This window comes from Oncorhynchus nerka, linkage group LG24, assembly GCF_034236695.1.
Source record: "Oncorhynchus nerka isolate Pitt River linkage group LG24, Oner_Uvic_2.0, whole genome shotgun sequence".
Classification (NCBI taxonomy): domain Eukaryota; kingdom Metazoa; phylum Chordata; class Actinopteri; order Salmoniformes; family Salmonidae; genus Oncorhynchus; species Oncorhynchus nerka.
Window position 1 is genome coordinate 28,103,789 of NC_088419.1, and position 256,815 is coordinate 28,360,603.

General features: G+C 43.1%; 5 protein-coding genes across 10 annotated transcripts in view; 3 read left to right on the forward strand and 2 right to left on the reverse strand.

Moving 5' to 3' along the window:
* Positions 1-32,499, forward strand: part of ehd3 (EH-domain containing 3) — a 37,595-nt gene extending 5,096 nt beyond the window's left edge. For both annotated transcript variants that reach the window (XM_029631407.2, XM_029631408.2), the window contains 5 exons: positions 6,062-6,238; positions 8,696-8,793; positions 24,870-25,282; positions 29,640-29,804; positions 30,301-32,499. In XM_029631407.2, coding sequence (XP_029487267.1) covers positions 6,062-6,238; positions 8,696-8,793; positions 24,870-25,282; positions 29,640-29,804; positions 30,301-30,831 — 1,384 coding nt within the window. In that variant the 3' untranslated portion in view covers positions 30,832-32,499. The remainder of the gene's footprint in view (positions 1-6,061; positions 6,239-8,695; positions 8,794-24,869; positions 25,283-29,639; positions 29,805-30,300) is intronic.
* Positions 32,500-105,169: 72,670 nt separating this feature from the next.
* On the forward strand, positions 105,170-135,296 carry stum (stum, mechanosensory transduction mediator homolog). The gene is made up of 3 exons (XM_029631411.2): positions 105,170-105,512; positions 131,202-131,381; positions 133,367-135,296. The coding sequence occupies exons 1-3, from the start codon at positions 105,344-105,346 to the stop codon at positions 133,399-133,401; spliced, it is 384 nt and encodes a 127-aa protein (XP_029487271.1). The 5' UTR covers positions 105,170-105,343; the 3' UTR covers positions 133,402-135,296.
* A 3,718-nt stretch (positions 135,297-139,014) lies between these two features.
* Positions 139,015-199,385, reverse strand: LOC115107784 (inositol-trisphosphate 3-kinase B-like). 2 transcript variants are annotated; one of them, XM_029631413.2, is made up of 8 exons: positions 199,064-199,385; positions 195,830-197,016; positions 154,307-154,406; positions 153,703-153,916; positions 152,306-152,510; positions 149,764-149,865; positions 145,471-145,542; positions 139,015-142,719 (listed from the first exon to the last, which is right to left on the reverse strand). In XM_029631413.2, exons 2-8 carry the CDS (start codon positions 196,886-196,888, stop codon positions 142,498-142,500), a joined length of 1,974 nt encoding a protein of 657 aa, XP_029487273.2. In that variant the 5' UTR covers positions 196,889-197,016; positions 199,064-199,385; the 3' UTR covers positions 139,015-142,497. The 2 variants fall into 2 exon arrangements, with proteins under 2 accessions (XP_029487273.2, XP_029487272.2); XM_029631412.2 differs by having other exon boundaries at positions 195,830-197,019.
* A 2,820-nt stretch (positions 199,386-202,205) lies between these two features.
* Positions 202,206-229,929, forward strand: coq8aa (coenzyme Q8A, genome duplicate a). 2 transcript variants are annotated; one of them, XM_029631414.2, is made up of 15 exons: positions 202,206-202,311; positions 212,716-212,873; positions 213,333-213,728; positions 213,823-213,889; positions 219,571-219,645; positions 222,273-222,398; positions 224,974-225,059; positions 225,340-225,480; positions 226,170-226,251; positions 226,606-226,699; positions 227,763-227,904; positions 228,146-228,253; positions 228,451-228,516; positions 228,611-228,697; positions 228,869-229,929. In XM_029631414.2, the coding sequence occupies exons 2-15, from the start codon at positions 212,733-212,735 to the stop codon at positions 229,160-229,162; spliced, it is 1,905 nt and encodes a 634-aa protein (XP_029487274.1). In that variant the 5' UTR covers positions 202,206-202,311; positions 212,716-212,732; the 3' UTR covers positions 229,163-229,929. The 2 variants fall into 2 exon arrangements, with proteins under 2 accessions (XP_029487274.1, XP_029487275.1); XM_029631415.2 differs by having other exon boundaries at positions 219,571-219,633.
* A 2,041-nt stretch (positions 229,930-231,970) lies between these two features.
* On the reverse strand, positions 231,971-238,315 carry LOC115107786 (uncharacterized). Of its 3 annotated transcripts, XM_029631416.2 has the most exons (11): positions 238,113-238,309; positions 237,074-237,149; positions 236,909-236,975; positions 236,701-236,828; positions 236,490-236,559; positions 236,180-236,389; positions 235,056-235,184; positions 233,238-233,360; positions 233,051-233,095; positions 232,745-232,936; positions 231,971-232,608 (listed from the first exon to the last, which is right to left on the reverse strand). In XM_029631416.2, the coding sequence occupies exons 2-11, from the start codon at positions 237,080-237,082 to the stop codon at positions 232,391-232,393; spliced, it is 1,191 nt and encodes a 396-aa protein (XP_029487276.1). In that variant the 5' UTR covers positions 237,083-237,149; positions 238,113-238,309; the 3' UTR covers positions 231,971-232,390. The 3 variants fall into 3 exon arrangements, with proteins under 3 accessions (XP_029487276.1, XP_064864857.1, XP_029487277.1); XM_065008785.1 differs by lacking the exon at positions 237,074-237,149; XM_029631417.2 differs by lacking the exon at positions 231,971-232,608 and having other exon boundaries at positions 232,894-232,936; positions 233,264-233,360; positions 238,113-238,315.
* Between the last annotated feature and the right edge of the window lie 18,500 nt (positions 238,316-256,815).

Genomic DNA, 256,815 nt, shown 5'->3' on the forward strand with positions numbered 1-256,815 from the left:
TTGTGTGTATGGAACATTTCTGGGATCCTTTGTTTCAGCTTATGAAACTTGGAACCAGCATTTTACAGTTTATATTTTTGTTCAGTGTATAATTAACTAAAATCAGATATATGTGCTGTATGGGCATATGAAAGGCAGAAAGTAGTTGAACCTCTTCTGTGTGTTGAGATGTGTAGCCTAGTACCCTTTTCCTGCTCTCTACTTGTATCATGTTTCCACATCAAACTTTACCAGTGAGACTAAGTGCTTCCCTCTTGCTGTGCAGTAATACCAGTGCATGCTAATATTTCTCCTGCCATCCTAAGACCAACTTTTTATTTTACCTTTATTTTACTAGGAACAAATTCTTATTTTCAATGACAGCCTAGGAACAGTGGGTTAACTGCCTGTTCAGGGGCAGAACGACAGATTCATACCTTGTCAGCTCGGGGGTTTGAACTTGCAACCTTCCGGTTACTAATCCAACGCTCTAACCACTAGGCTACCCTGCCGCCCTCACCAATGGTGAGATGCAGTCCTCTGGTGTCACTGATAAACCCTGCTGTCTCCAACCCTCCAATCCGTTCCGTTATTGCTATAGCAACTTATAGTCACTAATAGTTTCCAGAGCGACTAGTCCAGGAGTTATAGAGAGGCAAGTGTGAGACATCAGTCTGGAATCATGTAGAGAATGCCCCTGGCCACGGAAAGCAATTACTGTGTAGGATCAGGTTGTAAGGTCTGAAAAGCTTTGGGGCACTTCCTAAATGAGCTATTAGCTTTAGGTTGTAGTACTTATTTGCAATCAAGTAATCATATTGCGGTTATGTAATTGAATAGCAGGAGATGAGTAGAGCTTTGTTCTCATGCTTTTGCATATATTTTTTGCATATATTTTGCATATGTGGGTGAGAATGACAGCTGGCTGTGGGTTTGTTGGTAGGGTTCTGTCTCAATCTGGCAAAATGAGTGATCTTAATTAGGCAGTCCTTTGAAATCCACAGTGAAACTAAAACAAATCAAAATCAAATCGAAAGTTATTTGTCACATGCCCTACCGAATACAGCAGGTGTTGACCTTATAGTGAAATGCTGTAAGTGTTAATGAAGTAAAAAACATTTTTTGAGTAATTAAACAGCAGCAGTAAAATAACAATAGCGATGCTGCAGTATATACAGGGGGTACCGCTACAGAGTCAATGGGCGGGGGCACCGGTTAGTCCAGGTAATTTAGGTAATGTGTACATGTAGGTAGAGTTAAAGTGACCATGAATAGATAATAAACAGAGAGTAGCAGCAGTGTAAAAGAGGGGCCTGGGTAGCCCTTTGATTAGCTGTTTAGGAGTCTCATGGCTTGGGGGTAGAAGCTGTTAAGAAGCCTTTTGGGCTTAGACTTGGCGCTCCGGTACTGCTTGTCGTGCAGTAGCAGAGAGAACAGTCTATGACTAGGGTGGCTAGAGTCTTTGACAATTTTTAGGCCCTTCCTCTGACTCTGCCTGGTATGGAGGTCCTGGATTGGCAGGAAGCTTGGCCCCAGTGAAGTACTTGGCTGTACACACTACCCTCTGTAAGTGCCTGCGGTCGGAGGGTGAGCAGTTGCCACACCAGGCAGTGATGCATCCAGTTGGGATGCTCTCGATGGTGCAGCTGTAGAACCTGAGGACCCATGCCAAATATTTTCAGTCGTCTGAGGGGGACCATGATAGTTGGTTGGTGATGTGGACACCAAGGAACATGAAGCACTCAACCTGCTCCACTATAGCCCCGTCGATGAGAATGGGGGCGTGCTCGGTCCTCCTTTTCCTGAAGTCCACAATCATCTCCTTTTGTCTTGATCATGTTGAGGGAGAGGATGTTGTCCTGGCACTACATGGCCAGGTATCTGATCTCCTCCCTATAGGCTGTCTCATCATTGTTGGTGATCAGGCCTACCACTGTTGTGTCATCCGCAAACTTGATGATGGTGTTGGAGTTGTGCCTGGCCATGTAGTCATGCTTGAACAGGGAGTACAGGAGGGGACTGAGCACGCACCCCTGAGGGGCACCTGTGTTGAGGATCAGCATGGCAGATGTGTTGTTACCTACCCTTACCACTATCGTGTTGAACGCTGAGCTGTAGTCAATGAATAGCATTCTCACATAGGTGTTCCTTTTGTCCAGGTGGGAAAGGGCAGTGTTGAGTGCAATAGAGATTGCATCATCTGTGCATCTGTTGGGGCAGTATGCAAATTGGAGTGGGTCTAGGGTTTCTGGGATAATGGTGTTGATGTGAGCCATGACCAGCCTTTTAAAGCACTTCATGGCTACTGACATGAGTGCTATGGGTCAGTAGTCATTTAGGAAGGTTACCTTAGTGTTCTGGGCACAGGGACTATGGTGGTCTGCTTGAAACATATTGGTATTACAGACTCAGTCAGGGACAGGTTGAAAATGTCAGTGAAGACACTTTCCAGTTGGTCAACGCATGCTCTGAGTACACGTCCTAGTAATCCGTCTGGCCCTGCGGCCTTGTGAATGTTGACCTGTTTAAAGGTCTTACTCACACAGTCGTCCGGAACAGCTGATGCGCTCATGCATGTTTCAGTGTTACTTGCCTCGTGTTTCAGTGTTACTTGCCACAGCTCGCGGCTGTGCTTCCCATTGTAGTCTGTAATAGTTTGCAAGCCCTGCCACATCCAACGAGCATTGGAGGCGTTGTAGTATGATTCAATCTTAGTCCTGTATTGACGCTTGTTTGATCGTTTGTCGGAGGGCATAGTGGGATTTCTTATAAGCTTCTGGGTTAGAGTCCCGCTCCTTGAAAGCGGCAGCTCTACCCTTTAGCTCTGTGCGATGTTTCCTGTAATCCATGGCTTCTGGTTGAGGTGTGTACGTACGGTCACTGTGGGGACGACGTCATCAATGCACTTATTGATGGAGCTAGTGACTGATGTGGTGTACTCCTCATTGCCATCGGAAGAATCATATTCCAGTCTATTCTAGTAAAACAGTCCTGTAGCTGAGCATCTGCTTCATCTGACCACTTTTTTTATTGACCGAGTCGATGGTGCTTCCTGCTTTAGTTTTTGTTGGTAAGCAGATATCAGGAGGATAGAATTATGGTCAGATTTGCCAAATGGAGGGCGAGGGAGAGCTTTGTATGCGTCTCTGTGTGTGGAGTAAAGGTAGTCTAGAGTTTTTGTCCCTCTGGTTGCACATTTAACATGCTGGTATAAATGAGGTAAAATAGATTTAAGTTTCCCAGCATTAAAGTCCCCGGCCACTAGGAGCGCCACCTCGGGATGAGCATTTTCCTGTTTGCTTATGGCCATATACAGCTCATTGAGTGTGGTCTTAGTGCCAGCATCGGTTTGTGGTGGTAAATAGACAGCTACGAAGAATATAGATGAAAATCCTCTTGGTAAATAGCGTGGTCTACAGCTTATCATGAGATACTCTACCTCAGGCGAGCAAAACCTTGAGACTTCCTTAGATTTCGTGCACCAGCTGTTGTTTACAAATAAACATAGACCACCTCTTACCAGACGCCACTGTTTTATCCTGCCGAAAAAGCGTAAAACCCACCAGCTGTATGTTATTAATGTTTTCGTTCAGCCACGACTCTGTGAAACATAAGATACAGTTTTTAATGTCCCGTTGGTAGGATATACACGTGATCGTAGTTTTTCCCAAAAAATTCTATTGATTGTACATTTGCTAATAGGACCGATGGTAAAGGGAGATTACACACTCACCATCGGATCCTTACAAGGCACCCAGACGTTCGTCCCTGATATCTCTGTCTCTTTCCCCTATGAATGACAGGGATGAGGGCCTTGTCGGATGTCTGAAGTAAATTCTTCCCATTCCTCAGTAAAAAAAAAGTATTCCTCCAGTACGGGGTGAGGTAATCACTGTCCTGATATCTAGAAGCTATTTTCAGTCATAAGACACAGTGGCAGAAACATTATGTACAAAATAAGTTACAAATAACATGAAACAACACACAATATCACAATTGTTTAGGGGATCGTAAAACAGCAGCCATCTCCTCTGGCGCTATTATAACATTCTGTAACCAGACGTGGTCGTGGTCCCTTGGTACAGACAGAGAGAGAAATCCCTGAAATGTCTCTCTGGTTGCGATTGTACCAGGCTTACGCTGTATTCCAGGTATACCAATCCCTGGACAAGACTGGATTGGATATGGATCACAGTTCCCCGGATAAAAATCTTTCTCATCTCTGGAAGCTTTTAATATAATTATACAGATTTTTTTTTTTGCTTGTGCACTCTATAGTTTACTTTGCCAAATCATATTTTGAAGCATCATAAAGCATTGACAAATCATTTATGCTGAATCCCAGCCATATATGTCAGTTTCAAAAGTTGGAAATGTTTGAATATTTAATCAGCTACGGTTCAGCACTGACCAAGTGAGGTGATGGCTTTGCGTTGGTTTCCTATTCTGCCTCTGACGGTCATGGTTCAGTCCATTGTCAAGAGTTTCCAGAGCTAGCCTCTCTAATGGCTTGGGGATAGAGGAAACTGAGAGGTGGACTGGGGCTAGTGTGGCTACTCTCCATTTGTCTGTGGTTTGTGCCCTATGTGAGGCCACTGTCCTGCAGGATAGGGCCATAGGCAGCGTCTTCAGTTTCCTGTGCTGTGGTGCATTATTCATAGAGGATGTGCCTATGTGGTGGCAGCAAGTAGCAGCGGCTGCAGTAGGAAAAGTGGCAGTGAAAGAGCTAGGCCTGTGTTTGTGTGTGTGTGCTGACTCCTCAGTCCTAAGTGATATGAAAGCACACAGGCTTAGCTCTTTCCTCTCTAGTCTGTTTCCAAACACACACGCGTGCACACACACATACACACGCACGCACACACACACTTGCACACACACAAGGTCATTCATTAACGTTGCCATCATGATGGACATAACACAGTCCCTCTGCCTCCATTCATCTCACCGAAGCCTCAGTGGCAGAGCTGTGGGAAGTAGGCTTGGGCGGTATACCGTTTATACCGCACGCCAGGGTATTTCAAAATACCGACGGTATGATTTTAAATGCCATAAATAACAATAACAATAATAATATATATATTTTTTTTAAATGCGGGGGGTTGGGGTCACCAACGTCTCACGGGGGCTGCGGGGGTGCATGCTACGCCACTCCTTATAACTATAAGTTAAGAATAACTGGAACAATTCTAAGATGTGTCAAATAAAGGATATGCAGCTCAGGGCTCCAGCTATTCATTTGGTTTGCTAACTATCTAGCGAAGTAGCTAGATGTCAAGACCAAGCTTCTTGGTGATAGTAGAGACATTTAATCCCCACTTGGATCAAAATCCTTGTTGCCTAAATTATTTTGGGAGTCAAAAATGTATATACTTTTTTGGGGGGGGGTATAGCGCCCCTTGTGTTCACTTCCGGTAATACCGTATACCCCGGTATGGTACAGAAACGGTATGACGGTATGGAAATCTAGATACCGCCCAACCCTAGTGGGAAGGATAAACATCTGGGTCTGGACAGTAAGACAATATATTCTGGCTTGTGTCAGTGCTCCTCACATCTATCATTGCAATGGCACTGTATTATGAAGTTAAACAGTGTATACAGAGAAACTGTACTAGCCAGCACTGTTGACCCCTATGACAGGGTGTGTGTAGAGTGGATACATAGAGTATAAGCTGGTTGACCTCACATCTGTTAGTGCTTTAAGTGTTGAAAGTGGTTTAAAATGACAATTTATTGCCTTGAGTAACGAATCACCAGAGAAATCAAGTATTTACGATTCAATGCATTTGTAGGATTCTGCACATTCTATAGAATTATACTAAATCTTTACAATATTACACACAAATCTCTATTTAGAAGAGATTTGACATCTGTGATATCAATTCAGACTCATTCAAGTATAAATTCTTGGACCGTGACCCTATAATTCAACATTGCTAATATTTTATTTTAAAAGATGCATTAGTACAAGTTTGCCATGTAAAGGGCAGGTGTATAGGGGTTGTAAAGTAACAGGTCAACTAAGATAGTGGACAATAAAGAAAAGCATAACCAGAGATCCATGTCTCCTATTACTCCCCAGGTACCTGTTGGAGCAGGATTTCCCTGGAATGCGGATCGGGCCCGAGCCCACCACGGACTCCTTCATTGCAGTGATGCATGGAGACACGGAGGGGCTGATCCCTGGCAATGCCTTGGTGGTCGACCCCAAGAAACCCTTCAGGAAGCTCAACGCCTTCGGAAACGCATTTCTCAACAGGTGAGACTATAACAGTCCACATGTAGTGTTTTTTATTCATCTATATCAGTGGTTCCCTTTTTATAGTCCTGTACAACTTCAAACATTCAACCTCCAGCTGCGTACCCCCTCTAGCACCAGGGTCAGCGAACTCTCAAATGTTGTTTGTGGCCATCTTTGTAAGCCTGCCACACACACACTAAACGACATGTTTATTAAACATAAGAATGAGTGGGAGTTTTTGTCACAACCCGGCTCGTAGGAAGTGACAAAGAGCTCTTATAGGACCAGGGCACAAATAATAATATAATAATAATCAATCATTTTGCTCTTTATTGGACCATCTTATTTGTTAATCGAAAATTGTGAATAACTCACCACAGGTTAATGAGAAGGTGTGCTTGAAAGGATGCACATAACTCTGCAATGTTGGGTTGTATTGGAAAGAGTCTGTCTTAAATCATTTTCCACACACAGTCTGTGCCTGTATTTCGTTTTCATGCTAGTGAGGGCCGAGAAGCCACTCTGACATAGGTACGTGGTTGCAAAGGGCATCAGTGTCTTAACGCGATATGCCAAGGCAGGATACTCTGAGCACAGCCCAATCCAGAAATCTGGCAGTGGCTTCTGATTAAATTAAATTTTCACAGAACTGCTTGTTGCAATTTCGATGAGACTCTTGTTCAGATATTGGTAAGTGGACTGTAGGCAGGGCATGAAAGGGATAACGAATCCAGTTGTTTATGTCATCCGTTTCGGGAATGTACCTGCGTAATTGCACACGCAACTCACTCAGGTGCTTTGCTATATCACATTTGACATTGTCCGTAAGCTTGAGTTCTTTTGCACACAAAATATCATACAATGATGGAAAGACCTGTCTGTTGTCCTTGTTAATGCAGACAGAGAAGAGCTCCAACTTCTTAATCATAGCCTGAATTTTGTCCCACACATTGAATATAGTTGTGGAGAGTCCCTGTAATCCTAGATTCAGATCATTCAGGCGAGAAAAAACATCTCCCAAATAGGCCAGTCGTGTGAGAAACTCATCATCATGCAAGCAGTCAGAAAAGTGAAAATCAGTTAAGACAACTTTAAGCTCATCTCTCAATCAAAGATAGAATGGTGAATGTTCAGTAACTTATTAGCATTGAATATCAATACTGTGCATCAGTTTTTTGAGTTCCACATTCTAAAGGCCCCTGGGAGAATACGTTTTTCAAACTTGCTTTGAGCTCAAATGGCCAAAAGATTTCTCTGAAACTCTACGAGGTAGTCATGTGAGTGTTTCTCTGTGCTCCTGCTGAGTTTCCAATAAGTTTCAGATTACAATTTAATTTGAAATTCCAATTTGCTTTGATTTACGTAGGGAAGCAATGAAAGTTGCTTAGCTTACTGATGCCAAAGTATTAAATATTTCTCAGTTGGCATGAAACTCACAGTCCTTGCGAGAAGGAAAGGGAGGGAGGCGGACTGAGTGCAGGAGCGAGAGTGAAAGTTAAGTTTAGCCTGCCTCAACGGTAGCTGTGTTTACTATGTCACAGGATGATATCATGTCACAGGATGATATCATGCCACGAGGAGAGACCTGCTACACAAGCTCTACATTCCACCTCTGATTGAATTTCCCTCTGCTCGCCGTCCAGGTGTTTCCCCTTTTAGTGTCAGACCGTCAATGGGTCTGTTAACCCTTATCATCTGATGTAACGCGTGTCATACATACCTCACACCTCGTTCTGGGTAAAAGGGCTCGCTGCTTATTGCCTTATTACATATGAAGTCTTAAATATGCTATTCATACTTTGGATCACGAGAGGTTGAGGGAGCAATCAACGTAGGGCTTCCAATGTCAGCACAAGGCTGTGGTCTAATAGCGTGTGTCCTAAGGGAGATGATATGAACACATGGTTTGTGATGGTTTCAGCAGGTGGCTCTGATGTTAAGTAGCAGAACAAATGTGTGGAGTAAGATTTGTTAGGGTTCTTGGCTTACGGCCGCTCTTTGTCGTACCACAGTAAGTATACAGAATTTTGCCTTGGCTCAGAAAACAGTTTAAACAGATAAACATGTGTATAATGCACGATCCCTAAGCAGTGAAGACTCCAAGAGTAAAGGGTAGAGTTCAGCTCAACTATGTATCTAACATTCTGATTTATTATCAGTTGTATTTCCGACATCAGTGTGAACAAGTTTCCATAGATAAGAAAAAGCCAATGTCACAGTTGGAACATGGTTGAATGTCAAACATTACCAGTTGCCTTTTTGAATCCTAAGACAAACTGTGTCCAAAGTGGTCAATACTTTGTTTTACATGAAGAAAACCCAACTATCTGTCTGTGTGTCTATGTGTCAGTCTGGGAGTGTTTGTCTTATGTCCGTCCGACTCTTTTTCTGTGTCAGATTTGATCATGTATGCTCTGTAATTCTTCAGTGTTGGTCTATCTAAGTGTTTCTTAAATCTTGTCTTATGTCCTGTAGGTTTGTGTGTGCCCAGCTGCCCAACCCTGTTCTGGAGAGCATCAGTGTGATTGATACTCCTGGTATCCTGTCTGGAGAGAAGCAGAGGATCAGCAGAGGTACGGCTCTCAACCTCTCCACCCCTCTCTCAACCTCTCCACCATTCTCTCAACCTCTCCAACCATCTCTTTACCACTCCACCCCTCTCTCAACCTCTCCACCCTTCTCTCAACCTCTCCACGTCTCTCTCAACCTTTCCACCCCTCTCTCAACCTCTCCACCCTTCTCTCAACCTCTCCACGTCTCTCATAACCTTTCCACCCCTCTCTCGACCTCTTCACCCTTCTCTCAACCTCTCCACATCTCTCTCAACCTTTCCACCCCTCTCTCAACCTCTCCACTCATCTCTTTACCACTCCACCCCTCTCTCAACCTCTCCACCCTTCTCTCAACCTCTCCACGCCTCTCTTTACCTCTCCACCCCTCTCTTTACCTCTCCACCCCTCTCTTACCACCCCTCTCTTTACCTCTCCACCCTTCTCTCAACCCACCACCCATGTCTCCACCCCTATACCCTTCTCTCAACCTCTCTACCCCTCCCTCCACCACTCAACCCCTATCTCTACCCCTCTTTCAACCTCTCCATCCCTTACAATCCCTCTACCCCTCTCTTCACCCCTCTCTCAACCCCTCTACCCCTCTCTCCACTCCTCTACCCATATCTCCACCCCTCTCTCAACCCCTCCATCCCATACAACCTCCTCTCCTCTCTCCACCTGTGCTGCTGAACCCACTGAGACATTTGCATAGCCAGTTCTGGATCAAAACCTTCCGTGTGATTGTGTCTTCCACACTGAAACCACTTCTGGAATTACTCTATTAGCATTTTCTGGGACATGTTTGAACCTTTAATTCCCAATATTTGTGGTGAAAATAGCAAGCAACCTTCAGATATCCTGCTTCTCTGTGACTGACCTTTTTTTCCTCTGACCCTTTTGACCCTTTAACACCACACACTGTATGGGAAGTCAGGGAAACGTGTAGCTGTGGCATTGTTTAAATCTGCATTCAGTCATGATGTGTTGAAAGACACCAGAGATCAGCGTGAGATACTCTATGCAACACCCCTATGTTTATAGGACTGTGTAACATGGTCCAGCAGCTCTTTCCACATGAATTCCAGTAAACAGTAAAGACCATTGTCTATTAGTCTCTGAGTACACTCTGCTTAATCCTAATAAGAAATCTGTGTTTTATTTCAGTGACGACTCTCATAGGGGTTTCAAAGCTGCAAAGTATGTAAATACACCTTCATTTATGCCCTCTGGTATTCTGAATGCATCTGTGGCTCTGCGAATGGCAAAGGGGACAGGAGTACTGATCAATGTCACCATGATGTCACAGTGTTCCAGCCCTCTTATCAACAAGGACATCAAGCCTCTGCAGTAGATATATATGGTGCTTAGCACTTGGCCTAGCAGGCCGCCATAGGCTGACCCCATAAACACTCTCTGGAAGTACCTGGCTAGAATGGATTGTCAACATTGTATGTACATGGTGCATTACTTTTTCTTTTAGTGTGTGCCAATGTTTCCCTCACTCTTGTGTCTTTTCACTGATGATAGATGTCACAGTGAGAGATGCAAATTAAATTCTTAGAATCCTCAGAGGTGATTGAACGGAAGTATGTCTTGGCACACGCGACACACCAATATTCTGGGAAAAAGGGTCTCTTTGTTCTTTGTCAGGGAGAGAAAAGAGAGAGTAACTCTGGCTTCCTGTGAACCAGTCCAGTCTCATTCCTCACCACAGGGTCAGGGTTACCTCCAGCTGATAGCAACCTGCTGAGAACTCCTACCCTACTGTACCTTAGCTCTCATCTCACCCTGCCGCTACACCTCTACTCTTATACTGTACCTTAGCTCTCATCTCACCTTGCCGCTACACCTCTACTCTTATACTGTACCTTAGTTATCATCTCACCTTACCACTACACCTCTACTCTTATACTGTAGCTTAGATCTCATCTCATCTTACCACTACACCTCTACTCTTATACTGTACCTTAGTTATCATCTCACCTTACCGCTACACCTCTACTCTTCTACTGTACCTTAGATCTCATCTCATCTTACCACTACACCTTCACTCTTCTACTGTACCTTAGTTATCATCTCACCTTACCACTACATCTCTACTCTTCTACTGTACCTTAGCTCTCATCTCACCTTACCACTACACCTCTACTCTTCTACTGTACCTTAGTTATCATCTCATCTCATCTCACCTTACCACTACACCTCTACTCTTATACTGTACCTTAGTTATCATCTCATCTTACCACTACACCTCTACTCTTCTACTGTACCTTAGTTATCATCTCACCTTACCACTACACCTCTACTCTTCTACTGTACCTTAGCTCTCATCTCATCTTACCACTACACCTCTACTCTTCTACTGTACCTTAGTTATCATCTCACCTTACCACTACACCTCTACTCTTCTACTGTACCTTAGTTATCATCTCATCTCATCTCACCTTACCACTACACCTCTACTCTTATACTGTACCTTAGATCTCATCTCACCTTACCGCTACACCTCTACTCTTCTACTGTATCTTAGTTCTCATCTCATCTTACCACTACACCTCTACTCTTCTACTGTACCTTAGTTATCATCTAATTTCACCTTACCGCTACACCTCTACTCTTCTACTGTATCTTAGTTCTCATCTCATCTTACCACTGCACCTTTACTCTTCTACTGTACCTTAGTTATCATCTCATCTCACCTTACCACTACACCTCTACTCTTCTACTGTATCTTAGTTCTCATCTCATCTTACCACAACACATCTACTCTTCTACTGTACTTTAGTTATCATCTCATCTCACCTTACCACTACACCTCTACTCTTCTACTGTATCTTAGTTCTCATCTCATCTCACTTTACCACTACACCTCTACTCTTCCTTCTACTGTACCTTAGATCTCATCTCACCTTACCGCTACACCTCTACTCTTCTACTGTATCTTAGTTCTCATCTTACCACTACACCTCTACTCTTCTACTGTACCTTAGTTATCATCTCACCTTACCGCTACACCTCTACTCTTCTACTGTACCTTAGCTCTCATCTCACCTTACCACTACACCTCTACTCTTCTACTATACCTTAGATCTCATCTCACCTTACTGCTATACCTCTACTCTTCTACTGTACCTTAGCTCTCATCTCACCTTACCACTACACCTCTACTCTTCTACTGTATTCTACCATATCACACTGTGCTGTGCTCTTCTTCTCTTCTCTATGAACTGTCTGAGACCCATAAAACCTTACCTCACCACTGTATACTCTACTGAAGCCAAGTCTATAGGACATGTGGTATGGCAGATAGATGTGTGCCTCTGTGTTTGCATCAGGCTCAACTAGGTTGTAATCTCCCCCTGAGATCAGCCAGCCAATCTCTGCGGGGGTCCGTGTCCTCCTGTTTGTTTTGTGCATGGTTAGTTACTTCATTCCACATTCAGCAAAAGTCCATCACCCACCCGATAGCCCACAGTAATCATCCAGCACGGCCCACCCCGGCCGTCAGCACTTTCCTTTGGGCTGCCGGTGTGTGTGTGTGTGTTGCAGTGGTGTGGTGGCTTGTGTGTCTGTGGCTCTGTGTTTGGTGAGCTCACGGTCCAGTCGGATTAGGGCTCATTCAGGGGAGCAGAGAGGAGAGAGGAAGCAGAGAGAGAACCCAGCTTTAGAGCTATACACAGGGAACATGGAGTAGTCAGAACCAGAGCCCCTACATACAGAGCAACTCCAATGTCGTCACATAAGCACAAATGTCCAGTAAACTGTGTAACATCATTTGTGCCACAACCAAACTCAAAAGAGCTTATGGAGACAAATTGTATGCAGCAGTTTATGCAGAGTAGGCCTATGTTGTCATTGAATGTGTATTCAAATGTAAAGCTTAGCATTTACTCGTGAAATCAATCCCTGTTTTGGGACTACTGGAAATGCTTGAATGACTAATATGCTGAGGATCTTACTTTGTATAGTCAAGTAGTTCCCATTTTATTAGACGAGAGGCACAAAATTGTGCCTACATGTACTTTCAAATTCACACTGCTGGTCGTGTATCTAGATTCTCGAGTTAAAGTATAGGGACTCTAACGTGGCATCATCAAAAGCCTGTGATTGCAGGTTACTACTTGTTTATCCGCGTCTTCTCCCTATAATTTGGCCCGGTTGTTATTGGTGATGCACTTGTGCCTTTCATGCCCCTAAAGCATTCATAACAGGAAGTGAGCGTGTCCCAAAGCCGATGTTAACCAAGTGGCCCTTAAAAACCACTCTCATGTGTGTTATAGTGGGTATTCATAAAATGTACTCTTGGACTCAGTTTTGAGTTTCCTGGCGATCTCAGGGTGTTTTCACATATGCAGTAGTCCTCTTTAAAAGAAACAATCTCAGTCCTCTTTAAAGTGAAGTCTGTGATTAAAAAAAGGGATATAACTCAGTTCTCTTTGCATTCACATATATTACATCTTTAGAAAGGAAGGCTCGTGCTATGCGGGATATTTGGAACGTCCCTATGCTAAATCCTAACCCTAACTGTAACCCCTACCCTTACCTGAACCTTAACCCTTACCGTAACCATTTTAAATGACAACTTCAATGGGGTACCGTCAGAGTTGAGACGTCCCAACGATTCTGGATTGCACGGACCTTGATTTTGTACCTTCCCTATGTTGTGATTCTCACCAAATGTCTTTGTCTTCTCACACTATTCAAACCCCATAATCGAATAAACAGCGTATGAAGCTTTCTTAGCTTATACTAGATCACATATTGCAAAAAAATTATCAGAAATTCGTGTCAGTACAAAACTCCACACATATTTTGGAATTTCTGTGCATCCTTGACAATCGCTTATCAATATCCAAAAACATTTATTTTCCACGAACCTGCACATCATCATGTTCTTGATTTAGTGGCACCAATGTGAGGGGTTATGGCAGGGGAAATAGTGTTGCGGTAGTCTAGTCTGTCGTGCGGGAATAATGACAAGTGAACCTGCGGAGCTTTGTGTTCACATTGCCTTAAAGAGCACCGGACTGCGGAATTCAAACGAACTGAACCCACCTCTCGAGACGGTCTCAGTTCGGTACGCTTCCAGGGATCTTTTGAGGGGTCTGAGTTCTTTGGCGTGTTCACACTGAATAACAAAATAAGCGAACCACATTGAGTTCACCAAAAATATCTGAAAAAGACCAAGTGTGAAAACACCCTCAGAGAGTTGGATAACTTCAAAGCTCTTTTCCAGGTACAGTTTAGGCATACACTGTACATCAGAAGCTCTCCTCCCAATACAATTAATATATTACATCACTGATAATGTCTAAATGTTCTATCCATAGCATCAGTGAAGGCTGTGGTCTTCCTGCCCCTGTACATTCCCATTAGGAGCAGAGAAGTCATTAGGGCAGGCTGGGCCTTAGGCCCTGCTCTCTCATTAGCCTCTTCCTGTCGGTCTCGCGTGTAAAGCTGCCCGTGTCTCGGCCCTGCAGCCTGAAGCCCTGGTCTGGAATCCCTGGACTGCTGCCTCCCTCTGGCTGACTGTGTGTGACGCTTATAATCTTATCTCTTGCCCTCTCATTCTCTTGCTCTATCTCTCCCTCTTCTCTTCTCTCTCTATTTGTCACTCACGTGCACACACACTAATGTGAGCACACAAACACACCGTGTTACAGTATGTGTGATGGTAGTTCATGGCAAGCTGTGCTCTCTCCCATGCTCTGGGTCAGGCTGCTCTCTCCCTCTCGTTAGTGTGTTAGTGTGATGTTCAGATTTAGCACTCCTAATGAGAATGGCTGCCTGGCCGTGTGAGGAGCCTTAACACTGCACAGCAGGTTGGGTCGCACTGTGAAATACTTGCCTTTTACAATCGGGTGTTACAAGATAGGCCCTCAGTGTTTGTCTCTGTAGAGACTACTTTAAAACCCAAGAACATTGTTTATAACAGGTATATAAACCTTCCTGTTAAACAGCTGACCCGCTGTAAGCTTAATGTGGTTTGGAGATGTGGGTTGTAGATGTGGGTTGTAGTCTTGTTGAAAAGATGCTTAACAAGTGTAATCCTTTTAGAGCAGACCGGTGCATGTGTGTGAGTGTCTAACATGCCTGTATGTGTGTGTACTGCGTGTACTTGCTGCTGTTTTGTCTCCTCTCCCACTGCGCTGCATGTTGGCCTGACAGGGCCTGTTGGATTAATGGTGCTGAATAATGCGTGTAGTACAGTTTAGGATCCTACGTACAGCACTGCAGTGGACAGAACCGGGGATACTTTTCACAGCTTGTTTTTGTCTTAGGATTCCTGGATGAGTGGACAACTGAACATAACATCACTCATGACCATGTTTATGTTGCAGTCATCAACTGAATAAGATGGCTTGTGTCAAACATTTAAGAAAGAGTGGTGGGTTTGAAACAGGTTCAAGTTGAGGGACAATTACTGCTTGATACATTCAAGTACCTCACAGAAAATATGACCCTTTAGTACCAGTCGTAGCTAAGTAGTAAACAGGGCATATCTCTGTTAACTACTTCAGTCCCAGAGGCCTGACGACAGTTGGCCAGGGACAAGTACTCATGTATGGGGACTGGAGAGGGTTGGCACAATAAGTCATTGTATTACTTTGAACAGAGATACGGCACACCTTCCCCCTTCATGGCAGCACGAGTACAAGGAGGGTGACCATCTGTGTATGCTTAGAACAGACCCATAGGATAGAGAGACGAGAGAGAAGCAGGTTTCTTAAAAACACAGACTTAACTGGCAGATGGGCAGGATAATGACCTCAGTAAGGATGCCCAGAAGGGACAATTATAAAAAAGTCTCTAAGCCCACACACTGTGTGTCATATCCTTGTAGTTCTAGAGAAATGGAGAGCTGGTTTGTTTATGGGCAGCCATCGCTAATACCCCTGTTGTTTTTATCCTTTGGTAAAAAAAATGAAAAAAGCAGTATAATAAAAGTTCGTTAAGAGTAATTCAGAAAATGACTTGGAGCTTTTTAACCATGTATCTCCAGTATTATTATTTTTCAGGAACTCAGTCGGGGTCTCAACTTACAGTTGCGAGTTAGAATAGTAGAATAAACAAGGTGCCATTTCGACATTTGTTTGCATGTCATCAGTTTTTCTTGTGTTATGTCAGTCACTGATAGTCAGTTCATTGATAGTCAGTTAGTGAGCAACTGCGGCCCCTCATGATGAGGTGAACTGAGTTTATGAAGTCTTTATAAACCATTTGATCATGCATTTTCAGCTTGCTGAATTTGAATCTAACAAAGAGATCCACAGTCTCTTCTTTATTTATTTATTTACTAAGTGGTTTCCACCCTTTTAAGTTAAACAATCGTCATCTTCAACAGGGTGCATGCCTGCCCGAAGTAGATCATTGTCTGATTACAGTGTTTTCACAGCCAAGGGCCAAAACTGAGTTCCCATGTCAACCAGTAACACAGTTAAACTTCTGATGGCCAAGGAGTCAGAAGTACAACACTAAGAAAGACATGAAGACTATCCCTGACTATCCCTTACTTTTGTACTGTCATTGAACTGTGGAAAATGACAGATTCCTGGATCTGATATTCCATTCCAATCACTCCCTGTGGCTTCTAAAGCCCAAGTGTAGGCAAAGTCATAGAGCTAGCTGATTGTGTGTTCAGTTCGGTTCCAAGTCAGTGATGTGAAGAAAGTGGGAGTTTTGATATATAATAGTTCTGACACTTGTTACCTTTGGATTGACTTTGGACCTTATAAAACATAGTCACTCTTTCCAGCTGATTTGGAAGCAGAGCATACAGAACATTGGCTCCAGGTTTGTTAACTATTGTATGCCAAGGTATACAATTCTTTATTAACGCAGGTCCACTTTTCTGATGCTTCCAATATTGATAGATTACATATAGTCGTCACTTTTAATTTTTTGTTAAACTACTTAAAATATGGTAATGTCTTAAACTGTTATTCTACCATGGCTGTTCACCCACTTAAAATCAATGTGTAGAACAAAGTCCCCCACTCCAATGTGTTCCCATAGCAAATAAATGGAGGCTAAATTTACCTTACTCACAGTCAGCACAGCACAGCTATGTGTGTGTGTGTGTGTGTGTGTGTGTGTGTGTGTGTGTGTGTGTGTGTGTGTGTGTGTGTGTGTGTGTGTGTGTGTGTGTGTGTGTGTGTGTGTGTGTGTGTGTGTGTGTGTGTGTGTGTGCGTGTGTGTGTGGAGCCTGTCCTTGCCAACTGGACTCAGGGGTAGATGTAACATAGAGGAAATAAAATCTGGGACACTCCAATTAGTATGATATCTTAAGTTTCGTATGATATGGATTCATTTGTGGATGTCAATCATCCATTTCGTATGATATGTCACAAATTACAATTCATGTGATATTTTAAGACTTGCAGTTCTTACAATATGTTATGAATTGCAATTGATACAATATGTAACACATTTGCAAAATGTATGATATGCTACAAATTACAATTTGTTGTGGCTATGTGGCTATAATGTTAGCTAGGTAGCCAACGTTAGTTAGGCCTTGGGTTAGGGGTTAAGGTTAGGGTAGGAGTTAGGTTAAAGGAAGGGTTAGCTAACATGATAAAAAGTAGTAAGTACTTGCAATGTTGCTAATTAGTTAACATTTTCTGTGATGGTTCTTGACGGTCTCTGTCTGAGGCTTGCCCTATAGTGTGAATGGTACGAGTATGCATATATTTGCCATCTCTGTCTCGTTCCCCCCTCTCTGGTTTCTCTCGTTGTTGTGGTAACCCCACAGAATATATGTTTTCAATCAAAATGGTCAAAAATGAAGAGAAATATCCGTCTGGGAGTGGTCTGAGTGGGGAGGGGGAAACTGGAAACTAGCTGTTATTGGCAGAGAGGTTTGGAACTCTCTTATCGGTCTATTAACTCATTTACCACCTGGTGATGTCACCAGGCAGGCCAGAACTACATCCCAGCAAAACAGGCAGACATTTCAGGCCTGTCTTTTCAAACAGCTCTTACACTGAAAGGCCATCAATTTCACAATTTCACAGTATTATTCCAACATCATAGTGTGGAAATATATATAAAAGACAGGAAAATCTCATTTTTGACTGCACTAGGTCTTTAAACATTTAGCCTTCTATTCTACCAGGACCCTGACTGTGTTTCAGTACTGGAGAGGTGCATAACTAGACTGTATTGTGTTTATCATAAAGTACACCCATACGTCTCCATCTCCACTTGAAGCACTGAACCCCAATTTTCTTTTCCTTAATTTCATTTTCACCTCTGTTTGTGTCTCTCTCTCCCCATGTACAGCTGCGAATGAACATGGACCCGGCTATAGCGAGTATCGTAAATGCCCATATGGAGGTATTGTAGTGAAAGCACAGTGTTAACCAATGCAGCTTGCCTATACTACTACACTATAAACCCTATGGAGTTTCTGCAGTGCTGCGGCAAGCCAGACCTGCCATGAAATAACTGGGTTCCCTGACATTAACCTCTATTGTTCCCACATCGTTTTATAATCCCTGCCAACCAGTTTCACTGCTCTTATTGTCCTGCCCATTATTCACGTATGGTCTCTTACCTCCTGTGCGGCTGCCTATATGTATCAAAGTCCCTGCCGAGGTGAAGGAGCAATGAGACGTAGTGTTTAGTTCACTTTAAGCCCTTACAGTAAATGTTGATCCACAATATCTTTCGGGTAAGTCTAGTCAATTAACTCGAGAGAAACACTAGAACAGGCGTAGGAAGTAGTAAGTAGGTAATAAACACCACCACCTCGTAAGAAAAGGTAAGAGAGATATATTGTCCATCCCTACCGCAGGTAACAATAAAGCCCCATAGTGAAACTGCCAAATCATCAGGGATGAGGCCTATGCGTCTCTATCCCCTGTGTCGGCATGGGATAACATCCTTCCCTGGAAACATGGCCATGGCTGCCATATTCCATGCCTGTGATTTGGGCAACATTAACACACTAATCCCAACTTCTGGTACAGTCTTCAATTCTGTGAATTCTGTGGAACTCTTCCCCTTCGCTGTAAGTGCTCCAAGGTAAGGAGGAGCTCTGCCTAGCACCCCTGGAGTTGGAAAGATTGAAGAAGGTGCTTCAGGAGGCAGGTGATAGATGGTAGGCATATGTGTCTTGATATTGAAATATTCAGTGTCTCTGCAAAAACACAGTTGTAGGTTGTGTTGTTGTGTCTATGATGTGTCTATGCACAAACAATCAACCTGAAATGGAAGTCCTGGGTGGTCATCTTAGTATTTTTTCAACACTGAACAAAAATATAAGCACAACATGTGAAGTGTTGGTCCCATGTTTCATGAGCTGAAAAAGCTTTATTATCTCACAGATGTCTGAAGGTTTGAGGGAACGTGCAATTGGCATGCTGACTGCAGGAATGTCCACCAGAGCTGTTGTCAGGCAATTGAATGTTTATTTCTCTACCATAAGCCACCTCCAACGTTGTTTTAGAGAATTTGTCAGTATGCCCAACCGGCCTCACAACCGCAGACCACGTGTCACCACGCCAGCCCTTCACATCTATCTTCTTCACCTGTGGGATCGTCTGAGACCAGCCATCCAGACAGCTGTGGGTTTCCACAACCCAATCATTTCTGCACAAACTGTCAGAAACCAACTCAGGGAAGCTCATCTGCATTCTCATCGTCCTCACCAGGGTCTTGACCTGACTGCAGTTCAGCGTCGTAACCGACCTCAGTAGTCAAAGGCTCACATTCGATGGCCAATGGCACACTGGAGAAGTGCTCTACACGAAGGAATCTCAATTTCAACTGTATGGGGCAGATGGCAGACAGCGTCGTGTGGGAGAGCGGTTTGCTGATGTCAACGTTGTGAACAGAATGTCCATGGTGGCGGTGGGGTTATGGTATGGGCAGGCTTAAGCTATGGACAACGAACACAATTGCATTTTATCGATCGCAATTAGAATGCACAGAGATACCGTGATGAGATCCTGAGGCCCATTGTTGTACCATTCCTCTGCCGCCATTAGCCTGATAATGCACGGCCCCATGTTGCAAGGGTCTCTACACAATTCCTGGAAGCTGAAAATGTCCCAGTTCTTCCCAGACATTGATGAGGAGTGGGAATAGATTCCACAAGCCACTATCAACAGCCTGATTAACTCTATGCAAAGGTGATGTGTGAGGCAAATGGTGGTCACATTAGATACTCACTGGGTTTTTTAAATCCGCGCCCCTACCTTTTTTTAAGGTATATGTGACCAGCAGATGCATATCTTTATTCCCAGTGATGTGAAATCCATAGATTAGGGCCCGATTCATTTATTTCAATTGACTGATTTCCTTATATGAACTGTAATTCTGTAGAATCTTTGAAATTGTTGCATTTATGTTTTTGTTCAGTGTATTTCATAGTCCTTTCAATTGTCTCTCTTCTTTCAACTCAATTGTGTGTTCTTCACAGATGCTTTATCTGTCTCAAGGTACCCATAACCTGTCTGTTCATGTATTGTCCTCATAATGCTATAGCACGTACAGTGGCAAGAAAAAGTATCTGAACCCTTTGGAATTACCTGGATTTCTGCATAAATTGGTCGTAAAATTTGATCTGATCTTCATCTAAGACACAACAATAGACAAACACAGTCTGCTTAAACTAATAACACGCAACCAATTATACGTTTTCATCTTCATTGAACACACTGTGTAAACATTCACAGTGTAGGTTGGGAAAAGTATGTGAACCCCTCAGCTAATGACTTCTCCAAAAGCTAAGTGGAGTCAGGACTCAGCTAACCTGCCAGCAGCATACCACCCTGCATACCACTGCTGGCTTGCTTCTGAAGCTAAGCAGGGTTGGTCCTGGTCAGTTCCTGGATGGAAGACCAGATGCTGTTGGAAGTGGTGTTGGAGGGCCAGTAGGAAGCACTCTTTCCTCTGGTCTAAAAATTATCCCAATGCCCCAGGGCAGTGATTGGGGACACTACCCTGTGTAGGGTGCTGTCTTTCGGATGGGACGTTAAACGGGTGTCCTCACTCTCTGAGGTCATTAAAGATCCCATGGCACTTATCGTAAGAGTAGGGGTGTTAACCCCGGTGTCCTGGCTAAATTCCCAATCTGGCCCTCAAACCATAATGGTCACCTAATAATCCTCAGTTTACAATTGGCTCATTAATCCCCCTCCTCTCCCCTGTAACTATTCCCCAGGTCGTTGCTGCAAATGAGAACGTTTTCTCAGTCAACTTACCTGGTAAAATAACGGAAAAATAAAAATAAAAACCTGGAGTCCAATCAACGATACAGTGAAATACCATCACCATCCAATGGGAACTCCTCTGTCATTTCAATGGCATTCATACTTATTGACGTCTACCACTGACATCTTGTCAGTGGGAGTCTTAGCTACCTTCTTCACTACGAATACATGCTTTGGGAATGGACTACTCATCATCTGAGAGTAGAGTATATTTTCATTTCTCTGCGGGTGAAATCTGTTTTCCCCCTGACGGCTCTCTTTGTCTCTTGGCTTCTGGGATCACTGCCTTCAGATTAGACAGCTAATTGCTCCATTAGATTAGCCATCATTTGGGGGATTCTCTTTATCTGTGCTGAAACACCTCTGTCTCTATCTATTTGCTGCTGGCAGGAGGAGAGTAAAGTGGTTCAGTTACCCACTTAGTGTAAAGCACAGGAGGTTGGTGGCACATTAATTGTGGAGGACGGGCTCATGGCAACGGCTGGAGCGGAACCAATAGAATGGTATCAAATAGTGTTTTCACTGATTTTCAACCTCTCCCTGTCTGAGTCTGTAATACCAACATGTCTCAAGCAGACCACCATAGTTCATGTGCCCAAGAACACTAAGGTAACCTGCCTAAATGATTACCGACACGTAGCACTCACGTCTGTAGCCATGGCTCACATCAACATCATTATCCCAGAAACCCTAGACCCACTCCAATTTGCATACCGCCCCAACAGATGCACAGATGATGAAATCTCTATTGCACTCAACACTGCCCTTCCCGACCTGGGCAAAAGGAACACCTACAGTATGTGAGAATGCTATTTATTGACTTCAGCTCAGCATTCAATATCATAGTGCCCTCATAGCTCATCACTAAGCTAAGGGATCTGGGACTAAACACCTCCCTCTGCAACTGGATCCTCGACTTCCTGACGGGCCGCCCCCAGGTGGTAAGGGTAGGTAACAACACATCCGCCACACTGATCCTCAACACAGGGACACCTCAGGGGTGCGTGCTCAGTCCCCTCCTGTACTCCCTGTTCAATCATGACTGCACGGCCAGGCACGACTCCAACACCATCATTAAGTTTGCCTTTGACACAACAGTGGTAAGCCTGATCACCGAAAACGATGAGATAGCCTATAGGGAGGAGGCCAGAGAAGAGATCTGACAGTGTGGTGCAAGGACAACCTCTCCCTCAACGTGATCAAGACAAAGGAGATGATTGTGGACAACAGGAAAAGGATGACCAAGCACGCCCCCATTCTCATTGACAGGGCTGTAGTAGAGCAGGTTGAGAGCTTCAAGTTCCTTGGTGTCCACATCACTAACAAACTAACATGGTCCAAGCCCACCAAGACAGTTGTGAAGAGGGCTCGACAAAACCTTTTCCCCCTCAGGAGACTGAAAAGATTTGGCAAAAGGTTTTACATCTGCACCATCGAGAGCATCCTGACGGGTTGCATCATTGCCTGGTATGGCAACTGCTCGGCCTCTGACCGCAAGGCACTACAGAGGGTAGTGCGTACGGCTCAGTACATCACCGGGGTGAAGCTTCCTACCATACAAGACCTCTATACCAGGCGGTGTCAGAGGAAGGCCCTAGAAATTGTCAAAACACTTCAGCCACCCTAAACATAGACTGTTCTGTCTGCTATCGGTACCGGAGCGCCAAATCTAGGTCTAAGAGGCTTCTAAACAGTTTCTACCACCAAGCCATAAGACTCCTGAACATCTAATCAAAGGGCTACCCAGACTACCCCCCCCCCCCACACACACACACACTTCTACGCTGCTGCTATCCTCTGTTATTATCTATGCATAGCCACTTTAATAACTCTACCTACATGTACATTTTACCTCAATTACCTCGACACCGGTGCCCCCGCACATTGACTCTGTACCGGTACCCCCTGTATATAGCCCCACTATTGTTATTTACTGATGCTCTTTAATTATTTGGTCATCTTATCTCTTACTTTTTTTGTATTTTCTTAAAACTGCGTTGTTGGTTAACGGCTTGTAAGTAAGCATTTCACTGTAAGGTCTGTTGTATTCAGCGCATGTGACAAATACAATTGGAGTTGATTTGAAATGCATCAAATACATGGTTTCCAGGTGTTGTATGCCATTCCATTAGCTCCGTTCCAGCCATTATAATGAGCCGTCCTCCCCTCAGCAGCCTCCTTTGGTGTAAAGCCTGTTATCCAGCCAGTGAGGCCGAGGGTAGGTTAGGGGAGGCTAGCGCTCCAGCCCCTTGAGGTCAGGCGGCTAATGCTTCGAGGAGAGGAGAAGAGGGTCGTGAAGCTATATCCCGAGTCACACTGTCGTGTCCTGTCCTGTCCTGTCATGTCCTGTCATGTCAAGTAGTGAGAACTAAGTGCAAATCAAGCAGTGAGTTCAAGATATATTAGCACGGGTTTAAATAAATAATGTCATCATGTTATGTTCTCACTGGTAAGTGGTAAGATACTAAATGATCAACCATTACCTCATTGTGTTCAAATGCCTTTCAGCCTCTATCATAACAAGTGGTTCTGTTCTCTTTTGTAATTGATGTCATACTCTTGAGCAATAGGCCTACCAAGCTCACAACACTCTTCTGGTTACTTAGCTGGACACCACTGGGCCGCCCTGGTCTTCCAACAGTCTGTTGTTCTGCTGGTTGTTGACCCTGCCTCTCTCCTGCCTCTCTCCTGCCTCTCTCCCACCCCTGACTCTCTCCCACCCCTGCCTCTCCCCTGCCTCTCTCCTGCCTCTCTCCCACCCCTGGCTCTCTCCTGCTTCTCTCCTGCCTCTCTCCTGCCTCTCTCCCACCCCTGCCTCTCTCCTGCTTCTCTCCTGCCTCTCTCCTGCTTCTCTCCTGCCTCTCTCCCACCTCTCTCCCACCCCTGGCTCTCTCCCACCCCTGCCTCTCTCCTGCTTCTCTCCTGCCTCTCCCTGCCTCTCTCAACCTCTCTCCCACCCCTGGCTCTCTCCCACCCCTGCCTCTCTCCTGCTTCTCTCCCACCCCTGGCTCTCTCCCACCCCTGCCTCTCTCCTGCTTCTCTCCTGCCTCTCTCCCACCCCTGGCTCTCTCCTGCCTCTCTCCCACCCCTGGCTCTCTCCCACCCCTGACTCTCTCCTGCTTCTCTCCTGCCTCTCCCGCCCCTGCCTCTCTCCTGCTTCTCTCCTGCCTCTCTCCCACCCCTGCCTCTCTCCTGCTTCTCTCCTGCCTCTCTCCCACCCCCTGGCTCTCTCCCACCCCTGCCTCTCTCCTGCTTCTCTCCTGCCTCTCTCCCACCGCTGGCTCTCTCCCACCCCTGCCTCTCTCCTGCCTCTCCCCTGCCTCTCTCCCACACCTGCCTCTCCCTGCCTCTCTCCCACACCTGCCTCTTCCCTGCCTCTCTCCCACTTCTCTCCCACACCTGCCTCTCTCCTGCCTCTTGCCTGCCTCTCTCTTTTCTCACTCCTACTTTTCCCCTGCCATTCCCCTGCCTCTCTCCTGCCTCTCGCCTGCCTCTCTCTTGCTTCTCTCCTGCCTCTCACCTGCCTCTCTCCCACTACTCTCCCACACCTGCCTCTCTCCTGCCTCTCCCCTGCCTCTCTTCCACTTCTCTCCCACACCTGCCTCTCTCCTGCCTCTCCCCTGCCTCTCTCCCACTTCTCTCCCACACCTGCCTCTCGCCTGCCTCTCTCTTGCCTCACTCTTGCTTCTCCCCTGCCATTCCCCTGCCTCTCTCCTGCCTCTCGCCTGCCTCTCTCTTGCCTCACTCCTGCTTCTCACCTGCCATTCCCCTGCCTCTACCCTGCCTCTCTCCTGGCTCTCCTCCATCCTTGCCTTTCTCTTGCCTCTCTCCCACCTCTCCCACCCTTGCTTCCCCTCACCCCCTACGTGTCTAAAGGCTACGACTTTGCCGCCGTGCTGGAGTGGTTTGCAGAGCGCGTGGACCGAATCATCCTCCTCTTCGACGCCCACAAGCTGGACATATCAGACGAGTTCTCGGAGGTCATCAAGGCCCTGAAGAATCACGAAGACAAGATCCGGGTGGTTCTAAACAAGGCAGACCAGATTGAGACGCAGCAGCTGATGAGGGTCTACGGTGCACTCATGTGGTCGCTGGGGAAGATCGTCAACACACCCGAGGTGATCCGTGTCTATATAGGGTCATTCTGGTCGCACCCGCTGCTCATCCCCGACAACCGTAAGCTGTTTGAGGCGGAGGAGCAGGACCTGTTCAAGGACATCCAGTCACTGCCCCGCAACGCTGCCCTCAGGAAGCTCAATGACCTCATCAAGAGGGCACGCCTCGCCAAGGTAAGCTCTAACCTCACATGTGCATGGACCAACACACGTGTGCAAACACACATTCTCTCACAAGAGTACATTTGGCTAGTACTCCTAAGCACTATGTTATGCCATTTTGGCCTAACTAGGAAGTTCTCTTTTATTAGTTATTAAGTATTTTTTCGAAAGAGAAGAAAAGTAATTGCTAAATAGGTATTTTGAATGGAACAGAATCTCCATACAGGAGTTGCTACTGAACTTAATAAGCTACCAATCCTGACTGATGAGTAATGAAGAGTAATGACTGCAATTACATCCACTTTGTCAGGGCAAGATAACCTTTCCCTACTGAGCGAAGCTGCAATCCCTGGACATTGTGTGACTGCGTGGTGTGATGAGGGCTGGTACAGTGGCGGTACCAGGGTGCCTTCCCAACTGAGCTACACTTGAATAGAGTCCTAAAGCATTGGTGGCACTAAGAACACAGTCACACCAAATCAATTATCAGTCACAGGTCACTACTGTTCATTTGGCATAGAGCGTTGATTGCAATTGGATGTAAACAAGGAGTTAGTCATGGGACAAAACTTGACCTCAGATTGACCATGTTTTTCAAATAATGAGGTGACAAAGTAGCATTGGTATGCTTTTATTGTCTTATGGCGATAAGAAAAATGTGTTACTATATTGATCATATTATTATATTGATGAATAATTTATTCCAAACTAGATTGCAAGGTCAGTGGTTCTGTGATCAAGGCCTACAATCTTAGAATAAAAGGTTCTAGCTAGAACCTTAAAGGGTTCTTTGGCTGTCCCCATAGGAGAACCCTTTGAAGAGCCCTTTTTGGTTCCAGCTAGAACCCTTTTGGTTCCAGGTAGAAACCTTTTGGGTTCCATGTAGGACCTTTTCCACAGAGGAATCTACATAGAACCCAAAAAGGTTTTACCTGGAACCAAAAATGTTTTTCCTATGGGGACAGCCGAAGAACCCTTTTGGAACCCATTTCTAAGAGTGTACTGGGTGACCGATAGATGAGCATCCTGGGATCCAAGCAGTGATCAGGATAAAGACAGGTCCATCAACACAGTACAGAGTGTCTGTGTTCATACAACCATCCTCACAGCCACTGATGATTAACAATCCGCCTCACATGAAGAATCTTTCTCCCCAAGGCTGTATCAGCCTCCCAGACAGCCAGGGAATCCCTCAACCCCTTCTGTCTTTCAGTCTCTCTCTCCATCTGGTATCTTATTATGTTCTAGGTAGCGCCGTAAGCATTTCACTGTAAGGTCTACCTGTTGTATTTGGCGCACTTGACAAATAAACTTTGATTTGATTTGATCTCCTCCCCCTTTTCTCCATCTCCTGAACTCAGACCAATCCACAGGCCCTAACACCACTCTGTCTCTCTGGGGGCCTAGCCGTGACTATATGGTGTTGTCACCAGTTACTGTGACGTCTCAGGCAAATTTGATTTGCAGTACAATCTTCTCAGCCCATAGCTAAATGATAGTGTGTGTGTGTGATCAGGAATAGTGGGGAGTGTTTAATTGATGAGGTTGTCAGAATTCCTGGGATGAACTTGGTCTTACCATGTGGTTCCAACTGGATATTTAAACATAAATATCAGCTTCTTGTCCAGTTAGTGTGGAATGGAACTTCATGAGATAATCATCAGAGAGCAGTGAGACAGAGGAGAAACTGTTCTGATGTAAATTAGAGAGAGAGAGAGAGATTGGGTAGCATTGATTTGACATGCCACCTGAGCTCAGGGGGTTATTATGTCATAGCCTATACAGCGGCTTAACTCTGGGCTTCCTCTCCTATTAGCCCCACACCAGTCTATGTGACTGTTGACCAGGTCCTCTGTTGTCATACAATACAGGCACCACCTCATCTCAACACTTCAGATGGCTGTTCTGGAGATCACACAGCCACAGCAGGATGTCCTGAGGAGGGAGTGTGTGTGTGTGTGCCCGTGTGTGCGTGTTTTGGGGGCTTCCCTGGCCACAGTCCAAGGAATCACCCCCAAACAGGTGGTCACCTTGAGAGGAAATGGTAACACACCTCCGGCCTCCTCCTGTCCCCTGTCCCCCTATTCCTGGTCCATGGAACCTGGTCCATGTCCTGTCCTATGCCTCTGTCCTGACCAGACCAGAGATGTGGGCTTCCTCTGCTGTCAGCAGCAGTGTGCTCATCCATCCGCCAAAGGGAAACAGAGGCAGAGGATACAGAGGTTCCACTGAAGGAGCTGGTTACTCAAGTAGTGCCAGCCTGTGCACACACACACACACACACACACACACACACACACACACACACACACACACACACACTATTAAATTGTTTTTTTTCCCTTATCAATCTCCGCACAATACTCCATTATCATGAACCAAAACCTGTTTTTAGAACATTTTTTCAAATTTATACAAATTAAAAAACTTTAACATTAAATTTACATAAGTATTCAGACCTTTTACTCAGTACTTTGTTTAAGCACCTCTGGCAGTGATTACAACCTCAAGTCGTCTTGGGTATGACACTACAAGCTTGGCACACCTGTACTTGGAAAGTTTCTCCCATTCTTCTCTGCAGATCCTCTCAAGCTCTGTCAGGTTGGATGGGGAGCATCACTGCACAGCTATTTTCACGTCTGTCCAGAGATGTTCGATCAGGCTGGGCCACTCAAGGACATTCAGAGACTTGTCCCGAAGCCACTCTTGCGTTGTCTTGGCTGTGTGCTTAGGGTTGTTGTCCTATTGGAAGGTGGACCTTCACCCCGGTCTGAGAACCTGAGTGCTCTGAAGCAGGTTTTCATCAAAGATCTCTCTGTACTTTGCTCCATTCATCTTTGTCTTGATCCTGACTCTCTCTCCCAATCTCTCTCTCTCCCAGTCCCTGCCACTGAAAAACATCCCCACACATGTTGCTCTCACCACCATGCTTCACCGTAGGGATGGTGCCAGGTTTCATCCAGACGTGACACTTGGCATTCATGCCAAAGAGTTCAATCTTGGTTTCATCAGACCAGAGTATCTTGTTTATCATGGTCTGAGAGTCCTTTAGGTGCCCTTTGGCAAAATCCAAGTGGGCTGTCATGTGCCTTGCACTGATGAATGGCTTCTGTCTGGCCACTCTACCATAAAGGCCTGATTGGTGGAGTGCTGCAGAGATGATTGTCCTTCTGGAAGGAACTCCCATCTCCACAGAGGAACTCTGTCAGAGTGATCATCGGGTTCTTGGTCACCTCCCTGACCAAGGCCCTTCTCCCCCGATTGCTCAGTTTGGCCGGGCGGCCAGCTCTAGGAAGAGTCTTGGTACTTTCAAACTTCTTCCATTTAAGAATGATGGAGGCCACTGTGTTCTTGGGGACATTCAATACTGTAGAAATATTTCGGTAACCATCCTCAGATCTGTTCTTCAACACAATCCTGTCTCGGAGCTCTAAAGACAATCCCTTCGACCTCATGGCTTGGTTTTTGCTCTGACATGCACTGTCAACTCTGGGATCTTATATACACAACTGTGTGCCTTTCCAAATCATGTCCAATCAATTGAATTTACCACAGGTGTAAAACAAGCAAGTTGTAGAAACATCTCAACGATGATCAATGGAAACAGGATGCAACTGAGATCCATTTCGCATCTCATAGCAAAGGGTCTGAATACTTTTGTTAATAAGGTTTTTCTGTTTTTAAGGTTGAATAAATTAGCAAACATTTCTAAAAGCCTGTTTTCACTTTGTCATTATGGGTTATTGTGTGTAGATTGATAAGGATTTGATTTAATTTGATACATTTTAGAATAAGGCTGTAATGTAACAAAATGTGGAAAAAGTCAAGGTGTCCGAATACTTTCCGAATGCACTGTATGTAATCTGTGTTCTCTTTTGAACTACACATACCATGTTCAGTTCTGCGTTCTGATATAGCACATGCATAACATGTTCTGGTGAAATATCTCTCAGAAATCTCAAGGGGAGTCAATCGTGTGATGAGGTTATTTTCCCCTTCCCTCTCAGTTCTAGGAAACCCTAAGGAAGGGAAACCTCTTGTGTAGCTGGGTGTGATACCCGCCACATGCTCTCTCATAAAACTGCTTTAAGTGCTTCCTTCCTGTTTCAATGTTCATAATGTTAATTATTTCCAGTTTCAAGGACATCTGAGATATTAGGAGGAACATTGAAGAGCCCTTGGTGGCACAATAGACACTTAAACAAAACTATCTTTCTAGCTATGACCCAATAGAAGCTGGCTGCAACACCTGTATGGGTCCCAATCCAGTATTTGAGGAAGCAGTATATGAGTGATTTTTCGCTGCCCTACTCAATCTTAACAGACAGTCCACACTGAGTAGACTGTGTACTGCTCTGTGCCCTGCTAGGTCCATGCCTATATCATCAGCTCTCTGAAAAAGGAGATGCCCAGTGTGTTTGGGAAGGAGGGCAAGAAGAAGGAGCTGATTAACAGTCTGGGAGAGATCTACAGCCGCATTGAGAGAGAACACCAGATCTCCCCTGGAGACTTCCCCAACCTCAAGAAGATGCAGGTGAGATAGAAAGATTGGGCTTATAAAATGACTACGAACATGACTCACAATGCCATGTTTACCAAGGGAGTGATGGATAAAGCCCACAATCTGTGCTGTTTTCCTCTGATTACTGAGCTAACTCACAAACATGTCCTACTGGGACTACTTTGAGCCATGGTGACAAAACAAGCTCCTTTCTGATTGGCTGTGATCCGGAATTAGATCTGAACCACCCCCAGTCCATCTGGGCCTGATGAGCACTTTGTTTTCCTCACTGAGAGAAGGACCAACATGACTTGGCTCAGAAAGTAAGCAGTAGTCATGTTAATCCTTTCTGACATACTGTATCTCTGATGCACAGACCAGGACAGTCATGTTCTTGTTCCGACTCCCTCTCACACAAAACATAATGTAGAGATGCATCAACTAAGATCAGCTTGACCCCAAACTGTTTGTAGTGAGTAAGACACTGCTCTTTTGACCACTTACCTCTGCCCTCTCTTCCCTCCTATAGGAGCAACTTAATGCCCACGACCTGAACAAGTTCCAGCCCCTGAAGATAAAGCTGCTGGACACGGTGGACGACATGCTGGCCCACGACATCGCCGGTCTCATGGTGCTGGTCAGACAGGAGGAGACCAACCGACCCCAGCAGGTGGTGAAGGGAGGGGCCTTCGACGGCACCCTCAACGGGCCCTTCGGCCACGGCTATGGCGAGGGCGCCGGGGAGGGTATCGATGAGGCAGAGTGGGTGGTGGCCCGCGACAAGCCCATGTACGATGAGATCTTCTACACGCTGTCGCCGGTCAACGGGAAGGTGACTGGTGCCAACGCCAAGAAAGAGATGGTGAAGTCCAAGCTTCCCAACACGGTGCTGGGGAAGATCTGGAAGCTGGCTGACATCGATAAGGATGGGATGCTGGATGACGAGGAGTTTGCCCTGGCCAATCACCTGATCAAAGTCAAACTGGAGGGGCACGAGCTACCCGCCGACCTCCCTGGTCATCTCATCCCCCCCTCCAAGAGGAAAATCACTGCTGAGTAGACCCCCCCCCCCCCCGCACGCTCACCTCCTCAGGGCGTTGAACAAGAGAGGGAGTAAGTAAGAGGGAAGAAGAGAGGGAGTGGGTAAGATGAAGGACAGTGAAGGATCTATGGGGGGTGTGGGGGTAAATTTATCAAGGTTGGACAACCACGCTTCACCAAGAAACAAAGAAAAGCAGAAACTTTGTGTTTATGCTTAGTGGGAGCAAAGGGATTGGTTTGCTCTCTGGGAGATGTCTGATTTATTTTTTTTATTTTTTATTGAACTGGGCTGAAGGGGGTAAAGGTCCTGGTTCAAAGTTCAGAGTCGAGGAACTGATATTGGACTCTGCACCACCCACATGCCCTATTGTTATACACCACTGAGAGTGTGCTATCTGTGACACAATAACCTGCATTATCATTGGATACATGAACACTGTCAGTTTCTCTCCAGCATATATGATTTGTCTTTCATTTGTATTTTATTTGAGCCTGTTTTGTAGTCTGCTTCATATCTCCCCAGAAAATGGGCATGTTTCAAAAGGATAAACTAATATCAATACTAAATCTTAATAATCCTTCTAGTTATCACTTTAAAACACAATAACGGTCAAATGTAGTGACAGGAATCCTTTTTATAAGTAGGTAGTGTAGGCATATGATATTTTCTTCTTGTGAACAGGCAGCATCCTAACACATGCAGGCCCTTCATAGCCTGACCAAGAGACTGTTACAACTGTATAGCTTGGATATCGGAAATCTAAGAGTTGGTAGACCTTTAAATGTATAGTGTTTGAAATTGCCTTCTAGTAACTAGTATCCTTGTCAAACGTCTGTATGTTTAATACCTATTTAATCTATTATTTAGCATACTTATGTAATTCTAATCACTATTGAGAGAAAGAGACTTCAATCTTTCCATAGATATAAGGAGGTGAACTGACAATGGAGATGATGTCCTGTTCTGGCGTTTCCAATTGGACATAGTACAGTATATATAGAAATATTCCCTTGTTCATCTACTCATTGGATGCAAAACCCATTAAAAAGCAAAGGTTTCAAATCACTACTCGAGTCCAATTATCTTCGATTGCTTCCCTCGATAAATAGCACAAAAAAATACCATAGTTATAGTCTTGCTATACTCTGACGTTCAATATTCTATCGGCATACAGTGTATATCTATCATAGAGACTGTTCTATGCTCTATATTCTATGATATCCAGTGTTGTAGTTGAGACCACTTCTGGATATTATCCACCATAAATATTTTGAAGTCATAATCCAAATACCCTGTGTTCTTGTACCTTTTCAGAAACTGAAAGGTGGAATAGGTCAGAAATATATGAGAATTGTATGTAGAAAAGGTTCAGGGCAAGTTTAATTTTGTAGCTATAGTAATACAGTGACAGTTATTATTGGGATCATAGTGAGGGAACACTCATCTGAAAGTAGTTCCTAGGGGAAATTGAAATGTTGATAGACTATACTGCACAGTATCTAAGGGGGTTTATTCCACTCACACTGTACACAAGTGGTAGGTTTCTTTCCCTGACTGATATGACTGATACTTGCTCTACTTCTCTTCTGCTGTGTATTCATCTGTTGCTGCTGATAGTACGCTAAGTATCCTGTCGTCATCAAATTGAGTAGATCTTGCAACTAATAAAGGTGACAGAGCCAAGCATTTCTCATTCTGGTTCCTGCTTTTGTTTAGACTAATTAAGGTAAGAGTCCTGAGTTATGAATCTACAAGATTACTTTTTTCATGCACACCCGTTAGAGATATACAGTTCCAGAGATGTACAGTACTATTATACTACATTGTAGAATAATAGTGACATCAAAACTGTTTTATTTTACCATTATTTAACCAGGCAAGTCAGTTAAGAACAAATTCTTATTTTCAATGACGGCCTAGGAACAGTGGGTTAACTGCCTGTTCAGGGGCAGAACGACAGATTTGTACCTTGTCAGCTCAGGGATAGAACTTGCAACCTTCCGGTTACTAGTCCAACGCTCTAACCACTAGGCTACCTGCCGCCCCACATCAAAACTTTGAAATGCATATGGAATCATGTAGTTATCCAAAAAGTGTTAAATCAAAATATATTTTATATTTGAGATTCTTCAAAATAGACACCCTTTTTGCCTTGATGACAGCTTTGCATACTCTTGGCATTCTCTCAACCAGCTTCATGAGGTAATCACCTGGAATGCATTTCAGTTAGCAGGTGTACCTTGTTAAAAGTTCATTTGTGGAATTTTTTTCCTTCTTAATGCGTTTGAGCCAATCAGTTGTGTTTTGACAAGGTAGGGGTGGTATACAGAAGATAGCCCTATTTGGTAAAAGACAAAGTCCATATTATGGCAAGAACAGCTCAAATATCAGAATAGAAATGACAGTGCATCATTACTTTAATTAAGACAAGAAGGTCAGTCAGTGGAAAATTTCAAGAACTTTGATAGTTTCTTCAAGTGCAGTTGCAAAAACCATCAAGCGCTATGATGAAACTGGCTATTATGAGGACCATCACAGGAAAGGAAGACCCATAGTTACCTCTGCTGCAGAGTATAAGTTCATTAGAGTTACCAGCCTCAGAAATTGCAGCCCAAATTGCAGCCCAAATCAATGCTTCACAGAGTAAAATCTCAACATCAACTGTTCAGAGGAGACTGCGTGAATCAGGCCTTCATGGTCGAATTGCAAAGAAACCACTACTAAAGGACACCAATAAGAAGAAGACTTGCTTGGGCCAAGAAACATGAGCAATGGACATTAGACCGGTGGAAATCGGTCCTTTGGTCTGATGAGTCCAAATTTGACATTTTTGGTGTCTTTGGAAAACGCAGAGTAGGTGAACGGATGATCTCAGCATGTATGGTTCCCACCGTGAAGCATGGAGGTGGGGGTGCTTTGCTGGTGACATTGTCAGTGATACATTTTTTAATTCAAGGCACATTTAACAAGCCTCAAATTTATTTATAAAGCCCTTTTTACGTCAGCCGATGTCACAAAGTGCTATACAGAAACCCAGCCTAAAACCGCAAACAGCAAGCAATGCAGATGTAGAAGCACGGTGGCTAGGAAAAACTCCCTAGAAAGGCAGGAACCTAGGAAGAAACCTAGAGAGGAACAAGCCTCTGAGGGGTGGCCAGTCCTCTTCTGGCCATGCCGGGTGGAGATTATAACAGTACATGGCCAAGATGTTCAAACGTTCGTAGATGACCAGCATGGTCAAATAATAATAATCACAGTGGTTGTAGAGGGTGCAACAGGTCAGCACCTCGGGAGTAAATGTCAGTTAGCTTTTCATAGCCGAACATTCAGAGTTAGAGACAGCAGGTGCGGACGAGAGAGATTTGAAAAAAAACAGCAGGTCCCGGACAAGGTAGCATGTCCGGTGAACAGATCAAGGTTCCATATCCGCAGGCAGAACAGCTGAAACTGGAGCAGCAGTATGACCAGGTGGACTGGGGACAGCAAGGAGTCATCAGGCCAGGTAGTCCTGAGGCAAATTCCCAGGGCTCAGGTCCTCCGGGAGGGGGGGGAGAGGGAGAGAGAGAAGTAGAGGGAACATACTTAAATTCACACAGGACACCGGATAATACAGGAGAAATACTCCAGATATAATAGACTGACCCTAGCCCCCCGACACAAACTATTGCAGTATAAATACTGGAGGCTGAGACAGGAGGGGTCGGGAGACACTGTGGCCCCGTCCGAAAACAGTGCCAACTAGGCAGGATATAACCCCACCCACTTTTCCAAAGCACAGCCCCCACACCACTAGAGGGATATCTTCAAACCACCAACTTACTACCCTGAGACAAGGCTGAGTATAGCCCATGAAGATCTCCCCCACGGCACAAACCCGAGGGGGGCGCCAACCCGGACAGGATGATCACTTCAGTGACTCAACCCACTCAAGTGACGCACCCCTCCTAGGGACGGCATGGAAGAGCACCAGTAAGCTAGTCACTCAGCCTCCGTAATAGGGTTAGAGGCAGAGAATCCCAGTGGAGAGAGGGGAACCGGTCAGGCAGAGACAGCATGGCTACCACATTATTCTGCAGCAATATGCCATCCCATCTGGTTTGTGCTTAGTAGGACTATAATTTGTTTTTCAACAGAACAATGACCCAAAACACACCTCCAGGCTGTGTAAGGGCTATTGGAGTTCTGCGTCAGATGACCTGGCCTCCACAATCCCCCAACCTCAACCCAATTGAGAATGTTTGGGATGAGTTGGACCGCAGAGTGAAGGAAAAGCAGCCAACAAGTGCTCAACATATGTGGGAACTCCTTCAAGACTGTTGGAAAATCATTCCAGTTGAAGCTGGTTGAGAGAATGCCAAGAAAGTGCAAAGCTATCATCAATGCAAATATAACATACATTTTGATTTGTTTAACACTTTTTGGTTACTACATGATACCATATGTGTTATTTCATACTTTTGATGTTTTCACTACGTATTATTCTACAATATAGTACAAATAAAGAAAAACCCTTGAATGAGTAGGTGTGTCCAAACTTTTGACTATATTGTATTTTCAGTTAGATTGCAGCTCCTGATTGTATCTCATGTCACCTGTGTTCAACAGCTACATGTACACAACCAGTTCAATGATACCTCGATACAAACACTGGATGCCTGCTCTGTGTTCAGCAGCTACATGTACACAACCAGTTCAATGATACCTCGATACAAACACTGGATGCCTGCTCTGTGTTCAGCAGCTACATGTACACAACCAGTTCAATGATACCTCGATACAAACACTGGATGCCTGCTCTGTGTTCAGCAGCTACATGTACACAACCAGTTCAATGATAACTCGATACAAACACTGGATGCCTGCTCTGTGTTCAGCAGCTACATGTACACAACCAGTTCAATGATACCTCGATACAAACACTGGATGCCTGCTCTGTGTTCAACAGCTACATGTACACAACCAGTTCAATGATAACTCGATACAAACACTGGATGCCTGCTCTGTGTTCAACAGCTACATGTACACAACCAGTTCAATGATACCTCGATACAAACACTGGATGCCTGCTCTGTGTTCAACAGCTACATGTACACAACCAGTTCAATGATACCTCGATACAAACACTGGATGCCTGCTCTGTGTTCAGCAGCTACATGTACACAACCAGTTCAATGATAACTCGATACAAACACTGGATGCCTGCTCTGTGTTCAACAGCTACATGTACACAACCAGTTCAATGATAACTCGATACAAACACTGGATGCCTGCTCTGTGTTCAACAGCTACATGTACACAACCAGTTCAATGATACCTCGATACAAACACTGGATGCCTGCTCTGTGTTCAACAGCTACATGTACACAACCAGTTCAATGATAACTCGGTACAAACACTGGATGCCTGCTCTGTGTTCAACAGCTACATGTACACAACCAGTTCAATGATACCTCGATACAAACACTGGATGCCTGCTCTGTGTTCAACAGCTACATGTACACAACCAGTTCAATGATACCTCGATACAAACACTGGATGCCTGCTCTGTGTTCAACAGCTACATGTACACAACCAGTTCAATGATAACTCGATACAAACACTGGATGCCTGCTCTGTGTTCATCATCACAACTAAATCCATCACACGTTCTTCCCTCTCTGCTAGTGCAGAATACTCAGACAGATGTTGCGGTGACACTCTCTGAGCTAATGGCTAATGGGATGTATCACAAGTGGGAGTGTTGGTGTAGTTTGTGCAGTCTATTTTCTGGGTCATTGATATAGAGAGATAGAAAGAGTGTGTACCACGGGCAAATGGAGAGTGGGGTTCTGGGATATGGATCTGTTTTGTCAGTTGTATTTTTAATGACTAACAATGAGAGGTCTCCTTGTTAAACCACTCTCAGTCTCTCAGAATTCTCCATGTGTGTGACTAACCGACTTACAGAAAGCTAGTGGCCATTTTCAAGTGTTGTTGTTCTGTGTAGCTGTTCTCTAATTGGTCTGAAGTCGGATGGTAAAACATTCCTCATAGTACGCTCTGCTAGGAAAACGGAATAAAGACCTCATTACTTTACAGTATTACAAAGTGTATTGTGCTGTTTGCTTGTGTCCCTGCCTCTCTTCTTTAGTAAGTCCACATGGAGTAGTACCATGTCCCCACTATAACCTTTTTCCCTAATGTAATGTCTTTATTTTCAGAAACTGTGTGGAGAAGGAAGGGAAGATATGTTTTAGTGGTTGGAGTTTTGTTGTTGTGGTTTCCCTGCCAGAGATGTGGGTCACGATTGGTTGTTATGACTATAGGTAGAGAGCAGTGGGGAGGCCAAGAGCCTTAAATACAGCAACCAAAATGTTGGCATGTTATGGTTTTTCAACTTTCTTCTGGACTGGACCATAGATGAGAAGTTTGTAAAGTGGATGTCTCTTTCCATTTCTCTGTCCTTTGGATACAGTAACCAACAAACATGAATCAAACAGAATATTTATTGGAAGGACTGGAAAGATGATACAGGTAGTTAACTTTTATTTGGGAAATTCTTACAATGCATATTTTCGATCATATCCTCTCAATGTTAGTATCTGCAGAATAAATCCTTGGTTACTGTCATGAAGTTAATCATAAGTGTCACCAATTCCGTGATTGATGTTTTCCTGTTTGTTGCATCCCACTCTGCTCTTTCCCACACATTCACATGGCCGGTACATCCACATTTGTCAGCTGTGTGTTGGACACCATGATGTTGCCTGCATCCACCTTCCTTCCCACAGTCCCCCTCCCCTCCCCCTTCTATAGAGTCAGGGGCAAGCTATCCAGACTGTGTTGTTTATGTATACTTGGAGGGCAGAGAGTGGCTCCATCCTGGACCAGAGCAGGGAGACGGGACATGGGCTGGAGGGCTCCAGTGTGTTTCCCTCTTTCCTGGCCCAGCCCTGTGCCTCTTGGCCATGGGGAGGTGAGTCACCTCAGATACTGCTCCTGGTCTTCACAACATCCCAACTACACACACACGCTAGGGTTGCAAAATTACGATAACTTTCCTTAAATTCCCCGGTTTTCTATAAATTCTGTTTGGAGGATTCCGGATTTCCTGCTTATTCCCTCTTTATTCCGGGAATCCTTCAAGTCACCAGAATTGTGCAATCCTAACACACGCACACAAACTGCCAGATTACTGTTACAACTGGGAGCCAAAAGAGTCATGGTCATAAGAAGAGACGTGGCACCATGTGTCCCCTTGATGAGAACCCACCCAAATGACAAATTGGTTGACATTACTGATTATTACTGAAGGTTCATATAATGACATGAAGATGAAGATGTCTTCAGTTCAGACCAAACTATTTCACTTATATATATTATTATATAGCAGCGACGATGCACCTTTTAGAAGGCATTTTGACCGGCCTTCGTGGAGATTGCATCCATAGTAAATGCTGAGCATGCATGCCTGCTTTACTTGTAGAAGTCAGTTAAAGTGCGCTGCGCTATATTATTCCTTGCATTGAATCCCGACTCTCAGTATCAGCTGACTCCATAGGGTGTCATAACGTTGAGGAAAAGGGAAAGCTGAATGTTGCATGTTGTCACGGGAAATTCTGTAAGTGTGCGTGAGAGATATTTGGGGGAGAGGTGGGGGTTTAAGGGAACAGGGGGAGGCCCAGCCCTGAATCCAGGGCTGGCCAAGAGCAGGCCACTGGCCTTGACATACACACACGGACCTGCGGAGGTAGATGAGAAGTACAACATACGTTGCAAACATCCGGCACTCTCTCCACTTCCTGCAGGAAATGCTGCCCCCGTCACAGCTGTGCTCTCTGTCCGTGTCCCTCTCCAACCCCTGTCCCCTGACTGAGAATACAGCCGACTACTCCTCACTGCAGTTCCCCCTACAGCCATCCACTATGTGGCTTGTGTTTTCACCCAGTACCAAATCCATAACTATGTCCACAATAATTCTATGTAAAGCTATGGTATACTATGTCTACTGAATAGAAAATCATGAGATCAAATGAGAGATCTGCTTTTGAACTCTTAATGTTGTCTGTGATATGAAAGTAGTAACCATCAGTGGCGTTATGCTCATAGTGGGCACAAAGGCTCCCTCAAATAGGTCCTGCTTTTACTAAACTTTATTTTTTAAATTGAACCTTTATTTAACTAGGCATGTCAGTTAAGAACAAGTTTTTATGACAGCCTACCCAGGCAAACATTCCCCTAACGACCCTGGGCCAATTGTGCGCCGATCACGGCCGGTTGTGATACAGCCCGGGATCGAACATGGGTCTGTAGTGACGCCTCTAGCACTGAGATGCAGTGCCTTACACCGCTGCCCCACTCGGAAGCCCAATTTTTATCATAATTATTTATAAAAAATATCTGACAGCTGTATTTTGCGAATGGGTCACACTGACTGGAACAGGCAATGAGTTAGCCCCCTATTCCCCCTAGTAAGTGGTCCCTTCCAAGGTGCATGGAGCAAAGAGATGCCAAGGCAGGATACTAGATACTCTGGTGAATGCAGGATCGTCGGTGGAGGAGGAGAGAGAGTGTAGTGACACACAGCGTTTGATTTGATGTTAGTTGCCGGTGGTTGGCAGGAGGTATGTTTGTAAATTGATTTGATCAAGCTACAGTGCATTCAGAAAGTATTCAGAACCCTTGACTTTTTGAAAATGTTGGTACAGCCTTATTCTAAAATTGATTAAATTATTTATTTCCCTCATCAATCTACGCACAATAACCCATAATGAAAAAAGCGAAAAGAGGTTTTTAGAAATTTTTGCAAATTTATGAAATAAAAAAAACAGAAATACCTTATTTACCTAAGTATTCAGGCCCTTTGCTATGAGACTTGAAATTGAGCTCAGATGCATCCTGTTTACAATGATCATCATTGACATGTTTCTACAACATGATTGGAGTCCACCTGTGGTAAATTCAATTGATTGGACATGATTTGGAAAGCGACACACCTGTCTATATAAGGTCCCACAGTTGGCACTGCATGTCAGAGCAAAAACCAAGCCATGAGGTCGAAGGAATTGTCCTTAGAGCTCCAAGACAGGATTATATGTCGAGGCACAGATCTGGGGAAGGGTACCAAAACATTTCTGCAGCATTGAAGGTCCCCAAGAACACGGTGTCCTCCATCATTCTTAAATGGAACACATTTGGAACCTTCATGACTCTTCCTAGAGCTGGCCGCCCGGCCATACTGAGCATCGGTGGAGAAGGGCCTTGGTCAGAGAGGTGACCCAGAACCCAATGGTCACTCTGACAGAGCTCCAGAGTTCCTCTGTGGAGATGGGAGAACCTTCCAGAAGGACAACCATCTCTGCAGCACTCCACCAATCAGGCTTTATGGTAGAGTGGCCAGTAAAAGGCACATGACAGCCCGCATGGAGTTTGCCAAAAGGAACCTCAAGGAGCAAGATTTTCTGGTCTGATGAAACCAAGATTGAACTCTTTAGCCTGAATGACAAGCGTCACATCTGGAGGACACCTGGCACCATCCCAATGGTGAAGCATGGTGGTGGCAGCATCATACTGTGGGGATGTTTTTCAGCCGCAGGGACTGGGAGACTTGTCAGGATCAAGAGAAACATGAATGGGGCAAAGCACAGAAAGATCCTTGATGAAAACCCGGTCCAAATCATTCAGGACCTCAGACTGGGGCAAAGGTTTGCCTTCCAACAAGACAATGACCCTAAACACACAGCCAAGACAACGCAGGAGTGGCTTGAGTGGCCCAGCCAGAGCCCGGACCTGAACCCGATCGAACATCTCTGGAGAGACCAGAAAATAGCTGTGCAGCGACGCTCTCCATCCAACCTGACAGAGCTTGAAAGGATCTGCAGAGAAGCTTCCAAATGTGCTTCAATAAGGTACTGAGTTAAGGGTCTGAATACTTCTGTAAATAAAATATTTCAGTTCTTTAAAAAAAAACATTTACACATTTCTACAAATCTGTTATTGCTTTGTTATTAAGGGGTATTGTGTGTAGATTGATCAAGGGGGGGGGGGGGGGATGATTTAATCCATATTAGAATAAGGCTATAATGGTAACAAAACGTGGAACATTTCAGGGGGTCTGAATACTTTCCGAATGCAGTGTATGTAGCCTATTGATTACTTCTTGGTGAATAAATAAAAGTACAATGTTTTGTTGTTTCTCTAATACTAGCCATCTTGAAATGTTATGATGTTGGAAATTCATTGTCTATGAATTCAAATTCATTGTCTATGAATTCAGACTTTTTCTACTTTGAAATTCATAGCAACGGGTTAGCATGCAAAGATTATTTTCAAAACTCCTTATTACAATAATAAGACACAATTTACTAAGACCTTTAATTCTTGTGCTATGATAATACACTGCTCAAAAAAAATAAAGGGAACAGTGAAATAACACATCCTAGATCTGAATGAAATATTCTTATTAAATACTTGTTTCTTTACATACTAATTGCCTATAATTTCCACCTGTTGTCTATTCCATTTGCACAACAGCATGTGAAATTTATTGTCAATAAGTGTTGCTTCCTAAGTGGACAGTTTGATTTCACAGAAGTGTGATTGACTTGGAGTTACATTGTGTTGTTTAAGTGTTCCCTTTATTTTTTTGAACAGTGTATATAACAGTGTGGCAGTTGTACTAAACTCCTAAGGCATAAAAGTTCTTAAATAATCAATGTGCATCATTAATTAAAATGACATTTGAACAGGTAAAGAGGCATGCTCAAAAAAGGCGGCATAATAATCACCTGTCTGGTGATGTCTTATCTTTGTTTGTGTATAATTGTGTATCATTTTAGAAACCAGTGTTTTTACAGCTCCTGAGGGGATGGGAGGGAGAAGTGGACTTCCAGAAACTCTACAGAGAAGGAGAGACAATGTATGATATTTTAAAATACTATATGTTTCCTGGAATCCATTCAGCAGCGGACACATAGTTCAACAATAGGAATCTTTTATCACCAAGGATGTTCTTGTCATATCACAGTATTTCAAAATGTCTGATTGAGTTTAACGTCTATATCTTAAGAGCCAGGACAATAAAGAGGGTTCATTGACCTCAGACCCCAGTTTGACGCAGACACAAAGCTGTCAACTACAGGCTGACTTGCATTGTCTGTGAATTAGACTAGATACCATGGTATATGAGATACTGTACAATCGGTTACAAGTGGTTAACCTGTACATATAGGCACTTCCTTTTCATCAAAATACACATTCACAGGGATTTAGCAAATACTGTATAAGAACATACACTTGCGTTTCTATGTTTTGAAATATTTGCTAGATGGAAGTCAACTGCTTAACAGCAGCTCTGCACCAGGCCCCTTGTCTATTCATCCTTACCCAGGCCGTCAGACCCTACCACAGTCCTTTGAATTACTGCAGCCAGAGACATTGCAGTGCCTTCACTTTAACCAAAAATAACACCTCTGCTGTGAATCTAAAAATCTAATAAAATTTGGTCACATACACTTGTTTAGCAGATGTTATTGCGGGTGTAGCGAAATGCTTGTACAGTGCAGTAATATTTAACAAGTAATATCTAACACAACATATACCCAATACACACAAATCTATTAAAGGAATGGAATTAAGAATATAAAAATATATGGACAAGCAAAGTCAGAGCGGCATAGAATAAGATACATTAGAATAGTATATACAGTATATACAGTACATATGAGATGGGTAATGCAAGATATGTAGACATTATTAAAGTGACTAGTGTTCCATTTATTAAAGTGGCCAATGATTTCAAATCTATGTATATAGGCAGCAACCTCTGTGCTAGTGATGGCTATTTAAAAGTCTGATGGCTTTGATATAGAAGCTGTTTTTCAGTCTCTTGGTTCCTGCTTTGATGCACCTGTACTGAACTCTCCGGGGTGAACAGGCAGTGGCTCGGGTGGTTGTTGTCCTTGATGATCTTTTTGGCCTCCTGTGACATCGGTGCTGTAGGAGTCCTAGAGGGCAGGTAGCTTGCCCCCGGTGATGCGTTGGGCAGGCCGCAACACCCTCTGGAGAGTCCTTTTTTATTTTATTTTTATTTTACCTTTATTTTACTAGGCAAGTCAGTTAAGAACAAATTCTTATTTTCAATGATGGCCTAGGAACAGTGGGTTAACTGCCTGTTCAGGGGCAGAACGACAGATTTTGTACCTTGTCAGCTCAGGGATTTGAACTTGCAACCTTTCGGTTACTAGTCCAACGCTCTAACCACTAGGCTACCCTGCCGCCCCGATTGCGGGCTGTGCAGTTCCCGTACCAAGCGGGAACTTGCAACAGTTTGTTAGGGTTTTAGGTGACAAGCCAAACTTCTGGCCACACACTCATGGATGAACAGGAAGTACAGGAGGGGACTGTTCACCCATGGAGATTTTAACAAAGCAAATTTGAGAAAAAGGATGCCGAAATTCTATCAACATATTCACTGTAGTACTCACGCTGCCAAAACTCTCCACCCCCTTTACTCCAACTTCCGGGATGCCTATAAGGCCCTCCCCCACCCTCCTTTTGGCAAATCTGACCATGACTCCATTTTGCTCCTCACTTCCTATAGAAAGAAACTCAAACAGGAAGTACCCATGCTAAGAACTATTCAACGTTGGTCTGACCAATCGGAATCCACACTTCAAGATTGTTTTGATCACGTGGACTGGGATATGTTCCGGGTAGCTTCCGAGAATAACATTGATGAATACACTGATTCGGTGACTGAGTTTATCAGGAAGTGTATAGGAGATGTAATACCTACTGTGACTATTAAAACCTACCCCAATCAGAAACCGTGGATAGATGGCAGCATTTACGCAAAACTGAAAGTGCGAACCACCGCATTTAACCATGGCAAGGTCACTGGGAATATGGAGAGGGTAGTTATTCCCTCCGCAAGGCAATCAAACATGCAAACGTCAGTATAGAGACAAAGTGGAGTCGCAATTCAACGGCTCAGACACGAGACATATGTAGCAGGGTCTACAGATAATCACTGACTACAAAAGGACAACCAGCCATGTCGCGGACACTGACGTCTTGCTGCCAGACAAACTAAACCCCTTCTTTGCTCGCTTTGAGAACAATAGTGTCACCGACGCGACCCGCTATCAAGGACTGTGGGCTCTATTTCTCTGTGGCCGATGTGAGTAAGACGTGTAAATTCTCGCAAGCCTGCCAGCCCAGACGGCATCCCTAGCCGCGTCCTCAGAGCATGCGCAGACCAGCTGGCTGGTGTGTTTACGGACATGTTCAATCTCTCCCTATCCCAGTCTGCTGTCCACACATACTTCAAGATGGCTACCATTGTTCCTGTATCCAAGTGTAACAGTATAACTTTAAAGCATCCCCTCGCCCATACCCGGGCGCGAACCAGGGACCCTCTGCACACATCAACAACAGTCACCCATGAAGCATCGTTACCCATCGCTCCACAAAAGCCACGACCCTTGCAGAGCAAGGGGAACCACTACTTCAAGGTCTCAGAGCAAGTGACGTCACCGATTGAAACGCTATTTAGCGCGCACCACCGCTGACTAGCTAGTCGTTTCACATCCGTTACACAAGCAAGCAAAGGCAACTGAACTAAATGACTCGTCCCATAGTACTCACTTCTGCCATCATGAAGTGCTTTGAGGGACTAGTCAAGGATCATATCACCTCCACCTTACCTATCACCCTAGACCCACTTCAATTTGCTTACTGCCCCAATAGATCCACAGACGATGCAATCGCCATCACACGGCACACTGCCCTATCCCATCTAGACAAGAGGAATACATATGTACTGTAAGAATGCTGTTCATTGACTATAGCTCAGCATTCAACACCATGTACCCTTCAAGCTCATCATTAAACTGGAGGACCCTGGGACTGAATCCCGCCCTGTGCAACTGGGTCCTGGACTTCCTGACGGGCCGCCCCCAGGTGGTGAAGGTAGAAAACAACAACTCCACTTCGCTCATCCTCAACACTGGGGCCCCACAAGGTCTGTTATAAACTGGGTGGTTCGAGCCCTGAATGCTGATTGTCTGACAGCTGTGGTATATCAGACCGTATACTACGGTTATTACAAAACAGTTATTTTTACTGCTCTAATTATGTTGGTAACCAGTTTATAATAGCAGTAATGCGCTACAGGGGTTTGTGATATATGGCCAATATACCATGGCTAAGGACTGTGTCCAGGCGCTCCGCATTGCATCATGCATATGAACAGCCCTAGCCTTGGTATATTGGCCATATACCGCACCTGCTCAGGCCTTATGGCTTAAATATACCACAGCTATCAGCCAATCAGCATTCAGGGCTCGAACCACCTAGTTTATAATGCTGATTGGATGATAATAATTCCTCCTCTTAGACCTTTGAGACAATTGGTTGTACATGTGTTTCTCTTTTTGATGCAATTTAAGAAATTGAATGGGTTCTTAAGAATTTTTTGTTTTACTTTTTTTGCAGGACGTAACATATCATACAAAATGGATGACGTTGTATACATTTGTGCAACATTTTCTGGGATTTGTTTTGGCTTGTGAGTGCTACTCAAAACTACTGCCTTAAATTATACAAAATCTTTAACACATCTTTAAGAGTTTAACACCCAGAAATCTTAGAATTGAGTACAGAAGCATTTTGGAATACAGAATCCCCATTCTTGTCTGGTACCAATGTGAACAATCTGGATATGGGCTTCAAGAGTTGGAAAGATGCTGGTATTCTCAAGACGAATGCTCTTTTTGATAATGGCGAGACGTAGCCTTCATAAGGCACAAGTGTGACTAGTTTAAGTGTCATAGTGACTGTAACTACTGATGTGACTCCTATTAGTGCTGTCTTAAAGGAGGGGCACAGCCCCCTCTAGTGACTGCTGTTACTTTGCTAATATATACATATATATTTAAAAAATATATTTATTTGTTGTATTATCTTGCATATTGTATCTTCTGTGTTTTGTTCTCTCCAATAAAAAAAGAAAATGACATTTATATGATTTATTTGAAATGAACCTGTATATATTTGAAAATGAAAATAAAACATTGAAAAGAAACCCCCACAGCCTCCTAAAGTTTAGATTTGAGATTGTTCTTGATCTTTGGGGGCAGCAGGGGTCGATGGTTAGCAGGGGTAAGGTCTGAGACAGAGTCACATTATGATGGGGTGGAGTGAGTTGTGCCCGTGGTCCTGAGTCGTCACCAGGAAGGTTACCTCACCAACCTGGCAGTATGGGGAAGTCACGTGGCCGGCCCCGACCCTGGAACCGTACCACCTCACACCTCGGTGCTAATTGACAGTCTCCAACAGTAAACGTTTACATGGCATTAATGAGGGTGAGCAGGACCACAGTAATGTGGAATGACTGTGTGGATCATTGAACCCAGGGCAAGTAGCCTTGTGAGAGGAGATGAAGAGTGGGACGCTGGTTGTCGTGTACATGCCAGAAATGTTCACAAGACCAAAGCTATACCGTTACTGTTGACCTCTATCTGCAAGCTGCAGAGCTGATGACATTTTACAATTCATTAAAGGAAACCTCCCTTTTTCAGTGTAAAACATGGTACTGTATAATATCAGATTATGCACACTCTAAAAATGTGTTTTTATGTCTATGGCCATACAACAGCTCCTTTCAGAGAAAACACTGGTTTACATGTGAGAATGTATTTCTCCTGTCGTCACTGTGCACCAAAAAGCCACAACACAGTCATAGCTCTATCATCAATTTAGGATGAAGTAAGCTTCAGCTCTTGAATGGCTTTGAGTAGTTGACGCCCCCTGTTGCATGCACAGTGCTAGACAACTACATAGCACTAGAACCTCAAGGCTATTGACCAACAACAGAGCAGTCAAACAAACATTCATTGCAGTACAGTGGGGGGGGGGTAGTGGGGTTGACAGCAGGCCAGGCAGGGTGAGAGTGGACACATCTGACTGCAGTGTGTTTAGCTGTGTCATTGGAGAAGCCCTGATAGCCCCCACACTCTCCCCTGTGGCTGGTGTAAGTATTCTGGGTAAGTATGTACTCCAGACTGTTGTCTCAGCAGTGGGTGGGGGAGGAGGGGGGGGGGGGGCGCTAGAACAACCAATACTGCTAACATAATTATATATTATAGATATAGAATATCCCTATGAATTGAGTTCCTATCAGAACACTGAGACCAGAGGTGAATGAGTCTATTTCCAATGCTTTTATTAACTATTCCCTAGAAGGTCAGCCAGAGAACATCAAAACAGCCACTGAACATCTACAGCATTGGCCATAATCATACCCAACATGTATACAGGAATTATACAATGCTGACACAAATCTTAAACAGAAAATTAGAAACTATGTATTAGATTCCTTGAATAACATGTGGGTTATGGTCTTGTATCATTGACAGGGTGAATGCCGGAACTCATGTTCCTGTGATTGAAGTGACCGACCTTATGTCATGTACATTTTCCTTGAGCTCTTCCTCTGTTAATGTTAGAGGGCACAAACAAGGACAGTGCCCACCCTTCCCTAGGCCTGGTCCAAACTTCCACCACTAGCACAACCACTCAAATATTAAGCACAATGGCCCATTCATATCTGTCAATGCCTCTGCATTACTGCCTATTGCTTAGAGGAGGGTGGATGGAGGCTAGAGAGGGGGACTTTCCTTGACCATAGCAATGACAAGAACACTGGACTAGACTAATGATCTGCTGTTTAGGATTAGGAAAGTTAAGATTTCATAATTTGAGATACAGCACATAATGTACTTTACACAGGAAAATGGAAGAGCGTGCCTCTTCTGCAGAAAGACCATTACATAATCCACCACATTTCATCAACATAGTAATTGATTAAAGAGAGATTTCAGGGAATACTCTGTACACTTCTTGAAGTGCTGAATTCTTATTTTATCAGATGTTTCATCTTAGCCGATGGAAAAGGTATGGGCATTAGCAACATCGCAAGATAGGCCTTTGACTCCACATACCTCCCTGGAATGGATGGAGGTATTTGCTATAAGTGTGGGAGCAACCACAAGCATCTCTCAAGGGGCCGGGCCAGTGTCTACTGGCAGCAGAGAGAATTAATGAACTGACCCAGCCTTCAGTCTGGGTGTGTTTGAGATGCCTAAGGAGGGAGAGGTGCTTGGGCGATACTGGCTGGGAAGAGGGGATACTGTGGGAAGAGAGGATATGGCCATTTAAACTATCTGATAGGATTGAGTAATGAAGTGCGGAGTCTCCCGGAGTTTGGAGTCTGGAGATTGAGTACCACAGTATGAGTCATAACCAGTGGCGACCCCACCTCAAAACAGGGTTGCTTGTTTTGCATGTTATTTTGACATTAATACATGTCACATATCAGTTTGCAAACAATGTAAAAAATCTAAGCTTTTCCAGGCCAAAAGCATCCGTTTGCTCCACCAATAGAAGCAAAGAACTAGAAGAGGCAAGTGGATGTCATTGGTCATTGGTCCTCCTTGGAGAGTCACTCACGTGCCAAGAACAACAAGCACGTGCATGGTCCACTGTCAAAGGAGGAAATCTAACCAGCTGGAGAGCTCAACATTCCATTCTCTGATACTGTACGACAGATCTGGGAACCATCTCTTGTGCTGCTATCAAAAGCACCTAAGTAAATATGAGCTCTTCCTCTGGAGGTTTATATCTAGGTTATATTAATATAATATTTGTGTATATTAAAACACAAATGCAAGACATGTACAGTATTATTGGGCCGTTACAAAGCTGATTAAAAGGTAACATTCACCTATTTTGTCACCCACATTTCCATAACAATGTAGAGTTATTAACCTGCTGCATAGTGCTTGGAACACAGTCTGTGTTACCTGTTTGGTGAGAATGTTGTGAAAATGTCCCAACCCAAACACTGACCCCTGTGCTCTGAGTAAAAGTGTCTGTTTGATTTATACTGCTCTAAGACACAGCCACGGGCCCCTCAGAGGCCCCATCATACCATAACAACTCCATATACATTCAATTCTGCACCTGTTTTATTACATCAAACACAGTACATTACTCAGCTACAAGCTGTTCAAATCATTGGCATGTTTGTGGTCATCTATGCCATACTGGGCCTGCTCTACCCACGAGGAGTCTGGGTTGTGTACATGTAGTTCTAGTAATACTACTCGTTAATGTACTGAATGTCTGGGTGTTCAGTTTGAGACAATTTTTTACTCTTCTCTAAAGCTGGGTGTCAGCAGTAAAGCACAAAGGCTTTTATTAAATGTCAGGGATGTATACCTAGAGAGCTGCTCTTGATAATAAGCCTAGACCTGGAAAGAATGTTGTGCTATTAATCATTTGGGTTTATTCTGATGAAGGAAACCATATTTCAGATAAGGTATCTCCATGTTTTATTTAGACATTATAGAATTGTTCTTTTGTCTTATATAAGAGCTAGCCTATGGGAGACCATAGATATCCTATCTGTAAACCTATAATAGATCTAGAAATGATCCGGTGGTATACTGGCCAAGCCTGTCGAAGACGATAACAGTGAATGACAGGGAGATTGTGACCATTTTATGCTGAACTTCCTACAGAAAAGAGTCCTTTCTCTCCCATGGGTGACCGATAGTGATGATGAATGACTTCCACTAAAACGGATACAATGATTGGCACACATTCCACACCCCTGACAGGTCATATAGCTGTTTGTTACATGCAATATTTGCTGTGTGGACTTCACAGGACAGATGTTGCTCTCCGGTTTTGTGATCAAACAAACGTATGTGTAGTTTAATTTATTCCGCCACTGTGTGACTGTTGTTCTATTGTTGTCACGGCTGGCAAATGAAGGAATGGGTTATAGAGCAAACATCAACATTATCACAACATGGGTTTTAATATGTATTTTTGAATGGCTTGGATTGGCTTCCTCAGTGATTTTACCCATACACCACTAGTGCCTGACACCTCCATTAGCTTGGCACTAAACAGAAATAGCCACGTTGGGAATAGACCGAGACAAAACACAGAAAAGACGAGTGACAGACATCATGCCCTTTCCCAAGCAGCATCTTCCTGTTTTCATCAGTCTCCGATCTCCAGCTCCCATCCTGTGAGGAAAGGAATATTGCTCTGAGAGATCAGGGCAGGATGTTTGGCTTTTGACAAGAGACTTCTTTCGTCATGAGTGGAGGGGCCGTGAATAAAAAGGATGTGGTCATAGAGCCTTGGGTTGACGCTGAGCTTCAGTATGCCAATGTGGCAGGATGACACAAGCAAAGAATGAGGTGTCTTCAATGACAGTCATGTTGCTTAAAATAGTGCCTTGGGTTGAGTTTCAGTATGACATTATGTCACTATGACAGAGGCCCTACTGTATAGACAGAGCAGTGATGCAGTTGACATCCTGTAGTGATTCCAAAGGAGGATTAACATGTTATACATCTTAATGGGTCCCACAGGCCTCCATAGTGAGATATTATCCAGTCTGGAGAAGGGATTGTCTGCTGAGATGGGTGTGGGAGAGGGTCCAGGCAGTCTGTGGTACTGCTTACTCTCAGGCAGTTTTATTAGTTCAGAAGTAAGATGTGTGGCTGAGGATTTATGTTGGTGTCAGACTACAAGTTAATCAAAGCTGAGACAAACATTTAAAATTTCAAATATTGACTATATGCCGGAGTCAATTTCCCTGCCAATCACTGGCTGTTGAATTCATTGGTTATTTCATTGCTGTTAAAAATAAGAAATTCCAAGTAATTTGCATGCCTTTCCAGCAGCAGGCTATCAACACTGGTAATGTTAACCAATGGCACCACATAGTGGCCAATCAACTGAAGTTCTTTGGACTACTGTACGTCTGAAATTATCCTAAATTATCAGTGTGTTTAATGTCCCTGACAGTACAAAATAGCCAATGACAACAGACAACCTTTTAACACAGTTGTCACGGTTTTCTTCCTGGGAAGGAGAGGCGGACCAAAACGCAGCGTGGTTATAGTTCATGGTTCTTTAATAAGAAAACTCAAACATGAACAAACTACAAAACAATAAACGTGAAAACCGTAACAGTCCTAACTGGTGCATAAAACACAAAGACAGGAAACAATCACCCACAAAATACCCAAAGAATATGGATGCCTAAATATGGTTCCCAATCAGAGACAACAATAAACACCTGCCTCTGATTGAGAACCACTCTAGGCAACCATAGACTTACCTAGACACCTAAACTGAACACAACCCCATGAATCTACAAAAACCCCTAGACAAGACAAAACACATAAATCACCCATGTCACACCCTGGCGTAACCAAAATAATAAAGAAAACAAAGATAACTAAGGCCAGGACATGGCAACAGTATGCTATTTAAAGAACAACTCCTCCAATTCTGATCTTGAGGTTATAATCAGATGAATAATGTCAGGGGCCGACTGCGACAAAAATTCAGCCCTGGCAATTTAGCCACACCAGCCCACATCACTGCGCAACTTTGACTGTACCACTGACCGTTTAAGACAAATACAACATAAAACACCACTGGAGATAAAACTCACCACTATAACTGTGCCTCTGTTACCTCCCTGTTGTGCAGTCTGTCTCTGCATCTTCTCTGCTGTTTGCCTGTCTATCACTCTGTCAGTCTGTGCTTCTCCTTGTCCTCCTCTTTTGTCACTTCATCTGTCTGCATGTCACCCTGTCTGTCACTCCTAAGTGTTAATTGCTATTACATAATAGAACCAACGTAAAAGGGATGGCAGTACATATGTGTCTCTCTGTTTTCTACCTTCACTGCACTCACCTCTGAGCCGTCTCTGCTAAGTCCATCATCCTTTCCCACAGCACTTGTACCAGAAGACCAGGGGACCCCACTGCCTGTGCTGGGCACAGCAACATGATAGTTGTGAATGAAGGAACACATTTTTTTTTAGATAAAGAAGAAAAATGACTGAGTATATGCCTCATAGATGTCTATTGGTTCATAATAAATTGTAGAAGCCTAACAATTTATATTGCAAATATAAGTGCCTGGATTTCGTACATGTCCCCCCTATCCTAAGGGTTCATTACAATTACATACAGTGCCAGTATTCAGACCTCTTGAATATCTTCACAATTTTATGTGTTACAAAGTGGAATTGAAATGGATTTAATTGTACTTTTTTTGTCAACAATCTACACAAAACACTCTGTGATGTTAAACTGGAAGAAAAATTATTATTATTTTGATAAATAAAACAATTCATAACTAAAATATAGTCTTACATGTGATACATGTGATGAGTAATGTAGGATATGTAAACATTATTAAAGTGCCGTTATTTAAAGTGACTGGTGATAACATTATTATGATTATTTTTTAAAGTGGCCAGAGATTCGGTCTGTATGTTGGCAGCAGCCTCTATGTTAGTGATGGCTGTTTAACAGTCTGATGGCCTTGAGATAGAAGCTATTTTTCAGTCTCTCGGTCCCAGCTTTGATGCACCTATACTGGCCTCGCCGTCTGGATGATAGCAGGGTGAACAGGCAGTGGCTTGGGTGGTTGTTGTCCTTGATTATCTTTTTGGCCTCCTGTGACATCGGTGCTGTAGGTGTCCTACTCTGTCTGTGTGAGTGAAACATTTCAGTTTGTCCGTGATGAAGTTATTTCAGGGGACGTCAAGGTATCTGCTTTGGGGGAGGGGGTGTACACAGCTGTGACTATAATCGAAGAGAATTCTCTTGGTAGATAATGCAATCGGCATCTGATTGCAAGGAATTCTCGGGTCAGGTGAACAAAAGGACTTGAGTTCATGTATGTTGTTATGATTACACCATGAGTCATTAATCATAAGGCATACTCCTCCACCCTTCTTCTTACCAGAGAGATGTTTGTTTCTGTTGGCGCAATGCATGAGGAAACCGGGTGGCTGTACCGACTCAGACAACATATCCCGAATGACCACTACCGTGAAACATATAGCGTTACAATCTCTGATGTCTCTCTGGAAGGCAACTCGTGCCCTGATTTCGTCCACCTTGTTGTCTAGAGATTGGACATTGGGGAGTAATATGCTCGGAAGCGGTTGATGGTGTACTCGCTTTCTAAGTCTAGCCAGTAGGCCGCTCCGTCTGCCTTTCCTGCGGCGACCACGTTGTTTTGAGTCGGCCTCTGGGATTAGATCCCATGTCCAGGGTGGAGGTCCGTACAAAGGATCTGCTTCAGGAAAGTCGTATTCCTGGTCGTAATGTTGGTAAGTTGACGTCACTTTTATATCCAATAGTTCTTATATAATAACACTTGATATGTGAAAAAAATGTTTTAAAAAATATACTGCATAGTTTCCTAAAGACCTGAAAGCGAGGCAACCATCTCTGTCGGCGTCATCTTGCTGAAATAATGTCTGTAAGGTCTTTTTGCAAACAGGACACATGTTTTGGAATATTTTAACTCTGTACAGGCTTCCTTCTTTTAACTTTGTCAATGATGTTTTAAAATCACCATTGGCCTCATGGTGAAATCCCTGAGCGATTTCCTTCCTTTCTAGCAACTGAGTTAGGAAGGGTGCCTGTATATTTTTAAGTGACTGCGTGTATTGATACACCATCCAAATAACTGCACCATACTCAAAGGGATCTTCAATGTCAGTGTTGTTTTGTTGTTGCCCCATCTACCAACAGACACCCTTCTTCGTGAATCATTGGAAAACCTTCCTTGTCTTTGTGGTTGTATGTGTGGGGTACTGAGATGGATGAGGTAGTCATTTAAAAATCATGTTAAACACTATTTTTGCTAAGATGTCGAATGCTTCCCCAGTCTGGACGACCTGCAATGATACAGCGAAGATTTCTAATGCTCACTAGCTTCGTCCTGCTTCTCAGGATCATGCCCATACTCTAAATAACTCAACCGTCTAGTTTGCCTGTCTGTAAAGAGAATGGTGTGTTGTATATTGATCCTGCTGCTCTGATTCTCATCACACTGCTTTCAGTTTTCACACAGTTTTTAACTGTAGTTTAGACACTGACAACAACCACCCAACTGCTGACCACAACCACACAACTGTTGACCAAACAACTACTGAATGACACAACTACTAACCACAACCACACAACTACTGAACACAATTGCTGACCACAACCACGCAACTACTGACCACAACCACCCAACTACTGACCACACAACTATTGACAACAACTACTGTCCACAACAACACAAATACAGACCATAACTACTGACCAGTACTGACCACAACACCACAACTACTGACCACAGCTCGTGACCCCAACTCGTGACCACAACCATACAACGACTGACCACAACCACACAACTGACCACATCTACTGACCACAACTACTGACCACATACTACTGAACAAAACTACTGACAACAAATAATGAAGAAAACACCAACCACAACCACACAACTAGTGACCACATAAGTATTGAACCACACAACTACTGACCACAAATACTGAACAATACTACTGACCACAAGCACACAATTGCTGACCACACAACTACTGACCACAATTACTGACCACAATTAAACAACTGCTGGCCACAACCACACAATTACTGAACATACAACTACTGACCACACACTTACTGAACACAACTACTGACCACACACTTACTGAACACAACTACTGACCACAACTACTGACTACAACCACACCACTAATGACCGCAGCTACCGAACCACACAACAACTGACCATAACAAGTGACCACATCTACTGACAAAAACTACTGACTACAACCACACAACTATTGACCACAACTATTGACCACAACCACACATTTGCTGACCACACAACTACTGACCACAACTACTGACAACAACTACTGACTACAACCACACAACTACTGATATAAAGAAAAGTTTCAAAAAACATAATGTGCAAGCAGCATTAGGGGAAATGGATGAGAAATAGACAGATGGAAATAAAAAACTTTCTGGAAAATGTACCAAATCCTGACAGCATTTAGCAAATCCTAACTGCAAGTTAATGTCATTTATTCCTTGCCTCTGTGATGCAGCGTCGATAGCTTTTGATGTAGCTGCTGTCAAACAACCACACATTTCATGAAGCAGCATCAGCTGAAAACCACGTTGACTAAATATTGCTGCTCACCATAGTGGAGACTCAACTGTGATGCTACTTTCTATAACCTGGCTGTCCCCTAACTCTTTTTCCATGGTGCATCATAGACATCCAACCTGTAATTAATTACTGCACCAGCAGGGTCAAATAATAATAATCACAGTGGTTGTAGAAGGGGCAACAGGTCAGCACCTCAGGAGTAAATGTCAATTGGCTTTTCATAGCCGATGAACTGACTACAATGGTTCGCAAAGAAGGGTGCCTATTGGTAGATGGGGGAGAAAACTGCACCATGCACTAATGCTCACTGGTTTCGTCCTGCTGCTCTGATTGGATAGAGCGAAGACATCTCCATTCACTTGCTTCATATTTCACCCGATAATTTCTACTGAACACACAACTACTGATCACAACCACACAACTACTGAACACAACTACTGACCACAACCACACAACTACTGACCACAACCACACAATTGCTGACCACTGCTACTGAACCACAACACTACTGACCCACACAACTACTGGTAACAACTACTGGCAACAACTACTGACCTAACTTACTGACCACAACCACATAACTACTGACCACAACTACTGACCACTATCAATGATATGAAAATAAAGTTAAACTCTTTTTCCATGGTGCATTATAGACCGTTCTCACTTCGGTAATTTCACACTTAGCGTTTTTTTCCTAACCTCTGACCTCAAGCACTCCTAAGCAGAGAGTTATGGTTAGATAGATGTGGTTTTAGTCATGGAAAATGCCCCGTCCCACGCATCTGAGTTAACTGAGAAAAGGGGACAGGGTATGAGAGAGGGATACCAGATATCTAAAGATAAGCTACTGCTCAACACCTCAACCTGACTATGAAGACAGACAGCCATGAATCCCACCAGCCTGATCGCCACTACTCTCCTCTTCTATGCATTGTGTGTTCTGGCTCTCTGAACGTCAGTTGTCATCTATTTGGTTCTCTTTGTCATCTCTTTGTGACCTTACTGTGTAATCTTTAGTGTGGTTTATGCTGATCCAGTGGTACTGCAGTAATGTAGTTCTGTTATAGTATAGGATAATGCCACGCTCAAGCTTTTCTTGATTCAAGTCAAATATATGTTTCACAGCATCCATTGATTCCAGTGTGCATGTAAATGAGAAGTGTAACGACACAAATCTTTGCATTCACTTCACAGCCAGCTTTGGGGCAAGTGAATGCTGCTTTAAATACTACCCCAAAATGCTCCCAAAAGATTGAGTGGTGAAAGGACTATTCTAGTCTATGCTCTATAGATGGTGTCATGTGAGTAGGCTATTTACTATTTACTACATACTCTCCTTTATATAGTATATTTGAAGGGAATCTCAATTAACCAGTATGGGCCTTATGTGATACTCATAATTAGTATTTCAGATTTGCCATTAATAACGGTGTCAGAAGATGTGCCAACCCGGATCAGGAGTGGGTGCATGATTTGATGCGTAGAGTTGTGCCTGTAATACAGGAGGGGTCTCGGACCCTGGAAAACAGAATCGAATCACCATCTATTGTATTACCTGGACATCATGCCTGTACGCTTTTGTTAAGTCAAAGCCACGACCTGTAAGATTTACAGTCATTTCAACAAATTCAACAAATAAAATATATCTTATTTTATACATGGCTTAATCCTGTAAAGATGATTTTTATAAAGAACCACTGATGTGTAATTTCATGTAGGTGTTAGACTGTGCTGTACCACAGAGGGCAATAGATGTCCCTGTTTTCTCACAGTCCCACAGCTGAGCTGACACTAAACATCTGCAATGCAATGTTCTAAAGATTACATTGAATAGGCATCTTTATGGTACGCTCGTTACGCTATTAGGCCTAACAATAACCACACGATGAACTGATTGAGGTTGAATGGAAATAATACATCCTATTTGGATATGATCAGATGTTATTTCTGTTCTTGACAGTTTTGCCACCCACTGTAATATAAGGTCTAATGACCTCAGAATAAATGACCATATTGTTATTATCTACATGCACTTAATGTCAGGGGTACATTGACCTTGGTAATTGGCCTTAATGAAGGAAATTAAGAGGTCAGTCGTGGTGGAACAACATCATATTAACATTAGCATTATTTATTACTCTGTGCGAGTAACATCCCGATGCAGACTGTGGCTCTCTCAGCTCCTAATACTGGTCTCTTTCTCAGAAGAAGATTTTTTTTAAATGGAGGTCCCAGAACAAGATAAAAAATGGAGGGCTACTTTCTAAATAAACGAACATGGACGCGATCAAATCAAATGTTATTTTATTTGTCACATGCTTCGGAAACAACAGGTGAAATACTTACTTTACGGGTCTTTTTCCAATGATATAGAGTTAAAGACAAAGATACAAATAATACAATACAAATATAAATAGTGACATGAGGAATAAATACACAGTGAATAACGAATAAAAATAACGAGTAAAGATAACATGGCTATATACAGGGAGTACTAGTACCGAGTCAATGTGGAGGGGTACAAGGTAATTGAGGTAGCTATCTACATATAGGTAGGGTCAAAATGATTAGGCAAAAGGATAGATTTTTATTTCATTTTATTTTTTATTTCACCTTTATTTAACCAGGTAGGCCAGTTGAGAACAAGTTCTCATTTACAACTGCGACCTGGCCAAGATAAAGCAAAGCAGTGCGACACAAACAACAACACGGAGTTACACATGGAATAAACAAACATACAGTCAATAACACAATAGGAAAAAATATATTTACAGTGTGTGCAAGTGAGGTAAGATAAGATAAGGGAGGTAAAGGCAATAAATAGGCCGTAGTGACGAAATAATGACAATTTATCCATTAAACACTGGAGTGATAGATGTGCAGTAGATGAATGTGCAAGTAGAGATAATGTGGTGCAAAGGAGCAAAATTGAATAAATAAATAACGTGGGGATGAGGTAGTTGGATGGCCTATTTACAGACGGGCTATATACAGGTGCAGTGATCTGTGAGCTGCTCTGACAGCTGGTGCTTAAAGTTAGTGAGGGAGATATGAGTCTCCAGCTTCAGTGATTTTTGTAATTCGTTACAGTCATTGGCAGCAGAGAACCGGAAAAGACAGGCGGCCAAAGATGGAATAGGCTTTGGGGGTGACCAGTGCAATATACCTGCTGGAGCGCGTGCTACAGGTGGGTGCTGCTATGGTAACCAGTGAGCTGAGAAAAGTCGGGGCTTTACCTAGCAAATACTTAGATATCCTGGAGCCAATGGGTTTGAATATGAAGCGAGGGCCAGCCAACAGGTATACAGGTCGCAGGGGTCAGTAGTATATGGGGCTTTGGTGACATAACGGATGGCACTGTGATAGACTGCATCCAATTTGTTGAGTAGAGTGTTGGAGGCTATTTTATAAATGACATCGCCAAAGTCGAGGATCGGTAGGATAGTCAGTTTTACAAGGGTATGTTAAGCAGCATGAGTGAAGGATGCTTTTTTGCGAAATAGGAAGCCGATTCTAGATTTAATTTTGGATTGGAGATGCTTAATGTGAGTCTGGAAGGAGAGTTTACAGTCTAACCAGACACCTAGGTATTTGTAGTTGTCCACATATTCTAAGTCAGAACCGTCCAGAGTAGTGATGCTGGACTGGCGGGCAGGTGCGGGCAGCGATTGGTTGAAGAGCATGCAATTAGTTTTACTTGCATTTAAGAGCAGTTGGAGACCACAGAAGGAGAGTTGTATGGCATTGAAGCTTGTCTGGAGGTTAGTTAACAGTGTCCAAAGAAGGGCCAGAGGTATTAAGAATGGTACTTCCGGATTGGAGCGAGCGGTTGCATCCGCACTTCGGTCCGCAAGTAGTATAACTTTTCATTACATTTCATTATAGTACAACGGTCTGATTTGTCTAATCTTAGCAATTTCTTCTTAGCTAGCTACATAGCCGTCTTTGTATCAAAGATAATTGCGTAATTATCGTATTTTCGTCGTCCTAACGTAGTCTACACTGCTATCTGCCCAGCAGCTAGCCAGCTAGCCAGCTAGCAAACGTCCACCGTTTACCGAATAGCAGCACTGTAAAAACTATTACACTCAACTGAACGACTTGATTAGTGTAGTGTTAGCTAGCTACATAGTTGTCTTTGCTGTCTTCGTATCCAAGATAATTGTGTAGTTTAGAGTGTGTAGTCTTAGAGTGATTATCTTAATTTACCGAGGTTAGCTAGCCAGCTATTTGTCGTCCTTAACGTAGGAGACACTGCTAGCTAGCCAACAGCTAGCCAACGTCTACCGAACAGAACTTCCTCACTCATCAACCCGGTCGCATTCCGCTTCGCTCCACAGGTAGTATCACATTTTCATTTCATTTCATTACAGTACAACGGTTTGATTTGTTTGATCGTAGCTAGCTACATAGCTAGCTACATAGCCGTCTTTGTATCAAAGATAATTGTGTAGTCTAGAGCGATTTTCTAGGTTAGCTAGCCAGCTATTGTCGTTCTTTTAACGCAACGTAACGTAATCAACACTGCTAGCTAGCCAGCTGGCCCCCGAATAGCAGCACTGTAGAAACTATCACACTCAACGGAACGACTTGATTAGTGTAGTGTCAACAACGCAGCCACTGCCAGCTAGCCTACAAAGTCAACAACGCAGCCACTGCCAGCTAGCCTACTTCAGCAGTACTGTATCATTTTAATCATTTTAGTCAATAAGATTCTTGCTACGTAAAACTTTCTGAACATTCGAGACGTGTAGTCCACTTGTCATTCCAATCTCCTTTGCATTAGCGTATCCTCTTCTGTAGCCTGTCAACTATGTGTCTGTCTATCCCTGTTCTCTCCTCTCTGCACAGACCATACAAACGCTCCACACCGCGTGGCCGCGGCCACCTAATCTGGTGGTCCCAGCGCGCACGACCCACGTGGAGTTCCAGGTCTCCGGTAGCCTCTGGAACTGCCGATCTGCGGCCAACAAGGCGGAGTTCATCTCAGCCTATGCCTCCCTCCAGTCCCTCGACTTCTTGGCACTGACGGAAACATGGATCACCACAGATAACACTGCTACTCCTACTGCTCTCTCTTCGTCCGCCCACGTGTTCTCGCACACCCCGAGAGCTTCTGGTCAGCGGGTGGTGGCACCGGGATCCTCATCTCTCCCATGTGGTCATTCTCTCTTTCTCCCCTTACCCATCTGTCTATCGCCTCCTTTGAATTCCATGCTGTCACAGTTACCAGCCCTTTCAAGCTTAACATCCTTATCATTTATCGCCCTCCAGGTTCCCTCGGAGAGTTCATCAATGAGCTTGATGCCTTGATAAGCTCCTTTCCTGAGGACGGCTCACCTCTCACAGTTCTGGGCGACTTTAACCTCCCCACGTCTACCTTTGACTCATTCCTCTCTGCCTCCTTCTTTCCACTCCTCTCCTCTTTTGACCTCACCCTCTTCACCTTCCCCCCCTACTCACAAGGCAGGCAATACGCTCAACCTCATCTTTACTAGATGCTGTTCTTCCACTAACCTCATTGCAACTCCCCTCCAAGTCTCCGACCACTACCTTGTATCCTTTTCCCTCTCGCTCTCATCCAACACTTCCCACACTGCCCCTACTCGGATGTTATCGCGCCGTCCCAACCTTCGCTCTCTCTCCCCCGCTACTCTCTCCTCTTCCATCCTATCATCTCTTCCCTCTACTCAAACCTTCTCCAACCTATCTCCTGATTCTGCCTCCTCAACCCTCCTCTCCTCCCTTTCTGCATCCTTTGACTCTCTATGTCCCCTATCCTCCAGGCCGGCTCGGTCCTCCCCTCCCGCTCCGTGGCTCGACGACTCATTGCGAGCTCACAGAACAGGGCTCCGGGCAGCCGAGCGGAAATGGAGGAAAACTCGCCTCCCTGCGGACCTGGCATCCTTTCACTCCCTCCTCTCTACATTTTCCTCTTCTGTCTCTGCTGCTAAAGCCACTTTCTACCACTCTAAATTCCAAGCATCTGCCTCTAACCCTAGGAAGCTCTTTGCCACCTTCTCCTCCCTCCTGAATCCTCCTCCCCCCTCCTCCCTCTCTGCAGATGACTTCGTCAACCATTTTGAAAAGAAGGTCGACGACATCCGATCCTCGTTTGCTAAGTCAAACGACACTGCTGGTTCTGCTCACACTGCCCTACCCTGTGCTCTGACCTCTTTCTCCCCTCTCTCTCCAGATGAAATCTCGCGTCTTGTGACGGCCGGCCGCCCAACAACCTGCCCGCTTGACCCTATCCCCTCCTCTCTTCTCCAGACCATTTCCGGAGACCTTCTCCCTTACCTCACCTCGCTCATCAACTCATCCCTGACCGCTGGCTACGTCCCTTCCGTCTTCAAGAGAGCGAGAGTTGCACCCCTTCTGAAAAAACCTACACTCGATCCCTCCGATGTCAACAACTACAGACCAGTATCCCTTCTTTCTTTTCTCTCCAAAACTCTTGAACGTGCCGTCCTTGGCCAGCTCTCCCGCTATGTCTCTCAGAATGACCTTCTTGATCCAAATCAGTCAGGTTTCAAGACTAGTCATTCAACTGAGACTGCTCTTCTCTGTATCATGGAGGTGCTCCGCACTGCTAAAGCTAACTCTCTCTCCTCTGCTCTCATCCTTCTAGACCTATCGGCTGCCTTCGATACTGTGAACCATCAGATCCTCCTCTCCACCCTCTCCGAGTTGGGCATCTCCGGCGCGGCCCACGCTTGGATTGCGTCCTACCTGACAGGTCGCTCCTACCAGGTGGCGTGGCGAGAATCTGTCTCCTCACCACGCGCTCTCACCACTGGCGTCCCCCAGGGCTCTGTTCTAGGCCCTCTCCTATTCTCGCTATACACCAAGTCACTTGGCTCTGTCATAACCTCATATGGTCTCTCCTATCATTGCTATGCAGACGACACACAATTAATCTTCTCCTTTCCCCCTTCTGATGACCAGGTGGCGAATCGCATCTCTGCATGTCTGGCAGACATATCGGTGTGGATGACGGATCACCACCTCAAGCTGAACCTCGGCAAGACGGAGCTGCTCTTCCTCCCGGGGAAGGACTGCCCGTTCCATGATCTCGCCATCACGGTTGACAACTCCATTGTGTCCTCCTCCCAGAGCGCTAAGAACCTCGGCGTGATCCTGGACAACACCCTGTCGTTCTCAACTAACATCAAGGCGGTGGCCCGTTCCTGTAGGTTCATGCTCTACAACATCCGCAGAGTACGACCCTGCCTCACACAGGAAGCGGCGCAGGTCCTAATCCAGGCACTTGTCATCTCCCGTCTGGATTACTGCAACTCGCTGTTGGCTGGGCTCCCTGCCTGTGCCATTAAACCCCTACAACTCATCCAGAACGCCGCAGCCCGTCTGGTGTTCAACCTTCCCAAGTTCTCTCACGTCACCCCGCTCCTCCACTCTCTCCACTGGCTTCCAGTTGAAGCTCGCATCCGCTACAAGACCATGGTGCTTGCCTACGGAGCTGTGAGGGGAACGGCACCTCAGTACCTCCAGGCTCTGATCAGGCCCTACACCCAAACAAGGGCACTGCGTTCATCCACCTCTGGCCTGCTCGCCTCCCTACCACTGAGGAAGTACAGTTCCCGCTCAGCCCAGTCAAAACTGTTCGCTGCTCTGGCCCCCCAATGGTGGAACAAACTCCCTCACGACGCCAGGACAGCGGAGTCAATCACCACCTTCCGGAGACACCTGAAACCCCACCTCTTTAAGGAATACCTAGGATAGGATAAAGTAATCCTTCTCACCCCCCTTAAAAGATTTAGATGCACTATTGTAAAGTGGCTGTTCCACTGGATGTCATAAGGTGAACGCACCAATTTGTAAGTCGCTCTGGATAAGAGCGTCTGCTAAATGACTTAAATGTAAAATGTAAATGAATGGTGTCGTCTGCATAGAGGTGGATCAGTGAATCACCAGCAGCAAGAGCTACATCATTGATGTATACAAAGAAGAGAGTCGGCCCGAGAATTGAACCCTGTGGCACCCCCATAGAGACTGCCAGAGGTCTGGACGACAGGCCCTTCGATTTGACACACTGAAATCTGTCTGAGAAGTAGTTGGTGAACCAGGCAAGGCAGTCATTTGAGAAACAAAGGCTGTTGAGTCTGCCGATAAGAATGTGGTGATTAACAGAGTCGAAAGCCTTGACCAGGTCGATGAATACGGCTGCACAGTATTGTCTTTTATTGATGGCGGTTATGATATACTTTAGGACCTTGAGCATGGCTAAGGTTCACCCATGACCAGCCCTGAAAGCACATTGCATATGGGAGAAGGTACGGTGGGATTCGAAATGGTCGGTGATCTGTTTGTTAACTTGGCTTTCGAAGACGTTAGAAAGGCAGGGTAGGATAGATATAGGTCTGTAACAGTTTGGGTCTAGAGTGTCTCCAACTTTGAAGAGAGGGATGACCGCGGCAGCTTTCCAATCTTTGGGGATCTCAGATGATACGAAAGAGAGGTTGAACAGGCTAGTAATAGGGTTTGCAACAATTGCGGTGGATAATTTTAGACAGAGAGGGTCCAGATTTTCTAGCCCTGCTGATTTGTAGGGGTCCAGATTTTGCAACTCTTTCAGAACATCATCTATCTGGATTTGGGTGAAGGAGAAATGGGGGAGGTTTGGGCAAGTTGCTGTTGGGGGTGCAGGGCTGATGACCGGGGTAGGTGTAGCCAGGTGGAAAGCATGACCGACCATAGAAAAATGCTTATTGAAATTCTCAATTATCGTGGATTTATCGGTGGTGACAGTGATTCCTGGCCTCAGTGCAGTGGGCAGCTGGGAAGAGGTGCTCTTATTCTCCATGGACTTTACAGTGTCCCAGAACTTTTGGGAGTTTGTGCTACAGGATGCAAATTTCTGTTTGAAAAAGCTAGCCTTTGCTTTCCTAACTGTCGTGGGTCGTGGGTGAACAGGGAGTACAGGAGGGGACTAAGCACACAACCCTGAGGGGTCCCCGTGTTGATGGTCAGCGTGGCAGATGTGATGTTACCTATCCTCGCCGCCTGGGAGTGGCCCGTCAGGAAATCTATGTCATGATTCCTCCGGGCACTAGAGGGCGGCAGAGACAACCCTAGAGACTTTGTTTGTTACCCAGGTGTTTCTTATCATTTCATTACATTTACATTTACATTTAAGTCATTTAGCAGACGCTCTTATCCAGAGCGACTTACAAATTGGTGCGTTCACCTTATGACATCCAGTGGAACTGCCACTTTACATTATTGTTTCTCCTTTAAGATATGTGTGTTTTCTGTTCCCTTTTGTTAGCTCTTGAATTTAGTTTCCTGTATGTCTTCCCTGTGTAGTTTTTGAGCATTAGTGTTTATTGTTTTGGTTTTTGATTTTCCTGTATTGTTCCGTTCTCTATTTTTTCCAAGTCAAGTCTTTACGTTTTCTCAAGTCGCCATTTCCTGGTCTGGTTCATTCTCTGATCTTGGGTACAACATTACCATGTCACAATCCAAGATTCAGTTGCAGAGAGAGGTGTTCAGTTCCAGGGTCCTAAACTTGGTGATGAGCTCAGAGGAGACTATGGTGTTAGTCAATGAACAGCATTCTTACATATGTATTCCTTTTTTCCATGTGGATGAGGGCAGTGTGGAGTGGGTCCAGGGTGTCTGGGATGATGGTGTTGATGTGAGCCATGACCAGCCTTTCAAAGTATTTCATTGCTATAGATGTGAGTGCTACATCATTTACAGTCATTTAGGCAGGTTACCTTGGAGTTCTGGGGCACAGGGATTATAGTGGTCTGCTTGAAACAAGTTGGAATTACAGATCAAACTAACATGCAAACTCGTCAAGTAAATATGGACACCCTCTAAAATATGACTCATGATTCTGACAAGGAAGCATGTTGACTTCTTCTCAAGTGTCTCAACTCTCAAGTATGACTCATGCTATATAGCTCCTGAAATAGAACACATGATATGATGGGAACACAGTACTGAGCTCCTGTTAACTCAAGCCATACTGTGTTCAGCTGCTGTAGCTTTGGTGTAGCAGAGGAAAGAAAAACACACAGACGAGCTGCAGCAACAGTTGCCTTTCATGGTCTTCAGCCATGGCCTGTCTTAGAATGTTTACACTCTGTCATTCTTTCCATTTTAAGTTGCACGTTTGAACAACTCAGGTTTTGCCTAAGACAAATGTGTTGAAGTTAACTCTTCTTGCACGCCTCTTTAATAACTGCTTATGCTCGACTTACGTGCTGTGATCATTGCAGCTGGTTACCTGACTAAAATCACAATCTAACACTTTATATACACAGCCTCATTGCTCATATAGACGGTTCTATAATGAGCCCTTTCTAGGCTTTCTGGGCATGTGAGAAGGGTTAGTAGAACATGGGTCATGCCATGTGAGCACATAATCCACATGGCTTATTAAGAGGACATGATCCATTTGTGAAACAAAGATGCAACAGGGTTGAGTCTCTCCAAAGAGAATCCTTGTACCTGAAAAGGTAGCAAGAGCCAGAATCCAATTCCACTAATTGCCCTGTTTTTTTCTGTGAATGCGATGATATGTATAGTGGATTGCTGCACAATCACCACAGTAATCATCCAGTTACAGCCTTCTGCACAATAGGCTACCAGGGGCTTCAAACAAACCCTGGGGTCTCAGCCAAAACTCTGTGATGTCAGCTTTCACTGACAGATGGAACCAAGTCAATTAGCATCATGGTATTAAAGAGGGAGAGAGAAAGAGGGAGAGAGAAAAGGGGAAGGAGAGGGGGAACAGGGAGAGAGAGAGGGGGTGTATTTAATTGCACATGGATCCTTTCGTGCACTCCAAAGTGTGGGCAGGGCGTATTTTCTGACAGCTTGAGCAAACAGCTCGTGCCGACAGTGTGTGCCGACAGCGCATGCCAACGCCAAAGCCATGGAGGAGAATGCCAGCTCCAGCTTCAACTCTATCCACACACTGGGGCCTATTTCTGTGCTGGAGACACAAAGGAACAGGCTTCATTATGCCTGTGTCTACTCCTAATTGCTGCTCATCGCTGAGAGACAATATCTCTGTCCAACCCCAGGTGTTAAGACAGTAACACAAAGCCAACCAATTAAACATTAGAATTTTACCATCATTAAGAGAAGTGTTGGCAGGGGAGAAGCAACAGAGCCCATAAATGTTGTGAGGTTTAAACTGTATCTAATGATGCAGTATCTATTATCCTTGTGTGCAAATGTCATGGTATGAATATATGAATTTGCAGTGTTGGGGAAGATACTGTGAAAATATAGTTTGCCAAGCTACCAATTGCTTCACACTGGAAGAAGTTAAGAAGCTACACTAATGCTAATATATAGTTGACTTCACTGAAGCTACTTTGAAAAAGTAGTGCACTACATCCAAACTACTTTGTGAAGAATTATCATATCTTAATCTGAAATGTCATTGAATACAAATGGCAAGAATAGATCCCTCTGTAGTCAGATGTTAACAGAATGTGTAATTAATCCTTTTAAACACAAAAAGGATGTTTCAGGTGAAAATTAGGCAGGCCTGATGCTGAAAAGAAAGGACATTCTTGCCTACTTACTTTTGCAAAGAAAAGTAGTTAGCTACACCCCTACATGGCCAAAAAAAGTCATGAACAAGTGAAAACACTACCAAGATTTGTATTTAGTTCAACTAACTCCAAAGTACTGAAAAATATAGTTTCATGACTAATTAAACTACATGTACTACACTGCTACCCAACACTGTGAATGTATCATCTACAGAGCGACAATAACACTTTACTCTACTTAATGGAATTTTGAGTCAAATAGAAACTATTTTTAAAACCGGTATAAATTGATTTTGAAGCATAAACTGTAGATTTGATATTTTAGACCAACATTATGACTATCTCTTTGTTTCATCGCTGCAAATTAGTTAAAACAGTGTCTGTCCCACTTTAAGGTTAGGGTCAAACAATGCACTTGTAGAGAGCACAGTGCAGCTCGATTCAGGAAGCGGGTATAATGGAAAGAGAGACATGGGGTGAGAAATTAAGGACATTCCTTTCTTACATTTTGCCTATTGCGAACCAAACCACCAAGACTAAAGTTTCTGAATCACTATGTTGACTTGCTTTAGAGAGTGCACCCTGGATGTCAACTAACCTATGTGGTACTTTTAGATTAGGGTAATATACAGGAACCTGCACTTTACTGTAATCTCATCAACAAACCTGTTGAGAAACGTAATTGTGTTTCCTTGTCGTGAGTGGCATCTCGGTCCCCCACACACTGAGGCATTAACACAATATTATTCCCTGCCTGCTAGACACTGGGACAAACTGGACTCGTTTAGCATTGGGAAGCATTTAGACAGTACTTCTCTGTTGTTCTGTTGAAAATGTCCAGTTCAGTTGGCAATGCCTTCCATATTGAGCCTGTGATCAGTATGCACTTGCCCTACACTCTTAGAAAAAAGGGTTCCAAAAGGGTTCTTCAGTTGTCCCGATAAGAGCACCCTATTTGGTTCCAGGTAGAAACCTATTGGGTTCCATGTAGAACCCAATAGAGTGTATAGGTGTGGAGGGGCACCTATACAAAGAGTGTATAGGTGTGGAGGGGCACTCTGCCTTCCCAGAAACAACAGGAGAAGAGAACTGAACGCTTACATTATTAGAGTAGGGGTGTAATACAAGTAAAACTGTGAACTATATGACCCTGTGATGCATGCGTGTCTTTGCATTTTGAAAATTGAACTGAAGCTTGACAACCGCTGAATATAAGATGTTTTGCTGTCTGGGGTTGAAAGCACCTGTTGGTTGTGCCCAGTCGTGCTCACAAACACACTGGCATAGATGCATGACAAGCCGATGAATGTTTCTCATGCAACACATGCAAAGACGGTCCTTAGTTGACAGTTGTCAGTGATGAGGAATTTGGAAAGCCACTATTTTTGGGACAACATATACACACTGAAGGATATCACTTACTGTTTTCAATACATCACAAATCAGACAGGCAATATGATTGAGGGACGTAAGCAGAAAGTAGTCCTGTCCCTCTTGCTGGGCTTCCAAGGATCTCTCTCTCTCTCAGTGAGTGACAGGAAGCCTAAATTGTAGGCTTTTGAAGTTCACCCCAACCCTGCCTTGGGGTCCCAGCTCAGCTGGATCCTCCCCACCTCACCTTTCCAGCTCCCCCTGCCCTAGCCCCCGCCCCAGCCTCAGATCTGACTAGGGATTATCCATTATTTACAGTAGCATTATGCACAGTAACTGCTGCTCAGAACCAGAGGCGGACTTAATGATTTGGAGGCCCCAGGCAGAGGCCAGTCCAAGGCCCTCCCATGTCTCTTTCACACAGTCATGGCTACTGGACGAAGGGCTGTTCAGAGCTGGCTCTTTTAGGTGAACGAACCAGAATGAAAATGCTAACAGATAAGACTTGAAATGCCCTTCACTAGTAAAGGTCTTTGCAACACCACATAGAACAGGATTGGGCAACAATTCTTGCTCAAATTTATTGGAGGGTCTTAAATTTTGGAGGGGGGGGGGCGATTTGTTTGTCAAAAGCAATTTGTGGGCCAGAAAAAAGGCAGCTATTTAAAAATATAGACTATAGGTGCATTATCATTTATAGATAATTGCTATCTGCTATTAGTTAGTGAGGGATGCACTGATGTAGAAACTCTGGGCTGATATTTTTCATTGCAATATCGACCTTCCTGTTCATACAACTAAAAAACTTGAAACAGAATAATACTTTGCCTTCAGAAAGTATTCACACACCTTGACTTTTTCCACATTTTGTTGTATTACAGCCTGAATGTAAAATCTATTAAAATGAGATTTTTGGGGGCACTAGCCTACACACAGGACCCCATAATATAAAATGAGATTTTTGGGGGCACTAGCCTACACACAGGACCCCATAATATAAAATGAGATGTTTGGGGGCACTAGCCTACACACAGGACCCCATAATATAAAATGAGATGTTTGGGGGCACTAGCCTACACACAGGACCCCATAATATAAAATGAGATGTTTGGGGGCACAAGCCTATACACAGGACCCCATAATATAAAATGAGATGTTTGGGGGCACTAGCCTACACACAGGACCCCATAATATAAAATGAGATGTTTGGGGGCACTAGCCTACACACAGGACCCCATAATATAAAATGAGATGTTTGGGGGCACTAGCCTACACACAGGACCCCATAATATAAAATGAGATGTTTGGGGGCACTAGCCTACACACAGGACCCCATAATATAAAATGAGATGTTTGGGGGCACTAGCCTACACACAGGACCCCATAATATAAAATGAGATGTTTGGGGGCACTAGCCTACACACAGGACCCCATAATATAAAATGAGATGTTTGGGGGCACTAGCCTACACACAGGACCCCATAATATAAAATGAGATGTTTGGGGGCACTAGCCTACACACAGGACCCCATAATATAAAAGTGGAATTATGTTTTTCAAAATGTTTACAAATTAATAAAAAATGAATAGCAGATATGAAATAAACAGACAAATCATAAGTCCAAAATATACAATCCCCAGTTGATGCTACAAGGTTATATTTGACTCAACATTCCATGACGTTCACAAAGGCATTGTTGGCAGAATAGATGATGATGTTCACTGCATGAATCATATAGTTCACCACTACATTACTTGGTAGTCCAAAAAACAGTTTGTAAATCACAGCTGGCCTGGTATATTGTTTGCTGCCTCCATTCGGGATGCACTGTTTCAGTTTCAATGAGTCAATATTTTGGACAAAAATAGACGAATGTAACTAAGGCTGGGAATGTCAATACAATCAAATTAGCGTGGCAAATCGGCTAGTGTATCTATTTATGTAGCGAGCTAAAAACAAGGAGCCTAACATTAGCTAGGTAGCTAGCTGCTAGGATGTCATGTCATGTCATGTCATTGGAGGAATAGGTGAGTGACTGACTTTTTCCCTCCTATCATATTTTGGTGGCAATACACAGCTAGAGATGCAGGTGTCATTTGGTTAGCTAGCAATAACTTGAATAACTGCTATCCAGTTAGCATCTCTCTTGCGTTCGCAAATTCACTCTGGCTATCTATTCCGATTTCAAAGCACTCTAGTCTGAGTATGCCAGATTGCAGAATAACTGATTTATGAACGAGCAACACCCGGTCAGTAAATGTAGATAACATGTAAACAGCCTAACCAGCTCTGCTACCATGAGTAAAATGGTCAGAGTGAGGTGTTCTCTCATTTGTGTCTGGAAGTAGCTAGCTAGTGATGGAGTCAAATTGGGGTCATGATAGGGGCTGTACCAAGTGTTTGATGTATTATAATAATTGATTATGCTTATGTTGTATTAATAGAAGGGGAAGGGTTATAAGACCCCTCCCCACTACATTTATAGGATCCTAGACTACAGATTAACAATATTTATTCATTATAAGATTTTAAAATTGTTCCAGAGTATTTTCTAAGTCTCTGCCTCTTATGAAGAAATGGTCTGAGAAATGTGTGAGTTATTGCATGGGGTCTGTGAGAAAGCACTTCAAAGATAAACATAGAGCCCTGGGGAGTAAAAGAGATAAGAGACTCGTCAGACATACCTCTATAAATCAACTTGGGGGAGGGGACATTTACTGCTGAGGCTTTAGAAAACACTGGAACTATTGTATCGCTCTTGCAAGTTTGTATAGCTGTGTATGTATGGACTTGGTCTGAGGAGTAGCAGGTAATGATGTATGCAGTGACATCACAGGGGGTTGACTACAAGCATGATAAAAGTAACTTGGACTTTTCCTATTTTGCAAAACTCAGGAGAAACATTAATTGTATGTGTGATGTTTGATCTTTGACTTCTGTCTACAGCTGTATTTTGATTTAAATTGTTATGATTTATAAGTGCATATTTTGAGTGTCCTTATTTGTTAAGTAATTAAAACGGAGCACAGAACAACGGAACCAACACTAGCAAGCAAGCCAACTTTAGCCAGTTAGCTTGGGTGCTTGGTTGGGACAAGAATGAATGCATTGGTTGTGGCAGGTAGCCTACTGGTTAGAGCGTTGGGCCAGTAACCTAAAGGTTGCTCGATTGAATCCCTGATTGTAAAAAAGAATTTGTTCTTAACTGACTTACCTAGTTAAATAAAATTAAAAAAAATTAAATGGTAGTCAAGCTGCAGAAGGACAAGTAGGCTACAATTCCCCATCGTTTTTCAGTGCAATTTTGACGGGCATCTAGCTGAAAAGGTTTGAGAGGGTTTATCTAATGTTCCTTTGTTAGATTTTAGCTAATCTTTCTCTGGCTAGCATTAGTGCTTGATCTTGTTGTTATTGATGTGCATAACTGAGGGAGAGAGAGCCTACTTTTTCATGGTTGTTTGATCAATAGGACTGTAATGTCACCAAATGTAAGAGGACTCCTGTGGTATTTACATATTGAAATCCATTCAGGTGTATTTTGTGGCTTTTGGCGAATGCGTTCTAATGATCTAAAATTGTGCTGTTGCAACTGTCTGCAAACACACAGTCCAGTTCAAAGTGAATGATGACAGGCCTGTGTGACAAATGGCTTGTTTGTATAAAGGCCTACTGTAGCTCTGATTGGCTATGGCCCACCGGTCTGCGTAGACGAGAAACATGTTTTTATTAGGTTTTATTTCCTGCAGTGTCTAATGATTGTCCAAATGAACGGCCGCTTTCCCACTCTATATTGCCATAGAATTTCACAAATTCCTTAGTATACTTAATTCCCAGACTTTCTAAGAGTTGTTGAAAACGTGAAAATGACCATATCTAAGTGCTTGCTTGTCAGAAAATGTTTAATATTATATTCTTCATGGGGGTGTATATGAACAGATTTGAATAAGATTTCATGTCAATAAGTATTCAACCCCTTTATTATGGCAAGCCTAAATAAATACAGGAGTAAAAATACCTCATCTGTACTCATACAATACAATTATCTGTAAGGACCCTCAGTCGAGCAGTGCATTTCAAACACAGATTCAACTTCAAAGACCAGGGAAGGTTCCTTGTTTGCAACAAGGCACTAAAGTAATACTGCAAATAATGTGGCAAAGCAATGAACTTTTGTCCTGAATACAAAGTGTTATGTTGGGGCAATTCCAATACAACACTTTACTGAGTACAAATTTCCATATTTTCAAGCATAGTGGTGGCTGCATCATGTTATGGGTATGCTTGTAATTGATAAGGGAGTTTTTCACAATAAAAAAAGAAATGGAATGGTGCTAAGCACAGGCAAAATCCTAGAAGAAAACTTTGTTCAGTCTGCTTTCCACCAGACACTGGGAGATTAATTCATCTTTCAGCAGGACAATAGTTTTTTTTAAAACAAGGCCAAATCTACACAGTAATTGCTTACCAAGAAAGGGAAAGGAAAGATACCTAGTCAGTTGTACAACTGAATGCCTTCAACTGAAATGTGTCTTCCACATTTAACCCAACCCCTTTGAATCAGAGAGGTGAGGGGGCTGCCTTAATCGACATCCACGTCTTCAGCGCCCTTGCTCAGGGGCAGAATGACAGATTTTTACCTTGTCAGCTTAGGGATTCAATGCAGCAACCTTTCGGTTACTGGCCAAACGCTCTAACCACGAGGCTACCTACAGTGAATGTTACAGTTTGACTTAAATTGGCTTGAAAATCTAGTAGGAACAGAGAGACATGATCTGATTGGCCGATTGAAGGCGGGGGATGGCTTTGTATGTGTCACGGATGTTTGTATAAACATGTTCTAGCACGTTGTTTCCTCTCTCGTGGGGCAGGATACATGTTGGTGATACTTTGGAAGAATTTGTTTTAAAATTGCTTGGTTAAAATCTCCCACGACAATAAAGACTGCTTCCGGGTGAGAGGATTATTTCTGGCTAATGTTCTTGTACAGTATGCTGAGTGCTGCCTTGATGTTTGCTTGTGAAAGTATGTACAGAGCTGTGATAATAACCCACGTGAATTCCCTCGGCACATAGTGAGGTCGGCATTTTAGCATCAGAAACTCCAGTTCAGGTGAACAGGAACTCTTAGCAGAAGGCGCCATTCAGTACATACGGAAAATGGAAAAGCCGTCTGGTTGAATACCAGAGTCAAGTGAATAAAAACAAAGACACAGCTTTGCCTGATGTCCGCCTGCAATTGAAGCCTTAGCCATTAGGATACTAGAAAGAGGAAGCCGTGTATATACTGTATCAGCTATATTTTATTTTATTTTATGGGCTTTAACCATTCTAGCACAGAGATAAACTGCAACCAAGTTTCTATGTTTATCAGGGTAATTTGAAAATATGTAATATGACTTGAGTATGGGAAATATGTATTACTCAATCAAAACTGAATCAAAAAATGAGTAATGCATAAGAAATATTGTAAAGTTCGGGAAAACATCAGGAAACATCATCAGGTAATACTTGTGAGCGTAGAAAAACAAAAGATAGCGCCAAATTCAGAGAAAGAAAACAAAAATCGCTCCATTTGTCACAACCTGAGACGGTCACAACCGCTATATAGCACACATTGGAGGAGTGACTTCAGCACACATCAGAATTATGCCAAGTTCACGAGGCTCCTGATGATGTGAGGCCCCAGCCAATTGCCTGAATTGCCTAATGGTAAGTCCACCACTGCTCAGAACAGGGGGTATAGAGAATACAGTGGACCGTAGAGAAAAGCTTTCCCCTCCCATCAGTCCTGCCGATAAAGACCCTTCATTGAAAGGTCACTCTGACACGAACAGTGAGGAAACAGAGCAGCCCAACAACAGCCTAAATATGAGGAGCTGCTATCTCGGAAGTCTCACATACTGTGGAAAATATGAGAGAATAATCAACGCTGCTGTGCTCATTGAGAGACTCAAATGAAATATACAATTAATTGATTGTGCATCTCCTTGATGCAATGAGCCTTTGTGAATAAAGTCACAGTGCTGAATAGCGAGCTACTTCAAAGGGAGTGTTATGCTCTCCTGAGGTGACGAGACACATTCGATTGAATAAGATAGTCTTTATTAGATTAGAAGGGTTGCTCTTACTCCTCTCACACTGAGGCAGAATGGGAAGGCTAATGAACCACTGTTGATCTATTACTGAATCTAGCCATGTTATTAAGCAAATGGCATTGCCCTGTGAGAAGAGAGATTCTCACCGATCAGAAGGTTGTGCTTTGAAAGGCTGGCGTTTCTTCCCGTACACCTCATGTATTTTTCAAAGTCAGGTATAGTTATTCTGTGTGAAATGCTACATCAAGTCAGGTTCTCTTATTCAGAACTGTAAAATCAGACTCTGGATCAGTGGTATTCAACGTCGGGGTCGCAACCCTTAGAGGGACGCGGGGGAACTGCAGTGTGGTCGCGAATATATATATATATTATATATAAAATAATATTTTTCAAATGATCTTTCTCAAAAATGTTTGTATATTATCCCATACAAAATCAGAAAAGAGATAATTAGAAAAGTATTATTTTCATGAGTAAATATATTTCTTGGTTTCGCATTGATGGTGAACACTTACGTCATTTTAACGCGTCATCCGGTTTAATCTGCCTGATACACAAGCTAGCATTGAGGCTAACCAGAAAACACATAACATGTCACCTATCTCAGAACATCATTTAGGAAATGGGAAATACATCTCACATCCTAGCAAACTTTGCAAAGTACACTGAACAAAAACATAAACACAACTGAGTTACAGTTCACATAAGGAAATCAGTCAATTTAAATAAATTCAGTAGGCCATAATCTATGGATTTCACATGACTGGGAATACAGCTATGCATCTGCTCGTCACAGATACCTTAAAAAAATAGTTTGGGACGTGGATCAAAAAAACAGTCTGTATCTGGTGTGACCACCACTTACCTAATGTAGCGCGACACATCTCCTTCACATAGAGTTGATCAGGCTGTTGATTGTAGTCTGTGGAATGTTGTTCCACTCCTCTTCAATGTTTGTGTGAAGTTACTGGATATTGGCGGGAACTGGAACACGCTGTCATACACCTTTGATCCAGAGCATCCCAAACATGCTCAATGTGTGAAATGTCTGGTGAGTGTGCAGGCCATGGAATAACTGGGACTTTTTCAGCTTCCAGGAAATGTGTACAGATCCTTGCAATATGGGGCCGTGCATTATCATGCTGAAACATGAGGTTATGGTGGCAGATGAATGGCACGACAATGGGTCTCAGGATCTCGTGTACGGTATCTCTGTGCATTCAAATTGCCATCATAGAAATGCAATTGTGTTCATTGTCTGTAGCTTATGCCTGCCCATACCATAACCCCACCGCCACCATAGGACACTCTGTTCACTCTGTTGACATCCGCAAACATCACCTACACAACACCATACATGCTGTCTGCCTGGTACAGTTGAAACTGGGAGTCACACTTCTCCAGCGTGCCAGTGGCCAAGTCGGTTACGACGCCGAACTACAGTCAGGTCAAGATCCCGGTGAAGATGACGAGCACGCAGATGAGCTTCCCTGAGACGGTATCTGATGGTTTGCACAGAAATTCTTCAGTTCTGCAAACCCACAGTTTCATCAGCTGTCCCGGTGGCTGGTCTCAGACGATCCCGCAGGTGAAGAAGGAGATCCTGGGTTGGTTTGGATACACATGGTCTACGGTTGTGAGGCCGGTTGGACGTACTGCCAAATTCTCTAAAATGACTTTGGATCATTTAACATTCAATTCTCTGGCAACAGCACCGGTGGATAGTTCAGCAGTCAGCAGGCCAATTGCATGCTCCCTCAAAACTTGTGACATCTGTGGCATTGTGTTGTGTGACAAAATTGCATATATTTTATTGTCCCCAGCACAAGGTGCATCTGTGTAAGGATCATACTGTTGAATCAGCTTATTGACATGCCACATCTGTCAGGTGGATTGATTTAAACAAAAGCGCACATCATTTTCAGACAAATAAGCTTTTTGTGCATATGGAAAATTTCTGGGGTCTTTTATTTCAGGTCATGAAACATGGGACCAACACTTTACATGTGTTTATATTTTTGTTCATTGTAAGTAATTGGGAGGATGACATGAGGAATTGGCCGCCAGTAGATGACTTGTGAGGATATTTACTTGGTGTGGATGGCTCAATACAAAACTACAGTAGGCTTACAACTGAGGAGGAATATCAGTACTTGCAGCGGCAAGGGACTGCACGTTATTTATAATGAGGGACACCAGGAGAAAATCTGACCTCTCTTAAATGAAAATGGATGGCCCTCCCTTCAGTAAAATATACCCTAACTGAATGCTTGAAAAAAAGGTGGCCCTCCCCTTGAAGTCGGAAGTTTACATAAACCTTAGCCAAATACATTAAATTCATTTAAATTCAGTTTTATATAATTCCTGACATTTAATCCTAGTAAAAATGATCTGTCTTAGGTCAGTTAGGATCACCACTTTATTTTAAGAATGTGAAATGTCAGAATAATAGTAGAGAGTGATTCATTTCGTTTTTTATTTCTTTCATCACATTCCCAGTGGGTCAGAAGTTTACATACACCCAATTAGTATTTGGTAGCATTACCTTGCCTTCCACAAGCTTCCCACAACAAGTTGGGTGAATTTTGGCCCGTTCTTCCTGACAGAGCTGATGCAACTGAGTCAGGTTTGTAGGCCTCCTTGTTTCCACATGCTTTTTCAGTTCTGCCCACAAATTTTCTATAGGATTGTGGTCAGGGCTTTGTGATGGCCACTCCAATACCTTGACTTTGTTGCCATTTTGCCACAACTTTGGAGGTATGCTTGGGGTCATTGTCCATTTGGAAGACCCATTTGCGACCAAGCTTTTCTGGAATTTTCCAAGCTGTTAAAAGGTACAGTCAACTTAGTGTATGTAAACCTCTGACCCACTGGAATTGTGATACAGTGAAATGACCCACTGGAATTGTGAATTATAAGTGAAATGATCTGTCTGTAAACTATTGTTGAAAAAGTACTTGTGTCATGCACAAAGAAGATGTCCTAACCGACTTGCCAAAACTATAGTTTGTTAACAAGAAATTTGTGGAGTGGTAGAAAAAACGAGTTAATGATTCCAACCTAAGTGTGTGTAAACTTCCGACTTCAAATCAAATGTATTTATAAAGCCCTTCTTACATCAGCTGATATCTCAAGGTGCTGTACAGAAACCCATCCTAAAACCTCAAACAGCAAGCAATGCAGATGTAGAAGCACAGTGGCTAGGAAAAACTCCCTAGAAAGGCCAGAACCTAGGAAGAAACCTAGAGAGGAACCAGGCTATGAGGGGTGGCCAATTCTTTTCTGGCTGTGCCGGGTGGAGATTATAACAGAACATGGCCAAGATGTTCAAATGTTCATAGATAACCAGCAGGGTCAAATAATAATAATCACAGTGGTTGTCGAGGGTGCAACAGATCAGCACCTCAGGAGTAAATGTCAGTTGGCTTTTCATAGCCAATCATTCAGAGTATCTCTACCGCTCCTGCTGTCTCTAGAGAGTTGAAAACAGTAGGTCTGGGACAGGTAGCACATCAGGTGAACAGGTCAGGGTTCCATAGACGTAGGCAGAACAGTTGAAACTGGATTAGCAGCATGGCCAGGTGGACTGGGGACAGCAAGGAGTCATCAGGCCAGGAAGTCCTGAGGCATGGTCCTAGGGCTCAGGTCCTTCGAGAGAGAAAGAATTTTAGAGATCATACTTAAATTCACACAGGACACCCGATAAGACAGGAGAAATACTCCAGATATAACAGGCTGACCCTAGCCCCCCAACACAAACTACTGCAGCATAAATACTAGAGGTTGAGACAGGAGGGGTCGGGAGACACTGTGGACACGTCCGACAACACCCCCGGACAGGGCCAAACAAGCAGGTTATAACTCCACCCACTTTGCCAAAGCACAGCCCCCACACCACTTAGAGGGATATCTTCAACCACCAACTTACCATCCTGAGACAAGGCCGAGTATAGCCCACAAAGATCTCCGCCACGGCACTACCCAAGGGGGGAGCGCCAACCCAGACAGTAAGATCATGTCAGTGACTCAACCCACTCAAGTGACGCACCCCTCCTAGGGACGGCATGGAAGAGCACCAGTAAGCCAGTAACTCAGCCCCTGTAATAGGGTTAGAGGCAGAGAATCCCTGTGGAGAGAGGGGAACCGGCCAGGCAGAGACAACAAGGGAGGTTCGTTGCTCCAATGCCTTTCTGTTCACCTTCACTTCTGGGCCAGACTACACTCAATCATAGGACCTACTGAAGAGATGAGTCTTCAATAAAGACTTATAAGTTGAGACAGAGTCTGCGTCTCTCAAATGGGTAGGCAGACCATTCCATAAAAATTTAGCTCTATAGGAGAAAGCCCTGCCTCCAGCTGTTTGCTTAGAAATTCTAGGAACAGTTAGGAGGCCTGTGTCTTGTGACTGTAGCATATGTGTAGGTATGTACGGCAGGACCAAATCGGAAAGATAGGTAGGAGCAAGCCCATGTAATGCTTTGTAGGTTAGCAGTAAAACCTTGAAATCACCCCTTGCCTTAACAGGAAGCCAGTGTAGGGAGGCTAGCACTGGAGTAATATGATCACATTTTTGGTTCTAGTCAAGATTCTAGCAGCCATGTTTAGCACTAACTGAAGTTTATTTAGTGCTTTATCCAGGTAGCCGGAAAGTAGAGCATTGCAGTAGTCTAACCTAGACGTGACAAAAGCACGGATACATTTTTTTGCATAATATTTTGAACAGAAAGTTTCTGATTTTTGCAATGTTACGTAGATGGAAAAAAGCTGTCCTTAAAAAAGAGTCTTAATATGTTCGTCAAAAGAGAGATCAGGGTCCAGAGCAACGCCGAGGTCCTTCACAGTTTTATTTGATACGACTATACAATCATCAAGATGAATTGTCAGATTCGTTTCGATTGTCGTTTCGATTGTTTCATCGAAATGTACAGCTGTGTGTCATCTGCATAGCAGTGAAAGTTAACATTATGTTTCCGAATTACATCACCAAGAGGTAAAATATATAGTGAAAACAATAGGGGTCCTAAAACGGAACCTTTATGAACACCGCAATTTACAGTTGATTTGTCAGAGGACAAACCATCCACAGAGACAAACTGATGTCTTTCCGACAGATAAGCTCTAAACCAGGCCAGACCTTGTCCGTGTAGACCAATTTGGGTTTCCAATCTCTCCAAAAGAATGTGGTGATCGATGGAATCAAAAGCAGCCCTAAGGTCTAGGAGCACGAGGACAGATGCAGAGCCTCGGTCTGACGCCATTAAAATATAATTTACCACTTTCACAAGTGCAGTCTCAGTGCTATGATGGGGTCTAAAACCAGACTGAAGCTTTTAGTTTCTTATGACAAATGTTTTTATGGGTGCGACTGCATCTAAGGTATTGTGCAAGGTTAAATTGTGTTCCTCAGTTAGGTGGTTAACTGATTTTGTACTCTGACGTCCTTGGGTAGGCGGAGGGAGTCTGGAAGGGCATCTAGGAATCTTTGGGTTGTCTGAGAATTTATAGCACGACTTTTGATGATCCTTAGTTAGGGTCTGAGCAGATTACTTGTTGCGATTGCAAACGTAATAAAATGGTGGTCCGATAGTCCAGGATTATGAGGAAAAACATTAAGATCCACAACATTTATTCCACTGAACAAAACTAGGTCCAGAGTATGACTGTGGCAGTGAGTAGGTCCAGAGACATGTTGGACAAAACCCACTGAGTCGATGATGGCGCCGAAAGCCTTTTGGAGTGGATCTGTGGACTTATCCATGTGAATATTAAAGTCACCAAAAATTAGAATATTATCTGCCATGACTACAAGGTCCGATAGGAATTCAGGGAACTCAGTGAGGAACGCTGTATATGGCCCAGGAGGCTTGTAAACAGTAGCTATAAAACGTGATTGAGTAGGCTGCATAGATTTCATGACTAGAAGCTCAAAAGACGAAAAAATAACATTTTTTTGTCAATTTAAATTTTCTATCATAAATGTTAGCAACACCTCCGCCTTTGCGGGATGCGCAGGGGATATGGTCACTAGTGTAACCAGGAGGTGAGGCATCAGACTTCAACTGTATAAGTGGATAGCAGAGAACATGCCGACCATTTACCCTCACTCATAGGAGAGACCAGAGCCTTAGTTATGCGGTTCTAGAAACTGTTCTTCGTTTTTTTAAGAAGCATTCAGAAGGTTGTGATTCACAGACCACCACGGACAAGGGTAGGTGTGAAAAGAGCTCCATTATAATAAAGCAGTGCATTAATCTATTATCTTATTTGCGGTCCTAATTTTTAAAATTTTTATAAACACATTTCGTGCAATTCTACGTAATTTTACGTGACTGGAGACAAGTGGAATCTTTTTAAATTTTGCAACCGAGCATGACCACGAATGAGCGAATGCTGCATAACCTGGAACAGTGCTAAAGTTGTCTGTCAACTGTACAAATTTAGCGCAACAGAACCAGTTACAACTGATCATCAATGAATTTGAGAAAAAGTCATTTGTTTTTTTAACACAGCAGCCACATATAATCAGGTACGCCTGCATGCACTTGTAACTTTTTGTTCATTTGGGAAACTATCATTTTCTAATTTATTCTATTTTATTACAAAACAGATGTGTTTACTATGACTAGGGCATGAGGATATAATAGCATCTTAAATGGCAGGCTATAGCCTTGAAATAATATTAATATAACCTAAACAATCTATTTTAATGTATTTCTCAGGCTACCTGGCTTGCTCCTGACTGAGTTAGAGTTAATATTCGGGTTAATAGCCTGTTTAAATGTTGAATGTCAATTAATAGTGACAGAATCACACATTACTTCCCAGCAAAGTACATTTTGTCTTCTCAGCTATATAAGGTCTGAATGTCAATGGCCCAGACAATGGCCCACATCAACACCATTATCCCAGAAACCCTAGACCCACTGAGCTTTTTATGTCTCCATTTTGGTTTGGTCAGGGTGTGAGTTGGGTGGGCATTCCATGTTACTTTTTCTATGTTTTAGTATTTTTTTTCTTTTGGCCGGGTATGGTTCTCAATCAGGGACAGCTGTCTATCGTTGTCTCTGATTGGGAACCATACTTAGGTGGCTTTTTCCCACATGGTTTTTGTGGGTAGTTGTTTTCTGTTTTGGCACCTGACAGGACTGTTTCGGTTTTCGGTCATTCTCTTTTAAGATTTTTGTTATTTATTGTTCAGTTGAAAATAAAGTATGAACACTTACCACGTTGCGCTTTGGTCCACACCTTCTTCAACAGACGATTGTCACACCCACTCCAATTTGAATATCGCCCATACAGATCCACAATCTCACAATCTGATGCAATCTCTATTGCACTCCACACTGCCCTTTCCCACCTGGACAAAGGGAACACTTATGTGAGAATGCTATTAATTGACTACAGCTCAGTGTTCAACACCATAGTAGCCTCAAAGCTCATCACCAAGCTAAGGATCCTGGGACTAAACACTTCCCTCTGCAACTGGATCCTGGACTTCCTGACGGGCCACCCCCAGGTGGTGAGGGTAGGTAGCTACAAGGCACTACAGAGGGTAGTGCGTACGGCCCAATATATCGCTGGGGCTAAGCTGCCTGCCATCCAGGACCTCTACACCAGGCGGTGTCAGAGGAAGGCCCTAACAATTGTCAAAGACACCAGCCACCCCAGTCATAGACTGTTCTCTCTACTACCGCATGACAAACGGTACCGGAATGCCAAGTCTAGGACAAAAAGTATTCTCAACAGTTTTTACCACCAAGCCATAAGACTCCTGAACAGGTAATCAAATGGTTACCCGGACTATTTGCATTGTTTGCCCCACCAACCCCTCTTTTTACACTGCTGCTACTCTCTGTTTATCATATATGCATGTCACTTTAATCTACATGTACAAACTACCTCACTCAGCCTGACTAACCGGTGTCTGTATGTAGCCTTGCTACTTATATAGCCTCTACTGTATATAGCCTTTCTTATTTCTTTACCAATTGTTCACCTAATACATTTTTTGCACTATTGGTTAGAGCCTGCAAGTAAGCATGTCACTGTAAGGTACACCTGTTGTATTCGGCGCACGTGACAAACTTTGATTTGACAAACCAAATATATCCCATATGCATCGGAGTCATGTCTTTCCCCGGCATCTTACACCTTATTTCTAGGCTAACAAGAGGTAAGACAATGCTTGTAGTCATTAACAAAACCTTCAATACCCTCACATACTGTACCCTCACATACCCACTCAATTCGATCCCTGGTTTTAACTTAGCACACCAAGCCCTTCACTGAATCAGATATTTAAGGAGTGCGTGAAAGAATTGGCTGACAAAATCTATGGATAGTAGACTATAATTTCATAGGAAGAAATATGCTCCAACACAAAGCCCTCATGTTGTTAGTAGCCTAAAGTCTAATTAAAATTAGGACTGTTTAAATTAATTAGGCTTTCAGCACCCATGCGCTGTCCATTTCCGCAACTGCTGCTTCATAGTAATGTGAATTACTTGAATATGGCTTATTGCGAGGTCAATTACTCTGATAAATAGCTTCATTACGAGCAACAAAACATTGCTACTGCTATAATTGATTTTAATACAAACAAACTTCCCTCATGTCCTCATCTTCACACTATCCCTCTCAAGACCTCAGACCTAGCGCACAGATGTAGCATTTTTTGGACAAATGAATGAAACAAATTCATAAGACTGACTCGCCTCCTAAAGTGTCACTGTACACAGCACAGTCATTGGTTAGGCAGCACAAAAGGATTCACCTCAGCAAGAGCAGGGCAGTCCTGGGCTCGTGATTGGGATAGCCTATCTGTAACGAATGTCGTCGGGAGAAGGAGAAGAGGACCAAGGTGCAGCGTGGTAAGTATTCATAAATGCGTTTAATAAATACAAACACTTGAACAAAAACAACAAACGAACAGTTCTGCAAGGTGCAAGACACAAAACAACTACCCACAAACACAGGTGGGAATAGGCTACCTAAGTATGGTTCTCAATCAGAGACAACGATTGACAGCTGCCTCTGATTGGGAACCATACCAGGCTAAACACATAGAAATACAACACAGAACAAAACAGAATGAAAAACAGAATGCCAAACCAAAATAGAGACATAAAAAAGGAACTAAGGTCAGGACGTGACAGTCGGTGCGGGACGTAGACCCCACTCCACCTTAGTCTTGGCCCACTTAGGTGGTGCCTCTGGAGTGGCGACCCTCGCCGGCGACCCCAAACTGGGAACCCTCACAGCGGGCCCCGAATAGGCGGGAGACTCACAGCGGCGGCGGACGGGTGGGAGACTCACGGCGGCACCGGACGTGCCGGAGACTCACGGCGGCACGGACGGGCGGGAGACTTGGTTCTAGGAGCAGACACAGGACTCACCAGGCTGGGGAGACATACAGGAGGCCTCTTCCTTGGCCGAGGCACCGGATGCACTGGGCCGTGGAGGCGCACTGGAGGTCTCGAGCAACAAGCCTGCACAACCTGTCCTGGCTGGATACCCCCGGCACGTGCGGAGAGTTGGAACAGGCTGCACTGGGCTGTGCTGGCTAACCGGGGACACCGTGCGTAGGGCTGGTGCCATATAACCCGGGCCGAGGAGACGCACTGGAGACCAGATGCGCTGAGGCGGCTTCCTCCCTCCTGGCTCGATGCCCACTCTAGCCCGGCCGATTCAAGGAGCTGCGATGTAACATAACGGGCTGTGAACTTGCACTGGAAACTCCACCCGGTAAGCACGGGGAGTTGGCTCAGGTCTCCTACCTGACTCCACCAATCTCCCCGTGTGCCCCCCCAAAAATAATTCTGGTACAAAACAGAAAACAACTACCCACAAACACAGGTGGGAACAGGCTACCTAAGTATGGTTCTCAATCAGAGACAACGATTGACAGCTGCCCCTGATTGAGAACCATACCAGGCCAAACACATAGAAATACAACACACAGAACAAAACAGAATGAAAAACATAGAATGCCCACCCCAACTCACATCCCCTGACCAAACCAAAATAGTGACTTAAAAAAGGAACTAAGGTCAGGACATGACACTATCTATTGCAGTGTGTAATGCAGTGTAGCCTAGTTTTATATACACCATCTCAGCAGCACAAAAATCGGGAAGTAAGCACATTTGATTAGAAATAACTTTTCCCTGTGCTACTCAGAGCATGTTCTTCATATAGCCTAGGCCTTTAGCCTATAGTATAGGCTATGGATCATTTTATTGAGACCATACTAGGCGCACTATTACAAGCCCAGCAGAGAATCCAGGATGAGGGCCAGCATCGGGCACCTCGAGATAGAATAAGCAACTAATTCTCAAACACTGAGCAATATGACATTTAATTGATTACAAATGATATGACCCTCCACTGTGTCACGTCGTATAACTGATTGGAGACAGGTGCAGGAATACGTAATAGGGAGGTTTAATACTCCACCCAGATTATAACATGTCATGAAAAGGCACGGGGATGAAGCCCAATAGAAACACGTATACAAAACACAGGGATGTAACCCAAACAAGAGAGTGAGGTTAAACCTCTCCTAAATACACAGGACGAGACCCGTAATGACAATACATGGGACGAGACCTGAAATAACTTGTGCACAACAATACCCGGGACGAGACCCATAATAACAAGTGCACAATACACGAAGCACGAAAGCCGAAACAACAAAGCACAGGTACTCACAAGACCAATCAACGTGGGAACAATAAACGACCAGGACAATGGTGAACAGAGGGCACATATATACAATTACTAATCAGGGGGAATGGGAATCAGGTGTGCGTAATGAGACAGTTCAGTGACGCCTGGAGGCCGGTGACGTAGACAGAATGAGCAGCAATACCGGGGGAATCCATGACACACTGGACTGAATCAAAAATAGTAAACCGTCATGCTGACTGAAATTGAAAAAGCATGACACTCCCCTATTTAAAAATGGTTGTCACTGCTGTCGTCTGGAGATAGGTGTCTGGCTAGACTGCAAACTCTCCTTCCAGACTCACATCAAACATCTCCAATCGAAAATCAAATCAAGAGTCGGCTTTCTATTCCGCAACAAAGCCTCCTTCACTCACGCCGCCAAGCTTACCCTAGTAAAACTGACTATCCTACCGATCCTCGATTTCGGCGATGTCATCTACAAAATGGCTTCCAACACTCTACTCAGCAAACTGGATGCAGTCTATCATAGTGCCATCCGTTTTGTCACCAAAGCACCTTATACCACCCACCACTGCGACTTGTATGCTCTAGTCGGCTGGCCCTCGCTACATATTCGTCGCCAGACCCACTGGCTCCAGGTCATCTACAAGTCCATGCTAGGTAAAGCTCCGCCTTATCTCAGTTCACTGGTCACGATGGCAACACCCATCCGTAGCACACGCTCCAGCAGGTGTATCTCACTGATCATCCCTAAAGCCAACACCTCATTTGGCCGCCTTTCGTTCCAGTACTCTGCTGCCTGTGACTGGAACGAACTGCAAAAATCGCTGAAGTTGGAGACTTTTATCTCCCTCACCAACTTCAAACATCAGCTATCCGAGCAGCTAACCGATCGCTGCAGCTGTACATAGTCTATTGGTAAATAGCCCACCCATTTTCACCTACCTCATTCCCATACTGTTTTTATACTGTTTTTTAAAAATTTATTTATTTACTTTTCTGCTCTTTTGCACACCAATATCTCTACCTGTACATGACCATCTGATCATTTATCACCCCAGTGTTAATCTGCAAAATTGTATTATTCACCTACCTCCTCACGCCTTTTGCACACATTGTATATAGACTGCCCATTTTTTTTTCTACTGTGTTATTGACTTGTTAATTGTTTACTCCATGTGTAACTCTGTGTTGTCTGTTCACACTGCTATGCTTTATCTTGGCCAGGTCGCAGTTGCAAATGAGAACTTGTTCTCAACTAGCCTACCTGGTTAAATAAAGGTGAAATAAAAAAATTAAAAAAATTAAAATAGAGAGGAGGACCAAGATGCGGCGTGGTAAGTGTTCGTCATTTTAATGGAAAAAAAACTGAACACTAGAAAACAACAAAGTGACAACCGTGACACTAATCAAACACTGTGCTAACAAGCAACATAACATAGACAATCACCCACAACGACAAAACAGGCTACCTAAATATGGTTCCCAATGACTAACACCTACCTCTGATTGAGAACCATATCAGGCCAAACACAGAAACAGACAAACTAGACATACAACATAGAAGGCCCACTCAGATCACCGCCTGACCAAACAAAACCTATAAACATACAAAGCAAACTATGGTCAGGGCGTGACAATGGTGTACATTTTGACTGCTCCCTAATAATAATAATAATAATCATAATAATAATAATGATAATAATAACAATAATAAATAATAATAACTCTATAGCGCTTTTCATAAGAATCTCAAAGCACTTCAAAAGCAAAAAACAAACAACCAGTACATCATCATGAGTAGTCTAGCTATAGCTAACTATAGTTAGGTCAACCAATAGAGGCCAAGTCTTTGAGTGCATACGTCCTCCAAAGATGAAGAGAGATGGTTGATGAAGAGTCTAGTGGCGATCATGTAGAGGGCTACTCCTGGATCCAGCCTGTTGTGTAGCTACTGGACTTCTCCTTCAATCTGTGTATCACCACTTGGGTGATGCCTCAGCAGTTCTGTGCGCCAGAAAGCTCACCACACACAGTTCAGAGTGGTAGCCAGTCGTCCTCACTATGAGTCCTCTGCCTCAGCACTGCATTCCTTTCACTGCATTCCTTTCCTCTCCCATTCCTCTCAAGCTTCAGGTGACTCTTCAATCTCTGTTTTCAAAAGATCAGGAAATAGCAACCAGGTGAAACAAAAAAGCTGGTATAGGGTCCAGATACATCATTCAAACAAAAACAATTAGCCAGCTATCTAGCTAACTAGCCAAGCCAGTCCATCTGCAAATCTGTGGGTCAAAACCACCAGAAATATGCAATAAAACTAGATGTTATCAAAATACATGATTAAAAACACAATTAAAAACACTTACAAAATAAGAAAATATGTGCATAGTTAGATTTTATAAAGTGAGACCCATAGAAATATAATTATTTCTAACTCTATGGTGAGACCAACCAATCTTCATAAAATCCAAATGAGCGCCTCTTAAATGGATGCAATGCATCTTTGAAATGCTTTAGGGCTGTGTTGCAGGGATTTCAGCATATTCCCTTATTATAGTTTTAATGACACAAATCCCTCATACAGGACAGGATGCGAGACAAGAAATCCCCTAGACACAATATGCTCCCTTCTATCTACAGTTTTCACTGTTGCTAGGCGACCTCGTTGTGATGAAGAGTGACTTAATGGTTGGAGGGTTAGGTTATGATTATTTATTGACAATTACATTTCCCGGTCCACTCCTTGTGAAACGCTATCTGTTTGACCTCTACCGTCTCACCACACAATATCAAGGTCCCATTTCTGCCAACAATTCTACACTCACAAATGGTTTAAATTGTTCAAAATCCCCGATTCGTATACAGCATGTTATATAGTACCATAATGGAATAATACCACTCGTACTTTACTGGAAGAATCAAATTTAGATTGCCAGAAAAGATTTCTGAAATTATTATTAGGGGTTCTTATTTCTGTCATAAAGACATTACAAAGCAATCATGTTCACAAGACAAGGACAACATAATTAGGCCTGCGCATGGAGGAAGGAACCAAATTACACCAACCCTAAAGAAAAAAAACACTTCAGGCATAATAATAATAATTATAACCCTCTTACAACATGAACATAGAGGATCATGCTCAATAAACCAGTCGATCAGAGAGAAATGTCTAAGTGGTGACTTCCAATAAGGCAGAGGGGCACTGTACTAAAAGGTCCTCCTGTCATATCCAGTGACTGTCCTTGTGTATCTCTGGGACGGTGCCCTTGATTTGGACCCATACGGCCCTTTTGAGAGTGTCCTCCGATGAATTATAGCGTAAACCCAGCTACGAGGAACTCTGATAGGATAACTCTGTGATTTCGAGTCCCAGTGATGTCAGTTCTGATCTGTGGGCCCACTGGAGACATCAGGCATGATGGTACAGCAGCAGTCAGGGAGCAGGAGCAGGGCTAAGAGACCAGTGGATCATTTAAAAGGCTCAGGACAGCCTTAATCTATAACATGTCAAGCTGTCTCACTTTTTTCTCACTCTCTATTTTCTCTCTCATTCTCTCCCTTAGCCAAATATTTAATTAAGTAATGAGACAAGGTATAAGGGCAATCCATTACGGCTACGTTCGAGTTGAGATTACTCATGGTCCAATAAATGTACCTGTAGCATCTAAAAATTGGATTTAATAGTTTAATAGCCTGTGACGTATTCAACATTCATCAATAATTGTAGGTGTTGGTCCAACGCCAAAAACGGTGAAGTTGTTATATCGAGGGAGGAGCATTTTTTGTATATGATTTTTCTGTATATGACAATATATAGGATTATTTGTATAGGATTTTTTTTTATATAGGATCTTTTGTATATGGCAATGAAATATTCTTCTGAATAACGTAAAACTACTTGGCACCTTCAAATCTTTCTCTAACACTGTCCACTCAGGCAAAATGCTAAACTTGGAACCAATCAGAACTCCCGTGCTGCTTCTATCGAAAACGTAAACACAGCCTCACATGAAATCGTGATCTGCTGTTAGTGTGTTAAGAGTTACTAACATTAGCTCCCAAAGACTGATATAAGATAAATATTTGTTTTCGAGTGCACTTGAAGTATGCAGCATGCAATACGAATGGTCTTGATCATATGAAGAGGTAACTTCATTGACCATTTAGACAATTTATTGAATGTGCCTGCTCAGGAAGCTAGTGTTTTATTAGCTATCGGTGAATTCAATTATGAGTCATGATTGTCTCATTTCAAGCAACTTGCTGCAGACTTAAAGAAACATGCAATTATACAATTTGCATACAAACTCAAATAAAAGCAAATAGATAGAAAGATGTGTGTCATGTATGCTAGAATGGAGGTTTAAAAATGACAGATGCATATTAGCCAATACATATGGCATAGCCTACACATATAGCATACCTTGCAAAACAATATTATCTTAAATAAAATGTCAAATCAAATTGTGTTTGTCACATGCACCGAATACAACAGTTGTAGACAAAGTGAAATGCTTACTTAGAAGCTCTTAACCAACAATGCAGTTTTAAGAAAAATAAGTGTTTAGTAAAAAATAGATAAGTAAAAAGAAAAAGAACAAATAATTAAAGAGCAGCAGTAAAATAAAAGTAGCGAGGCTATATACAGGTGATACCGGTACAGAGTCAATGTGCGGGAGCACAGGTTAGTCGCGGTAATGAGGTAATATGTACATGTAGGTAGAGTTAAAGTGACTTAAGACAGTTGTACAATGTCTTCTGCAATAAGATAACCAGATGAGTTCTCAAATAGCAGCTAACCAGCACAATGATGGGCACACATAATGTTAGATCTATTTACAGTGCATTTGGAAAGTATTCAGACCATTTAACTTTTTCCACATTTTGTTACATCCTTATTATAAAATTGATTCAATTGTTTATTTTTTGCAAATCTGTTAAAAATAAATAACTAAAATATCAAATTTACATAAATATTCAGACCCTTCACTCAGTACTTGGTTGAAGCACCTTTGGCAGTGATTACAGCCGAGTCTTCTTGGGTTGCGACGCTACATGCTTGGCACACCTGTATTTGGGGAGTTTCTCCCATTCTTCTCTGCAGATCCTCTCAAGCTCTGTCAATTGGATGAGGAGCGTCACTGCTATTTTCAGGTCTCTCCAGAGACGTTCGATCGGGTTCAAGTCCGAGTACTGGCTGGGCCACTCAAAGACATTGAGAGGCCACTCCTGCGTAGTCTTGGCTGTGTGTTTAGGGTCGTTGTCATGTTAGAAGGTGAACCTTCACCCCAGTCTGAGGTTCTGAGGCTCTGGAGCAGGTCACCTCCCTTCTCCCCCGATCGCTCAGTTTGACTAGGCCGCCAGCTCTAGGAATAGTCGTAATAATAGTTTTGGTACCCCTCCCCCCAAATCCTGTCTCAGAGTTCTACAGACAATGCATTGTTAACTGTGGGACCTTGTATAGACAGGTGTCTGCCTTTCCAAATCATGTCCAATCAATTGAATTTACCACAAGTGAACTCCAATCAAGTTGTAGAAACATCTCAAGTATGATCAATGGAAACAGGATACACCTGAGTGTCTCATAGGAAAGGGTCTGAATACTTATGTAAATCAGAAATTTCTGTTTTTTGTTTTATTTTTTGTTTTATCCTCCAAACACCGACATCGAGGGAGTATTATCGCTTTTATACAATGGGTTATCAACATATTCAAATAATGGTATCCATATTTTCATTAAAAAATGTTATTTTGATGAATTTATTCATACAATTTCATCCTTTCACAAGATATAGTCTCGACACAAATCTAGGTTTGCTACCCAAGCCGGATGGTTGTTCGTTCTATCGGTCCGGTTGCCATACTGGCTGGCAACGTTCTTATCCCATGCTTGCTAGGTAGCCAACTATGGCTAACTTAGTCACGTCAAACAGTGCAGCCAGAATAACAACAGAGTAGTTGCATTTGTTGTATAGTGACATTTATTTGGATACATCCATAACAATGAGCTAATGATAAGCGATTTACCTGGCATAGAAAATGTGCTCTCTCGTCAGGACACTGTTGTTCGAGAGCTAGCCAACAACACAGCTAACATAATCACTTCAAACTGAAGCTGGAAAGACTGCACACTAGCTGCACTTCATTTAGTTATACCTGTTTTCTATTGATAGTTCTTTGTATATATCCATAAAATATATCCATATATCATAATTTCGACTGGCTGAGAAAAGCTTTCTGCCTGTCTGTCTCATCCCGACTCCCGTCACACTGATTACTATGGGACAGCTGGAGATCGAATTTGAATATTGAAACAATGTTGCAAATGTTGGAGAGACAGGCGGCAAGGTATATATATTATACAAATATCCGCTGTTGAAAATCAAATGCTAGTCTAAATAAATTTACAGACCTCTACATGCTTTGTAAGTAGGAAAACCTGCAAAATTGGCAGTGTATCAAATACTTGTTCTCCCCACTGTATATGCATATCCTATTTTCCGGGACTGAGTAGAAGGCAGTTTAATTTGGGCATGCTTTTCTTTTCATTTTTCAATTTAAAGTTTTATTACGTTTTCTTGTTTTTCAATCAACCAACTTAACACATTCTGTAACGGCATTCCTCCTCCTCTTCTGAGGAGGAGAAGCGAGAAGGATCGGATGACCAATGCGCAGCGTGGTAAGTGTCCATAACGTTTATTTATTTATTTATATTTACTGAACTGATATTTACTGATTTATTTATATTTACTGAACACTATGAAATATAAAACAATAAACATGAACATGAACGAAAACCGAAACAGTACCATGTGGCAACAAACACTCACATGGAAACAAACACCCACAACTCAAAAGTGAAACCCAGGCTACCTAAGTATGATTCTCAATCAGAGACAACTAACGACACCTTTCTCTGAATGAGAACCATACTAGGCTGAAAGAGAAACCAAACATAGAAAAACAAACATAGACTGCCCACCCCAACTCACGCCCTGACCATAATAAATAAAGACAAAACAAAGAAACTAAAGGTCAGAACGTGACATATATATATATATATATATATATATATATATATATACACACATATCTTACAAAGATGTACATATATATACACGTACACATATACATACACACAAAGAACAATTAAAAAATAAACATATATATAAAACTTGTAGCAGCACTATCAAGGTTCTTATTAGCTATTTCTAGCCTTCGCTGAGACAACGAGCAAATCATTAGTTTTTAGATTTTACAGCACCTTACACAACATGTATCTGCTCATTTCCCTAATCACCCCATTCACTCTGTCCAATTTGAAATAGAGTTGAGTAGTGGAGACCAGAGTCTATCAAACTTGGGCTATCTCTTGTGGAGGTCATAAGTGAGCTTTTCAAGAGGGAAAAGTCAACAATCTGGTAACTCCAGGGGAATCCATCTGGGCCTGGGGACTTATTAGGTGGCATGGAGGTAATTGCCTCCAGGATCTCCACAGGAGTGAAGGGGGAGTTGAGATCTTCTTGGTCGGTCTCTGATAGTTTAGGTAGCGAGATTCCCTCTAGGAAGGAGTGGAGTTCTGCCTCCGTGTGTTTTCTCTCAAAGGTATATAGTTTGCAGTAAAAATCATGAAAAGTTAAATTGATCTTTTTTTGGGTCATATGTGACCCTGTCCTCTGCTGTTCGCATAGCCATGATTGTACACTCTGACTGCTCTTTTTTTAATTGGTAAGCAAGCAATCTACTCGGCTTATTGCTATACTCATGGTATTTCTGTTTGGTAAAGAAGTTTTTTTTTTTATCCCCCGAGTGTAGTCCAAATTCAGTTTGGCTTTGGCTGCTTTAAGTTGACTCCAGGAGGTGCTGTCTGGGGATTGTTTATGTACTTTTTCCACAGCATTCCAGCTCCCTATCAAGATCTAGCCTGTGTGCTTCCATTGCTTTTTTCTTGGAGGAAGCATATGCAATTAGATGACCTCTTAGTGTGGCTTTAGCAGCGTCCCACATTGTGGCCGGAGAAACAGGAGAATCTTTGTTGTCTTGTGTGTAGTTGTCTATCCATGTAGTTACCAATGTATGGAATGCTTCGTTTGATAAAATGGAGGTGTTGAATTTCCAGCTCTTTGACCTCGGGATTTTTGCAGAGGTCAAAGTGGAGGTGGACAAAGGCGTGATCTGAAAGTGCTATGGGGTCCGATTGTACATGTGGCTGAATTTATGAAACTCTTTGGGATAAAAATGTAATCTATACGGGAGTAGGTGTTATGGACATTAGAGTAGTATGTATAGTCCATAGATGAGCTAATAGTCTCTCTCCAGATATCTATCAGTCCCATCTCTTTAGTGAGAGAGTTCAACATAGGGTTGGGTTAAGGGTACAATTAAAATCTCCGGCCACCATGCCAAAGGAAACACAATGCTCATTGAACAGGGTTATCATTTTTGACATGAAAGCAGGAGTATCTTGTACAGTACATAAAATAGGACACTGGTAGCTGTCAGTATAGCCAGCTATCATTCTAAACTTATCTAGCCAGCTAGCTATCTTGCTAAACTTATCTAGCTAGCTAATGTTATCTGTTGTTGCTGGGTTTTTTTTTTATGCACCGTATTCAAAAGTTTTGCCAACTAGCTCCATGGTTGGTTCTGGAGCTGGATTTTTCATAGGCATTGATTAATGGAAAACTTTGCCATAGATAGAAAGCACTGGGCTATCTTTGACTCCGAAGTTGTGGTATCTTCCATAAATTGTGTCTGCTTATCTGCCATAGAAATAGTTAGAAAGAATAAGATAACGCTCCGGTAATATGGATAACTATTAAAAATAGCTGATATGCGTTTTTTATACATTGTAATGGATACGGTGCAACCTTTGGTAGGTAGGTTGCTGACAGGCGTTGGTAGTGGTACAGTAAAGCCAAGTCAGCCCATGCTCATGGTTCTCACAGGGGAATTGAAATCATTTGTATTTATTTTTATTTATTTCACCTTTATTTAACCAGGTAGGCAAGTTGAGAACAAGTTCTCATTTACAATTGCGACCTGGCCAAGATAAAGCAAAGCAGTTCGACACATACAACAACACAGTTACACATGGAGTAAAACAAACATACAGTCAATAATACAGTAGAAAAATAAGTCTATATACAATGTGAGCAAATGAGGTGAGATAAGGGAGGTAAAGAGTGTGTAGTCTTAGAGTGATTATCTTAATTCACCGAGGTTAGCTAGCCAGCTATTTTGTCGTCCTTAACGTAGGAGACACTCCTAGCTAGCCAATAGCCAGCCAACGTCTACTGAATAGAACTTTCGCATTCCGGTCGCATTCCGCGTCGCTCCACAGGTAGTATCACTTTTTCATTTCATTTCATTACAGTCCCAACGGTGTGATTTGTTTGATCGTAGCTAGCTACATAGCTAGCTACATAGCCGTCTTTGTTTCAAAGATAATTGTGTAGTCTAGAGCGATTTTCTAGGTTAGCTAGCCAGCTATTGTCGTTCTCCTAACGCAACGTAACGTAACCAACACTGCTAGCTAGCCAGCTAGCTCCCGAAAAGCAGCATTGTAGAAACTTCACACTCAACGGTACGACTTGATTAGGGTAGTGTCAACAACGCAGCTAGCCTACCCCAGCAGTACTCTATCATTTTAATCATTTTAGTCAATTAGATTCTTGCTACGTAAGCTTAACTTTCTGAACATTTGAGACGTGTAGTCCACTTGTCATTCCAATCTCCTCTGCATTAGCGTAGCCTCTTCTCTAGCCTGTCAACTATGTGTCTGTCTATCCCTGTTCTCTCCTCTCTGCACAGACCATACAAACGCTCCACACCGCATGGCCGCAGCCACCCTAATCTGGTGGTCCCAGCGTGCACGACCCACGTGGAGTTCCAGGTCTCCGGTAGCCTCTGGAACTGCCGATCTGCGGCCAACAAGGCAGAGTTCATCTCAGCCTATGCCTCCCTCCAGTCCCTCGACTTCTTGGCTCTGACGGAAACATGGATCACCACAGACAACACCGCTACTCCTACTGCTCTCTCTTCGTCCGCCCACGTGCTCTCGCACACCCCGAGAGCTTCTGGTCAGCGGGGTGGTGGCACCGGGATCCTCATCTCTCCCAAGTGGTCATTCTCTCTCTCTCCCCTTACCCATCTGTCTATCGCCTCCTTTGAATTCCATGCTGTCACAGTTACCAGCCCTTTCAAGCTTAACATCCTTATCATTTATCGCCCTCCAGGTTCCCTCGGAGAGTTCATCAATGAGCTTGATGCCTTGATAAGCTCCTTTCCTGAGGACGGCTCACCTCTCACAGTTCTGGGCGACTTTAACCTCCCCACGTCTACCTTTGACTCATTCCTCTCTGCCTCCTTCTTTCCACTCCTCTCCTCTTTTGACCTCACCCTCTCACCTTCCCCCTACTCACAAGGCAGGCAATACGCTCGACCTCATCTTTACTAGATGCTGTTCCTCCACTAACCTCATTGCAACTCCCCTCCAAGTCTCCGACCACTACCTTGTATCCTTTTCCCTCTCGCTCTCATCCAACACTTCCCACACTGCCCCTACTCGGATGGTATCGCGCCGTCCCAACCTTCGCTCTCTCTCCCCGCTACTCTCTCCTCTTCCATCCTATCATCTCTTCCCTCTGCTCAAACCTTCCCCAACCTATCTCCTGATTCTGCCTCCTCAACCCTCCTCTCCTCCCTTTCTGCATCCTTTGACTCTCTATGTCCCCTATCCTCCAGGCCGGCTCGGTCCTCCCCTCCCGCTCCGTGGCTCGACGACTCATTGCGAGCTCACAGAACAGGGCTCCGGGCAGCCGAGCGGAAATGGAGGAAAACTCGCCTCCCTGCGGACCTGGCATCCTTTCACTCCCTCCTCTCTACATTTTCCTCCTCTGTCTCTGCTGCTAAAGCCACTTTCTACCACTCTAAATTCCAAGCATCTGCCTCTAACCCTAGGAAGCTCTTTGCCACCTTCTCCTCCCTCTTGAATCCTCCCCCCCTCCTCCCTCTCTGCAGATGACTTCGTCAACCATTTTGAAAAGAAGGTCGACGACATCCGATCCTCGTTTGCTAAGTCAAACGACACCGCTGGTTCTGCTCACACTGCCCTACCCTGTGCTCTGACCTCTTTCTCCCCTCTCTCTCCAGATGACATCTCGCGTCTTGTGACGGCCGGCCGCCCAACAACCTGCCCGCTTGACCCTATCCCCTCCTCTCTTCTCCAGACCATTTCCGGAGACCTTCTCCCTTACCTCACCTCGCTCATCAACTCATCCCTGACCGCTGGCTACGTCCCTTCCGTCTTCAAGAGAGCGAGAGTTGCACCCCTTCTGAAAAACCTACACTCGATCCCTCCGATGTCAACAACTACAGACCAGTATCCCTTCTTTCTTTTCTCTCCAAAACTCTTGAACGTGCCGTCCTTGGCCAGCTCTCCCGCTATCTCTCTCAGAATGACCTTCTTGATCCAAATCAGTCAGGTTTCAAGACTAGTCATTCAACTGAGACTGCTCTTCTCTGTATCACGGAGGCGCTCCGCACTGCTAAAGCTAACTCTCTCTCCTCTGCTCTCATCCTTCTAGACCTATCGGCTGCCTTCGATACTGTGAACCATCAGATCCTCCTCTCCACCCTCTCCGAGTTGGGCATCTCCGGCGCGGCCCACGCTTGGATTGCGTCCTACCTGACAGGTCGCTCCTACCAGGTGGCGTGGCGAGAATCCGTCTCCTCACCACGTGCTCTCACCACTGGTGTCCCCAAGGGCTCTGTTCTAGGCCCTCTCCTATTCTCGCTATACACCAAGTCACTTGGCTCTGTCATAACCTCACATGGTCTCTCCTATCATTGCTATGCAGACGACACACAATTAATCTTCTCCTTTCCCCCTTCTGACGACCAGGTGGCGAATCACATCTCTGCATGTCTGGCAGACATATCAGTGTGGATGACGGATCATCACCTCAAGCTGAACCTCGGCAAGACGGAGCTGCTCTTCCTCCCGGGGAAGGACTGCCCGTTCCATGATCTCGCCATCACGGTTGACAACTCCATTGTGTCCTCGTCCCAGAGCGCTAAGAACCTTGGCGTGATCCTGGACAACACCCTGTCGTTTTCAAATAACATCAAGGCGGTGGCCCGTTCCTGTAGGTTCATGCTCTACAACATCCGCAGAGTACGACCCTGCCTCACACAGGAAGCGGCGCAGGTCCTAATCCAGGCACTTGTCATCTCCCGTCTGGATTACTGCAACTCGCTGTTGGCTGGGCTCCCTGCCTGTGCCATTAAACCCCTACAACTCATCCAGAACGCCGCAGCCCGTCTGGTGTTCAACCTTCCCAAGTTCTCTCACGTCACCCCGCTCCTCCGCTCTCTCCACTGGCTTCCAGTTGAAGCTCGCATCCGCTACAAGACCATGGTGCTTGCCTACGGAGCTGTGAGGGGAACGGCACCTCAGTACCTCCAGGCTCTGATCAGGCCCTACACCCAAACAAGGGCACTGCGTTCATCCACCTCTGGCCTGCTCGCCTCCCTACCACTGAGGAAGTACAGTTCCCGCTCAGCCCAGTCAAAACTGTTCGCTGCACTGGCCCCCCAATGGTGGAACAAACTCCCTCACGACGCCAGGACAGCGGAGTCAATCACCACCTTCCGGAGACACCTGAAACCCCACCTCTTTAAGGAATACCTAGGATAGGATAAAGTAATCCTTCTCCCCCTCCCCCTTAAAAGACCTAGATGCACTATTGTAAAGTGGCTGTTCCACTGGATGTCATAAGGTGAAAGCACCAATTTGTAAGTCGCTCTGGATAAGAGCGTCTGCTAAATGACTTAAATGTAAATGTAAATGTAAAGGCAAAAAAAGGCCATGGTGGCAAGTAAATACAATATAGCAAGGTAAACAATGGAATGTTAGATTTGCAGTGGAAGAATGTGCTATGGTGACCAGCGAGCTGAGATAAGGGGGGACTTTACCTAGCAGGCTCTTGTAGATGACATGGAGCCAGTGGGTTTGGCGACGGTGACAAAACGGATGGCACTGAGATAGACTGCATCAATTTATTGAGTAGGGTATTGGAGGCTATTTTGTAAATCACATCGCCGAAGTCGAGGATCGGTAGGATGGCCAGTTTTACAAGGGTATGTTTCGCAGCATGAGTGAAGGATGCTTTGTTGCGAAATAGGAAGCCAATTCTAGATTTAACTTTGGATTGGAGATGTTTGATGCGAGTCTGGAATGAGAGTTTACAGTCTAACCAGACACCTAGGTATTTGTAGTTGTCCACATATTCTAAGTCAGAACCGTCCATGTTGGACGGGCGGGCAGGTGCAGGCAGCGATCGGTTGAAGAGCATGCATTTAGTTTTACTTGCATTTAAGAGCAATTGGAGGCCACGGGGGGAGAGTTGTATGGCATTGAAGCTCGTCTGAAGGTTTGTTAACACAGTGTCCAAAGAAGGGCCAGAAGTATACAGAATGGTGTCGTCTGCGTAGAGGTGGATCAGAGACTCACCAAATCAAATCAAATCAAATTTTATTTGTCACATACACATGGTTAGCAGATGTTAATGCGAGTGTAGCGAAATGCTTGTGCTTCTAGTTCCGACAATGCAGTGATAACCAACAAGTAATCTAACTAACAATTCCAAAACTACTGTCTTATACACAGTGTAAGGGGATAAGGAATATGTACATAAGGATATATGAATGAGTGATGGTACAGAGCAGCATACAGTAGATGGTATCGAGTACAGTATATACATATGAGATGAGTATGTAGACAAAGTAAACAAAGTGGCATAGTTAAAGTGGCTAGTGACATAAGAATGCAGTCGATGATCTAGAGTACAGTATATACATATGCATATGAGATGAATAGTGTAGGGTAAGTAACATTATATAAGGTAGCATTGTTTAAAGTGGCTAGTGATATATTTACATAATTTCCCATCAATTCCCATTTTTAAAGTGGCTGGAGTTGGGTCAGTGTCAATGACAGTGTGTTGGCAGCAGCCACTCAATGTTAGTGATTGCTGTTTAACAGTCTGATGGCCTTGAGATAGAAGCTGTTTTTCAGTCTCTCGGTCCCAGCTTTGATGCACCTGTACTGACCTCGCCTTCTGGATGATAGCGGGGTGAACAGGCAGTGGTTTGGGTGGTTGATGTCCTTGATGATCTTTATGGCCTTCCTGTAACATCGGGTGGTGTAGGTGTCCTGGAGGGCGGGTAGTTTGCCCCCGGTGATGCGTTGTGCAGACCTCACTACCCTCTGGAGAGCCTTACGGTTGAGGGCGGAGCAGTTGCCGTACCAGGCGGTGATACAGCCCGCCAGGATGCTCTCGATTGTGCATCTGTAGAAGTTTGTGAGTGCTTTTGGTGACAAGCCAAATTTCTTCAGCCTCCTGAGGTTGCAGCAAGAGCTACATCATTGATGTATACAGAGAAGAGAGTCGGTCCAAGAATTGAACCCTGTGGCACCCCCCATAGAGACTGTCAGAGGCCCGGACACAGGCCCTCCGATTTGACACACTGAACTCTATCAGAGAAGAGGTTGGTGAACCAGGCGAGGCAATCATTTCTGCCGATGGGGATGTGGTGATTGACAGTCGAAAGCCTTGGTCAATAAATACGGCTGCACAGTATTGTTTCTTATCGATGGATAATAGGCTATATTGACTTTTTTCATGATCATGCATGCCGCAAATGACATGTAACATTTTGGGGTATATTCAGAGGTGGAAAATATTCCATGGGAATTAACGGGAATATATGAGAATAAACAGGAATAAATGGGAATTAATATAAATACCAATTTAAATGTAGATGATTTTTGCATTGGATATATTTACCATATCATATGGAGACAGAAACATACAGTGGCTTGCGAAAGTATTCACCCCCCTTGGCATTATCCTTTTTTTGGAATGGAATTCAAATAGATTTTTGGGGGGTTTGTATCTTTTGATTTAGACAACAACACTTTGAAGATGCTAAATATTTTTTTATTGTGAAACAAACAAGAAATAAGAAATAACTGCTTCTTAACACAGCACTCTTCCAACCCGGAAGCCAGCCGCACCAATGTGTCGGAGGGTACACCGTGCACCTGGTAACCTTGGTTAGCGCGCACTGCGCCCGGCCCGCCACAGGAATCGCTGGTGCACGATGAGACAAGGACATCCCTAACGACCAAGCCCTCCCTAACCAGGACACTAGGCCAATTGTGCGTCGCCCCACGGACCTCCCGGTCGCGGCCGGTTACGACAGAGCCTGGGCCCAAACCCAGGGACTCTGATGGCACAGCTTGCGCTGCAGTACAGAGCCCTTAAACACTGCGCCAACCGGGAGGCCATACCACAGATTCTCAATTGGATTTAGGTCTGGGCTTTGACTAGGCCACTCCAAGACATTCAAATGTTTCCCCTTAAACCACTCAAGTGTTGCTTTAGCAGTATGCTTAGGGTCATTGTCCTGCTGGAAGGTGAACCTCCATCCCAGTCTCAAATTTATGGGAGAATGAAACAGGTTTCCCTCAAGAATTTCCCTGTATTTAGAGCCATCCATCATTCCTTCAATTCTGACCAGTTGATGATGCTGCCACCACCATGCTTCCCTGTGTGGATGGTGTTCTCGGAGTGATAAGAGGCATTAGTGTAAGGGGTGCGTAACTGGTGGTAGGGAAGTCAGACGCAGGAGAGCATAACTAGGTAATAGCCGGAGCAGTTTAATAGTAAAACCAACGGCATAAGAAATACTAAATATGGGCACAATAACCCGATGCGCACCAGTCAAACAAATGTGCACAAACACTTACAACAAACAATACTACACAAAGACATGGGGGGGGAACAGAGGGTTAAATACACAACACTAAATGAGGGAATGAAAACCAGGTGTGTGGGAAAACAAGACAAAACAAATTGAAAATGAAAAATGGATCGGCGATGGCTAGAAGACCGGCAAAGTCGACCACCAAACACCGCCCAAACAAGGAGAGGCACCGACTTCAGCAGAAGTCGTGACAGTTAGGTTTGTGCCAGACATTTGTGCCAGGCGTTTTCCTTGATGGCCAAAAAGCTCATTTTTAGTCTCATCTGACCAGGGTACATTCTTCCATTTGTTTTGGTGGTCTCCCACATAACTTTTGACGACCACCAAACGTGTTTGCATATTTTTTTCTTTAAGCAATGGCTTTTTTTCTGGCCACTCTTCTGTAAAGCCCAGCTCTGTGGAGTGTACAGCTTAAAGTGGTCTTATGGACAGATACTCCAATCTCTTCTGTGGAGCTTTGCAGCTCCTTCAGAGTTATCTTTGGTCTCTTTGTTTCCTCTCTGATTAATGCCCTCCTTGCCTGGTCCGTGAGTTTTGGTGGGCGGCCCTCTCTTGGCAGGTTTGTTGTGGTGCCAATTAATAGTGCTCCGTGGGATGTTCAAAGTTTCTGATATTTTTTTATAACCCAACCCTGATCTGTACTTCTCCACAACTTTGTCCCTGACCTGTTTGGAGAGCTGCTTGGTCTTCATGGTGCCACTTGCTTGTTAGTGTTGCGGACTCTGGGCCTTTCAGTACAGGTGTATATATACTGAGATCATGTGACACTTACATTGACTTTATTGAACTAATTATGTGACTTCTGAAGGTAATTGGTTGCACCAGATCTTATTTAGGGGCTTCATAGCAAAGCGGTGAATACATATGCATGCACCACTTTTCCGTTTAATTTTTGTTTAATTTAAAAGAAAATACTTCACCAATTTGGACTATTTTGTGTATGTCCATTACATGAAATCCAAATAAAAATCTATTTAAATTACAGCTTGTAATGCAACAAAATAGGAAAACGCCAAGGGGGATGAATTATTTTGCAAGGCACAGTGTGTTCCCAAACAAGGACCAGTTGCGCTCTGAGGCGGCTGATGTTGGTGGGATTTGGAGGATGATGGAGGCAACAGGGGAAAGAGCCTCAGATCCACAAAGTCTCTCCACCAGGTGGCTGATGAGATATGTTGGCACGACTGCCATATTACATCTCCATCCCAAAGCCCTTACTTGAAAGTGTACTTCGCCAGACTGCCAAGAACCTTGCCCTCATCCAGACCAAGGTGGTGAGACATGGTAGTGATTACACCATAGGCCTTGTTGATCTCTGCACCCGACAGGATGCTCATGCCAGCATACTTGGGGTCCAACATGTACACTGCTACGTGTATGGGCTTCAGGCAGAAGTCTTCACGCTTTTCGATGTATTTCTGAACTGTAGTTTCCTCTGCTTGGAGCAACAGTGAAGTAGGCAGGGCAGTACGGATTTCTTCTCTTACATCTGCAAGCAGAGTCTGAACATCAGACAATATGGCATTGTTTCCCTCAATCTGTGCAATGGCTACTGCTATAGGTTTCCGGAGTTCAGGCTGCTTACCACTCTCTCCCAAAATACATCATCCACGAAGATCCTCAGGATGGGGCTGTCCATATCGGCAGACTGTGATATGGCCATTTCTTGCAGACTCCTTCACCTCCAGGAGACTGTCAAACATGATGATAACACCACCCTAACAGGTGTTGCTGGGCAGCTTCAATGCGGTCCTCTTATTCTTCTCACTTTGCTTGGTGAGGTAGATTGCTGCTATAACTTGATGACCCTTCACTTACCTAACCATTTCCTTGGCTATCTTGTAGAGTGTATCCATTGGTTTCAGTGCCATAATGTCCATAGAGGAGCAGAATAAATGCATGAGCAGCACAGCCAATGGTGTGATGTGAGGGTAGGACTCCTCCACTTTAGACCAAGCAGCCTTCATGTTCGCAGCATTGTCTGTCACCAGTGCAAATACCTTCTGTGGTCCAAGGTCATTGATAACTGCCTTCAGCTCATCTCCAATGTAGAGACCGGTGTGTCTGTTGTCCCTTGTGTCTGTGCTCTTGTAGAATACCGGTTGAGGGGTGGAGATGATGTAGTTAATTATTCCTTGCCCACGGACATTAGACCACCCATAAAAGATGATTGCAATACAGTCTGCTTTCTCTATGATTTGCTTGACCTTCACTTGAACTCTGTTGAACTCTGCATCCAGCAATTAGGTTGAAGGGTTAAGAGTTAGGGGAAAGGTTAGCTAACATGCTAAGTAGTTGCAAAGTAGCTAAAAAATAGTAAGTAGTTGCAAAGTTGCTAATTAGCTAAAATTGTAAAGTTATCTGTGATGAGATTTAAACGTGCAACCTTTAGGTAAAGCATGTCTGGTTGATAAAGCATGTTTGGTTGGAGGTGTGTATGCTGGGTGAAGAACATTCAGAAATCTCTTTCAATACACATTGCTTGTGAGCATCAGAGGTGAACCAATTGCATACACAGCTTGAGCAAGACATTCATCAGCATTTCTCTGACTACGTTCCTCCACTGAGTCAAAAAAACTTCTGATTCCAGGAGGACCATGAGCTGTTGCTATCAATAAGGTGTCCGATTAATAATTTTCACTTTGAATAGAAGTAGAAGGACTTGTCAGAGGTTGCTTGTTGTAAGCGCTGAGGGAACTTTATGCACTTGGCCAGATGATTCTCCATCTTTGCTGCATTCTTCACATATGATTTGACATAGTATTTGCAAATGTACCTAGCTTTTCCTTCTGTTAGCTGCAGTGAAATGTCTCTACATATTAGATAGTGCCTGAGGCATTTTCCTGTAAAGATTAGAAAAAAATTAGTAAAAAAACAAATACAATTCCATGTACAGGTAAATATTTAAGCAGTTAGATTAAACAACATGTATGGAAACAGGTGAATTAACACTCTTCAGTTAGCAGGCTCAAGCAAGCTGAAACCCACATGGTAGAGAAAACAAACTAGCAGAAATTGTTAACAAGTTAGAAATGATTTAAACAATAGGCTACTATTTACTAGTTAACAAAAATCATGTATGTCATATAAAATATATTGACCCCACCCAGTATTGTAATCAAAGCTTACCAGAAAGCATGTAGTCCTTGGCTCAGACAGTGTAGTAGTGTGGGCTCAATAGCATCTCAATAGTGTGCAAGGTCTTGAGAATCAGCTGTACATGTGATTGAAGAGTGCACTGCACATGTGATGGAAGTATGCACTGTGCATGCAGAGGGTTGCAATTCCATTGAATTTGAGATAGTTTAACCAAAATATGTCACAAGACATTGCCTTGTGTATCCCACCAAAAAAAGTAACTTTTTGATCAATTTAAGCAAAATTACCAAAATTCCAGGGCTTAACTTCCCATGGAATATTTACGAAGAAATTACAGAAATGTACCGGAAAGTTTCCGACCCTTTGCATCCCTACATGTAACTATAAATTCATTGAATTTTCTTTTGCGGGTGCCTTTTCATTATCTGGATAGACACTTGCAGTTTTTAGCTGACACTACACCAATCAAAGCAGTGGAGCGTGTTGTGAAGCAAAACTTTAGTGGTAAAAAATATTCATCTTTATACCATTTATAAAATGGTCAGATATACAGTATATATTTCGAATACACACTAGCAAAAAACAAGTGAAAATTGACAAATTCTCCAATGAATTATGAAAATGTTCTGGTAAAAAAAAGTGGCAAAGTGGAATAGCTTTTCAGCTGTTTCTGATTAATAAACAATGCCCGTGAACAAACCTAGTCCTGAAACGAAACGTATGCTGAAGAATTTGTATGTCATATTATAGGAAAAGACTGCATTCACACGGATTTGCACAAAGTCGGCAGTTCGGATTTGTCACTTCAAGCCCAATATCATATGTTGATTAAAATAATGACTTATCGACTTAAATCATTGTGCAACATCATGGGTAAGCTCTGGCCATAGTCTTCCAGCTCAAACAAGTGGATTTCTACTGGTGTGGGCATTTTAAGTAACCTTCTGTCTTATGTAACAATACCAAATGTAACATATCATGCTAATTTGAGTGTCATGTATGTTGTTTACTATGTTACGTTTAGTCTATGAGACCAGCCTAGTTGTTTTCGGTCTCTCTTGTCGGGATGTGTGTTTTGTCCTATATTTATATAACTATTTTAATCCCAGCCCCAATCCATGCAGGAGGCATTTTGCCTTTTGGTAGGCCGTCATTGTAAATGAGAATTTGTTCTTAACTGGCTTGCCGAGTTAAATAAAGGTTGAATAAAAATAAATAAATAAGAAATAGTTAAACTGTGCAAGGGAGCAGATGCTCAGCGCTTGTTAGTGATGGGCATTCCCAGTTTGTTTAGTGAGTCGGATCTTTTGGCTCCGTTTACTTTATGAACGCCTCTTTGTTCAGTAAGCACAGTGCAAAAAAAATGAAAAATATAAACAGTCTAATGTAAACGCTAAAAAGTTGCATAGCGATATGTCAGATTGTGAAATGTGGGTTAAAATTTTAAAAAATGTACATGACGAAATGAAATCGCTTGCAAAAACACTACCTTTTGCTCCCGCAGTGATGATTTACCATCTTCAGATAATGTTTTTTTTATAATATATACATGTAATGTCTCGTGCTCAAAAGGCAGCAGTATCAGTACGCAAATCAGTGAGTCAAATGAACGGCTCTTTCACAGATGCGATTCGTTTCCCAACAAAAAGAGCCGTTTAAAAAGAGCCTTTCGTTTGCGAACTACCCATCATAAGTGCTTGCGCGCCGCTTACGTGCACACAGTCCACCTCATGCAGTTTGTCATTTTTGGAGAGGTGTGCTAATCCTGTGTTGCGGAAGGGAGTCTTTGACAGATAGAGAATCAACAGTAATACATATTTCACACTTTGCCTGTTTACCCTCAACATGGACCAAAAAGACACCGAAATGAATGAGAAGGGAGTTACTTCTTCGACCAGTGGAGTTGTGGTCCAAGTAAGAGAGAAGAAAGGACCTTTGCGTGCAGCTATTCCATACATGCCATTCCCAGTAGCTGTATTATGCCTATTTCTCAACACATTTGTACCTGGTTTAGGTGAGTTTACACTTTGATGTTGCTACTTTTTAATCACATCATGTGTTGTAGTAACACTGTCGAAAACGTACAGTGGGCATATATGGCACTGTTTAGAATGTGATACTTGCATAATTTTTGCAAACGTTTTGTTGTCATCAGAACTTCGTTTTTATTATCACTGTATTTTACCATTACGCTCGCCTGGGGTGTATTCATCACGGAAACCGTTTACCGTTTAAGAACCAAATGGATGCAAACAGAGCAAATGGAACGAAACGGGGAGGGATTTACCAGAATTTGTCCAATATAAACTCTCGTTTGCGTTTTCCGTTTAGAGTTAACGATTTCTGTTGCAAAACGTTTTGTAGCAACAGAATCGGCGTAATGATTACACCCCTGATGCATGTGGGGTTGTAATGTTTGCGCCAGGAGTTGCCTAAACATTTTTAGAAAACGAGACAGTAAAACTGATAGAAGTGTCTCTTTTGGTAAAGTTTACAACCTCGGGAGTTTGGACAGCATGGTGCGAACCAGTCCTCTGGTGAGATGTTCCCTCCTTTGCCAGTGATGCAAGAGAGGTTATAGCTTTAAACAAAGCAAAATGCACATTAGTGATACAAACCCCCAAAATGCAGATTTATGGCAACAGTTGTGGCAAACCTTTGGCCAATTTGTCACATTTGCTGCATACTCATATTTCCACATTTTAAATTAGCTTTGTGGCAATCTGTTGTAACTTGCGAACTACTGGCAAACAATTCTGGGAAACTTGTGGAGAACATTTTGCAAATTTGCTGCAAACTCCGTATGAATATGCAAATTAGATCCGGTTTTGGTTACTGTGTGTTAACAACATTGAAATGTTTTATCTACATTAACCAAATCACACAACTTAGTTCTCAAGAGAAAAAAAAACGTAAATATAAAATGTGGTAAATATACTGAACATTTGTACAATAATCAGCAGCATGGTAATGAAGAAAAGAGCAAAGACTGGATATTTCTCAAATAAATTGTTTAGTTAATGTTTTTATGTAGCTTACATGAGAGAAATGGGAAAACTTTGGGGATGTTGACCTTAGGATGTTTAAAGGGGCAACTACATAAATATTTACATGAGCCAAGTGATAACTGAGCAATAGATTTCAACCATTGGAAGTTTAAAAGATAATTAACACTGTTATGAATTAAAAACAAAAACAAACCCAGTTCAGAACTATTGCCTTTTTAGTGAACTTTGGAGATGGCAGCCCTGTGGAAGTCCTTTGTCCAACGCTTGTTGAATGCATGCACTGAAACAACAGAAAACATCAAACAAACTAAATCAGGACACTGAAAGCAATTAATTTTGCTGACACATTTTTGTTTCCCTACCATCCCAGCCCCTCCCTTTCCTACACACAATCAGGGTACAGTGTTGAATATTAAATAATTCGTTTGTTTTGCCTGCATTTCAGAAAATACATCACATCAGAGAATTGTCCACAATGTACAATAATATATATATATTTTTTAAATAGCACATTGAAACAAAGCCCTATTGTCTAAGTATGTGTTATTTCATAAGATAACAATCAATCAAAGCTTATGAAATCTTCAAATGTATGTATATTATTAACACAGATCTGTCTATCAGACTGTGCCAGAGCAAATCCATAGATATTCACATTCACTGACACACTTCAGCTACGGTATCTTAGCTGACAGCACACATAATGTTCTATGTTTGGGTAGAGTCAAAACATTTTTACACAGTTAACAAGTGTAAAATATTACGTTTGAAGGTCACTCTACTAAGGACATGGACTAATGACTGTCGTTACTTATAAAGCACTTTTCACAATTTCCAAAATGTCGCATTTCTATTTAAAATAAATATTTGTGATAGGATGAAAGGGTAGAGGAATGTGCTTCAGCCCAGCTTGAACAAAAAATGTCATTATATATGTTAATCATACACATGTTTAAAGATATTAAAACAAAGGGGATACCTAGTCAGTTGCACAACTGAATGCATTCCGCATTTAACCCAACCACTCTGAATTAGAGAGACACTCATGGCTCATCCATTCATTGAGTTAGTCACACTACGAAATGCTACCAAATAAACCACAATTCATTCATAATACTGTGAATATATAGTTTCACAGACATATTGTTATTTTTTTTCTGGTTTGTCGGAAATCGTTAAGAATAATATAAAACCAGTCTGCACACCACCAAGGTGAACTGGTTTAGTTTTGACTCTTGGTTGACAGTGTTGGGGGATGGGTAATGTACTGATGCTCGAGTGCCAAATCAACACAAATGGATAAGAAGAGGTCTAAGCCATCAGGTGCCCAGTTTAGGAAAAAGTGGAAAGAAGAGGAGAAACGCTCAAAAGATTAAAAGGTATGCAGTTATGTCATCTCTTTATGAGTATAATATTATGCATGTAATGAAGTAGGCTAGTATAATACTTATGTTTGTTAGTCTATATTACTTGCTATGCTATTACACATAGGGTGACAACATTCCATTTTCTGTTCAACTAGCTTACATAACATTGGATGTAATTTCACACAGTTTCATCATGATAATGTGTGTAACCTGCAGCAAAACGATTACAACCTAACTAGCACACCATTGATTTGGTTCACTTTCATTGAGGTGACATCACAAAGGTGAATATGCACATTGTATTGTGTTGACTAGGTCCTGAGCTCAGTAAGCCTACAGCATTGGAAATTCCCCTATCTTAAGACATATATATTATGCCGATATCTTGTATCTTTTGTGATATATTGCGTCTTTTGGGGTGTCTTATGCCTAGAATTGGCCAAGGATGTTGTATGGTTCATTTGGTTCCTATTCTGAAAGTTTGATAAATTGTGCATAATGACATGTATATTTAATTGTGCAACAAATGGATTTAGGGTGTCACTCATATACTGTATTCCAATGCAAATTCAGGGGCACTTCTGAAATATTTTGGAGCACCCTCTGGCACTGGCCAGGATGAGAAGCCATCTACCTCCTCAGCCACACAGGCCTCTTCAGAAATGATCTCGGAGCCTCAGGATGAGGAACCATCCACCTCCTCAGCCACACAGGTGTCTTCACAAATGTTGTCTGAGCCTGAGGATGAGGATGATGACCCATTCACTTCCACTTCTCCCCAGCAGGATTCTTCAGGTGTGTTTGTGCGCACGCACATGTGTGTATCCCTATATATATTTTTTCTCCCTTTTGCAAAGTTGTATGTTTCCATTTTGTAGGTAACAATGATACTTTTATTATGTACAGTGGGGCAAAAAAGTATTTAGTCAGCCACCAATTGTGCAAGTTCTCCCACTTAAAAAGATGAGAGGCCTGTAATTTATCATAGGTACACTTCAACTATGACAGACAAAATGAGAAGAAAAAAAATCCAGAAAATCACATTGTAGGATTTTTTAATGAATTTATTTGCAAATTATGGTGGAAAATAAGTATTTGGTCAATAACAAAAGTTTATCTCAATACTTTGCATTTCGCTACACTCGCATTAACATCTGCTAACCATGTGTATGTGACAAATAAATTTGATTTGTTATATACCCTTTGTTGGCAAGACAGAGGTCAAATGTTTTCTGTCAGTCTTCACAAGGTTTTCACACACTGTTGCTGGTATTTTGGCCCATTCCTCCATGCAGATCTCCTCTAGAGCAGTGATGTTTTGGGGCTGTTGCTGGGCAACACGGAATTTCAACTCCTTCCAAAGATTTTCTATGGGGTTGAGATCTGGAGACTGGCTAGGCCACTCCAAGACCTTGAAATGCTTCTTACGAAGCCATTCCTTTGTTGCCCGGGCGGTGTGTTTGGGATCATTGTCATGCTGAAAGACCCAGCCACGTTTCATCTTCAATGCCCTTGTGGATGGAAGGAGGTTTTCACTCAAAATCTCACTATACATGGTCCCATTCATTCTTTCATTTAACATTTACATTTAAGTAATTTAGCAGACGCTCTTATCCAGAGCGACTTACAAATTGGTGCGTTCACCTTAAGACATCCAGTGGAACAGCCACTTTACAATAGTGCATCTAAATCTTTTAAGGGGGGGGGGTGAGAAGGATTACTTTATCCTATCCTAGGTATTCCTGAAAGAGGTGGGGTTTCAGGTGTCTCCGGAAGGTGGTGATTGACTCCGCTGTCCTGGCGTCGTGAGGGAGTTTGTTCCACCATTGGGGGGCCAGAGCAGCGAACAGTTTTGACTGGGCTGCGCGGGAACTGTACTTCCTCAGTGGTAGGGAGGCGAGCAGGCCAGAGGTGGATGAACGCAGTGCCCTTGTTTGGGTGTAGGGCCTGATCAGAGCCTGGAGGTACTGAGGTGCCGTTCCCCTCACAGCTCCGTTTACACGGATCAGTCGTCCTGGTCCCTTTGCAGAAAAACAGCCCCAAAGCATGATGTTTCCACCCCCATGCTTCACAGTAGGTATGGTGTTCTTTGGATGCAACTCAGCATTCTTTGTCCTCCAAACACGACGAGTTTAGTTTTTACCAAAAAGTTATATTTTGGTTTCATCTGACCATATGACATTCTCCCAATCTTCTTCTGGATCATCCAAATGCTCTCTAGCAAACTTCAGACGGGCCTGGACATGTACTGGCTTAAGCAGGGGGACACGTCTGGCACTGCAGGATTTGAGTCTCTGGCGGCATAGTGTGTTACTGATGGTAGGCTTTGTTACTTTGGTCCCAGCTCTCTGCAGATCATTCACTAGGTCCCCCCTTTTGGTTCTGGGATTTTTGCTCACCGTTCTTGTGATCATTTTGACCCCATGGGGTGAGATCTTGCGTGGAGCCCCAGATCGAGGGAGATTATCAGTGGTCTTGTATGTCTTCCATTTCCTAATAATTGCTCCCACAGTTGATTTCTTCAAACCAAGCTGCTTACCTATTGCAGATTCAATCTTCCCAGCCTGGTGCAGGTCTACAATTTTGTTTCTGGTGTCCTTTGACAGCTCTTTGGTCTTGGCCATAGTGGAGTTTGGAGTGTGACTGTTTGAGGTTGTGGACAGGTGTCTTTTATACTGATAACATGTTCAAACAGATGCCATTAATACAGGTAACGAGTGGAGGACAGAGGAGCCTCTTAAAGAAGAAGTTACAGGTCTGTGAGAGCCTGAAATCTTGCTTGTTTGTAGGTGACCAAATACTTATTTTCCACCATAATTTGCAAATAAATTCATTAAAAATCCTACAATGTGATTTTCTGGATTTTTTTTCTCTCATTTTGTCTGTCATAGTTGAAGTGTACCTATGATGAAAATTACAGGCCTCTCTCATCTTTTTAAGTGGGAGAACTTGCACAATTGGTGGCTGACTAAATACTTTTTTGCCCCACTGTATGTGGGATGTTCCACCACTATAAATAATGTGAATAAAGTGTGTAAACTAATACCCATGTGCTCTCCATTAGAAATGCCTGTAGCAGCATCCCCACCAAATTCTGCTGCTGAGGATGATTCACTGTCTACAGACCCTGCTGACAGGCCTTCAGTTCTGACTGACAGAATTCGGACACAACTAGTTTGCAGAGGACCTAGTGAGGTACCACCTAAAACTTCCCATAATTAAAATTCCTCAAACATACAAATATTTTACACCATTTTAAAGATAAACTTGTTGGAAATCCAGCCAGTGTCCGATTTCAAAAAGGCTTTACGACGAAAGTACACCAAACGATTATGTTAGGTCAGGACCTAGTCACAGAAAAACACAGCCATTTATCTAGCCAAAGAGAGCAGTCACAAAAAGCAGAAATAAAGATAAAATTAATAACTAACCTTTGATGATCTTCATCAGATGACACTCATAGGACTTTGTTACACACTACATGTATGTTTTGTTCGATAAAGTTCATATTTACATCCAAAAATCTCAGTTTACATTGGCTTTAATTTAACAATTGAGTATTGAATATTTTAAGATTTTATTTAAACATTGAAAAGTTCCTTGTTTTTAAGTGTTATTTAAGTAATAAATGGAGAGCAAAGTTATTTGTCTCCCTCTTTTTCTGATCTGGAAAAATGATCCGATCCGTGACTCAAAACCGTGATCCGATCCGAACTTTGAGTTTTGTGATCTGTTGCACCACTACTTGCCATCGAAGACCATGACCCTGCTTGAGCTGCTGATATTTATACACGAAAGGGAGCTCTTAGAAATGTATCCACATTTGTGGACTGCTCTCAGAATTTGTCTTACTCTTCCAGTGACCGTAGCTGAAGCAGAGAGGAGCTTTTCAAAGCTCATCAAATTCTACCTGAGGTCCACCATGTCACAGGAATGCCTTAGTGGCCTTGCTGTCATTAGTATTAACCATGCAATTGCTGGGCAGATTTCTTATGATGATGTAATTGATGACTTTGCATCAAGGAAGGCAAGAAAGGTCAGGGTTTAGATGGCAGTTGTGCAATTTAGTTTGTGTTTCTTGTTTGAAGTGCAATACACAGGTTCTCTTCTTTATAAGTGTGTTATTCTAGTTGTGTATTTGTGTGATATAGGATTTGTGCAATTTAGTTTTATTTGTGTTTTTTGTTAGCAATAGGGAAATAGTGTAATAATTTGACTCTAACTTTTATTTGTATTTATATACTACATTTTGTTTCTATTCGTCTTTGTTATGATTATTTATTTGTGTTCCAAATGTCTGAATAAAAATGACAGTTAGTGCAGGATGGTGCTTTTTATTTTGGTGGTGGGGGGGGGGGGGGGTTCGCACAGGAAGCCATACAAGCTAGAACCGCCACTGGCCATCTGACTGTAGGCTATGGGATTTAAAACAATCCACATCTTTTTTAAAGAGGCTAATGATGCTCTGTGGCCAAATCATGCTTTCTGGCGTAGTAGCCTATTTTGAATGATTGTATTTATTTCTTTATAGACAGGAGTAAGCTAATTAGGCTATATCATTTTTGCAATTTATTTTAGGAAACCTTAGCTTCACATAGCCTTATGGAGACGCCGCCTCTACTTTTTAATGTGGCATTAACACAACTAGTCATGATGTTTTCATCTGATTGTAAAACAAAGGCGCTCCTGCAGGCTACTCGAGCACATTCGTTCACTCACAAAATAATTTCAGCATCCAAACCTCAACAGTGAACTGTGCACCCACAATTTGATGAATGGAAATTGACATCTGTTACAAAACACGTACTTGTAGTGTAATGTTGTAGTTCTGCTATTGTTATTAGGCCTACACATGTAGCCTGAATTGATGCATTCACTGTTATCCACGTGCGCCTCGGTCTCGGCCACTCATCTCTGCCTGGTCGAGAGCATCTCTGCCACTCATCTCCGCCTTGACAAAATGTATGTGTACTCCTCAAACCACAACTCAATTTGAAGCGTATACCACCTGGTTTCCAGTCAATTCACTAATGTTTCATGTGGCTGACATGCATTAATAATAAATAATGGCCTAATAGCCTTAAGTTTTTTGGGCATGTTGTATTCATTGTGATAGGCTCATATTTTACCGGTACAGTATACCCCCAATATTTATTTTACTGGACGCCGGACCGTACTTCCACCCCTGCTCTCAACAGTCTAATTGCGGGGGATTCTGTTCCTGATATACTGTGGTCTGTATAAAAGTTGATATCCAACACATAATAGGACTTGAAACACACAAACAGTGCCCCAAGCAATGTACCATGCTCCAATGCCTGTCCACTAATGACTGTAAACACGTGTGAGCAGAGACAATTGTCCCCAAGAGCTAACACAAATGGGTAGGATCTGGTCACCTCCGCCTGGTGCAGTTAATCAACCATGTTGGTCCCATCCTGTTCGATAGAAATCATTTGATTTTAGAATATGAGAACTTGTGCAAAGCTTGGAGACACACTGACAATGCCATCTCACACCATTTATTTTTGTATACTATATAACCATTTACACTTCAACATCAATGTAAACACCCAATCCTTGTTTGATGCCTACATCTTCCATTCATTGGGGGCTTAGGCTCATAGGTTCAATTACATAACAATGTCTTGGAGTGTGCATTTAACCAATTTTGGAATGCTGTTCCTTTCATTCAAGGTTTACAAATGCTATCATCTAATTTCACCATCTATCTCCCTATGCCTATCCACTATTTAAACGTACAGGCCGCAAGTCAATGAAAGACATTCTGGTCTCTTCGAAGGTGGTTCTTTCTGCCAGACTTACAGCACTTGCTCCTTCCATCAAGTCTTAAAGCGATGTCACCTTGTGTATATGGAGAGAAGAATGGTTAGTGAATAACTTGATTGTTTCAGGCAAAAAATTAATGAGTATCTGAGGCACCACCAGGAGGGTCATTTCTAACTATACATGCACTTCAAAGAGAAGATCTTGGGCCTGCAATATGTTTTTGTCCTTGAAGACAGCGATCCAGTTCGTAGTGAGTTTCCCCGAGGCATCGAAGCAATTACTTTTTCATTGCAGTTCATCATTAGTCTGGCTAACACCTAACTTTCAAAGTCCTCCTGACTTCAGTCTGGAATGGCTCTTTCATATTTCCGGCTCAATGCGACAATAATGAAGGGGGCTGTGCTTTTACTGGTTGGCTCTCCTCTGTGTCTTTCTCACTCAAACACCCACACGTACAGCCACACTCAAACCCGAACGCCGCCCCCTTGTATTACAATGGTTGGATATTCAAATCCAAACAATGGGAGGTCTCAACCCAAGAAAAAAAAACATTTGAGAGAACCAATCAAACCCTGTCGCACAATTTATGAGCGCATTAAAAAAACAGCCTCCTCTCCCTGCGCTGAGACCCGTGGGTCGCCTCAGCCAGGCTAGTAAATCACAGCAAACAGAATCATATTCAAGTCTAATGCTTTTGTAAACAATTAAACCCACCATGCCTGGTGTATCTGGCAGACGCAAATCCTCTCAAACTATTTAGACTGTCTTGGCCCCATTCTGTCTTGTCCTCTGAGCCCACTGGATCGCAGTCTACTTCATGTCATCTGCAACTTTGTTTGTAAGCTAAAGGTTGTTCTTCGACAACTCAGTCATCTGGACTGTCCTCTCGAGCACAAAGTATTCAATCAATTAAAAATTCCTTTTAACAATCAGTTTCCAAAATAGACAACAATGCTTTCAACATGTACCTTGCAAGACTCGGCTAAAGCTTTGTGTCGCTTGGTGTGTCCACAGTCCTATCCACGTGTGTCCCGAGGAACTTCCCTCGTGTATAAAAAAAGGTGGCATTTACAGAATACTCACTGTGTGTAAGTCTTTCATATTCTTCCACTCCAGCCATCACCATGAACCCGTCCTCCCCAATTAAGGTCCCACCAACCTCCTGTGGTTTCCTGGTCTAACTCCTCCGCTGCAAAAGAGAAAGGGGGTACCTAGTCAGTTGCACAACTGAATGCATTTAACTGAAATGTGTCTTCCGCATTTAACCCAACCCCTCTGAATAAGAGAGATGGGGGGGAGAGCTGCCTTAATCGACATCCACGTCTTTGGCACCCGGGGAGCAGTTGTTGTTGGGAGTTGCTTTGCTCAAGGGGCAGAACAGCAGATTCTTCCACCTTACTGCTGCAGGGATTTGAACCAGCAACCTTTCGGTTACTGGCCCAACGCTCTTAAATGCTAGGCTTAACCACTAAGGGGGACATTTTAAGGAATAGTTTCACCCACATTTCTAAATGTCATACTTAGCTAGCTACATTAGCTAGCTACCTAATTATGTCAGGACAACCTATTTAACATGAATGACTACAAAATTCATAATTCATAACGTTTCTTACTTACCGTTCACAGTTTTCAGTCTGCCAGACACATTTCTCTGTCCTCAGTTTGATTGAAGGACTCAATCTGTATTTTTGCCTTGTAACTGATTGCTTCTAGAGTGAGAGAAGGAACAACATGATCAAGATGAGCTAGCTGCTATTAGTTTAAAGAAATTAAAGATCTAATTGTTACAAAGAATGAATGTATGGGCTACATTTGAGAATACATGCATTTGCTCACCTTCTCAATCTTGAAGAGAATACACAAATGTATCACACAAACGTGTTATGAGTGATTACACCACAGACATATTTCCAGGATGTTGATGCATCCTCCTCCCAGCCTTTAACAACACCACAGGTAGGGAAAGGGTACTGCAGAAGGGAAGTTTTTTTTAAATCAGCTCATTTTATTGCTACCTTAGCTGCTCTGCTAGCTAACATGCTACTGAACCGTGACAGTAGCATATCGACATGTGTATTGGTATAAAGACAGCAATGTATTCAACCAAAAAAATAAGATTTAAGGGAAATCATTAATTAGCCAAAAATTGTGCAAATTGTGCAAAAATATGATAGGGAGCTAGTAAGTGTACTCACAGCATGGACATGCACTCAGAACATGAGCGGACCAGCTGGCAAGTGTCTTCACTGACATTTTCAACCTCTCCCTGACTGAGTCTGTAATACCTACATATTTCAAGCAGACCACCATAGTCCCTGTGTCCAAGAACACCAAGGTAACATGCCTAAATGACTACTGCCCCGTAGTACTCACGTCTGTAGCCATGACCCTGGTCATAGCTCACATCAACACCATTATCCCAGAAACCCTAGACCCATTCTAATACCGCCCCAACAGATCCACAGATGACGGAATCTCAATTGCACTCCACACTGCCATTTCCCACCTGCACAAAAGGAACACCTATCTGAGAATTCTGTTCATTGACTACAGCTCAGCTTTCAACAACATAGTGCCCCTAAAGCTCATCACTAAGCTAAGGACCCAGGGACTATACACCACCCTCTGCAACTGGATCCTGAACCCCCAGGTGATAAGAGTAGGCAACAACACATCTGCTATGCTGATCCTCAACACAGGGGCCCCTGAGGGGTGCATGCTTAGTCCCCTCCTGTACTCCCTGTTCACCCACAACTGCGTGGCCAAGCACGACTCCAACACTATCATTAAGTTTGCTGACGACACAACAGTGCTGATCACCGACAACGATGAGACAGCCTATAGGGTGGAGGTCAGAGACTGCCAGTACAGCAACCTCTCCCTCAGCATAAGCAAGACAAAGGAGCTGATCGTGGGCAAAGGAGCTTCAAGTTCCTTGGTGTCCACTACCAACAAACTATCATGGTCCAAACACACCAGTACAGTCGTGAAGAGGGCACAATAATGCCTATTCCCCCTCAGGAGACCGAAAAGATTTGGTATTGGTCCCCAGATCCTCAACAAGTTATACAGCTGCACCATCAAGAGCATAATGACGGGTTGCATCACCACCTGGTATGGTAACTGCTCGGCATCTGACCGTAAGGCGCTACAGAGGGTAGTGCCCATTACATCACCGGGGCCAAGCTTCCTCCCATTCAGGACCTCTTTACCAGGTGGTGTCAGAGGAAGGACCTAGAAATTTTCAAAGACTCCAGCCACCATAGTCACAGACTGTTCTCTCTGCTACCGCACGGCAAGCAGTACCAGAGCACCAAGTCTAGGTCCAAAAGGCTTCCTTAACAGCTTCTACCCACAAGCCATAAGACTGCTGAATAATTAATCAAATGGCATTGACCCCCTTTATTTATTTTTTACGCTGCTGCTACTCGCTGTTTATTATCTATGCATAGTCACTTTACCCATACTTACCTCAATTACCTCGACTAACCTGTACCCCCGCACATTGACTCGGTATAGACCCTGTATATAGCCCTGTTTTTGTTATTTTATTCTGTTACTTTTTTTACTTACATTTATTTAATAATTATTTCCTTGACTTTTATTTTCTTAACTGCACTGTTGGTTAAGGGCTTGTAAGTAAGCATTTCACGTTAATGTTTTCACCTGTTGTATTTGGCGCGTGTGATAAATAACATTTGATTTGATTTCAGTGGCACTGACAGATTGAAACTGGTATCAACAAAATGTTTTTCACCCTATCCCATAAATAACTAGGCATCATTTAGCTAATAAAATGTTAAAGTTGATTGGGAAGCTTAATTAATAAGTTACTCACTCACTGGACAACTTTGTTAGGTAGCAAGCTAGATAGCTTGGCTTCCGTTTTCCAACACATCTCTTAAGAGCCGACTCTTGTAGATGAACGTTGGGAGCTGGCTCGCATATCAGAAGAGCCGAAACTATTTAGAAATATATGAAAAAATTAAGATATGAATGATCAAAATATTTAAATTAATATAATTAACTAATTCAAAGAAGAAAAAAAATAAAAAATAAAATATAGGTCTAAAAACTACTGCAGTTTGCCTTACCACTGACTGCTGGACATCAAAGGTAATCACTTCTTACATGTCAGTTACATGTCACTTCATTGAAGATCTTTCGATGTCCAGCTGTCTTCTGGACTGCTTTGAGTTCAGTGACAGACACACCTCAGAGAACTTGGCAGAGGCACTGTTTAGAGTGGCCAGAGAATGGCAAGTAGATGGAAAAGTGTGGTCTGTTCTGTTAGCGACAATGCAGCTAACATAACCAAAGCCATGAAAATGTTCAAATGGACCCATCATCCATGTCTTGCCCACACAATCAACCTGATTGTAAGAGATGCTCTGAAGGTGATGAAGTCCACTGTGGACAAAGTGAAAGCAGCTGTGAAATATTTCCACAGAAGAACAGTAGGTGCTGAAAAACTAAAGTCTACACAACGCCAGATGGGGATGCCTGAGCTGAGGCCTAAACAAGACTGCACTACAAGGTGGAATTCAACATTTTATATGTTGAAGCGGTTTCTTGAGTCAAAGGATGCCATCATCTCTACCCTGGCCATTGTCAATGCACCTGTTGATGCTATGACCCAAGAGGAATGGGAGGTGGTGTGCAGAGTCCTGGAAACCTTTGAGCAGGGCACTGTGGAGATCAGTGGAGAGAGGTACATGAAGCAGTTATTACTACATCATTATTTAATCCAGTATTTATATATGTATATGAGCAGTAGATGAGAATGTAGTATCAGTAGACCAAACATGAACCTGAACTAAAGTTACTGTTCTCTCTTTCCAGCTATGTGACAGCCTCAAAAATGATACTCCTGTATAAGGGTCTGCAGCAAATCACAGCCAGCTGCCAGAGAGAAGCAAATGTGACAGAGTTGATGGACACCCTATGTTCATCAATGGACAGAATGTTCCACAGAATGGAATATAATCACGTGCTATCAGAATTCGCTGCACTTGACACCAGGTTTAAGAACTTAGCCTTCAGTGATGCCAGAGCAATTGATGAGGCTCTTCAAAGAATAACCTCAGCAGCAGGGAGGGACAGCTCCAGCAGTCAGCTGGCTCAGGCACCAGGGCAACAGGAAGAAGAGGGATCAGATGGAGCAGAAGCACCAGCAGTAGTGCCGCTAACATCCGCTGTTTGGATGCTGTTTGATGAGAGAGCAACTGGGGATGCAGCACGAAGGAATCCCTCAGCAGATGCCATAATGGAGGTCCGGTCCAAAGGCCTCTGTCTACCCACGTCTTACTAAAGTAATGACAGGGAGAGACTGCATAGTGGCCACATCAGTTCCCTCTGAGAGGGTCTTCTCGAAAACGGGACAAATAATTACTGAGAAAAAAGTGAGGCAGCTTACATTTCTGAATGCAAATCTCTCATAAAAGCTAAATATGGTCAGCATTGCTGTGTGCTGCTGGTTATAACATGGCAATACAGAAGAGAGAGAAAAGAGGGACCAGTTTTTAATGTTTTAAGTGGGATGCTACAGTTTTGCACATTGTTATTTATTTTTCTTTGATATGGTGCAATATTCTATTATTATGTTGTTCAGATTGTATTAGTTTTTAATTGTTACATTTATAAGCACTTTGTTTATATACATTAAAAAGTTATACTTTAAATGCAAATGATTAATAGCGCTATTTTTCATAACAAACCAATGCATTTTTAAATACATTGTGGTTAAGGTAGAGTATGATTTCATTTAATAATTTAATTAGAATTGTTTTAACACCAATCGTAGTGAAACTATCGTAAACTGTTTGACTTGAAAAAATACAAAACATATTTTTTAAAGAGCTGTTTGGGAGCCAAAAGAGTCGGCTCACTGAAAAGAGCCGGAATGCCCATCACTAGTCATCAGTGGTTACTGGTGTTTGAACTTGTTGCCACAGGTTTGCCACAAGTTCAAATTGAATCTTGATTGAATTGTCTTTCAGAAAACAAAATGGGTGACCTAAGGTTTGGCAAAAATTCACCACGAGTGGCAAACATTTGCAAACTTCTGGCAACATTCTGTGGCACACTATTTAGTTTGCAGCAAATTTTCCGCAACAAATTCATTTTTGTAAGGGTAATCATTAGAACAATATTTTCAAGACATACAGTGTAATTATTTTAAAAATGTGTGCAATGTAGGTTGATGAAAATGATACATAATGTACTTTAGAAAGACATTTCATCAGCAAACTATTAGGCCTACTCCCCTCTCTTCACCTCAATGAGGATGGATTAATTGAGAGTCCCCTTTTGCTATGCAACCAATTACCTTCAAAAGTCACATAATTAGTTAAATAAAGTCCACCTGTGTGCAATGTAAGTGTCACATGATCTCAGTCTACATACACCTGTACTGAAAGGCCCCAGAGTCTGCAACACCACTAAGCAAGGGAAACCACCAAGCAAGCAGCATCATGAAGACCAAGGAGCTCACTAAACAGGTCAGGGAGAAATTTGTGGAGAAGTACAGATCAGGGTTAGGTTATAAAACATCCTATGGAGCACCATTAAATCTGTTATAAAAAATGGAAAGAATATGTCACCACAACAAACCTGCCAAGAGAAGGCCGCCCACCAAAACTCATGGACCAGGCAAGGAGGGCATTAATCAGAGAGGCAACAAAGAGACCAAAGATAACCCTGAAGGAGTTGCAAAGCTCCACAGCGGAGATTGGAGTATCTGTCCATAGGACCACTTTAAGCCGTTGTCTCCACAGAGCTGGGCTTTACGGAAGAGCAAACACATTTGGGGTTCGCCAAAAGGCATGTGGGAGACTCCCCAAAAATTTGGAAGGAAAATTCTTGAGGGAAACCTGTTTCAGTCTTCCAGAGATTCACCTTCCAGCAGGACAATAAGCATACTGCTAAAGCAACACTCGAGTGGTTTAAGCGAAACATTTAAATGTCTTGGAATGGCCTAGTCAAAGCCCAGACCTCAATCCAATTGAGAATCTGTGGTATGACTTTAAATATTGCTCTACACCAGCAGAACCCATCCAACTTGAAGGAGCTGGAGCAGTTTTGCCTTGAAGAATGGACAAAAATCCCAGTGGCTAGATGTGCCAAGATTATGGAGACATACCCCAAGAGACTTGCAGCTGTAATTGCTGCAAAAGGTGGCTCTACAAAGTAATTACTTTATTTCTTGTTTGTTTCACCAATTATTTTTTTTGCATCTTCAAAGTGGTAGGCATGTTGTGTAAATCAAATGATACAACCCCCCCAAAAAATACATGTTTATTCCAGGTTGTAAGGCAACAAAATATGAAAAATACAAAAGGGGGGGTGAATACTTTTGCAAGCCACTGTATTTAGCAATTTGGGTTATAATCCTTCCCTTATTCCCAATCCTCATTAATCTTCAACTCTTCCTCATCTCCTAATTGTCAAGAGGGGTTGCTGGGCTGGCAACAGGTCCATCTGTCTTTGTACCGATGCCACTGTACCATATCTGGAGTGTGGAGTTAGAGAAGCTGGAGTAAAAGTAATGGGATCTGTATGGTAATGATTTCCAGTTTCTCAGTGGAATGGCACACTGCATGCACCACGCAGCATCAACATAACATTGATCTCCACACTATCCTCCACTGACCCTAATGAGGGCTGTGGAGCCCAGGCCCACTGATCCCTTTCATATCAGGCACATCTGAAAGGAGAGGACACAGGAGCGGCTCGGGACCCTGTTAAAAGAACTACTGCGCTGTTCTCTGCTGGGGCCATTCACTGACTGAGTCACTGTTATTATTTGATCATTTTTCTATTCAGTATCTGTTTCCCCAGAGCCAGATGGAGGCTACACCCAGTCTGTCTTAGTCTAATTACAGATACATGTATCCATGGTTATTGATCACAGTTATTGGCCGTCAAGCAAGTGGCCCGGGTTACTAGTTATGACATGTCCGTCTTTAGACTGTCTGTGTGGTGATTCAATGGCACTGAGTGTGTAACATTAGAAATGTGTCTCCCATGTGACATATCTGTGGCATCCCAGTAATGTCGTTGTGTGCCTGGCTGGCCCAGATGTCATGGGGTGGTCGGTTCCACCAGTGAAAAAGAGCTGTCCTCCCCTCAGTCAGGACTGGCTGTAATGAGCATTGAGACTGAGACTGCCACCTGCCAACACGCATTCCCAGTTCTCACGTCACCCAGCAGCAGCTGAGGGCTCTGTGACTAGCGTGTCACTTCAGGTTTGGTCCAATCATCAGTCTGAGTCTTCTTGTTGTGTTTGGACCCATGCCCTGGCTGGCATTGCTGTCTCATCAGCCAGTTTATACTAAAAAGGCTACAGCATCTTCACACCACCTTAACACCACAAGGCCATCACGTCAACTGGGATGTCTCCGAGTCCGAAGACTGAAAGAAAAGAAATACATGTAGCCACATTCACAGGAGCTGGGCTTAGTTGATATTTGTATTATTATGAGGGATTGATCTTTGCGAGGCCCAGATTTAGACTGGTCTCTGTTGGGCTGCTGAGTTGTCACAAATCTCTTCCCCTCTTGAGTCAGTGAGCCATATCTAACACACCCTGTCCTTGTGTTTTCTGTAATTGCTAGTGGCATGTGCTGTGTGCCAAATTAAGTTAAACAAAATCTTGTTAATTTGCACTGGATTTGATATGGCTATAATTGAAATAAATATATTTGCTGAACTGACGAAATAAATTAAAATCTGCTGGCATGTTTGTTAGTACGTCACCAGCAGCTTTCTAGAGAGAGATAACCAAGTGGAATATTAATATTTATTATTAATTAGGCTGCCTTGCGAGGAAGATCAGATAGTGTGAGGACAGAGGGATGGGGATTCATTGACTGAGGGAAATGGCATTAGTTTTCATCCCCTGTGATCCTTATCTGTTTGGCGAGGCCCGTCCAATTGGAATTCAGTTTCTCTATCAGCTTTCGCCTTTCATACTTCAATCGAGATCAAAGACTGTTCGTAGAAACACCCTTCAAAGATATGCCAATGGAAATGTTAAAATTAGACTTTGGTATCTGCTATTTTAACTGTTCAGCATAGACCTATCCTCATTGTAGGCTGCATAAAGGTATATACAAGTAAATACAGTATATTAGGTCAATTAGGTCAACGGTTCATTTGATTGGTCTTGATGGAGAATTAAAGAAAGACTCCTCTTTTAGTTAATTTTCCTCTACCTTTGTGTCTTCCCATTGTTTACATCATGTCAAGCTGTTGTGGAGAGAAAGACAGAGAGAGACAGTTGGATACGTCATATAATGGTATTTTGACCATAGCAAACCATTACAATGGGATTCGCATAATGAAAAAGGCAGAATCAAAAACAACTTAGGAACCCAATTGGAAAGCCCAGAGAGACTCTTAAAAGTAAAACCACTGAAGCCCCTAACCTGTTACATAGCAGTTTTTAGTGCTTATGTTTATCCCAAGGCCTTCTGAATGGTTACATGGCCCCTATTGTATCACTCCCATTGCACTCCCTCCCCATGGCACAGCTGCGGTTTCCATGACAGCAGCTAGAGCCTACCAGAACAGAAGGCTTTCCCTACCTGTCTGCTCCATGGACGGTTGTGCCTGTCTTTCTGGAGTAGGATGCATAACAGGGAGATTACGGGCTGTTTTAGGGAAAGCTAATTGCGTACACTTGAAACGACCACTCACATTTTTAAACCCTAGATGAAGTGATTGAAAATGAATAATGACATAGTACTGGGCTTTAGTAAACTTGTAGTACAACCCATGACTGACATGCTTAGATTGAGCCCCTACATGCACAAGCATCAAATGCATGTCTAAGCTTCTCCACCGCCAGTCATGAATAAGATGCTGCACTAAGACTTAACGTAACCTTGACATCTCTAGAACACAAGTCATGACGTGAGTGAACACAGTAGGGCATATGCAGTATCTTACAGTACAATAGTGGTGCATCCAACACATGGAAAAGTGAACTAGCTTCATTAGGACTGTGTGAGAGAGAGAGAGAGAGTGTGAGAGTGAAAGAGAGTGAAAGAGAGAGAGAGTGAAAGAGAGCGAGAGAGAGCGTGAGAGAGAGCATGAGAGAGAGCGTGAGAGACAGAGAGAAAGAATGAGAGAAGCCATGGAGCCAAGCCATGGAGATGCTTGGTCCTTGGTCCGGCACCACACCTGGCTTACATATCCTCATCCCAACAGAATCACAGAGGGTAGATTTATGTTTCACCCTTTAGATGAGTGAGATAATGTCAGGCACACTCCTTCCCTCTCTTCATCCATCCTGCTTTAATACTGTACAGCAACCAGGTGGCCATTAGAAATGTAAATACACTGGGCTATAAAACATTTGCCGTCCGTGGTGAGTGGTTAAAGTGAGGTGTCGGAGTATGTACGGTACCAGCTGCATGCTGAATGATTAATGACAAGCCCTAAGAAATACACATGAGCCTTCCTTCCTAGAAGCAACTTAATCAGCTCCATCCGGACACATTCACATTTCCATTACTGAAAACAGAGGAAAATGAGGTCTGGGTACACATCACAAAAGGATTCATAAGAGTACAGATCCCTCATATGATGCACGAGCTTCGGGCTGCATGCGGACATGTTGATGTGCTCCCCCAGTCTCTAATTGCGTTGACTGAACTCCCATAATGGCTTTGTGTCTTGGGTCAGATGCAAACAAGAAGACACTAGGTTACACTATTTGTGATCATGGTTGAGAGGTTGACTAATTGATCTTTGACAGTGGGAATGCATTAAATTCAAAACTCCTTGAGGAGCTCCGTTAGTCCATTTAATCAGATTAACTACAGGCTTTGGACCAATGCTCATGTTGTCCTTCTCTGCTCCACCTCTCTAGAAATAAGACTGTTGGTTGTCCTGTGGGAGACATAGCACTGGTATCATTGGCTGTCCCCCATCAGGAGAATCCTGTTCCAGTCTCTCCCTTAAAATTGACTGTATTGTAAGCTAACATTGTTAGCATTGATAAACATTGATAAAGTGGAGTCTAATACCAGTGGGAGAATGGTGTCTGTTGCCAAGTTTTTCTGACTCTCCTTTAGATGTAGAAATGTTCTACAACCCACCACAATTACAACAGATAAATGGAGTTGATATGAGATACTGTCTTTTATAACACAGTCAATCAATCTAGTATATTTCAATTCATACTGGATCTCTTTCTGTTCTAGATTCTGGCCATTCTCAATTAGACAGGTCATACATTGTAGCACCTGCAGCCTGTTAGTGTCTGGTGGCGATGTCTCAGGCCCAGAGTGCCTTCTAGGCTTGTCCTGGAGCTTGAGCCCCTGCTTAATGTCATAAATTGAGGTCACTTATGCTCATAGAATTGTCCATTTCGGGTCTGTGCGCCAGGAAGACTTGGAAAATTGCACCATCAGAGCAGACTACACATCTGCATGTAACCTCAAGGCTAATACCATGTCTCCCAGGCACACACACACACACACTGTTACCAAGCTGTCACAGACAGTGTGTTAGCATCTGGGGACCAAAAACACACAGCAAGGCACAGAGTACTGTATGTGGGTCATGCTTTGATGCAAGCCCAAATGTCCAGTATTTTTATACTCTGTCGGCTGCCCCGATATGTTAAGAGGAGCCATAAAGATATAACCATAACAAAATTATGTTTATGTCCCTCTCCAGCTTGCTAGAGCATGGATGTTGTGGTATGCTGCCTCAATGAGAGAGAGAGCAGATCTGGGAGGAAGTTGAGCCCAGGCAGGGAGGGAGGCCCAGTAAGAGTGGGTGCAGGTTCCTGGGTGGATGATTGATGGGGTGTGTCTGCTAGTAATGTTGACAAATGCCCTCACCTGCCTGGCTTATATAGCTCTAAAGTGAGTGGAGGTGAAGAAGGGATGGGAAGGGTGCGGTTGTTGTGAGGCAGGGGAGTATGTTTAGCAGAGGTCGTTTTCTATTTCCTTCCTGGCGTATCCAATGGTCTCTCTCTGTATGGGTTAGTACATGCCTGTGAATGCTTAAGGGTTCAGTTTACTCGTGCATTTTTTGCCCAAGCCTTCGTATGTTTACTTTACAAAGACAGTGTATCTAAATATTGCGGGAAACTGACCTTTTTTAATCATTCTGAAACTACATCATGTACAATGTTCAATCATAAATGTGAAAATCTAAGCTTTGAGTAGCACAGGCAAAAGTACCATTCAAATCATGAAGAAAAAGCTTTTTAGGTTCTCGAACACGTTAGCACCTAGACTGAAGTGTGGAACAACATACGAGGCCCATTGTTGCTCAGTACTGTTGGCATTGAGTTTGAGTTGTTAAATAGGGCAACTGCAAATAATAAAACCCCTCTTACTGTAGATCAAAGCAACTCAACTCTCCTTTAAAAAAAGTGTTCTCTTTCTCTTTCTCTCTGGAAAGTAGAAGCATTCACCATACTGGAGGGGACAAAACACACTCACAAACAAACACAAACAGGCAGGGAGAGACAGAGGCAAGAAAGCCTTTGTATAAAAGTTCTGCTTCCTCACTGAGCTTAGATGAGTTCCCCTTTAATTCTGTCCCAAGTGGTCCCTTCCAAGGCCACTTGCAGTGAAAGTTCTCTCTCTAAAAAAAAACAAGGACTAAATGGGATAATTAACCTTCCACATTTTCAGTTGGCACTAAGTGCAAACGCTTCAGAAGATTACAGTCATCAGTGGCGTAATGCATGACGACGATGACACTAACCATACTCCTGGCTCTCACTCCACACACAGACTCTGTGCACGGGTGGGCGGGAGGAGGGAGGGAGGGATGGATGGATGGAGGGGTTGATGGGGGTTGAAATGTTGCTTAATGAGGATTGGCCTGGGTGTGAAGGCGTTAGTAAGTCAGGGAGACAGTTGACTGTGGACAATGCTCTCAGTCTGTTAACAGCTTAGTGTCACAGATATAGAGGGAAAGAGAGAGAGGATAAGAGAAGAGAGAGACAGAAACAGAGAGTGAGACATCATTAGTGATGAAAATTCCACCAAGAGATTTAACTTTCGTTCGCATTTCTTGTCATTTTAGGATTCGTGAAAGACGGGACGATCTCATATTTTTCCCCCAAATATTTGTATTCACAACATTTTAAATATATATTTTGATAGACCAAAGTACTGTATCAGCTATCACACCTAATTATTGCATTTGTTTATAAAATGCAACTAACTGGATTTATGTCAACTCTGTCAGACACCATAAAAGGCATTTCATTTTTAAATGTATTGTTCAACAAGTGTTTTAAATGTCTTGATTGTTTAATCCTAACATTAGATTATTCAAATATGTAATACAAGTCTCGAAACATGTTTTTATTTTATAGTGCTATGTAATACTCCAGGGCTAATTTTGTTAGCATTTTAGTTTTTCTAGATTCAGAGCATAAAACAACATTTAAAAAAGCAAACATTATCTAGCACAGCAAATACTGAAATAGTTTAAGCATATGTTATTTTGTTTATTTTTTAGGGAGAATATTTTCAAAAAAGGGGGATCTTAAGGGCGTTTAGCCATCAGTGACAGAGTTGACAAGCCACTGACGGAGTTGACAACAGATACTTAAAATATACATATTTTTGCCTCTGAAAATAAAGTTTAATGCAAGCATTTGTAAAACAAAGAAAATGGTTCATTTGAACCCCCCCAAAAAGAACCATTCTATCAGATCTTTCAGCACTCTGATGGAGTTGACGATAGGCAAAAATCTTACGGAATCGTATTTTTCATCTTCATTCAAGTGGTACACAACATTTTTGTTGTTGTTTTTCCTCAGTTGCTTTATGACTTTAAAACCTAATGAAAATAAACATATCTGAACCAAAATTCACATGCTATCTTAATCTATCAGGGAGCTGGAGTTAACAGTTTATGGTTGTGACCTTGGTGATTTCAACTTTGTTTGTTTAAATATATCAAAAGTAGAGAACTTTACAAACCATGAGTGGTTTTGTTGTACTACGTGTAATGAGGACATGATGGTATACAGTGCTTTCGGAAAGTATTCAGACCCCTTTACTTTTTCCACATTTTGTTACATTACAGCCTTATTCTAAAATGGATTAAATAAAAATAAAATCCTCATCAATCTACACACAACATCCCATAATGACAAAGGGAAAACTGTTTTTTAGAAATGTTTGCAAATGTAATAAATATAAAAGACTGAAATACCTTATTTACATAAATATTCAGACCCTTTCTATGAGCTCAGGTGCATCCTGTTTCCATTGATCATCCTTGATGTTTCTACAACTTGATTGGAGTCCACCTGTGGTCAATTCAATTGATTGGACATGATTTGGATAGGCACACACTTGTCTGTATAAGGTCCCACAGTTGAGAGTGTATGTCAGAGCAAAAACCAAAACATGAGGTCAAAGAAATTGTCTGAAGAGCTCCGAGACAGGATTGTGTCGAGGCACAGATGTGGGGAAGGGTAGCAAAACATTTCTGCAGCATTGGAGGTCCCCAAGAGCACAGTGGCCTCCATCATTCTTAATTGCAAGAAGTTTGGAACCTCCAAGACTCTTCCTAGAGCTGACCACTTGGCCAAATGGAGCAATCGGGGGAGAAGGGCCTTGGGCAGAGAGCTGACCAAGAAGCCTATGGTCACTCTGACAGAGATCCAGAGTTCCTCTGTGAAGATGGGAGAACATTCCAGAAGGACAACCATCTCTGCAGCACTCCTCCAATCAGGCCCTTATGTTAGAGTGGCCAAACAGAAGCCACTCCTCAATAAAAGGCACGTCAGCCCGCTTGGGGTTTGCCAAAAGGCACCTAAAGGACTCTCAGACCATGAGAAACAAGATTCTCTGGTCTGATGAAACCAGGTTTGAACTCTTTGGTCTGAATGCCAAGCGTCATGTCTGCAGGAAACCTGGCACCATCCCTACGGTGAAGCATGTTGGTGGCAGCATCGTGCTGTGGGGATGTTTTTCAGTGGAAGGGACTGGGACTGGGAAACCAGTCCGGATGAATTGAAATATGAACGATGCAAAGTACAGAGAGATCCTTTATGAAAACCTGCTCCAGTGCACTCAGGACCTCAGACTGAGGCGAATGTGCACCTTCAAACAGGACAATGACCCCTAAGCACACAGCCAAGACAATGCAGGAGTGGCTTTGGGACAAGTCTCTGAATGCCCTTGAGTGGCCCAGCCAGAGACCGGACTTGAACTCGATCAAACATCTCTGGAGGGACCTGAAAATAGCTGTGTATGGACGCCCCCCATCCAATCTGACAGAGCTTGAGAGGATCTGCAGAGAAGAATGAGAGAAACTCCCCAAATACAGGTGTTCCAAGCTTGTAGCATCATACCCACGAAGACTCGAGGCTGTAAACTCTGCCAAAGGTGTTTCAACAAAGTACTGAGTAAAGGGTCTGAATACTTATGTAAATGTGATGTTTACATTTTCTAGTTTTAATACATTTGCTAAAATGTCTAAAAACGTGTTTTTGTTTGCTTTGTCATTATGGGGTATTGTGCGTAGATTGATGAGGAAAACAAACAATCAATTTCATCCAGTTTAGAAGAAGGCTGTAATGTAACAAAATGTAGAAAAAATAAAGGGGTCTGAATACTTTACGAAGGCACTATAGCTGATCTTGCTCATTCCTGATTCATTTAGGATTTTAGACAATTCTGACGGAGTTCAGATCTCTGAACATATTCTTTAGGAATCACAGTTTTGAGATAAATATTATTTAAATTCAGAGAGCACTATTGTAAGAAACGGTTTTCAAGAATCCCTGCATTACTAATTTATTGTGCTAATGACTGCTCTAATGATGTATGATGTTATAAATGACATTGCAGAAAGCTCTTATATCTGTGACCAGATGCTGTACTAATGTTTTTAGGCCTTTTGCAGTGTGTACCAATAGACATAACATTTGTGGGTGGTAGTTGATAGCTGCCCCCCCACCCAAATATATATATATGTTTTTCATTAGCCCACTGTTGTATACAGTCCTAAAATGTTTTGCATGTCAGCAGTCAAGTTGATGCCCTCACATTCCTACATGTGCTCTGGTTGTATGTAGAATTACTGGGAGGAGACTGTTTTCTGTCATCTCTCATGAATTTATATTTTTTACTCTCCAGAACCATGGCATAATTTAGATTTGTAACTGATTCATTTACAGCAGGATGTAGCCTTCATTTGAAAAGGACACAGCAAATAAGCAGCATCTTAAATCGGTCCGAAATCACCTGACCTGCCATGTTCAATCTCACATACATAACCCTCGAAATGATTTGGATGAGATCCTTATATCAATCAATTAAAGAACATATTACAAAGATTAAGATTATGGTCCTTCCAACATTTTGTGTGGAATTGATTCCCTATGACCCCCCCCCCCCCATGTAAACCTACCAATCTGATCAAATGATTAAATGGGCTCACCATCTGAACAAGCCAAACTTGGCACAGGACCAGTGAACACAAGGACTGCTCGTTCTCTGCTGCCAACAGATTTTTGGGCTCTTTCCCTGTAAATGATGTTTATCTGTGTTTGGACGAAAGGCTATTCTTAGCCTGATTGGCCCGTTGTAAAGGAAAGGGAGGCAGACCTCTGGCACTAAGTACTCTATGTGTCTCGTTGGATTCTCGAGGATGATTAATGGTATGTCTCATTGATCAACCAGATTAAAATGAAACATAGTGGAAAAGGGGAAGGTTATTTATCCGTCCACTTCCTTTAGTTCCTATTTAGGGGAAGTAACCCTGATTTATTTGACGATTGAGAATAGTTCATATTGTGGAAGCACTGATATTTTCCTCTTAATTGTGGTTCTCCTCCTGGCAAATGACCCAGCAATGACAGAGAATAGATGTCCCTTGCTTCCATCCATCCATTTTGTTTTGGGATTATCTGTTTGATTTCCCCCAAAAAGGTAGACTGTGACTACTGCAGAATCAAGCTAGTTAAGCGGGCATTATCTTTGGAATTCCTTTTCCTCTCCTTCCTAAAGGCTAATTTAAGGACGGGTGTTGTAAATTAGCATTAGCTATACGCACGCACACACGCACGCACGCACTGTGGTCCCTATTCAAATCAACCATAAAATATGTTGATGCTAATTAAACATTATCCTAGTCACATGAGACAGCTCCAACCCAACCCTCTGGCCTAGAACTGTAAATAATATGTAATTTAGCTTTAGATCCAGGGCTGTGTGTGGGGGGGGTGTCAGGACCTGTATGAGTTGGCGATAGAAAGGGTTTGGTTCAGATCCCCAAAGGCACAAGGAGTTGCATCAGTCTCAGCCATATATACTTCAAGCTTATTATTCAACCTTAGCCTAATTGACTGAACAATGTTTTGGACCATAAGTCAGTATACATAGTGTTACTCTGCTGCGTATGAATTCATACTGTATTTGAAACTGCCTTTTCTCTTTGATCTCCCAAAATCCTGTCTTTGTGAATTTTCTTTGTCCCAAGTCCTGATATGTGTGCATGTTTGCGTGCGTGCATTCGTGCCTCTGCGTGTTCTCTCTGCAGGTACGTTCGTGTCTGCCTTCACGGTGCTGTGCGGAGCGCGGACAGACCTGCCCGACCGCCACATGTGCTGTGTGTTTTGGCTGAACATCGCGGCAGCCTTCATCCAGATCCTCACAGCCATCATCATGGTGGGCTGGATCATGAGTATTTTCTGGGGCATGGACATGGTCATCCTGGCAAGTATGTGTCACTCTGCCTTATGCATTTCCACGTGATTGAGGTAACTTCAGAAAGTCTATGTGGATTAGGTTTATTATTGTGTATCAACGGTCTTTACGGGACATTTTCAAGGAGCCCATCATAAGACAGGTTAGAAAAGGTCCAGAAATGTCATATGGGGACACCGCACATGAACTGAACACACATGTACTGAACACAAGAGTTCCAGCTGATGTCAGCAGGGATGCGTTATAAGGTGCCTAGATGCAGGCGGAAGAGATACGAACATTCCATGAACTAATGCATTTTTGTGTGGGTGGGGAGGGAGTGTATGATGATGGTGTTGTTTGTATGTTGCGTCAATTGATTTGATGTATTTATGTGGAAGCAGCAGCACTCTTATTGTCCAAGTCAACGTAGATAATAGCATATCTATGTTCATGGGCAGGGTTAGGAGTTTTTCTTGACCACAGGAAAAGCTCCTGGTCCTGTTCATAGAGGGTTGTGTATGATATCCTCTCTATACACTTTGCAGCCACAGCCCCAACAGATAGACAGGTTTTTACATGTGGTTTGATGGGTGCTGTAATTATCTCTCTCTCTCTTCAACGCTCACTGCAGATTGAATTGCGTAGCTAAAGGCACTTCTCTGAATGTGAATTTCAAAATATCTCCATCTCTTTAAGAGGAAATGACCAGAATAGATATATTGGCTCACATTGTGAATGAGATACTTGGCATATAGATCCCGCTCTTCCGCTTGTACTATCTTGTGTCTGCTTTATGTTATCACTTGAGGCAGTTTCATTCAAATGAACCATGCTCTATAGCTACAGAGTTCTCCCCATTGGTTCCACTGATGCTTCTCAGATTGGCTTGGATTTCATTAGTAGAGTTCTCTCTCTCCATGCCACATAAGGGGATGGATTCCTTTGAATCGTGACAATTGCTATTGTTCGCAGAGAGCAGGCCTTTGTCAGGATAGCAATGTGGTAGTAATTGCTGTGAGCGTGAGAGGAGGCCTTTGTCAGGATAGCAATGTGGTAGTAATTGCTGTGAGCGTGAGAGGAGGCCTTTGTCAGGATAGCAATGTGGTAGTAATTGCTGTGAGCGTGAGAGCAGGCCTTTGTCAGGATAGCAATGTGGTATTAATTGCTGTGAGCGTGAGAGCAGGCCTTTGTCAGGATAGCAATGTGGTAGTAATTGCTTGAGCGTGAGAGGAACACTGTTGAGCATATTCGTGTTGTTATTATTAATCCTGTTATTGAATTTAACCACTGAGCTCCGGATCTCGCCTTCTAACTAACTTATCTTCTTTTCATATCGACGAGGGCTGTTTTCAACAGTGTTTGTTTACTACAGTAATCTTTCTCTGGACATTTTCTAGAACATGTTGTTCCACTGTGTAACATGCAGCTTCTCACAGTCGAAATATGAATTGTTCTCATGTTTCTTCTCTCTGTTACTCCTCCTAAATGGATGAAAGTTTCTGATGGTAGGTACTGCATGCATAGTACTACACAGCTGCCTCGTCTCACTCGCTGCCACCATTGCTTTTTCCTACTCCATCAACTCTCCATCTCTGTCAATGTGCCTGTGCCTCCACCACCTCCCCTCTGGCTGTACCTCACACTGTTTGGGTTTGATGTCCTCCGTCGTGCTCATTATAACGGTCCCCTGAATGTCCTCAGCCCTTTCCCAGTCCGAGCATGCTTTGCAGCTTGCATCGTCACAGATCAGCGAAGACACTATGCTTCTGAGCTGTTCTGGATCTGCAACTGAGATCAGGACTCTGCCTCAGCAGTGCATGTCTGGGAAGAGTCCTCTAAAGGATTTTCCAATAGTATATATTAAAATGTAATTCTCTTATATCTTAAAGTTTCACTTGGAAACATTATGCCATACTCAGTTTACTCAGGTTATTCAGGGGTCACTTATACCCCAGGCCATTGCACTCAGTTTATTCAGGTGATGTGTAACCTCACTACGCCCTCTCTCTCCTCCAGGCTATAGGGATCAGAGGGTTCCCCAGCAGGTTTAAGGCTGGCCCAGCCCAGCTCAACGTGAAGCCTTGATGTACAGTTGTCTCCTATCGCAACATCCCCCTGGGGGAGAGCCAAGGCAGGATGATATTCACAGGCTTAACCCCACCCTACCTACTGTACCATATCGCTTTCTGCTACTACTGCAGGTGCAGCTCCACTTCACAGCTCAGTGGTAGAATGAGGAGCACGTCAACATTGATGCAGAGGTGTTTTCTACATGTGCCCAAAGTGTCCTGTGAAGAAAATAACAGAATGAATTATGAATATGTGCCAACTGTATGTACAGTACTATACCGTGTGCTAAGGACTATCCATCCTGTCTGGGGCACTAATTCAGTGTTCAGGGGTCTTTGTAAAAAAAATGAAATGTGCAGTTTATTCCTCTGTGTATGTTATCAGCTGTTCAACCACACTCTTATTATGACTAGTAGACTTCAGTAGACTGAAGATGGTATCAGTGCCTGTCAAGTCCGCCAGGATTGTATAGTATGTGATGTTATTAATGGTCCAATGCCGCCGTTTTTATCTCAATATCAATCATTTCTTGGTAACAATTAAGTACCTTACTGTAATAGTTTTCCATTAAAATGGTCAAAAAGAAACAAAAAGGGCTTCTTAGCGAAGGGCAATTACTCAAGCAAGAATTCCACTAGGACTGTCTGGGAGTGGTTTGAGTAGGGAGGGGAAAACTGAAAATTAGCTGTTATTGGCAGAGAGGTTTGGAACTCTCTTTCTTATTGGTCTATTAACTATTTTAACGCATGGTGATGTCACCATGGAAGGTCAAAACTCCATCCCACCAAAACAGGCTGACATTTCAGGCAGCCATTTCAAACAGCTCTTACACTATAAGGGCATTATCATAATTCTTACGAATTCACAGTATTATTCCAACCTCATAGTGTGGAAATATATATAAAACACAGACAAATCTAATTTTTGACTGCACTGGGCCTTTAAAACGTATGGCATATGGAGATGCACTTGTTTTATATCTTGTAATAATCTGCATGGATACCTTTGTATCGTTTTTCAGATATGTCTATCGTATATAAAGACTACTCACATCACACACATTTATAGCCTTCTGTGACTACTATTTAATGGTTGTTGTTTCTGTTGTTCAATGTCAGTGTATTGTTCAGTGAATCATTATGGGCCAGTTGCCATAGATACTGTCCATTAATTAAGTGTCTGCGTGTTACACATGGGACTAAAATGAATGTAATTGGTTATTTTTGCCTCGTGCAAATGGCAGAAGAGTGAGACACAACTACAGCGACCAGTTGTCCATTTAAATAGTGGTATTTTTAAGCTAGAAATAATAGAAAAGTGGAAAAACAGAGATGGTAGCATACGCTTTGATTGTGTTTTGAAGACATCTATTTTTTAAACACGTTTATTACAGTCAGTTCCCTTAAATAGACCCAGGCGAGAGCTGACAGGAGCGTGAAAAAAGTGTCAGAGGAATGTAGCTAGCAGTCGGCCAGATATTATATTTTGTTCAGATGGATACTTTAAGTTATGCAGTTTAATCTTGTACTTTGTCAAGATTCAAGAATGGAAGCATTTGTCAGTGGCTTGTGTTTGAAGAAGAGTGTGTGATAAGTTTATTTCAGTATTACGGATAACAAAAGTATAAAGAAAAAGATTTAGCTCCAAGCATTGATATGTCACATTTCATGATCCCTGCACTTGAATGCGATGGATTGTGAAGAATATAAAATCCTCATTGGAGACTGAAACGACTTTCACAAAAGGAGATATTCAATGTATCTGTGAAATTTAAAGACCACTTCTAACTGTTCAATTATTTTACAGAATAAATAAGATGATTGCAACAAAAAGCTGTAATATCACATTGGTGTACAGAATATCAAATATAAGTGACACGCTCAATAAACAAAGTATGTCATGAAAAACTCTGTTTTTGTACTGAATATGTGGAAGTTTTAACAGGCTCTCTCTTGTCTTGATCGACCAGAGCTTTTACTAGACCATTCCCATTGAACCAGACTGTTAACAGCAGATAGTTAACCCAATTTTTTCCCCCTCATAAGCAGACCTGTTGTTGAGAGGTTTCTGGTACTTCTCCATTTGCTACGATAACAGCACTTGGACAAAGGTGCCATTGGGGGACACAGAGGCTTTGAGGGACGGGAGAATAGCGAGGGAGGGGTCAGTAATTGGGGGACACAGAGGCTTTGAGGGACGGGAGGATAGCGAGGGAGGGGTCAGCCATTGGGGGACACAGAGGCTTTGAGGGACGGGAGGATAGCGAGGGAGGGGTCAGCCATTGGGGGACACAGAGGCTTTGAGGGACGGGAGGATAGCGAGGGAGGGGTCAGCCATTGGGGGACACAGAGGCTTTGAGGGACGGGAGGATAGCGAGGGAGGGGTCAGCCATTGTGCAGAGCTGAGCGGGAGAGTTAATAGAGAGACAAAGGTGCCTGCGCGCTCTAGTGGTCAGTACAGGGCCCAAAAGTATTAGAAAACCTCGGTAAGGCTTGTTGTGGGTAGGCAGACATGGCTTCACAATTGTCCTAAGACCAATTGTCTAAGGTTTATGATGGAATGTTGTATAAGAGGGTATTTACGTAGAGCAATTAGTCTTTTGCGTCTCACATTTTATTGTTGAAAATGCAACCAGACTGTTTAACAATGTGTCATTGATGTAGCGTGCTAGATAATGGTTATCCTCTTTTTCTCTGCTTCAAAGCAGCAGACAGACAAACATCATCTCTATTGAATCAACAGTAAAACGGATATTGTTACAGTATTTGTCTTTAATATGTCTTGGAAGGATTCCTTCCCTCTGATAGCGGGCTATTAGATCCCTTTTCTCCAAATTTGGAATTCTCTCTCCTGGTTGAACAGACATTTCATGTTGGATCTTTTCAGACAGCGACCGACAGTATACAGCATTCTATTAGTGATTAGGAGACAGTAAGGTGACGGTAAGATGGTGATACACCAAGACGGGTAGAGATTTGATCCCAAAGCCTTCGGTGGGAGAAGAAAGAGCATTAGTCTATTGTTTCAACCATGACATTACAGGCCAGTAGGGGGCACTATGACCTTTATAAAACGACTAAGACACTGCTCATCTCAGCAATGGTGCCACTGAAAACCTGACTATGCTGATCTCTAGTAGTCTTCTGATGGAGTCCTACCTCTCAGCGGGCTGTTCATTTTCTGTCTCAGAGAATGTGAGTGAATGTAAGGTAATGGGAGACAGTGCTTCCTCGATCCTTTGGATATGATGAGGCCTCAGCTCTGCTTCTTGTCTGAGGGTTATCAGAGGTATGACATACATTTCCTCTGGGTTTCTGTAAAGTGGGACTCCAGCATTCCACGCTCTCGGTTTCCTATGATGCTGTTGGCTGAGGAATGTACAAGAAGTGTTCTCACCATCACCAGCTGCTCTGTTTCTCAGTGACATCACTGAATACACAACACATGCGTATGTAAAATAAAGGTAATCCTTTGTGATGTATGCTGTACATAATAGTTTGGTCTATCGTCAGAAGCCGGGAAGCCCAAAATGACTGTGGCATGCATCTTGGGCAATTTCTACCTTGGATGTGATGTCCCTCACACTAATGCAGTCAGCTAGGACTGTTGAATGGCATTAATGACATTTGTTCAAATGCAACCTAAACCTCTACAAATTGACCTCATAGATTGCTCTGATGTTTGATAGACCTGTCCCAGGGGCTAATTGGGCATGTTGCCACGGTGATCTATAAACATCTTGGGCAATTCCCATAACCTGATTGACAGAGCTGTACTTCCCTGCAAGATGTATGTGCAAACTAACTTCAAGACTTTAAAAAAGTACAGTGTTTGAAATTCTCTGAACATTGCACCCAGTTCAATTGATGACAGCTGACCACAGGAGGTTGGTGGTACCTTAATTGGGGAGAAGAAGCTCGTATCAGTGAGTGGAGCAGAATGAGTGGAATGGTATCAGATACATTAAACATATTGTTTCCAGGTGTTTGATGCTATTCCATTTGCTCTGTTCTGGAAATGATTATGAGCCATTCTCCCCTCAGCAGCCTCCTGTGCAGCTGACATGTCATCCTTACCCCATGACTGAGATTTGCTTTCTGTCATCTGTCATCATCTCCGGAGATCAGCCCTGAGCCTTTTTACATCGACACGTCATGAGATGACAGGCAGAAAGGCTTACCCTGTTACACATGCAAGCCGTTGGCTACAGTATATTGTGATGAATATGGATGGGAAGATGGGATGGGGAAGAGAGGGAGGAGAGAAGAAGAGAGGATGTATGGGTGGGTTTCCTGCATGGCCCCTCTCCAAGCCTCCCTCTCCCCAGGCCAGCAGCGTTGTTCAGGCTCCCTGCCAGCCGCCTGACTCAGGCCAAGCATTACTAAATAAGGCAGTCCTCTCCTCCTACTTTGGGGAAAAAACACCCGAGCAACTCAATAAGATCATCATCATTCTCCCACGGCCACACCACCTCTTCTCACACTTCTGCATTAGTTCTGTTTTTAGTGTTCATGTAGTGTTTATTTTGACCTGTAACTCTGACGCACGCAGAGAATTATACTGTTTGTGGAAATGTAATGCTTCTCATGCCCCCTGACCTTCCATCTAACAAATAACATCTGCTTGTCATGATGTAGTTTGGCCACTAGAGAACAGCAAATCCATCACCCAAACAAAAGAGCCTGATCTGAAATGAGCGAATCACACCGTCTAAACACTGATAGATTTGGTGCTATTTCGGTGCTGTAACCATTTCAGAGGAAATCAACAGTTTGTTATACAGTAATTGACCACATAATATAATTAGACGAATCTCTATTTATACTTTCAGTGCTTGGGATTGTTGACATTATATTTTTATGTTAGCTAGTGGCCAAGCGGTACATACATACTAACACTGTTATCTGCTACAATGCCATGTTGAAAATGACCCATGTAATAAGCTGATGACTAAGAGGAGACATAAATAGACAAACATAATTAATAAACAAACCCCTACAGCACCAGCAAATGATGTATTTGTCTTTACATGTCAAGTGGCAGATTCATATATGGCTAACTATGACCTTCCTCATCTAGGGTTGGTGTTCTTCTAAATGTGTTGATGCGTGATTGTTGTCGTGTTTCCAGGTGCTGGTGGCTCCTTGCCTGTCAGTTGTCACGTGAACAGTTGGTGTGAGTGTTTACTCTCTGACCATAATCATGTTCTGGTAAAAACAACACTTCCTAGAACAGGTATATTCTTAGACAATAACCCATGTAGCAAAGCGGCCTAGGGGTGGGATGGTGTACTTCTCCTCTCTGCGGGGAGCTCTGAAAGCATGCTGCCATGTACCTCCTTAGATTTACCTGATCTGATTCCAAGTCGAATGTAGGCTACATCTCCCTGTGCTTGTGAGATCTGGAAGGTCAAATGTCTATACATGAGGGAGACAGGGGGAGAGATTTGTCTCATATGACATGATGAAAAGATTAAGAGCAGACTGTGTGAAATGTGCTTGACAAGAAGCCCATGTGGAATAGCTACACTTACCTGTGTCGTTACCGTAGCAGCGAGCACGTTGTACATTCAAATAAAAGGCACACACACATGGTAGCTTTTAAGCCATTGTTCAAATTTACTACAGTAAAAATGGTACAGTCAAGCATATTTTTGCTTACAGTATTTACATGATGGCATGATTTACATAAGCAGATCCATGGGGTGACAGCACAATGACCTGAAGAGCAGGGATGGGATTGGTCCACAACTCCCTGTAAATTCCATTTCATTCAATAAGAATTCCAGGTCAGTGTTTGAATTCGGAGCTAATTTAATATTATCTCCAACAATTCCCACATTCCAATTCAAATTCGATTTCCTCAGGCTTTCATATCATGTCACTGTTCAGACAGCCTAGCTATACTGGAAATATAGAAATATAAGTTGAAATTATTTCAAACAAATCCTGCGGTCAATGTTTGATACTAAGTGCATTAATTCAATTTACTAGGAAATGTAACAATATTGAATTCCAATGCCAATTCAAATTCAAACGGTCCAAACAATATCATTTCAATTCAATTGCAATTACATAACTTCAAGATAGCTGAATTAACTCTCCACATGAGCGAATTAAAGAATTCCAAATTCCAAATGAAATTGGAATGAACCAAAACCCTGCAGAGGATCCCAGGCACAATGTCCCCACAGTGTCACAGCACAAGGCTGGGAGAGGAAGGACTCAATCATGTCAACCTGGACCAGGGATGACAGATGAGGTTGCTATGGCAATCTCCATGTCAACCACTCTTTGGCCAGCGTAGCCCAAAACCAGATCATAGGTGTCACAAGGCACAAAAGAACACCTGGTAGAGTGCACAGAACACAGACTTCTTGTTCATCTCTAAAACATACAGTATTATTTACACATTGTAAAGAAGCAGTGACCATTGTATATTACAGTGACTTACTAAATGATTATATCATGACTGACTTTCAACAAAAATGAAAACACATGCATTAGTGTTCTTGTGCAAATGTCACAAAGAAATAAATATGGTCATGAGTATATCATTCTAAGAGACTTCACAAAAACAACAAGCACAACGACAGAGGAGGGATTTGAAAGAAGCTACTGAAGAAATATTGAAGTAAGAGAATAAAGGCAACATATTAAAATCAAAGTCACAATGTGTTTCTGGAAAATGCACCCATGTCATTTGTTTTATGCTGCTCAGTGTAATACAGTTCAGTAACAGCAGAGGGCACTCTACTCTTTATTTCTGTCCTTTCTGGTCCAGTGCAATGGGCCGATAGTATCAATCTCATGCAAACGTACCACAATCCTGTACATCACATTAGATTTAGATTCAGAAAGTGTATTAGTCACATGCACAGTGTTGCAGATGTAAATGCAGGGTACAGTGAACATCTTAAGCTCCGAGCTCCAACAGTGCAGGCCATTAATATCAAGTCATATTTTAACATACCAAACAGTATTTATTTCGAAACGTTTCAGGTTGATAACCCTGATGCAAAGGTAAAGTAGTTCAACGGCACTCAAAGACAGGACAAGTAAAGCACAAAGTTTTACGCCTTGGGTATTGGTCAAAACTATTGGTCCAGTTTGTCCTGCTAGAATCAACTGCCTCGAGCTCCACCCATTAAAGGCCATGGAGAAGTGAGCTGTTTCTTTAGGACATGATGTTTGCAGTCCTAACACACCACTCCCCTCTCAGTTCCTTAGATGTAGGTGAGAGAACAGTCATTTCAAAACAAGGCCAACCTCACCTCAGTCTCATAACTAGGACTATTGTATGTGATATGGCTATTAAAGGTGAATTAAACCCTAAAGTAAACTATTAAAAAAGGGTATTAAAGCCCATAAAAAAACTCCCATACCATGCAAGTTACTCTTTCTATGGTCAATGTCATGCGCGTGTGATCCGACTGTGATCAAAAACATGACTCAATGCTAATTGAATCCAAACAGACAATGATGACAATGTTGATCTGTTAAATGCCTATCTCTATGTCTGTATACTTAATAAATAGACAGTAGACAGACAACACCCCATTCGTTTTGTTTGCCACCTCAGGATGTTTGGGCATCAGGCAGGAATGGTATATATGAATGTCAAATTGCCATGCAAACAGCAATCACCATCTGTATTGTGCCCAATAACAGGATCCTAGGAAAACAGGATGGGGTGGGTTCATTCTAAGAGCAGTGATTATTATGGGTGTACAGTGGTAGACGATATACATTAATGACGGAGTCACAGGTGATGTCATCTCTGACTAATGGAACCATTAAAATAAGATAATAAAACCTGGGCCCGGTTTCCCAAAAGCATCTTAAGACTAAGTTCATCTTAGAACCATAGGGTACTAGCATGCTAGCAGATACCCATAGACTTTTGAGTCATTGCGCTAACGCTAGTTAGCATTGGCTCACAAAACTACCTCTAACTTCCTTCATCCTGGACACAAAGACATGAAAATGGTATCCACTAGTTGATCTGAGTCAAAGTAGATAAAGGGCCTCACTGCCAAGATCCCGAAGTATCCCTTTAAGATGCTTTTGGGAAACCGGGCCCTGGTCTTTTTATGTCTGCTGAAAGGCTGAGGCACTTGGCATATTTAGAATGCAAACTCATTCTCACTTGGTTAAGAGCCGTTTCCTGTTAGTCGCCCACTCCATCTGTTTCATGTACATTGACTTCTGAACTGACAGTCACTCCTCAATGGTTTGGATTACAGGAATGTCAACATTAGCCTTAATAAAATAGGTCATAATTACATATCAGAGTGCATTAACTTATGCCACCTTCTCTACTTTCCCTCCAAAGAAACTGGAATGAATATAGGCACAGCACAGTCTGAAGTACACTATTACATAATGAGGTACAAACTGAATGCATTCTACTGAAATGTGTCTTCTGCATTTAACCCAACCCCTCTGAATCAGAGATGTGCAGAGGGCTGCCTTAATCGACATCCACGGCGCCCGGGGAACAGTGGGTTAACTGCCTTGCTCAGAACCACAGATTTTTACATGGTCAGCTCGGGGATTCGATCCAGCAACTGCCCAACGCTCCTACGCGCCAGGCTACCTGACCCTGGACATTTTCTGTAAATCTTAAATTGTATATAAGTTTATAAACACAGGAAGTGCCACAATTCTGAATCCAACTATTTCAAATGTTTGGCTTTTACCACAAGGCCATGCACCATAGAAGTTGTAACTGCAGTGATACACACTGTTAGTTAACACTAAAATATATTTTTAAACTGTTTTAAAACAAAACAAACTAAAATCTCAAGAAGGGTTGTCACGGACTAGCTGCAGAGAAGGAACCTAACCTAACCCGTGGTCTCATCAGAACAGAAACACACTGTACAGCAGTATGTACAGAATCTACAAGTTTACACAAAACACTTGTGTGGTTACAGTTTGATATCTGGGGCCAGGGGAGAAGGGGAATAAGGGAGGGAGGGGTAGCTTTTTGGGGACATCAGAGGCGTCATTGTAGTGCGAGGTGGTGGTCCTGTCGGGGTTAGGCTTGAGTTGAGGGGGGGGGATAGTCCCTTTTTAGAGTGAGTCTGGCTTTGGGGTCACCACCATGTGGGTGAGAATGTCTATGAGGTGGTCCAGGCCATAGAGGTAGCCATCCTCACGGTTGCCCTCCTCCCAGGTGGCCCTGTGACTCAGGACCTGTCCTTTAGGCAGAGGGGTAGTCTTCCCAAAGTCTATCATCCACACCTTGGCCTGCTCACGCTTGTCATGGACGAACAGCAGTGAGCTGCCAATCACCTGGGGAAGGAGAGAGGGATCCATCTTAGTCCTCAAAACACTGAGACCCAAACAAAAAATATGTTTACAATAGGCTAGGACAGAAAGTTTCAAATAGAGTTGGAATGTGTGTATGGTAGCCATTTTAATAATAATAATAACTTTTTTTTTCTTCCTATTTTGTTGCATTACGACCTGTAATTTAAATGTATTTTTATTTGGATTTCATGTCATGGACATACACAAAATAGTCCAAAATGGTGAAGTGAAATGAAAAAAATAACTTATTTAAAAAAATTTAAAAATTTAAAAATGGAAAAGTGGTGCGTACATATGTATTCACCCCCTTTGCTATGAAGCCCCTAAATAAGATCTGGTGCAATCGATTACCTTCAGAAGTCACATAATTAAGTAAATAAAGTCCACTTGTGTGCAATCTAAGTGTCACATGATCTGTCACATGATCTCAGTATATATACACTTGTTCTGAAAGGCCCAAGAGTCTGCAACACCACTAAGCAAGTGGCACCATGAAGACCAAGGAGTTCTCCAAACAGGTCACGGACAAAGTTGTGGAGAAGTACAGATCAGGGTTGGGTTAAAAAAAAAGATCTGAAACTTTGAACATCCCATGGAGCACCATTAAATCCATTATTAAAAAATGGAAAGAATATGGCACCACAACAAACCTGCCAAGAGAGGGCCGCCCACCAAAACTCACGGACCAGGCAAGGAGGGCATTAATCAGAGAGGCAACAAAGAGACCAAAGATAACCCTGAAGGAGCTGCAAAGCTCCACAGCGGAGATTGGAGTATCTGTCCATAGGACCACTTCAAGCCATATACTCCACAGAGCTGGGCTTTAATGGAAGAGTGGCCAGAAAAAAGCCATTGTTAAATTAAAAAATAAGCAAACACGTTTGGTGTTCGCCAAAAGTTATGTGGGAGACTCCCAAAACATATGGAAGAAGGTACTAAAATGTAGCTTTTTGGCCTTCAAGGAAAATGCTATGTCTGGCACAAACACAATACCTCTCATTACCTCGAGAACAACATCCCCACAGGGAAGCATGGTGGTGGCAGCATCATGCTGTGGGGATGTTTTTCATCGGCGGGGACTGGGAAACTGGTCAGAATTGAAGGGATGATAGATGGCGCTAAATACAGGGAAATTCTTGAGGGAAACCTTTTTCAGTTGTCCAGAGATTTGAGACTGGGACCGAGGTTCACCTTCCAGCAGGACAATGACCCTAAGCATACTGCTAAAGCAACACTCGAGTGGTTTAAGGGGAAACATTTAAATGTGTTGGAATGGCCTAGTCAAAGCCCAGTCCTCAATCCAATTGAGAATCTGTGGTATGACTTAAAGATTGCTGTACACCAGCGGAACCCATGCAACTTGAATGAGCCAGAGTAGTTTTGCCTTGAACAATGGGCAAAAATCCCAGTGACTAGATGTGCCAAAGTTATAGGGACATATCCCAAGAGACTTGCAGCTGTAATTGCTGCAAAAGGTGGCTCTTACAAAGTATTGACTTTGGGGGGGGGGGGGGGGGGGGTGAATAGTTCTGCATGCTCAAGTTTTCAGTCTTTGTCTTATTTCTTGTTTGTTTCACAATAAAACATATGAAGCATCTTCAAAGTGGTAGGCATGTTGCGTAAATGAAACAAGACATACCCCTCAAAAATCTATTTTAATTCCAGGTTGTAAGGCAACAAAAATGTAAAAATGCCAAGGGGGGGTGAATACTTTCGCAAGGCAGTGTATAGCTCTTTTCATCAAATCGCTTAATTCTTTTTTAACCTTTATTTAAATAGGCAAATAAGTTAATAACAAATTCTTATTTACAATGACAGCCTACCCCGGGCAAACCTGGACCAATTGTGCACCACCCTATGGGACTTCCAATCACAGCCAGATGTGATACAGCCTGGATTTGAACCAGTGACTGTAGTGATGCCTCTTGCACTGAGATGCAGTGCCTCAGACTGCTGCGCCACTCGGGAGCCCAAAAATAAATGTAAGAATAAAGTCGGAGAAGCCTAATGAAGCATATCCTGTTAAGTATGGTCTATAATCGCCACATATAATCATGTTAAGTATGTTATCTACACCAAGTAAATAACTGCCCATTAAATCAACATTCTTCAAGCACCCCTCTTATTACTGTAAAGGTCAGTCATGATTCAGCTGTATTTGACTACTGTATGCACATAGTTCATTTACTGTTACACTTTATCTTCTGACTTAGAAGATCAGATACATATTTGATCAAATAGTTTTATGCTTTCTGTAGTTAGGTGACGGGGAAAATACTATTGTATGTTACAGGTTGTGTCTCACTACAGTATGTCTGGACAGATGGTCGATGTAAACGGGATTCCAGATAATCGTATTAGTCAGCTATTCCTGAGTTTACATAAAATGTCACTATAAAGTCAAATACAGTAGGCATAAATGAGGGATTAACAGACACACCCTGTATTTGACTCCACCTAAGCAGCAGGACATAGGTTATTCCAGAGAGGTTTGTTCTAGGGCCTGTGTCTCAACCTTTCCTCTGAAACGCCACAGTACCTTCAGAAGCCTGACAACGCTTCCTGTTTAGATTAACAATGTCCTGTGATTGGTTGGTGTTTGTGTGGGTGCCATTGTTCATGGGTTTCCACTGCACAGATTGTAGCCTCCTGTATCAGTTGAGTGGTACATGGGCGGATCTCAAATGCTTCTATTTCGGTAAATGTTACAACTCAAAAAATAGATTTGTTTACCTCGTGGGTCTTGAAGAAGGTTGATATTTCCAGAGTGTCCCTAATGTCCTTCAGTCGGTGCAGATAACAGTTCTGAAAACAGACAGATGACAGCACAAGATTTATTATTAAAACTACCCAGGGTGACGTGGGAAAATCTGAGCTAAAAAGCTTTCAGTATTTCTCCAATTTTAAGGACACAGAAAAAAACATAAACTAAACTATTATTATACTGGATACCAAATATATACTGAACAAAAATATAAACACAACATGTAGTGTTGGTCCCATGTTTCATGAGCTGAAATAAAAGATCCCAGAAATGTTCAATACGCACAAAAAGCTTATTTCTCTCAAATTTTGTGCACAAATTAGTTTACATCCCTGTTAGTGAGCATTTATCCTTTGCCAAGATAATCCATCCACCTAACAGTTGTGGCATATCACGAAGCTGATTAAACAGCATGATCATTACACAGGTGCACCTTGTGCTGGGGACATTAAAATGTGCAATTTTGTCACACAACAATGCCACATATGCCTCATGTTTGAGGGGAGCGTGCGATTGGAATGCTGACTGCAGGAATATCCACCAGAACTGTTGCCAGAGAATGTAATGTGCATTTCTCTACCAACGCCGTTTTAGAGAATTTGGCATTATGTCCAACCGGCCTCACAACCGCTGACCACGCGTAACCACGCCATCCCAGGACCTCCACATCTGGCTTCTTCACCTGTGGGATCGTCTGAGACCAGCCACCCAGATGGCTGATGAAATTGTGGGTTTGCACAACCAAGGAATTTCTGTATAAACTGTCAGAAACCGTCTCAGGGAAGCTCATCTGCACGCTCGTCATCCTCACCAGGGTCTTGACATGACTGCAGTTCGGCGTCGTAACCAACTTCAGTGGGCAAATGCTCACCTTCAATGACCACTGGCATGCTGGAGAAGAGTGCTCTTCACAGATGAATCCCAGTTCAATAGTACCAGGCAGATGGCAGACAGCATGTATGGCAGAGTGCCCCATGGTGAACACAGATGAATCCCAGTCCAACTATACCGGGCAGATGGCAGACAGCATGTATGGCAGAGTTCCCCATGTTGAACAGAGTGCCCCATGGTGAACGCAGATGAATCCTAGTTCAACTGTACCGGGCAGATGGCAGACAGCATGTATGGCAGAGTGCCCCATGGTGAAAAGAGTGCCCCATGGTGGCAGTCGGGTTACGGTATGGGCAGGCAAAAGCTACGGACAACGAACATAATTACATTTCTTCGATGGCAATTTGAATGCACAGCGAGACCATGACGAGATCCTGAGGCCCATTGTCGTGCTATTCATCCGCCGCCATCACCTCATGTTTCAGCGGGATAATGCGCGGCCCCATGTCACAAGGATCTGTACACAATTCCTCAAAGCTGAAAATGTCCCAGTTCTTCCATGACCTGCATACTCAGCAGACATGTCACCCAGTGAGCCTGTTTGAGATGCTCTGGATCGATGTGTACGACAACGTGTTCCAGATCCCGCCAATATCCAGTAACTTCACACAGTCATTGAAGAGGAGTGGGACAACATTCTACAGGCAACAATCAACAGCCTGATCAACCCTATGTGAAGGAGATGTGTTGTGCTGCATAAGGCAAATGGTGGTCACACCAGATACTGACTGGTTTTCTGATCCACGCCCTTAACTTTGTTTGAAGGTATCTGTGACCAACAGATACATATCTGTATTCCCAGTCATGTCAAATCCATAGATTAGAGCCTCATGAATTTATTTCAATTGACTGATTTCCCTATATGAACAGCTCAGTAAAATCTTTGAAATTGTTGCATGTTGCGTTTATATTTATGTTCAGTGTACTTTCTTTTTTCCCGATAGAAATAACAGCATTCTCCTTGCACTGTAATTTATAAATGGATAAGAGCTAGGTAAATGAGTAATCCATTTGGATAAGGGGATTGTAAATACAAATTGTTCCCTATATTTCGATTTATGTACATTTTAGCAAACACTCTTTTCCAGAGCGACTTACAAGAGCAATTAGGGTTAACTACTGTACCTCCCCCAGGGGAACATCAGCATATTTTTCACACAGACTGCACAGGGATTCGAACCAGCAACTTTTCAGTTCCAGGTCCAACACTCTTAACCGCTAGGCTACCTGCTGACCTTATAATTTCTGGAGACGAATGTGAAACCAGCCATATGGAATCAAACCGAAAATCATATCATCATGACATGTATTGCGGCCTCTTTTCCACAGTGAAATAGGCTATAAATAGTCGTGCCATTGTTCTGAATTTGTATTGTGTGCCCTCATAATTTGCGTGGATGAATTTTGGACACCCAAGCCATAGGCTTCTTTAGGGCTGAACCTGCCGAGCTGATTTTAATTATAGCCTATGCCCAGGTTTTCCTCTCCTCTTTTTTACAATTTGTATCATGTTAAAAATTAGCCGCTAGGCCTCCCGGGTGGCGCAGTTGTCTATCGCAGTGCTAGCTGTGCCACCAGAGACTCTGGGTTCGAGCCCAGGCTCTGTCGCTGCCAGCCGTGGCCGGGAGGTCCATGGGACGATGCACAATTGGCCTAGCATCGTCCGGGTTAGGGAGAGTCTGGCCGGTAGGGATATCCTTGTCTCATCGCACACTAGCGACTCCTGTGGCGGGCCAGGCGCAGTGCAAGCTGACCAGGTCACTAAGTGCACAGTGTTTCCTCTGACACGGGTTGGATGCGCGCTGTGTTAAGAAGCAGTGCGGCTTGGTTGGATTGTGTTTCAGAGGACGCATGGCTCTTGACCTTTGTCTCTCCTGAGCCCGTACAGGAGTTGTAGCGATGAGACAAGATAGTAACTACTAACAATTGGATACCACGAAATTGGGTAAAAAAAAGAAAATATTAGCTATAAGTAATACCCACATACATTTATAAATGTCACTTCAGTGTAAGTTTCCTTCAATTTGTACAGTAGTGTCCATTTAGCTTCAATCTGTTCCATTCCATGTGTTACACCTTCCATTATTTCATGGATTGAACTTGATTATGACAACAAGATGAATCAAACCACTGTATGTTTTACTCATCAATATGTGTTGTGCTTAAAGGCTCTCCAAACCATTTCCCTAACCCTAAAATGTGCCTAAATAATCTACAAGATCACAGTATTTTTTTAAATTACCAGTTGGTGCTGAAACGGAGACAAAGATGCATAGATGGCATTCTTTCTTTGATCCCAATTTTCTGACCTTGTTCTCTCAATGTATTCTAGTCTGTGGACAAAAGTCCAATTAAAGGTAAACCGTATTTAAATGGATGGCTTCAGATAAATGTACTGAAATCCCTATTGCATGAAAACTCCACGAGAAAATCTGTTGGCCAGCAAGTGGGAGGGTTTTCAGCAGTTGAATGACATTTATTCAGCGAGTGCAAGGGAACCACAATGGCAAAGCACATTACGAACCTGCCTAAGGTAAGTCTGAATACCAACTACTGAGAACTGGGTAGGAAAGCCGTGCGTAAGAAAGGCGTAATTTCCTAAGTTGGAATCAGCCCCCATAGCCTAGTTGATTTGATTGTGTTTAAAAGTTGAAATGGTGCTGGAATAGCGGATGCAGTGCTCACTTGTTGTAGCTCTCTGTGGTTCTAAATCAGTAGATGTTTAGTAAACTGTTGGAAACATTAACTTGATTGACCATGTTGTAGGTCAATAGCTATATGTAATAGTAGTTTTTTCCTGGCTTGGCTTCCACAGTGATTTTACCCACACACCGCTACTGGATTCCTAGGACCTTTTCTGAGACGCTTTGTGGATACAGGCCCTGTATTCATTACAGAACATTACCCATAGACAGACCATTCTATGAATTATGATAACTCCATAGTGCAAAACCCTATGGGACAACAGCTCAGCTCAGTAGAGAGAGAGATGAAGACCACACATGAGTGACAGTTAAGTACACAACAGTAGGGCCAAGACCCACCACACAGTGACAGATACAGTGTGTTTGGCTTGGGCCTAGTGGTACTAGATAAACACATGACAAACCAATGTGGAATGGAGGATATCTTGTTTGAGTGTTTAATTTCCCGGCTCTGTTTCCAGGACCCCGGGAGACCTAAATCACACACAGCCGTCCCGGCTATGATCTCACTTCCTGGGCCATTAGAGAGGTGGAAGTCCTTGGGAGTTCCCTCCAGGGGCCATTTGACCATGGGGCAGGGAGAGGTTTGCCGGAGCATTAGGGGGCTCCGGCTCACACACAAACACACCCCGAAAGAATCACAGAGACATATGCACACACACTCACCAGGATGTTCTGGTTTCCTTTGACAAAGTCGTTGAATGCTTCTGTCACTTGCTCCATGCTCCTAGTCTTTTTAAAGTCTCTGTTTACCGACCCGTCTTCCTTCTGCACAGACGAAGGGAAAGAAAGGCAGATATTTTTAGAGTCCAGCAGGATGGGGCCTCCAACAATTACATGATGTCTGAGGTCCCCCGTATACATGTGACACACACTGCTAGCTTGATACAAATGGCCTCTGTTATTCAAGGGGAGGCTAAAGAACTTCAGAAGTCAGACCCATACCGTGGCATCAGCATGCTTCAGTTAGGCTGGCGGCTAGCGAAAGTCAGCTAGGCAAACCGAACGAGTGTGCTCGCATACTCCCTTAAAAGAATAAGAGGCAATAGTTTGTTCATTTTGAGAAGCTGTAGCCAGTATACGCTTCCTCAAAATAGTCAGAATTCATCTAAGACAACTAAAGAAATCGGTCATTCATTTGGACGTTTTTGCAGAGGAGATCTTATTTTATATACATTTTATATCTACTGTAACTGAGATGTTTGGTGCAGTATTTCCAACTGAAAAAAATGTGCATGAAAACGAGTCATCTCTCGTTAAATGACAACAAAGACTTTATTGAAGAATCCCTACTGTTGACCAATCACCAACGAAGAGGCGTAGACTTCGGCTACCGACTTCGGCTACCGACACCGGCTACCGACACCGGCTACCGACTTCGGCTACCGACACCGGCTACCGACACCGGCTACCGACACCGGCTATCGACTTCGGCTTGCCTCCAGAAAAATAATTGTCTGCCCGAACAGCCGAAAAAAACCTCACCGAAGTCTAAAACATCACAAAATGTTGTCATAATATACTGTATGCACAAACTCATCCAAACAGTTTCGGATGGGAAGCGTTATTCCTACTACTCAGTGCTATACTATACTATACTATTAAGCAGCAAAACCCTGCTGAAAGAGGTGACTAAAACAGGAAAATGGCCCAACGTTTTGCATCATCTAAGACAAGAGGACGTGTCTCCACACACTTAATGTGCTCATATTCTAACTCTACCACAGCACCGTGCTCTACTGTCTCCGTAGAAATGCAGGCAGACAATAATATGGGCATTGAGCTGGGGCCCAACAGACACAACAGCAGCTGTGTGCTCTCTAAAAACTCACAGAACCTTTTGATTCTACAGACAGTCTCTGAGGGCAACCCCTGGTGTCATGACAACAGAGAGAGCCATCAAAGCTCTGCGGGCCATGGCCATCTATGGACATGGCTGGAGTCGGGAAATAGAGACAGAGGAGTGGAAACTCCGGACAGCCCTGTTGCTGCCACTGCTCCCTACGCTGCCAGTCCAGTCTGAACTATTCATCCTGCACATCTGTCTTAAGCCCTCCAGAGTCAAATATCAGGGCCTCATTAGAGGAGACAGATTCTGGAAGATGGTGTTACGGCCCAAACATAGCCAGGATGTCTCCCTCTTGGCTTTAGGAGGAATTAGACCCATGTAATCTAATTGCCTAGGAAGAATATGTTGCAGATGTGCTCTTTTTGTTGTTGCACCCAGCTTGATCCGAATAGGATTATTAGTGTGCTTAGCTTTACTAAGGCAGAATCACATGATCAGGCTGTCTGTCAGTCAGTCAGTCTGTCTGTCTGTGTGCTGCTGCATTGAATCTATTAGTTTCAGCTTGAAGGAGACTGATGGTGTGTAGGAGCAAATGGGACGTGTCAGCAACTGAAGTTACTGTCAGTAGAGGTGTCACAAGCAGGCCCTATGTGTGAAAAAAACATGCAACACACTCTATACACACTGACACCAAATAGAGGGTATTCCTTCCTGTTGGCCCTGGCAATCCTCAGTATGAACAATGCTATTAAGGGGCGACTGCAGGGTATGTCTGTACACAAACCAAGCAGGACCATCAAGGTCAGCCCTTCTAAGTGGAATTACACTCTCAATTTCATATTATTACTGTTTTAATTATTATAAAATGAACTAGTAACTACTGAGTGTACAGACTGACAGATGGAGTATTTGGTCACCTTTCCTATAGTGTTTACTTCCTCCAATAATGGACTGTTAAATTCGTTTTACAGAGTATGACTTTATATTACAATGCATCACTCCACCAATAATGGACTGTTACATTAGTTTTACAGAGTATGACTTTATATCACAATGCATCACTCCTCTGCAGGGATAGGCGACTATATTCAGCCAAGGGACCATTTTTGTCAGAGCGGATGGTCGGGGGGACGGAACGTAATTATCATAATTTGTACTCTGCTAAATTTACTACAACTAAGCCCAAATGTTTTTTTATTTTACTTGAAACTTTGATTACATTGAGACACTCTCATATATGTCTCTTTTTAGAAAATTCATGGCAATACCTAGGAACAGATTTCCTTAATTAAACTGATTTTCTTGCTGAATCCCTGGTGATTTTATAGTCATTTTTGACCCCCCCCAAAAAAAAAACACTCCTGTTGCCGACCCCTGCTCTACCGTATACCCCAGTACATAATCTGTCCCGTGGCTTACTTTGATGCCCTCGATGCGGAAGCCCAGGGTAGCGGTGGAGCTGATGGTCTCCCTCCACTGCATGTAGCGGGGCTTGGTGACCGCCTGCTGCTCCTGCTCCTCGGGGGTGGGCGCCAGGGGTTCCACCTCCACCATCTTCTGGTACATGTCCTTCCTCAGACTGGTATTCTTACGGGCCTTGGTCAGCTCCTCCTCCAGGTACGTCCTTTGGTGGACAGAGAAGCCACATCTGTTTGGTACTGACTTTGTTGAATGAGATTTTATGTTGTAACCAGTCCAGCAACCAAATTAATTTCCTTTTATGAGCCAATATAAAGGATAATTTGACTCTACTTCTTAGAATACAATCACTGTGCAAACATTGTGCAATACAATATTGATCAGTCAGATGTTGTTTGACAAAGCCGTTGAGTGATCATGCCCCAGGGGACAACATGTGAATGAAGAAGAGAAATTGTTTTCTTTCACATAATAATTATACTGTAGAATTATTACTGCAGTGAAGACAGGAGAAGAAGTTCCCTTCTCTTCAGTTCATCCCTGAATAAGGGATTGTCTTAACCTTTCCTAGATTCAAATTCTCCTTCTCACTAGCCAGCTACCTCAAGAACAGGCCAGGCTCTAGTCTGTTAGCACTGCACCAAATTGTTGTGTTTGGAGGGGCTGGTTTATCATTTCCTAACATTCCGGCCATTCCAGAGAAGGGTCACACAACCAAAGTTGTGCTAGAGAGGAAAGGAGATGAGAGGAGAGGGATATAGCAGGGAGAGTGATGAAGGCCACCCGGCAACAAAGCTATTCGTCACAACGGTAGAGTACAGGATACTGTAGCAAAACAAGCCTGACCTGTTTACACCCAGTTCAAAGTGCCTCAGAAGAGTCTCCACTATTTCACTGGTCAGTAATAACTTTGCAAAGTGTCTCGGTATACCCATATCTGATATACATCTGATGTAAACTTAACAAGGGAGATTTTGACAACTGTAACACGTACAGTATGTGGAGTTCGGCAGCCCAATAATGAACCCAAAGGAATGGAAGTTGTTTCCCAATACTTCTTTCCCAATACAGGCTGATTTAAGTCATGGTGTGTCTGTGAAGGGCCAGCTGGCTACAGTACATATCTCCTCTCTAGGGGAGTGTGATGGTCACTTTTAGACCTTACGCCTAATGGATGTCTGCCTGATTGAATATAGGACCTTACCCTAACCTGTCAAAATGGAACAAAGAGATCTGAGAGCTACAATGATGTCCAACACTGATCTAAGGTCTATTTTCATTCACCCTCAAAAAGTTTAGATTAGGATATCCAGAGGGTAAACTGAGATATGTGCCTCTATGTGTAACTTCAACAAAGAGATGCACCTGCCAATAAAGGTCCGTCAACCCACACTCACCTGACACCCATCTTGCAGTCCATGACGCAGGGCAGGTCGAACTCAGAGAGCAGATCATCCATCTGGTTGTACTTCTCCCCGTCCTTCTCCACATCTCCGTGGTAGGCCGGTACGTAGGGACGCAGCACGTCTTTCATCAGCCAATCCAAGCAGCGCTGCTCACAGTCACAGTGCTTCTTCAGGATACGCCCGTTAGCCCCTGCCTTGAAACTGCCTGAGAGGAACCAAAACATGCAATAAAAACATTAGAGGATGTTCAGTGTTAACAGTAGGCCTGCTTTACTTTGTTTTGTCCTGTTGCTAAAGAGAAGGTTGTATCTGATTCTGAATGGACCATTCCATTTCAGATAGCCTAGCTACAGTATATACAAATAGGATGAAACTCTTAGTTATGCCCTAGTACTGAGCCTTTGAATATATGATTTGCAAGTATATCCCAACACTTAGCCTGAGACTAGATTTGAATTCCAAACACACTGGCCATTGGCCACTGCATCATATCCAATCCAGCCAGGAGAATGAGAGCGGAACACAGAACACACATTCCTTCCATAGCCTTATCCCAGAATCCCCACATTCCAGAGGCAACGTTGTCGAGGCCTACCTGCATGACCAGCCAGCTGGATCCAAGGGTACTTCTTCTTGAAAGACATGACGAATGGAGACCAGTGGACAATGTTCTTGATCTTCTTCCATGACTTGTGCTGTATGGACAAGCAAACAGAGGACACTTTGAGTAAACCTACTGTGCGTTGGGTTCCTCGCACAATCCCTGTCTGTTTTCATTACAAGCACTGTAGTATTACAAGAGACAAAAAACACAGAACGTGTGGACGGCATTGTTACTTTATTACATTTAGAATACAGCCCACCACACATTAACATTTGACTCCTTTTGTTGTCATTCATTGATGTAGTTGAGTGTATTATTTAGTACTTTATGATTCAAACAGGGATTTCTCTCACAGAAGACAGTCACAGAGTCAGGCACACATTTGAACCAATATTAGCATACACCACAGAATTATTACAGACCACAGGAAACAACAACAACCAGTAGAAACAGCAACAAGAAGTAGAAACAAAAACAAAAAACATAATTTGCATACATAAGACATCCAGTGTCTCTCCACCTGACTGCCGAGGAGAAGAATCTGTAGTTTTTTACACTAGAGTACAAATGCTTTCCCACTTGAAATGAATTAAACTATTTGTGGCTGTAGGGAAAAGTGATAATACCAGTTATTTCAGTATAACTCAGAAAATGGTATAATATACTTCCTCCAACCCAGCTCATAATAACAGTCTGAAGTCTGAAGTGAGTATTCAGCTCATTGATTGGAGTTGCTCTTGCTGCTCTAACACAAAACAATGCTGGGTTAAAAACAACCCCATTTGGATTCTTTGGTAACCCAGTGCTGGGTAAATATTGGACAGGACACCGCTGGGTTATTTTGACCCAGCCAGTTGGGTTGCGTGAATAACCCAACATGTTGGGTTGTTGGGATTACCCAAACATGGGTTCATTTAATCATCAATTGGGTAGTTTTATTTTCATGCTGCTGGGTTGATCTAGCAGCTGGGTCTTTTTTAATGTAATCCTCAGGTTATTTTCAGGAGGAGTGGCTTATTGGAGGCGTGGATTTCAGATAGATCTTATTGGCCACCAGTGAGAGTCATGTTAACTTTACAGTTGAAATGTTCCTTTTTTTTGGGGGTGAATTTTATACATTCTTCTAGAATATAAAAAATATTTATTATAATAAGGTGGTATCTATCCGAAAAATGGGATTTACATTGGCTTTTAGGGGGACTGTAAGCAACAAAAATGTAAATGTTTAACCTTAGCATGTGTACAGATAAACAGCAATAACATTTACTCTCACGGGTGGCTAAAAATAACTATATGACAGCCACAACCCTACTAAACTACGCCTCCAATCTCCTGATCTGACTCGCTGGGTCATATCTCAATAACCCAGCACCAATAACCCAGCATAAACAACCCAAACCTACTCTTGTTAAAGAAAACAACCCAACTAAGTGACCAATGCCTGCAACCAAGCAGTCGGGTCATCCAGACAACCCAGTATTGTTAAGAGTGTACACATAATGAGCACCTATTCATGCAGAAACACCTCCAGATGGTCAGATTCACACACCAGTCCAGTGCTGCCGATGGTTAGCTAACTGTTCTTGGCAATCTAGTACCCATCGATTTGGGCATTAGCCTAGCACATTTCAACGGAGAGCCTATCACCTCAGAGAAAAGGTGTTAGGTGTCTGCTGCTATCAAATCATTAGGATGGTATCAATCTAACTAAAGGCATACGGTCAGAGCCATGGGCTAATGAGCCCCAGTTAAAACAGTTAACTTCCTTTAGGAGTCTAGAAATATTTGGCATGGGCATTCAAATCCTCAGAAAGTTCTACAGCTGCACCATCGAGAGCATCTTGACTGGCTGCATCACCGCTTGGTATGGCAACTGCTTGGCATCCGACCGCAAGGCGCTACAGAGGGTAGTGCATTTGGCCCAGTTCATCACTGGGGCTGAGCTCCTTGCCATCCAGGACCTCCGTACCAGGCGGTGTCAGAGGAACCAACAGGACTCTGAACAGCTTCTACCCCCAAGCAATAAGACTGCTAAACAGTTTAAATAGTTAACCAAATAGCTACCCGGACTATCTGCGTTGACCCTTTTCGCACTAACTTTTTTGACTCATCACATAAGCTGCTGCTTCTGTTTACTATCTGTCACTTTATTCTACCTCAATTACCTCGTACCCCTGCACATCAACTCAGCACTGGTACCCCATGTACATATATAGCCAAGTTATTGTTATTAATTATCTATTTATTATTTTGCGTTTTACTTTTCTATTATTTCTCTATTTTCTTTCTCTCTGCAATGTTGGGAAGGACCCGTAAGTAAGCATTTCACTGTTAGTCTATGCCTGTTGATTACGAAGCACGTGACAAATACAATTTGATTTGATTTTGATCTAACGGCAGAGTGTGTTTTTCGGTTCCAGCCTAGTCGCTGTGCTCTGCTGATGGTTACACTGTGTTATTCCCTCTCACTGGCCGTCCCGGAGACAGCTCTCTTTAATTTTCCGTCTTGGCATGGCCAGTGCATTCTTCACTCCACTAGCTGCTCTCCACCATGGATGGATGTGGGGTTTCCCTTAGCCACCAAGCCACCAACTAACCACAGCACTCTGGTCCCTCTCCCCACAAGCACCAGAGCCAGCAGGGTAATATCGTTGTTCCAAGCCTGGGAGTTCAGGGCCTCCCTCACACACACAAACACACAATAGCAAGGACAAACGCACAAAGAAGAGCCATTCTGGCAAACAGAAGTCAGTCACAAGAAGCCCCTTCTCTCTCAGTGAGACGTTTAAGAGCAATACTTAAGAGTCAGTACCATTAAAATGTACTTAATCAGGAGTTAGATACAGTATATGCTTGGCTATATATTTTCTCTCAGCTGACTTTGAAAAAACAATGACAAAGCAACTTCCCAACATGGAAGGATTCATATCTAGATGTGATTATAAGGTATAGGGCAGTAAAATCTTAAATGTCGCTGACTCAACTAAAAAATAAGCATTTTGCGTCTAGGAAATGTGTGTGTATTTTCCCTCCCCCCCATTTCCCCCCACTCCAGTGGACTTCTGCTTTCAGTAACACGGTAGATTAAGTTACATTCAGACGCTCACTGAGTTCCTCTCAGTGCTGGCTTGGTTTTTCATCACGAGACTGTGCTGCTGTGCTCCAGCGGTGGGGGGAGTCACTCAACTTGCTCTTCACACTACAGTGGGTGTGAGAGAGTATCAGACATATATGTAAGTGCGTGAAAACACACAGTGCTCTTTCTCTATCTCTCTCTCTCTCTCACACACACACACACACACACACACACACACACACACACACACATACGGTGACATCACCTGGTTGAATTGATGTCTCTAGCGACAATGCCTCTCTCATCATCACTCAATGCCTAGGTTTATCTCAACTGTATTCACATCCTACCATACCTTTGTCAGACATACATGTAAGTGCGTGAAAACACACAGTGCTCTTTCTCTATCTCTATCTCTCTCACACACACACACACACACACACACACACACACACACACACACACACACACACGCTCACACACACTCTTCTTTCAGAAACACTCGTCTTTCAGGTGGTGGAAACTGACTGATCTTGGGGTCAGCGGCAGAGAGGAGGTGCTCAGGGGACAGGCAGGGGCCAGCCGTCAGATACAGGCCTGAGTGTGAGCTTTCCCCTTAGACCTGTTAATGTGTTTTTTTAGATAGGCCACGATCATAACTACAACACAGCTGAAACACAGCACACTAGAAATACAGCACACACAAACACAGGCCTAGAACAATACATACATCAACGACACAATAAGATGACCACATGCTTAAATGTTTTCCTGACTCGGTCTAAAAAAGTAAGTAGTTCAAGTATAATGATGCAGTAATAACATCACACGCATTCCCACAGAGGACACACACCAGATGCGTCACTGATATTTTAAGTAGAAATTGTGCACTAATATTGCATTTTAAAAGCCTGTTATATTCAATGAAGTGTCCTTTAATATAGACCACATGGAAAATTCAATAAATCAGATTTTGTACATGAATAAAGACTTGCTAAAGTGCCGAAATGCAGCATTTTGCAGTTGTGAAAAGTCTTTAAGTAAAAATACTTTCAAGTACTACTTGAAGCTACAAGCTAGTAGTCAGCTAGCCACTGCTAGTGGTCATCAGCTAACCTTTAGCCAGGACATCTCCTGCCAGTCTGTACAGCGTGTTTCAACCCAGAGCTTATCGGACTCCTTTTTCTCCATATCTCCGGATTCCTACCGCAAGCTCTGAACCTCTTCACCTGGATCATTGCAGCTAGCTAGCTGCTATCCGATTGGCTTCTCCTGGCTAACGTCCCTGTCTCGAAGCAAGCACCAATTAGCCTGGAGCTAGCCTATGCTAGGCCCATCTCCCAGCTAGCTGAAGAGGCCCATCAGCCACTCCTTGGGCTACATTACCTATTTTGCCAATTGGCCTGGACCCTTTTACTACACGGACCCCTGCTGATCCATCACAACTGGTCTGCCAACATAACCGCACGAGGGGGCTACAATAACAGACTTCTTCCGTCGCGACGTCCCTCTAAGGCCCTTCTGCTAGCCTGCTATCCCCGGCCCGCTAGCTGTCTGAATCGCCATGTCTCCAGCCCGTCCAGCTACTCATTGGACCCTATGATCACTCGGCTACACATGCCTCTCCCTAATGTCAATACGCCTTGTCCATTGCTGTTTTGGTTCGTGATTATTGTCTTATTTCACTGTAGAGCCTCCAGCCCTGCTCAATAACCCTTCAGTTCCACCTCTGTATTCACATCCTACCATACCTTTGTCTGTACATTATGCATGGAATCTATTCTACCGCGCCCAGAAACCGTCTCCTTTTAGTCTCTGTCCCAAACGTACTAGACGACCAGTTCTTAGAGCCCTTAGCCGTACCCTTATCCTACTCCTCCTCTGCTCCTCTGGTAAGGTAGAGGTTAATCCAGGCCCTGCAGTGCCTAGCTCCACTCCCATTCCCCAGGCCCTATCATTTGTTGACTTCTGTAACCGCAAAAGCCTTGGTTTCATGCATGTTAACATTAGAAGCCTCCTCCCTAAGTTTGTTTTATTCACTGCTTTAACACACTCTGCCAACCCGGATGTCCTAGCTGTGTCTGAATCCTGGCTTAGGAAGGCCACCAAAAACCCTGAAATTTCCATCCCGAACTATAGCATTTTCCGACAAGATAGAACTGCCAAAGGGGGCGGAGTTGCAATCTACTGCAGAGATAGCCCGCAGAGTTCTGTCTTACTATCCAGGTCTGTGCCCAAACAATTTGAGCTTCTACTTTTAAAAATCCACCTTTCCAGAAACAAGTCTCTCACCGTTGCCGCTTGCTATAGACCACCTTCTGCCCCCAGCTGTGCCCTGGACACCATATGTGAATTGATTGCCCCCCATCTGTCTTCAGAGCTCATGCTGTTAGGTGACCTAAACTGGGACATGCTTAACATCCCGGCCATCCTACAATCTAAGTTGGATGCAATTAATCTCACACAAATGATCAATGAACCTACCAGGTACAACCCCAAATCCGTGAACACATGCACAAACATAGATATCATCTTAACCAACCTGCCCTCCAAATACACCTCTGCTGTCTTCAACCAGGATCTCAGCATTTACTGCCTCATTGCTTGCATCCGTAATGGGTCTGCGGTCAAACGACCACCCCTCATCACTGTCAAACACTCCCTGAAACACTTCAACGAGCAAGCCTTTCTAAATGACCTGAACCAGGTATCCTGGAAGGAAATTGACCTCATTCCGTCAGTAGAAGATGCCTGGTTATTCCTTAAAAGTGCTTTCCTCACAATCTAAAATAAGCATGCCCCATTCAAAAAATGTAGAACCAGGAAAAGATATAGCCTGTGGTTCACTCCAGACCTGACTGCCTCGGACCAGCACAAAAACATCCTGTGGAGTGCGGCATTAGCATTTTCAGGGAAGTTAGGAACCAATATACACAGGCAGTTAGGAAAGCAAAGGCAAGCTTTTTCAAACAGAAATTTGCATCCTGCAACACAAACTCCAAAAAGTCCATGGAGAATAAGAGCACCTCCTCCCAGCTGCCCACTGCACTGAGGCTAGGAAACACTATCACCACCGATAAATCCACAATAATTGAACATTTCAATAATAATTTTTCTACGGCCGGCCACTCTTTCCACCTGGCCACCCCTATCCTGGTCAACAGCCCTGCACTCCCCACAGCAACTTGCCCAAGCCTCCCCCATTTCTCCTTCACCCAAATCCAGATAGCTGATGTTCTGAAAGAGCTGCGAAATCTGGATCCCTACAAATCAGCAGGGCTAGACAATCTGGACCCTCTCTTTCTAAAATTATCTGCCGAAATTGTTGCAACCCCTATTACTAGCCTGTTCAAACTCTCTTTCGTATCGTCTGAGATCCCCAAAGATTGGAAACCTGCCCCGGTCATCCCCCTCTTCAAAGGGGGAGACACTCTAGAACCAAACTGCTACAGACCTATATCTATCCTACCCTGCCATTCTAAGGTCTTCAAAAGCCAAGTTAACAAACAGATCACCGACCATTTAGAATCCCACCGTACCTTTTCCGTTATGCAATCTGGTTTCCGAGCTGGTCATGGGTGCACCTCAGCCACGCTCAAGGTCCTAAACGATATCATAACCGCAATCGATAAGAGACAATACTGTGCAGCTGTCTTCATCGACCTGGCCAAGGCTTTCGACTCTGTCACTCACCACAGTCTTATCGGCAGACTCAATAGCCTTGGTTTCTCAAATGACTGCCTCACCTGGTTCACCAACTACTTCTCAGACAGAGTTCAGTGTGTCAAATCGGAGGGCCTGTTGTCCGGACCTCTGGCAATCTCTATTGGGGTGTCACAGGGTTCAATTCTCGGGCCGACTCTTTTCTCTGTATACATCAATGATATCGCTCTTGCTGCTGGTGATTCTCTGATCCACCTCTACGCAGACGACACCATTCTGTATACTTCTGGCCCTTCTTTGGACACTGTGTTAACTAAACTCCAGACAAGCTTCAATGCTATACAACTCTCCTTCCGTGGCCTCCAAATGCTCTTAAATGCAAGTAAAACTCAATTCAACCGATTGCTGCCCGCACCTGCCCGCCCGTCCAGCATCACTACTCTGGACTAGAGGTCAACCGATTAATCGGAATGGCCGATTAATTAGGTCCGATTTCAAGTTTTCATAACAATCGAAAATTGGTATTTTTTGGCGCCGATTTGCCCATTTTTTTTTTACATTTGTTTAATACCTTTATTTAACTAGGCAAGTGAGTTAAGAACACATTCTTATTTTCAATGACGGCCTAGGAACGGTGGGTTAACTGCCTCGTTCAGGGGTAGAACGACAGATTTTCACCTTGTCAGCTCGGGGGATCCAATCTTGCAACCGTACAGTTAACTAGTCCAGCGCAATAACGACCTGACTCTCTCTCATTGCAATCCACAAGGAGACTGCCTGTTACGCGAATGCAGTAAGCCAAGGTAAGTTGCTAGCTAGCATTAACCTTATCTTATAAAAAACAATCAATCATAATCACTAGTTATCACTAGGGGGCGGCAGGGTAGCTTAGTGGTTAGAGTGTTGGACTAGTAACCGGAAGGTTGCAAGTTCAAACCCCTGAGCTGACAAGGTACAAATCTGTCGTTCTGCCCCTGAACAGGCAGTTAACCCACTGTTCCTAGGCCGTCATTGAAAATAAGAATTTGTTCTTAACTGACTTGCCTAGTTAAATAAAGGTAAAAAATAATAATCACTAGTTAACTACACATGGTTGATGATATTACTAGATATTATCTAGCGTGTTGCATATAATCTGACTGAGCATCTAAGTATCGGGCTGAGCGGTGGTAGGCAGCAGGCGTGTAAACATTCATTCAAACAGCACTTATGTGCGTTTTGCCAGCAGCTCTTCGTTGTGCATCAAGCATTGCGCAGTTTATGACTTCAAGCCTATCAACTCCTATTCGTAAATTTAAAAAACAAGAAAATGGTGCTGTCTGGTTTGTTTAATATAAGGAATTTGAAATGGTTTTTACTTTTGATACTTAAGTACATTTTATCAATTACATTTACTTTTAATACTTAAGTATATTAACCAAATAATTGTAGACTTTTACTCATTATTTTACTGTGACTTTCACTTTTTGAGTCATTTTCTATTAACATATCTTTACTTTTACTCAAGTATGACAATTGGGTACTTCTACCACTGTCATTTTGATGTCCCTCAGTGTACCCTCTGTGACTTCTAGGAATATTTTAACCCACTTAACCCCAAAATGTTTTCACTATCATTGTAAAACCCTAGTCATTATTTTGTTGCTTTGACAAAGTAATTTCTGAAGATTTATTCATCTACATCTGCCCCTCATTTTAAGGACACCCTATGATGTGAAACTATTCCTTTTTTTTATTCAAAGACATTCAACATGTAATAGTGAAATCATAGTGTAAAGGCAGGTGAGCTGGTTCTATGGTTCTATTTTTCTGGTGTTTTGTGGTGGAAAACTGAGCAGATCGAGTATAATATGTCAACCCTGTTACCCACAGACAGGCTACAATGTTATAATTGAAATAGCTTTTGTGAAGCTTGCATTCAATTGCCACTCCCTGTTGTACACAAGCTTCCATTCCCCCTGTCCCAAGATGTATGGCTGATTTAAGATGAAATCGTCAACCCTGTTACTGTCAACCCTGTTAATTTATTTGGCACTTAAAATATCCACTTACTATAGACATTTTGTTTTATTTAACTTTGAGATGGAAAACAGTTTTTTTTATGAAGTTGAACAACCTAACTTTTTATGACATAAAAAAAATGGTGAAATCAACAAAAAAATGACCAACTTATACATCTCAAAAGACTTGAATTGGTGGAACAACCCAGTACATGTACATCTGAGCAGAGGAGGCTGGTGGGCGGCACTATAGGAGATTTGGCTCATTGTAATGGCTGGAATGGAATAAAAGGAACACTATCAAACACATCAAATATATGGAAACTACATGTTTGACTTCATTCCACTAATTCCATTCCAGCCATTACAATGAGCCCGTCCTCCTATAGCTCTTCCCACCAGCCTCCTCTGCATCCAATCTATAATAGCACTTTTTGGTGCTATTCCATAGTGAGAAAGTAGCTAAGTAGTGAGCACAATATAATGGCTCCACCTAGTTCTGTTCAAAAGAAATCTCTTAGAAATCCTCAAACCCCATCCATCACTAGTCTTGGAACATTGTGAATACATTCTCCCTTTGAGTTAACGGTTTAAAAGAGAAGGTATCTCTGTGTTCTGTGATATTTCTGTGCGTTCAGATGAAAGAAGAGTGAGCGGCTCATCTGAGTCTCACACAGCTCAGGCACTGGGGTTCTGGTATGTATCAAAGTTGCTGATGGGAAACAAAACCTGCCAGCCGTTGTGGTTGGGGGTGCTTAAAAACACATTAGTAACACAGACTGACAGGTACTGGGCCACTGCACCGAGCCGACATGGAGGAGTGCAGGAGAAGACGGCCGGCAGTACCCCTCACAGACAGAGAGACGGATCAAAACAGCTCAGTGTTAGAAGGAAGCAGAGAGGAGCCATGGAGACGCGCTGGGGAAACAGACGATGCAGGAAGAGTCTGTGAGACAGGAACTGACTGGAGACTGGGGAAACAGACGATGCAGGAAGAGTCTGTGAGACAGGAACTGACTGGAGACTGGGGAAACAGACGATGCAGGAAGAGTCTGTGAGACAGGAACTGACTGGAGACTGGGGAAACAGACGATGCAGGAAGAGTCTGTGAGACAGGAACTGACTGGAGACTGGGGAAACAGACGATGCAGGAAGAGTCTGTGAGACAGGAACTGACTGGAGACTGGGGAAACAGACGATGCAGGAAGAGTCTGTGAGACAGGAACTGACTGGAGACTGGGGAAACAGACGATGCAGGAAGAGTCTGTGAGACAGGAACTGACTGGAGACTGGGGAAACAGACGATGCAGGAAGAGTCTGTGAGACAGGAACTGACTGGAGACTGGGGAAACAGACGATGCAGGAAGAGTCTGTGAGACAGGAACTGACTGGAGACTGGGAAACAGACGATGCAGGAAGAGTCTGTGAGACAGGAACTGACTGGAGACTGGGGAAACAGACGATGCAGGAAGAGTCTGTGAGACAGGAACTGACTGGAGACTGGGGAAACAGACGATGCAGGAAGAGTCTGTGAGACAGGAACTGACTGGAGACTGGGGAAACAGACGATGCAGGAAGAGTCTGTGAGACAGGAACTGACTGGAGACTGGGGAAACAGACGATGCAGGAAGAGTCTGTGAGACAGGAACTGACTGGAGACTGGGGAAACAGACGGTGCAGGAAGAGTCTGTGAGACAGGAACTGACTGGAGACTGGGGAAACAGACGATGCAGGAAGAGTCTGTGAGACAGGAACTGACTGGAGACTGGGGAAACAGACGATGCAGGAAGAGTCTGTGAGACAGGAACTGACTGGAGACTGGGGAAACAGACGATGCAGGAAGAGTCTGTGAGACAGGAACTGACTGAAGACTGGGGAAACAGACGATGCAGGAAGAGTCTGTGAGACACGAACTGACTGGAGACTGGGGAAACAGACGATGCAGGAAGAGTCTGTGAGACAGGAACTGACTGAAGACTGGGGAAACAGACGATGCAGGAAGAGTCTGTGAGACAGGAACTGACTGGAGACTGGGGAAACAGACGATGCAGGAAGAGTCTGTGAGACAGGAACTGACTGGAGGCTGGGGAAACAGACGATGCAGGAAGAGTCTGTGCGACAGGAACTGACTGGAGACTGGGGAAACAGACGATGCAGGAAGAGTCTGTGAGACAGGAACTGCCTGGAGACTGGGGAAACAGACGATGCAGGAAGAGTCTGTGAGACAGGAACTGCCTGGAGACTGGGGAAACAGACGATGCAGGAAGAGTCTGTGAGACAGGAACTGCCTGGAGACTGGTGAAACAGACGATGCATGAAGAGTCTGTGAGACAGGAACTGCCTGAAGACTGGGGAAACAGACGATGCAGGAAGAGTCTGTGAGACAGGAACTGACTGGAGACTTGGGAAACAGACGATGCAGGAAGAGTCTGTGAGACAGGAACTGACTGGAGACTGGGGAAACAGACGATGCAGGAAGAGTCTGTGAGACAGGAACTGACTGGAGACTGGGGAAACAGACGATGCAGGAAGAGTCTGTGAGACAGGAACTGACTGGAGACTGGGGAAACAGACGATGCAGGAAGAGTCTGTGAGACAGGAACTGCCTGGAGACTGGTGAAACAGACGATGCATGAAGAGTCTGTGAGACAGGAACTGCCTGAAGACTGGGGAAACAGACGATGCAGGAAGAGTCTGTGAGACAGGAACTGACTGGAGACTTGGGAAACAGACGATGCAGGAAGAGTCTGTGAGACAGGAACTGACTGGAGACTGGGGAAACAGACGATGCAGGAAGAGTCTGTGAGACAGGAACTGACTGGAGACTGGGGAAACAGACGATGCAGGAAGAGTCTGTGAGACAGGAACTGACTGGAGACTGGGGAAACAGACGATGCAGGAAGAGTCTGTGAGACAGGAACTGACTGGAGACTGGGGAAACAGACGATGCAGGAAGAGTCTGTGAGACAGGAACTGACTGGACACTGGGGAAACAGACGATGCAGGAAGAGTCTGTGAGACAGGAACTGACTGGAGACTGGGGAAACAGACGATGCAGGAAGAGTCTGTGAGACAGGAACTGACTGGAGACTGGGGTACAGACGATGCAGGAAGAGTCTGTGAGACAGGAACTGACTGGAGACTGGGGAAACAGACGATGCAGGAAGAGTCTGTGAGACAGGAACTGACTGGAGACTGGGGAAACAGACGATGCAGGAAGAGTCTGTGAGACAGGAACTGACTGGAGACTGGGGAAACAGACGATGCAGGAAGAGTCTGTGAGACAAGAACTGCCTGGAGACTGGTGAAACAGACGATGCATGAAGAGTCTGTGAGACAGGAACTGCCTGAAGACTGGGGAAACAGACGATGCAGGAAGAGTCTGTGAGACAGGAACTGACTGGAGACTTGGGAAACAGACGATGCAGGAAGAGTCTGTGAGACAGGAACTGACTGGAGACTGGGGAAACAGACGGTGCAGGAAGAGTCTGTGAGACAGGAACTGACTGGAGACTGGGGAAACAGACGATGCAGGAAGAGTCTGTGAGACAGGAACTGACTGGAGACTGGGGAAACAGACGATGCAGGAAGAGTCTGTGAGACAGGAACTGACTGGAGACTGGGGAAACAGACGATGCAGGAAGAGTCTGTGAGACAGGAACTGACTGGAGACTGGGGAAACAGACGATGCAGGAAGAGTCTGTGAGACAGGAACTGACTGGAGACTGGGGAAACAGACGATGCAGGAAGAGTCTGTGAGACAGGAACTGACTGGAGACTGGGGAAACAGACGATGCAGGAAGAGTCTGTGAGACACGAACTGACTGGAGACTGGGAAAACAGACGATGCAGGAAGAGTCTGTGAGACAGGACCTGACTGAAGACTGGGGAAACAGACGATGCAGGAAGAGTCTGTGAGACAGGAACTGACTGGAGACTGGGGAAACAGACGATGCAGGAAGAGTCTGTGAGACAGGAACTGACTGGAGACTGGGGAAACAGACGATGCAGGAAGAGTCTGTGCGACAGGAACTGACTGGACACGTGGGAAACAGACGATGCAGGAAGAGTCTGTGAGACAGGAACTGCCTGGAGACTGGGGAAACAGACGATGCAGGAAGAGTCTGTGAGACAGGAACTGCCTGGAGACTGGGGAAACAGACGATGCAGGAAGAGTCTGTGAGACAGGAACTGCCTGGAGACTGGTGAAACAGAAGATGCATGAAGAGTCTGTGAGACAGGAACTGCCTGAAGACTGGGAAACAGACGATGCAGGAAGAGTCTGTGAGACAGGAACTGACTGGAGACTTGGGAAACAGACGATGCAGGAAGAGTCTGTGAGACAGGAACTGACTGGAGACTGGGGAAACAGACGATGCAGGAAGAGTCTGTGAGACAGGAACTGACTGGAGACTGGGGAAACAGACGATGCAGGAAGAGTCTGTGAGACAGGAACTGACTGGAGACTGGGGAAACAGACGATGCAGGAAGAGTCTGTGAGACAGGAACTGACTGGAGACTGGGGAAACAGACGATGCAGGAAGAGTCTGTGAGACAGGAACTGACTGGAGACTTGGGAAACAGACGATGCAGGAAGAGTCTGTGAGACAGGAACTGACTGGCGACTGGGGAAACAGACGATGCAGGAAGAGTCTGTGAGACAGAAACTGACTGGAGACTGGGGAAACAGACGATGCAGGAAGAGTCTGTGAGACAGGAACTGACTGGAGACTGGGGAAACAGACGATGCAGGAAGAGTCTGTGAGACAGGAACTGACTGGAGACTGGGGAAACAGACGATGCAGGAAGAGTCTGTGAGACAGGAACTGACTGGAGACTGGGGAAACAGACGATGCAGGAAGAGTCTGTGAGACAGGAACTGACTGGAGACTGGGGAAACAGACGATGCAGGAAGAGTCTGTGAGACAGGAACTGACTGGAGACTGGGGAAACAGACGATGCAGGAAGAGTCTGTGAGACAGGAACTGACTGGAGACTGGGGAAACAGACGATGCAGGAAGAGTCTGTGAGACAGGAACTGACTGGAGACTGGGGAAACAGACGATGCAGGAAGAGTCTGTGAGACAGGAACTGACTGGAGACTGGGGAAACAGACGATGCAGGAAGAGTCTGTGAGACAGGAACTGACTGGACACTGGGGAAACAGACGATGCAGGAAGAGTCTGTGAGACAGGAACTGACTGGAGACTGGGGAAACAGACGATGCAGGAAGAGTCTGTGAGACAGGAACTGACTGGAGACTGGGGTACAGACGATGCAGGAAGAGTCTGTGAGACAGGAACTGACTGGAGACTGGGGAAACAGACGATGCAGGAAGAGTCTGTGAGACAGGAACTGACTGGAGACTGGGGAAACAGACGATGCAGGAAGAGTCTGTGAGACAGGAACTGACTGGAGACTGGGGAAACAGACGATGCAGGAAGAGTCTGTGAGACAGGAACTGACTGGAGACTGGGGAAACAGACGATGCAGGAAGAGTCTGTGAGACAGGAACTGACTGAAGACTGGGGAAACAGACGATGCAGGAAGAGTCTGTGAGACACGAACTGACTGGAGACTGGGGAAACAGACGATGCAGGAAGAGTCTGTGAGACAGGAACTGACTGGAGACTGGGGAAACAGACGATGCAGGAAGAGTCTGTGAGACAGGAACTGACTGGAGACTGGGGAAACAGACGATGCAGGAAGAGTCTGTGCGACAGGAACTGACTGGAGACTGGGGAAACAGACGATGCAGGAAGAGTCTGTGAGACAGGAACTGCCTGGAGACTGGGGAAACAGACGATGCAGGAAGAGTCTGTGAGACAGGAAATGCCTGGAGACTGGGGAAACAGACGATGCAGGAAGAGTCTGTGAGACAAGAACTGCCTGGAGACTGGTGAAACAGACGATGCATGAAGAGTCTGTGAGACAGGAACTGCCTGAAGACTGGGGAAACAGACGATGCAGGAAGAGTCTGTGAGACAGGAACTGACTGGAGACTTGGGAAACAGACGATGCAGGAAGAGTCTGTGAGACAGGAACTGACTGGAGACTGGGGAAACAGACGGTGCAGGAAGAGTCTGTGAGACAGGAACTGACTGGAGACTGGGGAAACAGACGATGCAGGAAGAGTCTGTGAGACAGGAACTGACTGGAGACTGGGGAAACAGACGATGCAGGAAGAGTCTGTGAGACAGGAACTGACTGGAGACTGGGGAAACAGACGATGCAGGAAGAGTCTGTGAGACAGGAACTGACTGGAGACTGGGGAAACAGACGATGCAGGAAGAGTCTGTGAGACAGGAACTGACTGGAGACTGGGGAAACAGACGATGCAGGAAGAGTCTGTGAGACACGAACTGACTGGAGACTGGGAAAACAGACGATGCAGGAAGAGTCTGTGAGACAGGACCTGACTGAAGACTGGGGAAACAGACGATGCAGGAAGAGTCTGTGAGACAGGAACTGACTGGAGACTGGGGAAACAGACGATGCAGGAAGAGTCTGTGAGACAGGAACTGACTGGAGACTGGGGAAACAGACGATGCAGGAAGAGTCTGTGCGACAGGAACTGACTGGACACGTGGGAAACAGACGATGCAGGAAGAGTCTGTGAGACAGGAACTGCCTGGAGACTGGGGAAACAGACGATGCAGGAAGAGTCTGTGAGACAGGAACTGCCTGGAGACTGGGGAAACAGACGATGCAGGAAGAGTCTGTGAGACAGGAACTGCCTGGAGACTGGTGAAACAGAAGATGCATGAAGAGTCTGTGAGACAGGAACTGCCTGAAGACTGGGGAAACAGACGATGCAGGAAGAGTCTGTGAGACAGGAACTGACTGGAGACTTGGGAAACAGACGATGCAGGAAGAGTCTGTGAGACAGGAACTGACTGGAGACTGGGGAAACAGACGATGCAGGAAGAGTCTGTGAGACAGGAACTGACTGGAGACTGGGGAAACAGACGATGCAGGAAGAGTCTGTGAGACAGGAACTGACTGGAGACTGGGGAAACAGACGATGCAGGAAGAGTCTGTGAGACAGGAACTGACTGGAGACTGGGGAAACAGACGATGCAGGAAGAGTCTGTGAGACAGGAACTGACTGGAGACTTGGGAAACAGACGATGCAGGAAGAGTCTGTGAGACAGGAACTGACTGGCGACTGGGGAAACAGACGATGCAGGAAGAGTCTGTGAGACAGAAACTGACTGGAGACTGGGGAAACAGACGATGCAGGAAGAGTCTGTGAGACAGGAACTGACTGGAGACTGGGAAACAGACGATGCAGGAAGAGTCTGTGAGACAGGAACTGACTGGAGACTGGGGAAACAGACGATGCAGGAAGAGTCTGTGAGACAGGAACTGACTGGAGACTGGGGAAACAGACGATGCAGGAAGAGTCTGTGAGACAGGAACTGACTGGAGACTGGGGAAACAGACGATGCAGGAAGAGTCTGTGAGACAGGAACTGACTGGAGACTGGGGAAACAGACGATGCAGGAAGAGTCTGTGAGACAGGAACTGACTGGAGACTGGGGAAACAGACGATGCAGGAAGAGTCTGTGAGACAGGAACTGACTGGAGACTGGGGAAACAGACGATGCAGGAAGAGTCTGTGAGACAGGAACTGACTGGAGACTGGGGAAACAGACGGTGCAGGAAGAGTCTGTGAGACAGGAACTGACTGGAGACTGGGGAAACAGACGATGCAGGAAGAGTCTGTGAGACAGGAACTGACTGGAGACTGGAGGGATGGAAAAGGGAGGAGGGTGGAGGGAGGATGTCAGGTCAAGATGACCGCATGTGCGGTCAAAAGTATTCATGGAAGTTTGTGACAGAGAAATGTTATGCATTTATTAATTCAATATTATCCATGCTGAATAAGATACATACAGTATATAAGCACTGCAGTCATAACCTATTTCCTCATATCTAAAAGCACTCTACATATGTCACTAAATTCCTTTCATGACCTCTGACCACCCATCAGAACTTAGAAAACATGATAACTTTTGATCAGGATAGAGATAAGACCCATACAGAACACAGAATTAGTTTTGGTTTAATAAACGAGAGTAGCACCTCTATGCTGCTATAAAATAAAGCAACAGGCAAGTGTTTCCCCTATATTCATTGGGGGACATCGCTGCTAAATTGTTGCCACCGCTACAAAATAATATGTTGTAACAAAAAAAATTATTCAATATATATTTCTGCCCCCTGCTATCCTTGCCACCACTGCTGAAAAAAATCATAGGGAAAACACTGAACAGGCACTTCAGTATAAACTGATCTCTAAAGCCAGCAAGTTGCTGTTACAGTACCTGCAGCTCTCTGAGGAAGAAGAGGATAGACGCTGAGACAACATCCAGCACAGGGACAACCAGGCTCCACATGTGAAAGACAAAAGACGACATGGTGATAGATGAATGGGATGGATGCTGCACTCTGTCTCTCCACTTTCCTCTCAAGCTGCTGGCTATAATCTGAGGCTTCACAGGGGCAGGACAATAGGGTTTATGGCTCATTTGTTTCACAAAGCCACCTTAGAAAAACAAAGGGCCATGCAAATGAGTTGGTATGACTTTGAGAGTGAGGACTTGGGAGGCAGGCGACCCAGCGTCCGTAGACATGGCCTTGCCTGCCTGTGGTCAGGTCTGAATCTATGTGCCTTCTGCGCCCATGCAAATCACCTGTTCCTTAAACACACAAATCACAAACATGTGGGCAATGCATAGACAGCAGACTGCTCAGGTAGTGACATGTAAAACACACATCAGGACTAGGATTGAATGGAGGGAACACGGTTACCAAGATTTACCAGGACTTAACGCCCAAAACCACTTCCTTTTCCCGGGATAAATAACAGCGAGAAACCAGTAAATTCGAATAAATTATTTATATGAACTGCATGGCGTGAAATGGAACTGTTAAACGATATGCAATGTGGAAATCTGGCTTCTCTACGGCCTCTGCATGATGAATCACCAACGCTCAGGTTATGAACAGACAGCCCATCTCAGTATGGAGCGCATGTAGATTTCATCATGGTAACTTTTATTCTTGTGACAGGTAGGCTTGCATTTTCTGAAGCATAGTCTATGCTACAGCCTATCACTCGAATATCATTGCTTTAAATCAGTGCATGTGCAAGCAGTCTCTAGCAGTCTTTCTCTCTCTCCATCGACTCCATTCAGATTGCATTGCAAATAGGTCATCCTGTTCTAGATTGATATATAGCCCTATATATAGATGTCCTAGCCTACCTCTTTCAGGTAATACATTCAATGCAGCCTCATTCTTTGCTAATTAATGATGGGTTATGCATAATACGTTTCTAATTTATATCCTCTGTCTCTTGCACAATACGCACACACTATGCTTCGCTGGCCTCTCTCCTTAAAGAACGCTCATTAACTCTTGGAGCCTCTTGCAGGAAAAGCTAGACTAGAATAGCTTACTGCACATACTTTTTTTTTCTTTTTCATTTCTTATACCAATAGACTATTTGAAGAGGGACGCAAGCTTTTTCTGATGAATGTTAAATACAGCAGCCAAAGGAACTCAGGGGTAGTGGGATAGAAGAGTGAATATGTGATGGCGGTAGTCTATAGCAGTTACTTATTAACCCCATAACCATTCAATCTTCATGAAGAGAAGTGATAACCTTCTGCATCTAATTATAGTCCTATATTATTCAAGGATGTCATTAGAATGATGGAGATAAGGACAACAAAACGTATTTAAGTGTTGAAAGCGAGGAAGGAATGAAGCAACAATAGAAAAGAGGTAGGCTGGTAACATCAGGGGAAATATTATGAAAAGTGTACATGCAACAGCCTACTAATTATACAAATAGGCCCTATTATATATTAGCTAGCCTATACTTGTAACTTTGTAGGCCGCATGTGCTGCACCAGAATCACATGTTCTCTTCTGATTTATCATGGTTTGAACAATGTTTGTAATTCCACACAATATAATACAGTATAATACAATACAATACAATACAGTAATACAGTTCACACTCAAAAAGATTAGCCTACTGGAGCTAGTATAGTTCATTTATGTGTTTCTGTTTGCGGAATATGCAGTAGCCTATATCATATATGTATTGGATAACGGCAAAATCATTTGGACGAGACTCAACAGCACACAGTTAACATACTAAATCCCAGCTCTGTCTGAGAAGGAATGACTGAGGACGGGGGTGGACTAATATGGAGTTTTAGTGTATTTAGGCTATACTTGGTAAACACTTGGTAGTACAAGAGTAGTGTTATCACTGTTTATTTTCATATCCAGATTATAACTGCCACTAAATCCATAAAACACACAGTGGTTTACTTTTAGAATCAAGATTCAGTGTGTGACTATTGGCTAACTAAAGTACTAGAATATACCATGTGTACAAAACATGCTCTTTCCATGACATAGACTGACCAGGTGAATCTAGGTGAAAGCGATGATCCCTTATTGATGTCCTTGATAAATCCACTTCAATCGGTGTAGATGAAGGGGAGGAGACAGGTTAAATAAGGGTTTTTAAGCATTGAAACAATTGGGAATTGGATTTCTAATTTGTGCCGTTCAGAGTGTGAATGGGCAAGACAAAAGATTTAAGTGCCTTTGAATGGGGTATGGGAGTAGGTACCTGGCACACCGATTTGAGTGTGTCAAGAACTGCAACGCTGCTGGGTTTTTCACACTCAACAGTTTCCTGTGTGTATCAAGAATGGTCCACCACTGAAAAGACATCCAGCCAACTGTTACAGCCTTATTCTAAAATGGATTAAATAGTATTTTTCCCTCATCAATCTACACACAAAGCCCCATATTGACAAAGCAAAAACAGGTTTTTAGAAATGTTTATAAAAAAATGTAAATTAAAAACTTCAATATCATATTTACATAATATTCAGATCCTTTACTCAGTACTTTGTTGAAGCACCTTTGGCAGCGAATAAAGCCTCAAGTCTTCTTGGGTATGACACTACAAGCTTGGCACACCTGTATTTGAGAAGTTTCTCCCATTCTTCTCTGCAGATCCTCTCAAGCTCTGTCAGGTTGGATGGGGAGCATCGTGCACAGCTATTTTCAGGTCTCTCCAGAGATGTTTGATCGGGTTCAAGTCCGGTCTCTGGCTGGGCCACTCAAGGACATTCATCCCTATCATCCCCTGGTAGGGGTGGTGCCAGGTTTCCTCTAGACGCTTGGCATTCAGGCCAAAGAGTTCAATCTTGGTTTCATCAGACCAGAGAATCTTGTTTCTCATGGTCTAAGAGTCCTTTGTGTCTTTTAGCAAACTCCAAGTGGGCTGTCATGTGCCTTCGGTCTGGCCACTCCACCATAATGGCCTGATTGGTGGAGTGCTGCAGAGATGGTTATCCTTCTGGAAGGTTCTCTCATCTCCACAAAGGAACTCTGTCAGAGTGACCATCGGGTTCTTGTTCACCTCCCAGACCAAGGCCCTTCTCCCACAATTGCTCAATTTAGAATAGTCTAGGAGGTTCCAAACTTCTTCCATTTAAGAATGATGGAGGCCACTGTGTTCTTAGGGAACTTCAATGCTGCAGACATGTTTTTGTACCCTTGCCCAGATCTGTGCCTCGACACAATCCTGTCTCAGAGCTCTATGGACAATTCCTTCGACCTCATGGCTTGGTTTTTGCTCTGACATGCACTGTCAACTGTAGGACCTTATATAGACAGGTGTGTGGCTTTCCAAATCATGTCCAATCAATTGAATTTCCCACAGGTGGACTCCAATCAAGTTGTTGAAACTTCTCAAGGATGATCAATGGAAACATGTACCTGAGCTCAATTTTGAGTCTCATAGCAAAGGGTCTGTATACTTATGTTAATAAGATATTTCTGTTATTTGTAATACATTTGCAAAAATGTCTAAAAACCTGTTTTCACTTTGTAATTATGGGGTATTGTGTGTAGATTGGTGAGGACACTTCTGTAATGAATCCATTTTAGAAAAAGGCTGTAACGTAACAAATGTGAAAAAAGTCAAGGGGTCTGAATACTTTCCGAATGCACTGTAGGTTATTTACATAAACTAATTTCCTGAGGATTCTCTGGGGTTGTCTTCAGAGAGTATCTGAGGTCCCTCCAGTGGTGTGACGTATTTGGGGTGATTTGTCCCAGTGAGACTTCCTTTTCCTGTATTCCTGGGATGATGGATTCACCCAGCTTTGCTGCTCCTCTCTGGACTCAATAATTCTCTCCACTTCTATCAAAGTTAGGAAGCACATAATATACAGTACCTGTCATTATTCCTACTCAGCAGCCATGCCAAGCACTGGAGATATGTGTTTTGAGGGAAAAACTGACAGTACTATCCATTCAAGTGAAATCTAGTCATTGTTAACTTTTTAGTAACATAATCCTTGATGGAAGACTTATAGCTGTTACTTATGCAGTTGTGTAGTATTTGCAGTGCATAATGATACATTAATGTCTATGTGTGGACACAAAGGCCACTCTGTCATTGGCAGAGCTGAAAATGGTCAGGTATTTGCATCCAGACTCAGAGACAGATTTGCATGACTATACTATTGAGGAGTTGTTTCTGCTGTATCAATCAGTTTCAATTAGGTTATTTAGGCCGTTTTACATATGCAAGTTAGTCTACTCAATTCTACAGAGGTTGAATAGGTTTGTGAAGTTAAAGACATAAGGTCATACCAGGCCAAACACCAGATATTGAGATGAGTTGAGACTACGTGTCACACCCTATGTATGTTCTATGTTTTGTTTGGCCAGGGTGTGATCTGAGTGGGCATTCTATGTTGTGTGTCTAGTTTGTCTGTTTCTGTGTTTGGCCTGATATGGTTCTCAATCAGAGGCAGGTGTTAGTCATTGTCTCTGATTGGGTGCCATATTTAGGTAGCCTGTTTGGTGTTGGGTTTTGTGTGTGATTGTCTCCTGTGTCAGTGTTTGTACCACACGGGACTGGTTTTGGGTTTTCACGTTTATTGTTTTGTAGTTTGTTCATGTATAGTTTTCCTTATTAAAAAAACATGAACTTCAACCACTCTACGTATTGGTCCGCCTCTCCTTCGACGGAAGAATCCCGGTAACACTATGTCATTGGGTATCTATGACAATTGTGGCCATTGGTCATACTCAAACTAAGTTAGTTCAATATTGAGGTTATGGGCAAATGAGCCTTAAAACTCATTTGTAATTCTCTTAAGCATTTATTCTCCAGATGTTCTCAAACTGCTTTGTGCTCTTAAAAATCTGAAATGTTACACACATCATTGACATCCAGATCTTGGCTCCAGGTGATATGTTTTGAATGATTTGATGAGCCCAAGTTTGTCTGTACATGTTTGTGGCAATTATGATGACAGTAGGATATACAGCACATACAGTCCTTCAGCAAGTATTCACACTCGTTGACTTTTTCCACATGTTGTTGTGCTAAAATGGAGGAGCCCTTTCCTGCAGTAAAATGGGTGGAATGTTATAAACTTTATTTTTTAAATTGTATATATAGTACCAGTCAAAAGTGTGGACACACCTACTCAAGGGGTTTTATTTTTTGCCTAGTGTGCAAAGATGTCATCAAGGCAAAGGGTGGCTATTTTGAAGAATCTCAAATATAAAATGTATTTTGATTTAACACTTTTTTGGTTACTACATGAATCCATATGTGTTATTTCATAGTGTTGATGTCTTCACCATTATTCTACAATGTAGAACATTGTTTTTAATTAAAGAACAACCCTGGAATGAGTAGGTGTGTCCAAACTTTTGACTGTATGTGTAAAGCCTCGGAGAATATGATCTAAATTCATCCAAGCTTTAGTCTTCCCTCAGCAGCATCACAACAGTAACCATTCAGAGGGCAATCAGACAGACAGACAGTCCGACCTAGTCCTGGAGGACAAGGGGTCCTCAATTACATTCAGCAGTGGGACGATTCTCATTTGAGTGGATGGTTGGAGGGCCGAAACATAGTTAAAAATAATTTGTACACTTCAAATTGACAGCAACAATCCCAATCAGATATAGTATTTCACAAAAACAAAATAATTTCAAACCTTGATTACATTAGTCGACGATCACATATGCCACTATATCTATGCGTAGCAATACTTGATCAGGTGTGTCCAAACTTTTGACTGGTACTGTATATATCATTTCACAATTAATAAACTTTTTCTTTTTTTAACAGCAGAATATCTGTTGTTTCTATGTCAAATTATTTTGTTATATTTCAGTCTTCTATGATGTATATAAAGTGTAATATTGGGAAGCAAACTCAAAATTGAATACATTTCAACTCAAAATATTCACATGGTCAGGTGTCTTTTTTTCTTTAAGCCCATAACCATGTCTGTGAAGTGTATACTTTGATTTCAAAGTACATTTGTTTAAGACAACCAAGAAACACTGTGTGACCATGATTTAGCCCACTGCAGTAAAAGGTTACATTTAGATGTTTTTGTCACCTACACATAATACCCCGTAATGTCAAAGTTTAATTATGTTTTTTTTTTTTGTTATGTAAATAACATTTTTACAAATCAATTAAAAATTAAAATCTGAAATGTTTTCAGTCAATAAGTATTTAATGGCTGTAATAGGATAAAACTGAGGAAGGATAAAAAACATTGTAGTGAATCCACAATACTAACCAAATTGACAGAGTGAAAAGAAGGAAGCCTGTACAGAATAAAAATATCCCAAAACATGCATCCTGTTTGCAATAAGACACAAAGTAAAACTGAAAAAAATGTGGCTAAATAATGAACTTGAATACAAAGTGTTATGTTTGGGGACAATACAAGACAACACATCACTGAGTGCCACTCTTCATATTTTCAAGCATGGTTGTGGCTGCATCATTTTATGGGTATTTTAATTTTACCTTTATTTTACTAGGCAAGTCAGTTAAGAACAAATTCTCATTTTCAATGACGGCCTAGGAACAGTCCTATATCGGTTAACTGCCTGTTCAGGGGCAGAACGACAGATTTTGTACCTTGTCAGCTCTGGGATTTGAACTTGCAACCTTTCGGGTTACTAGTCCAATGCCCTAACCACTAGGCTACCCTGCCGGCTACCCTACTGCCCTGGCAGGACTTGGGAGTTTTTTTTATAATAAAAATAAACGGAATAGAACTAAACACAGGCACAATTCTAGAGGAAAACCTGGTCGAGACTTTTTCCAGCAGACACTGGGAGACAAATTTACTTTTCAATTTACTTTTCAGCAGAACAATAACCTAAAACACAAGACTAAATATACACTGGAGTTGCTTACCAAGACGACATTGAATGTTTTTGAGTGGCCTAGTTACATTTTTGACCTAAATCAGTTAGAAAATCAATGGCAAGACTTGAAAATGGCTGTCTAACGATGATCAACAACCAACTTGACAGAGCTTGAAGAATTTTAAAAATAATAATGCAAATATTGTACAATTCAGGTGTGAAAAGGATAGGATAAAGTAATCCTTCTCACCCCCCTTAAAAGATTTAGATGAACTATTGTAAAGTGGCTGTTCCACTGGATGTCTTAAGGTGAACGCACCAATTTGTAAGTCGCTCTGGATAAGAGCGTCTGCTAAATGACTTAAATGTAATGTAAATGTAAATGTAAAAAAGCTCTTAGAGACTTACCCAGATAGACTGCCAAAGGTGATTCTAACATATACTGACTCAGAGGGTTGAAAACGTATCTAATCAATATATATAGTGTTTTATTTTTCTTATTTATTTTTGACAAATATTAGAATATTTCTATTTCACTTTGACATTACAGAGTATTTTGTGTAGATCGTTACAATTAAATCTATTTTAACTGCACTTTGTAACACAACAAATGAAGAAAAAATTAAAGCCAATATATCTATACATTTAAACGCAAGCCACACAGACAGGACAAATAGTCGAGCCGACTTCACATTCAGATAATGCAGTTGAAGTCGGAAGTTTACATAGTTAGGTTAGAATCACTAAAAGTTGTTTTTTAACCACTCCAAAAATGTCTTGTTAACAAACTATACTTTGTGCATGTCAAGTAATTTTTCCAACAATTGTTCACAGACAGACTATTTCACGTATAACTAACTCACTGTATCACAATTACAGTGGGTCAGAAGGTTACATACAGTACATTAAGTTGACTGTGCCTTTAAACAGCTTGGAAAATTCCAGAAAGCAATGACATGGCTTCAGAAGCCTCTGATAGGCTAATTGACATCATATGAGTCAATTGGAGGTGTACCTGTGGATGTATTTCAAGGCCTACCTTCAAACTCTTTGCCTCTATGCTTGAAATCATGGTAGAATCTAAAGAAATCAGTCAAAACCTCAGAAAAAACATTGTAGACCTCCACAAGTCTGGTTCATCCTTAGGAGCAATTTCCAAATGCCTGAAGATACCACGTTTATCTGTACAAACAATAGTACGCAAGTATAAACACCATGGGACCATGCAGCCGTCATACCGCTCAGGAAGGAGACGCATTCTGTCTCCTAGAGATGAACGTACTTTGGTGCGAAAAATGCAAATCAATCCCAGAACAACAGCAGAGGACCTTGTGAAGAAGCTGGAGGAAACAGGTATAAAAGTATCTATATCCACAATAAAACGAGTCCTATATCGACATAACCTGAAAGGCCACTCAGCAAGGAAGAAGCCACTGCTCCAAATCCGCCATAAAAAAGGCCAGACTACGGTTTGCAACTGCACATGGGGACAAAGATCATACTTTTTGGAGAAATGTCCTCTGGTCTGATGAAACAAAAAATAGAACTGTTTGTCCATAATTACCATCGTTATGTTTGGAGGAAAAGGGGGGAGGCTTGCAAGCTGAAGAACACCATCCTAACCGTGACGCACAGGGGTGGCAGCATCATGTTGTGGGGGTGCTTTGCTGCAGGAGGGACTGGTGCACTTCACAAAACAGATGCCAGGAAAATTATCTGGATATATTGAAGCAACATCTCAAGACATCAGTCAGGAAGTTAAAGCTTGGTCGCAATGGGTCTTCCAAATGAACAATTACCCCAAGCATACTTCTAAAGTTGTGGCAAAAGGACAACAAAGTCATGGTATTGGAGTGGCCATCACAAAGCCCTGACCTCAATCCTATAGAAAATGTGTCGGCAGAACTGAAAAAGCATGTGCGAGCAAGGAGGCCTACAAACCTGACTCAGATACACCGGCTCTGTCAGGAGGAATGGGCCAAAATTCACCGAACTTATTGTGGGAAGCTTGTGGAAGGCTACCCAAAACGTTTGACCCAAGTTAAACAATTTAAAGGCAATGCTACCAAATACTAATTGAGTGTATGTAAACTTCTGACCCACAGGGAATGTGATTAGAGAAATAAAAGCTGAAATAAATCACTCTGCACTATTATTCTGACATGTCACATTCTTAAAATAAAGTGGTGATCCTAATTGACCTAAAAGAGGGAATTTTTACTAGGATTAAATGTCAGGAATTGTGAAAAACTGAATTTAAATGTACTTGGCTAAGGTGTATGTAAACTTCCGACTTCAACTGTAGGTATGAAGACATATCAGCTTCTGTTGAGTTTTCAGTAGAGCACAGCTAGCACCACGTGAAACCACAATACTTTCCTACTACCGTCTCCCCCGTGCTGCAGCAATCACTCACCTAGTGTCAGGCATGAATAGAGGTAAGCAAGCTGCCATTGTATCCTAGCAGGCAGGGAGGCAGGCAGGCAGCATTCATTCTGTGTTCAAGCGATAATAGATGGGATTTTTCTGTTAATTTCGTTCAGTAACTGTTGACGAAGACGTTGAGATTCAAAACACCTCCATGTGCAGTGTGTTTTTCTTACTCAAATCCTCAGAGCAGAGCGAGAACTGGTGATTTGTAGTCAAGCTCATGGCATTTGGATATTACCACCTTAATTGGGATATGAAGTGCTCCTCAGTGCATCAGTCACAGTCATCTAATGGTCTGGCACAGTGATGAGAATCACATGGCCAGTGCTGGAGGTAAATAGTTTAGATAGACCATACCAAAACAAGCAACACAGCAGGGCAGAGGCTGGGGGCCGACACTGAGTATAACCTCTGAACAAGCGTTCCACAGTCTTCATCCATCCTAGAAGGCCCACAGATCCTCCCTTCTCCACCTAATCCTGTATGACTGTTCTATCCTACTGTAAATAAGTCTCAGCCATGGTGGGTTTTAAACCATTTTTCCTCAACATAATCTACTCCAGTGAATACATGTCCCCACACATGTTTAAGTCATAAACTCTATTATACTCCCTGATATTAATTTGTAGCTGAATGAACCAACGTTTTGGCATCCAGTATATACCGGTGCCCTGACAGAATGGGTGTGAATGTTCAGCCACTCTTTTCAGGACAGCCATGGACCAGAAGACCTCTCTCTTTCTCTACCCCTCACCATCTATCCATCCATCCCTCTTTCTCCATTCCAGCCGTTCTACATGCACACTATTAATAGCACAGCCAGGTTTGTTAGTTGGGGACTGGAAGAGGCAGCTCCGTATCGCGGGGTGAGTGCGCAACCTCATTGCGTCGTGCTATTGTTCTGCTATAGAGACCCAGGCAGCATTCTATATTGAGCAGGAGGCATGCCGCAGTTCTACAGTGACTCCTCTACCTCATTGGTGTTGTTAAAGTTTCCACTGAGCACGGCGAGGAAGTGGTTTTTAACCCCTCTAAAGGAACCTCTCTACGAGAGATAGGAAAGTGGTAGGGGCTCGTTAGTGGCGACAGTATTTTCCACATCTGTGACAGAAGTGACAAAAAAAGAGAGGTCTTATGAAGATAAGAGTACACATTCCACTGGCCAACAAAATCTATCTGTCTTTCTGACTGTCTTAATCTGAGCAAAGATGAGGTCCAATTAGTTATTTACATTTTACTTTTACTATTTTTATATAGCATACGATCTTATCCAGAGTTACTTACAGTTAGTGCATTAATCTTAAGATACCTAGGTGGGACAACCACATATCACAGGCATAAAGGTGAGGAGGATTATTAAAGATACTCTTTGAAGAGGTAGGGTTTCAGATGTTTTTGGAAGATGGGTAGAAACTCTGCTGTCCTGGCGCCAGGGGGAAGCTGGTTCCACGATCGGGGTGCCAGGACAGAGAAGAGCTTGAACATGGCAGAGCTGGTGCTACCCTCCCGTAGGGGTGGGAGGGCCAAAAAACCTGTAGTGGCAGAACAGAGTGCTTGGGTTGGGGTGTAGGGTTCCTCTTCCTGTTCCATAGGTAAGCATCATGGTCTTGTAGCTTGGACTGGAAGCCAGTGGAGTGTATGGAGGAGTGGGGTGACATGCGAGAACTTGGGAATGTTGAAAACCAGGCGGGATGCAGCGTTTTGGATACATTGCAGGGGTTTGATGGCACAAGGGGGGAGCCCAGCCAACAGTGAGTTGCAGTAGACCAGCGAGAGAGGACAAGTGCCTGGATTAGGAACTGAGCCGCTTCCTGTGTGAGGTAGGGTCATACTCAACAAATGTTGTAGAGCATGAACCTGTAGGAGTGAGCTTTGATGTTTGCAGAGAATTACAGGGTGTTGTCCACGGACACGCCAAAGTTCTTTGCACTCGGGGAGGGTGACACTGTGGAGTTATCAATTGTGATGGAGAAGTCTGTGAGCGGGCAGGCCTTCCCCGGGAGGAAGAGCAGCTCGGTCTTGACGAGGTTGAACTCATGGATGTGGGCCGACATCCAAGTTGAGATTTCTGCCAGGCACACAGAAATAGATGCGTGTCGCCAGCTGGGTGTCAGAAGGCGGGAAGTAGAAACGTAGTTGAGGGTCATCCGCATAGCAATGATAGGAGAGACCATGTGAGGATATGACAACGCCGTGTGACTTGGTGTACAGAGAGAAAGGAGAGGGCTTGAAACCAAGCCCTGGGGGACACCAGTAGTGAGAGTACATGGTGCAGACACACATCCGCTCTACGTCACCTGGTAGGAGCGGCCTGCTAGGTAGGATGCAACCCAAGAGTGTGCAGAGCCAGAGACGCCCAGCCCTGAGAGGTTGGAGAGGAAGATCTGATGGTTTATGGTATCGAAGGCAGTGGATAGATCTAGGAGGATGAGAACAGAGGAGAGAGAGTCAGCGTTGGTAGTGCGGAGAGCTTCTGTGATACAGAGAAGAGCAGTCTCGGTTGAGTGACCCATCTTGAAGCCTGACTGGTTAGGGTCAAGAAGATCGTTCTGAGAGAGATAACAAGAGAGTTGATCAGAGACAGCACGCTCAAGTTTTATGGAAAGAAAAGAAAGAAGGGTTACAGGTCTATAGTTTTGACGTCAGATGAGTCGAGTGTTGGTTTCTTGAGGAGGGGAGCAACTCGGGCCATTTTGAAGTCAGAGACGATGCAGTCAGTGGTCAGGATGAGTTGATGAGGGAAGTGAGGAGGTCTCCAGAGATGGTCTGGAGGAGGGAAGAAGGAATGAGGTCGAGTGGGCAGGTTGTCGGCCGGCCAGACCTCACTAGTCGCAAGATGTCATCTGGAGAGAGAGGAGAGAAAGAGGTCAAGGCGTAGGGTAGTTATGTTTGAGTGGGAACAAAGGACTCAAAAGGCTGAATGAGGCGCGAATGTCATCAACTTTCTTTTAGTCCGCAAAGTCGTCCACAGAGAGGGAGGAGGGAGGGTGAACAGGTGGAGGATTAAAGAGGGAGGAGAAGGTGGAAACTAGTTTCCTAGTGTTTCAAGCTAGAAGCTTGACATTTAGAGTGGTATAAAGTGACTTTAGCAGCAGATACAGAGGAAGAGAAGGTAGAGAGGAGGGAGTGAAAGGATCTGGAAGTTTAGTTTTCCTAAAATCTTGCTCAGTTGCCCGCAGCCCTGTTCTGCAATGAGTCTCTCAGCCACGGAGCAGGAGGGGAGGACCAAGAGGAAAGGGGACAGTGTGAGTCATAGGGTGCAGAAAGGGAGGAGAGTAGGGTCGAAGAGGCAGAATCTGTGCTGTGCACCTTCCCATTAACACCAGAAATCTGTATATAATGATGTGATTCTCATGTCTCCGTCGCAACAATGGGAGTCGTTGTTCCAAAGGCAGGAAGGCAGGCGACAAGCTTGGGTTCAAAATAAGCGCATTGAAACACATTGGGCTTATTTTGGACAGAACTTGGCGAGGAGTGAAAACTCTTTCCTCTGACAAATGGTTTAAACTCACTATTTGCATTTGAGGTTTGGTTCAACAGAATTGGTCATATGGACACCGAAACACATGGAGACATTATTTTACTGTAATACAGGAGAAGTTAACTTTTTGAACCATACCATGTTTATGTTTCAACTCCTCAAATGTTGAGCAGAGCAGACACTACTAAAACAGATGTACCAATGAACATTCATTCTGGAAAATTTGGTTTGTAGCGCGCATTACGGTACCACGTATCACTAGCAGCATTTTAGTCAAATAAAGATTGTTATAGTAGCTGTTAAGTCTGTTTTATAAATGTGCAATAAGCATAAAACAATTATATAAAGAATTGGCAACTCGTTCTCATTAACGAGAAATAAGGTAGGCAATGTGATTTCAACATCTGAACAAAGTGGACAGGCCAGCATTCTGTTCAAACAGTTGGTGATGCACAGAAGGGTGTTGTCACACCCTGACCATAGTTTTCTTTTGTATGTTTCTATGTTTTGGTTGGTCAGGGTGTGAGCTGAGTGGGCATTCTATGTTATATGTCTAGTTTGTCTAGTTCTATGTTTGGCCTGATATGGTTCTCAATCAGAGGCAGGTGTTCGTCATTGTCTCTGATTGGGAACCATATTTAGGTAGCCTGTTTGGTGTTGGGTTTTCCGGGTGATTGTCCTTGTTACTGTCTCTGTGTTACTTTGCACCAGTATTAGGCTGTTTTGGTTTTCGTGGTACGTTTATTGTTTTTGTATTTGATTCATGTTTACTTTGTTTCATTAAACATGGATCGCAATAGCCACGCCGCATTTTGGTCTGACTCTCCTTCACATACAGAAAACCGTTACAGGTGTCTTCATAACAATTCAACTGTTCTACCTTGTTAGCTGGATTCAGAGCTTGTGAAAATATACCTAGATCCAAGTTGGCTAAACTTGAAATATAAATATTATCTGGCTACTCACTAGAACGTGGGCTTGTGCTTGAGAGACCGGTGTTCATTTTCTATAATGCCTGCTACATTATTAGTGAATGTGCCTTATGCACATGGTTCTGGTTACATGTGTGACAAAAAAAGGCATTTTTATAGACAAACCTGAAAGCCAGATCAGTGATTATTGCAACAACAAAAAACAGGTACAACAATTTTGATAAAATAATGTAATTATTAGTGGGTCTTATGATTGTGGAAGAAATATATTCAGCCTAGGTATAAATTCACAAGCCCTGAATTCATTATATTATTGCTGACTGTTTAAGGTCAGTGTTCTTGACCTTTAATTGTACAACAAGGCTTACATTGAAACATTGAAAAAAAATCAAGATATACTGTATATCGTGAATCGCCCATAAGTTTGAAAACATTGAGATATATTGCCCAGCCCTAACCTGTACTATACTGTAGTAGTAAGAGGAGAGGTTGTTTACAGATATACAAGTCAAGGAAGGGCTGTGAATCAAATCTATGAATCCACTTCAAGGAAGAGAGCATCAAAGCAAATCTCTCTGCTTATTTACTGGAGTTCAACTCGGCATGTCACTGTAGGTCATTGTGTGGCAGGCAGCAGCAGCTAGTCACTCTTCAAACACTCAAAATGTATTATATTACTGTACAGCCATATGACTGTATGGTATATCTCTCACCACTCTTCTACTAGATGAGGAATGCATTTACTTAAAGCTGATAACTACTTTCATCTCTAATCCTCAGGTTAAAGGTTCTGTAGAATGTAATAACTATGTGTAAAGCCTCTGAGAATATGATCTAAACTCATCCGGGCTTTAGTCTTCCCTCAGCACAACAGTAACCATTCAGAGGGCAATCAGACAGACACAGACACAGACAGACAGACAGACAGACAGACAGACAGACAGACAGACAGACAGACAGACAGACAGACAGACAGACAGACAGACAGACAGACAGACAGACAGACAGACAGACAGACAGACAGACAGACAGACAAACAGACAGACAGACTCTTAGAGCGGATGGTCGGAGGGCCGAAACATAGTTCAAAATAATTTGCACACTGCAAATTGACCGCAACAATCCCAATCAGATATAGTATTTTTATTAAACGAATCATTTCAAACCTTGATTACATTAGTAGACGATCACATATGCCACTATATTTATGTGTGGCAATACTTGGGAACAGATATACTCAATTAACAAAACATTGAGCTCATTTCCTGGTGTTTTTACAGTCTTTTATATCCAGGAAAACTTGGGGGGGGACAAATAAAATCACCTGCGGGCCAGGCCACCTTTTGGGGAAATATAGCATGCTAGTTACTGGCAATAGGCCATAAACAACAAGGACATCCTTGAACAGGCTTCTGCTAAAATCATGCCTTGTCATTACAGTCTTTATTATGCTGATACCCTGAGAGAGGCAGACATGTGGAAACTTGTAAATAACACCCCTAGACTGAAAGCATGCACACAATAAACTAGACTAGAGGACTCCATGTCCCATTTCTGTTCCACTCTATGCAGAGTAAATAACTTGCTTTCTATGTAATGAGAATTGTTCAATGTACACCATTTGTGTTTCTTCAATAACAGTGCGAGTTAGACACACAGTAAGCAAGGGCCAGGGGTAGGATTCATCTAGGTAGACTATACCTGTAGTATACTGTGGTAGTAAGAGGAGAGGTTGTTTACAGATATAGAAGTCAAGTAGGATTCATCTAGGTAGACTATACCTGTAGTATACTGTGGTAGTAAGAGGAGAGGTTGTTTACAGATATAGAAGTCAAGTAGGATTCATCTAGGTAGACTATACATGTAGTATACTGTGGTAGTAAGAGGAGAGGTTGTTTACAGATATAGAAGTCAAGTAGGATTCATCTAGGTAGACTATACATGTAGTATACTGTGGTAGTAAGAGGAGAGGTTGTTTACAGATATAGAAGTCAAGTAGGATTCATCTAGGTAGACTATACATGTAGTATACTGTGGTAGTAAGAGGAGAGGTTGTTTACAGATATAGAAGTCAAGTAGGATTCATCTAGGTAGACTATACCTGTAGTATACTGTGGTAGTAAGAGGAGAGGTTGTTTACAGATATAGAAGTCAAGTAGGATTCATCTAGGTAGACTATACCTGTAGTATACTGTGGTCGTAAGAGGAGAGGTTGTTTACAGATATAGAAGTCAAGTAGGATTAATCTAGGTAGACTATACATGTAGTATACTGTGGTAGTAAGAGGAGAGGTTGTTTACAGATATAGAAGTCAAGTAGGATTCATCTAGGTAGACTATACCTGTAGTATACTGTGGTAGTAAGAGGAGAGGTTGTTTACAGATATAGAAGTCAAGTAGGATTAAACTAGGTAGACTATACCTGTAGTATACTGTGGTAGTAAGAGGAGAGGTTGTTTACAGATATAGAAGTCAAGTAGGATTCATCTAGGTAGACTATACCTGTAGTATACTGTGGTAGTAAGAGGAGAGGTTGTTTACAGATATAGAAGTCAAGTAGGATTAAACTAGGTAGACTATACCTGTAGTATACTGTGGTAGTAAGAGGAGAGGTTGTTTACAGATATAGAAGTCAAGTAGGATTCATCTAGGTAGACTATACCTGTAGTATACTGTGGTAGTAAGAGGAGAGGTTGTTTACAGATATAGAAGTCAAGTAGGATTCATCTAGGTAGACTATACCTGTAGTATACTGTGGTAGTAAGAGGAGAGGTTGTTTACAGATATAGAAGTCAAGTAGGGGCTGTGAATCAACGGCTATGAATCCACTTCAAGGATGAGTGCATCAAAGCAGCATCTCTCTACTTATTTGCTGGAGTTCAACTCGGCGTGTCACTGTAGATCATTGTGGCAGGCAGCATCAACTATACAGGGGTTACCTTACCCTTAGGGTATCTAACAGGTTTATCAATTCTAAACACAATGTTTTTGAGTGAGTGGCAGTTTCTTACAAGCCATTGGCCCTTGTTCTCACAAACCGTTCATAACACAACTTGCAAATAAATCAACCTGGACTCAGGGGTAGACCTAACATATGAAACATACATCTGTCTCCCCCCATTTACTATGATATGGTATGTATTCATTTGTGGATGTCCATCATTTCGTATGATATATTACGCATTGCAATTTGTATAACATGTTATGAATTTGGAATACATATGATACACTATATATACAAAAGTATGTGGATACCCCTTCAAATTAGTGGATTCGGCTATTTCAGCCGCAATCTCCATAGACAAACATTGGCAGTAGAATGGCCTTACTGAAGAGCTCAGTGACTTTCAACGTGGCACTGTCATAGGGTGCCACATTCCCAACAAGTCAGTTCGTCAAATATCTGCCCTGCTATAGCTGCCCCGGTCAATTGTAAGTACTGTTAGTGTGAAGTGGAAACATCTAGGAGCAACAACGGCTCAGCCACAAAGTGGTAGGCTACACAAGCTCACAGAATGGGACCGCCGAGTGCTGAAGCGCGTAGCACGTAAAAACCGACTGTTCTCGGTTGCAACACTCACTACCGAGTTCCAAACTGCCTCTAGAAGCAACGTCAGCACAATAACTGTTTGTTGGGAGCTTCATGAAATGGGTTTCTATAGTCGAGCAGTCGCACACTAGCCTAAAACCACTGTTGCGCAATGCCAAGCTTCGGGTGGATTGGTGTAAAGTTCGCTGCCATTGGACTCTGGAGCAGTGAAAACACGTTCTCTGGAGTGATGAATCACGCTTCACCATCTGGCAGTCTGATGGATGAATCTGGGTTTAGCTGATACCAGGAAAACGCTACCTGCCCCAATGCATAGTACCAAGTGTAAAGTTTGGTGGAGGAGGAATAATGGTCATGGGCTGTTTTTCATGGTTCGGGCTAGGCCCCTTAGTTCCAGTGAAGGTTAAATATTAACTCTACAGCATACAATGACATTCTAGATGATTCTGTGCTTCCAATTTTGTGGCAAAGGTTTGGGGAAGGCCCTTTCCATGAGAATGCCCCTGTGCATAAAGCGAGATCCATACAGAAATGGTTTGTCAAGATCGGTGTGGAAGAACTTGACTGGCCTGCACAGAGCCCTGACCTCAACTCCATCGAACACCTTTGGGATAAATTGGAACGCCGACTGTGAGCCAGGCCTCATCGCCCAACACCAGTGCCCGACCTCACTAATGAACTTGTGGCAGAATGGAAGTCCCCGCAACAATGTTCCAACATCTAGAGTGGAGGCTGTTAATGCAGCAAAGAAGGGACCAACTCCATATTAATGCCCATGATTTTGGAATGAGATGTTCGATGAGCAGGTGTCCACATACTTTTGGTCATGTAGTGTATGTTACAAATTTCAATTTGTTTATTTAACGTTAGCTAGGTGGATGATACTTAGCTAGGCTAGGGGTTAGGGGTTAAGGTTAGGGGTTAAGGTTAGGGTTATGAGTTAAGGTTAGAGTTAGGGGAAGGGTTAGCTAACACGCTAGGTAGTTGCAAAGTACAGTAGCTAATTAGCTAAAATGCTAAAGTTGTCCGTGATAAGATTTGAACACGCAACCTTTTTGTTTTTGCCTGAAGTAAGCTTATGTCTCAAGTAACCATACCAAACGTAACATATCAAAGTCATTTGAGTGTCCTGGATGTATGTTTACCATGTTACATCTAGTCTATGAGACCAAGCTGAATAAGTAGAGAACTGGTAAGGCATCTGCACTTCTAAAAGTTGAGTACAACCGCCAACAAGCCTCTTGAGAAATGCAAATGCCTTTTCTACGTCGACAGAATAAGTTAGTAAACACAAACAGATTAGGAGTTTACTGGTACTTTCCCTTCCCGTGGCTATGCAACCAGCAAGGCTAAGCTCTCTGCTGTGCATTAGGGTCTGCCTCATACACACTAAAAGACACTTCCTGCCTCATGCATAAGAAAGCAGGTCCCTCCCTCCCTCCAGCAGTGCGGCTCTCTCTCAATTCAATTCAATTCAAGGGGCTTTATTGGCATGGGAAACATATGTTAACATTGCCAAAGCAAGTGAAATGGGTAAACAAAAATGAAATAAACAATAAAAAGTAAATATTACACTCACTCTCTCTCTAACTCTCTCTTGCTTGATCTCTCTCTCTCTCTCTGTTTGAAGCCGTCTTGACGTCACATGGTCTCCCAGGCAACAGGCTACCACAGGAGTGCTACTTTTTCCATTGCTTCTGAGCCCTCAAGATCCTTCCCCTAAATTAACTTGGGTTTAGAAAGTTTACCTTTTGGATTGAAACCATGACCAAATTGTGTGTGTGTGAAAAGTGCGTGTGTTTGAGAAGTGTGTGCGTGTGTATTTTGTTAACATCACTGCTGAGTGTGAATAGTGAAAACTGCGATAGAAAAAGGGATTGATGGGTAACACTTCATATGTCCCTCTCACTGAGCTCAAAGGATTGCCTATCTGTCAAAAAATATATTTAGTCTATTATAAAAGACTGACTATTCCTCCTGCATTGACCCAACTACGATAAAAGGAATAATGGCGATACAAAATCAAAAACAACAACAACACAAATCATGTCAATCTCTCTCATTAGAACACGTGAGATAAGTTCATTATAAAGTGTTTGTTCAAAGGATATGAGGTCATCTAAACCTTGAGTGTGTTTCACTATCCTGCTAATAACCCAGGCACCACAACACATCACCTCCTGCTAGCCTTAGCACCACAACACCATGTCCAGCCTTGTGGCTGTGATAAGCGCCCTTCATCAAATCAAATCACATGTATTTATATAGCCCTTCGTACATCAGCTGATACCTCAAAGTGCTGTACAGAAACCCAGCCTAAAACCCCCAAACAGCAAGCAATGCAGGTGTTGAAGCACGTTGGCTAGGAAAAACTCCCTAGAAAGGCCAAAACCTAGGAAGAAACCTAGAGAAACCTTCATCCTTCCTGTTGGAGACAGGAGGCTGTCATCAGTCACTGCAGCCTCATTGACTACCCAGCCCTTTACACTGGTGTGACCAGGAAAAACCAAAGCATCAACAACAACAACAACAAACTGCTAACACAACAGATAAAGCCACATGGGGGTTTCCAATGTGAGTCTTCCTTGTGAGTCTGGCCATTTGGATTCTGCCTGGACTTGAACTGAACTTCAATTCATGAAAATCTGTCAGGTACAACAAGAACTGGTCACAGTCCAGGAGAAAAATATCATTTTAATATGTATGTATTCTGGCATGTGAGTAACAGTGTTTTTGGCATCATAATAGAATATTAGCGCAACAGTCAGTCCAACTAATGAGTAATGTTATTGCACCACTGTAGAACTATTTTACAACGCTAGAGAAATGCCTGCCTGCAACATATAGTGCTGACAACAGCTCCTCTGGGCACTTGTTATTGGGTCTGTTACAACAGGCAACCACAAGCCTTCTGCATCTGCACTGCAGAGAACCTTGTTAGACTTCTACTCTGAGTCGCTCGCTGTAGCACGCAGGGCTCTTTCCTCCTCTGGCCGGCACAGGAAAAGGAGACACCACCGTGACATGATTCCACTGTGACATGGTTTCAGTACCCCGACCGAGCGGGTGTCACTATGCCCGGCCGCAGCCAAGAGGACCCACCTAATAAGACGGCATACAGGCCTAGTGGGCCTGGTAGCAAATCAGTTTGTTCCCCAGCAAAACTCCTCTGTTGTGTTCGTTGTCATGCCAAAATCTACTACAGCTCAATAGCACATGACAAAGGACTTGGCTAAAGTATTAGTTCTGCATCCAGGTTATAAAAAGCAACCTGAATACTTGATGCTATAAACAATAGAGCTATAAAGACCATTTAGTAATAATATATGCCATTTAGCAGACTCTTTGATCCAAAGCAACTTACATTCACTTGTGCATACATTTTAAATATGGGTGGTCCCAGGAATTGAACCCACTATCCTTGTGTTACAAGCACCATACTCTACCAACTGAGCCACAGAGGACCACAATGTAAGTAAGTTATAATAAGCCAATATATATTGAACCTTTCAATCATACGCTTCCTTTACTTTTGTTGTTGGGATTGGGAAACCTCATTGGTACAGAGGCAAGTAGACAGCTCCTGTCTTAATAGGAGCTGTTATAATGTCGTAGGTTTGGTGTAGTACGTACTTCAGTAGTTGTCATCATTTTAGTCTAATGTATACTTCTCCGGACCCACGCTGACTACAGAACGGCACTCGAGCCATAGGCCTGAGATGTAGGGAAACTCCCACAGGAGTGACACAACCTGTCCAAATGCACCTCTGTGATTGGAACAGGAAGGGGATAGATGCTAGAACATGTTGAAGTGTTTTGAAGAGCTGAGGTTTTCAGTGTGTGAGCGTAAACAAGGATACCTGCCCAGGGACATTCCATTCTGCGATAATCAACCCTATCAAAAGTAAACCAAACCTTAAGGAATGATCTTGTCTTCTGAGGAACATGCTGCCTTTCCCTATTGGACACTGTTCTTCACTGTCTTCCTGTCTCTCTCTCTCTTTCTCTCTCTCACATGTATACTACAGAGAGAATACCAGTGCATGACAGATGACATCTCTCACTAAGCTTCTGTATCTTTCTCTAATAGCAAAGCATATTCAATCCTGCCAAGAAAGCCCTAAAAGGTGTGTGTTATCAGGATGTTGTAACATGGTAGCCTCTTTTTAAATGATTACAAACATATTCCTGCTGGATTCCTCTTCCAGGGAACTTTCAGTGAACTTTGATCAAATCAAATCAAAATGTATTTGCCATATGCGCCGAATACAACAAGTGTAGACTTTACCCTGAAATGCTTACTTACAAGCCCTTAACTAACAGTGCAGTTCAAGAAAAAGAAAATATTTACCAAGTAGGCTAAAATAAAAAGTAACAGAATAAAAATAACAATAACGAGGCTATATACAGGGGGCACCGGTACCGAGTCAGTGTGCAGGGGTACAGGCTAGTTGAGGTAATCGGTACATGTAGGTGGGGCGAAGTGACTATGCACAGGTAACAAACAAACAGCGAGTAACAGCAGTGTACAAGAGGGGGAGGGTCAATGTAAATTGTCCGGTGGCAATTTTTATGAATTGTTCAGCAGTTTAATGGCTTGGGTGTAGAAGCTGTTGAGTTGGGAAGAGACGTGACGAAGACATTCCAAGGAATGGACAAGGTTCAACTACAACAGTACTGTCCCAAACTAACAATCACATAAACTTTTGAATCTGTCCGAATAAATAAGATACTATACAGTGATGAACTTGATGAGCAAGAAGAGAGAATACAGGTAACTTCTTCTAATTCAGATCAACAAAATAATGTAGCCCTAGTCCTAGAGGGTCTTGATCTTTTTACACAGTTATCCTGTTATTTACACAGTTCTCCTGTTATTTACACAGTTATCCTGTTATTTACACAGTTATTCTGTTATTTACACAGTTATCCTGTTATTTACACAGTTATCCTGTTATTTCACAGTTATCCTGTTATTTGCAGTTATCCTGTTATTTCACAGTTATCCTGTTATTTAGACAGTTCTCCTGTTATTTCAGTTATCCTGTTATTTACACCATTATCCTGTTATTTACACTGTTATCCTGTTATTTACACAGTTATCCTGTTATTTACACCATTATCCTGTTATTTACACAGTTGTCCTGTTATTTACAGTTATCCTGTTATTTACACAGTTATCGTGTTATTTACACCGGTATCCTGTTATTTACACAGTTATCCTGTTATTTACACAGTTATCCTGTTATTTACACAGTTACACCCAGTTAACTTGATCTAATTGTCTAATTGTAAAGTAGCATGAATACATTGTAAAGTAGAATGAATACATTGTAATGTAGCATGAATACATTGTCATGTAGCATGAATACATTGTAAAGTATAATGAATACATTGTAAAGTAGAATGAATACATTGTAAAGTAGTATGAATACACTGTAAAGTAGAATTCAATCTAATAAACCCCTTTATAAAACCAAATATGAGTTAATTTCTCCTGTCTACACTCCAGACACCTTATCCACCTATTTGAGCTCACTGCAAGAGATCAGTTACAGATCAGTGTATCATAAAGTGCAAGAAAATATCTCTCATTATTAAGCAGAGGTCTCCTAGGTGATGGTTCTGCCATCACGTAGCTTGCTACATGCATCTTCCCTTTTTCTGAGACGTACACTTTTCTCAGACATGGGCCAGAAATGATAGAGAGAGGGCTGCCTCGCTGTCATGGATACATCAAAGCAAGACATTCCTCTCCAAAGCAAATCCGTTACAGTGTAAACAGCCTTCACAAAACCAGCACAGTTCCATCCACTTAACTTCAAGGCTATCTTGGCCATCTTGGCCTTGCCGCTCTGCTCTGCATTCACATATTTATTTTGTTTGCTATCGCCAGGCCAGATGGGCACAATGAAGTGTTTTGATTCCGGTGTTTATACCAGATAAGACATCACATGGATCTCCTGGCCACAGGAGGTTGGTGGCACCTTAATGGGGGAGGACAGGCTTGTGGTAATGACTTGGGCGCAATGAGTGGAATGGCATCAAATACATCAATCTAGAGGAGAAAGAAACGCACACCTATTTAGGCAAGGTGCTGGCTAGCGGAGTAGAACACTTGAAAAATGAAAGGAGAGCCGCAAACTCTTGGAGCTCAGATGCAATAATTGAATAACCTAATATCCAACGTTTCGACAGACAAGCTGTCTCCATCAGGGCATGGTTTCCATGTGGTTGATGCCATTTCATTCGCTCCGTTCCAGACATTATCATGAGCCGTCCTCCCCTCAGCAGCCTCATGTGCACCTGGAGCACATCCCGTATGTCATGTAGGACCCATTATCCTGCTACTTTAGTCTGCCACTGAAGGCCTGTGTCTGTGTGCTCCAGCTGCATGACGGTAACCAGTGACGCATCTCCGACGTAGAGTCAGAGTCAGACGTAGACAGGCCAAGGAGGTTTCTATAAGATGGCAAATTATCACCGACGATTTCTGAGGTATATTGCAATTAATGTCTCAGTTCCTCCATCAGTACACACTCACCACTACAAACATTTATTGGTAATAACACTTACGGGAAGCAAATTGCGGTGCATTGTCTTGAATCATTGCCGATCGAGCAGGTGGAAATCATGGCCAAGCAAACTCTCTCAGTAATGTATACACAGCCCCCTCATTTATAAACAGTGCTTTAAGCCTCCCCTTTGAAGGTCGTTCAACAGCGCTCAGAGTCAAAGTGTCTGAGGCTGACGACGGGGACACAGAAGTACCTTTGTTTGTGAGAATGTCAACCGGTCCTCAGGGAGGATACCGACCGGTTTGTTGCAAGAGCGCCGTATGACAAAGAGCTTGGTGAAGAGAGGCCCTCTAACGAACTTAAAAGTTCATTTAGAGATGGGAGAGTCGGCCCTAAATGCGTGCTCTTAAATGTGGCGAAACAGAATTGTCCAATTACTCCAAAGCTTTCTTAAACATTTGTATTATCAACTTCAGTCCCTATTCCATTGAACAATAAACCAAATGTAAGCCAAAACTCATTCAATGTGAAAGAGAGGTTGAATTGATGACAAAGTAAACAAAGTAAAGTGACAAAGTAAATAATATTTGACTTTGTTCCTTAATGAAAGTGTGTTACTCACAGCTCTCTGCTGGGTGTTGAGGAAGGCAAGTGACAGTCCCTCGGCTCTATCCGGGTCGCTGGAGATGTCATCCTCTGATTCCTCCCAGGAGGAGGAGAAGCCTGTGGAGGAAGCTGAGGAGGAGGACAGTTTCCTCAAGCCTTGGGATGACCCGGGGCTCTGCTGGGGCTCACTGCCCGGATCACAGCCTTCTCCCTGGGCCTCCATCCCGTGGTCGGTGACTATGACGGCTGGGATGGTGGTCCCCACTTCTGGGCAGCTCCCCTCCCTGCTGGCCCAGGGTGCTTGTGGCTGGGTTTCCGTTGGCTCTGCTCCTGCCTTTGTCAGGCAGGTCTGGGCCCACTCCACAGGGTGCTCGCTGTTGCTGCCTGCCAAGAAGCTGCCAACCCCCAGTGAACTTGGGGAATAACTGCCTGCTGAACTGTCAGCTTGGGCCCAAGTTCCTGCTGATTTGTTCACAAGCAGACTGCCCTGTTCCGTATTTGGGTCAGTCGTGTTATTTTCCACTCTGCCGTTCCCTGTTACTCCCTCCTCCAAGCAGAGACACCCTTTCCCATTCTGGAGCTCCTTGGAAATGCTTGGAGGGCAGTCTCTCTGTGGGGGGTTAGGGGGAGGCACCTCGGCGGGCTGGCTGGGCTTGGAGAATGGGACTGTTCTGCACGGGGCCCTCAAGATGTGGGCCTCAAACAGACCCACCTTTTTGTTGACCTCCACATTCAGGAGCTCCTGGTGGATCTGCAGGAGCTGCACCGTGCGCTTCACCTCCCAGTTGGGGGCCTCATCATCTCCATTGTTGCTGAGCCGGCGGACGCAGTTGCCCACGATCTCCCCCAAGGTTTCAGGGTGGCGGCAGGGGGAGCGGGCCCTGGGGCTGCTGGGGCCTGGAGAGGAGGGGGAGACGAAGGAGCCCCCAGGGGAGCCAGGAATCAGGCTACCAGGGCTGTAGTAGGTGGAGCGGTTTGGCCCATGCAGCACAGGCCTCCCAGTCCGAGGGCTGCTCGCACTCGTGAGATTGTTGCCATTCATCATAATCAGACTGCTCAGGGCATAAGCAGCCATAGTATCAGGCTGGCACTGTCAGTATGGGCTCCCATCTAGCCCTAGTCCTGGTTGCTGCTCTGGTGTCTACCCCCCACCATAGCATTTGGCGGGGTATGTGAGAGGAGAGGTGGAATTCCCTGCTGAATCTTCTATGGAGGAGAGTTGTTGGAGAGGAAAAACAAAACACAGACAGTAAAAGCATCAATAAAGGCTGTGATTTTATGACTTGCATTTGAATAAGAATAACATTTATTTCCCCCACTGGTGCGTGTGGACTTTCACTTTGATCTACAAATATTATCCAGCAAATCCCTCACAAAGGTAGCATTCCTTCCCAAAGCAAGGCGGATAACTTGCCTATTTACAAGACACAAATCAATGTTCCAAGAAATAACCATGCGTTTGCTTTTTCTCTAGCTAAGAAAATACCCAGAGTTTAACTTTTTCTACTTCAAATCTACTGTAGATAATGAGACACAAGAATAGATTTACTTGTTGCCATTAGTATTAGAGAGAGAAAGCAACAAACCATATCAGTATTCACTGTAATGTATTCACTGTAATGTATTCACTGTAATGTATTCACTGTACATTTGTTATGTGTGTGGACCCAAGAAAGAGTCATGGGGATCCCTAATGAATAGAAATACCCTGGATCAGAAGCCAGAATAACATCAACCCTGGTGAATGTATGTCACACAAACAAAACATTGACTTAACATTTCAAAATGAGTCCCTATTAACTTTACCACACAGAGTTGGGTTTGGGATTTTCCCGTGAATGATGTAGGTTCTAGATTCGTTTGAGTTGCTTTGAAAATGACACACTTCTCCATACAGTAGCTTTTTACACTGACATACCTTGTAGAAAATACTACTGTTCACCTCAAACTGAAATGTCGGTTAACGTGGCATAATTCCTCAATAACAGCAGCAGTGTGGCTCCCCACACAATCTCCCCCAGAGTCCCCACCATCAGCCCACAGCATGGTGATGGTCTGGAGGCAGAGAAGGGGGGGCCTAGCCAGGCAGGAGATGTCAGCCAACATTAAAGTGGACCAAGTAAGAAGAGAAACAGGCATTCACAGGGACACCATTGTGCCTGTGGCCAGGTGCCTGGGCAGGTCAGTTTCTGTCTACCTAGCACCTCTTTTTCCCAGTCAGACCCACACTGCTCAGAGGCAAAGTGACACTTCCAGTATCTATGGAGGGAGTAGCGCCTGTGATGGTTCCCATGAACTCTCCATGCTCGTCAGCACTGACTAACTGAACTCCCTGGCTGTCTTTCTATGACCTTGCATTTCCATCGAAATTAGGGGAAAAAGAGGAAAGGAATAAAACATGGGGATGTGCCAATCAATGATAAGATAAATCGGGTCCATACAACACATTTACTGTGGCGACTGAATTTCATAGGGATATTATCAAACTAATATTCGATGATTTACAAGTTACGTTTGTTGTGATTATATATTTTTCAACTTTGACAATACTTGGTTCACATGGCATAAAGCAAACGCTCTCCAGTACAATAAGCACGTGGTGATCTAACGTTACTCTAGCTGCCATGTGGGTTTTACTGCAAGCTCAATTTGACAATGTTGTTATAACGCATACTGGGATTCAATCATTACCATTATGACATTCTTTAGCGAATCGACTTGAGCTACTCTTAATCTAATAGCTAAAAGAAACCAATAGCAAACGTGCAGAAGTTTATAAGCCTTATGCCAATTAGTAACTATCATTAGTAATATTTTCTCTGACCTTGTTTGAAATAATAACAACACTAATACAAATATGTATTATTATTGTTATCATCATCATCATTATCCCCAGCATCGTCATCATCACCATCATCATCATCATCTGGGCTATATCTTTACAGTTGAAACATTGTTATAACCAAGTAACAACTTGCTGATGTTACTCCGTTGTGCGCAATTAATACTAATGTCTTATTTCCTTGTTGCCAATAGCTACGTAGAGTGCCTATAACGTATTTCTTATTCACAATACTATTTTTGTGAACAGTGTAGGTGTAAATAAAGGCTAAAAAGCTTTAATATAAAGAGCGTTTAATCTAAATAGATTTTACCCACGCAGCTACATTTTTATTTATGCTGACACCTTGCTTGGAAAATTTGAATGACACTAAACATACTCATTGGAGATGGTAAGTGCAAGTCTTACCTTGTACTAACAGACACCTCGTCCTAATAGGAGTCCTGCTATATCGAACCCGTGGCTGTCCAACCCTCAAAGCCGTTCAGAAAGTCTACAGCACTGAGTGCAATTCAGCGCGATTCAGAACACTAAACATCTCTTAAATTAAGCGGATTTCACATAGCACACAATCTCCTTATTCCCTCACAAGCAAAAGGAAGGCCAGTTCAAGTATAAATAAACGTTTTCTCCCACAGCGTGTCCAAAATACTTGCTCTTATGACCCCTTGACTTCTTCAACCCTTCGCTTTGGCGTAGTACTAGGCCGTTGTTTGCTTAATGTGTACTTCAAAAAGCAGGAAGGAAGTAGACGCTTCCTTTAATTTCTACGCAACAAGCAGCTTTTCCCTCAATTCTCCAATTGCATAGCGAAGGATAAAGCTCGATACGCACACAGCCTTGAGTTTTGACTTCAACGACGACTCTGTTGTCTGGACTAGTGTATCTGTTTGGGTCATCACATAATAACACTTAATTGGAGTGACATTTATTCGATAAACCCAGGACAATGATGATTAACTCTTCTCGTTGGTGATATTATAGGCTAATATCACAAAACATATTTAATATCATGTAGGACCAAACATTTCTGCATGTTTAATTTTTTTATTTTATTCTGCATCGTTTGTAAAGCCACAAACCATGCAACAGGTGGCGTTTTACCTGTCAATATAACGAAATGTTAAAACATTATGGATAAATAATAAATGTTTGATCAAACAGTGTTTTAAATGCTTTATTTGGCTTACTAGTTTTACAGCAACTGTTATATTTATTAAATATTATATAATATAGGCTTACCTACAGTAAATATACCTACAGTAGGCTAAATATTAGCATTTTACAACATGATAATATAATGTCCTGCCTGTGCTCTTACCATATATTTACCATATTGCTTGTATTTGCTTTTGCCTTATGCTTGTGGCTCTAGGGGTAAGTGGTCAAGGTGGTCATTCCTCTAATGGCTCATCAACCAGCTTATCAAATCAGACCATACATTCATTATTCTAGTTTGTCTTGTAGGCAAGTTGTTTAAATGTCTCAATTGTACTTAGAAAAAATGGATCATTCATAATTATGTATTTTACTCATATGATATCAATTACCATTTTAACCTTTTTGAAAGCAACTGTAGTAGCCTACCACACAAGGTACACTGCACAATGTGTGTGAACAGATCGTTGTCAAATGCAATCAGCCATTTGCTGTTAAGCTGTCATTACTCACCCATGGAAATTCTACCCCATGACTTTGTAGATTAGCAGCCAAACAAATGACAATTTCGTAGAATGAAAAGAAGTGTGTCAGCTGGCAGAATAAACTGGAAGGAAGATACAGTACAACACTAGTGGCCTTTCTGATTTGAATGGGCCCGGCTGCCTGATAGACTGTATGAACATCTATATTTCATCCCTTACGATTTCAGACCAGGTTAAGTCATTGTGGCTGTGAAATGAACATGATTGCCTCATGTTTGACTATATTAGTGTCTGTTTATGCACAATGTCCAGCTTGCAGCCCCACACAACTCTGACACTTTTATGAAGTTACTAAGGAGATAACTTTTACACACGCTTTAGACACATAGTCACAGATCTACTGTGGTGTATACTTCATCAGATTGTATTAAACCACAGCACATAAACACTGGAAAAAAGGTGTGGAACGATGAATTTTGATGTAAATGCATATGCACATGTGTGTGATGTGAATGTTTACAGATGCACGTGTATGTGTGTGTGTGTGTGTGTGTGTGTGTGTATGCACCTTACACATGGTCATAAACATGAAATTAACTTTCTAATGTGTGCATCTGTCATACACAGACATCACATAATGTGACCTTTCTATGCCCCATAAGTTGAACTTTGAGACAATAGCCCTCTGTGTCAACAAAGACCACATGGAAAGCTATGGCTGCAGGGCACTACCCAGATCTGTTGTTGACTGAGGTAGAGAAAAACAATCTATATCTGTCCCTGACCTATGCAGATGTTGGTGGTCATCATTTGTCAAATGTCAGATAGTGTGCACTGTGCATGGTCTCTCTTTGAACTATTAACAATACATGTTATGGAGGCTGACTTTATCCTGTGATTGATCAAATAAAGAAAATAAATCCCAGAGTGGAGAGGGCTTGTAATTCAATTTTTCAACTGCCTGAATGATAGCCATATTGATGATAAGACATTCTATAGATCAACAACAGATTATGGTTCATGAAGCTGTTATGGCTACTGCATCAAGACAGATTCAGATGATGAACTCTATAAATAGACTAGATACAAATATGAACTGAATGAAAACGTGTAGTCCAATTCCCGAAATTCTTCAACAGTTATTGTTCTCGCAACTATATTTTACAAAGGTAATGTAATTTGCCCGTCACGTACGCCATCTCTTGACTGATATTGGTACAGCAAATGTGTAAACGTTATTAGAAGAGGAAAACTTTCGAAAAACCACCAGCAGGCGGCGCTAAATATTAAAAATAAAAACCTGTCTTTTAAAAATTCCAAATCAAATGTATTTATAAAGCCATTTTTACATCAGCAGATGTCACAACGTGCTTATGCAGAAACCCAGCCTAAAACCCCAAAAAGCAAGCAATGCAGATGTAGAAGCACGGTGGCTAGGATAAACTCCCTAGAGAGGCAGGAGCCTAGGAAGAAACATACAGAGGAACCAGGCTATGAGGGTATAATTTAAAATGTGATGGTCTTCTAGACTACTACATTCCTGTAAGACAACTAATGAAATCATTTGATCCTCTGTGACTTGTATCTCTCTAATAGACACGTTTAGTTTGTGAAATGTGACTTTTTTAATACATGATAGAGAATGTCTAGCTATTCTCATGTGTAAACTGTACGTGGTTTAAAAGTAGCTTCTTTATTTTTCTGTCCAGAGCAAAGACCGCCCTTTCAAACGGGTTCTGACTTTTCATTGGCTTTAAACTTGGAGAGTACGCCCTTTTCTTGGAAGATTGGCCAATGAGGAATCAGGATTCAGCCACCACCTCTCAAAAACCTGCTTGGCTTATCGCACGACCAATAGGAGGTGTTTAGGGGCGGGGTAAAAACACTCTCACAATCACGATTTAGCGTAGGTAAACAGTGTTTACCTCATGGTGGAAGACACGACGCACTGTTTAGGCCTTTGGGGGACGAGGTAGCATTGAAAAGACAACCAGACATTCGCAATTACTGGGGGTAAGTGTATTATTTTCCACATTACAAGTAGCAAAATGGAATAAATACGTATTAATTTGACAATTTGGACATTGCAGCATTGGCGAAAAAAACACATCTAATCTGCCTTGAAACGTGACCTAATTCTCAACTCCACGATATGTAGCTATTGTAACTAGCTACATCACGTCTGAGTTCAGAATAGCTGGCCAATGTTATCAGAATAGCCTTATAGTTTATCCTAATGTCGGTGAACACAAACAGCCTAACGTTAGATAGTTTACTTACGTCGTGCCGAAATATTTTATGCAAGTCTTTGACGAAATCCAAACATTTTTACTGTTTGTCTAGACTCAGTCATGATGCACAGTGGAAGTAAGTAATACAACATGTAACTAACTGGCATCAAACTTTCATGTGCGCCAGAAAGCAAGCGCCCAGTTAAGGTCGGAATCTTCTGGCTATTGCATTCTCTGCTAGCTGGTGTGACATTTGGCCAACAGTAGGTCATTTGTGCACATTTTCCTGCATGCATTTCAATCAGCTTGTAGACGTGAATGAAAACTGTGTTTTGAAGCAGTTATTTCCATAATAGGCAGAGTAATCGCACCTTGACTACTGTTCAGTCGTGTGGTCAGGTGCCACAAAAAAGGACTTAGGACAATTACAATTGGCTCAGAACAGGGCAGCACGGCTGGAGAGATTGACTTCATCACTACTTTCGTTTATGACATGTTGAATGCACCGAGCTGTCTGCTGAACTGCTGGCACACAGCTCAGACACCCATATATACCCCACAAGACATGTCACAAGAGGTCTATTCACAGTCCCCATGTCCAGAACAGACACACAGTACTACATAGAGCCATGAATACGTGGAACTCTATTCCACATCAAGTAACTGATGCAAGCAGTAAAATTAGATTAAAAAATAAATTAAAAAAACAGATAAGAAAGAACTTATGGAACAGCAGGGAATGTGAAGCAACACAAACATTGGCACAGGCACACACACGATAACATACGTACACATGGATTTAGTACTGTAGATATGTGGTTGTGGTGGAGTAGGGGCCTGAGGGCACACAGTGTGTTGTGAATGCAATGTTTTTAAAATTGTATAAACTGCCTTAATTGTGCTGGACCACAGGAAGAGTAGCTGCTCCTTTGGCTAATGGGGATCCAAAATAAATACAAATCATGAGCATTAAGAAGAATCATCTACGCCATTTTGGTAGTTTTGCCTGAAGGACAAAGCTCTGTCAATGGTCACAAAGGCCAGGGCTAGAAGAGGAGCTCAGCTGGCCCATAAACAACATTCTGTACCAGTGTCAGTCGTGCCACATGCAGACTACAGGCCTGGTTATTTTCAAAGTGGAGGACTACCTACCAGTATGTGTCTGCAAATAGGTTACATTAAATGTGTATGCATTATTAAAATACTGTAGCAAGCCAGATACTATTTGGCCTTTACTATCAGTGAAATGAAATGGATACAATTCATTCCACACTGTACAGTGTGAGGACATTGAATTGTACAGTACAAGCTTTGAATGTCATACTGTAAAGCAGATAGTTTGCTTGATTGGGTTGTTAACCAACTGCATTGCCTTCTTTTCATGGTTTGTAACTTTAAATTCTGGATTTAATAGCTGTCTCGTATTCTAATCAATGGTTGCTTTTATCAATGTGATCAATAGAGAAAGCAGTGGCCTACTTAATGCAATCATATCCAATCATACTGTAGTTGCAGATTAAATCTCATGTTGATTTTGGTGCAGAGGCCACCTCAAGGAGAGAGAGAGGGAGCTATCTTGTTATGTTGAACATCAAGTGGCAGCTATGGTATGTGCTATAGGTCAAGGTCCATTCCAAGGTGTCATTAGATAAGATTGATGGCATGTAGGCCTCCCGAGTGGAGCAGCGGTCTAAGGCACTGCATCTCAGTGCTGGAGGCGTCACTACACACCCTGGTTCGATTCCAGGCTGTATCACAACCGGCCGGGATTGGGAGTCCCATAGGGCGGCGCACAATTGGCCCAGCATCGTTAGGGTTTGGCCGTGGAAGGCCGCCATTGTAGATAAGTTTGTTCTTAACTGACTCTCCATGTCTGGTGAGTATGCAGCAGTATGCACCAACGTTGTGAACAGAGTGCCCCATGGTGGACGTGGAGTTACGGTATGGGCAACCATACTCAATGGACAACAGACACAATTGCATTTGATCGATGGCAATTTGAATGCACAGAGCTCATTGTATTTGGCTGCTCTTCATAATCACTTTTTCACCCTGGCTTCCGCTATCTGATATGTCCTGTTGTTTACACTCACACTCAAGTAGCCTGTCTATCTCATGAGGAGAGGCCATTGTTGCCGTGCAGAGCTAGGCACGTGGGCTCTTAGACTGGCAGGAACAGTAGGAAAATTATGGTGATATATTGGATGAATGTAGGTGAATGTAAACAGCACAAATGTGGAAGATAATATTTTTAGCAGTGGAAATTGTTATCTTCAGTTAGACAAGCTGTTCCGCTTTATCAAATGGGAACTTGCACAATTCAGTCTTTTATTACATAATTAACTGTAGCTTGGCAATATCCTTATGTTTTGCAACAGAAACACAAACACAAACACATTCCTTCTCTGAATACCAACGTGCATGTGAATCAGGCTCTGACCTACAGACTGCTTTCAATTAATTGTCGTACAAAAACATTAATTGACCTCAGGAATAAGCCACTCAACAATCCTTTGGTGTTCTTTTTAAATAGACCGCTGGTTATTACAGTCCCAAAATGTTTTGCATGTCAGCAGTCAAGTTTTCAAGCTATATGTTGCGTTAAAAAAAACTGGGAACTCTGAAATCTCAGACTTCAGTGCATTCAAGACAACTGGGAACTCTGGGAATAAAAATGTCCTCTGACTGAGAGAGATTGTTTTGAACGGAGAACCAACTTTTCCCCCTTTGACTTGAGCAACAATACATCCTATTGGTCCAAAAGCCGTTGTGTTGAGGCTTGGCATCACCCATACAGCTGTAAGAAATAGGCCTACTGAATAACTAGGCTAAATCATAAAGCAGTGGAATGCTATGGCACTCCCACATGCCTAGCCTAAACAGGTTCATTGTGAGTTGAACTGCCAAGGTACAGAAAGGTGTTTCCTCCTACTCCCTTCGAATCACCCTCAGCGGGTTGGGAGCAACCGGATGCATCTGGTTTTCAAGGGAAATTGACACAACTAAAGCTTCTGGACGTTAAACAAGGCGACACTCCACAGCATTTCACTTGCATTTGTGAATAATAATAGTATAGTAGTATCACATTTATAGTAAAATAAATGCTGCAGTAGCAGTTTAAGTATTTATGCCGTTTTGTTTCATAGCTGGTAAATTATTTGCACAAAGTCAAAACTATGAATCCTATATTGCCTATTCCACTTCGTGCTGCAACACCGCCTGGCTGGAGCTGTGCGCAAGTGAAGAGCTGCTCACGTACATAAAAGTTTTAATATTTTAATTTACTTGAACTGTTTCTTGACTATTTGCATTGTTTTGTTCAAGTTAGGTTTGTTTGTCTATTTGAGTTTCAACTGCTAGGGAAGAGAAGACAACGCTTCTACTAGTCAGACTCAATCTCACAGGCACAAACATGTCGTGTCGCGCTACCCTCCCGCCCTTAAATATCTGGGACATTTTGGTTAAAAGACACACAGAAATTAAATTAAACAATATACCACGCTACTAGTAATATATGAATTGTTTTAAAAACATTACAAAGCATGCTCATATGTTTTTTGTGTATTATGTTGGTGTAATTTTAGCAGGGGAAAATATATATATTGTTTAATCTACCTGCCACAGTGGCTGTTGGACCAAAAAGTAAATGTTATGCCCTGCTCCCTTTGTACTCTACCACAGCAGCTCACACTAGTTTTACACCTCACTATCCCTGAGTCAGATTATTTACTGCAAACCTACTCGTAGTTACACTGCATACAACCGCTTTTTATATCTATCTGGTGTCACAGCAGCTCACACTAGTTTTACACCTCACTGTCCGTGAGTCAGATTATTTACTGCAAACCTACTCGTAGTTACACTGCATACAACTACTTTTTTTTTTATCTATCTGGTGTCACATAATAAATCTTGAGATTTGGATGAAAGTGCTGGAGCTGCTCTCTCTCTCTGCCAAACTCCAAGAGTAGGTCTTAAATCAGACTTGAAAGAGCCTGTCACTTCACTGGCATGGGTGCATCTCACTGGAACTCATAAGGAACTCATGGCTCAGTCATGGTTCCTATTACTGTATCTGATCTCAAAAGGTAGCCTCACTGTGGAGAACCAGAGATACAGAACACAGTTAATGCAACCCAGACTAGACTTGTACTTATTGAGTTAGGAGAAGGGTGTGCCAATCACATGCATACTAAACAAGCCTCACATGCACTGCAGTCGTCTCAAATCATCCCCACATCCCCTAAGCACGTGCGGTCGCACACACACACACATAGACACATACACACATACATTACATGCCTGTGCATTGTAATTCTACACTTTCCTCCATTTTGTTGTTTTATTCGTCATGTACATATGTGAGAGTCGGGGTCAGGTCTGAGCAGCAAAAGGTAGGATTATTTTAGTGCCAGCCAGAAAGTAATTTTGGGAGATTTTATCTGGAGCAGAGCAGCCTGTGATAGAGGTCGACCGATTTAATTGGCATGGCCGGTTAATTAGGGCCGATTTCAAGTTTTCATAACAATCGGTAATCGTCATTTTTGGATACCGATTAGGGCCGATTACATTGCATTCTACAAAGAAACTGCGTAGCAGGCTGACCACCTGTTACTCGAGTGCAACAAGGAGCCAAGGTAAGTCGCTAGCTAGCATTAAACTTGTAAAAAACAATACATTTTCACAATCACTAGTTACCTACACATGGTTGATTGATGATATTACTAGGTTAACTAGCTTTTCCTGCGTTGGATATAATCAATGCGGTGCCTGTTAATTTACCATCGAATCAAAGCCTACTAAGCCAATCGGGTGACGATTTAACAAAAGCACAATCGTTGCACGAATGTACCTAACCATAAACATCAATGCCTTTCTTAAAATCAATACACAGAAGTATATATTTTTTAAACCTGCATATTTGGTTCAAAGAAATTAATTTTTGCAGGCAATATTAACGAGGCAAATTGTGTCACTTCTCTTGCGTTCATTGCACGCAGAGTCAGGGTATATGCAACAGTTTGGGCCACCTGGCTCATAGCAAACTAATTTGCCAGAATTTTACGTAATTATGACATAATATTGAAGGTTGTGCAATGTAATAGCAATATTTAGACTTAGGGTTGCCACCCGTTCGATAAAATACGTAACGGTTTCGTATTTCACTGAAAGAATAAATGCTTTGTTTTCTAAATGATAGTTTCCAGATTTGACCATATTAATGACCAAAGGCTCATATTTCCGTGTTTTATTATAATTAAGTCTATGATTTGATAGAGCAGTCTTGTTGATTGGTGGTAGGGAGCAGCAGGCTCATAAGCATTCATTCAAACAGCACTTTACTGCATTTGCCAGCAGCTCTCAGCAATGCTTAAGGCACAGCGCTGTTTATGACTTCAAGCCTATCAACTCCTGAGATTAGGCTGGCAGTACTAAAGTGCCTATTAGAACATCCAATAGTCAAAGGTATATGAAATACAAATGGTATAGAGAGAAATAGTCGATAATTCCAATAACTACAACCTAAAACTTCTAACTGGGAATATTGAACCACCAGCTTTCATATGTTCTGAGCAAGGAACTTAAACGGTAGCTTTTTTACATGGCACATATTGCGCTTTTACTTTCTTCTCCAACACTGTTTTTGCATTATTTAAACCAAATTGAGCATGTTTCATTATTTATTTGAGACTAAATATATTTTATTTATGTATTAAGTTAAAATAAGTGTTCATTCAGTATTGTTGCAATTGTCATTATTACAAATATTAAATACACACACACACACAAAGTTGAAGTCGGAAGTTTACGTACACCAATTCCTGACATTTAATCCTAGTCAACATTCCCTGTTTTAGGTCAGTTTGGCTCACCACTTTATTTTAAGAATGTGAAATGTCAGAATAAGTGTAGAGAATTATTTATTTCAGCTTGTATTTCTTTCATCACATTCCCAGTGGGTCAGAAGTTAACATACACTAAATTAGTATTTAGTAGCATTGCCTTTAAATAGTTTAACTTGGGTCAAATGTTTTGGGTAGCCTTCCACAAGCTTCCCACAATAAGTTTGGTGAATTTTGGCCCATTCCTTCTGACAGAGCTGCTGTAACTGAGTCAGGTTTGTAGGCCTCCTTGCTTTGCCTTTTCATTTCTACCCACATTTTCGATAGGATTGAGGTCAGGGCTTTGTGATGGCCACTCCAATACCCTGACTTTGTGGTCCTTAAGCCACAACTCTGGAAGTATGCCTGGGGTCATTGTCCATTTGGAAGACCCATTTGCGACCAAGCTTTAACTTCCTGACTGATGTCTTGAGATGTTGCTTCATTTTCCTTTCTCATGAAGCCATCTATTTTGTGAAGTGCACCAGTCCCTCCTGCAGCAAAGCACCCCACAACATGATGCTGCCACCCCCGTGCTTCACGGTTGAGATGGTGTTATTCGGCTTGCAAGCCTCCCCCTTTTTCCTCCAAACATAACGATGGTCATTATGGCCAAACAGTTCTATTTTTGTTTCATCAGACCAGAGGACATTTCTCCAAAAAGTACAATGTCCCCATGTGCAATTGCAAACTGTAGTCTGGCTTTAAAACAAAAAATTGATGGCGGTTTTGGAGCAGTGGCTTCTTCCTTGCTGAGCGGCCTTTCAGGTTATGTCGATATAGGACTCGTTATACTGTGGATATAGATCCTTTTCTACTTGTTTCCTTCAGCATCTTCACAAGGTCCTTTACTGTTGTTCTTGGATTGATTTGCACTTTTCGCACCGAAATATGTTCATCTCTAGGAGACAGAACACGTCTCCTTCCTGAGTGGTATGACGGCAGCGTGGTCCCATGGTGTTTATACTTGCGTACTATTGTTTGTACAGATGAACGCGGTACCTTCAGGCGTTTGGAAGTTGCTCCCAAGGATGATCCAGACTTGGGGAGGTCTACAGATTTTTTCTGAGGTCTTGGCTGATTTCTTTAGATTTTACCATGATGTCAAGCAAAGATGCACTGAGTTTGAAGATAGGCCTTGAAATACATCCACAGGTACACTTCCAATTGACTCAAACTTCTGATAAATGATGAAAATGAGCCTGAAGTCACACAATTTTCTAGAATTTTCCAAGCTGTTTAATGGTACAGTCAACTTAATGTATGTAAACTTCTGACCCACAGGAATTGTGATCCAGTGAAATAATCTGTCTCTAAATAATTGTTGGGAAAATTACTTGTCATGCACAAAGTAGATGTCCTAACCGATTTACCAAAACCTGTAGATTGTTAACAAGACATTTGTGGAGTGGTTTAAAAACGAGTTTTAATGACTCCAATCTAAGTGTATGTGAACGTCCGACTTCAACTGTATATATAAAAATATTCTGATTTAAAAAAATCTATCAGCTTTTTTTGGTCCTCCAAAAATCTGTATTGGCGTTGAAAAATCATAATCGGTCGACCTCTAATGGGTGGTTTGTGTGATTTTGAGTACAGGGGAAGTCTGTCTGGCTAGTGAGCAGTAGATACTCTGTTGCCAAATGAATGAGGCCAAGTTATGGTGGTGACCTTTTTTTCCAGATTTAAAATCTCTGTGTGTGCGCGCACACATCAGGACGTGTAGATAGTGAACTCGTACACATTTTAAATATGAAAGTAGTGAACAGTATTTCGGAGCGTGACCTAGCTTGCATGTCAAAATCAGACTGGGGAGAGTTTACATTCACGATCTCTGCCAATCAGAAAGCATGACCAATTGCATAATATGTTAATGATACAGTGCATTCGGAAAGTATCCAGACCCCTTCACTTTTTTCACATTTTGTTACGTTACAGCCTTGTTCTAAAATTGATTAAATTGTTTTGTTTTCCTGAGCAGTCTACACAAACACTACCTACATAATGGAAAAACAAAAACTGCTTTTTAGAAATGTTTGCAAATGTATACAAAATTTACTGAAATATTACATTTACATAATTATTCAAACCCTTTACACAGCTTGGCACACCTGTATTAGGGGAGTTTCTCCCATTTCTTCTCTGCAGATCCCCTCAAGCTCTGTCAGGTTGGATGGGAAGCGTCGCTGCACAGTTATTTTCAGGTCAGGTTCAAATCCGGGCTCTGGCTGGGCCACTCAAGGACATTCAGAGACTTGTCCCGAAGCCACTCCTGCATTGTCTTGGCTGTGTGCTTAGGGTCGTTGTCCTGTTGGAAGGTGAACCAGTCTGAGATCCTGAGTGCTTTGGAAAAGATTTTCATCAAGGATCTCTCTGTACTTTGCGCCGTTCATCTTTCCCTCGATCATGACTAGTCTCCCGGTCCCTGCTGCTGAAAAACATCCCCACAGCATGATGCTGCCACCACCATGCTTCACTGTAGGGATGGTATTGGCTAGGTGATGAGCAGTGACTGGTTTCCTCCAGACATGACACTTGGAATTCAGGCCAAATAGTTGAAGCTTGTTTTAATCAGACCAGAGAATCTTGTTTCTCATGGTATGAGAGTCCTTTAGGTGCCCTTTTGGTCATGCTTTTTACTGAGGAGCGGCTTCCGTCTGGCCGCTCTACCATAAAAGCCTGATTGGTGGAGTGCTGCAGAGATGGTTGTCCTTCTGGAAGGTTCTCCCATCTCCACAGAGGAACCCTGGAGTGCTTGTCAGTGTGACCATTGGGTTCTTGGTATTGTCCCTGACCAAGGCCCTTCTCTCTTGATGGCTCAGTTTGGTCGCGCTGCCAGCTCTAGAGTCTTGGTGGTTCAAAACTTCTTCCATTTAAGAATGATTGAGGCCACTGTGTTCTTGTACCTTCAATACTGCAAAGAAATGTTGGTACCCTTCCCCAGATCTGTGCCTCAACACAATCCCGTCTCTGAGCGCTACGGAAAATTCCTTCGACCTCATGGCTTGGTTTTTGCATTGACATGCACTGTCAACTGTGGGACCTTCTACAGACAGCTGTGTGCCTTTCCAAATCATGTCCAAGCAATTGAATTTACCACAAGTGGACACCAATCAAGTTGTAGAAGGATGATCAATGAAAACAGGATGCACCTGAGCTCTTTCGAGCTTCATAGCAAAGGGTCTGAATACTTATGTAAATAAGGTGTTTCTGTTTTTTTAGTTTTTTTTTATGTACATTTGCAAAAATGTTTATCACCCTGTTTTTGCTTTGTCATTATGGGGTATTGTAGATTGGGAATTTATATTATTATTTTTGCATCCATTTTAAAATAAGGCTATAACGTTACAAAATGTGGAAAAAGTGAAAGGGGCTGAATACTTTCCGAATGCACTGTATGTAACTTCAACCAACCAATAAGAATACATAAACATTGAATACTTATTTCTGCTGTGTCAACCAACCATCATTTGATTTTCAATCACAGAAAGTTAAGGTACTTAATTGTTACCCAGAAATTATATTGAGATAGATTGCAGCGTCCGATCTTTAAGGTCAGCCCAGTTTTGTAATTTACAGCAATGAGATTTGAAAAGGGCAGATATTATACTTTTTAGTGGCCTTTCTCTATTTCACTCACTGCTGGATGATATATGACTACAATATAGCTCAAAATAATGAATAATATGGTCCTGCACTAAGAGCCAGACAAGGGTACTTTCCATCCAAAGCCTTCTTGTTTCCTTCCAGATAATCTTACTGTAAAGCTGAAACATGCTCATGTTTGTTGTAACGTAGCACTTATTATTCCCGGTGTAGCCCTGGCGTTGGAAGTCGTTACCTAAATGTTTGTTCCCTTGAGTGAAAACATGTTTAACCTTTGCGAGGTTGTCTTGGCTGTGATGAGCGTTGATAACAGCTGTGTTTTGCTGCCTGCCCGACCAGGCACTCTCTAGTTGTTGACTGACAGCAGTGCTGACCTGATAGCTGGCTATTAGCATGTGAGACTTAAACCTCCGCCAATGGCCTGTAGTGGTGTGACTTTCACGTCCTCCGATAGGCCATTGGTGACCGTACACGATTTTCATTCCACCAGTATGATTAATGTAATTTCCCTTTGTCACGCTGTTATATTCACTATTGAATTGACATTTACTGTTATGAAGGTTTGTCTTAGATTCTACAAGAAGACTTTTCAGCACGACTACTTTCAGACCATCTAGCCTCAGACTGTTGCATGTATGTACATACTGTCGGCTTTATGTAACCCCCTTTCATGTAATCCTTCCACGTCTCTGTTCTAGGTGTGAGGGAGACCATCATGGCAGGTGACATGATGTTGGTAATGCGTGGCTTGACCAAGCTGAGCCAGGCCATCATGGAGACTCAGGCCAACACCCTGCGTAATGGAGGAGCCCAGGCCATGGCCCAGAGCATGGGAGTAGCCATGCAGAAGATGCAGGTGGGCACAGCAGGAGATGAATGGGGGTAGTGGAGAACTGTGATCGTTACAAAGATTCTATATTTTTCATTGTCAGACAATACCTCCAGTAGCCAGATCTAAAATGGATGACAGAGCTTCAGTGTCAAATGGCTTCCTATCCTTATTTTGTGCCTAGTCTAATTTAGAGTAAGCGCAACAAAAGGTTGATTCATAGAGTTTTGGAATATTATCATGGCTGAGTTATTTGATCGGAATAGTACAATGGAGAACTAAACCCCCACAAAGCAAAGCATGCTGGGATGTAAATACAGTTTGACTTGAGATCAGATTTATACATTTATTCATTTGAATTTTTATCAGATGACCTGAAAATATCTTGTGTTTTTCCCGGTCAAGAAAATCTCTGGCCCTATCCATACCAGTGAAACCACACCAAGCTCCTCATTGACCCCTTTCACTTCTGTGTATCTGTTTAAGGAGTTTGGTGGGCAGCAGCAGCAGAGTGTGTCTGATGACTTCCCAGCAGACATGGACAGCAAGAATGACTTCTCTGTAGCAGAAGGAAGCAACATGGACAGAGGGGAACACGTGGGGTCAGGGTTCCGGGATGAGGGGGGCTTCTCATCAGAGAGGACAGAGAGCGCAGACGGAGTGACCAGCGGGACATACAATGGCCAGGTCTCAGTCAAATCCAAGCTCTTTGATGGCTACAAGGACCCCAGCAGCCAGTTCTCAGGACAGATCCGTTCCTACCGATCCTATAGCGTCTACCGCTCCTATCACCAGGACCGCTCGGGGGTTGGGGGCCTCACGGCCGAGGACATGGAGAAGGCCAGGGAGGCCAAGAGGAACGAGAAACCACACAAACAAATGGTACATCTACACCTCATCTCACTGTTACCTGTGACTCTGAGATGTGTTGAGTGTGTATCTTGTCTACCATTGTGTTGTTCTGTCTCTGTTTTAGCTCAGTGAGAGGGCACGAGAGAGAAAGGTACCCGTGACACGGTTAGGAAGACTGGCCAATTTTGGAGGTAAGGCTACACATTATTTTGGTTTCTACTGTGCTCTTACAAATGTCAAGTGTATTATGTTGTTATTTTCAGGAGGGGAAGGTACTGAACATTTTATTGGATCAGTAACATGTTGCTGTTGACTACATTGCTGTGAGTGTTAAGAACTTGATCCTCGTAACTTTGGAATATTGATTTGGTGACATCAGCATAGTGACAGAAATAGTGCTTTATTTCATCTTTGTTTCTTGCTTGAGCTCACCTTTTATCCCCCTTTTCATTTCATCCAAACATCACATTAAAGGAAAAGTATTGTACAACTGATCAACACATGCCAAACCTTCTCTGGTACCCAAAAACGTTTAGTGACCATCATTGCTGTAACCAGTGTCAATATTTACAATTAGAGCATCTATTTTTGAACCCTCTTACGTCGTTAAGGGGGGGATGGTCGATGATGAGAGCTCTCCAAGAAGGCAGAGGGACAGGGAGATTTGAATGCGGTGACCCAAGAGGGTGGATAGTTTGTATTGTTTCTTTCCAGAATTCTAGGGTGGCTGGACAGAGCTAGGTGATGTGAAGGTTAGTTGTCTAGAGTGTTGTGACTACGGTGTGAACAGATGTTGGTGTCAAAGTTGTGGTTTAGGGTTGTTAGTGAGTTCTCTGAGACCTGTCCTCTTCCCTTGACAGCCAAAGGGACAGATTGAGGCTTGGAGGTTAATCTGCACTTTGACCAGTAATAGGCCTGCAAAGCAGACTGCAGATTGCAGATTAGCTATTAGGGAGTTCTTAACTGGTCTGCTAGTGCCAGTTAGCTTCTGCCTCTTCAGAGAGACACCTTTACTGTTATCAATCTGACCTGTAGCTTAAAGCTCCTGTTTTTTCTCAGTGTGAATGATATTTATTTTCATGGTTTTAGCAGTGTTTTATGTCATCAAAGGCAGTTTTATTTGGCTACCTGTAGATTTTTTTTTTTCTTTTACCTTTATTTAACTAGGCAAGTCAGTTAAGAACAAATTCTTATTTTCAATGACTGCCTAGGAACAGTGGGTTAACTGCCTGTTCAGGGGCAGAACGACAGATTTGTACCTTGTCAGCTCGGGGATTTGAACTTGCAACCTTCCGATTACTAGTCCAATGCTCTAACCACTAGGCTACCCTGCTGCCCCAGATGGATAGGATGTATTGATATGGTGTTGAGAAGATCAAATTGTATTGGTCACATACACATTTAGCAGATGGTATTGCGGATGTAGCACAATTATTGTGTTCCTAGCTCCAACAGTGCAGTAATATCTAACAGTACACAATAATACACACAAATTCAAAAGTCAAAGAATGGGATGAAGAAATATAGAAATATTAGGATGAGCAATGTTGGAGTCCGGAGTATAAATATATGCTGTGTGTGTGTACAGTATTCTATCTACTACAGCTGTAGATGGGATGCAACAAGCTGTCTGTCATGTAAGCACTATGATATCTGAGCGTCCCACCACATCACCTTGGTCTGTGACTGAACAGGAGGAGGACAGAGCACTACAGATGTAGGCAGCAGAGGCTGAATGAGTCAGAGCTCATGTTATGATAAAGGGAGGTAGCGGGATTAATGTGAGCAGCATCTCTAGCTGATATCCTGGCCTGGGTACAGCTGATCTCTGGGATCTGGACTGACAGCCTGCCCCCCGGCCTGGGTCATCCATCTCTCTGCCAGCATGCTGCACATTTTGTGGCTGTTTGGGTGGTTATCAGATCCACGCAGCGAGCCGATACACAAGTGAGAGGAAATCCACTTAGGTGCACCTGTTTACTCTCGGTCCATACATGGCCCTGGCACCTTCTGTATACATTACAGTGCCAGCTCCGGCATTCTCTCTCTGTCAGGGCACCGCACTACCACAAGCATCATGGGAGGTTGGGGGCGGGGCGGGGCGGGTCTCGGAGAGGGATCTGCTGACAGATCACTGCATCATTCAGCTGGAAATCAGGGTTGCCGGGTTTGGGGGCATTTGAGTGATGTGGGTCTCGATAGACGGACACCTGTCAGTCCAGCACTCTGGAGCCTTATTAGTCTGCTCTCCCTCCCCATCATGGCTCAGGGGGATACCTGGTAGGCTGGCAACCGAGCCCAGGGCCCGCTCCTCCAGGGGAAAAGTGCTATACTGTTCCCTGAGGACTGACCATCAACTGGTCACGCGTTGAGATAGAGTTGCTGACAGGCTATCCAGTTCCTGAAGTCTGTTAGTTGGTGTACCAATGTGAGAGAACACCAAGCCATGCAGGTTTCCTGTTCTGTTCTCTCCTGGTTGTTATTGTGGGTTGGATTATGGATACATAAATTAACACCATGCTCTCTGAGTTTCAGTTCCCTTTGACATGTACTCGTTATGCTTCAGGAAACACCACACATGGATGCTTCCATGGAGAGATTGTCGTCTTACCGCTGAAGTTAGCAGGATGTTCAGAAGTTGTCTGACCAGTTGTCTTTTTATGAACCCCCAGGTCCCGCTGTTGTTGTCATGTCCTAAACACGCCGTCTATTTTTCGCCATAAACAAAACTCTCTATTTCTGTAAGGTGATCTATTTCTGTAAGGTGATCAGGGTGAGCCTGCAGCTTTGAGGTATGACAGTGTCAGGAGCTGATGGCACAACTCAGTGTCGCCCCTTTGAACTTCTGCAGGATTCTTTGACTTGACTGACAGAAGGAATTAGTCAGCTACTGCTCAGGAAGTTGAGCTATGATTGGATGCGGTTTACCAAGAAAGGAGCAATCCTGGGGGGGTCTATGGGTGTAAACAAGATATCCTAATATCATGGTGATGCTTCCTAAATGTGTTGCTTTGATTTATTTAGAGGACAACATAACGTTTGAAGAAATCGGTTGCTGAACATATTTCAGAGAATAAATATCTGAAGCCAGATTTGATTAGTGTATATATATATATATATATATATGCACACTATCAATTGTGTCCTGTCAACAACCCTTAGGGATCTCTCCAGTGTAGGAAGTGCTACTCAATCATTGACAAGATTACACACTACACACAGTGGTGTTTGGGAGCACAGGTACGGCTGGCTGAAGGGGACAAGACTGGACTTGTTTTGGATATCTATCAAAGGTCACTGGTTCAGATGGTGCACGCTCGTCCACTACATTTAACTTAACAGCATTAACAGAGTCCTCAGCTGGTTTGTGCACAGTGATTTCTTATGGAAGTATTACTTCACGGTGGAGTTATATAACATACTAGTGTAGTGTAGGAAGGCTGAACTGCCTGGCCTGTGCCCAAGCTTGTTTCTGTGCCATGTGAGTTGTGGTATAAAATGTTCTGAACTCAGCACTATTGATGAACATTTAAATGCCGTGGAATGAGCCAGTGAGCTGTGATCTTCATTCTGTGCTGTAGATATGGATGCCCCCCATATTCTCCGCACAGTGACACATTATTTTTCTGTGCCCACTTTCCTACTTGCTTATTGACTAGAAAGTAGAGAACTATGCCAGAATGAATCGCAAAGGGATTTTGTTTGTTCATGCCCATCGACTCGGTACTGGTACACAATGCTTATAGCCAAGTTATCGTTTCTCATTGTGTATTCATTATTACTTTTATTATTACTTTTCTATTACTTCTCTTTTCTTTCTCTCTGCATTGTTGAGGGGCCTGTAAGTAAGCATTTCACTGTTAGTTAGCTGTTGTGATTTGCTTTTAGATGTGCTATCCAAAGAGGAAAAGGGGTGATTATTTAATAGATGACTGTTATAAAAAAAAAGGTAAAATAATCACAGACAAAAATACCTTCTACATGTTTATTTATACTAAACTTCTGTTAATTTCTTAAGATAACATCTGTATGTAACTGAAAGTCTGAACTGAACTCCATCCGTGTCTTAAATAGAATAGAGAGGCATAAGTGAATGTCCCATGAGCTACCAGGAACTGATTTGACCTGACTGATGTATCATGGGGAAGCAAAAGGCTGTGGGAAGCAATTTATAGGTGTACCTGGGATGTTCTGTACAATATGGAAAATAGGTACATATCAATGTACATAAAAATGTACATATCAAAGGCTGGTTTGCCTTAAGGAGGGCACAATCATCGGAATGTTGTAGACAGAAATAACGTATAGTTGGGTGTCTACCCACTCTGCCCAGAGTGGCCGAAAATGATCTTTGGTGATGAAATTTCACTTCCTTATGTTATTAAATACATTTTACCAAGACATATGATTGTAAATGTTCTGAATCGTTCAGTGAGGTCTTTCTCTAACATATCATTAACATTATATCCTAAAAGTCAGATTTCATAACCTAATTAACCTAATACATCCAATAATAAACACCGGGCTCTTTTGACATAGCGGAGCAGGTTTCTCGTAACAATTTGAGGATTGTGCATTTTGTGGTCGTCGTCTTCAACGTTGTTTCCGCAGGTCGCAAGATTGTCATGAAACGAGTTGTATTACATGTTAAAAGCTTGGTATACGCTCAGTGTTCCATCGACATTTCACAGATACTGAATTAATGCCATGTCTCAAACTCGATATCTGTCTTTCCTCTATTGTTTTATGTCCTTCGGATTCGAGAAGATGAGTTCAACATTTTTTCCCCCCATAATGACAAAGCAAAAACAGGTTTTTAGACATTTTTGCAAATGTATTAAAAATGAAATATCACATTTACCTAAGTATTTAGACACTTTTATTCAGTACTTTGTTGAAGCACCTTTGGCAGAGATTACAGCCTCTAGTCTTCTTGAGTATGACTCTACAAACTTGGCACTCCTGTATTTGGGGAGTTTCTCCCATTCTTTTGTGCAGATCCTCTCAATCTCTTGTCAGGTTGGATGGGGAGTCGCTGCACGGCTATTTTCAGGTCTCTCCAAACATGTTAGATCGGGTTCAATTCCTGGTTCTGGCTGGGCCACGAAAGGACATTCAGAGACTTGTCCCGAAGCCACTCCTGCGTTGTCTTGGCTGTGTGCTTAGGGTCGTTGTCCTGTTGGAAGGTGAGCCAGTCTGAGTTCTTGAGCACCCTGGAGCAGGTTTTCATCAAGGATCTCTCTCTGTACTTTTCTCTACGGACAATTCTTTCGACCTCATGGCTTGGTTTTTGCTCTGACATTCACTGTCAACTGTGGGGCCTTCTATAGACAGGTGCGTGCCTTTACAAATCATGTCCAATCAATTGAATTTACCACAGGTGGACTCTCAAGTCGTAGAAACATCTCAAGGATGATCAATGGAAGCAGCATGCACCTCAGCTCAATTTCGAGTTTCATAGCAAAGGGTCTGAATACTTATGTAAATAAGGTATTACTGTTTTAAATGTGCAAAAATGTCAACCTTTTTTCGCTTCTTCATTATGAGGTAATGTGTGTAGATTGCCATTTAAAAAAATATGTATTTATTCCATTTTAGAATAAAAAGAAAAGGGGTCTGAATACTTTCCGAATGCGCATTTAACATGATTTTACCCATCTGTCAAAAGAAGCATTTTGATTGGACACCCTACGTATATAAAGCTGATATGATTCCTTACGCTACATGACAGAGAACCATGTCTGTTCTACACAAACTATTTCTATCTGAACGTTCCGTACATTGTACCCTACTGAATGACCCAGATCTTGACATCATGTTATCTCAGGATGGATTGTTGTGTGATTGTTAACACTGTGGGTTGTGTCCACAGGTCTTGCTGTAGGGCTGGGCTTTGGAGCGCTGGCTGAGGTAGCCAAGAAGAGTATGAGGCCAAGTGAGGAAAACGGTAACTGTTTAACATAAACTGATTTCTATGGTAACTGGAAACAGGCTTATGTTTCACATTACGTGTACAAGCATGCACACTCACGTACTAGACACTTACCCAGCAGTAACATGCAGGCAATGCACCTTCGACATGTCTGACATGATTTAATTAATCTAATAATTACATTGTAACCTACTTAATTTGCATGCATTGGACATATGTCACCTATACAGATATGCAGAGGCATAATAATTCCTATCATAATTAATTGTAATTGAACACACTAGGCTATAGTTCTTAGACTCTACTGTAGTTGGGCTCAGTTGATGAGTGTGGTCTTCGCGATTACAAAAAATAAGTGGAGGTGGTTTAGCAGTCTAATCTAGTGCAGGGGAGATTGACATTATAGAACCATTGACAGAGCCAATTAGTACGGTTACATGCACACAATAATGCAATTGTATTGTGAATAATCAGATGAATATAATGCTTTGCAAGAAGAATTATTTCCCTAATAATCATTTTTTTTTTTTTTACATGGATGCGTCTGAAATCCGGCTACCTGATGGTACTATGATAAAGGCAGAAAATCACCAATCAAAATAAACGTTCTACCACAGCGACCATTTTATTTTTGGGAAGCAATGTTTGATTCTGATTTCAATGTGTGTGTGAAAACGACTTCTAAAACACATACGTTCTGAACTCCTCACGCTAGAGGGAGGCTTGCTGGTGCTGGCACATGCCCAGATCAAATCCACCGCTGAAACGGCGACTAGGGTGTTTACATGTCCTTATCATTTGAAAGATTGCTCAGAATACCCGGTGTTTTAAATAGGCGTATTCTTACTTCAATGTTGACCTTCTGCCGATTTTAAGATAAGCAGAGTAAGGTGTTTCTATGACTATTACATAGTCTGCCTACCGCCATACTCTTGTTTTACTATTGAATTATTACTGTGCGTATAAATGTACTCATTGAGTGTATTTACATGCACACTAATCATTTGATATTAAACTTATTATGGCGGTAGGCAGACTATGTAATAGTCACAGAAACACCTTACTCTGCTTATCCTAATCGGCGTGAGGTCATAATCGAAGTAAGCATACGCCGATTACAACACCTGGTTTTTCTTTTGAATTATTGGGACATGTAAACCACTTAATGGGTGTTCCAGTGGTGTATTTGATCTGCCCATGTGTCAGCACCGGTAGCGCCTGCCTCCCTCTTTTGCACGAGTGAAATTAGTTTGGAAAAACTAAAAGTACACATCAATAGTTTTCCCCATGCAAACTTTATATGTCCAAACTCCCCAAAAGAATCACATGGTTTGGCAATTTTCTGCATTTATCAAAAGTCTTGTCAGGTAGCCTGATTTCAGATGTGTCCGTGTAAAGAGGATTATTAGGGAAATCGTTCTTCTTGCAAAGCATGTAAACGTTTTAAACATACTATTATATTAGTCTGACTATCAACAATAGTCATATTATTGTGTGCATGTCACTGTGCTCATTGTCTCCTTTAAAACCCAGGAAGAGATACAGTACATTGAATCTAGGGCTTTAAATTGAGATCAACCTTAACTCCTTGGATTAATCAGAAATCATCACGATTGATGAGTCAAGCTTGATAAGTCATAGATGGTATTCTTGCACACATTCATTCTATAATGAGCACCATTTCTGCACAATACAGAGCGAGTATGTAGTGGTGGAGTAGAGTTTGTCATCAGAGCGCATAAGAAGAAAAGATCTTGATCTACGGTGGGGGACTTTAGTCTATTCTTTATCCAGTGCACTGCTCTCTAAAGTTCTGCTAATGAAGAGCGCTCTGGGGGGGAACAGAGTAGCAGCAGACAGAGTAGCAGCAGACAGAGTGCCTGAAGTTAGTTAGTCCTTTTTTAAATTCTCCTTCTGCTCATAAAGCCTTAATACGCACTGCTCCTGCTGTTGATGTCACAGTGTGGCCCACTGACACACATTCTCCCCCTCACTCCACCTGGGCTGCCTGGCAGGCATGCCTCTCTCTTCCTGCTTGAGGGCATCTGGGGGCTTCAAACCAGACAGACTGGTTCTGCTACACAAAACGCTGCCTAGGACGGGAAGAGATCTTTTTTTTTAGCCTGCTTTTAATTAAGTCCGTTGGTTTATGAAAATGCCCAGTTTTCTATAGTGAATATGTTGTATCGTACAAGCTGATACAATAACAGAATATGGACGAAACAAACTGTACAGTACTGTCAGGAAAGACATTCACAATTCACGTCTCGGCAGTCTTCTAGTAAACACGTTTTAGTTGTCTCTCTGATAGATGGGAATGGGGTGCTCTGGACAGGGTGTCAGGAAGAGCGCTGGTGTTCTCTACCATGTCTTGAGAGAGTATCAATAGTGTGGAAGTGACACTTCTCTCACCGCATTAGGCCTTCTCCTCAGTCAGGAATCACTACTGGTTTGAGTAAAGTGTTGCCGTTAGATGCTATTTATGAAAGCATTATCTCCCTTAAGCCAGACCTGCACTATCTATCCACAAAACCCATGAGATTCAACATTAGTTTGCCTCTCACCAGGATAATCACTACAACTACATTTTCCACTCCAACCTTGGAGTTTAGCATAGAGCTGACTGTTATTTCTCCCCTCAGCTGACAAGAAGGCCGTTCTGGACTCCAGTCCGTTCCTATCAGAGGCTAACGCAGAGCGGATCGTCAGGACGCTGTGCAAGGTCCGCGGAGCCGCACTCAAACTGGGCCAGATGCTCAGCATTCAAGGTGACTACTGGCAAACCTTGATCCTGTGTGTTTTATTTGTGTCTGGGCCATTCCCTCTGTTTACTGCCCTCTTCAGCTGTGTCTACTGTGCTGCAGCGTGGCAGGCTTCATGACCCTTATCCCTAGTGTCACGGCACTCATGAGTCATCTTCATAACCTCTACTGGGCCTCCCTCCATCCTCTGTAGATCAGAGTTATTTCTGGCCTCTCCCACCTCACTGGCATCTATCTATTCATGCATCTCCCAGTTCACCACACCTCCGGTCAGATCACAACAACACACAACACTTATTTTAGCCTTGCTGGACCCTGCTGTGTTGCCCTTGACATTGACTTTTTAATGGCCTCCTAGCTTGCCAACTTGTCTGCTTGTCTATCTGGGCTGGGTTGTTTGTTTTTGGGAATGTGAGTGGGGTTCTGATTTTAAAAATAGATTGCCCCCTGCACACAGCCTTGCCCGCTCTTCTGAGTGTTGGCACGCAAAGCGGTTACCTCTCATAGCGCTGCCTGGCGCTGAGTCAGATTAGTGCTCTAAATTTGGCACGCAGGTACAGCTTTAGAGGGAAGCTTACCCCTCAAGCCCCTAATTTGAGTAGTCGCTATCCAGCCAAGCCTGCCTATAGGTCTGCATGGTCACCATGGAGATGATCACAAATCCTGAGCATTGTAATGTGTAGGATATAGGGGAGAAAGGGTTTCTAACTGCTCCAGCTAGCTGGTAAACAGTGTCACAGACCCAGCATAAGATTAATGCAACTCAATGCACAGGGCAATGGGGGCGGAAGGTAGCCTAGTGGTTAGAGTGTTGGGTCAGTAGTCGAAAGGTTGCTGGATCGAATCCCCAAGCTGAGGAGGTCAAAATCTGTCGTTCTGCCCCTGAACAAGGCAGTTTAACCCACTGTTCCTAGGCCGTCATTGTAAATAAGAATTTGTTCTTAACTGACTTGCCTGGTTAAATAAAGGTTAAATAAATAAATGGCATTCTCCCGCCATTCCCATGTCAGTTGTGTGACACGTACCAAATTGACTATTGATGGACAGCAACAGCCAAGGCATTGCCAGGGCTAAAAATAAGCCACCAACTATGTCAGAACTGCGACCTTTTGAGTTTGAAGTGACCGTCCTCTGATATTTCCGCTGATATTTCCCTATGTAAACTGATAGGCTAATGTCCTTTGTTCTAAAACGTGTTGAATGATTTCAGATAAAACTGGTTTTCAAACTGGCTTGGTATTCTAGGAAGGTTGTTGCATATATCAATGGCTGTCTAATCATAACAGAAAAACGTGTCTGTTCAGCAGTCCTCATACAAGTTAGGACAAACACACATGATGATAATCACTGTAATTTACAGTAAGACAAAGGTCAAATCACTATTACTTCAGTTGATCCCTCCATTTATTAAGTGCAGCCGACGCTTAAATGTGTTCTGCTTAACTAAATACTAAAGTCGCCCTCACTCACAATCAGCCGGGTCTGGCAGGACTATCTACCCCATTAGTGTCAGAAAGAAAAAAAGACCTCAGGTCCCCTCTGACCACTGTGTTTTGGGTTCTATTTCATCTGTTTGAGGTGCCATTCTCCTCTGCTGCCCTTTTCCACTTGTTGTCGGAATGGTGACCCGGTTATAGATCTTTCCCACAATGCTCTGCAACCCAGCTCCCACCACGTTGTTTTGGTTAATATGCAAAGTCATCGTTGTTGCTATAATACATTTGAGGGACCGTTTTAAGGCACTGCCAGCTAAAGCTATGTGAAGATTGTTGCTGTGCCAAATGTGTTGGCCTCCCAGAGACGTTTAGTGAACACTGGCGAGGACTTAATCTCTGTGATTGAACTGTGATAAAGACCCAGAGGCACCAAGGGTTTAAAGATGATTTCTAGACCTGTGATTGTTCATTTATTACTCAACGTGTTGGAGTTGAACTGAACAGGCTACTGCGATTAAGACCTGTGATTTTATGTCCTGTATTGGTGCATAGTGTAATGAACAGGTTGACAGACAGGAACAACATGGCTTGGCTCATGTTTTGTTCTGACTGTTGGATGTCAGGCTGACTCTGCTTTGATCAGTCATTCACTTTGATCTCTCCTCTGTCCGTCACCTTCAGATGATGCCTTCATCAACCCCCAGCTGGCCAAGATCTTTGATCAGTCATTCACTTTGATCTCTCTCCTCTGTCCGTCGCCTTCAGATGATGCCTTCATCAACCCCCAGCTGGCCAAGATCTTTGATCAGTCATTCACTTTGATCTCTCCTCTGTCCGTCGCCTTCAGATGATGCCTCTCCCCCAGCTCTCTTTGATCAGTCATTCACTTTGATCTCTCCTCTGTCCTTTCAGATGATGCCTTGGCCAAGATCTTTGATCAGTCATTCACTTTGATCTCTCCTCTGTCCGTCGCCTTCAGATGATGCCTTCATCAACCCCCAGCTGGCCAAGATCTTTGATCAGTCATTCACTTTGATCTCTCCTCTGTCCGTCTCCTTCAGATGATGCCTTCATCAACCCCCAGCTGGCCAAGATCTTTGATCAGTCATTCACTTTGATCTCTCTCCTCTGTCCGTCTCCTTCAGATGATGCCTTCATCAACCCCCAGCTGGCCAAGATCTTTGAGCGTGTGAGACAGAGTGCAGACTTCATGCCCATCAAACAGATGACGGTAAGGTTTCACCTTTAATAACCTGCTCTTAAGCACCCCCCTGACTAGTCCTTTAGCCTCTTGCTAGAAAGTGGTACTGGAAAATAAATGAGTATCACGCAGCTCTCTGAATCATTAGTCAGTCAGTAAGACAAGTGAAAAACAGATTACGATCAGATCTGTTGTACCCCAGTCAATTAATGAGGACCCATAACTGAAGACTAACTCTCATCTCTGTGACAGACACACTGTTGAGGGAGCTGCCATTGGTTTATGTGTGGTTGTGTTCCTGTCCCTGCAGAAGTCCATCAACAACGACCTGGGCCCTAACTGGAGGGACAAGCTGGAGTCGTTTGAGGAGCGGCCGTTTGCTGCGGCCTCCATTGGACAGGTCCATCTGGCTAAAATGAAGAACGGCAAGGAGGTGGCCATGAAGATCCAGGTGAGATAGAGAAACCTGCTGCTGCTTCTTCTGGAGCTACAGATAGAACTGTAAGGAATAGAGCTGAGCGGACATGATTCCCTACTCTATATGACAGACCATCTTTTAGAAACAATACAGAACGTTCAGATGGAAATGTAACGTTGCACCCTCCTAAATAATCCCCTGGTAATAGTACAAGGTCACATTAACGCACACAGTAGAGGCTTTTTACAACCTCATTAAAGGTATCTTGCATAGTCACATTGTAGAGGTCCACAGTGTAGAGATGACCGATGTTGAATGTCAGCAGTGACCACCAGCATTCGCTTTTCTGCTGTTCTCATGGCTGCATTTAAGGCAGTGCTTGTCTTTTCAAGAAGAAATCAAACAAGTCTATTTTTTTAAAATGTATTAAACTTTTTAAGCACATGGGAATCTTGCGTGTCAACTCAGTATTGTTTATCTAAATTGTATTAGAGTAAGCTCTTCCCACATGTTCACCAGTCAAAAGACCTACAGCATGGAAAGCATGTTTGTTGTTATAAACTGTATAGGTTTATCTCAAATTGTATATAGACAAGGGAGCTAAGTGCTCCATTAGCATGTCCCATATACAATGTCATGGCAGTGTTTTGTCTTCACGTCAGGGCAGGTTTATGTCAAACTGGTAAACATGGTTGTTTTATCATGCTGTTTGTCCCATGCAGTACCCCGGAGTGGCTAAGAGCATCGACAGTGACGTCAACAACCTGATGACCCTCCTCACCATGAGCAATGCGCTGCCTGAAGGTGACGACCCCTGGAGGGATTGAATTTGTTATTTATGGGCTCATACTATACACAACTGACATGGCATGACATAGTCCAATCACATGTATGACATGGCTCACAATAATGGGGATTTTCCAGCCCCCCCCCTCCCCTCCCTATAAGCAAACACTATTATCCTGTTCCGATCCTGCTCACACACACATGCAGTGTCACAGACCGTAGAGAGAGACCATCATTGATCCTCGGTAGGGTGACTCGTTCCCATCAGTCAGGGCTTCCACTGAGCCAGGAATGATTGGAGCACACATCCTCTACGTGGAAGAAAAATTATAATCAACCCCCCCTCTCTCCCTCTGTTTACATTTTGTACAGGTCTCTTCCCTGAGCATTTGATTGAGGTGATGAGCAGAGAGCTGGCGCTGGAATGTGATTACATAAGAGAGGCCAAATGTGCCAAGAAATTCAAGTAAGTAATGAAAACAACAAGATGTGCTCCTTTTTAAAGACCACCTCCCTGTAACTACTTTCATCATCTAACCTAAGTCACTGTTCTGCTCCTGAAATGAAAAGTGAAGGGGGGTACAATTGCTATATTTTGGATGAAGTTGGCCTTCAGGGGCTAAGAATAGCCGCTCTAGCCCTCTGGGGAGCATTAGGTTTCGATATGAAGGTGCACCATTTGGCTTGCAGCCAGCTTTTAAATTTAGACATACTAGAAATAATACAAGGAGACAACAAGCACTCCCTCCGCATGCCCTCTCCTCATGTCCCCTGTCCCCGTTCCATGATCTGTTGACGGGCAGGCAGGGTGAGGGTTTATGTCCAGAGCGGGGGCTCCTGTTACACACGCAGTACACACCAGCTGTGGATGACATATGCTTTTCACCTTGACCGTGGACAGTGACACCACTCCCTTCTATGCATAGTCATACAGTACATGGTTCACCCTCCCCATTAAACAGTGATTTCTACAGCCCAAGCACATGGAGTTAGTGTAGACTCTGGAGGGTTATTTGAGGGATTGTGGCGATGCAATGAGCTGTTGTTGTTGAGGACACTCACTGATTTTATTTATTTTTATTTAACCTTTTATTTAACTAGGCAAGTCATAAGAACAGATTCTTATTTACAATGACGTCCTACCCCGGGCCAGACCCTGACGACGCTGGGCCAATAGTACACCACCCTATGGGACTCCCAATCACGGCCGGATGTGATACAGCCTGGAATCTAACCAGGGACTGTAGTGACACCTCTTGGACAGAGATGCAGTGCCTTAGACCGCCGCGCCACTCGGGAGCCCTACACTGCACTGATAAATCTGTGTAGTCCTACTATGTGATATTTTAAACTCACATAGTAGGACTATAATGCTATTTGCAAACTAAAGATCCCGTGAATCTTTGTCACAAATAATGTACATATACTCCCGTTTAGTCCTAATTGCTGACTTATCCAGCAGTAGTTTTCAGAGCTGTATGTTGTTGTTCCTGTGTCTGACGAGTGTCGCATATATGTGATTGGTACAGGGAGCTGCTGAAAGACCACCCGTTCTTCTACGTGCCAGATGTAATAGATGAGCTGAGCAGCAACGCCGTCCTCACCACAGAGCTGGTCCCAGGCTTCCCTCTGGACCAGGCTGAACAACTCTCCCAGGAACTCAAGAACGAGGTCAGCGCAGGCTGCAACTTTATTCAATAACCAAACAATTGCACCATTCTGGTGATTACTACTTACCTACAGTATATTGTGGAATGTGTGTGTTCTCTTGCCAAGCTTGTTTTGACGTGTAAGATAAACGCCACCACAACAACCTCCTTTCTCTGTCGCCTCATACACCAAAACACCAGTGTAATACTGCCCCTTGGTGGCCACACTGCAGAATGAAAAATGAGATCTCTCTCTCTGTCAGATCTGTGAGAATATCCTGAAGCTGTGTTTGAGGGAGCTGTTTGAGTTCAGATACATGCAGACTGACCCCAACTGGTCCAACTTCTTCTACGACCCGCAGACACACAGGGTGAGTCTGCCTTTTAACTCTTGTCAATTTCATCATTAGAGTCCACTGATTTTGATGACCCTCCTAAAGGTCCTTTCTGTTTTAAATGTAAATACCATGTCTTCTGTAGAGTCAAGTCTATACAGTAACCCACATCCAGTAGCACGATTTTGCTGAATGCTTCAAATAACTAAACATGGCTACTGTTTCATCCATAGGTTGCGTTGTTAGATTTCGGTGCAACGAGAGGATTTAGTGAAGACTTCACTGACATCTACATTGAGGTGAGCTATTGGGCTATATCCCCCAACAAAACATAACCGACCATAATGATATCCTTCTACGTGTGTGACATCTTTTATTTCTTGTTTTAACCAGCTCATCAAGTCCGCAGCAGAGGGAGACAGAGAGGGGGTTCTGAAGAGATCAAGAGACATGAAGTTCCTCACAGGTTATGAGTCAAAGGTGAGTGACTTCATTCTTTATCAACACATGCATCAATAATGCTGTTTACCATTTTATTTAGTCACACTGAATTGAGAAGGCCCTTCATTAATCTATGGCATAAACTTAGTAGTGAACACAAAATACACACACACTCTGGTTATTACTGAGTATGTTCTGCACGTCCCTCAGTCCATGGAGAACGCCCATGTGGATGCGGTGATGATCCTGGGCGAGGCCTTCGCCTCCACGGAGCCCTTTAACTTTGGGGCCCAGAGCACCACGGAGCGCATCCACAACCTGATCCCCGTGATGCTGAAGCAGCGCCTCACCCCGCCCCCCGAGGAGACCTACTCCCTCCACCGCAAGATGGGCGGCTCCTTCCTCATCTGCTCCCGCCTCGACGCCAAGCTCAGCTGCAAGAACATGTTCCAGGAGGCCTATAACAACTACTGGAGGGGCCGCCCCAACCGACCAAGCCAGTGACGGACACTGCAGAGGGCCAATCGCAGGGCAACGGCACCAGGGTTAGAGAGGGTGTGGACTATAAGAGAGGGATGTTGAACCAGCCTAGCCAGACTTGCTCTGCTGTAAATTGAATGTATATTAATGGCACTTTTCCTCGTCCCTCCTCCGAACAAGAATCTGTATTTTTTGTTGTGTTATTCGGAGTATATTAACATATTCACAAGACGTATGAGATGGTTGTTTGTATAGGTTGAGTTAACTGGGATGAATGCTATGTGTGTCTCGAGCGAGAATTGTAAAGCGATTGTGAAATCAAGACATTTGGTTTCTTTTGACACTATCTAATGGGCATAAAACACAAGGTAATGTATTGAAGAACAGTGACCTACTTATTGTTGATCACCTATATTTTCCAGAATGTGGAAGTAGTGCTAGTGTCCTATGAGGACAAAACAAATGCACAAATAATGCATAGACGTGTGAAAGGGAGTTTAAGTCACACTTATGCATAGTGCACACACGTTACCAGGGTACAGACCAATTCCTGTTGAGGGAGACGATTTGAGGACAATCTCCTATTTAGCCTGTCCTCATAAGAAACGCATTACATTTCGGGCCACCTGAAATATCATAGTAGATTTATCAATGAGATGGCACTGTCAAGACATCAGTTGTTTCTGAGAGTTGGATGTGGTTGATGGATGGATCATGGGAGATGGGTTTACTTCCAGTGCCAGAGGAAATAAGAACATGTGTTCTCATTGACTGATCTACTTTACTCTGGACCTGTAGCACAAAAATGGAGTGTTTTAGCACCAGTGTTGTTCGTGTGTCCCGGTGGGCCTGTGACATGTTGAGTAGGTTTTCCTTTCTCATCGGGCGGGGGGGAGACAACTGCAGGGTTTGTATCAGTTTAGAAAACACTAACTACTGTTTTGCCATTTACTTTGTGGTGGAAAGACAGTTGAGGCAAGATGAAAGTGATCCTAAATCACTTAGTGTGAATAAATGCAAATGTGCCTAGTTTTTCTAGGATATTTAGAAATAAATAACGCTTTGTCTCTATATTGATATCAGAAGTTTGAAAAACATGGTTTTTACATTTTCTAATCAATGGCATTCTTAATACAAGGGTTGTGATTAAATATTTGATTCAACACTTTTGCTTTTTTATGAAAATAAGAACTATGAGCAATTTAGCTTTAAGTACATCTACAGAGAAATTCCTCATGAAACACGAATGAATGATGCATTGGGAAAGTATTCATTCACTTGACTTTTTAAAATGGATTAAATAAAACATTTCAAAATCTGCACAAAATATCCCATAATGACAAAGCGAAAACGGGTGGTTGATTTTTTTTGCAAATGTATTAAAAATAAAAATTATTTACATAAGTATTCAGACCCATTGCCATGAGACTTGAAATTGAGCTCTGGTGCATTCTGTTTCCATTGATCATCCTTGATGTTTCTACAACTTGGAGTCCACCTGTGGTAAATGTAATTGATTGGACATGATTTGGAAAGGCACCTGTCTATATAAAAAGGTCCCACAGTTGACAGTGCATGACAAAAAGCCAAGACAATGAGGTCAAAAGAATTCTCTGTAGCGCTCTGAGGCAGAATTGTGTCAAGGCACAGATCTGGGGAAGGGTATCTCAAAATGTCTGCAGCACTAACGGTCCCCAAGAACACAGTGGTCTCCAACACTCATAAATGGAAGACGTTTGGAACCACCAAGACCCTAGAGCCGCCCGGCCAAACTGAGCAATCAGGAGAGAAGGGCCTTGGTCAGGGAGGTGACCAAGAACCCGATTTTTCACTGACAGAGCTCCAGAGTTTCTCTGTGGAGATGGAAAACCTTCCAGAAGGACAACCATCTCTGCAGCACTCCACCAATGGTAGAGTGGCCAGATGGAAGCCACTCCTCAGTAAAAGGCAGCCCACATGAGAGCCTGCTTGAGGTTTGCCGAAAGGCACCTAAAGGACTCTGACCATAAGAAACAAGATTCTCTGGTCTGTAGAAACCAAGAGTGAACACTGGCCTGAATGCTAAGCATCACATCTGGAAGAAACCTGCCACCATCCCTAAAGTGAAGCATGGTGGTGGCAGCATCATGCTGTGGGGATGTTTTTCAATGGCAGGGACTGGGAGACTAGTCAGGATCGAGGGAAAGATGAACAGAGCAAAGTACAGAGAGATCCTTGATGAAAACCTGCTCCAGAGTGCTCAGGGCCTGACTGTGGGAAAGGTTTACCTTCCAAAAGGACAACAACTCTAAGAGCACAGCCAAGACAACACAGGAGTGGCTTTGGGACAAGTCTCAATGTCCTGAGTGGCCCAGCCAGAGCCCGGATTTGAATCCAATCTAACATCTCTGGAAAGACCTGAAAATAGCTGTGCCGCAACGTTCCCCATCCAACCAGATAGAGTGAGGATCTGCCGAGAAGAATGGGAGAAACTCCCCAAATACAGGTGTGCCAAGCTTGTGGCATCATACCCAAGAAGACTTGGCTGTAATTGCTGCCAAAGGTGCTTCAACAAAGTACTGAGGAAAGGGTCTGAGTACTTATATAAATGTAATATAATCCGTTATTTAATACATTTTTTGCTTTGTCATTATGGGGTATTGTGTAGATTAATCAATTTTAGAATAAGGCTGTAACGTAACAAAATGTGGAAAAAGTCAAGGGATCTGAATATACTGTTGATCACAGTTTGGGGGGAAAAAACAGATCAATGTCATTCTTACTAAGTTATTCAGTATTTGATGTAACACTTTCTTACTTGTTCTGAATTATTTTCATAGATTAGGACATCTGTAAGCAAAATAAATATCATTTAATTATACTGTAGTTACAACTTTTCAATCTCTTATGATTGAGTAGTGACATAGACAAGCATTTGTTAAAAGTACATCCAACAACATTGCGTGCTTCTAATACCAAAAGAAGGAAAAGCTGAAATTCACACGAGGCATCCCGCATGATTGGTAGTGTTAAGAGGGCATGCTTGGAGGTCAGCCGCTGCAAAGATTCCCTTACACCAGCTGTTCTACAGTGAGACATCTAATTTAGTCCTACTTTGAGTATCAACAGTCATTCATTTGGTTGACTACACAGATTGACATGCTTTATTCTGAACTAGAACGAATGACCAACGCCTTGAATGGTAGAATGAGGTTTTTAAATCATGTTTGCGTGTTAAACTTCAGACACTACTTTGTTGCCACCAGGGGACACTTAACGTTTGTAAGTAGTGCTGCTGTATTTCTGTAAGGCCTTGTGTATGAGAGTCACTGCTTTATCATTTGTTTCACAAGGCAGAAGTCCCCTAGAGTCATGGAAGAGAACATTAACTAGCTCCACTACGTTTATGTAGTGAGATGCAGATCTCTGGCTTGTGACAAAGCAGTGATCAAAAGTATGGTGCATCACCACTAGAATGACATCTTTGTTACCTGTTGAGAGACACAATTAAATCTTTAGTACTTCCACATAAAAATATATTTTTCATTAGAGTCAGTCATTCTACAATATGGACCAATGCATCCCGTTGAGTTACTTTCATGCTGTAATCTTAAAGGGCTTTCCTACTTTTAACTGTTCTCATGGCGGCATCAATGTCTGTTCCCACACGAGATGTAATAGGACAGAAGGCTATTATGACTTGGCAGTCTTCCGGTCTGGTCTCCTCTCGCTTTAGTCCGACTGCCAGATCATCCACTTGTTTCATGAGTGCAAGGTGAGTGTTCAGGGTTTTTCCACAGACTTGTGAATGGACTTTAACTGTTCAAGACAAAAAATGAATTCACACTTTATACAACACCAATATAATAATTCACCATATTTTTTTTTTTATAAATTAGGAGGTAAGATGAGTATCATATTGATTAGTCTCACCTGCTTGTTTCTTATTTAGAGGCCACCAAGGTGAGGACATCTTATCTGAAAGTATTCATTTAAAATCACACACTTTCTTAATAATTGTGTCCAATTACAAAATATCATTAAAGGATTTCATGACATTGAACAGTTTTTAGGTTTTGATATTGACTTGTGTGGCATTGTGCAGAAATGTGGGTCCTACATTCTGCTCCTAGATGGTCTGCAGACCTTGAATTCTCTTGTTTGCATCGTGGCTCGGGCTGCCCACAACCAGTGGAAATTTGAGAAGGATCCGTTATACTTTTTTGAAAATGGGTGTCAGCACCTAAGGATGAGAACCACATAGCCTACTTGTAAATTCTAATCAAACTCTTTTGCTAAGGATTTTAATACTTTTAATACCAGGTACACAGCCAACAGTCAAATTAAATGTTTGATATACCACATACAGTTGAAGTCGGAAGTTTACATACACTTAGGTTGGTGTCATAAAACCTAGTTTTTCAACCACTCCACAAATTTCTTGTTAACAAACTGTAGTTTTGGCAAGTCGGGTTAGGACATCTACTTTGTGCATGACACAAGTAATGTTTACAGACAGATTATTTCACTGTATCACAATTCCAGTGGGTCAGAAGTTTATATACACTAAGTTGACTGTGCCTTTAAACAGCTTGGAAAATTCCATGTCATGGCTTTAGAAGCTTCTGATAGGCTAATTGACATCATCTGAGTTAATTGGAGCTGTACCTGTGGGTGTACTTCAAGGCCTATCTTCAAACTCAGTGCCTCTTTGCTTGACATCATGGGAAAATAAAATAAAAATCAGCCAAGACGTCAGAAAAAAAAAACTGTAGACCTCCACAAGTCTGGTTCATCCTTGGGAGCGATTTCCAAACGCCTGAAGGTACCACATTCATCTGTACAAACAATAGTACGCAAGTATAAACACCATGGGACCACGCAGCCGCCATACCGCTCAGGAAGGAGACGCGTCCCGTCTCCTAGAAATTATCGTACTTTGGTGAGAAAAGTGCAAATCAATCCCAGAACACCACCAAAGGAACTTGTGAAGATGCTGGAGGAAACAGGTACAAAAGTATCTATATCCACAGTAAAATGAGTCCAATATCGACATAACCTGAAAGCCCACTCAGCAAGGAAGAAGCCACTGCTCCAAAACAGCCACAAAAAAGCCAGACTAGTTTGCAACTGGGGACAAAGAGCGTACTTTTTGGAGAAATGTCCTCTGGTCTGATGAAACAAATAGAACTGTTTGGCCATAATGACCATCGTTATGTTTAGAGGAAAAAGAGGGAGGCTTGCAAGCCGAAGAACACCATCCCAACTGTGAAGCATGGGGTTGGCAGCATCATGTTGTGGGGGTGCTTTGCTGCAGGAGGGACTGGTGCACTTCACAAAATAGATGGCATCATGAGGAAAGAAAATGTGGATATATTGAAGCAACATCTCAAGACGTCAGTCAGGTAGTTAAAGCTTGGTCGTAACTGGGTCTTCCAAATGGACAATGACCCCAAGCATACTTCCAAAGTCAAGGTATTGGAGTGGCCATCACAAAGCCCTGACCTCAATCCCATAGAAAATTTGTGGGCAGAACTGAAAAAGAGTGTGCGAGCAAGGAGGAGTACAAACCTGACTCAGTTACACCAGCTCTGTCAGGAGGAATGGGCCAAAATTCACCCAACTTATTGTGGGAAGCTTGTGGAAGGCTACTCAAAACATTTTACCCAAGTTAAACAATTTAAAGGCAATGCTACCAAATACTAATTGAGTATGTAAACTTCTGACCCACTGGGAATGTGATGAAAGAAATAAAAGCTGATAAATCATTCTCTGTACTATTATTCTGACATTTCACATTCTTAAAATAAAGTGCTGATCCTAACTGACCTAAGACAGGGAATGTTGAATACGATTAAATGTCAGGAATTGTGAAAAACTGAGTTTAAATGTATTTGGCTAAGGTGTGTGTAAACTTCCGACTTCAACTGTAGGTTACCAGCTGCTCCTGAAGTATGAGAGTGTGACATTGAGGTCTCATCTTGAGTTTCTTTGAAGGTGGGTCTGTTCGGCGCACCAGACACTTCTGTTCTGCATTGTTTGGGCTGGCTGTCAGCGGCACATAAGGCTGAGGACCACATAAAATACTATGAATTAAAATCAACAGTATTGCAGCACATTCTTGTGAGTCTGCAAGTCATTGTGGTTAGCTTTGCAAGCTGTAAAAGGGTTTCATAACATCTGTAGAATTATTACATTTTGACAATAAAGTGCCCTGTTAAAGGTTTTGCGTTACCTGATGATCCTGAGGTGCGATTAACAGATGTTTTCTGGACTAAAAAATGATTGAAGGATTAGTGCCGTTAACTGGGGTTCTTTCAGGCGAAGACAGGACTGTGTTCGAGTGCCATTACAGTGCCACTAGTTGAAGCCAACCTAGGCCTTGAATGTTTAACTTCTCAACAAAACTATACTATTCAAATCTAAATCAAATCAAATTTAATTGTCACATACACATGGTTAGCAGATGTTAATGCGAGTGTAGCGAAATGCTTGTGCTTCTAGTTCCAACAATGCAGTAATAACCAACAAGTAATCTAACTAACAATTCCAAAACTACTGTCTTATACACAGTGTAAGGGGATAAAGAATATGTACATAAAGATATATGAATGAGTGATGGTACAGAGCAGCATAGGCAAGATACAGTAGATGGTATCGAGTACAGTATATACATATGAGATGAGTATGTAAACAAAGTGGCATAGTTAAAGTGGCTAGTGATACATGTATTACATAAGGATGCAGTAGAGTATATAGAGTACAGTATAAACGTATACATATGAGATGAATAGTGTAGGGTATGTAAACATTATATTAGGTAGCATTGTTTAAAGTGGCTAGTGATATATTTTACATCATTTCCCATCAATTCCCATTATTAAAGTGGCTGGAGTTGAGTCAGTGTGTTGGCAGCAGCCATTCAATGTTAGTGGTGGCTGTTTCATGAAATCTACTACAGTGTTTATGATTTGTATGCCATCATCTACCGTCTTTTGATTCATGAAGAATGAGGAATGAGACCCACTGTGCTGCAGCTAACACAGCAGTTAAGTAATTTACCCTCAACATTTGATGGCTGGTTTCCTGCTGTAGCAGAGTCAACTGATGGAGATGCAGCACTGCTCTGAGCCTCCATGGACTCTTCTCCAATGTAGCTCTCGAGCAAACCAACGTGTGCCTGAATGAAGTAGAGGGCTTTGGCCAGCTGCTTCTCCAAATCTCTAAGAATAGGGACGTAGCCATGTAACACTCCCCCGGGAACAAGTGCATCTGTAAGGAGAAAGTGACCAGTGCATACAATTACAACCAAAGATACACCAAAACTGTATTGGGTGAGTGCTATGCTGAATTGTTTTGAAAAGGGACTTACTCTCCATGACATCAACCGGAAGGAATTCCCTTAGCTTGTTAAGAACTAAAGTAATAGGTTTAGCTGTGTTCTAAGAATCAGAAATATTACAGAAAACAGGGGAATTAGTACATCCAATGGAATTGCACATTGAATCAAACATTCTAGTAACTAGTGAATGATTCCAGAATAGTGGTACAGTAGCTTTAGAAGCTATTGGGGCTATACCAACCTGTTTAGATGTATTTATACGTTCACTGATCTTCTTTCTAAGTTTTAAATGTTGAATGCCTGGCAGAAGTTCGTTCAGATCTACTCTTGTTAACTCTTGAATGTCAATGTCATCTGTAATTTCAGCAACTAGAAACAAACGATGTAATTAGGAACACAGTTGACAACACAATGCATAAAGCTCAGTCAGATGTTCCATGTTAACTTACTTGCCAGGGCATCTGCTGCAACTGGTGAGAGGCTCCTGATTTGCTCTTCCAAACTCATTGTCCTTGCCTAGGAGGAAGACATTGATATGCTATTTATTAGTCCAAAGCATTGTTCACAGGTTTACACAGCTGCTTAATGTTACTGTATAATGTCATTGTAGTTACCTGACTCATACTTGTACTTGTACTTTCACACTGATGCTGCTGTAGGAAAATAGGATTTGATCCCAGCTGCTCTGACCTGTCATTATGGTAACAACGCATTAAGGAGGGTATGTTTACTAGTCTGGGCACAACGTTACAACACTTTCAGAAAAAAACATGCATTGTGAAGTAGCCTACAATATACAATTTATCTGCAACGTTTTACATGTTGCAAAATATTGAGTAAGCTAAGCCTGGATTTTGAATTTACGATTCCAATAATAGTGACAAGGTATAGTCGACGTCAAACATTCAGCCTGGCACAGTCACTATAGAAGCTCTAGACTAGAGCGCCTGGTTAAATTGTGGTTAGGAGCATTTTTTAACTATCCATGGATAAAGTAGTAAGACATATTGTTTGAACGTCACAACACATCCGGGTATCTCAAGCACCCCGGTAAAACACAAGAGTTGCAGTAATGAACATTTACCAACAGATGGCATCACTGTGCCATTTTACACCCATAACACATATGTTATTGTTTTTTATCAGCTTATATTGAATTATTCTGACAATTTTATATTACACAACATTCCCTACGGTATACAGAACGTATTACATTAAACAAACTAACGTTTTCACCACACATGATTTACAGGAAATTACACATCCTTTTACCTCAAATAAGTGACTAGTGTGTTTAGGGATGAATTGTTATATAATTTCTTCCAAATAACGACTTATTTCAGGATATTGACCATGAATTTGGACATCTAAAACCGGTATTTTGAAACTGGGCTATAAATCAAAAATCCATAACATCAGGGAACAGAAACAGTATCATTTTAATGTATGTTTTAGGAATATAAATGATAATTTTAACATTATTTTTCAAAATGAATCTACTTAATTTGGTAAAACTACTGAATGAGTCCAAAAACCGTGCTACAATGTACTGATTTTGATTATATAAGTGAAATCGTGAAAATAAGTTTGTCCTAGTGCATAATCAGTCATAGGCCACGAATCGAGGCATGAAAATTATGAATAGCAACTCACCTGCTGCTGTTTAATATCGAACTTTATCACGCTGCCAAGATCAGACAGGCCATACGAAACCGTCACAGGGTTTAGATGTATTTTTAATGCAATGACTGTGGGTTGGATAAGTTGGACGTCAAAAACAGCAAATTATCGGTGTCCTTTACCAGAAATTGTACTGACATGATTTCTAGTAAAGTGAAAGCAAAACCAAAGACAGAATAGAACGGTTTAGTGCTGTTCGGGATCCTTGGGACGTCCACATTCTAAACCCTAACCCCTACCTTAACCATAACCCTTACCTTAACATTGATCTGTAAAAAGAAGTATCATAACCATTTAAAATGTAAACTTTAATGGTGTAACGTCAGCGTTCGGACGTCCCAAGCATCCCGAATAGCAAGGATAATTACAGGAACTGCTTATCCAGTACGTCACACTTGTAGGCACTGGGTGCGTTTGAGTGGTAAACCGAAAGTAGCCGAAAATCGATGAAGGTACATATCACAGATTATTCCTTATATTGACCAGATACTCCATTGGCCACCAATGAAAATAAATGTATTTTAAAAAGGAGTGCTGTCGGGAAGGGGCAAGACCAGGTGGACCATTCTAGCCAATGACAGAGCAGATACGAATGTGATAACAGGCACAGCGCCTATATAAAGTGTTTTTTCTCAAAGTTACCGGGATGTCACGTGTCCTACTTATATCAGTACACTCGTAACAACCTAAGCACTAAGGAACTTATATTCAATCAAAAGCCGCACGTAGCAAATAATTACATTTTTTGTTAACCAAATTTGACACCCTCTCATTGACCTCCATATAAAAGCTCCTCGCTTGGTGAGCGAAAACACGCCACCTGCTGGAGAAGACAGATTTTGGGCCCATTTATCCCTTTTCCTCCTCTGCTGTTTTTAGGAAATGCGCCTCTAGTTAGGATTTTTTTAAATATTGGCTACTTAACCAGACGGCCTGACCTCATCACTACTAGCCAAATCTTTCCCCCAGTGGCCCCATGTTCTGAACATGGCTGATAACTTATCAACAATGGCACCAAACTTTGGGCAACAGGTAATTCAAATGTTTACCTAAGTAGTTACATGGTTTGTCATTAAATATTAGTATTACATAGACACGCTTCTAATATCTGTAGATTATTGACTGACTGACTGAGAATTTCAAAGTACGTTAGCTTAGTTGGCTGGCTTTTGTGTCAGACTAGGTAGCCAAATGGAATGAGTCGCAAGACTGCATGCATGTAATGTTACAGCTAGCCACTGCCACCCATACTGAAATATTTGTGTGTTTGAGTGAGTCTGTGTGTGAGAGAGAGAGAACAGTGACAACCCTAAATGGCTATTCCCATAACAATACCTGAAGTCTAGACCCAATCTTGCCTGATACCAGCTGGTTGGGTGACATTTTTTCAAATTACAATTTGTATATGTCCTCACAGGCGATGGGGAGACACATTATGGACAAGCTCCTGTACAGATTGCAGCGGGCATGCCATGCCTTCCTCTTGATCTTGATTACTTACAGTTTGTCTGCACCATTGAGATGATATTTATCAGCTCACTAGCAAATCAAGTACGCTTGCCTCAAGAGGTGTGCAGGGTCTCTCCAATCTGTATAGTCTAGTCAATGCTGAAATGGAAGAAGGAAATGCCCCATCAGTTGTTGTTGATGGCAAAATGGGACGTCTTAAACTGACTGTTTCAGAACAGCACCTTCGACAGCTGATTGAAATGGATCTGCCTGTACCTTGCATCGCCAAACTGCTTGTCACCTCAACACAAACTGACCAACTCAGAATGCAGGAATACAGTATTGTGGTGAGGAGAACATGCAACCAAATGATAGACGAGGAGCTGGACAATCTGGTGGCCACAATCAAGACAAGTTCACCACAATTAGGATGGTGTGAGAACTTCTGAAAGCAATGGGTCATCAAGTCCAGTGGACCCGAGTGTGGGACTCAGCGCTTCATGTAGATGCTGCAGGAATACAGGAAAGAGTGGCAGGACTTGGATGTGTTGTCCTCTTTCTGTCATACACGTGGACACCAACGACAAGATGATCAGGTAAGCTTAAACTCCATTCAGTTCGGGAGGGTCTCATAGGCCATACAATGCTGCCTCTGTTATATTTTACTGCAAGATGGCTGATTTGGCAAGTATACAAAACTGTCCAAAAATGTCTTTCAACAGATATGGTTTTGTAATATATGGTGGCATAGACGGCTTCTCAAGGTAACCTATTCATCTCCCATGGTATTTGAAGTTCGTAATGCTTGTCTGACTCAATGTGGATAATCCAGTGCCTTATATAAACATTTAGTTTGAATTGTACAACAGCCCAGCTGTTTTTGTATGTGTTATTTTTTTATTACACACTCAGTTTCATAATGATATCCTATAGATCATGTACCTCGGTGCAGCAACCAACAACAGAGCATCAACCGCCCTTGGATTCTTCCTAGACTCTGTAGCGAAGCAAGGCTTTCCATTGAGGTAACAGCATCATTCCCTCTAGTGTTGTGTGGAATCAGGCATTTGTTTGTAAATTGACACCGTTGGTTACTTTGTATATGGCCTCGAATCAGACCATATGCCTGGTCTGCCTGAGGCCTTGTCTATCAATAAAAATATATTGATGTTGAACAAGTTTCATACACCACATAGAGGAGAGTGATTGAATTATGATGAACAGTTGTCTTGATTATAATGCTAGTGTTTGTATATCATCATCTAGGTGAGAGCAGACCAAGGCGTGGAGAATGTGGACATCGCAACATGCATGTTTCATGTCTGTGGTTGTGGCAGGGGAAGCTTTATCTCTGGTAAAAGTGTTCACGATCAACAGTCATTTCCACCGCTATTTGTTTGTGCTGAATACATAGATTATGACAACATATTATTGAAATTGGATCTGTTCTATACATTCTAGAGTATAGTTAGGCAGGTGGCCTACACCTATATTATAATCCCTGCACTGAGTAGAGATAACAAGCTGTGCTGTTTCATGTATAACTGGTATTTAAATGCTTTGCAAAGGAGTGCCTTATGTAGACTAGCCTACATTGCGTCTAACGCAAACATTTGTGACAACTATCCGTAGAGTTGAAAATGTAAATGATTTTGTGTACACTACGTCATCACACACTGATTTTGGATCTTCAACAAGTCTGTTTGGTAGAAAACACCACTATTAGGAAAATGTGCATATTATCTTTACCCAGACTTCAGAATATTCGCATAAAAAAATCTGTAGCCAATTGGATGGAAACCTAGCTATGGAAACCTAGCTATAGAATCCAATGTCAATTCAATCTCTCACATTCATTGAAGAAAACGGTTCAATTCAACAGGAGACGGTGAAGTAGAAATGCAAAGTACCTTAGAATACTTTAACCAATTATATCTCCTTATGCACAGAAAGGTTACAATAATAGTAATAACTTGTGTAGGACAGAGGACTGGGTATGATGTTCAATGTTTCATTATGTTGCTTCAAATGATCTCTCATATGCTTTCAGGTTTGAACAGTTATGGCAGGACTTGTAGATGGCCATGTCAAACATATTTGACAGGTCAAGGGAGCCCTCATCTTCCAAACTGTGTAGGACATTGTAAAACAGCCTTCACTTATTCTGTGTGCACTGTTTGAGTTTGAGTTTATTTTTTATTTTTACAGGGACAGTGCACATTAATCAACGTTCCAGTAAAAGTGCCGGTTTTAGCCAGCCGGCTAATTTTCAACCGCAGTCCCTGGGCAGGTTATTAAAAACAATTACAATATAGACAATAGCAACATAGAACAAGCAAGACATAGCAACATAGAACAAGCAAGACATTAGAACATAGGACAAGCAAGACATAGCATACAGACAGAGCAACATAGGACAATCAAGACGTAGCATACAGACAGAGCAACATAGAACAAAAAGCAGCAAGACAAAATTCATAAAAGCAACAAAGTGTTTCCACACCTCACAAGCTACAGACAATAGACAACATGGAAAGCGGCAACACACAGCTAGGGACTATGTTCACAAATCTGATTGACCTTTAGCCATGTCTTCAAGCATTTTGTGAAAGTGTGATATGTGGTGCAGTTGTGTGTCTGATGGCAGTGTATTCCAGACATGGGAAGCTCTCACAGAGAATGCAGATTTACTAAAGGTGCTTTTCCTTAGGGGAACTATACAGTCACCTCTCATGGCAGACCTTGTGGATCTGCTGCCATATGTCCGGGTTTTCTGTTTAACAAAAATATTGAGTGGAGGGGGAGCCAGGCCATTAAGGATCTTGAATACAAGACATGCGTCGGTGTATTGCACAAGATTTTCCCAACTCAAGAGCTCATGCTTTCTAAGGATGTGACAATGATGATGGCTATTGGGCTTCCTATCAAGCACTTCGAGAGCCTGTTTGTAGACAGACTGAATAGGTTTTAATGTTGTACAGCAAGCTTGGGCCCAACTAGTCAAGCAGTATTGAAAGATTATTGGAATCTGTGTGGGTAGCTGGACAGGTAGGATGACTGACAGTGAAGGTGAACAGGTGGTCACGTGTCAGGTGACAGAGGAATGGATGAGACTGAGGCAGGAATTCCTTTAACCATAAAGTGGTATATTTATTGAGTAGTCTGTGCTGCATCACAAAGGAAACAAATAACATGTATACAATCAAATTCATAATCAAAGATCAAATCATATCATTCATTATTAACATAATTTAGGGAATTCAACAGTCCAGTTCATGAAGAAGTCAATAGTAATCATCCGTGAGTCATTTAGGCTCATAACTATTTATCATAAATCATGAGAATACAAACAGTGAATGGTTATACAATCTATAATCCCCATGATCAAAGTCAATCAGTTAGCAAACAATGACGTTTCTCCTTTCACGCTTCCAATTGTCTTCATGTGTACATATAAATTTTCAATTTCAATACACATGAACCATATCGATTGTATAATGAGCATCCGTAGGGCCGTGATCTTTGACAATTCACATTACACAATATGTTTGAAGCTGCGCTCCAAGCCGCGCTCCGCGGTAATAACTATTAACAGTAACTGAATGGCCCACTCTCCCGATCGCCACAGATAATTCAGAAAGGTAACATGAAAGGTAACAGAGTCGGTGGACTTACGTGGATTCATGGACGCACAGAACTTCTGGATGAGATGGAGTTAAGGAAGAGAAAGCAGCGAGATCAGGCGATGGCAATTTCCTCCTTTTATGGAGTTGAGATCTGTCGGACATTTCCACCTGACCTAATTAAAGCGCCCCTGGCCCAGCTGAGTAAATGGCAATGAATTAAAGGAGTATTCCACCAACTCCATGGGCCTTTTCTACAGCCACCCCGGAAATTTGTTAAATTCCACACTCCTCAAAAAAGGCTCATTGCTCCCCGTCCTCTGTCATCTCAGGGAGAGGAATCAGTCGGGCAACTGGCCGGATATATGTCCGGTTCTTCACCTGGATCTCCACTGATCTAACACGACCATCGATCCCAGGCATGGTCTTAGTTATACGGCCCACTGGCCAGGAGGCTCGAGGCAGCTGAGGGTCCACCATCATTACTACTTGGCCAGTTTCCAGGCTGGCCATTTCTCTCCGCCATTTCCATCTGTGCTGTAGACTTGGTAGGTAATCCCGAATGAATCGGGTCCAAAAATGGTCAGCTAAGATTTGGCTGTGTCGCCACCGGCGTCTGCCTACGAGGTTGGTATCAGCATACATGGCTTGAGGAAGTGACGCATCTCGGCGTCCCATCAAGAGCATATTAGGTGTAACCGGATCGGGGTCAGCGATGTCTGCAGAGAGATATCCCAAGGCTTTGGAGTTCAGAATCCCTTCCACCTCTATCAGGACAGTCCTCAAGACAGTTTCAGTGACAGTTTGGTCCCCTAGTACGACTCGTAAGGCCGTCTTTACAGATTTGATCTCTCGCTCCCATGTTCCTCCAAAATGAGGAGCGCCTGGAGGGTTAAATTTGAATGAGATTTGTTGGTCCATCAGCTGATCCTGGAGGCTGGGTTCCATGGCTTGGAAGGCTTCCTCCAACCTGGCTTCTCCTGCCTTGAAGTTTGTACCTCTGTCAGCCAGAATCTCGTAGGGTTTCCCCCGTCGAGAGATAAACCGCCGTAGGGCCATGAGGAAGGATTCAGTATCCAAACTTTCCAGTAGGTCCAGGTGGACACATCTGGTTGTCAAACATTTGAATAGAATGCCCCAGCGCTTTTCCACACGACGACCTAACTTGATCATCAAGGGGCCAAAGCAATCTACTCCTGTTGACCAGAAGGGTGGTTTAAGGAGGCGCAAGCGAGCAGGGGGTAAATCTGCCATTTTGGGCACCGTAGCTCCGGCCCGCCATCTGACATTCTACGCAGGCGTATTGGTGCTTACGAATGGCTCCTCGTCCTCCAATTATCCAGTACTTCCGCCTCATCTCCCCATAGACCCTCTCTGGACCTGGGTGGAGAAGCCGCTCATCATAACTCTTGATGAGGAGCCTGGTAAGAGGGTGTCTGGAGTCAAGGATAATTGGGTGGATAGCATCTGGGTCCAAAACCTCTGCTTGGCGCAGCCTCCCTCCGACTCTGATCACTCCAAGGATTGGATCATATTCTGGGGCAAGAGAGAGAAGACGGCTGTCCTTAGCCACTTCCCTACCGGCTTTCAGAGCTTTTAAATCCTCAGAGAAGCTAACTGCTTGTGCTTGCTGGAGGAGTAGTGTCTCTGCCGTGAGGGAGGTGGGTATCGAAGCCAACCCATCTGAGGTCTGGTTTGTGGCTGTGATCAGATCCGGCAGTGTTTGGGATTGTGTTAGGTCAGGGAGAGCCGTTGTTGGTTCTGTAGAAATGCTGTAGCATTGGGCGGACTTCCTTAACTCATGAGCTTCAGTTGGTTGCGGAGGGACCGCACGCCTGGGGGCTGTCGGCCACTCGTTCTCTGGTTGGGACAAGAATGGTGGTCCCAAGCTCCAGCGATGGGGTTTAGCCAATTCCTTAAGGGTTTTACCTCTAGTAATGTCATCAGCAGGATTGTTTATGCTATCAACATACCTCCAGTCCTGGACTTCTGTTAGTTCTTGGATTTCCGCAATGCGAGTTCCGACAAACACCTTATACCTGCAGGACTCCGACTTGAGCCAGGTCAATACAGTGGTCGAATCACTCCAGTAGATGACCCGTTGGATTGGCAAGGTGAGCTCGGCTCGCAAGGTAGAGGCCAACTGGGCTCCGGAAAGGGCAGCACTGAGTTCCAGCCTAGGCATTGACAACTGCTTCTTGGGTGCAACCCTGGACCCGGCCATGACAAAGGAGACATGGGTGTGGCCTGCCTTATCCCCCACTCTAAGATAGGAAACATCCCCATAAGCTCGCTCCGAAGAGTCACAGAACACATGCAGTTCCAGGCATGATCCCAGTTGGTCAGCACAGGTTGGTACATAACATCTTGGCATTTGGACATCAGAGAGCTCCGTTAACTCAGTTTCCCAACAGATCCATCGTTCCACTAGGTCAGCCGGGTGGATTGGTTCATCCCAGTCCCTCTTGGTCTGCCACAGGTCCTGGACTAAGACTTTGGCCCGTGTTGTGTATGGCAGGATATACCCAAGGGGATCGTATTGACTGGCCAGGGTCCGATAGATGGTGCGCAGAGTGGGGGTTTCTTTACTCGAGGATGAGCGGTGCTTATACCCCAGGGTATCCGGTATGCAGCTCCACCTCAGTCCTAGAGTGGGCTCTTCTGGGTTACCCAGACTGCGTTAGCCATAGTTCACTGCTACTGGACCTAGCTTGTGGCGGGAGGTGCTGGATAACCTCCGCTCTGTTACTAGCCCACTGTCGGACCTCAAATCCCCCTTTGGACAGGAGATTCCGTACTTTATCAAGGAGTGATTTCGCTTCAGCCGTGGATGGGATGCTCTGTAAGCAGTTATCCACATAGAAGGCATTTTCCACTGAATCCAATACTTCTGGGTCACTGTCTGGATGCTCCCGTGCGTGTCTCTGCAGAGCGTATATGGCACAGCAAGGACTGCAGGTGGTGCCAAATGGGAGTACCTGCCATTCATAGATTGTGGGCTCTGCATCTCGTTCCATATCTCGCCATATGAACCGGAGCAGTGTGGTGTCAGAAGGCAGTAAACAAATCTGATGAAACATGGCTTTGATGTCTCCACTGATGGCTGTAGAGTGCTGCCGGAACCGGAGAAGGACACCGAGCAAGGAAGGACCTAAGGTTGGTCCGGGGAGTAGACAGTCATTCAGGCTTTGACCAGCTGCTTGGAATGAACAGTTGAAGACAAGTCTATACTTCCCACCATGTTGCTGGATAACATGGTGAGGGAGATACCAGGATTCACGGAGTGCGTTTCCCTCTTCATGAGCTGTCACTTCAGTGACATAGCCTGCCTTCACAAGGTTATGAATCTCTCGGTTATGAACTTCTGCAAGCTCAGGATTCTTCACCAGGCGTCGCTCCGTTCCACGCAGTAGTGGGAGTACAGCCCGTGTCGTGGTTGCCAGAGGAGGATGGTCGGGCACCCGTAGCAGTGGGGTTGCATACCTGCGAACGCCATCCATTTCAGTGGTGGTGGTGCTCTTCTCCAGGAGGTCTAATGCATAGGAGTCATTTTTCGAGCGAGTGACCTCCTGTAGCTTCCGGTTGGAGAAGGTGTCCATCTTCCAGAGCATCTCAACATTCCGAAGGAGGTCAGTGGCTGCATCTGGATTGCTTCTGGTGAAGACGACTTGCTGTGACTGTACAGCTTGGGTGGAGAGAAGTAGATGGGATGGACCTTGCACAGCCCAACCCAAGGATGTATGGACAGCAATGGGTCCTCCTTCTGGTCCAGCTCGTATAGGCTCAGTCGGGGTGACAAGATGTGGGTGGTCTGACCCAATCAGGATAAGTGGTGCTACTCTGGCCAGGTTAGGAAGAGGCAATCCTCGTAGATGAGGATATTGTTTCTGTAGAACACTTACCGGGCAGGAGTGCTCTGCGAGATTCAAGCCATCTGCCGTGAAGGCATTGGTGATGTTATAGGCCACGTCCCTGTTTCCTGAAGGTGAAATGCTGAAGGTTACAGCAGAGCCTTTCATTTGGATAACATCATGTCGCACCGTTCTGAGATTAAGGGTCTCGGGGGTCCCTTCCAGGTTAAGCTGACGGGTGGCCGCTGTGAGAATGATTGTTCTTTCTGACCCATCATCTAGAACGGTGAATGTATCAATGCTTCTCCCTTCACTTTGCAGAGTGACCTTGACCACCTTCAACATGACCCTTGGAGACCGGTTCCGCTGGTCGAGATACAGCTCCTTTGCAGCTCCTACCATGAGCATACTCTCCTCCTTCTTTGCTTGGGGAATTAGATCATGCAACACGGTGAGATGGATTTCTTTACAGCGGTTGCAGGTCTTCCTCAATGTGCAGGTCTCCGCCTTATGGCTACGGGCACACTTATAGCATCGCTCGCCTGAAGTGATCCAGGCCTTCAATTGAGTTTGAGGGAGCTTTTTAACCCTGGGGCATGAGCCAAGGAAGTGCCCCTTACTATTGCAATATGGGCAGTAAGGCTGGAATTTGATGTTCTTGCTCTTGAGAGGGGTCTTCTTCCTGGGTTCCTCCCCGGCCTCACTATTTAAGTACATGGTAGTGGGATTTGGTCTTTTCTGTCCCTGCTGGCGTTCAAACTCCTTCCTTCCCCCTGTGGCTATGGCGGAGATTGTGGCCTGGTGAGCGATGCTCTTCGCCTTTGCCTTCACCTCCAACCATGCGGCCAGGTCTCTAAGAGCATAGGTGCTTCTCGAGCCCTCTTTCAGGATGCCCTTATTCAAACAATGTTCAATGAAACTGTCTCTGAGGTACACTGGAAGTTTGCTAAGAAGCCTGTCCACGTGGGAGCCACATTTCAGCTCGTTCCCGTCTTCTCCTTCAACGGATTGGAGCATCGAGGTCAGGGATTGGACAGCCAGGGAGAATTCTTGGAAGGCAGCATGGTCTCCCATTTTAATTGGAGACGTGTTCAGGATGTTGTTTAGTTCATTCTGGACCAGCTGACGTGGCTCACCATATCTCGCCTTCAGGGCCTGGAGAGCTGCAGTGTATGGTGTTGCGGAGTGCATAAAGGATTGGGCCAGCCTGTATGCACTGGGAAACCGCAAATGATCCATTAGTACTTGGTATTTGTAGCGTTCTGACAGATGACTGTGAATACCCAGTAGACTCTCCAATGCCATTTCCAAAAGGACAAATTCACTCTCCTTTCCATTTTCAAAGTATGGCAGTTTGGGTCTGGGAATTCCATAGGCTGAGGCTACTAGAAGTTTCATAATGTTGGCTCCCTCTTCTGGTTGCGTGAAGGATAAACCCGGGACTTCTGATGAGCCCACTGTGGCCTCATTGGGCCGGTCCCCTACTGTCCCAGACCCACCATTTGTGGCAGCCGGAATTGGGCGAGAGCCCTCCGACCTGTTGTTTGAGGACTGGCCTGGCCCTGGACGAAAGGAACGATTTGCCTTGGTTGGTAATTGGCGGAAAGGCGAAGGAGTGATGCTTTGTCCAGATGGAGGAATGCTAACTTGTGTCACTGGCGGAGCGGCCTGTCTCCCGTGCTCAGTGTTGGCTGTTGACCCATGAGCCTCCGAGGACTGTGGGCCATGCTGTACCAGAGGGGCAGATTGGGAAAGAAAGGCAGACAGTTCAGGTCCATGTGGAGGGGTGGTCAGGTCAACTCCCTGTTCGTTCCTCTCCACGAAGGATGAGACCATCCGTGCCTCCTCTAAATTCCCTTCTGGCTTGACGGTGCCGTCGCTGCTGTACCAGGTCCTTGGCAATGAATTCCCGTTCCTGTAGAGCTCTACGTGCCTGCACATCCAATTGGTGACATCGTTCGTCAGCCTGTCGTTCCTCCTCAATCTGACGCTCAATTTCTTCCAAAGCTAATAGTTTCATCCTCTCTTGTAGGACAGCGGTCTATGAATCGCTGAGGGCTAGTGAATGGCGGCTGCCATGGCCACTTCCAAAGGGGTATCCACTGGTCGAACTCCCACTGCGTCTAGAGTGCTTCGACGATTTCCCATTAGTTAAGGGGTGAGCGGAGCCTGCCTCTGGAAGCTGGTCGACCTGTGCAGTGGGAGTTACCTCCTCCATAGGTTCTTCACGTAGACCACTTTCCTGCTCCAAAGCAGTTTCCGGTCCTTGGCTCAGAGGGGATGGTTGATGGCTGAAACATATAGTTGATCCATCAACTCTTTGAGCTCTGGTGGGCTTGCCCTTTGATGTCGGAACCTCGACCACATAATCCTTAAGATAACCAGGTGCTTGCCTGGTTCTTCTGGTGCTGCTGGTAGTTGAGGATGAAGCCTTTGTTGCTTTAGGTTTAGCTCCTGGATATTTCCTTTGTTCCAAGGCCTTTCCCTCAGCTGCTCTCTCCTCCTCTCTTCTTCCTTCCAGTGGAGACAATTCTTCCCTCTCCGCCTCCATTTCCTTTTCACCTGTCTTTGGTTCAGTCATCATCCGGTTCAAAGGACCATTGGAAGATTATTGGAATCTGTGTGGGTAGCTGGACAGGTAGGATGACTGACAGTGAAGGTGAACAGGTGGTCACGTGTCAGGTGACAGAGGAATGGATGAGACTGAGGCAGGAATTCCTTTAACCATAAAGTGGTATATTTATTGAGTAGTCTGTGCTGCATCACAAAGGAAACAAATAACATGTATACAATCAAATTCATAATCAAAGATCAAATCATATCATTCATTATTAACATAATTTAGGGAATTCAACAGTCCAGTTCATGAAGAAGTCAATAGTAATCATCCGTGAGTCATTTAGGCTCATAACTATTTATCATAAATCATGAGAATACAAACAGTGAATGGTTATACAATCTATAATCCCCATGATCAAAGTCAATCAGTTAGCAAACAATGACGTTTCTCCTTTCACGCTTCCAATTGTCTTCATGTGTACATATAAATAATTTCAATACAAATTCAATACACATGAACCATATCGATTGTATAATGAGCATCCGTAGGGCCGTGATCTTTGACAATTCACATTACACAATATGTTTGAAGATGCGCTCCAAGCCGCGCTCCGCGGTAATAACTATTAACAGTAACTGAATGGCCCACTCTCCCGATCGCCACAGATAATTCAGAAAGGTAACATGAAAGGTAACAGAGTCGGTGGACTTACGTGGATTCATGGACGCACAGAACATCTGGATGAGATGGAGTTAAGGAAGAGAAAGCAGCAAGATCAGGCGATGGCAATTTCCTCCTTTTATGGAGTTGAGATCTGTCGGACATTTCCACCTGACCTAATTAAAGCGCCCCTGGCCCAGCTGAGTAAATGGCAATGAATTAAAGGAGTATTCCACCAACTCCATGGGCCTTTTCTACAAGTATGTTAAGTGGGGGAGTATCATAGATTTGAAGTACAGTTTTGCTACCTCTGTAGTCAAACAATTTCGTATAAATTGGAAATTAGCTAGGTTGAATTTGGTTATTTGAATTACCTTTTTCACATGCTTTTTAAAAGAGAGGTTGGAATCAAGTATGATGCCAAGGTACTTAAAATCGGATACCACCTGGAGCTTCTCCCCTGACACATAGACATCTGGCTCAGTAGCATCTGTTGCCCTCTTTGTGAAGAACATGCAAACAGTTTTTTTCACATTGAGATGCAAACACGAGTCACTGAGCCACTTTGTAACCTGGACCATTACAGTAGTGAGTTCTTGTGCAGCTTGTTGTTTGCTCTTTGCATGCACATATATCACTGTATCATCTGCATACATTTGAACTTCAGACCCAGTACAGACAGAAGGCAGATCATTAATGTACAGGCTGAACAGGAGGGGCCCCAGTATTGACCCCTGGGGCACGCCCACATCATAGCTATGAGTGGGCGACAGCTCATTGCTCACTCTGACACACTGAGTTCTGCCTTCAAGGTATGATTTCATCCATCTCAAGGCATCAGGGGAAAAGTTGAACTTGGACAATTTTGTGATGAGAATCTCATGGTTAACAGTATCAAAAGCCTTCCTTAGGTCCAGAAACACAGCCCCAACAGCACCCCCTTTGTCCATCTTGGACTTCACATTTTCCAGAAGAAAGCAGTTGGCCGTTTCTGTGGAGTGTTTCGCTCTGAAGCCAAACTGCATGGAGTGTAATGTGAAGGGGCTGTTGTTGAGGTGGGCAATCAGTTGTTCTGCTACACACTTTTCAACAACCTTTGACACCACAGGTAGTATACTAATGGGCCTGTAGTTACTCACGTCAGCAGGGTCGCCTGATTTAAAGTTGGCCGTTATTATGGCCGACTTCCATACCCTTGGAAACACACCGAGACCAATAGATGTGTTGGTGACCTTAGTAATGGGGCCAATGAGTGACTCTTTGTAGTTAAAAAAAAGGTAGAGTCCATCCCAAACACATCTTTGGCTTTAGAGTTCTTTAGTGAGCTAATCACCTTGTTCACCTTTGACTCAGAAACGTCCCTTATGATGAAGACAGGTTGAGTGTCATTCACTAGCACTGAGCCCAAGAAACCAGGAGGGGTTCTGTGTCAGTACCCTGACAGAGTCAATAAAGTAGGAATTGAAGGCTATTGCTATTTCGACTGCATCCTGTGTTAAATTGTTATTCACCATGATTTCTAGTCTTTTTGCAGTGTTACTATGGTCTTTCCCTGTTAACTTTTTTAGATTCTCCCATATCAATTTAGAATTTCCCTTTGCTTCACCAATTATGTTAATAAAAAAGTTTGCCTTGGCCTGTCTGATTTCTTTCATCACCTTATTTCTCAACATGGTAAACCTACGTCTGTCATGCTCTAATTTAGATTTTAGGGCTATTTTTAGAGCATAATCTCGTTCTTTCATCAATTTCCAGATTTCTCCATTTAGCCAAGGAAGAGTGCTCTTTTGGCCAGGTTTGGATTTTCTTTTCTTTAGGAAGCCATTTATTGTAGTCTGGATTGTGGATAGAAAAACCTGACTATCAGCTTCCACGTCTGTATAGGACAAGAGATCATTCCAGTTTATTCCCTTAATTGCTTTTTCAAAATAGTTTAATTCACTCTTAGGTATTCTGAGTTGATCCGGCTTTCTAACAGTAGAGAGGTTAAACCTGCTCTTAGACAGCTTTCTGGCTATAAGTGACAGATTATGATCAGACAGCCCAGTAACCATATTGAATGATTTAGTCACTCTCTCTGGTTTATTACTGAACACCAAATCAATCTGTGTTTTAGACCAACAAGTCACCCTGGTTGGCCCTTTAACTAGCTGTGTAAGGTCAAAGGTATTAGTGATCCGTTTGAGGGTTTTCCTACAACACTTGTCTTCATAATTAATATTAAAATCTCCCATGAAGATGACCTCTTTCCCAAAATCACATTCCCTAAGCATGGTATTAAACTGATCAAAAAACACACTTTTGGTGGAAGGTGGCCTATACATTCCAATGAGGGTAAAATACATTTGGGGAGACAGTGTAACGTTCAGGCCGATACATTCTAGTTCATTATCACATGACCACTCAATTTGTTTACATCGGATATGTTCTTTAATGTAAATCATCAGACCCCCTCCTCTTCCTTCAATCCTGTCTCTCCTGAAAACATTGTAGCCAGGCACAATCAAAGCAGCATATGGAGAGTGTTTATGGAGCCATGTCTCTGAGAGGCAGAGAAAGTCAAGGTTGGAGTCTGTGAGTAGATGTTGAATTTGATCAATTTTGATTTGATAGTGAAGGACACTACGAATGTTCAAGTGCCCCCCTAGTAGTCCCTTGGGCTTAGCTCGTGGGTCCCAGATGACTCGAGAGTGATTGACACATTGAAAAAAGTTAAATTTTCTGTGTTTTCTGACGGCTGGGTTTAGGCCGTTTTGTTTCGTTTTGATTGACAGTTCGGTAGCGCAATTAACAATCCCTCCCGCCTGCACTGGATGCGGGGAACTAATTAAAATAGCTTGCGTACCAGAAGCAGAGTCAGGGATCGCATATAGCGACTCTGGTATGTTTGAAGAGTCAAAATCTATCCTGGAGCCGGGTGAGTCGAGAGAAACCATAGGATCATAGCACTCACCCACCTCCACAGCGGCGACGACCAGTGGACGAGGCCATCCACCGCTCTCCACTCCGGTGCGTATCACTGGCTGGGTGATATTGGGCCCAGGATTGAGTTGTACATCCCCGGAGAGCAGGAGGGTAGTGAACAGGTAGTTTAACAGTTTCCGATAAATGTTGGACTTGTGTTTGTTACGCCTAAGCGGTTCAGTAGAATAAGGAGCGAGGTAGACTTGGCCATTATTCAGAACATTATGGTATGCTGTGTACTGTCCGCTCCCGTGGAATGGTGAACCAATGTATTCCTTCCACGCCTCCAAGCAGACCTAGACACCTTAACCAATGGATGGAATAAACATTCTCTGCACACCGAGCAAAATCTGACCCCTTACCAGCTATGGGAAATGGGACAAGCAGAGAATCCTGTCACCTTCCCTGGCCATGTGGAAGTATAGATTTAAAGTAGCCACTATGAAAATGTAATTAAGTCTTATCTAAAAATATTTTAAAAACGGGTTGTTTGTAAATTAACATGATCTTCCATGTTCAGGATTTAAACAACTGCCTGCCTGTCGGAGGAGGAGCATGGCCAGGGAATTTTGGTCCCACCAGTGGAGTGCCCGCTGACAGAGCAGGATATGACACTGCTCAGAGCAGCCATCGACCCAACCTCACCATCGAGACTATGGACAAGATATTTCTGCATCTGTTTTGAACTACGTGCTGCTACTTATGGCTGAATGATCCTTAGACCTTCTGCTGATACTGTCTCAAGGAATAACCGTCTAGTTCAGTCATTCTAAAATGCTGCAATGTTATGTAATGTGGTCGCAGCAAAATTATAACAATTGGTTGATTTTGATTGGCCACTAATATTGTGGAAAATTGTATCCAAAGATTAAGGCAGTGACTATATAATTGCATAACAGATCAATCTTTAATCAAGCAGCTGCAGGGGAGATCTGATTTCACAGGGAAGTACTCGAGGAGTAAATGGTGACATGTCCGGTGTTATAGTGAGAGGTGATCAGGTAATGATATTGTTACACAACAGTTATTTTATACAAGCAACAGTTCCAGAACACAATGGTCTTGTTTTAGTGTGCAGACATACCAGGAGTCTATGAAAGGCATGACATCAGTCGAACACAGAACAGGCTACAGAACAGCTCACCCCAAATTCGACCACCACTCTATGGACAACAGAATCAATGTTTATCTAAATGACTAAATGGAGATGTTTGAATACAAAAGAGATGCAGTCATTAAATGTTCAAACTTTTAAAAAAAATTCTATATGGGGAAAAGTGATCATTTTGACAAAAAATAAACCTTCAAATAGAAAAAATCGACACTGAATTATGTGATACATGTAACGTCAACTAAGCAAAAAAAGAAATGTCCTCTCACTGTCAACTGCGTTTATTTTCAGCAAACTTGTGTAAATATTTGTATGAACATAACAATATTCAACAACTGAGACATAAACTAAACAAGTTCCACAGACATGTAACTAACAGAAATTGAATAATGTGTCCCTGAATAAAGGGGGGGTCAGAATCAAAAAATAACAGTCAGTATCTGGTGTGGCCACCAGCTGCATTAAGTACTGCAGTGCATCTCCCCCTCATGGACTGCACCAGATTTGCCAGTTCTTGCTGTGAGATGTTACCCCACTCTTCCACCAAGGTGCCTGCAAGTTCCCAGACATTTCTGGGGGGAATGGCCCTAGCCCTCACCCTCCAATTCAACAGGTCCCAGACGTGCTCAATGGTATTGAGATCAGGGCTCTTTGCTGGCCATTGTCATGCTGTAGGGTTGTGTCAGGATGAGCCTGCAGGAAGGATACCACATGAGGGAGGAGGATGTCTTCTCCGTAACGCACAGTGTTGAGACAGCTTGTTGTCATTGCAGGCAGTCTGATGATGCTGTGACACACCGCCCCAGACCATGACGGACCCCCCACCTCCAAATCGATCCCGCTCCAGAGTACAGGCCTCAGTGTAACGCTCATTCCTTCGACAATAAACGCAAATCTGAAATAATAATCACCTCATTTTATACTAGTTATTTTGGTTTTGAAGAGGTGGTTCAGCGTTAATCATCTATTTTATTTTGGGTTGTAATGCGGGCGACTATTACATAAATACTAGTTATTTCTTATATGGTAGTGTTTATTTTGAAGAGGTACCCAGTGAATGAGTTGAGTTGTTTATGAATAGTGGTAATTCTGTGTGAGATTTACCAAGTTAATGAGTTGAGTTGATTATGTATAGTGCGATGTATGTTTCATTGTTTGGATATCTGTGGATTATGGCAGGGTTTATTGGGTAATGGCCCAATAGTGGAATAAAAAAGAGGAGTAGGACAGAAATTATTTGAATAGGTTGAACGTATTTGTTCATAAAATGTTACTTTATATCACCACCAGGGGGCACTGGTGTATAACATATTACTATTACTCTCCACCCTTACGATATATCATTAGGGAAAAAAATTCACCTTTATTTAACCAGGTAGGCTAGTTGAGAACAAGTTCTCATTTGCAACTGCGAACTGGACAATATAAAGCAAAGTTCGACACATACAACAACACAGAGTTACACATGGAATAAACAAACATACAATCAATAATACAGTAGAAAAGTCTATATACAGCATGTGCAAATGAGGTAGTATAAGGGAGGTAAGGCAATAAATAGGCCATGTCCCCATGAAAATGTGCAGCAGCCTTAACAAAGGCGACCAATGAACACCCCAGGGGTGAGACCTATGACTGACCGACAGATAGACATAACTGAGATATAGTGCGACCATCTTGAGTAAATGAAGGAACTAACTTCTGTTGTAAGTTTTCTCCTCTCTCACAGTAGGAAAGCAGCAGAACCAATCCCAGGCGAAGACCCTGACGAGCTACCCATAAACATTGGAGAATGGGTGAAACTCAGGGTCCACAAGCGAAAATGGAACCAACCACGATGGATGGGTCTGTTCCATGTAACCATGGTAACATCAACAGCCCTGCGGGTAGAGGAGAGGTCCGGCTAGCATCATCTCTCCAATTGCAAGCATCTCCCAGAGTGGAAGCCATGGATGAGCGACTGGAGGAAGGGAAAGTAGAGCCCCGAGAACATCTGAAGGAGGAAGAAGGTCAAAGGACAGGAGCAGAAGGCTGAGACCAAAGGTCAGAAGAACCAACAGAAGGTTCAGCCACAGAACCTGAAGAGTCATCAGATGTCGAGGAAACCATCATACACACACACTATGGTTGTGAAACCAGAAAATCGCAACCATGGAAAAACACATACAGGGTACATATTGCTCTCCAAATCCTACTTGTTCCCTTTGTGGACGGGGATGTGGACACCACTAATTGCCTGTCTTACACAGGCCTATAAACAGATACCAGTAGTTATGATGTGCTGGATGGGCAACAACTGATAACTAGGGTAAATATGTCAAACATAAGCAAAGGCATTGGGACAACTCCGGATCATCTCTGGATCTGTGGGGGTATTGGCTACATTTCCATGGGAGGGAAAGGGTGTTATTATCTGGGGGAAACTGAACTGACAGTAACAACATTACTTGCTTCTGAG

Excerpts from the sequence above, each read along its gene's own strand:
- LOC115107786 (XM_029631416.2), bottom strand. Across the intron at positions 236,829-236,908 it reads TGCAGCAGATGCCCTGGCAA|TTGCTGAAATTACAGATGAC; the intron begins GTAAGTTAACAT and ends GTTTGTTTCTAG. Across the intron at positions 233,361-235,055 it reads TCATACTTCAGGAGCAGCTG|GTGCTGACACCCATTTTCAA; the intron begins GTAACCTACAGT and ends TCTCATCCTTAG.
- coq8aa (XM_029631414.2), top strand. The coding sequence starts at position 212,733 with ATGGCAGGTGACATGATGTTGGTAATGCGTGGCTTGACCAAGCTGAGC. Across the intron at positions 213,890-219,570 it reads AAGACTGGCCAATTTTGGAG|GTCTTGCTGTAGGGCTGGGC; the intron begins GTAAGGCTACAC and ends TTGTGTCCACAG. Across the intron at positions 227,905-228,145 it reads CCCAGGAACTCAAGAACGAG|ATCTGTGAGAATATCCTGAA; the intron begins GTCAGCGCAGGC and ends TCTCTCTGTCAG.
- LOC115107784 (XM_029631413.2), bottom strand. The coding sequence starts at position 196,888 with ATGGCTGCTTATGCCCTGAGCAGTCTGATTATGATGAATGGCAACAAT. Across the intron at positions 154,407-195,829 it reads TCAACACCCAGCAGAGAGCT|CACAAGTCATGGAAGAAGAT; the intron begins GTGAGTAACACA and ends TTGTCCATACAG. Across the intron at positions 152,511-153,702 it reads GACTGCAAGATGGGTGTCAG|GACGTACCTGGAGGAGGAGC; the intron begins GTGAGTGTGGGT and ends TGTCCACCAAAG.
- stum (XM_029631411.2), top strand. The coding sequence starts at position 105,344 with ATGGACCAAAAAGACACCGAAATGAATGAGAAGGGAGTTACTTCTTCG. Across the intron at positions 105,513-131,201 it reads CACATTTGTACCTGGTTTAG|GTACGTTCGTGTCTGCCTTC; the intron begins GTGAGTTTACAC and ends TTCTCTCTGCAG. Across the intron at positions 131,382-133,366 it reads GGACATGGTCATCCTGGCAA|GCTATAGGGATCAGAGGGTT; the intron begins GTATGTGTCACT and ends TCTCTCCTCCAG.